The 288,358-nt window shown below is 46.1% G+C and overlaps 4 protein-coding genes and 1 pseudogene across 19 annotated transcripts; 4 read left to right on the top strand and 1 right to left on the bottom strand.

The window, feature by feature from the left end:
- Positions 1 to 58,870: 58,870 nt before the first annotated feature.
- Positions 58,871 to 105,981, top strand: KY (kyphoscoliosis peptidase). The gene is made up of 11 exons (XM_059162672.1): positions 58,871 to 59,283; positions 62,492 to 62,554; positions 66,195 to 66,257; positions 76,694 to 76,768; positions 78,515 to 78,577; positions 81,446 to 81,528; positions 85,547 to 85,655; positions 87,154 to 87,271; positions 95,575 to 95,763; positions 96,961 to 97,151; positions 101,213 to 105,981. Exons 1-11 carry the CDS (start codon positions 59,148 to 59,150, stop codon positions 102,106 to 102,108), a joined length of 1,986 nt encoding a protein of 661 aa, XP_059018655.1. The 5' UTR covers positions 58,871 to 59,147; the 3' UTR covers positions 102,109 to 105,981.
- Positions 105,982 to 125,678: 19,697 nt separating this feature from the next.
- On the bottom strand, positions 125,679 to 180,879 carry CEP63 (centrosomal protein 63). 11 transcript variants are annotated; one of them, XM_059162659.1, is made up of 16 exons: positions 180,620 to 180,879; positions 171,528 to 171,596; positions 170,179 to 170,356; positions 161,345 to 161,440; positions 160,170 to 160,292; positions 160,041 to 160,064; positions 155,742 to 155,855; positions 140,310 to 140,543; positions 138,122 to 138,261; positions 137,168 to 137,305; positions 135,407 to 135,521; positions 134,328 to 134,525; positions 132,804 to 132,890; positions 129,130 to 129,335; positions 128,029 to 128,305; positions 125,679 to 126,076 (listed from the first exon to the last, which is right to left on the bottom strand). In XM_059162659.1, exons 2-16 carry the CDS (start codon positions 171,569 to 171,571, stop codon positions 125,918 to 125,920), a joined length of 2,133 nt encoding a protein of 710 aa, XP_059018642.1. In that variant the 5' UTR covers positions 171,572 to 171,596; positions 180,620 to 180,879; the 3' UTR covers positions 125,679 to 125,917. The 11 variants fall into 11 exon arrangements, with proteins under 11 accessions (XP_059018642.1, XP_059018640.1, XP_059018638.1 ...); XM_059162657.1 differs by lacking the exon at positions 180,620 to 180,879 and adding an exon at positions 180,476 to 180,609; XM_059162655.1 differs by lacking the exon at positions 180,620 to 180,879 and adding an exon at positions 180,178 to 180,466.
- ANAPC13 (anaphase promoting complex subunit 13) lies at positions 180,547 to 187,940 on the top strand. 5 transcript variants are annotated; one of them, XM_059162670.1, is made up of 3 exons: positions 180,547 to 180,635; positions 183,226 to 183,351; positions 187,759 to 187,940. In XM_059162670.1, exons 2-3 carry the CDS (start codon positions 183,253 to 183,255, stop codon positions 187,882 to 187,884), a joined length of 225 nt encoding a protein of 74 aa, XP_059018653.1. In that variant the 5' UTR covers positions 180,547 to 180,635; positions 183,226 to 183,252; the 3' UTR covers positions 187,885 to 187,940. The 5 variants fall into 5 exon arrangements, with proteins under 5 accessions (XP_059018653.1, XP_059018651.1, XP_059018654.1 ...); XM_059162668.1 differs by having other exon boundaries at positions 180,624 to 180,714; XM_059162671.1 differs by lacking the exon at positions 180,547 to 180,635 and adding an exon at positions 180,705 to 180,807.
- Positions 187,941 to 201,062: 13,122 nt separating this feature from the next.
- LOC131825834 (large ribosomal subunit protein eL8-like) lies at positions 201,063 to 201,890 on the top strand (annotated as a pseudogene).
- A 66,285-nt stretch (positions 201,891 to 268,175) lies between these two features.
- Positions 268,176 to 285,901, top strand: AMOTL2 (angiomotin like 2). Of its 2 annotated transcripts, none has more exons than XM_059162652.1 (10): positions 268,176 to 268,303; positions 270,829 to 271,618; positions 274,331 to 274,637; positions 275,653 to 275,797; positions 276,192 to 276,284; positions 280,206 to 280,501; positions 281,256 to 281,563; positions 282,281 to 282,498; positions 283,071 to 283,250; positions 284,047 to 285,901. In XM_059162652.1, the coding sequence occupies exons 2-10, from the start codon at positions 270,885 to 270,887 to the stop codon at positions 284,103 to 284,105; spliced, it is 2,340 nt and encodes a 779-aa protein (XP_059018635.1). In that variant the 5' UTR covers positions 268,176 to 268,303; positions 270,829 to 270,884; the 3' UTR covers positions 284,106 to 285,901. The 2 variants fall into 2 exon arrangements, with proteins under 2 accessions (XP_059018635.1, XP_059018636.1); XM_059162653.1 differs by lacking the exon at positions 268,176 to 268,303 and adding an exon at positions 268,857 to 268,974.
- Positions 285,902 to 288,358: the final 2,457 nt, after the last annotated feature.

Below are 288,358 nucleotides of genomic sequence, written 5' to 3'. Positions count from 1 at the left end.
TGGAGCGGCGTCAGAGCCGCAGGACCCTAGAGACTCCTGAGGCCCCAGTGCCTGCTGCAGTGTCCTGACCTACCAGTGTCATCATGAGGCCCAGGGCAAGTCCCTATTCTCAGCAGTAAAGCTCAGGCCCTTACAAATTGTGTACCTTTTAAAAAGGAAATTAGAACAGGGGAAAGTTCTTCCCAAGAAAGGCGGGAAATGGCAGCCTACGCAGTATGTGCCTGCTAACTTTTAAGACTCGGGATTATTCATATAATGATTTATATTTTCAGCTTCTCTTGGAAAACCTGGGGTTGGTGCTCCCCAATTTGGCTCCCAAACCTCAGGCCTCGGAGGTTGCTGAGGGGCTCTGCCCTTGCAGCAGGAAGCAGGGCTCTCTCCGAGGGACACTGGGAGTCCCTGAGTGGCCATACCACTTCCCGGCCTCTGATAGGCATTTGGAAGAGGACCTCTGGCAGGCGGGGGAAGGAGCAGACTTCCTGGGGGGTGCATCTTAAGAAAAAAAACTACATATACAGACTTAAATGCAAAATAAATATTTAGAATGAGAAAAGGAATGACAGCAAGTTACAGTTTTTATGACAAATAGCAATGGCGACAATTAAAAAGTGAAGACAATACACACACACTACACACAAAATCTAGAAAGATAATATAATTTAGAAAAATAACACTTCATGGCATGACACGGATCTATACTACCTTTTTCCTATAGTTTTTGGCTGTGTACTCTGATTTTATCTCCATACAAAATGATTTTATAATATTTTCTCTAGAGAGGGCAGATAGACATTCACTCTTTCCTCTAGATCAGCTGGTTGAAATTTGGTTTAAATTATTGATAGTTTAGTGAAGTTTCTTCTAGCTTGGCCCCTCATTATCGGTAATGTTATGTGCATTTTTATGATTGTTGTCAAATTTAGAAAAACTTCTGTCAAGTTCCTTTCATCAATGAGCTGCTCCAGTTGTACTTGAAGTCTGATGTACTTCCCTGAGCCTGTGCCGGTGGCATAGGAATTCTAATCGATTCTATTTTACATAATTCTTACCAGAAAAAAAAAGGGGGGGAGGATGGATAGTACAATTATAATTGTATATTCTGCCTTATTGAGTATATGCTTATATCAGTGAACTTCTGTGTTGGCAAGGCATTGAAAAGAATTGAATCCACTGCTTACAATTTTATGGGCCTGATCATCCGAAGAGGATCCTGCCAGAGTCTCTGTACATCTCAAGCCTTGTTCTTCCTGCATTCCCCAAATGCTCATGACCTGCATGTGTATCATGGCGCTGGGAGAGGTCACAGAATGGGTAGGAAGAACATTCTTGGAGGCCATTCCTAGACCAGCAGGGCCAGCAATGACTTATCCTTGAGAGTGGCACAAACCCCAGAAATATATCCCTCTAAACCCAAACTAAATGCATCCCAACTTCAACCCGCTTTACAGATGCTAGCAAAGCCCTTGGCCACTCCAACGCCACCTGATGCAAAGAGGTCTGGCCAAACAGAAGAGAGAATGAACAGGGACAGTGGTTGTACTGTTATAACTCAAACCCCTGACCTTTGTAAATTTAATAAAAATGCAGAACCATTTGCACACATGGTGAAGGTCCGTCCCAGGGCTCTTGAAAGCGACCTGGCAAGGGAGGGTCGTAAGGTTGAAGCTTCACCTGCTTCCAGGTGAACTGGCCTCCAGTGGGTAATAACAATCTCACTCCCCTGCTTTCTTAAATGGAAAAGAAAGAGGCAAAATCACCTATAGACCTGCATTTGGGATCTAAGCCATAACACTGTATGAGCATCCTGTACAGCAGCCCCCCTAGTTGGGGGCTTTGTCAATTACTGTCAGTTACTGAATTTCCCCAAAATGATCTTTCTGAGTTTTGTCAAAATCCGAATCTTGTGGAGGAAATGCATCTGACATATGGCCATGGTCCACCAGCTATGGCCCTCCTGCAGAAAAATGGCAGAGGCCTGCTGCGCTGGTGGGAGGCCCTGATGCTACAGATAGAGAGAAGGGAGAACTGTCCACAGTTGTTGGGGCCACAATTAGACTCCCCCTAAGCCATCCTCAGCCGAGAGCTACTTCCACTAGCTCAGAGAAGAGTCCCAGCTTAAAGGTGACTCTCCCATCTCTTCTCAAATACACAAGCACAGCCTTCTCATGGGTCTTGCCTCGTGTATTGATCAGGGGTTGCTTAGTGTTGTGTAAACACCCACCCCAAACCCTTTGGCTTGAAACTACCATCATTTACTCTCAGGAGTCAGATCGGCTAGAGAGGCTCTGCTTCCCGCTACAGGACTGTGGGTCTAGGTTTGTTCCATACATCTCTCATCCTCCTTGGACCAGAGGACTAGCTTAGGCATGTTCTTCTTGAGGTCATGGCCAAGGTACAAGATGATGAGCACAAACATGTGAGACCTCTTAAGACTTCAGCTTGGAATTGACGAACTATGGCTTCCATCCACATGTCATTGGCCAAAGCAAATCATACAGCCAAAATCAACATGAAGGATGTACAGGGTACTCCACTCATAAGTCTGTGGCAAGGGTGTGAATGCAGAGAGGCGTGAAAAACTGGAAACATTTATTTAATCTACTGCACCTAGGAAGGAACACAGATGACAGATGGACAAGGCCAGCAGCCCACTGTAAAGATGAGGGAATTGGGGAGTGCCACAGATAACACAGCTTTAGCAGGGCATTTGGCAGGGGCAAATGTGGACAGCTGGGTAGATTTATTGCCGAACCACGGTGCCCAAAGAGCATTGACTAACGGATGACATCCATCTGGAAGAGGTTTACAGTGGCATACCATAGGCTTCTACTCTGCTCCATGGTTTTCATCCACATTTTGGATGTAAGTATTCAAATCATGTTTTACCAGATTTTCAGATGATACACAGCTGAGAGGCATGACTAATGCCCTTTGATGATGAAATCAAAATTCAAATTGGTATCAACAGGCTGCATCTATGAACCTAAAATAACAAAGATGAACAAATTTTAAAAAGGAAACTAACATTTGTTGAACACCTACTATGTGCCAGGCACTCATTTTATTTAATCTTCCCAACACACTTTGAAGCAAATAGTGTGCTCTTCTTTCAGATTAAAAAGCCATATCCCAGAAAAAAAAGTACAAATTACATCCAAATCAAGCAAATGGAAGGAAATAAAAAATTAGCATGGAAATTAATAAAAGAGAGACTCGAGAAACAATAGGAGAAAATCAACAAAACCAAAGGTGGTTCTTTAAAAAGATCCACCAAACTGACAAACTTTTAGCTATGCTGATCAACAACAGCAAAGAAGGAGAAGGAATGAGAGAGAGAGAAAGACAGAGAGAGAGAGAGAAAAAACCTCAAATAATTAAAATCAGGAATGAGAAGACATCATTACTGATCTTACAGAAACAAAAAGAATTATAAGGGAATCCTATAAACAACTGTACATCAACAAATTAGAAAACTCAGGTGAAATGGACAAATTCCTAGCAAGACACAAATTACTGTGACTGACTCAAGAAGAAATAGCAGATCTGAATAGACCTGTAATAAGTAAAAAGATCCAACTGGTAATTTAAAATTTTCCTATAAAGATAAGTGTCCTAGGCTCTGAGGCATTCACTAATAAATTCAACCAAACATTCACTAAAGAGTTAATGCTAATTCTTCACAAAACTTTAGGAAAGTTAGAAGAAGAGGAAACACCTTTTAATCCATTCTGTGAGGCCAGTATTGCCCTGATATCAAAACTAAAGATGTCTCAAGAAAAAGAAATCCTACAGAACAATATTCTTTATTGTTTTTTATTTTATTTTTTATTGTCTTTATAACACTATAACACTATATTATTGTCTTTATAACATTAGATGCAAAAACCCTCAACAAAATAGCAGCAAATCCAAGCCTGCAACATATAAAAAGAATTATATGCCATGAGCAAATGTTATTTGTCCAGAGAATGCAAAGTTGGTTTAATCTTCAAAAATCAATTAATATAATATAGCATGTTAATGTACTAAAGAGCAGAAAACATAAGATCATTTCAATAAATGCAGGAAAATTATTTAACAAAAATCAATACCCTTTTATGATAAAAACTCTCAACAAACTAAGAGCAGAAGGGAACATCTCAATCTGCTAAAGGACATCTATGAAAAATCAATAGCTAGCAGTATACCAAGTGGTGAAAAACTAAACACTTTCCCAAGACTAGGAACAATATAAGAATGTTCATTCTCTCCACTTCTGTCTAATGTGTGCTGGAGGTCCAAGTCAGGGCAGTGGGGCAAGACAAAGAAATAAAAGGTATCACAATTGGAAAGGAAGAAATAAAACTCTATTTTCAGATGACATGATCTTGTTTATAGAAATGCTAAGGAATCCCCTTAAACACTATTAGATTAATAAATGTATTTTTTTACACTAGTGATTCAAATTCAGTTGTTTGCATTTACTAATTAAAATAAGTAACTAAGATTAGAATTAGGAAAACAATCTCATTTACAGTAGCATCAAAAATAATAACTAATCAGGGCGCCTGGGTGGCTCAGTGGGTTAAAGCCGCTGCCTTCGGCTCAGGTCATGGTCTCAGGGTCCTGGGATCAAGTCCCACATCGGGCTCTCTGCTCAGCAGGGAGCCTGCTTCCCCCTCTCTCTCTCTCTGCCTGCCTCTCCATCTACTTGGGATCTCTCTCTGTCAAATAAATAAATAAAATCTTTTTAAAAAAATAAAAAATAATAATAACTAATCAGGTATAACTTTAACAAAAGAAATTCAAGACTTATTGTTATTGAGAGAAATAAAGTAAGATATAAATAAATGGAAAATACCATGTTTAATTTTGGGATAGTTAACACTGTTAAGATGACATTACTCCCTGAATTAATCTTCAGATTCAATATAATTCCTATCAAAATCCCAGCTTCCAGGCTTTTATTTTTTCATAAAGTGGAAAGCTAATCCTAAAATTCATATAGAAATTGAAGAGATCCAGAATAGTCCAAATGATCTTCAAAACAAAGAACAAAGGTGGAAAATTCCCATTTCCCAATTTCAAAACTTGGAACAATGCTAGAGTGATCAGTACTGCATGGTACCAGCATAAGGAAAGACATATAGATCAATGGAATCGAACTGAGATTTCAGAAATAAACTCTGACATTTATAGTCAATTGATTTTTCACAAGGAGGCCAACCCCAATCAATGACAGAAAGAACAGTCTCCTTAACAAATAGTGCTGGGACCACTGAACATGCAAAAGCACGAAGTTGGACCCCTACCTCATTCCATAGATAGAAATTAATTCAAGATGGATCACAGACTTAAATGTGTGGCAGCAGAACTGTAAAACTCTTAAAATAATGCATAAAAGTAATTCTTCGTGATCTAAGATTTAACAATAGAGTCTTAGAGATGACACCAAAAACATGAGTAACAAAAGAGAAAACAAATAAATCGGACTTCAGCCAAATTAAAAACTTTTGTGCTTGAAAGGACATTATCAAAAAGTAAAAAGACAACCCACAGAATGAGAGAAAATATTTTCAAATCCTTTATCTGATATAAAACTTGTCTCTCTAGTAAATAATTCCTATAAATCAATAGTAAAAAGACAACCCAATTTAAACAGGGGCAAAGGATTTGAAGACATTGGTCCATGCAAGCTATGGCCAATAGATACTTGAAGAGATGCTCAAAATTACTAGTCATTAGGAAAATGCAACTCAAAACTACAGTGAAATACCATGTCATACCCACTAGGATAGTATAATAAAGACAGACAACTTGTGTTTGTGAGGAATTGAAGAAACTAGAACTCTCATGTTTTGCTGATAGGAATCAAATGGTGCAGTTATTTTGGAAAACAGTTGGGCACTTCCTCAAAATGTGCAGTTACCACATGACCCAGTGATCCTACCCCTAGGTATATGGCCAAGAGGAATGAAAACACGCATCCATGCAAAGACCTGTACACAAATGTTCATAGCAGCATTTGCTATAATAGCTTGAAAGTGGGAACAATACAAATGTTTGTCTACTGATGAATGAATACCCAAAATATGGTACATCCATACAGTGGAATATTATTCAATAGTAAAAAGAAATGAAGTCCTGATACGCTAAAACATAACAAACCTTGAAAACATTATGCTAGAGGGAGGAGCAAGATGGTGGAGGAGTAGGAGACCTAAATATCATCAGGTACAGGAGTTCAGCAAGATAGTTATCAAACCATTCTGAGCACCTACAAACTCAAGAGGAGATCGAAGAGAAGAAGAGCAACAATTCTAGAAACAGAAAAGTGACAACTTTCTGGAAGGTAGGACATGCAGAGAAGTGAATCTGAAGTGATATATGGGAACAGAGACATCAGGGAGAGAGGCCAGCTCCTGGGAAGCAGTGGAGAAGTGGAGCAAAAAATCCAATCTTTTAGAAGTCTGCTTCACTGAGAGACATTGTTCCAGAGGCTAAGTTGGGTTGGGGGAGAGGAACCCTCCCAGGGACAGTGTGGTCTCAGATCCTGCAGGGTCACAGAAGGATTGGGGGTGTCTGAGTGTAGCAGAGCTCACAGGTACCAGAGTGGGAAAGCCAGCTGCAGAGATGGAGCCGAGGAATGAGCTCTCAGCTTGAGGGTACCTTAAACCATGATCCCAGGCACAGTCGGACAACTACTTTTCCGGCAGGAACCCCACAAGCAGCAGATCCACAGAGACTGCCTCTTTTCTTCTCTGAGAGGAACAGCACCAGAGTACACAGCAGGAATCTTCTGGGTTTGGAGACTTCAAAGAGGGCCATGCACCAGAGATAAAAATGCTCTGTCACAGGCTTGGGTGAGCATGGAGTGTGGCCAGAGACCAGGGAGACAGGAGGGATTGACTGCTTTTCTCAGAGGGCACACTGAGGGGTGGGGCCCCGAGCTCTCAGCAAATCTGGGCTGGAGATTGGGAGGCCACCATTTTCATTCCCATCCTCCAAAGCTGTATGGAAAGCCCAGGGAACAAAATCTCCCAAGAAAACCAGAGCAGATTACTTAACGTGGCCCCAGGCAAGGGTGGTGTAATTCTGCCTTGGAAAAGACAGTTGAGAATCACAGCAATGGGCCCCTCCCCCAGAAGATTGGCAAGAACATCCAGCCAAGAGCAAGTTCACCAATCCATGAAAACTGCAGAACTCCAGAGTTAAAGGAATGCAACACATAGAATTCGTGGCTTTCCCCGCCATGATTCCTTAGTCTTTCAAAGTTGAATTTTTTAGTTTTATTTTTTTCTTAGTCTATTTAAAAAATTTTTCCCCTTTCCTATTTTAACGTTTTTTACCTATTTTATCTTATCAATACCTTTTTAAAAATCTTTTTAAATTTTCATTGTCATAGTCATATTCTATCCCTTCATTGTATTTAGCCTTAATTTTTGTATACATATAGGTTTTACTTTCTTTAAAATTTTAGGATAAAGTTTCTCCTAACATATCAAAATATACCCTAAATCTATGCATGGTTTTGTTTTAGTCTCCAGCCTGATCACATTCTTTCCTTTTTTTTTTTTTCTTTCTCAACCAACTTCTTATCTCATCAGTTCCTTTTTTAGAATCCTTTAAAATTTTCATCTTTACAATCATGTTCCATCCCTTCATCATGTTTACCCTTATTTTTGTATACGTATAACCAGTAAGGAGAGTGAAGCAGTCATCAAAAATCTCCCAACAAACAAAAGCCCAGGGCCAGATGGCTTCCCAGGAGAATTCTACAAAACATTTAAAGAATAATTAATATCTATTCTCCTGAAACTGTTCCAAAAAATAGAAGCGGGAGGAAAACTTCCAAACTCATTTTATGAGGCCAGCATTACCTTGACCCCAAAACCAGACAAAGACCCCACCAAAAAGGAGAATTACAGACCAATATCCTTGATGAACACGGATGCAAAAATTCTCACCATTATTAGTCAATAGGATCCAACAGTACATTAAAAGGATTATTCACCACAACAAAGTGGAATTTATTCCTGGGCTGCAGGTTTGGTTCAACACCCTCAAATCAATCAATGTGATACAATACATTAATAAAGGAAAGAACAAGAACCATATGATACTCTCAGGAGATGCTGAAAAAGCATTTGACAAAGTACAGCATCCTTTCCTGATCAAAACTCTTCAAAGTGTAGGGACAGAGGGTACATACCTCAGTATCATTAAAGCCATCAAAGAAAAACCCACAGCGAATATCATCCTCAATGGGGAAAAACTGAGAGCTTTTCCCTTAAGGTCAGGAGCACAGCAGGAATGTTCTCTATCACCACTGCTATTCAACATAGTACTAGAATTCCTAGCCTCAGCAATCAGACAACAGAAAGAAATAAAACCCACCTGAATTGGCAAAGAAGTCAAACTCTTACTCTTTGCAGATAATGTGATACTTTATGTGGAAAACCCAAAAGACTCCACTCCAAAACTGCTAGAATTCATATAGGAATTCAGTAAAGTGTCAGGATATAAAAATCAATGCACAGAAGTCAGTTGCATTTCTATACACCAACAATAAGACAGAAGAAAGAGAAATTAAGGAGTCAATCTCATTTACAAATGCATCCAAAACCATAAGATACCAAAACCATAAGACACCAAAGAGGCAAAGAATCTGTACTCAGAAAACTATAGTGTACCCAGAAAGAAATTGAGGAAGACACAAAGAAATGGAAAAATGTTCCATGCTCATGGATTGGAAGAACAAATATTGTGAAAATGTTTATGCTATCTAAAACAATCTACACATTTAATGCAATCCCTATCAAATTACCATCCATTTTTTTCAAAGAAATGGAACAAATAATCCTAAAATTTATACGGAACCAGAAAAAACCCCAAATAGCCAGAGGAATGTTGAAAAAGAAAACCAAAATTGGCAGCATCACAATTCCTGACTTCAAGCTCTATCACAAAACTGTCATCATCAAGACAGTATGGTACTGGCACAAAAACAGACACATAGATCAATGGAACAGAACAGAGAAGCTAGAAATGGACCCTCAATTCTATGGTCAACTAATCTTTGACAAAGCAGAAAAGAATGTCTAATGGAAAAAAGACAGTCTCTTCACCAAATGGTGTCGGGGAAATTGGACAGACACATGCAGAAGAATCAAACTGGACCATTTCCTTACACCACACACAAAAATTAACTGAAAATAGATGAAAGACCTCAATGGGAGACAGGAATCCATCAAAATCCTTAAGAAGAACACAGACAGCAACCTCTTCAACCTCAGCTGCAGCAACTTCTTCCTAGAAACCTTGCCAAAGGCAAGGGAAGGAAGGGTAAAAATGAAATACTGGGACTTCATCAAGATCCAAAGTTTTGCATAGCAAAGGAAACCATCAACAAAACCAAAAGCCAACTGATGGAATGGGAGAAGATAGTTTCAAATGACATATCAGATAAAGGGCTAGTATTCAAAATCTATTAAGAACTATCAAACTCAACACCCAAAGAACAAATAATCCAATCAAGAAATGGGCAGAAGACATGAACAGACATTTCTGCAAAGAAGACATCCAAATGACCAACAAACACATAAAAATATGCTCAACATCACTCGGCATCAGAGAAATACAAATCAAAACCACAGTGAGATATCTCCTCACACCAGTCAGAATGGTTAAAATTAACAAACCGGGAAATGATAGATGTTGGTGAGGATGTGGAAAAAGGGGGACCCTCCTACACTGTTGGTGGGAATGCAAGCTGGTGCAGCCACTTTGGAAAACAGTATGGAGGTTCCTCAAAAAGTTGAAAATAGAGCTACCTTACAAACTAGCAATTGCACTACTGGGTATTTACCCTAAAGATACAAATGTAGTGATCCGAAGGGGCATGTGCACCTGAATGTTTACAGCAGCAATGCCCACAATAGCCAAACTACAGAAGGAACCTAGATGTCCATCAACAGATGAATGGATAAAGAAGAAGTGGTCTATATATATATATAGGACTACTTTGCAGCCATCAAAAAACCTGAAATCTTGCCATTTGCAATGACATGGATGTAACTAGAGGGTATTATGCTAAGCTAAATAAGTCGATCAGAGAAAGACAAGTGTCATATTATCTCTCTGATATGAGGAATTTGAGAGGCAGGGAAGGGTCTTGTGGGGGGGCGGGGAGCAGAGAGGGAAAAAATGAAACAAGATGGGACCGGGGAGGGAGACAAATCATAAGAGACTCTTAATCTCAGGAAACAAACTGAGGGTTGCTGGGGGGTAGGAGAGGGTTGGGATGGGGTGTATGGGTGATGGACATTGGGGAGGGTATGTGCTATGGTGAGTGCTGTGAAGTGTGTAAGACTGATGATTCATAGACCTATAGCCCTGGAGAAAATAACACACTATATGTTAATACAAAAAAAATTATGTTAAGTGAAAGAAGCCAGACACAAAAGATCACATGTTGTATGATTCCATTATATGGAATGTCCTGAATGAACAAATCCATAGACAGAAGGTACATTAGTAGTTATTTAAGGCTGAGGAATGGGGGTAAGAAGGGTGTGGAAACTGACAGTTAATAGGCATAGGATTTTCTCCTTCAGGGGAACAAAAATTCTCTAAAATTCAAATGTGGTATTAGTTGTACAGCTCTGTGAATAAACTAAAAAACACTGAACCCGGGGCACCTGGGTGGCTCAGTCAGTTAAACATCTGTCTTCAGCTCAGGTCATGATCCCAGGGTCCTGGGATCAAATCCCGCACCGGGCTCCCTGCTCAGTGGTGGGAAGCCTGCTTCTCCCTCTCCCCCTCTCCCTGCTTGTGTTCCCTCTCTCGCTGTCTCTCTTTCTGTCAAATAAGTTAAAAAAATTTTTTTAAAGTAAAATAAAAAACACTGAACTGTATATTTAAATAAATGAATCGTGTGGTATATAATATATCTCAATAAAGCTCTTTTTAAAAAAATTGACTGCACAGGTACAAAAAAAAAAAAAAAGCACTTATACTTTAACATGCAGGCAATTCACCTGGGAATCTTTTAAGAGGCAGTTTCAGATGTGTGGGTCTGGGATGGAGCAGAAGACTTGCCATTTCTGCCAAGCTGCCTGTCCCACATCTTGAAGAGCAGGGCCCTGAGGTGGTTAAACAACTCTTTCTGGGTCAGACAGCGAGCAGATTCGGGAAGCCTGAGTTCCATTTGTGTGACAGCAGAGTTGCTGACTAGTGGTAAAGTAAGCAGTGGATGAGGCCTGGCTTCTCCTCAAGTGTGAGAACAACTCTCTGGAACCATGACCTCAATGGCTCAAGATTTCATCCCAGGCACTGAGACTCTGGAGGCTGAAACCGAATTACTAGAAGTGGAGAGTCCATCCCAGGGAGGAAGTCCTGTTTCCTAGTCAGACTCCAGTCTGATCTGATGGCCCCCAGAGTCCCAAGTCCAGATGTGGGAGCCACATTGAAGAGGAATCCCAGGAAGTGATAGTTGGCCTAGAAGAAGATACCCTGAGTGGTGAGAAGATTGGAAACCTTGTCACAAGGGGAACGGGTAAAATGCCTGGTGAGGTTTATAATCCAAAAGTAAAGATGCAGGCAAGTGATGCTGGGCTTATGAGAGGGCCAGCCTAGGAAGGAGGAAACGAAAACTATCTCTGTAACCCAGAGGGCAGAACAAAGATTTAAGAGGAAGGTTGCAGGGAAGTCACTCCAATAAATAAAAAGGTAATGTAATTTTAATAGTTAAAAGCTTACTAGGTCATTTGGGACTCAGAAACCAAACACAAATTGGCTTAAGCCAAACGAGAGATTTGTGTCTCATGTACCATGAAAGCCCAGAGATCGGTTTTAGGCTTTGCCTCTTTGCATACCGTCTTTCTCTATGTTAAGTTCATCTCCAGGCATGTCCTCCTTCGGAGGTGCCAACGTGGGCACTAGCAGCACCAGACCTAGGTCCTATCAGTTTAACAACACAAAAGGTGACTATCTCTTGCCCAAGGGTTCCATCAAAACTCCCAGGGCTGACTTCTGCTGTCCAATCTGAGTCACATGCCCATGCCTGGTTACATAAGCCATCACTGTAGACATAGTGGTGGGAAACATGACAATTTACCAGGCTCGGATCATATGCCTGCCACTGAGGCTGAGAGGTAGGGTCTGTCCTGCCCACACCCCAAGGACAGAGACTGGAGGAGAGGTGACTCTTCAAAGAAAAAAAGAAAATAGCCTAGCTCCTTTTTACTGAAGGGAGAAGAGAAGTTTGTTAACAAACAAACAGATTTCCATAAATTGCAAATTGAAAAGGCTTCTTTGGGAAAGGGAGAGGAAGAGAGAGCCCCATCTCTAGAGACATCCCAGCAGAGGCTAAATGATCACTGGCGTCCTATCCAGCAGGGAGTTGTGGATGGGAGTCAAATCCTACGCAATGATCTCTAAGCACAACGACTCCATGGTCCTCTTCTCATTCTCGGACCCTTGCTTCTACCTCAAAATACCTTGCATCATGAAAAAGCTTCCCAATTCATATTACATAGAATTTTTCAAGCCCTATGAGAAACAGACACGGTTCCTTTTGTCTTCCTTCTTACACCACTTTTCATGGCCTGGATGTATAGTCGCTCTCCGTGACTGGCCTTGGCCTTTTGTCTTTACCGTAATTAAAGATGCTATCCCCAAGGACACACGGAGTGAAGCTTCAGCGGGGCATTATCATCTCTCACGTATTGTTCTTTGGCAAGTCACCTCTTTTCAAGGTGAGGTGCTTTGTTTTACAAGAAAATAAGATCTCTCGAGCTAACTGAAGAAAGGAGTGTGTGTGTGTGTGTGTGTGTGTGTGTATGTGCGCGCGCGCACACACAGGTGCTGGTGTGTGTATGGAGCAGGACAGATATTGTAAAGATATGGCACTGTTTGGGGATATCTGGGACAGGAATTGCTGCCAGCCAGCAGTCCTCAACAGAAACTAGAAACAGTCCCCACAATCAAATGGCCCTGGGACTTCAGCAACAAGATCCACATGCTCTCCCAGCACACTGCCATTATTCACCTGGTTAGCCACTGGCCATGTGTTTGACTCTTCCTACGCAGCCACCAGCTGACCTGCTTTTCAGTCTTGTTCTCATGTCTGGGAAGAGGAATATCATTGGACCACCTCCTGCTCTGCCCCCAGACAATAAGCCAACCCTGTTCTAAAGCTCTACCCTTCTCCAGATATCTGTAGCCAAGAGAGGAGACACAAATTTGACAGCCCAGGCTGGTCTTCTGTGACCAGGCTGTAAGTCTGTGGGTAACATCTCTGGAACGTGGTGGTCACCTACCCAGACCACTCATGGTGGTCACAGCCCAGATTTGTCAAGTGCGCCCCTCCTCTTGCGCCCGAGTATTGCAGAGATTTGGGCGTGCCGCCTCCTGTTTTCCCTGTAAGTTACCAACCAACCGAAACGGTGTAGACTGATCAGGCCATCAGGCAACATGGAATAAAGACCTTTCCAAATGACGAGGGCAGAGGAAGTTGGGAAGTTATGGCACATGGCTCTGAAGACAGTGCCGGGAAAGGATTTCGGCCTAAAGAAAAGGAAGAAACTCTTCAAAGCTTGGGTGCTTCTGCACCTCCAGCCTATGGGAGAGGGGGGCTCATGCCTGTAAGTCCAGGCTCTATCCAGAAAACGGGGCTGCCTGTGTGGCTGACTGGACCAATCCTAGGAGATCCCAGCCATGAACAAAAGAAATTGCACTTGAGTCCCCCAGTGCCCTGCTCAGAGACTGACCCCCCTCCAAACCTCGCATCTGCCCCCTGCAAGATTTTCAGGGGATTCACCAGGGAAAAGGCCAGACCAAGATGGCTAAGGTATCAGGAAGAATCGGGCCACCTGTGACTCAGCCACCTGCTCCTTGCTGCAAATAAGGCTGAAAATATCTGCTAATGTAAGAATCTGCCAGCCTACCAGCCCCAACTCGAAGACACCATTCTGGTGAAAATAAGCAGCCAGAGAGACTAGAGGGAATTCTAGGGGATTAAAGGGATGCCCTGGTTCCAGGCACTGCAAGAGAATTGGACATAGTAATTAATGGAATCTTATAAAACAAATTCAAATTGATCAGTCAGTAAACGAGAGTTTTGCCACCCAGACTGAAAGCGATTTAAAGGAACATAAATTGAGTCAATAATAAATGTGGAAGGAGACAGGAGTCGGGACAAAGCAACCAGTGTAGCATTATTGGAGTCGATGTTATTTATTATAGGGGATTAATAGCAATAAAAAAAAGGCTCCCATGACAAAGCCTTTGAAAGAATCTGCAATGTAAAACCGAGATCTATAAGTAAGATCTGGCTTTAGGAGCTTAATTGAAAATATTAAGTGGGGAGCAGCAATTTAATTAAATATAACGATGATGGTAAATTGCTGGGTTTTATTTAGTCATGGGAAGAGAGATCTAGAACAAGGGCTCTGGTGTAATGAGAATGTTGGGAAACACAGACATTTTTCTAAAGAGGACATTCGCGAAGCATCGATTGAGAACTGCCTGCAGGATAAGATACTCTCCCAAGACTCCTTGTTTGGTCAAGGCCCTTTGGGGTCTGTCTGTCTCCAACACAACCCCAGAGAGAAAAACCCATGCCCCGGCTGCACAGTCCTCCAGACATCAAGCCCAACCCTGAATGTGCAGAAGCACAGGCCCCACCCCACGCCCATCATGCACAGAGCAGACAATGCCAGAAACCCCCACATTCTATACGCAAGCCAAGAGAAGAGGGAACTCCGGGAACCCGGAGGAGAGCCTTTCACCACCGGATTCATTGCTCTGATGAATAAGAGAGGAGACTTATTAGAGATTAGAGGGGGAAAACTGCTTAACTCCAGAGCCACTGCCCTCCAAGCCCTGTGCCTAAGTAGAGGGTCCAGAACATTCCCCAAGCCTTCAGCAGTGCCACCAACACGCCTCCTCCCCACCGTTTCTTTCAGCCTCCTCCTCACCATCTCTCACAAGAGGGGCTGCAGCCAGGCGCAGGCTCCATGTGGAGGGCGAAGGACAGTGGCATCCTGGCCACTGGCAAGGAGAATGCACACAGACTCCAGGAAGGAACCATGAGCTAAGAAGAGGCGTGATGACTCTCACAGCAAGACACACATGGCACATGCACAAGGGTGACGGGCACTTCTCCTCCTCGGCGCTGAAGACTTGGGCCAGCATCAGCCAGTCAGGAAGCCTTCCCTAAATCTCCCGCCTCCCCCCAGCTGGGGTCTGGACATCCTCCTCTGGGCTCCCATGATACTTTCTGCAGAAGCTTCTTACCCAGGCACTCAGCCTGCTGTTTTACCCTTCCTAGCTGGACTGCATCTTGTTCTTTGTAGTCTCCCCAGTTCCCAGCAAAACCAGGCTCGCTGTAGTGGATTGAATGGTGGAACGGCAGGGTTTGGTTTGTTTGGGGGAGATCTAGTCTTCAGAGTCCGAGACTGGCGGTGATAGCTACGGAGCCCATGACCGTCCAGGCGAGCTGTGGGCCAAGGAGAACCTGGTACTGCCTCAGATGCCTACTTATGGTGGGGGTGGATGTTTGAGGGTGGCAGAGGACTGTCAAGAGATGCCTGTCCCAGCTCTTCAAAATACAGCCTGATTCGGTCATCTCTTCATGCTGCTGGACCCTGAAGAGGTGGGCACTTTCTGAGCACCGGGAGCAAGCCAGAGACAGGGCTCGGGCCTGTGCTCTCAGCTGGGGTGGGGGAGGGATGCATTCGGAGGGCATCCAGTGACACAAGATGGGACGTGAGTTGGTACAGGCTGAAGATGAGTGATAGGAACGTGAGGGCTTCTACACCTCTCCATTTTTGTGTATCTTTGCATTTTTCCATAATAACGTCATTTTAATAAGATACAATTTAAAATTTAAAAAGACATGAACCGCAAATGATTTTCCCTAATGGTCTTGCTCTCTCCCCATCTCCCCTAACACAATGGTTCTCAGCTCTGCGACCTCGACCAGCAGTATTGGCATCACCTAGGAACTTCCAAGATAGGCAAATTCACAAGCTCACAGGGACCTATCAAATCAGAGACTCCAGGGTGGGACCCAGCAAACTGTGCTTCACAGGTCACCTAAATGATCCCACTTACGTTTGAGAACAACTGCTCTAATGTATTCTCTTTAAACCTTCAAACTTGTGATTTCCATGGATTGGTGATATTCCAGGGTGTTGCCAGTCCCCGCCTTCTCACCTGGAGGAGAGTGTGTTTTCCCCACAGCTGGCACCCCTGTGGTCCCTATCTCAGCTGCAGCCAGGCTCGCATGCTCAGGATCCCTCACACAGAGGACATGAAGAGGCCGAGACTCAGTATTCAGTGGGTTCGGCCCCAGGCAATCATGAACATTTACTCTGCATGGGCCAAGTCCCAGGCTCTTGCAGGTTATGTCATTTGATAATCTCAATACCAGGTACTGTGATTCCTTTCATCTGCCAGAAGAGGAAGCGAGGCTTAGTTAGATGCGTGGTGAAGTAGCTCACCGAGTTCACCACGTGAGCAAGTATCAGAACCAGGATACCACGAGACACCCCCATCGTATATTTGTGTCCCTTGTCTGGCTCTGATTGACATCTCACTTCCAGGACCAAAGCTGCACCTGGCTTGAACCCCTGGGCCTCACTCCATGATTTAAGTGTATATCCAGGCCCTGGAGGCTGGGACTATAATTTATTCATGGCAACATCACTCACCTTGTCAGGAAGCTTCCAGCTGCAAGGAATAAATTAATGGGCCTAGACAACAGGGAGAAGCTATCACCTCTTCTAACAAGGGGCTCCCGGGTAAGGTGGCTGTGACAGGTTAAGGCAGTAGTTCCATGGTGCTATGAAGGACACAAGTCCTCTCCCTCTTTCCTCCCCACCATCTCGGCTTGTACCTCTCTCCTGAAAGATCACCACTCCAGATCCCGGCCGTGGTCACAAGATGGCAGCTGTCATCATGATCAGACAGGAAGAAAAAAGGCTATTTCTGCTAGACATCTGCTAATTCAGAGTGAGGGGCCTTTCCCAACAGACATCTCCTCATGTCACACTGGCTGGAAGTAGGCGACATGCCCATCCCTTAACCAATTGCTGCCAAGGGGAAACAAGAAGGACTGGATGAGATTAGCCTACTTGGATGGACCCCTGTGCTCCCTCCCTGGTGGAGATGTGGACAGTCCAACACAACTGGCCAAAAAGGAAGAGGAAGGGAGAACTTCTCTGGTTCCTTCCCCAGGAGCCCATACAGGACTGTGGGGGAAGAAAAACTCTTCTAGGGTACAACCCCAGAAACTGAAAAGCAAATGTTGAGTCATGTAATCATGAAGTTCCAGCATATTTGGGCCAAAGTTTCCAGAGAGAAACAAATAAAGGTGACCCACAAAGGATCTGGAATGAAAATGGCATCAGACCTCCAGCCAGAAACTTCTCACAGTGAGTCAGAAGACAGCACCACGGGGCCTTCAAAGAGATGAGAGAAAATGATGTCAAATAGTCATGTTACAACTCAGTCAAATAATTATAAATAGTTGAATTATTGATCAGTGTCAATAAAGACATTTCCAGATATTGAACAGATATTCAAGGTCTCAGAATCATGTACCTTTCTCAGGGAGTCACTGGAGATCATGACTTACCAAACAAGGGAAAATGCTAAGGGAGAGGAGGAAATCGGACCTGGACAGAGGCGAATTCCTGAGACAGCATGAAGACCATTGGGTGACAGCCACAGGTGTGCAGAAGGCCTGGAGAGGAACTGGGAGGGATGGAAAAGTCTGGAGCAAATGCCCCCAAGAAGACGTGAAGCTGGCACTTCCCAACGATGTTGGGAAAAGAAAACGCAGCGATTTAGTGATAGAGATGGGAAGTTAAAGCAAATAAAAAATGAGGCAATTATTCCCTTCCCCGCCCTCCCAGAAAACAATAAGCAATACGTTGTTAAAGAATGGAAATGTAATCATGGAACAATAGGCTGCTTAATTGTCAATTACACTCATAGTCATAGTATTGTGAACACTGAATATTTATTTAATCAAATCTTGTGATCAAAGCATATTGAGAGAAGGGAGGAGTAGAAGTGTGTGTGTGTGTGTGTGTGCGCGCGCGCGTGTGTGTGCGTGTGTGTGTGTGTGTGTGTGTGCGCGCGCGTGTGTGTGTGTGTGTAAAGGAGCTAAATCCAAATCTTGAAATAACAAGTCCGGAGATAATATTGAAGCTGGAAAATCAAGAAACAAAGTACAATTGTGTCTTTTCAAGAGAGGTGAACAGAAGAAACCAGTGCTAGGACTCTCTTGAAAATAGCACATTAGGATGGAAGACGTGAAGGAGAGCCACTACCAGCCAAACGGTGCTATTTGAATTATTCAACTCTGTTCCTGTTGTTTTATTTTATTTTATTTTATTTTATTTTATTTTATTTTATTTTACAGAGAGAGATAGAGCACAAGTGGGGGGAGGGAGAAGCAGGCTCCCTGCTGAGCAGAGAGCCCAAGGCAGAGCTCCATCCCAGAACCCTGGGATCATGACCTGCGCCAAAGGCCAACACTGATGGGGGGCCCTGCATCGGCTTCCCACACAATCTTCATTTGGAACAACTGATATCACTGAAGCTTTTGAAAACTCCCAGGGAGAAACCAAACAGCCCCTTCCAGGTGGGTCTCACGCCTCCAGTGTGACTTTTCTGTTTCCCTGACACCCACAGTGGCAGGCCCATCATGCAAGGTTCCAGGGGCTGTGAGCAGGTCCTGGGGCTCCTGACAGCCTGGGGTCTCAGGGCCGGTACTGGGCTACAGCACGTCTGCCGGGATGAGGCCCTGGCCAGGCAGAAACCAAGCACGGGTGCCCCCACCCTGTCCAGCCCCAGACCTCCTCACCCCACGCAGCACACTTGTTTCCACCTCGGGCTCCTTGTGCCAGCCAGCCTTCCCACTCACGGTCCCACTGAAGCCAGGGCCATGGGTGGAATGAAATTGAATCCAGACGGAAAAGACCCCTTGTTCAAATCCGCGCCTAAGCCCAACCAGCTGTATCTATGATCTCTTTCTCTGCCGTCCAGTGGCACCAGGAATGGGCTAAACACTTTATTTACCCTTCTTACTCAAGGAGGCTGAATGACTCGCCCCTGTCCACAATAGGTAATAACTACCAGCTCAGCTCTATTGGCTCCAAAGTCTGAATTCTTTCCTTTTTTCCAGACTGTCTCCAAAGGTGGGGAGGGATACATTTTATCCCCAGGAGGGATGCAAATTTTCCCTGGGAGAATATTTATAAACATCACTATACTACACAATGTTCCTTTGTTGATTCAAGAATGGTTTATGCAAGGTCTGAGGCTAAGTGCAGTGCCTAGACTCAGAGAGGCCACAGCCCCATATGGATGGAAGACACTAGAACAAATCAGCACAGCTCTGCGATAAGCAAATCTGGCCCCCCACTGGTTTCCAGGAGGCCTCAGCAGCCTCTCCTGTGCTGTGGACGTGTCCCATGACTGGCCACTTAGCAGCAGGCATTCTGCTCCCCACTTCATTCCCTCTTGTCCAGGGCTGTCCACTGCTGAGGCCTCAGCTATCTCCAGCCACCACAGCAAGAAAGCTCTGGAGTCCTGAAGCCCCCAGAATGGGGCTGTAGCATCTAGAACCTGACAGCTGAGGCCACATGGCCTTCTGGACCTGAAGGGAAACTCTCTCACCTGGGGCCACAGCAAGGCTACTCCTGCGCCCAAAGTCTTTCAAGGTCTCCATTGAAAAGTCTCCTTTCATCCGAACCTGAAGTTTTAAATATGTCCATAGGACACTGAGCTGGGAACAAATGCAAGTGACAGTCCCTCTAAAGACAGAGGTTCTTCTCCTCAACCTAACTCCTGTCTGTCTCCCTCTTCCCAAGAAGCTCTTTGGTCCCTCATAAAAACAGTCCAATCCTGCCTCAGCAAATCTTCCAGACACACACTGATGTGGCTGGGGGCCAATGGTAGGCGGATGCCCCAGGACACACACATGTCACACACCCTCAGGCACATGCACGGCTGTCCCTCCTTGCCCACCCTGACCCATCCTGCCTGGTCATCCTTCCACAGTCAAGGCCCAACACTCTTGGACCTTATCATTTGGGTGGGAGGCTGCAGAAGGACACGTGTCCTCCCCACACCTCAGGTCAGTGCCCCCAAATTTCAAGAGATACAAATCTGTAGCAATTGATGGTTATGGAATAGAACTGAATCAGAGAATCAGATGTACAAAATGGGAGATATTGCCAGAACCGTGTTTGTACCGTGATAGGGTAAAAGGCACATGCGTTTCAACCAGCCAGACATTGCAGAACAAGGAAAATGTAAGGGCCATGCCAAGCCTAGAGGGGCGTCCCTGCCGGGCTTCTCAACAACCACGTCAGTCACTCTGAGTCTCTAAGTTTCCAGCCTTCCTGATCGCTCCCTGGGTGACCCATCAAGATAATGAAAATCTTCCCTATTCCCTCAGGGCCCTGGCCTCTGCTAAGCAAAGCTTTATTGTTGTGGGAAATCCCTAACCAATCGGACAAATTAATCTCTGATAAAAGATTCATGTAAGGATGGCAAATGGATTTCATTTCTACTGCCAGCCATGATTGATTGGGAGGGCTACCTGGAGTGCTCATTTGCGGGCTGTGGCCAGAGCTTAGCCCAGCAAAGCAAGAGTGCCGGGATCGATTCAGGATGTCTGCCCCCAGCCCTCCGGGGAAAATGCTACCGCAGGTGCTGCTTGTCTGCCATCCTAGGGTTAGCGGCTGCCCGGCTGCCCTGGGTTAACCTGCCCCTCCCTCTAGCACATGGCCATTGGGGTAAGGAAGTCTTATTCCTGACAGCAGAAGACCTTGAGCCCATGCGGAGTTATTAGAATAAGGAAGACCCTATCAGCCCTCTTGGGATGGCCCTTTCCGTGCTCCGGGAAAACCTGACCCCAACCAGCAGTATCTTAGAGGGTCCTCAGGCCAGGGTGAGAGAAGCGCCGAGCAGCCATCGATTCCAGTCAATCTCAATGAACATCATTAACTTGTACCCTCCAGGGTAGTGACAACCATCCATGTGTGGCTAATTCGAATGGTACATTGGTGGTCCAGCCCAGGCACAGGTGAGCAACCAGCACCTGCTCTGGGGATTTGGATCCCAGGAAGGACGGTTGGAATCTGCTTCGGCACTTACCAATGTGAAAGGACCGTGGCTCAGTCGTGTCCATGAGCCCTGGGTACACCAAGGCTGCACCATGGAATTCCTGGAGGTTACTTTTGGTTCATTTTGTTGCTTTTCCAGGGCTGGTTATGCACCTGCTAAAGTAGTTAATAGAAATGGCTCTGAAAAGCTAGGAGGAGCCTGGGGACATTGTGTTGGACCCTGTCATTCCTGGAGCCTGGGTACGAGGTCTAAGAAGTTAGGGGAGAACAAAGCCCATTCTGTCTGCTTCTGTGGGCCTGGCAGACCCTGGGCTGTCTCCATCCAGAGACAGATTACAAATTCCTGCCAGGCCCCCCTCTCCTGCAAGCCATGGCCCTTCCATTCTGGGATCCACACACTATTTGCAGAAGCTTCCAGCCCATGGACAAGTCCTAGCTTGCCCAGTTGGTCCAAATAAAGCCCCTAAGGACCATGATGGCAGATTGGCTCATCAGAGAGGTGCGCTGAGAAGAGTCTCCTGGAAATAGCAAGTGTGAGCTAGCCCTCCCTGGCCCCGAGAGAGACCTGTGGTATAAGCATGTTCCCGTGGCAGGCTTGGGTTTGGAATGACTCTTCACCACGATGCTCTCTGGAGTCACCCGGGATGCCCTTCTAAGATGGACGTCCATCAATTTCACTCTCTTTCTGTTTGTCTTTTCTGTTCTTTATCTAATTCTGTCTTCTTTTCTCCCTTCCCTCCTTCTGCTTTCATTGTCTCTGTGTACAAGCGTCGATGTCTACTGGATGTCAGGTGCAGCCCTGGCTGCCGGAACACAGAGATGAGCAAGGCCCAGTCCCTCTTCTGCCATCTCTCAGCAGGAAATGGAGATCATAAACCTACATGCACAGAAGTCCATGGCAGTCGAGAGCACAGGGAAGGGGGCACCCAAGCCTGCTACAGAGAATTTGGCATCTGAGCTGGAATTTGAAGGATTAATTGAGTTTGTTAAATGGGAAATCAGGTAAGGACATTTCCAACAGACCCTGGAATGGATAAAAGCAGCCAGGCCAGAGAGAATATGCAGTGTATGGGCCAGTGTCAGTCTGGGTGGTGAGACTGAATAGTTAAGTAACAAACATGGAGAGCCACGTGTGCTGAGACAGGATTTTCTCCTGAGGTCAATGGGGACGTTCAGTCGAAGGAGGAAGTAGCCCACTGGATTGACCGGAGAGACTTCTGGCATTCAGGCAGGGTATGGAAAGTTGCTGCAGGCCACCTTTCCTCCTGCAATGACTAGGGAAAAAAGGAAAAATTGGGGAAAAAATTAAAGATCTTTTATTAATTTTTTTTTTTTTTAAAGATCTAAGAGTACGATGGAGGCAATGAAGTCTGGATTAACTAAAGTCCAGGAAAAGAAAAGCCTTTGCTAGGTGAACTGATGAATGTTGGCTCTCTTCTTCCTTGGGGACTCTTGCCAGTTCAGGGCACAGGCTGGTGATGGGACTTGGCCCAGCCAGAGGAACCTTACCAAAGAAAGAGGAACAAGGAAAGTCTTCAAGGTCATACAGGCTGGCTGATGGACTGGAAATAAGAGGAGCCTGTAGGCAAAGCTGATTTTGACCTAGGACAGCACTAGAGGCAGGGCACCAGGACTGGAAAAAGGAATGAAGTCTCCCTCCCACCATAATCAGAGGGAGGAGGGTTGTGATAAACATGCCATTCTCATTTAGGATACTTCCCAGAATTTGGGGGTGCCTGGGTGGCTCAATGGGTTAAGCCTCTGCCTTCAGCTCAGGTCATGGTCTCAGGGTCCTGGGCTCAAGCCCTACATCAGGGTCTCTGCTTAGCAGGGAGCATTGCTTCCCCCACCCCCTCTGTCTGCCTTTCTGCCTACTTGTGACTTCTCTTTCTGTCAAATAAATAAATAAAGTCTTTAAAAAAAATAGGACACTTGCCAGACTTTGAATATACCCAAAGTGGAAAGATAAAGATCTAAGCTCAAAATATCAGTGGTGTTCACTGTGGTAGTTTAGCTAAATTGGAAATGCCTTTCCCAGAATTCTTTTCCATGTTTGGTACCAGGTTATGGGGGGAGGGTCACAAGATAAATTTGAGATTTGTAAAGTGGATTGAGGCAACGGTACTCTGCTGATCTAGAGCAACTTCTGGCCCATCACTAGACACAGATGCAGTAACCATCCATGGAATCCCCCACCAGCTTCCACAACTTCATAAGGTCTAATCCATGTAATTATTATTCCCTGTCATTCACATTGGCTCTGCTGCTCTGATCAAACTCTAACTGATACACCAGAGGTTAGCAAAATTCTTATGTAAACACTTTATTTAATAATAATAAGTATTATTATGTAGTAGACATATATTTGTTTTATTTATTTTTTAAGATTTATTTATTTATTTTAGAGAAGGGGTGAAAGGGAGAGGGAGAGAACACCAACAGACTCCCCACTGAGCACAGAGCCCAATAGGAGCTCAGTCCCACGACCTTGAGATCATGACCCGAGCCAAAATCAAGAGTCAGATACCTGAGCAACTAAGCCACCCAGATGCCCCAATATATATTTATTTTATAGTAAATATTTACTCACATGCCTTGCCGACCAAGAGGCAAAAGTGAGGATATTATAAAGGTATTTTCATAACAAAAGAGAAAACAGATTTCCACAAATTTTTGATTAAATTCAAATTGCGGTAGACATGATTTTTTTTTTTTTTTTTTTTTTTTTTTTGTAATACAGGTCTACCAATAAGAAGAACGGACTTTTTAGGACAAGATAGAATTTCACTTGGTAGGGATTCCCCTACAAAGTTAATGCTCCCCATCACTAAACAGATTGAAAATTTTCATCTGTAAAAACCATTCTTACTTGTGGGCCATACAAAATCAGGCAGTGGGCAAGATGTGACTAGTGAGCCATTAATTTGCTGGTCCTGTGATAGGGAGGAGGAACTTTCAGGGCTGCATACCAGCAGATTATAAATCAAAACTTCAGAAAGATTTCACTCAAGGAACAAGGACAAACTACAGATACACTGGGTCTTACTAAAACTGCAATTGTTTCAGTTGGATTGAGGTGGTAGTCTTTCTACCCTATCCAGCTTACAAAGAAGGAATGCTTGCTGGTTGAGAAGACCATCCAAAGCCTCCATGATTCTATTATACATGATGACCAGTATGTAATGGAAAATTACTAGATATGCAAAGAGACAAGAAGATGTGATTGATGGTAAGGAGAAAAAGCAAATAAGAGAAATAAGTTAGAACACTTTAAAACAGCTATGATTAATATGTTAAAGAAAGTGGACACAGCTGAACAGAGGCTTAGTAAACCTAGAGACAAGGTAATGGAAAATATCTAAAGTAAAGCATAGAGAGATTCATCTGAGAGAAAGATCGTTCTGGCTACAGGGTATAGGGTGGATTGCTGAGGACAAAAATTGAAGTCAAAATACATTTAGGGGATGAGTAGAGATTTGCTTTCTCAGGCCATCTAAACGCAGCCAGGATGAGGAACAAATAGCACCCAAAGCCTTCTTCTCTGCCTCCTTAAGGAAAAAGGACCTTATTCATCCCCTCCCCCCCATAGCCTTCCTCAACTAAAAGCAAATAAAGTCAGAAGTCTCTTGGAGAACATCCCCATCTCAGGGTCAAACCAGGTCTCTTCATTTCCTTCTAATAAAGGTATTTCTAGTTTGGCTGAAAGAAGGAAGAGAGGAGGAAGAAAACTTTAAGTTTCTCCAGATTTTTGGCTCTTCCCTGGGCAGGGAGGGAGACATTCTAGGCTCCAACCCAGCTTGCTGACTATTTCTTCTCTTACTGGTTCCCAGAATGTTAGCAGAGATTCTGCACCACCAACTCCCCTCCTGAGAACCAGGATTTTATGCAGTTTCTAGCTGATCAGAAGTTGTGAAGTGCAGCCCATCCAGATCCTGGCAAAAAACAACTCCATGTTAAAACCAAAGAGTGAGCTGGTGGGTGGCGTTGGGTTGTGGGGGGAATTCCCTTCAGAGGGAAAGCTCTACATGATGCTCATTCATTCAGCAATGTGAAACCTCTACTATGTGCCAGGCATAGGTCTAGGCCTGGGCACACAGCAGGAAACAAGACAGGCAAGGCTACTTGCATTCTGACATATCTCAGGCAGGTTAATAATTTCGTATAGTAAATAAACACACAAGCAAGAAAATACCAGTTTGTGGAACATGTTATGATGAAATTAAAATGGCATGATGCAATATAAAGTAGTAAACTGGGTGGCCAGGGAAGGCTTCTCTGGGTTGGTGACATTTAGACTGAGATCTGAATAGTAAGAAGGAGCCGAACACGGGGAAACCTGGATTAGGAGCATGTCAGCCTCCCCTGCCTCGCAAAAAAAGAGCTTTTCAAGCAGAGGAGCTAGGGCAAATATCGAACACGGGGAAACCTGGATTAGGAGCATGTCAGCCTCCCCTGCCTCGCAAAAAAAGAGCTTTTCAAGCAGAGGAGCTAGGGCAAATATCCCGAAGGCTGATGTAGCTAGAGGGCAATGGGTGCTGGGGGGAGGAATTAAAAAGGAAGGTGGGAAAAGGGGGAAGAAGCTACTTCTGTAAGTTCTCAATCATCTTGACAGGGATCCTTATTTTGTGTGCAACAGGAAGTCATCAAGGATCTAAACTACACAAAAGAGCCCTCTGCATTTCTTCCCACTGCCCTCAGGCTTGATTTCATGGCCCTGAGTCTCTGGTTATTCATGAATCCCATTCACTCCCCAAATTCCTCTACCCCTTACCTTTTGTCAAAAGGCTCAGGCCAAAATTCTTGGAGTCATCCTTTGACTCTACTTCCTTGAAACCCTAAGAAAATTCTGTGGGGTTTACCTTTGATGTATGTCCAGTATCCAACGCTTCTCATCAGCCCCTCTGTTGCCACCCCCATGTAAGCCACTGTCATCTCACACCAGGGTGAGCAAAACTACTTTAAACAAAAACAAGAGGCTATTTCTCCTTTTGCCCTGACAGTCTTTTTGCTACACAGAGCGAATTTCTTGAATGGCCAAGCAGACCAGTTTACAACACTCCCATGCTCAGAGAGCCTCTTTGGTTTCCATCTTCTCCGGATAAAATCTGAAGTTCCTACAAGTGTTTATAAGGTCTCTATGGTATCCCATCCTCATGACTTCTCTCCCCTCACCACCTCCCACTGCCCTTTGCTCTTTCCATCCCTGGGACCCTGGTCACAATAACGCTTCTGCTCCGGGGCCTTCACGATTCCCTCTGTCCTGAACACTCTTTCTCCAGATAGCACAATGTATCTCCCTTCCTCCAGCACATCTAGGCTCAAAGGTCACCACTCAGCCGAGCCCTGCCTGTCTACACTGTTGCATCATGCAAACTCTCCCCATCTTGACAGTCTGTATCCTCCTTACCCAGCTTTACCGCTCATTTTTTCTGTAGATCTCACCACCTTCTAAAACATTCTACAATCTGCCCATTTATCATACAGTAATTGATTATCATCTGGCCTGTCCCCCAATGTGGATGAATTTCCGTGAGGGTGGGTGTCATGTCTACTTTGTTCTCTTTATGTCAAACCCCTGAAGAGGTATTTAGCATGTAGTCAATGCTCCATTAGTATTTTTAAATGAACACTGTTGAATGTATTGATAATTTTTAAATTTCTATCCTATGCCCTAGATCAGCATAGGTCATGACAATCATTATGCATGACATTATTTACATCCATCATATGTCACTTGATCATTCCAGAAAGGATTTTTTGAGGCGCACCTGGGTGGCTCAGTTGGTTAAAGGTCCGACTCCTGATTTTGGCTCAAGTCATGATCTCATGGTTGTGAGTGTGGAGCCTGCCTAAGATTCTTTCACTCTCTCTCCCTCTGCTCCTCTCCTCACTCATGCTCTCTCTCAAATAAATAAACAAATCTCTCTCTTAAAAAAAAAAAAAAAAAAAAAGGAAAAAAAAAAGAAAGAAAAGAGAAGACATTTTGAAAAAAAAAAGTTTGAACATTGTATGCTGAACACAATTGCACTACCTGGGCTTCCAAGTTGAACATGATGGATTGACTACATGTGTCCTCCCCAAATCCCAACAAAATGACAAAGATGAGGTAAAAGAAGAACGAACCCATAAAGACAAAAAGAAAAAGAGGGAGATGACAGTGGACAAGACATATGAACAAGGTGTAACAGGGAAAGAAGATGGACAAGGGTAGCCATATTGGCACACCGACCAAGGGAGAACCATGCTTGTCTGAAAGGAAGGAAGCCAGGAAGAAGCCTGTTCCTGCCTCAGCATCTAGAACTGGAAGAAAGGAGATGGCTGTGAAGGCTGTCGTGGGTGGGGTTGAACATAAGAGAATGGGTTGAAGACCTGTGTGAGAGACAGTGGGATCCCACACCCCTCCCTACCCACCTGGACAGCAACCTCATGTGGACTGCTGACTTCATCTGACTTGGGATGTAGCTAAATTAGAAAGATGTGATTACCACATGTCTGTGTGATTGTGTGATGGGTGGGGGAGATAAGAGAGATAATTCTTATTTCATATTTGGAATTCAGTAGAAAATAGGTAAAGCATAAAAGTCAAATATTAGCAGTATAAAGATGGTGGCAGCTGCTGAAAGCTGGAAGTTCTCACCTCTGGGAAGCGTGAAATGTGACCGAGGAGGGACGGGACAGCAGCCTGCTGTTGTCTATTAGAAGCTTATAAAAGATTTGTCTCTTAACACTGTGTCCGTATATTACTTTTGTAAAAAGTAATTGCATTTCTGGCTGCTGTGTGGAAAATAGATTGGGGGAAGGCAAGAATGGAACCAGGGGAACCCCATAAGTGGTCCAGGGGAGGGGTGATGAGGACAGGGCTGGTGTGGTAGGAATGGGAGTGGAGAGAATGGGATGCATTTGCTAAGTTCACAGCAGAGTCAAAAAGACCTCCTGGAGGACTGAATATAGGTGTTAAAAAGAAAGAGGAATCAAATGTAATTTCTAGGCATGTGGTTGGAGCCTCTTGGTGTAGTCAGGGTGGAGGAGAAGCAAGTGTCAAAGGCACAATACTCAAGGAGGCCTTTGCTCTCAGGGCCATGAAGGTACAGATGGGCACCTGAAGGCGAGGGCCTCCTGAACTATTGTGCTTACCTCATTCTGGTCCCAGCCTTGACTTGGAAGGTTCTAGTGCTATTTACTGAGATGGGAAAATGAGTGGCAAAAGCATAGGAAGTCACAAGGGAGGACAGAGAGTGAAAAATTTTTAGTTTGAACAAGCTATGAGTTTTCATGCGGTACAAGTCTGCAGCTCAGGGGAACGGTCAGGTCAGAGGTGGAAATTCAAAGGTCTCCGCATAGAGTGATCCTTAAAGTCATGGGCCAAGACTGGATAACCCAGATGCAGTGGGTACAAAGAGAACTGGAAGGACCAGATCTGAGACACTGTAGGCTGTAACAATGAGGAGGAAAGAAGGGAAGTGTAGACGAAGAAAGGGCAGCCAGGGAGATAAGAAGAAAGTCAGGAGGGGCCGGTGTTCCAAAGCCAAGAAGAAAGCCTTTGCAGAGGAGACCATCCCGAAAACTTCACTCCCCAACCCTTTACAGAGATTGTCTCTGTGAGGAGGACAAAATGCTTGTGTCCTGTCTTGCCCAAGGCTAGTGTCCATGTGTCCAGCTGGGACTCTGGGCAACTCCAGCTTCTCTCCACCCGTGGTGTTGCCTCACCGTCAGTCCTGCTCCCTCCCAGCTTCTGGGTCACTGCCTTTCTCTGCAGGCTGTGGTCTACCCATTCCCCAGGACTTCACGCACCTCCTGTCTTCACCCTTGCTTCCTAAGAACTGGGCTAGGTCATTCATTCAATGACTGTTTATGAAGCATCTAATGTGCCAGCAATGGCACCAGGCATAGGGAATACAAAGGTGATTAGGACAAAGTAGTTACTCTGAAGGACTCGTTGCCTGCCATGACATTCTCTGCTCTGTGTGCCTTCAGATAAAACTCTGCCCAAGTCTGCATCCTGGCTCTAAGACCTCTGGCCAAACCTACAGGAAGGCCTAGTGAAACTCCTTGGAGTGATGAGGAACCCAAACATTTCCCTTCCCATGGCATGCAGGCTCATTGGAACATAGACCCATCCATTTTGCAGAAAGGCAAGCCCAGGAGGGGCCGAAGTATGGGCCCATTCAGCCCAGATCCTGTATGGTGACTGGCACATGGTGGTGCCTGGAAGGTGGATGGATGAATGAAGTACCTGCCCTGAATTAAAATAACAATGATCTTTGGCAACAACAAAAACAAATACATAAGGAACCTTTTCATGGGAGACGATGATGAAGGTTGTCTGCTGGAGGGTTGTGTGCAGGGTCAGTCTGCCTAAAGGAAGGGACAAAGGAAGCCCAGAGATCTCGCCCCTGTGGGACTCCCTGAGCCCAGGCTGAAACCATGAACCTACTCCCTATCCCATCTGCAGCCTGATGCTCAGCTGGGTCCTAGAGCTAGCTCTCCACCCCACATTCTCCAGAGCGAGCATTTGGAGCTTGGACAGGCCTCTCAACAACCTCGGCCTGATCGGCAGCAGCTGCAAAGGCCCAGCAAGAGATTGCAAGATTGCATTCCTTGGGGCGGGAGGGGGATTCCAGGCCTCTGGATTTCATGCCAGGGAAATTGGCCCTGGAGGTGGAGAGTGGGGAGGGCAGCCCCAACCTTTGCAGCACCACAACCCCCTTCACATGGAAGCCAGAGAAGCTAGCAGATGGAAAGAACCCATTTCCTGACCCATGGTTCAGCTAAGGGACTGCTCAGCTCTTCAGCCAGCCTTGTAGGACTTTGCAGAGTCAACTGTCCAGGCACCTGTATAGTTACCCCAGCCTGAGCTGCTTTGGGAATCTCTCCACATGGCCCATAGCTACCCAGCCTGCTGCTTTTAAAGACAATCCTGTTGAGGGCTCCCTCCTGAAGTCAGGTTGGGAGGTGTGCCCCTGGGGGTCTGGCTGCAGCTTTGCATCATGTCCCGGGGGCAGAACAGCCCGTGCACGTGGTCCTCCACACTGGACCTGCTGCACAGCCATGCGGTACACACAGCCTCTCTGTCTGAATGTGGAGTCGTGCCTGTGTCAGGGGACAACCCTCCCCCACACCCACTCTACGGCCCACCCGAGAACTAGCCGCTGCTTCTCTCCCAGCCCCGCCAGCTTCATCTGTGTTGCTTTTCCTGATAGCACAGTAGTTTATTTCAAAGTGCTAGTATCGATGAGAACAGGTCTGGGAAGCTGCATGCCGCTGACATAGAGGTGGGAAGCCATGGGCCTTACTGAAGGAGCCAAACCTGCGGCCCCGCACGGAGGCTCATCAGACGGGCAGCAGGCTGCGTGCATGTCATCAGAAGCAAGAACACGTTAAAGAGCATTGTGGAAAATACACTATGAAAGACTATATCTTGTAGGAATGGTATTTATGTTTAGCTCCCCTGAACTCCTTCCTCTCCCCCACCGCACCCCCTTTTTAAGATTTATTTACTTATTTATGTATCTGAAGGATGAGGAGAGGGCGGGAGAGAATCTTAGGCAGACTCCACACTGAGCAGGGAGCCCGAGGCAGGGCTTGATCTCAGGACAGGAGATCACAACCTGAGCCAAAACCAAGAGTTGGATGCTTAAGCAATTGTGTCACCCAGGTGCCCCCCACCCCACAGCCCCTTTTATATCAAAACACTCTACCATATGGCCTGTCTACACCCCCCGTCTGTGAACACTTCTGGGAAGGTGCGAGCCCACAGCCGGGCAGCCTCTGCCCTAGCAGGCAGCGTGTGCCTCGCCATCCCAAACATCCCGGGACAAGTTCTGTCCCACAGCATGAGGCAAAGCCTCCAGCCAACACACTAAGATTTTCTTTTTTGCACTTCTTCCTGTCTTAAGCCAAGATGCTACTCCATGGGGCTGGTTTTCACCCTATGGACTCGTGGTAAGAATTCACTCCCCTTCTCACAGGATGTACTTCAAACATCCCAGGGCAGCTTCTCTGTTCGCACCGCCTCCCTTTTCAAAGCGAAGGGGTTCTCATCTCAATCGTCCCTCCAGGGAGTGGGTATCCACATCAGACCAATCACTTGGCCCTGGACGTGTCCTTTTGTGTCAAAGCCCCTTAAACGTGGACTGGTGCTTTGCAAAGGATACCAAGGCCCCTGACAATGTTCCTAGTCTTATTTCCATAGTCTGACTTCTAGAAATCCACCCTAAAGAAATGATCAACATATGTAGCCTAGGGTTGCTCTTATGGCTCTTCCCTTGAAGTGCTGGCCTTTATTACACGAGGAATACATGATAAGGGGGGGGAAATCAGTTATGTCTTGTCCACAGAGTGATGCAGCATTATACAAGCATAAAGCACTGTCTCTGCGAGGAATTGGGAACCAAGCAAGATGCATAATTATATGCTCAGTATGACGCAGATGCGCACCCATGTTGCACACTCACACATACATACACACACAGGTGCATGCACAGACCCACCCCCAAAACAGGAAGGAACACCCTTAAATGTGAGCACTGGGAATATGGGGAATATGTGTTGGTGGCATGCTGAGTGAAGATTCTCTCCTATTTTGTCTGTATTTCTAGAATATTCTACAATAAGCATTAACTACTTCTTGTTTGCAACTTGAAAAGTTACTGTTTAAAATAGAACTGGACACAAGGCCCTCATATTGTTGGCCCAGCACAGGGCGTCAGTCACTCCCCCAGGCTGTGTCCTCACCTCCCATGTCCTGAAGCCTGATAGGCACAGCCAACTGCCCTGAGGTGTTTTGGAAGCACTGCCCTTACCCAGTACCCCTGCTGGCAACACCATGGGACATGTTTTTGCCCCGAGCAAGTCTTGTCCCAGACAGAGAATGCACACGCAGCAGGAGACAGGAGATCGTGATTCAAGAGTAAGTCATGGTTGTGGAATAAAAAAAAATACCGCCCGCAGCAACAGGCCTGCCTTTCACATACTCCTCTTGGGGCCAGATTTTGCCAGCCATTACCATACACAAAGAGTGGCCCTGTGGGTGCATCTCACCCATGTGGGAAGTCCCCGTGAATCTGTAACAGAGCCCATCCAGGAGGTTGTCTCTTCCTCAGGGACAGGGAGGACAGCAATGCCAGGAGGCCATGGGAGGGGTCCAGTGAAGCTGTAAGAAGCCAGGAAGCCCTCCTGGCTGTGTGACCTGAGGCAAGTTACTCAGCCTCTCTGAACCTCAGCTTCTCTTAGTCCAAAAGGAGGATCATCATTGGACTGTATAGGCTGGTAGCTTCGAGGATTCACTGGTGCAGTTCTTCTAAGCACTCAGAGTAGAAACTGCGAGCCATCAGTGTTCGCTGGCCACATGGGGCAGATCAGGGAGGGGACCTGCGTTGACTGCTCAGGCCATGGGGCCTATCACCCTTCTTTCTCTGCCCTTGAATAAATGCCCTGTGTGCGGACAAACCACACAGAAGCAGAAGGGCATGCACACCAGGATCTGCGTTTCTCTCTGGGACTGGTGCAGAGCGCCTTCTTTCCCTCGGGGGCTCCGCTGGGCCCTAATGTGGCACCTCTGCTGAGCGGTACCTCAGGCCCAGCTTCCCCACCTGCCAGGACCCACATCCATCTGCTCGCAAAGACCAGCTGGGCCCCAGGCTCCTCCTGTGAGTTGAGTATCTGGTCCAAGGCAGCAAGAAAGGTCACTGCCACGTGCGGGCAGGCCCCCGCTCTCCGTAAACTCATCTCTCAATAAATGATGAGTGTTGTCACATCTCACTCGAGAAGCCAGAACAATATATGCTCAAGCCTTTCCAATCAGGATTGTTCCCACAAGCCTTTGGCTTCTGTGGGGGAACATTTGGCTTAAAAGGAAATGGAATTTCCCCTTCAATATTCTTCTTGGATGACAGGTCTGTGATTGGAATCCAGGCATGAAAAATCATGCCCCGGTGGTTATTTCCATTAGTGGCTTCTGACTTTGCAGGGACACCTGGAGCACAGAGCACCCAGCCTTTCCCACCTCCCACTCCCCACCCCCACGGCTCAGGCAGGTCACGGCTGGCTAACCCAGGGCTGCTTGAGATTTCAGAGCCCCATGCTGTCTGGTTGGGAACTTGGTTAACTCAAGTTGGCAAGAACCCATTACCTGGTCCCTCCTCACATCACTGTCCCCCAAGCCCACAATCAGGTCGAGCTTTCTTCCTCTGCAGACATGATGCAACTCCTGAAACTCACACAGGGGTGCACACACACACACACACACACACACAATGCTTGCGTCTCTGCCTGCAACAATCATAGGGAAGGACTCATTGTCACATAAGACAAAGGAATTGTTCATTGTCTAGCTTGCAGGATAGCAGAACCCAGTGAAGGAAATGGACTTGCGGCCAGAAGAGGAGTAAGATGAGCCCACACTCAAGAACGAGTTCTGGAGGAAGGTTCGGTGAGAAAGCATGATGGCAACATGGTAGCTGGCTTGGGAGTCTGGCTCTGGTCATAGCCTGGGAGCCCTGGAGGGCAGTTACACATCTCCGTCCCTCAGCCCCAGCACAGGTCCAGGCCCAGACCAGTGCTCAGGAAATGTTTTTGGTGATGGAAAGAAGGAAGAAGCAAGAGCATCAGGGTAGCTAGCTTCATGGAGACCTGGGTGCTGTTTTCCTTAACTTCAGGCAGGGTTTGCAGAACAGCAATGTGTGTTTGCTGAGCAGGATGTAAGCCAAGAGGAGAGGGGTCCTCTGGGGCCAGATGAGGAGGAGCCTGGTCTGATGGCCTGGGGCAGGAGCACCTGCTACACAGTACTCGTACCCTGCTCCTGGGCCAGAAGGGCCAGTGATGCACCTGCCTACCATCAGCTTGGAGCCCATGCCAACCGCCTCCCCCTCCCCGTCCTTTACAGAAAATGGTGGCTATGCTCAGGAGCCAGATGATTTGCTTCCTGGGGTAGGGGCTAGAGGCCAGGGGACCAATGGAGAAGGTTAGCATCAGGACCTGGGTGAGGAGCGTTGCCCTCATGCCCACAGTATGGCTGCCAACACCTCTCAGGATGCCATTGCCTCCTCCCAGCACCCAGAACCCTGAGCATCCCCCATCCCCCAGCTCCAGTACCTGTGCAGCCAGTGGCCGTCAGCAGGGGCTTCTTCTGACCCACCACCAGGACGGGGAGGACTGTGAACTCACCACCCACTAGTCCCCAGGAAATCAGACTGTGTCCGTGCAGTTGAGGCGAAAGCACCCGCAGATTGCTGCCCGAAGACAGCCCTCTCCCTGGATCCCCTTCGCTCCAGTTCTGTCGTATCTTCAGAGAAGAGTCTGGTGACTGTGGGCAGAGAGGACGAATCATTTCTCCACAGAGGCTCTTGCCTCCTGGCAATGTCTGGGCCCCAAGAGCGTTTGTAAGCCAGACAGAGGTGGGCCCATCGCTTTCTGCTCCCTGCCACTTTATAGAAAGCATCTTTCTAGCCAATAAGGAAAACAAACAACACCTTACATTGTTTAGGAACTGTGTTTGGCAACAGAAATCTAAAACCCAGTGACGACTGACATACAGGCACGTGAGGGCAGGCCCTGGCCTGGGGGCTGGCCCATCCTGAAAGCCGCACCTCAAGGAAGCAGCTCCCCATCCTACTGCAGCAGCCATGCAGCCTGGATTCGTCTGTTGTGGGGCTCTAACCCCCATGCTCTTCCTATTACGTGGCTTTTAAAAAGTCGGGTGAGGTTGAGTGCGGTTCCGTCTCTTGCAACAGCTTACATGGGAACCGCCTACTTCCCATGGCCTCCTATTCCTGACCCAGGCCCCATGGGGTCAGGATTTATTCCCAGGGGAGACAAACACTGGGGGGATCCCCCGCAGCAACAAGGAGGATGGTGCCACCGCCCTGCTTTCTGGGCTCCCCCGGGGTGATAAGCTGCACACTCCTCCAGCTTCGCACTCCCCTCCCTGAGCTGGTGGCAGGCTCAGCTGGGCTAGGTTAGTTTCTCCCAAAGGGGCACATAGAGCAGTAAGAAGAGCTGGCAGCCTTGGAGAAAGCCGATGAAGATGGAGGTATACTTGGTGGGAATCAGAAGATGCGTGTCCCGGTGTAGTTTGGGAACTTGTCCACGGTACATTCTTCCCAGGTGACCAAAGTTGCTTCCATGAAAGCCAAAAGAGCTGTGTGACCTGGGGTGAGTCACCCGACCTCTCTGAGCTGGGGTTTGCATTACTGTTGCAAGTTTTGGTGATAAGGACAGCACCCACATGATGTCTGGCACACGGATAACACTTTTCTTAGCTTTGTCCTCATGCCAAAGATTACCGAAGGGAAGGAGAATAAAATGACCCTGCCCCAATCCTTTGCGTTGGGGGAGATGCTAAGGTTTCGCAATTAAGAGAATGAAATTCCACGCTGGATGTGCCTAGTGCAAGTCACACTGCGTCCGCTGGGTGCAGGTGGGCCAGTTACCCCAACTCGTTAGCCTGTTTCTGCAGCCCTGCAGCGCTGCCCATGAGAGTGCCCCACTCGGCAAGTGTACTGTAAGACTCTGAGGAGTACCGAGAGCCCTGAGCCCAGCTTTTCACACTAGCAGGACTCTCTAGCATTGGCTGTTAGCGTAGCCAATGTTACTAGCTTTTTCTGACCTTTCCCCCAGTCAGGGGCTGCCCTTAGCCTTGCTGAGGTGGGCCTGCCTCCAGGAGGAGTCTGCACTATGTCAGGGTGGACAATGGGGTACCAGGATGACAGGAGGGCAAACTGTAAGGCCTCTGGCCACGGGAGCCCACTGCAGCCCCTGCTGGAAGGCCTTTGGCCAGCCAGCACGTCGGCCTGCCAAGGACGCTGCTGACCCCAGCCCAGGTCAGATGCGTGCCTGGTCGCCTGAGTTCCCCAACCCCTCCCAGCCCAGGACAACAGGTGTATGTGCTCAGTAACCCGAGCCTACCTTCTGAGGGCCCAAGCAATTGAGAGAGGACAGACAACTCTTTCTTCAGACAACCACAAGGCCAATAAACAAGTTTTCAGGGAGACCATGGCCAGCTCAAGATTCTGCAGGGCCGGCTGTCAGTTTGGGGATTATCCAGGACCTTTGCTTTCCATAACAAGAACGGTGGCAGCAACCAGCACCCTTGGCTGAGCCGCCCATGGTGCTTAGCGCTGCCCCCGGGTCCTTCTCGTGCTATTTCCCTGTTCTTCCTCCCCGCAGCCCTGTGCACAGAATGACCGATAGAAGCAGAGACCCCAGAGTCACGAGGAGCGGCCTTCAACCTCAGCTCTGCCGCAGGCTGATGGTTTGACCCCTAGCCAGTCAATTAACCTCCTGGAGCCTCAGTTTCCTTGTCTGTAAACCCCAGCTGATGATACTTGCCTCACGTGGCTTTTGAGAATGAGATGAAGTGATGTCGAGGAGATCAGTAGCCCAGAGCCTGGTACAGGGTAAACCATCAATATATGCCCCGAATACATCACTGGAGCAGGGCCCCCACTTTAAGGACGAGGACATAAAAACACACTCAGCCAGAACCAGAAGTGTTCTGACAGGCTCATGTTTTACCCACTGTGTCATCTGCAGGATGTTTGGCTTATGTCCCCCAGCCCCGGTTACTCTGCTGGTGGACAGAGAGTAAATTATTGGATTCAGGATTCCAGCCCAAAAGAGACATAAAGTACCAGCTGATAGGGGATGGCACTGACAGCTTCTTATTGCCCAAATTGTCTTCCTGCCCCTAAATCCAGAACATTCTCCAGAAAGGGCTGAAGGTGAGTACACAGAGATGAGATCCCAAGGTACTTGTTCCAAACACAGACTCTTATCAATACACAGAAAGCCACAGAACACATGTCCTTGCCCAGACCCTGGGGCAAAGGGCAAAGGATAAAAGCCGATGAGAACCCTCAGCCAAGGCACACTGTAACTGTCCCCAGAGAGGAGCCCTCGGTGTGTGTCTGCGTGAGTGTGCTCACTCAGATGGCATGGGTCAAACAAAGACCTGTAAAGGGTCCAAGGGACCACGTTTCCCCAAATAAAGACTTAATTATCCTAATAATTGTTTCAACTTAACATCACTTCAGTTGGTATAAATGCATTTCTAAATAAGACGTTTTGTCATGAGGTCATGCATTTTCTCCATGCAAACAATTTTACCCATGACCTTGAGGCTATGAGTTTAAATCCATAAAGGTCCGTTTAAGCCATACTATGTTGGCAGTACCGTGTCTTTCAGCAAATATGCCTTTTTGTTAGAACACAGCAAACACGGACAACCCAGTTAGACATGATATAATGCCTACCCAGCCTCCAACCCTTGCCCTTCTCCACTCGGGCCACATGACACCTAGAGGCCTCTGGACCAGCCCCAGCTCCAGAAAAGGTCCTGATGATGGGAACCAGCAAGTTGAGCACCCCTCTTACCAGTGCTGGGTTTAGGAATCCAATCGGCACCTGGCATCCCTCTGGTGACTGTCACGTGTCCAGGGAGGGAGGTGAGACCTGAGTTGGTCCGTGGACTGAAGGAACATTCTTTCGTCCTGCGGGTGGAGCTCCTTTCCGGGCGATGACACAGAGCACGGCGTCCCAGTTGCTGTAGGCAGGCATCTTGCCGGCACCAGGGAGACCGCCAAGAACAAGCAGTAACGGAGGAAAGCAGAGCAGAGAGGTTCTGGGGAACCCGAGCCTGGGCCTCTCTGTGCCGTGCACTCTGCCCTACCTTGGGACTCTCCCTTTGCAGGATGGTAAACTCCCCTCCTTTGCCGAATTGGAGGGAGTTTTCTAAGGCGGGAAAGCATCCCTGTGTGGGAGGAGCTATGTCTGGAGATAATGGAAGGGGAGGGACTCTCTAGAGATAGTGAGGCAAAGAAGGAGGCCGTGCAAGAAGGTAAAGGATTCATGATGGGGCCGGAGCTTAAGCTATAAAGACGCAGTTATTTGACCAGAGAATCAGGGGGAAAGATGGAAGGAGGTCTAGACCCGAGCCCCAGTCCCCGAGGGGCAAGGAAGGTCAATGTGGAGAGGGGTTTCGCATAGCTAGAACCACACAATCAGCCCCAAAGAGCTGACTCCCCAATTTTCAGGGAAGAAGTCTGGGAGCAGGAGAGAGACAGTGAGCGCCATGGGAGAGGACAGTCGGCCGCCATGGTCACAAACCAGCCTGTGACCTCACATCCCCGGGATCTGGGCACCTTCTTAGGGTCTGTGAGCAAGTCTGAAACTACAGCCCTCGTAGGCTGCTTGTACCATCTGCCAGGGGCTTCCTTCCAGGCCCTGATATACATGAGAGAGATCTTTTTCCTTTCCTCCCAGTCCAAGAGAAGATGTTCTTAGCTGTTCTCAAGGCCTCAGTCAACACGACGTTTCCTCCATGGCAAAAGCCAAATGAGAAAGAAAAGCGTCTTCCAGCAACTTGCTCTCAGGAAACCTTAGAGTTTCCCCATCTGTTGCGGTGCCTGCCTCACATCCCTTCCTCCCGGGTCTGTTAATAGCTCCCCTTCTTGCCCTGAGGCAATCTGGTTTGCAGTGGGTGGGACCCTACCCCAGGTCCAAGGCCGGGCATGCGGCTCAGGTCCATCAAGGAGAGCATTGCATCTCCCGGCCAAGGGCAATTGCTTCCTGTGCGGGCAGGTGACCCCAACTGGCCTATCTGAGCTAACGAGATAGAGCTGGTGGTAGGGAGATGTAGGGAAGAAGGTTCTTCATCTGCTAAGCCTACAAACGTGCTAGCCACCTTGGAGCTCCTCGGGGAGCCCTTGAGAAGAATCTGCCAAAAATGAAGTGAATGTAGAAGGAGGGAAGCAGAGGAAGAAACAGACTGAGTTCTGATTACATCATTCGAGCACCGTGTCTAGAGCCAGTGACCAGGGCTTTCCACAAACCCACATAAATGATACATTCTCTAAAGGTGCACTATCCCTTCAGCTGGTTTTCTAGCACTTGTAAGAGATGGAGTTTGGGTTGATAACAAATTTCAACCTTAGAAGAGAGTGATTTTGCCTTCTCTCATTATTTAATTCTCGGTCCTGTATAAAAGCCAGGTTATTCCTAATGTCATTAACTGCTTGCTGCCTGACCTTGAACAGGGTCCTCTCCAAGTGCCCTCATCAGGAAAATGAGGGCATTGGGCCCTATCTCGCAAGTTCCTTCCAGCTCTGAAACTGTGGACTTCTATGAATAGTCTCTTAGCAACCTTCACACTCAGAATTAGATACAAAACTATTTTCTTCAAGAGAGCGGATTCAAAACATTAAAATAAAACTGGAAAAAGTTTAAATCAAATGTCAGATGATGAAAACCACGCAAGGCCTCTTTCCTCTCGCAAAGCATAGAACCACGTCGTGTGGCTGGGGCACCTGCTAGGTGCCGGTGCCTGAAAACTGCCACCACCCCCACCCCCTCCCACGTCCCTTCTCCTGAGGAATTCCCAGGTGGGGCTGCAGCTCATCTATCCCATTGGGCCTTTCAGAGATGGGATACGAATAACAGTTAAATAATCCTCAGATGGGTTTAAAAACCAAACTGTGGTTGTTTTGTCCATGGAATCTAAGTTCCCTTCCACAAGCCCTTCAGCAACTCTCTGTCACCCAGGTGCCAGGTGAAATGCCTGCTCACAGGCTCCCCTCCCTTCTCCCATTCCTGCTTACTTGCACAACCTTGGCTCATCACTCCACTTCACGGGGCCTCAGTTTCCTCATCTGTAAGATAAGAGGGTAATAGTACCTTCCTCTGAGGGTCGCTGTGAGTCCTGATTGAGGAACATCCCAGAACAGTGCCCATAAGCTCCGTATGAGTGTTTGCTCTTATCTTCACCATCGTTATCCCGGAGGGACTCCTCAGTGCCAACTGATGGTGGCTTGGACGAGAGTAGGAACAAACAGGTTAAAAGCATGAAGTACTCAGAAATCATTCACATCCTGTAGGTTATCAGTAAATACTTATTATCAATGGTGTTCTAGAAATATAAATGCAACAATTCAGGAGGAGTAAAGAACATGGCCTGCTCCCCTTCCTGCCATTTCTGCCCACCCCCAACTCCCCACCAAATCCCTTCTGCTTAGAGCTTTTGCTACTGGCTCTCGGGGCCTAGGCTTTCCAGTTAATGATGATTTGTAGCTCTTGGTATACATTTTCTCCCCTTGGTGCCTGATACCAACTGCTCCCAAGACAATTGCACACTCATTTCTCAATTATGTCTATATAGGCTGAAAGATACCCAGAGTGAGCAGCTGACCCCACACTTCAATTCCCTGGGGCACCCAGAGTAACAGGATTTAGGAACCAATTCTCCTAACCTGCTCTCATATGAAACAATGGATAACTCAGAAAGACTATTTATTGAGAATAATAGGAAACAGACTGGACCAGATCCCCAGTCCCCGGTATCACGTAGAGAATTCCCGCCCAGAAGACTCACCTTCTGGGCCCCCAGAGGGCTGCTCACTGGGTGCAGAATAAAGTGGGCTGGCCCATCTGGAGGCATAAACCCTCCAAACAGCACGCAGAGCAAAATGAGAACAGGCCAAGGGCCCGCAGAACCGGCTGCTACTCTTGCAAGGTATGTCAACTGGGTGACTTTGGGCAAATTTCTAACTGCTCCGAGCCCCAGTTTCTCCCAGTGCAAAGTGGGGCCATGATACTCACATCCCACGGAGCAGCAGTGGGAACTGATATCATACAGGTAAAGTACTTGCTATGCCAATAAATGGTACACTTCTGTGGCTTTGAATGGCCTTCCTCCTCTTGGGAACTATTTCTGTGCCTACAGCCAGCCTCAGGCCCTGGATCCAGTTGCTCTGCCCCCCACACAGATGGACAGACTCCAAACAGTTTTCCTGCTGACCCTCCCCCCCCCCCCCCAGTTTCTGCCATCTCCTGCTGTAACCTCCAGGCAGGAAAAGTAACCTGTGGTTACTGGAAAAGTAACCACACCTTTTATTGTGATTTCTATAGGCTTGTGGCCTCCGTGAAGCTTCTCTCCCTGCCCTGGGGCCATGTGCACCCCAAGATTAAGATCCTCCACCTTAATTGACTCACTGTGGCTTCTGGGCCTCTTGTCTGTGCTTGGCTGGTGCTCCTGCGCCCCATGATTTCTTAGCTGGTTCCCAACAGTAGCAGAGTAATAATCCATCGCCCCGCAGTTAACAAAGTGCCGCAGAACAAAGTGACATGTTCTCCCTCAAACGGTCACGGAAGGCTAATTCCACACCTCCTCATCCCCCTCTGTGCAGGTCTTCCTCAAAGGACCTGCTTTCCTGACTCTCTCCTCAAATCAAAGGGCCCTCCCAGGAGCTGGGCCTGCAGAGCGCCCACCTCCCCTCTCTGTTCAGCTCTCCCCATCCCGAGCCTCGTCCCTCGTCCCTCATCCCGAGGCCCACTCCTGTGTGTTCCCAGGCCTCTGTCCTGAGAGCCACCTGTCCCCGGGCTTCACTGACAAGTGCCGCTGGCCTGCAAAGCTCCTATGGGCTCTGCCACCGGGGCAGGGGGACGAATTAAGAGACCAGAGTTGAAAGAGAGCAGTCCGCTTCAGAAGCAGACTCTAAACAGACTTGAACTGCAGAAAGTTTCAAAGGCTCGCGCTGAAGTCCTCATAGAGCTCCCGCCGCCTCTTCTGTGAGCCGGCGGTCCCAGGCCCTTTCAGATCTCAGAGCCGCCTCCTCGCCTGGCCACCAGCTCCAGTCCTGCCAAGAAACCAAAGGGCCTTTTGTGTTAAAGCTTTTCAGTGGAAAGAGACTGGTGGGGGACTTTGGACCCTCCCAGTCTGAAACGTGAATGTCTCATAACCCTGCTAAGTTGGAAATTCTCTACCCTTTCCTGCCAGGAAATGATGACCGTCTTGAACTGGAGGGGGACTCGGTCATATGTCTGCACAGGCTCAACCAGCTGGAGAGGAGACAGGCTCAGGAAAGTCTTCTTGTCAGCCCAGAGCTCTCGGGGGGGGGGGGGGGGCAGTGGCCCTGTTGGACATGCTCACCGTGGTCCAGAATCCTCACCTCATCCCTGTGTCGCTCCCCTCACAGCCTCCTTGGATGGTGCCTTCGCAGGACTGTTCCTCAATGTTCCTCACACCATTCCTGTGTTTTGGGAAACTTCGCAGTGCTGACAAGTCTAGGACTATCAAAAACTGAACACAAATAGATGGTCACACAGAGCTTTTTAATTTTTTGGTTTTTTTTTTTTTTTGTATTTTTTTGAAGATTTTATTTATTTATTTGTCAGAGAGAATAAAAGAGTGCACAAGCAGGGGGAGCAGCAGACAGAGGGAGAAGCAGGCCTCCTGCTGAGCAGGGAGCCCTCTGTGGGGCTCAGTCATGGAACCTGGGATCATGACCTGAGCCAGAGGCAGTCACTTAACTGACTGAGCCACCCAGGCATCCTGACATAGAGCTTTTTTTTTTTTTTTTTTTTCAAGATTTTATTTATTTATTTGACAGAGAGAAATTACAAGTAAGCAGAGAGGCAGGCAGAGAGAGGAGGAAGCAGGCTCCCTGCTGAGCAGAGAGCCCGATGCGGGACTCGATCCCAGGACCCTGAGATCATGACCTGAGCCGAAGGCAGCGGCTTAACCCACTGAGCCACCCAGGCGCCCCCGACATAGAGCTTTTTAAAAATGTATCTACATCTTCGTCTGCTCCAGGGGTGCTGACATGATCCACTTTTATTGTTCCCCAGCTCTGGAGACCAGAAGTCTAAAATCTTGGTGTCTGTGGGGTGGGATTCTCCTGAGCCTCCGGGGTTTGGGGGGAGGGTGCCTTTCTGCTTCTTACGGCCCTTTGTCCAGACGTGCACCTTGGGGTACATTTAAAAAGAAAAGGCCACCAGTCTCACTGGATTACGGCCACCAAAATGGCATTATTTTCCCTTAATTACCTCTTTTAAAAGTCTTATTTCAAATACAGTCACATTCTGAGGCACTGGAGGTCAGGACTTCAAAACACTCCCGCAAGGGCTCCCCACTGGGCTCTTGTTTCAACAAAATAGTTAACGTTTTTCTCTTTTAAGAACATATACATTTCTATGGGCTCAATTGTGCACCCCCAACACACACGCACAAATTCCTATATTGAGGTCTTAGTCCCCAGGGACAGGACCCTGGCTGCGCTGAGACACCTGAGGGCGGGACTTCCTCTGTTGCACTCTGGTGGAGCCATGCTGTGCGGCAGGTAGCTGTGCAGCCAGAAAGTGCTCAGACGCTTCCATCAAGCAAGGAACAAGTGCAAGCTTCGAACAAACGTCCTAATGAGCCTTGGGCAGGTGACTCAGTGTTGCTGACACACAGTTGTCCCTTCCGGACAACAGGGCTAACCTGTCCTGAACACTTCATGGGGAAGCAGGGGAGAGCAAATAAGATAAAGCAAATGCGGGGCAGTCTCCTGTGAACTGTGAACCGTAATTACGCCAAATAAGGGAAAGTTATTAAAACTCGTGTTTCTTTTTCGAGCAAATGAACATGCTCCCCACCAAAAGAGGACTTCTCCAAAAGCATGACTATCGCTGGTGGCATTTCTTAAGAGCCGGTGTCTCATGGGTCCATATGTCACAAACTGTACTTGTCCCAGGACCTGAATGAGCTCTGGGGGGTGGGTGTTGGCTTTGTTCCAGTGAATGGTATGTGTCAAAGGTTCATCCCTGCTGGATTGGGGAACTGCTTCTGCAGAGGGGGAGGTGTGGCCTGAGCCAAGTCCCAGCAATGTGGCGGACATGACCAGGCACTGGCATTCTTGGGGAGGGGAGGCAGGGCAGAAGTCTATGATGGGTATGGGCAGATCTGCAGAAGCAGCATGGGGTGGTGGGTACTGGCCATCCCCTAGAGCTGGGTTTGAATCCAACTGCACGTCTTTGGACAAGGTTCTTACCCTCACTGTGCCTCAGTGTCCTCATCTGTAAAATGGAAACCATATGGCACCCACTGCATAAGGTTGTGGTGAGGTTTAAGTGGGTCATATATGAAGAGGTCTTAGAGTGGTGGCTGGACCATGGTGAGTGGCCAGGGAGCTGTCACAGTTCACCCTGTTCCTTCATTAAGCATCGACTAAGCAGCTGGTATGTGCCCGGCACTATGTTAGGCACACAGCCTCGCCCTCCAGAAGCACACAGTATGCATAGATGTGAAACTGCTTAAACAATTTATCAACAGTCTCTCCGAGATAACACCTTATGGAAACCAGGAAGAGCACGTGACCTGGCCTGAATGGAAGTGGAGGGCCGATCAACATGGGATGGCAAGTCAAGGAAAGCATCACCTGGTCCAGTCTTAAGGAGTAGGAATATCCTCGGAGAGGGCTGAAGGTAGGAGGACACCACATGCAGAGAGACATGGGGCAGTGCGGTCCCCTTGGCAACCAACCAGCAAGCAGCTCTGGGTCGGATGAGCTTATGCCTAAGTAGAGATGACAAAGGACACTTCTGAGGGCCAGGAGGCTCAGGTGCCCTGCCAATGCCTTGGACTTGATCCCATGTGGGTCTGAGCAGGGAGTCGCATACTTAGATTTGTGGTTTAAACCTGAGCCCAGCAAGAGGTGGAAGTGGAGGGGAGAACTCTAGAGGGAAGAATGGAAAGCGAGCCAGGAGCAGACAGGACCGGGGGCCATAGAGATGGCGTTATGGAGAGAGCAAGGACACCAAGAATACTTACAAAAGACATGCATGGCATGAGGTGACCGGGTGACTATATGAAGAGGGGGACAGAGAGCTGGGTCCATGAGGGGGCCTCAGAAAGAGAAAGAGAAGTGGGTTAGAGGAGGACAAATGGGCCATGCTGGTAGGGGGTCCAGTTCTTAGTCCCGAATTGGAGCATGGAGGCAGCAGCCCAGGGAGAGGGATCAGAAGATCAGAGCAGAGGCCAAGCCCAGGGTCAGGGTTGGCGCAAGCGTCCAGGAATGAAGGGACGGTGAAGGGACCTCTGGGAAGCCAGGGAAGACAGGATGTGGCAAGGCTTGACCACGGGGGGGCAGTAGAGTGTCCATGGGCTGTGGGCGGTGACCCAGGCCCTGTGGGAAGAGCAGAAGGGGTGGCTAGGAAGCAGACTAGCACATATGGACCATGGTCTGGGAGACGTGAGTGAAATGGGGAAGACAAAGGAGTATGCATGTAGAATCGGGGGAGGACTAATTTTTAAATGGGAGAAGTATGAACTCGGACCAGCAGGGGTAGATGTGGAGGACGGGAGCAAAAGGGGCTGCCTGAAAGGCCCAACCCTAGGGAGGTCAGAGGTCATGAATGCCAGCCTGGGATCCTTTGGGGGTAAGTGACAGAAAACCTGATCTACCCTGACCTAAGAAATGGAGAATCTGTTGGCTCACGTAACTAAAACATTCCAGGGTAGTCTGAATTCTGGCACGGCCTGATCTAGGGGCTCAAGCCGGGTCACAGGATCTGGCTTCTCTCCCTCTGTCTCCTGTCTCAGATTCCTCTGTCGACCCCATTCTCAAACAGATGCACCTTTTTTTATTCTTCTTTTTAAAAACAGATATAATTCACTTATAAAATTCACCCTTTTAAAATTTTACAGTTATTTTAACTATATTGACCATGTTGGGCAACACTCACCTCTGTCTGATTCCAGAACATTTCCATCATCCCCTCACCAAAAACCTGCTCTCATTAGCAATCACTCCCCCATTTTCCCCTACTCCTGGCCCCTGGCGAGCATCTATGTGTGGCTTTGGGAGGAGTGTTTTCATATAATAGGCAAATAACTTGCAAAACTATTTGTGAAAATACCTCGTAGAGTCTCAAAAATCATATCCAGGTTGGTTTATCTAGTTGGTAATAGATAAAAACCTTTTCTTGTGCTCAGAAATTATTCTTCAGTCCCTAAATTCCATCTTTTTAAAACGCACTGGCACTACTTTTACTTAAGATCTTTGACCCAATTACCCAGGCATTTAAGTCCTTCAGAAATGATGGAACAATGACTAAAGAGTTTCACCATGACTGAAATCACCATCAGCCTAATCAATAAGTAACAAGAATTGAGGCACAGTTAGACTGGTGCAGCATTGGTGTTATGCAAAATGCTTAATGATTCACACCACAAGGGAGCTGATCAATCAGAGCAGATTGCAGCTGTCAACAGCCTGGTGCACCCATTCCATAGGCAAACTGGCCATAGAGTAAGGCCCAAGAACCACTGGTCATTCCTGCACTGCCAGACCCTTGTGTTATGTGCCTGACAGGCATCAGGGCTGGAGGAGTGGGTAGAAGGAGAAGCCAGGACATCACCCCAGCACAGTGTCTGACCAGAACCCCCAAAAACAGGCTCATGAAGAGGAGAAAAAGCTGTTCCTCCAAATCCCGACTTGGGGCTTGATCCCAGGATCCTGGGATCATGACCTGAGCCGAAGGCAAAGGGTTTAACCCACTGAACCACACAGGCACCCCTAGAGTTTGCCTATTTCACTACCTTTAACTTCAAAGATTGAGGGTCCATGAGACCAATTTGTATAAAACAAATTCTTATGGGTGTTGGGGTGAGAGTGAAGGTGGTAGAGGTGATGGAAATGGTGTTAGTGGTGGAGGTGGTGGTGGTGGTAAAGGTGAAGGTAGTATTGGTGATGGTGGTGGGAGGAGATGGTTATGCTGGTGGAGGGGGTCATGGGGTGGAGATGGTGATGGTGGTGGAGGGGGTGATGGGGTAGAGAGGAGGTAGAGATAGAGGTGGTGATGGTGATGGTGGAGGAGGCAGTAATGATGGTGATGGTGGAGGTGGAGATGGTGATGGTGAGGGAGATGGTGATGGTGGTGGAGGGAGTAATGGGGTGGAGATGATATAGAAGTAGAAGTGGAGATGATGATGGTGATGAAGGGTGTGGTGGTGATGGTGGTGGAAGTAGAGGGGAAGATGGTGGCCTCTTGATAGAAAAGTAAACCAGTCCAAGGGAAAAGTAGAGAGTGCTCTCACCTCTGTGGAAACCTATAAGATGTGAGTACTTAGAAGTCCACATGAAGAACAGTTAAGTTCAGTGAAAAGAAACAGAAATGATTTTATCATGGGAGTTAACTGGAGACCACTTGGACAGAAAGCCATTCAGAAGTTGGGAAGGCCCACTTTGCTAAAAGCAGCTCGTTGTTTTAAAAATCAAGGTGGCAGTGAACTCATACTGCCACCCCCTATTTGTCCTCCCTGCTCTGGGTGGACCCAGCTCTTGGCGGTCAAGGGCCACCTGGCAGCTCCCCTCTTTACTGGCTCACACCAGGACAACCTTTCTCAGTCCTCACCTTCCTCCTCACACCGAGGTAGACAGCTGCATAGATGGGGAGACCCATGGTCATGGGCTTCATGGCTCCCTCCATCTATGACCATGGCCAGGGTCACAGGAGAAGCAGCATGTCAGAGCACCCCAAGAGTTCACAAAGTACAGACTTGGATTTTATAGGCCCCAAGCTCCTCCTTCCAGGGAAGCCCCACAATGCAACCCTTGGGCACACCCTGGAGGACCACATCTCCAGCTCATGGCACTTCCATCAGGGAGGTCTGAGCAGAGGCCTGGGAGCTGACATGTGGAGGCTGCCCACAAGTCCTTCCTCAGTGGCTGGAGCACAAGGTTTGCCTGCTTCCTCATTTGGAGCCAAGGAGTCCCCTTCCAGGATGTGTCACTAGGCAGATATGCCCGTGACGCAGACCCATGGCTGTTCCACTAGGTTTTTCATACTGCCGAGTTGTGAAATACTAAAATATATGTATTAATCTCTGCCTCCAGAGTCTGCCAATACTTGGTCCCTGAGCACAGTTCCCAACACAAAGCTCCTAAAACCCTTGCAATTTCTTGGATGACAGGAGGCTAGGATGAGAGGATTCTGGGAGGCCTCCTGCATGGGAGCGGGTCACCAGACAATCCAAGTCATGATTACAGGCTTAAGCCCCAACCACCATCCTCCAGAGGAGGAGACTGGAGCAAGGAAATGGGCTCATAATTTGTCATGACTGTGTGGGGAAGCCTCCATAAAAAGCCCAGAAGCACAGAGCTCAAAGAGCCTCCAGGTTGGTGAGTACCTCTATCGGGAGGGTGGTGCACCCCAACTTGGCAGAGACAGAAGCTCCCGCACTTGGGAGCCTTCCAGTCCTCACCCTATAGATCTCTTCACCTGGCTGTTCATTCCTAGCCTTTAAAATATCCTGTGTTATAAATCAGCAAGAGTAAGTAAACTCTTTCCTGTGTTCTACTGTGAGCTACTGAAATATACCATTTCAAAGAGTGACATCCCACTCATTTTTCTGGAAGCAGCCCGTGTGCTTCCTGAGACTATGGCCAGCTGAGTGACACAGCTTCCCAAATGTCCTTCCCCTTCTCGTTGCCTTGAAACCATTCCCCCTTGCCTCCTGCTGTGCTGGGATTACAGCCCACCCCAACCCCTCTCAGGAAGTGTTAGCCCAAAAATATGCTCCAGGCTCCGTTTTCTAGAACTGTCTGGAAAGACAGCTACCTAAAATGCTCCTCCTCACTTCCACGGGTGTAGGTAAGAAGTTTGAGGGTGCGAGGGGATGAGTTTGAAGGGTACTGCCTGGGTCTGTGCTAGAGATATGAAGGCTGACCTGGGGATGAGCTCTTACAGTGGGGAGTTGGTGTCTGCCACGACCACCGTGAGCTGGCACTGGTGGGCCTGGGACACTGATTGGATGAGGACAGGGGAGGAACTAAGATAGCTGCATTTGTGATCTCCACCTGAGAGCCAGTAGAACCGTTAACAGAAATAGGGGAGAAGCTGGGAATTGAGCATGGGTGTTAGGGTAAGACAGACGTGGAGGGCAGTCCAGGCTCTGCCATTTACTAGCTGTGTGCCCTCGGGAAGGTCACTTTTCATCTCGACCTCATTTCCTCTCCTCTTAGATAGAGAGAGTGACGGCCTTTCCCCTATTTAAGCAACGAATGGAAATAATATTCAGCACAGAACCCGGGCCACAGCCCGAGCTAGATAAATTAACTGTCATCTTGTCTTTATGGCCTTGGCCCGGCTGCTGAGTTTCCTCAAGTGCATAGTGGTTGGGACTGACTTGTGACCTCCAAGGTGCCTCCCTGTCTGTCCATCCAGGGGTAGACAGAGGGCCCCAACATTTCCTGGGGCACTGGCTGGTGAACCAAGGGGTATGGGAAGCCTCCAATGCTGTGGAGAAAGTTCCCTCCGAGCCCTTGCCCTTGGCCATTCAGGACCCACAGGGTAGGGAGGTGGGGACAGGACAGGGTGACCCATTCCTGGCTCCTCCTGGTGCAATGTTTCTGAATGTTATTGGTGTGACCCTACACTAGAATTTCCTGGGAAGCCTGATGGAAATGCAGATTCCTGGCCTCCTTTTGACCAGCCAGTCAGACTCGGGGATGGGCCTGGCACCTGAACTTGAATGTACCCCCCAGTGATTCTGCTGCCCACTAACCCCTAAAAACCATCATCAGGACTCCAGACCCAGGAGCCCAGGGTCAAGTGTGACTTCTTTCCTCTCAATGTGCTAAGGCTGAAAGGGCCATGGTTTATGAGGCCTCTCCTTCCACCAGGAGCCTGGCCAGAAGAAGTACCCTTGTCCATCTCCTCCTCCAACCCCAGGACCATAGCACATGCCCCCTCTTTATCTACCGCCTCCAGGAATCAGTCTCTCTCTATCTCTCTCCCTGACTGGGTCTCTCTCTCCATGTCCATCTTCCCCTGTCTCTCTACTTCCACATCTCTCCCCTTCATCTCTCTCTCTCTTTTGATTACTCTCTTTGCTCCTCTGTTCCTATTGTGCTCTTCTTCTGTCTCTCTTTGTCTGTCTCTGAGCCCTGCTATTTCTCTGCCTGCCTCTTTCTCTCTCTCCTTTCTCCTCTCTCTGTCCCTCCATCTCTTTGTCTCTCTCTGTCTCTGTGTCCCTGTCTCTGCCTCTGTATCCCGGTTTTTCTTTGTATTCCATTCCCTGTCTTCTCTGTCTCTGGAGGCCTCCAGGCTGCTGGCTGGGAACAGATGGCTGTCAGGCCTTGGCCAGAGGCACATGTCATCACAGGCTCCTCCCTCAGTGGCAGCTTTTCAGCCACCACCTGGGGAGTGCAAACTGTCCTGCCACCAACAGGTCCCTGTCATCACTGCGCTCCAGAGCCTGGCCCAGCCCTGGCCCAGCCTGCCTCAGGTAACCCTGTGAGAGGCAAGGTCCCCACTTTGCTTATGCAACAGCCTCTCCATGGACCAAAGGCCTCAGCCGAAGGGCAGAAGGATACAGGGGTGGGGGCAGAGACCTCCGCCCAACAAGCTTATCCCAGGCACAGCCTTGGGACCTGGGGTTCCTCCATGGACACAGACTTTCACCCGCTCCCCCTTTCATACCAGGACATGGAGGAGAAGAAGCAAGGCTGGAAGAAGAGCCCTGATGTCCCCTGCCTGGTTTTTCCCAGACCAGAAGGACGGGACCCGCAGTGGCCTCATGCTGTGGACCTTAGGCCAGCCCAGCCCAACCTCATTCTGCAGAGAGTGCCGGACTCTGGTGAGAAGCCAGGGCTCCCCACTCCCATTTCCCATCCTGTGTTCTGGCCGTTCCTCTCCCTTCCTCCCTGGAGCAAACTCCAAGGCAACCTGGGGCAAACCTCTGCACTGGATGGGGACGAGGGGGCGGATGTCACAGGATCCCTCATTTCCTGTGTGCCGTGGAGGAGACCAGCTGCTGAATTCAGAACAGCTGCATCAGGCAGGAATCAACACTCCCATTGTTTGGAAGAAAAACCAAGGCCCAGAAAGGTGATGTGAGGCTTCCAAAGTCCCACCGCACCCAGGTGGCTTCGTTAAACACCACACACACACCCCGGGAATGCTTTAAAGGAACCTGTGCTGCGGTGGGAGGTAGGCTGCTTGAGGAAGGCACAGATGGACAGCACCGTCTTGAGAACCGTCTTATACACACTGCCTCCCAATATTCCCGAGACCCCATAGTGACGGGCAGGCACGGGGGCTGTTTCTGTCCTCGCTCGTCCCATCCGGTGTCCCAGAGGTGCCCTCACAATGAGGGAGTGGCTGTCTGTCTGTGGTTGTATCCCATATTCGGGGACAGAACGGGCCCCGTTTCAGAACAGGCACTGCCGAGTGCCAGCCACATGCTGGGCGGCACCCTGCACCCTCTCACTTCGTCTTCTATCCTGGGCTCTAGACATCACTGCGGCCAGGTTACAGATCAGAAGACTGAGGCTCCCACTTGCCTGGCAATGCTGGGACTAGAGCTCCCTCATAAGTGACCTTTTTAGGATGAAAGCAAAAACAGCCAGCAGGACCCCCCCACCCCCACCCCAGACCCAGGGAAGTGAAGGGGAAGGCAGAGCCCAGGGGAGGCAGGAGAGGCTCTGCTGGATGGAACCGGCCTAGCAGGTGTCCAGATGCCAGGGAGCCGAGAGCAGTCCCCGCCATGTGGGCTCAGACGGAAGGCCTTAATTTTGTGGTTTTCATGCATCCAGGAGGCCACTGAGCCTGGGAGCTTCCTCCAGGGCCTACCCTTCCCTGTCCTCAGCCCTCTCCCTTCATCCCTCCTGGCTGGAGGGAGGACAGGCAGGATGCAGTGGGAGAAGGCTGGCTCATGTTTCCCCCCTCTCTTCCTGGCAGGGATTACATGGTGAGCAAGGAGGACAGCTGAGCTGGCAGGTGGGTGGCCTGGTCATGCTGAGGGAGAAAGCTGAGGAGGAAGGACGGCTGAGGTAACCGGGGCCTCAAGCAGCCCCTCTGTGTACACGTCCCCTCTTCCTAGCCACCCTGAAGCCACGGGACCCAGCTCCAGTACCTAGGCGCCTGCATTCCATTCCCCTAAACTCTTCAGGGTAGGCAAAGCCAAAGCCAAATAGTATCTCGACAGACAGACACACACACACACTGACTTCAGAGAACAGAAGACCTGCAAGTTTGGAGGAGACAGCAGGGCTCAGGTGAATGACACCTGTGTAATTCTAGAATCTCTCATCTGCATGCCCCTCCCCCCAGTGCCATCATATCTCCCTCTCCACGAGCTCCATAGCTGTTTCTAGAAACCCTCAGTTTGGTCAACTGCAGAGCTACTTGACCCCACCCAGAGCCCTCTCCCCGAATGTCCGTAGAGACCGTGGTTGCCTGGGTCACCCACCTAACCATCTGGAAGTCCTCCAGCCCTGGGACGGTGGTTGTCAACACTTACAGTTTACCAGGTGGCCAGGGAACAATTTAGTGGCACCAAACAACGAGAACTGGGTATGGATCCAGGAGCGATATGTCAGTGCCAGGAGTGATATGTCAGTGGGAAACTGCACCTCCTGCGTGCCAGAGGGGCCTAGGGCTGGGGCTCATGGACCCCTGGCTGAAGCCCTAACAGAGAAGGGGTGAAGCTGAGCTCTCTTCCCTGGGGCTATGCTGGGACTCCAGAGTCCCCAGCCTCTCAGGAGGAGAGCTTGGACCAGACACGCAAAGCAAAGCTGGATGTTGGACTGATGTGCCAATGCCTGTAGATCTGCCTAAGGTGCTTGGTGCATCCTCACAGAGAGACTCCAGGGCCAGGAATCTTCCAGAAGGACGCTGGATCTGGCCCAGCCACAAAGGGATGCTCCAGTTCCACATCAAACAGGTACAATCAGGCATCAGACTCCAATAGCAGTCCGCGCCCCCCTCCCCGCAACCTCCTTCTCACTGGTCACCATAGGAGTGACTGTGTGTTCCTATCCAAACACACTTCAGGCAACGCGGTCCAGAAGTTAGCTGTCAGACAGCATGCTTTCCACTTGTCCTGGACCTGTTTGCTTCAGGCATTCATTCTGATGCTCTGTGTTAGCAAGCGTGTTCAGTCTTGCCTTGTTCTTCATGTTTTATTCATGTGGAACACGTGCCCTGAGTCCCAGGTCCTCGTCTCTAAAATGCAGGGAACTACCTCAAAAGGTTGTTGGAATAAGTAAGATTAGTGAAAGCTCCTAGCACGGGTCCAGCACAGAGCAGGTACCCAACACATATTTTTTTTCCTTCCCTTCCTCCCTCCCTCCTTCCTTCCCTGCCTCCTTTTCTTATTTCCTGCCTTCCTTATCCTCCACCCGCCCTCTCTCTCTTTCCATTATTATCTTCCCAAACTGCAGGGTCTAAGTATCTTGACTGAGCCTCCTACAGCCCCCTCTTCTCCCTCATCTCCCCAGGACTCCCTTCGATTCCACGGCTCCCTTCAGCAGTGGGTCCGCACTATTTTCTAGGTCAACTATGAGAGAGACTCATTCATCTCTGTGTCCCCACGCCACCAGACACAAGGTCTGGAGCCCAGTGTCTGGTTCTGGGTGGGACGAAGGATATGGTAATGGGTGGGGTGGGGAGCAAATGGGCGAAGAGATGAATGAGTGGATGGGTGGGTGGAAGCAGTTCGATGCAAGGGATAGGAGAATGGGGCTGGCAGAGAGATTGAGGGATGATGCTCAGGTTGAGAGGGAGGCATGGGTGAACGAATGACTGAGAGATGGATGGATGAAAGGGGGGCTGGACGGCCCAGACAGAACGACGTGAGGGAGTATGGGAAAGCGTGGATTGTTGGAGGGTAAACAGATGGACAGAAGCACATGTCATGGCGGGCTTTGCAATGAGGCAGGGAGGTGCAGAGAGCTCACGTCGATGCTTTTCATCCCAAATCAATGTTTTCACTGTCTCCTTCTGCTCTCACACTGTGAAGATGTGGCGGGGAAGGAAGGGAGTGGCTGACAGCAGCTGGAGCCTGGTACTATCTTCATTGCAGATTTTCCTAGCACTGGCTTGGGGAGTCCGGCCCCCAGACTGCCAGCATCCCAGTGCTCAGAGCCACAGGACTGGAGAAAGGCCAAGTACACCCTGGCCCCTCCCTGGCCATTCTGGTCTCATCCTGGGAATATGCTTTCTAGAAGGGAACTGACCATGTGAGCAGAGTTGACCGTCCTCGTGCTCAGCATCAAAGGCTGGAAACCTGTCAATTTCAAGTTCACCTCCTGGTCTGCCTCTGCCACAGGGCAAGCTTGCATGCAGGCTATGCCGAGGTTCAGCCGGAACTTGTCTCTATGCCGCCTTCGCTAAGAGGTCTTGAGAGCCACTGTACCATCCTCACTGCTCATTCCAGGGATGGAATTCCTGGCACCGAGTTGGTGTAGAAAAAAATGTCTGTGTTTAAATAAAATGGACAATGAGTCTTAGACACTCTGACTGTCACTTCAGAGAAAGAGGGGTGTATTCGAAAACAATGGTAGACCTTAATCTAGGACACTGAGCTTGAATCCACTTCCCAGCTGTGTGGCCTTGCACAAGGGTCTGCAGCTCTCTGAACCTCCATTCCCTCACCTGTGAAATCAGGATAATAGTTGATACTGCTCAAACCTCTGCTGGGCTGCAAGGGTCTCATTGGGAATTGGCCTCTCGTCTGGTCCTTTTGCGTTACCCCCACCTGGGGAGCCACCCAGAAGCTGATCACCCCTTCTGCCTAACCTTGTCTCTTAGAGGGTAGAGTGGGGTCTGTTGGGAGGGAACCTGCAGGCCTCAGGAGGGGAGCACGCCCCACTTTCAGATGTCTCTAACTGGGACTATGCATAATCACCCTGACCTCAATCTTTCTCGGTGAATTATGGAAAAAGAGTTCTCTGAAAAGGAGACATGTGCAAAAGTTCCACTGGGTTCCCTGTCCTCCCCCTCATTTCACCCTAACCAACTTAATAAGGACCATGGCTTATTAGCTGTTCCTGTCCAGCTCTCCTTGTCCTGTGCCTGCACACGTGAGACTAAAAATACCCGTGGCTCCTATTAGAAGCCGTGCCCCGGGGACAGGCAAGGCTGGAGGCTGCACTGACTGGAAACTGGCCCCCTGGGATCCAGGTCATGGTGCCCATCCCATTTGGGGTCAACAGGCACAACGCCTCATTCTGACAGTAGCCAGGGGTCTTCAGGAATAATCACAAGGCTGTTCTGGCTTCCTTTGTGTTTTCACACAGACACTCCAAGGCTGTCTCCCAGGGCTGACCCTCCTCACCACCTCATTAGACAATCTCTTAGCACCCGGGTGTGAGTGCTCTCTCCCCAGGCGACACAGGGCAACACTAGTCATTCAGAGCACTGCCCTGGGCCCCGCCTCTGGGGAGGCTGGCCTAAATCTCAGCTGGTAGGTGGAAAAGACCTCTGTGCCCCTTTTCACTAAAGCAGGCAGGACGGCAAGTGTGTTAGGCTTGGTGGGAGCCATGGGCCCATCTAGAAGCCAACGTTGACTCCCTGGGAAAACGGCACCATCCCATTTCTTGATCCTGTTTCAGTGTCAGTAAAAGGGGCATAAAGGTGTCAGGCCAGCCTTCGGCTACTGTGGGAATCCGTGAGTTTGTGGAAGTCAAAATGCAGTCTTCTGTACAGGAATCACTGAGCACCAGGGAAGGAACCCTGCCGCAGGAAGTCCGCGTGCGGACTCTTGTTTCCCTCAGAGAGGCAGACCGAGGAATATGCGAGGGGCATTTCAATAGCTCGGCAATAAACACTTGGCGAAGCTGAAGAGGTAATCTCTCCATGGGCTTTCATGTGCCACTGGATACCTCTCTTGGCACGCCCGGAGATATTTTGGAAGTGGTGGTGAGAGACAAATTGATTCTCATCATCTCCATCCACAGGAAAAGGCCAAGAATGCCATAGTGTATAAAGACTCCAAAATTTAAACTCCCCGGGACTTGGGATGTAGTGTTCCTGCATTTGCACATTGTGATGTCAAGGAGATGGGATTGTACTAAGCTATGGACAGGAAAAATAAGGAGAATCAATGAAGGCGTCATAGATAGAAATACTGAACCAGGCTGTCGGGCCGGTCAGGGAGAGAGACAGGTCAGAAAGGCTGGGAAAGAGAATGGTGTTTAACAGGAAAGTCACAGCTCCTGGCTCCTGGTTGGGGCAGGGTGGAGGTGACCGCATGGGACTGAGCGGTGCTGTTAGAAGTAAGCACTCCCCAAATTCATGCTCCAGATGGCTCTGTCAGCAGTGGGAGAAGGTGCCTTTAGAGCTGCTTGTCCTTGGTTAACCTCCTCTTCCATTCCCTTACAGTCTGAGAGAAAGGCACAGAGAAGCAAACGCTATAAACCCCCCGAAGGCTGGTACGCCTCCGGGCTATAGGGGGAAGTCGTGGCTGGCGGGGATCGCTCATTCTGTCCAGTTTGAGTCAAACATTTATTGAGCACCTCCTGTGTGCGATACACACGGAAGGCCCAGTGTGGGGTGTGGGGGAGGAAGATGGGAGGGAATTCAAGAATGAGGAAGACCATGACCCGGCCCTCCAAGAGCTTAATGCAGTCTGAGGCCAGGCAATCACTTCACCATACACTGTGCTATGAAGTAGAAGAGACCTGAGGTGGTTTGGAAGAGTTGGGGTCTTGTTTTGTTTTTTTTAACTAACATTTTTTTAAAGTTTTATTTATTTATTTGACAGAGAGGGAGAGAGAGAGAGAGAGAGAGAGAGCACACGCACAAGTAGGCAGAGTGGCAGGCAGAGGGAGAGGGAGAAGCAGGCTCTCTGCTGGGCAGAAAGCCGGGGAGTTCAATGCCAGGACCCTGGGATCATGACCTGAACAGAACGTAGAGGCTTAATGACTGAGCAACCCAGGCACCCCCTCAAACTAACTTTTAAATGTCCATGCGATTCCAAAAGGGGAACTGAGGGGGGTTAAAAAGAGAGGCAACTCAGAGAACTGGCATCTTTCAGGGGCTCCAAGAATCAGCGTGACCAGGAAGGCTTCAGGGTGGAGGTGAGGGCCAGTGTCAGACTTCAAAGGATGGCCACACTGTACTTGTCAGGAATGTACAAACACGCATTTCAGGAAGAAGTGACTGCAATGGCAAATTCAGAAGTGGGAGCAAGCCAAGCCAGGCTGGTCAAGGCAGCCTAAGAAGCAAGTCCCAGCTTCTGAAAAGGTTTCTGGGAAAGTTCTCTGGTGCCTCATGTAACAGTTTTTCCATATCAGCAGAAGCGAGGGTGTGAAGAGTCTACAACATAGTCCGTGCTCTTTACCGAGTTGCCCCACTTTCTGTGCACCCCTCCCCCACTGTACCAATGCAGAATACCACGTCATGTCTACAAATTGCCTGCAGAAAGCCTTCCATGTATTGGCTTTGTTTGTCACATCTGTCTAGAGAACACAGAAACCTACCTCCTGAGATCTCTAGAGGGCTGAAAGAGTTAAGACGGGTGGTCATCACTCTTTCTTAGGAAAAGCTAAAATGTGAGTCAGGACACACCCTTTCTGGTGAAAACCTCATCACCAGAAGCAAGCCTCCCCTTGTCAACCATTCCCCATCTCCAAGACAGCTCAGGGCTCAGAACACTGGTCCCACGGATATATCCCATCTTCAAGCAAAAGGGTGGAAGCAGTGTAGATGACAGAAGGACATGACTGAGTGTTCCTGTAATGGAGGATAAAGGCAACAGTACACCATTTTTGACTGTTCTTTGTCTTTTTGCATCCTGAAATTTCCAACTCATTGTGATTAAGATAATTAAAGGTCTGCCTGAGAATAGAGATAGCCCCTGGTTTGTCAAACCTAAACAAGGATGTGGATGAACCTGTTGGGTCAGATTGTGGAAGTTCTTGAATTCCAAGTTGTTTAAGATGGTGTCAGGATGGTGGGGCTAGTATGTTAAGGAAAGCCTAGAAGCAGAAAGGCCAGATAAATGTGCTTGGGGAGTAATGGTCACAGCTGTGGCTGCCACATGTGTGAGTTGGCAGGGGAGGAGTAAGAGATGACTCTATAGAATTAGGCTGGACCCAGGGTATAAATCACAGGCTGAGGGTCTGTTTTCAGTCCCATTGGTTGGGGTGGGGGGTTATTGAACCCTTCAGAAGCTGAGGGTATATCTGGGCGGCCCCTGCCTCCATCACTGACTTGTCGCTTTGCCTGTCCACCTCCTCACCCTTAAAATGAGGCTTGAACCACAGCTACCATTGGGAGAGCACTTACTCTGCGCCAACAGTCCTATGAGAGCCTGTATTTAATGCCCACAAGAGGGGTGGGGACATGGGGGGAAATGGCTTGTCCACGGTCCCATGGGCATCCAGTGGCAGAGCTAGAGCTGCAATCTAGCACAATACAGTCTGCCTCCAAGGGGGAGGTAGGAGCCCTCAGGGACCACGCTGCCACCCAGGGTCATTAACCTCCAGTGGGATGGGCCCCAGGGCAAAGGCTTCCGTGTGCACGGCATTTATTAATGGTGGAAACTTAAGTTAGGGGACTGGCCCCGGCTGGGTGGGCTCACTGTGCCAAGGGCTACCAGGCAGATGCGGCTGTAAACACTCCTGAGACTTGGAGCCAAAGGCCCTGCTGCTGCCGGCCGGCCTGGCCAGGCCCCACTAAAAATAGATGGGCTCTCGGGTCCAGCTCCCTGAGCACAGCAGGCAGGCTGCTCCCTGCCCCAGCCTCCTCCTCGCCCCTCCCCCCTGCCCCACCAAGCGTGAGCCGGGCTTCTAGAAGGAACAGAGATGTTAAAACTTCCACCACAGGCCAGAAAGAACTGCTAAGTTGATGCCCAACGGTCACGTTCCAAGTCCTGGTGCAGCCGTAATCGCAGAGGTCCAGACCCCAACACCCTACTCATCTCCCTCCTACAGAGGAGGCCGTCGACCTCCAAAACCCACACAGGCAAGAAGGGGGACCACCCCGTGCTCTTTTTTTCCTTTTCCAGAACAGACTCGCACTGTTGACAGCGTTGTGTGGTGTCAGTGTTTGCAGCCCCTTCCGCAGGCGCCCCGGGAATCCCTGGAGCCCGCGGGGGACGAGGCAGCGCGGGGCCAGCCCCGGGGAACAGCGCCGGAGGCCGGGACTAGCGCTCCAAGTGCACCGGGCGGGAGGCTCTCTGGAGCCGGCGGCTGTGGCGCCCGCGGCCCGGGTGCAAGTCAGGGCTCGGCTGGGGACTTCTTTTCAAAGGTGACTTAGAGCGGCTTCGTTAGGGTAGCGCCCTCCCGGGCGGGCCCTAATGGCGTGTTTGGCAGAGTCAGCGAAACGCGGCGCCCAGCGGCTCGGCGGCGGCGGGGGAGCGCCCTCTCCCGCGCCCTCGCCGTCTCCCGCGCCAGCTAGCGGCGCGCACGGGGCCATTTGCAGCGCAGGCAGCGTCGAGAGCGGCCGCGGCGCCACGGCGGGGAGCGAGGCGGCACCATGGAGCTGAAGAAAGACAGCAACGCCGTGTCCATCGACATGCTGCTGATCGTGCACTCGGAGAAGCGGCGCGCCGCGCAGGGCACGCACTCGGACCGGCAGGCGGACCCGGGCGCGCTTCCGCAGCGCAGAGGAGGTAACGCGCGCCGGGCCCGGGCCCCCGGCCCCCGGCACCTCGGCCTCTTCGCCCTGGGGCCCGCCCGCCGGGGGGGCGCCTCAGGCACCCCCGAATGAGGTCAGCGAGACCGACCCTCTCCCGGTCGCTGCCTGCACCTCTGCGCCCTGGCACCGGCGTCCCGTGGCAACGCGCAGCCCCGTGATTGCTCCGAGGTTGACTCCCTGCGTGAGTTGGTCGGTGCTTCCGTCAGCCCCCTGGGGAGCCACGTTCCTCCCAGCCACTCTCTGATGGGTGCACAGCAGGGTTAGAAGATGCCTTGGAGGAAGGGGGCCAGAGCCTCGGGCCTGACCCCTGTGTGGCCGAGACCTGCTCCTCACATGGCACATTGCGGAGCACAGGGGACCCAGGGAAGTCTGTGTGCTGAATTAGACTTTTTGACACGGAGCTTGCTTGGTGTCCTTGCACAACTCCTGGCCTCAGTTTCCCCTATCTTGAAGCCTCTCCTGGCCTCCCACAGTAGAAGCCTTAAAGGGTGATGTAAAAGGCACACAGGCTTGGGTCAGGCCAGCTAAAATCTGCTTTCTTCCACTCTCACGGATCTATTAATTTTACTCTTCCTACAGACTTTCGGAGGAAAGTCTGAGGAAGGGTAGACTGGAAAAATAAAGTGACTGTTTATAGAGAAGTTGTGGAAAGCAGCACTCACTGTAATCTCCAAAGAGGACACACTGAAGAGAATACAGATGGGGAAATCACAGATGTTAGATAAGCCCCTCAGAAGTTAGGGAATCAGTTTTAGGTGTAGGAGGAAGCCCTCCCAACCCTTCTGGGGGGCTGGTGTGAGGTTTGTGCTAGGCTGACCATGGACCAGTGCTTTGGGAGTGATGTTTAATAACCCATGGGGTAGAATGACTTCTGCCTCCTGCCTGCCCTCCAGCACCAGAGCTCCTCGGAGTCTGCCTCTGGCTCTTCTGTCTGCAAAGGCCCTGTGTGCACTGAACCCCCACCTTCTACCTGCCCCACAGAAGCAGTGGTGCTGTGATTGGTTTGCCCCCCACCAGTCACACAGGCTGGAGCTGCCCCATAGTTCCTGGTAACCTCTTGGGGAAAGAAATAGATTCTGGAGGGCTGTGCATGTTATCAGGTACTCCAGTCTCTGGAGGGATTTGGGGCCAGTTGTTTGGGTTACTTGGTTCTTTGATTCTCAGAGCTGCTCCTAGGAGAGGTGGAAATGGCCCACCCGGGTATTTGTAATGAGGAAATTGGTAAGTCCACCTGCTCCTTGATTGAAAAGAAGCTGCCTCTCCTCCAGACACTGTGGTTGAGAAGGCCTCCCCCAGTGTGTGGCAAGGCCAGAGGGCCCCCAAGAGGCCCAGCTCCTGGTCAGCCTATGAGCCCCCTCCTCCCTTCCCCCCTCTGATTGCATCTCTCCTAAAGGTTCCAACACTAGAAAGAGAGGACGAGGAACACAGAGAAGCCCCAGAAATGGCAGGGATCAGGACTGTTCCCTGAGGCCTCCCACCCCTAGCACACACCCTACAGGACGCCAGACCAATACATTTCACACTCATGACCACAATGCAAGGCAAGAAGATCCTGCTTGCCAAGGGTCTGTTATTTCTGCTGTTTGTCTCCAAAATTTTCCTGAAGGAGGTTTCTCCCAGACACTAGACAAGCAGAGAGACTAGTGTCACTTATTTACAATCAGCCTGTACCGAAGCAGAGGGAGAGTGTCCAGCCTCCAAGTCTGCTGGGCAGTGTTGATGTCCAAGAGACCCCTGGCTAAGCCGGCCTATGGGCCCACACAGCTGAAGGCAGGGAAACGCTGAATTAAATTAGCAAGTTCCGAGGCCTCCTGTTGGGGCACAAGATCCAAAATGTCCCCACACTTCTTCTAGGCATCTCCTTCTATCTCCCCTCCAGCCCAGGTCCTTGGCTCTGTGAAGGAGGACCTGAGCTCCATAATTGTCACAATGCAGAGGACTAAGTAAAGATGTGATCGGGTGGCTTTCTGCTGTGTCCTTGTGGCAGAAAGAGTCAGAAGGACAAGGAGGCAAAGAGAGTGTGTGCCCGGTGGCCAACAGATGCTCTCTGCTCTTTCCTCTATGGCCCTTCCATTCTCCTTTACACAGTGTTTCTCAAAAGCATGCCTGGACACTCTCACCTCCTAACCTGTGCCCTGGAGGAGGTGGCCTAAAGCCACCTCCACCCAGTTTAAAAGTGCCCCATAGTCAGGTTTCATTCCCCCAAGTTGGTGTGATGTGTGCATTCCACTCCACACAGGTGTCAGCAAGGGTTCCGAGCTGTAAGCCCGGATCCTAGCTGCAGAGAGCACTGGAGAAAAGAAGAGCATTGGGAAGGGACTGGGGGACTTGCAGGGGTTGCAAGGGCTAGAAACCCGGGCTGGAGGCCGAGCTTCCTGGAACAGCACCATCAGCTGCCCAGCTGAGCTGGTCTGTTGAGGAAACCTCAGTTGCCACCAAAGGACCCTAGGGACTCCTTCCTCATCAGGAGCTTGATCTTACCACAGCTGCTCCCATTGCCAGAACGTACACCATTTCTGTGCCAGGAACTCGACCTCGTAGCTGCCACTTCCAGCCATGACCAGAGAGAGAGAGCGAGAGAAAGCGAGAGAGAGCGAGCGCTTATCTCTTGCATCATCAGGTCCTAAGGTGGAAGCAGACACAGGTCCCTCAGAGTGGCTGTGCCTGGGCCACACTTGTCCATGGTGCATAGGTCCATAGCTTGTCCATAGCTGCAAGGGAGGCTGGGAGACTATCATCCAGGGAGAATTTTCACAGTTTTCCAACAATCACTTGAGTTTCTTATAAGGATAGACCCTCTTTGCCCACCCTCTACCTTACATCATAGCTCTAAAAGCGGGAGATTCCCTGCATAGGGAAATAGGTAGGCAAAATGAATGATGAACATCTTCCACAATGTGCCTCCATATTCATGCAGCAGAGATATGGAGTGAAAAATGGGCATCTGTACTGTGGAAATTCTCCCCGAATGATCCTGACAATCACCTTTGAAAACTGCTATTCTAATATTTTCCTTTAATGTTTTAAAGTGTGTCTCAATCGTGGCAGCCTCTCCCGGATGCCGACAGAGCTGGATTCCTCCAGCCCCACCTCAGCCCAGATGCATTAGCAGCTGGCCCATCACTTGCTGGCCTGGGTCTTCCCACCGTGGAGACCCTCAAGCCAGACCCTATATTCCACAGGATTCCAGGGCGTCAGAAACGGAATCCGGAGATGGCAGAGATTCGAAGGAAATGACGTGCAAGGTAATTCTCTTTTCATCTTATTTTTTATGTCTCTGTAATTCAACACATTGAAAAATGATGGAAGCATTCAATTTCACTGGCTCTAGATATCTAATCAATCAGAAAGTGGATGCTCGTGATTCAGCCATGCCTCTGGGGCCACTGTGACCCCAGAAAGTTTTCCCTGGCATTGCATCCCCCAAATTTTGAGTGCGTTCCCCCTGGAAGTGGGGTTGCTCACATCAGGTCCGGTATCTACCCTTTGAAAATTTTTTCAGAAAGGAGGTGGCCTGTTTGGGGACATTATTACTCCAGGCCTAGGGAGATGGGTGCTGTATTCCTGTCTGGCTGGGGACCCAGAATATAGTAAGATCTGAGAGAAGTCCATTTCCAAAGCCTCCTTTCTCTGGTGCCAGCTGTCTGTCACCCTGCAGGCCCAGGACAGCTCTGGGAATGCCATCCATGGACTGACCCTACTAGGTATTTTTCTGTACCCTTCAGAGATTCATAAGCCCACCTTCCAAGAACAAACATCAGCGAAACTGCACTGTGGGCACATGAGAATTCTAACAAGAGTCCTATCTCCACTCCTGGGGCCCCACTAGGGGTCACATTCAGATCTGGACTCATCAAATGCTGGCGTGAAGAATCCTCTGCAGGTGGAGAATCGGGCCCCCAGCTGAATGAGACCAAACAGCTATGCTCTGCCCTCCTGACAGTAACAAAAGGGAAGGATGAAATTCTAAAAGTAAATGCGTTCATTCATTCCCTCATCAAAGGTCTGAAGTGTTTCCTTCATGCCAGGCAGGATTCTAGGTGTTGGAATAAAAACAGTCAAGACCCCCTGCCTTCGTGGGCCCATGTTAATGATTATAATCATAATGCTTTTCACTGCAATAGAATCCCAGCTCCCTGGAGGTTAAGAGCTTTCCTGTGTTCCCCGCCCTATGCACGAAGACAGATCATACTTGAGACATGCTCCTGCCCTGGGGACCAGCCCTTGGAGTCCTGGCTCATGGGCATACATGGTGGGATGGCTTCCTGACCATTGTTTCAGGGCCATAAGACAATAGATGCACCTGCTCTACCTGGACCAAAGCAGATGCCAAAGTTAGAAAACTAGACTGCAGGCTCATTAGAATTCTGAGAATCAGACCACCAGCAACCTGTCCACAAAATGCACAGCAGGCAATGCAAATATGCACGCTTGGCCAGCGTACAAGCGGGTGAGTGGAAAAGTGGGTTGAGGTGGGAGGGAAGAAACACAGCCATCTTCATTTGTTACAGCTTTCTTACCTTGAGTTGTCGGAAATTCATCTTAAGGCTTCTCAGCCGTGTTATTACGTTAGGAGACGATTGAAATACAGTGAATTTATCCTACTTTTACCATCTTTAAGGCCCCTGATTTGAGGGAAGGTTAGTGGGAAAATACAACAAAATAAAGAGGATCACGGGGCACCTGGCTGGCTTAGTAGGTGGAGTGTGCGGCTCTTGTGGGCTTGAGCCCCATGTTGGGTGCAGAGATTACTTTAAAAAAATAAAAATATTTTTTAAAAATAATTTTTAAAAAAATGAGGAGTGTGAAAGTAGTTCTTCCCAAACCACCAGAGAAAACTGAGTGTTTCAGGTAAGTGGAGGCCTGGAGAGAGGCTCTGCAGAGCCTGGAAAAGATAAAGGTTGCATCACTCCACCAGTATAGGTATTTTAAAGTAAAATTTTATGTATGTTTTCAAGTTGCACATGTGCATGCAGAAACTAGAATCACAGCTTCTCTCTCTGTGTTTTCTGATGGTGAGACTCTGTGTACATACTTCCTTCACTGGCGTCCAAGGCACCCAGCCCTGGAGACGGGATGGCTTTCATCTGCAAAGGAGGCAGCTGATGGCTTGTGCTGGTGGAGTGTGCACAAATGTGGCCGAACATGGGGCAGATCCAAAAAGGCACATGTTCCCCTTCTCACTGCCCTGTGTGCTCCTTGAGCCGGGGTGTTGGCAGGGTGGGGGGAGCCTGGACTGCTCCAAACTTTTCCGAGCAGCAGGTGTTCGGGCCCAGCCAACCCCACTAGTTTGCCCGGCAACGGGCTTCCCCTGCTGTGATTGGCTACTTTCCTTGGTCCTGGCTGAAGTCTGCCTAGCAGCATGGGGACCGACACCCCATAGCCACAGGGAAACCAGTTGTGCAGCCCTGACTATAAATACCCACAGCAGCTATGCCAGCCAATCGTCCTCCTTGAGGATTCCCTTCCCGGATCCTGTTTCCTTCATCTGCCAGCCCAGCAGGAGATGTAGCCAGCTGTGGCTGAAGGAGGCAGCCTCGCTGTCCTCGCTTGAGTCTGGCCTAGAGCTCCAGACAGACATCATCGTGGATTGGCACACTCAGTGCTCCTAGCCCTTGGCCAGCCCACCGACCTCAGCCCTCAGGGTGAGGGTCCTGGCTGGGCCTGCTCATAGGAGAAGACTAGAGTAGGCAGGTTCTCCAGGGCAAGACCCTGCCAGGGGGATCAAAGATCCAGCCCAGCTCAGTGACCTGCCTATCCACCTTGACCACCTTCTGCCTGGGCCCAGGTGTGGGAAGCCCTGAGTGGCAGATCTGGTTGGGTGCACAAAGGAAGATGTCTGAATGGAACCTGCTGAGACCAGCGCCCCAAAGGCAGGCTATTTCCAGACCCAGGCCCTACCCTTAGCGACCACTTCCAGTGGCAGGCTGGACACTTTTTGCAGACCAGTGGGAGGCCAGGGAGAAGGTGGCAGGCCAGGGTGGTCACTGTGGAGGAAGGCCCTGCTGCCACAACCCTGGTCCTTCCCCAACCCCTCCCCTGATACCTGCAGCAGACTCAGCAAGACCAGGCCGCCACAGCAGCTGGTAAGGGAAAGATGTAGGAAAAGGCGTTGCTTCATAAGAGAGGCAGGTAAGCCTGTGGGTTCCCCCTTCATGGCCTGTGGTAGGAATGGGGCCTTTCTCACAGCAGCCTGATCCCACTGGGCTCTGAGGACAGCTCAATGTTCCAAAGACATAAAGATCCCTAGTGCGGGATCCCTAGAACATTTGCACAGTGGGGGCCCTGAGAATGTCCGTGAAACTGACCCATACTGCAGGTCACCCCAACTCCTAAACAGGAGTAGAAGGCAAACTGTCCCCATTCTGTTCAGAGGGAGGCAGGAGCTTGACCTAGAAATCAGGAGACTGGGGGCTCAAGTCCCTGGGGGCAACATCTTTAGCCAAAAGTTAGGCCCAGGCTGCAGGCCTATCAGCTATAAAATGGGGGTAGGAGCCCCACTCCCCGGGCCACTCCACAGAGAGGGTGATGATCAGCAAGGCATCCCTTTGCACTTTGGCGGCTGAGCCCGGCCACACTGAAGCTGGGACCCATGGGAGGGGCACCCTACTTCTCGAGAAGAAACCCAGCCTCTGCTGGCACCGCTGAGAGATGTAAGGGTATGTGCCCACAGGTTCACAGTCACTTGCCTCTGCATTCGGGTGTGTAAAGGGGCTGAGTCACACGTGTGTGTACACAGATGGGCACACATTTAGGCCAGGCTTGGCATGAGTTTACCCCCCACCAGCCTGCCTTTCTTGCAGATGCACCCAGCTCCCTGGTCGGCCCGGGGCAAATTCCGCGCCATTGTCCCAGTGGTCACTGCGGATCTGTCTTGCTTCACAGGAAGCCTGGCGGAGAAGCAGCATCCACAGCAGACCCAGGTCATCACTTCCTACGACAACCAAGGTAAGGATTCACCATGCCCCGTGGCCTCTCCTCCAGCCCCCATCTGTCTGTCTCTGCTCTCCAGGCCAGAACCACGGCAAGGGAAGAGGCAAACTTTCTTCTCTGCCCTATGGATGCTGGAGCACCCTCTCCATCTCCCTCTCCTTCTCCCCGCATCCCATGGGAAGCAGTGAGAGGCTGCGGGATGACATGGGAGAGAGTGATCAAGTCCTTGGGCCACAGAACCCACAGCTGTCCTCAGGGCCCTTGCTGTCATCACCAGAGCTAACATTTATGAGTGCTAACCATGTGCCAGGCACCCTGGTGGTCCATTTACATAATTATCCTCCTGCAAATGAACTTCACACTCATGTGATCCGTACTGTCAGCTGGCCTCGATTTATAGATGAGTAGTAAACTGAGGCTTGGAAAGGTTGTCATATGTCCAAGAGCACAGAGCCAGAAAGCATCAGAGTGGGGGGCCACCTGACCCCTACCTCCCCATGGCCACCCCCAAGACCTATGCTGTTAACCCTCGCACAGCAATGCTTTGACAGAGCTTCTGGAAAGCGGCCTTCCCCCTGCCTGCTCACTGTCCAAGCCTTCCCTCCTCCTGAGTCACTGCGGTTCCCTGGCCTCTTCTTCCAAGACGCAGCCTTCCAGGGCCTTCCACCCAGGGATGAATTTAACTCAGCAAAGGGAAGTGAGAGGGCCCTTCCTTGAGAATCCTCACTTCACAGGGATGGGTTCTGGGGGACTCTGTGGGGCTCAGACAAGGGTGTCACCATGCTGACTCTGCAGTTGACTAGATCTGGGAACACAGGGTATGGGGCCGGGGGGGGAGTGGACATGGGGGGGGGGGGGATGAGGCGGCAGGGGTAGAGACAGGAGGACTCTACAGCTACTTCTGGAGGGGAGACCAGGTTAATTAGAGACAACCGCCCCCTCACTAACCCCACTCCGCCCCTACCCACATAATAACCTCCCACCTTGGTTTCCTGCTCCGTTTTAAAGACTGAGGGCCTGGTACCTGAGAGCTCTCTTAGACTTAGCCCTAAACTTGCACCCCTGCTGTTCTCAGTGCTGATGCCCTGACTTGTAAGGAAATGATCTGACCATGTCCAGGGGGCAGTGGTAAAGTAGGAGTCCCGGGAGGACTCAGAGTCTCTCGGGGAATTGCCCTCAGAAACAGACTAATCCAGCATCCCCATAGACAGGCCCTGGCAGGCAGTGAGGAAAGGCCTGTCAAGATGGATTAGCAGCAGGAGGCCAAGTTTCCTTGCAACCAGGGCCACTATATCTCTTGGCAGATGGCTCCAGAACAGGCACCACTCAGCGGGCCCCCTGCCTTCCCCCTGAGCACACCACCCAGACAAACCTAAGCCCCCTGCCTCTCCGAAACGGACCAGCAGCACACACCTCACCACAAATCAAAAAGAACCAACACCTCATGAACATGAAAGTGGATTTACCACTACATCACTCATCTTGCTTAGTTCTGGCTACAGTCCCCGTTGGGGTCATGGTGTTATCCCTGCTTGTGCACAGGAAAGCCGAGCCAGGGGATGCTGTGGTCCCCGAGCCTGGTGCACCTGCCAGGCCTCCACAGGGCACTGCCCCCACCGTGTCCCAGGAAGATGGGCATGGGAAGGGGCCCACAAGTCCCCAGAGCCTCACCTGGCACACCACACCCTCGCGCTCATGCTCTCAACTTGAAGGCCACTCACGTTCCCCCTACTAGCACTCGAGGCTTCCAGAGAGCAGAAAGAATGGCAGGCTTGGTGTCCTAGGTGCAGAGCAGAGCCTTGTAGGTTGGAATAAGATGGGCCCAGTGGGGTCCTGTGAGAGCCTGAGCCCCAGTGAGGGAAAGGCTGCGCCTCTCTGGGGAGGAACTGGAGTCCAGAACAAAATGGACAAGGGTTCCTGCCCCTCCCTGCTGAGGGAGACAGACAGCCTTCAGAAGTAAAGTGCAGGGTGTTGAATGAGGCTGAAGGAAGGAACAGAGGCGAGAGGAGGATGGGGGGAGAGTGAGCTCCCTGGGGTGTGTGTTGGTTTCCTATGGCTACTGTAACAAAGTATCACAAGCTTGGTGGCTGAACGCAGATATTCTCTTCAAGGGCTCTGGAGACCACAAGTCCCAAGTGAGTCTCACTGGGCTAAGTGTCCCCAGGGAAGTTTCCTTTTGGAGGCTCCAGAGGAAAATCTGTTCCTCGATTCCTCCAGCTTCCAGAGGCTGCTGGCCCTTCTTGACTTGTAGCTGATCACTCCATTGTCTGTGACCACTGTCACATTGCCTATTCTCCACATAAGTAGCTCAATCTCCTGACTCCGTTTTATAAGAATCCTTGGGATTACACTGAGCCCACCAGATAATCCAGAATGATCTTCCTCTCTCCAGATCCTTAACTTAGGCACATCTCACAGTCCCCTCTGGTGGGTGAGGTAACATTCACAGGTCCCCAGAATGAGGGCCTGGATGTCTTTAAGGGCTATCACACAGCCTGCCATGTGAGGACAATGTAAAACAGAGTCATTGAGGGAGGCCACCCTGAGAAGATGACATTTGCATAAGGGAGGAGATGAGGAGACCAGTCTTATGGGCAACGGGGAAGAGCTTCTAGCAGGAGCACCAGGTATGAGAAACCTAATGCAGGGGGTGACAAACAGATCACTGGAATCTTGGAGTTTCGTGAGAGGGCTGAGAGGGCTGCCTCAGAAGATCGGTCTGTAATGGGTGGTTGGGTGGAATGACAGGAGCGTGATCCCCCGAGTCCCTGTGATTTCAGGCCCCAAAAGTGACTCCTGAGTTCCCTTTTGAGGCTTCTGTCCTGCCAGGTCCTGCACCCTTGTCCACACGCGGGCACTCTGGACCTTCATTGATGATGCAGGCACTAGGGTCACACTGCCTGCACTTCCAGACCTGGAACATTCCAGTGGGCTCTGCTCTGCAGAAGGAACGCTGAAGGCCTCTGAGTTTTCAAGAGCCCAGTGAAAGCCGGAATGGGTTAGCAAGTTAGGGGCATGAGAGATGCCCTTTGTCATCCCCCCAAGCCTCAGAGGTGCCCCCTCCCCAGTGGTATCAGCACACTCTGCCGTCAGGGGGTCATCTGGTGATGAGAACTGCTGGGTGGGCCTTTCCCGCTGCGTTGGCCGGAGGCTGGTGAGGAATCTGCAGAGCTGGACTGCCCCTGCCACCCTCTGGTGTGCTGCTTCCGGGGTAGCAGGGGCACTTCTTCTTGGGTGTGGACTGCTGCTCCCCGGGCAGAAACCACAGCACGCCTCTGCCAAGCACCTACCCTGGAGCTCTTTTTGAGTGTCTCTGAATTACAGATGCTTTAGCTGAGGCTTCCTGACTCTCAACTCCTGCAGGGAAAGATTTCCAGGCAAAGAACCCGGTTATTAACCCAAGTTCCAGTTCTAAAAAGCATTAGTGAGGCCCCTTCAGCCAAGGGTGGCAAGGATCTGACGTGAATCCCCCAGCCCCCGCCCCTGCCCCCAGCCACACACATACACACCCGCACATGTGTGCACACTCACACACACACTCATGTGCCCACAGTCCTCGCTAATTAATCGACACTCCAGGCAGCCACTTCCAGTCAGTCAGAGTTAATGAACAATGGGAAATCTGTTTGCCATCTCTGCATTAGATATTCTGAGCAAATTAGGCCTGGAGACAAACCCTCATTCAAACCTGCAGAGACCTGGGGAGAAGCTGCTGAGGGAGAGAAGTCTCCTGACCAGGTACGAGGTAGACCCCAGGCGGTCGGCCATGGCCGTGCTGAGGCTTGCCAGCTGTGTCTCCATATCTCAGAGGAGAGGGAAAAGGAAACAAAGCTGGTGGCATCTGGGAAAGGGCCCCAGCAACCACTTGTCAAGGGGAGCAGGAGACACCTGTGAATGTGCTGCTCCTAACACACCCAAGGCTGCAGCTTCGGAGATGTTGTTTGGGTGACAACTGGCAGAACCAGGGAGGGGCACCATGGGAGAGCTAGTCAGGTGACCTGGCGTCCCAGGAAGGGCCTCCTGTGGGTTTGGTAGGACCGTTAAGATTGGTGTCATGGTATCTGACTGTACTTGGGCTTTAGTCCTTACTTGAAATCTTGCTCCAAATGATGTTCCACTCTTTATCATCAGATGATTGGTCAAGTTAATTTTTGTCTTAAATTAAGAGTTTTATGTGATACAGGAATGTAGTAGTCTGCAAAATCTTACCATTTCACACCTTTAGGAAGCACAGAGCTCCTCAGTGACTCTTGCTCATGTAAGACAGCACACCCAGGCCCAGTTTCTGAGGCAGAGAAGTTCCCCCTCCAGCCACCCTGGCAAGGGTCCTCACATACCTGTGTGTGTGATAAGAGTGGGTATCACACTCCCACAGATCAGGGAGACCAGGGAACTTTGTTGTTTTCCTCAAAGAGATCTGACAAGCAATGCTGCTTTGGGGGAGAGTCAGGAAATGGGGCTCAGGAGAATAGTGGAAGTTGAGCCCCTATCTATGAGCAGGTAGAGAAGAGGAAGTGCAGGAAAGAGAGAAGGGATTGGAAATGGCTGGTTGGACCTTGCAGGCCACATCAGTGTATCAGAATATCTCAACAGCCACCCTCGGCCAGGGCTTTAACAGTCCCTTGTTTTTCAGCTCACTCCTTCTTTGACAAAGAAGCATGGCTGAATTGGGGGTGGTTAGAAGGGCCTAGATGTTAGATGTGAGATGTTTGGGGAAGGGGTTTATTATTGAGCCCTAAACCAAATTGTTCAGGTTTGCAGCTTCTTACAGCTTCTGGGTATTGTTCCAGTCCAGCATTTTCTGAATTGTGTTTCACAAAATAGTACTGGGTCATACCGACTTCTTCACTGCAGGACTTCTCAGAGCATTACATGCTGAGACCTGAGAAAAGGGGAGAGAGTGGGCAGGTTTTTTAAATCTGTTTCTTGTAAGGCATCTTGCAGCCAAGTACAGCTTGGCACTCACTTTGGAAAACACCTGAAAGTGTTTCCGATGGAAAAAGTGGAAAGGCAAAGGATGACAGGCCCATGCAGCATGAGAAGACACATGGGAAATGCTTGCTTTTGGCAATGGCACCCCGATCCTAGGACCAGAACCGAATTATGCTTTGAATTCTGAAATACTTAGAGTCTTAATTATAAAATCACACACTGATTTTCTTTCACAGTGAATGTGCTAGAAACTACACTCAAAGTGATGTTAACCTCTACAGAGTAACGCTATTTGGAAGGCCACATTGTATCTTACAAAATTATTTGAGATTTACCCTCTTTGGCATGTAGAGCAAGTTTATGAGCCACGCAAGAAAGTCAATATTGTTACTCTGTGAAAAATAATTGCAATACACTTAGCAGGGGACCTGTTAGTAAAAAGAACTCTTACAAAATTAATAAGAAAAAAATACATGAGTAGGAAAATAAGTAATTCACAAAAGAGGAATTTTAAATGGCAAATGAACATATGAAAAATACACTAAAAATTAAATACACAAAGATGAGATGTCATTATTCACTAATAAAAATTTCTGAGATTGATAAAAATCAAACACCAGTGAGTATATCAGTGACCTATTTTTCTATTACAGATCACCCCAAAACTCAGTAGCTTAAACCAGTAAGCATTTACCAGCTCACAAGGGCACAGGTTGGCCAGGCGTGCTTGCCTGAGACACACCCAGTTCACCGCAGGTCTTGGCCCGGTTTGCTCGTGTATTCGTGGTCAGCTGGTAAGTTGGCTGGAGACCAGGTAGGGTAGGGTGGCCTCACCTGAGATGCCTCTACTCTGTTCCACGTGGCCTCTCCTCCTCCAGCAGGCCAGCCTGGGCTCATGCACATGGCATTTGTGGCTAGAATCCCAAGAATGAGGACAGAAGCTGCAAAATTTCTTGAGACCTAGGCTCAGAGCTTGCCCAGCATCACTTATATTAACATCACATGCTAACTAGCCAAACCACATCGTAAGGACAGACAGCTCACATTCAAGGGACAGAACGAAAGACCTCTCAGAAGTAAAAAGTTTTGTGACCAGTTTTGCGATCAAATACAGCAAACACAGCGGGCATCCTCTCATGCTAAGGGTGTGGTCCTCAAATGATAAAATCATTCACCACAAGTTTGCTAGTATATAACGAAAGTCTTAAAAATCTCTATAAGCTGTGATCCATACTTAAGAATTTATTCAAAGGAACTGATTTGAAAAGAGCGTAAAGAGATGTGTATCAGAATGTTCAGACATCGCTGATTATAAGAATAAAACATTGGGGAAAAGTTAACTATCCTACCAAAAGGGATGGCTTATGTGGATTATAAACCCTATGTAGAATAGAGTACTATGCAGCCCACTGAAAATGATGATGTAGGACTATATTCACTGACACGTGAAGAGCCAAGAAAAGAAAGCAAGTTATGAAGAACAAGTTTACTCTAACCCTGCTTTGGACTTTCACTCTTTATTTTATATCTTCCTGTATCATCCAGATTCTTATATCTTCCTGTATCATCTGCTCAGGCTTTTTTGTTCAGTAGGTATTTCTGTTTTTGTTGTTGTTTTAAATTACTAAATTCGAATTATATATAGTTTAATGGGTTTTAATGCATGCATAACGCTTGCTCATGTTATCACCCCTACATTCAGAATACAGGGCACTTCTGTCACCCCAAAATTCCTTTGTGCAGAATCTCCGTAATTATATCCTCTTGCCTCTCCTAAGAGTTTCTTTGCATTATTGAGAAGTATTCCTTTATATGGACATAGCACCGGGTGTTTACCCATTTACCCACCGAAGGACATTTAGGTTGTTTCCAGTTTGGGGTCACTGTGAATAGAGCTTCTGTAATGTTTCTGTCTAGGTTTCCATGTGAACGTAAGTGTTCATTTCTCTGGGATAAACGTTCAAGACTACAGTTGTTGGGTCATACATTCAGTGTATGTTTTGTTTTATATGAAACTGCCAAACCATCTTCCAGAGTTGCTACTTTACAATCCCACCAGCAGTGTGTGAGATCTGATTTCTCCACAACTTTGTCAGTATGTTATCACTATTTCTTATTACTGCTCTTCTAATAGGTATGATATGTCATTGTGGTTTTAATTTGTTTTCCTAATGGCTAATCATGTTGAACATCTTTTCTTATGCTTATTTGCCATCTGTAATCCCTTCTTTGGTGAATATCTATTCTTTTACTCGTTTTCTAATTGGAATGTCTTTGCACTTCTGTGAAAAATCAATTTGCCATATTTGCATGGCTCTATTTCTTAACTGTGCTCTATTTATCTATATCTGTCCCTTTACCAATATCGCACTGATGACTGTAGCTTTATAACACATCTTAAAATCAGCTGGCTGGAGTCCTCTAACTTTTTTTTTTTTTTTTCCCAAAATCGGTTTGACAACTCAAGTTGCTCTATCTTTCCATCTATATTTTAGAATCACCTTGCCTCAATCTGAAATATATAAAATTCTTGGGGCACCTGGGTGGCTCAGTGGGTTAAATATATATAAAATTCCTCCAGGGAGTTTGAATGAAGCTGCATTAAATTTATATAGATCAATTTAGGGAGAATTGCCAATTTAACAATATTGAGTTCTCAATTCATGAACATGGTATGTTCACCCACTTATTTATGTCTTCTTTAATTTTTTAATCATATTTTGTAGTTTTCAACATTCAGCTCCTGAACTTTTTTTTAGATTTACACTTAGGCATTTCAATTTTGGGGGGCTATAGTAAATATTAATTTTTTAACCAATTCCCAATCATTTGTTGCAAATATAAATATATTCGATTTTGGGGTGCTGACCTTGTATCCTGTGACCATGCTAAACTTTATTAGTTCTAGGAAATTTCTTTGTAGATTACTTGATATTTCCTATGTAGATAGATGTGTCATATGTGAAAAAGGAGAGTTTTATTTTTTCCTTTCCAATCGATAGGGCTTTTATTGCTTTTTGTTTTGTTTCATTTCACTGGGTAGAACTTCCAGTGTAATATTTATTAAGAGCAGTAAGAGTGGACATCCATGCTTTGTTTCCATCTTCAGCGGAAAACATTCCATTTTTGACTATTAAATATGCTGTTAGCTATAGATTTTCCATAAATATCCTTTTTCAGTTTAAGGAAGTTCCCTCCAATTCCTAGTTTATTGAGAGATTTTACCAATGTTAAATTTTGTCAAGCGCATTTTGTGCATCAATTGATATGATCACATGGTTTTTCTTCTTTGGCCTGCTAATATTATTAGGTGAATTACATTTATTGGTTCTCAAATATTGAACCAGGCTTGAATTGCCTAAATAAATCACACTTGATTGTGGTGTATTAGTCTTTTGCTATATTGCTGGATTTAATTTTCCAATATTTTTTGAGAATTTTTGTGTTCATAGGAAATACTGGTCTGAAAACACAAAGAAAAAGAAAATAAATATTGGGCTGTAGGGTTCCTTCCTTGTGCTATCTTGGTCCAGTTTGGGCATCAGATTAATGATGGCCTCATGAAATGGGTAATGAATATTTGCTACTCTTCTGTTTTCTGAAAGATCTTATTTTAAAAATTGGTCTTATTTCTTTTTAAATATTTCTTAGAACTTGTCAGTGACTAGACCTGGCATTTGTTTGTTTCTGAAAGATTTTGAACTACAAGTAGTTTTTAAAATGGGTACAGGGATACTGAGGTTATCTATTCATTGGATGAGTTTTGGTAGTTTGTAACTTTCAAGGAATTGGTCCATTTCATCTAAGTTGTAGAGTTTATGTACATAGGGATGTTTGTAGTATTTCCTTATTATTCTTTTAATACATATGTGATCAGTAGGGGTCTCACATATTTCATTCCTGATACTGGTGTCTTGATTCCTGATTCGTGTCTTACCTCCCTTTCTTTCTGCTCAATCTGGTTCTTATTTTGCTGATCTTTCCAAAGAACCAGCTTCTGGTTTCATTGATTATTATCTCAGTATTTCTTCATTTTTTTTCTACACCACACTATTTCTTGTCTCCTTCTGAAATTTCAATAACATGAATGTTAGACATTTAAGATTTATCCCACAGGTCCCTGAAGTTTTGTTCACTTTTTCTTGCTGTTGTTCATATTGGATAATTTCTATTGATCTTTCTTCAAATTCACTGACTCTTTCCTCTGTCATCTCCGTATTACTACTTAGTATATCCAGATAATTTTTCAATCTATTATATTTTTTAGTTCTAAACTTTCTATTTGTTTCATCTTTATAATTTCTGTTATTTTGTTGATTCTTGGCGTCTTTCCATTTATTTCAAGACAATTTGCCATCACTTCTTAGAGCATGGTTACTATGGCTCTTTGAAAGTCTGTCTGATAATTCCAAAATCTATGTCATCCTGGACTTACCATCTGTTGATTATCTTTTCCTTTCAAGTACAGTTACTCCTGGTTCTACCCATGCTGGGTAATTTTGGACTGCAGCCTTTGCAATGCTATGCAGACCTGCCCTGCACATTAACTTCCCAGTGGCCACTCGAGGCATTGACCTGCCCCATCAGTTTAGTTCCCAAAGACTGTGGTATGATGCAGTATGATGCTTAGGATGAGATCCATGTATGTTCAACACAGAGGTGACCAAAAGAGTTCATCCATACCTGCATAGATTTGCTTTCTTGAGCTCCCTCCCCTTCACAATTCACTTCCCAGTTCTCCAGCATGAAAGCTGGACCTTAGTTTCCCCACCCTGCCAGGTACTTCTCACAACTCTGTCTGCACCTAGAGACAATCAGTGGGTGACAGAGAGAGAGAGAGGAAAAAATTGAGTATTTGCTCTCACATTCTAGGGAATCATAACTTCTCTAGTGCCCTTCCTCAAAGACTCGGGTGCTTAAGACTGCTACACTGCTACCAACAGACTTTGCTAGGGGCTGAGTGAGGAAATAACAGAAAAAAGGGTGGGGGTACAGCAAGGAATTTCCCCCACACTCTCTGACCCTTAGAGGTTTCCTTTCTTAATCCACAAGCTGGAAGAAAGGACTTCTCATGGAGCACTGCTTCTCTCTACCCTTTGTGTACTTCTGGATTTGGGGTTGCCTTTGAGTCCAGTCTAAGTAATATGATAGGGAGGGGAATGGTGAGCTCACTGCAAATCTGGTGGTGCTTTAAATGCTAATCCTATTCCCCAGCTTGCCTTCTCCGATTTACCTTACTGAATCCGCAAATAGTCGCTCCATGCATTCTTTCCAACATTTATAGTCACATTCAGTGGGAAAGACAAGGTAGAATGTTCTTATTCCATCTTGCCTGGATCTGAAAACTGCTTGTATTTTGTTGGTTTTTTTTTTTTTTTAAATTTTTTAAACAAGAGTTATTTGTATATTCAGAAGAAAGTTTAAAACCAGTTGTGTTTTGTTTCAAACATCTGTCACGGGACATTGCACTCTTTCCTGGCAACATCCAGCTGAGAATATCACCTCCCATTCCTTTGCAGGGACACAGCTGACTGTGGAGGTCCACCCTCGAGATGCCATGCCCCAGCTGCTCAAGAAGTTCTCCTTGGCTAAACGTACGTACGTGCAGGGCTATGTGTGTGTGGAGGGCTGGCAGGGAGGAATCAAAGTCACTTAATGGGCCAGAGCCCAAACTAGGCCTCTTATGGGAGCAGGAGAAGAGTAATGTAGGTCTACACACTGGCAGGAGGCAGAGGCATGATGGGTTCATTCTGGGGCCTCTTTTCTCCATAAGTGATAGCCACTGTTCTTGAGTCTGTGCAGTTAGGTGTGGGTAACCCAAGGCATTTAGCTAAAGATGAATTTTATCACAAGAGTGTTGTTTTTAGATGCCCTTTATTGTCTTCCCCAAAAGTGGCAGACCCAGTGGTAAAGATTTTATATTCATTAGCTTTTTAGTGCTTTGTTATAAACCAACATTATCCTCACCTTATTAGTCAGCAAAGTGAGGCCCAGGAAGGTAAAGTACCAGCTAGAAGTGGGTCAGAACCAGGTCTGCCTGAGACCTATACTCTTAGCCACATGCTTGGCTGCCTTTTGTGCAAGGTGCATAGACCCAGGCCCATGATGTCTATTCCAGATGTCTGGCCCTCTCCAGACATCTGTCTACCTTATGGCTAAAGAGGCCTAGGGAAATTCTGGCCAAGGAATGTCGACTCCAGAGCAGCCAGGGCTCAGGTTCTCTCTATGTCCATGCATGGGCAAGGCAGGGCCTTCTGGCTGCCTGCTCCTGCAGCCATCGGAGGTCAGGGTCTCAGAAAGGCAGTCAGGTGTATAGCAGGCAGGCCCTGGAGTCAACTAGCTGGGCTCAGATCTCTGCTCTCACCTTGGACAAGTAGCTTAACTTTCCTTTTGGAATCAAATTCCTCATCTATGGAAGGAGGAAAATAATTCACCTTCCTTCATAGGACTGTTGTGAAGTTAAATGAGATAATCTAAAGCATAAGGCAGCCATGGGAAGTGCACAAGAAATGCTAGCTTCTTGTTGAACCCTCATCACTCTACCAAATAATGGAGATGGAAATAAAATATAGATGTAAGAAACACAAGGACCACTGTTTCTCTGTGCCTCTATTCATTTGCATCCTTCCGTTGTTGTATTTATAACCTTCGGTGGGTTTCAAGGGTATGTAAAACAGCCCACCTTGACACCCTACTCCCCACTTCCTCCTGGTTCCATTAGGGACCCACATCTTCCTGACCTGGTTTCAAAGCAGCAGCCCCTCTCCTGGAGGAGTCTAATAACCCTTGGCAACCATTCTGTGTGAAAGTCCAGGATTAATAGGATTTGGTTGCCTTGAGCCTTCCTTCCTGAGGAATCATTTAATGATTGCTTGACCTTTCTGGGTTTCAGCTCCATAGGAACTGCCTTTCCCTCGCCCCACATTTATTTCTTCCCGTGGTCAGCTCTTATCTGGCAATGAATGCACTGGTGATCTTAGCAACCCCAGATGCATTCCAAGATGGCAGGGGACTCCGGAGCAAGGCGGGAGCTCCAGGATCCAGGCAGACTCACAAAGGAACACTAATTGTTGATGTCAGAGTAAATCCTGCCTTTGCTCACAGACCACTGTTCTCTCTCTTGTCATTCCTTCCTTGTTGCCAGTGCTTCCTCAACCACAGGAGGAAGTCCAGAGTCATTCCAGCAGTAATGGATGGTGGGTGATATGGGAGCAAGAAGGCGAGGGGAAGACAGTGAGAAGGAGGGGTCAGAAGCCAGGACCACCACCTAGACTATTGTCTGTGCTTGCATTTGGATTTCTCTTGAAGCGTCTCCACTTCTGACCTTTGGGATATTGCAGGTTTACAAAGTGATAAAAATGGAAACACAAGACCCCGGCAGCCTGGAACGAAAGATGCCCACGGTGAGTTGCAACGCCTGCTCCAGGGCCATTCTGTGGGATGGTAAATTGGTTTAGCCTCATAGGCCAATCTGTGTAAGAGTTGGGGGCCACCCCTGGGCTCAGGATGGGGATGAGAATCATGATTGATTAGCAATGTCTGCCATGGACACAGGCAGGGTAATGAGAAGCTCACACACCATGTGACCCCAAAGCTGAAGCATAAACCCCAATAACAAGGCAACCCATTACAGAAAACATATTAAAAACAGAATTCAGAACTGTGTTAACTTTAAATGGAATGCCAAGCATCTGTAAGGTAGGAGGCATGTGAATTCGCAGAACAGGACAGAGGGTAAAACCCTGAATGGGATGATAGATGGCCTGCCTTCTAATTCTATTTTTGTCCCTCACTCACCTTCTGTGGGCCTCAGTTTTCCTCTCAGTAGACCAGATGACGTCTAAGGTTTGGTAGAGTTTGGCACTTCTTCCCATTGTTTTGCTTTAAAATTAGAATAATTCAGTTAATGCCACTGGTATTTTAAATGTATTTATGCAAAATCATATTTAGAGCTTATGTAATCTCTTCAGAAGGTAAATTTAATGAGGCATAAATCATTGTGGGTATTTTTAATGTTCAGATATTATAAAATGGAACCAAGAAAGGGTAAAATTAGTAATAGGGTTTTGAGTCCTATTTTAGAAATGTCATCCTTCTTTTCAGTGGGGGCGGGGGAGACCTCATTTGCAGAGTTGTGCTGAGCAGAAATCTGTTAAATGTAAGTCCACTTCATATCCACTTAGGTCAGCCTGCTAGCCCTTGTCAGAGAGTGGCAGGACCCGGATTCTGTGGAGGGAGAAGGCACTGAGAGCCTGCCGCCGGTCCCTAACTCCTCCCTTGGAGGTGGCTGGACAAGGGCTGTGCTCACACCACACAGGATAGGGACTGACAGTGATCTAAGTAATAAGAGACAAGAGATCCCAGCTCCAGAATCAGAGATGTGAGCCACAATGGTGCTGGGCCTCCAGGGAGCCCCAGGGTAAGAGTATACTGGGCAAAAGATTTGGGAAGGGTCCAGGAAACGTCTTGGCCCTTTTAGAAGGAATAGAAAAACACAGAAAGAAAATGCTGGGCTGGTGAGTGACCACCACAGCCTCAGGGTCTGGGCAGCCTGCCACCCCCGCCAGCATGCTGTGCCCCCTCTCGGGAGAGGAACAGCCCTCAGATCCTGGTTGTGTCTGAGCCCGTGAGGTGGTGAGGACCCATTCAAAGGTTTGGGGTCAAAGAGACCAAAGCCCTCTAGGGGCCACTGCAGATGTCAGCAAGAAACAAAAATGCAGTGCAAATCAGCCTTGGGGAATGTACCAGAGCTGATGGGGTTGTAAGGAAGGAAGGCCCGTTGGGAAGTGCGGGCAGACCCACATGGCCTGCTCAGGCAGCTGACTGGAGTTTGAGAGCTCCTCTGTGGCTGGAAGTTGGCCAGCACCCTAACCAGCTGCCACTGCCCCTCAGCTGATGCTGGCCCAGGAGGGTTGTGCAGGAGCTCCTTCCACTCCCTCACCCCCTGTCTTGGGCCTGTGGCACTAAGGCACGGGTCTCTCGCAGACCTTGAGGGATGCACAGCCCCCTCAGCGGGCACCGAGGCTTTATACCTTCTCTCTTGTGTTTGCCCACAGGGGACTCCCAGCCCACACCCTCCCAGGGAGCAGAGTGCCACTAACCTTACAACGCAATCCACCATCTCCTTCACTCTCCCGGGGGCCCCACAGATGTGTGCTGCAGCCCAGTGGCTGAGTCCAACAGCCTCAGGGAGGGGGAGGACCTGAAGGTCAGGCCCCTGTGAGAACCAAGGCTTCATGCAGCCCCCAGAGGACACTTTTCCCATGTTGCTCTGTGGTTTCCAAGCTGGCTGCCATCCCCTGGGGGCCCAAGAGCACCCAGCCCAGAGTTGGGTTATCAGCGAGTTCTGGGATGAGTGTCCCTTTGGACCCATTGTCCTCACCTACACCCTGGCCTCCCACCCACCTTGCCTGCTTTGCTCGGCCTTTTGAATAAGGGAACCCTGAATAAGAGGGACCCTGCCAGAGCCCAGGCTCCCTGTCAGCCTGAGACAGGAGTTTGCTGCCCATCCATGGCTGGTCTGACCACTGGTCAGTTAGCCCTGCAGCAGCTGACTGGGGCTGTGCTGTGTCCTGGCTTACTATGAGAAAGGCGAGCACAGATGAGTGATTGTGGGGACCAGCCTCCCTCTGAAGCCTGCCCACAGCACTTGGGGTGCACGTCGTTAGCTCACACTTGGCTTTCCTGGGGTCCTCCAATCTCCAGCTAACTGTGGGTTTGGGAGGAAGCTTGTCTGAGTGCCAAACCCACAGAAAATTGCATGGCTTGGTGTTAGCACACCCTCCTTCGATACCCAGGGTGCCCTCCACCCTGGGCGCCGTGGCTATGGCACAGACCCTCCCTCCTTGAGCCCGCCAGGGACTGGCAGCATTCCTGGATGCTTCCCACAAAGCATACTTTCCTGAAAGTTAGCAGGAAATCTGCATAAAATTGTATGATGGAGAGAAGGGGTTCCATCATTAATATATCTGAACACTGCTGAGTTCATTGAGGGGAAACCAGTTTCTTTACTGCTGACTTCCCGAGGTCTGCAGATAGGCTTAGATCCCCTGGGAGTCTCCAGAAGAACTGGAGGAGTTGCCATTGTTCACAAGCCCATTTGACTAAAGAACTCTTCTAGGAGATCTAGTCCTTTGGGAGCAGTGTTTCAGGCTCTGGGAAGCATGCTGAAGGTCGGGCAATCCCAGCTCCTCAAAAAGACAGAAAGGCCTGGGCCAGGCCACCCTCGTCAGCAGGCCTCAGTAGCTGACCAAGCCTTCCTGCATTTGCAGCCTACCCCTGGGATCGGTCCAGCCTGAAATCCATGCCCCTGGACCTGCGGCAGTTTGAGAAACTGGACACCTATGCCTCACAGGTAAGGGAACAAACCCCTCTGTGTAAGGTGGTTTGGAGATTCCTGAGTCAGGATAATGAAGCCTTTCTTTGGGTCCCTTCTGAGTGCACCTGCAGTCCCTTGGTCAGATGGCCTAGAGTGCTTATTCACATCATACGGATGGGGAAAAGAAGGCCAAGGCACCAGACCCCTGCGCAGGACAGAAGCCCATTCCATCCCCCCAGTGCTGCCCACGGGGTCCTGACGTACCCCCCACCCAGGGTGCACACCCTGCAGGCATGTCTGATTGGAAGGGCCACAAAGCTGGGTCCATTGCCGAAGTTGAGTCATCGTAGGCTGGTCAGCAGGGAGGTCATCTATAGTCTAAAAAGACCACTCTGTGATTGGCACCTAGTAGGTGCTCAGGAAGCTAGTTTGGTGAATTGATGAGTGGATGGATAGGGACCTGAATCCAGAGTCAGATTTGAGGCAGGACCATCAGCAGGGGGTGGTCCGCTGTCCCAGAAGGAGCAGGTGTGACATGGATTAAGTGGGGAAAATGAGAGCAGAGAGGAGTGGAAAGCTCAGCCCTGAGCTGGAGGCAAAGGGAGGACTGCATCCCGGTGTGTGTGAGGGAGGTGGAAGGCAGGGGGCTCACAGGCTGCTGGACTGAGGGACGGAGGGAGGGTGGGATAGCTCCTCACTAAGGGAGCAAGGGTCAGGGGTGACGAGTTTGTTTTGGGACAGTCGGCTTTAGTACCTGGGGAACAGCATGGGAAGTGACCACTGGGCAGCCCATCTCCAAGCCCGGAACCCTCACCAGCCTGAAGAGATCTGGGCAGGAAATGCTGATCCAGGAACCAACAGACTGAGCTAAGAGCTGAAGCCATGGGTGGGTGTCATCCTGGGGAGGACAGGGCAGGAGGTCCAAAAGGCCCCTGAGCCACCTGAGACCAGGGCAAGACCAGGAAGGATCAATGTTCTCGAAGGTACAAGGAGAGCTCCCTGAGGTCAAGGATGGTCAATAGCATGAGCTGTTCTGTCTGGTCCAGTGAGGTCAGGATTGACTCATTTCCACTACTTCCTCATTGAAGCACTTCCCATTCCCAGAGGGAGTTGAGAGGAGCGTCAGATCCTCAGCCAGACTCAGCCAGGCTGAGGAACAAAGCAGGGGTGAAGGAGGAGGGAGTGAAGAGAAGACCCCACAGGAACCTGGCAGAGAAAGGGAGGTGGGATGTAGGTAGCCCTAAGAAGAAGATCTAGGGAGGGGGTGAAGACAGGAGGGGATAGGGCAGCCAGGACTGGAAGGGAGGAGGTAAGGACACAGGTGAGCAGGGGCACCGCCTGAGAAGAGCAAGGCCTGCAAAGACAAGAGGCCCAGACTGAAGGCTGACAGAGAGGCTGGCTGCACGGGAGGGAGGCTCACTGAGGGGAAATCCTGCCTGAGTCTTGTTGAGTCTGAGGCCAGGTTGTCTCAGAGGGAGAGAAGGGTGGTGTGTTGGGGTCTGAGGAGGCTGGGATGAGTTGTAATGGCCGCCAGAAGGGACAGGACAGGCTGCCGGCCAGGCTTGGAGAGCAGTGCTGGGAGCCCAGCTGAGGCCAGAGACCCGGCCACAAAGCAGTGGGTGTCCAGAGCCTGCCAGGCCCTGGTAGAGCCGGGAGGTAAGGACCAATGGCCCAGAAGCCAGGAGGTTAAGTCAGGAGTCACCCAGGCTGGAGAGTGGGCCCTGCGATGTGTCAGGCACTGTCCTTGGCCCTGAGGGAGGCACAAAGACGAGAACTGTGGGGTTGGAGCTAGACATTGAACAAAAGGAGGCAGGCAGCAGCTGGGTAGGTGGGAGGCAGAAGCGGGGTCGAGTTCTCCTTATGGTCAGACAGTACATCTGGAGTGCTGAGGTGAGTGGTAGAAAGGATCCAGGAGCTCAGGGAGTACAGTAGGGTGGGGGCTGGCCGAGACGCAGGCAAGAATTAAGCACCCAGTTGCCCCAGCTTCTCTAGAAAGATTAAACGTAGTCAAGGCTGCCTTGCCTACAATCCCAGCCAATTTTCCTCCCAAGGGCCCCTGCAAGAAAACCTTATATGTTCTTTCTTTTAATTGTGGTAAAATACATATAATTTGAAATTTGCCACATTAACCATTTTTTGGTTTGAAACTCAGTGGCACCGACTGCCTTCACGTTATTGTACAACCATCACCCCAAACAAAAACTGTCACTCTCTGTTCTCCCTGGTAACCTCTGGATTACTCACTGTCTCTCTGAACATGTTTACTTACTCTAGATATTCCACCTAAGTGGAATCACCCAGTACCTGTTCTTTTGTGTCTGGTTTGTACAGCCTCACGTTTTCAAGGTTCATCCGTGTTGTAGCATGTGTGAGAACTTCATTGCTTTTCATGGATAAATAATATTTCATTGTAGAGATATACTTCATGTGTTTACCTGTCCATCTGTGACGGACACTTGCGTTGTTTCTGTCTTCTGTGTATTGTGAATGATGTTGCAATGAACATAGGTGAACAAATGTCTGTCTCGCTCTCTTCAGTTCTCTTGGGCATATACGTAGGAGTGGAATTACTGATCATATGATAATCCTGCTCAGCTGTTGAGGAACCACCAAACTGTTTTCCACAACACCTGCACCATTTTACATTTCCACTCACAGGGCACTAGGATTCTAATTTCTCCATATCCTTACTATCTTTTTTACTATAGCCCTCCTAGTGGGTGTGAAGTGGCGTCCTGTGGTTTCGATTTACATTTCCCTAATGATGTGAGAAGCTTTTCATGGGCCGTTTATATATCTCTGGAGAAGTATATATTCAAATCCTTCATCCATTTTAAAACTGGGCTGTTTGTCTTTTTGAGTTGCGGGAGTTCTTTATATATTCTGGATATTAATCCCTTATCAGAAATGTGATTTGTGACTATTTTCTCCCATTCCATAAGTTGTCTCTTCACTTTCTCAGTCATGTTCTTTGATGCCCAGAAGTTTTTTATTGTTATGAAGCCCAATAAATATTTTTTCTTTTGTAACTTGTGCTTGTAGCATTCTTTCAAAGAATCTGTTGCCAAATCCAAGGTCATGGTTATTTATTCCTGTGTTTGCTTTAAAGAGTTTTATCATGTTTGTTCTTTTATTTAAGCCATTGATCCTTTTTGAGTTAACTTTTTAAAAAGATCTCTTTATTTATTTAGGGAGAGAAAGAAAGAATTACAAGCAGACTCCTTACTGAGCCCAGAGCCCGACACAGGGCTCAATCCCACAACCCTGAGATCATGACCTGAGCCAAAATCAAGAGTTGACTGTTTAACTGACTGAGTCACCCAGGCGCCCCAAATTAATTTATGTATATGGTATGAGGTAGGGGTCCTACTTCATTCTTTTGTAGGTGGATATCCAGTTGTCTACCACCATTTGTTAGAGACTGTTCTCTCCCCACTGAATAGACTTGTCATCCTTGACAAAAAAGTCAGTTAGTCATAGGGGTATAAGCTAATTTTTTGACTCTCAATTCTATTCCACTCACCTATATGATCCTTGTGTGAGTACCACATTATTTTGATTACTATAGTTTTATAGTGGGCTTTGAAATCCAGAAATGTGAGTCCTCCAACTTCATTCTTATTTTTTCAAAATTGTTTTGGCTATTCTGGGCCCCTTGCCATTTCATATGAATGGTTTTTCCATTTCTGAAAAAAAAAAAAAAAAAGTTGTTGGAATTTTATAGAGATTGTGTTAAGTCCATAGATCATTTTGGGTAGTACTGAATATGGGTAGGAGCTGCTACAGCTGCCCAATGTCCACCCACCTGGATGGCTCCAGGGTCTGCCAAGAAAGGGTGTGTGGCTCTAGGGCCAGTGACTCAGCTGGTCAGCTCTCCCTGATCTGTCCAGCACCCCAACCAAAGGCTGCCCTCAGCCAAGCCCTTGTGCCTCTGGCCCTCTCCTCCTCCTTCTCTGCCTGGAGGAAAAGCAGCACCGGCTGCCAGTAGCAAGGCACTGGGGCTCCCACAGCCCTCATCCAGGCCCTGACATAGCCCACCCCTCCCATCCTCCAGGTGACGGTCAAGAGTGGCCTGGACGAGCTGGTGAGCGACCTGCTCCAAGAGGCCCACAGTGACCTGGAGAGGGTCCGCGTGATCTGGATCTGGATCTGCCACCACATAGGTAGGCCCACCTGTGGTGCTGCTGGCTCTAGGATTCCCTTGATGCCACTCCCTGAAGGACCCTGTTCCTAGAGGAGACCGTCTGGGATTCACTTGACTACAAGTGTGTATGGCGTGAGACGGACAGTAGAGGAGAAGAGTTCCCAGATGGCTAGGCTGAATTACCAAAGACTAACCAAGGAGGGTAAAACATGCCTTGTACTAACAGTCTCCATAAAGGGTCATGGGGTGGGGGATCCCCAGTGGCCATCTGCCCACAGCCAGTGACCAGAGTTAAGGCCTTTTACCCAGGGGCAGCATTCGCTCAGTCCTGGCTCCCTGGTAAACCTGCAGCACAGACCTGAGAACCCAGGACAGAAGGTCATTCCCAAGAAGGATAGGGAAGGTTCATTAAAACACCAGTGCCAGAAAGAGTGGGCTAGCCCCTCCCTCTCCCTGTTCCCACACCCACCACCTCAGCCCCATCTCCAGGCACTCAGAGCAACCTCAGGGGGCCTGGGCCTGGGCCTGGGCCTGTGCACCTGTCCCCAGCTCTGCACAGGACAGCCTTGAGAGTCTGGCCAGGTCAAGCCAGGCCCAACAGGGGTTGCTAGGGGGATGTTGGATGTTGGATGCTGCCCCTTGCAGTCAGTGGAAGAGCCAGGTGGTGCGGTAGACTTCTAGCATTTTCCCTATGACCTTCTAACCGGCGGAGGGGCTCTCCTGATCTGCTGCCACTGGGCTTTTCCTTTGTCCTCCCAGAGCAGCAGTGAGGGATGCAGCTTAGAGGATGAACTCACCTGACACAGGTAGAGTATCTGACCACAGAGCCTGAGAGGCCACTTCCTCCCTCCCCAAAGCCAGCAGCTCCGTTCAGCCTGGGCCTTAAAGGGGCAGAATCAGAAACAGAACATTAGTAAGACATACATTTCCTGTCTGCCACCCTCACACACGTCCCCTTCATGCCCTCAGCGGCCACCGTGATTCCTGCCTCAGGGCCTCCTGCCAGGCCTTCACTACCCAGCAGCCCCGTTTAGCGGTAGCTCAGAGCGCCCCCTGTGGGTCAGCATGAGACCTTGGGGTAGCAGCTGCAGCAGGGTGGTGAGCAGCCTCCCAGGAACTGCTTACGGAGCTGTGTGGTGGGGAGGACAAGGGCAGAGGACAAGGGCCTCACCCCCTGGTGCTGTCTTGGCCCCCTTCCCTTCCAGCCTCTCCTCAGAGGCCTAACGAGCCAGGCAGCCTGCTCTGCCGATGCTTCGCTCTCCCGCTTGCCACCTGCACAAGGAGGTGACATTTCCCAGAGCTTGCCACCTGCACAAGGAGGTGTGACATTTCCCAGAGCTTGCCCTGGCTGGGCCTGGTTCCCTTCAGCCTGCGGTGGTTTCTCCGGGACCTGAGGGAGGCCAGTCCAAATAGTGCTGAAAAGCCAGCAGAGGGTGGGGACAGTGTCACGGGCCACAGGCAACCACCCCTGGTTGCCTCCCAAGATCTGCTTACTCACAGCCTTCTCTGCCCTCCAGAGTATGACGTCGAGGCTGCCCAAGAGAAGGACCGCCAGGCCTTCAAGCCCACAGACATCCTGCGGACCCAGAAGACCAACTGTGACGGCTACGCTGGACTCTTTGAGAAAATGTGCAGGTACAAGCGGGGTCCCACGGCCGATCCGGGCTGACCACTGCGACCCCTCCCCCACTTCTCCCTTTCCAAAGCGCCTCACGTACCTTCAAGGCCCACATGCCAGGCCTGAAAACGGAATTTGCAAACTCTGCTCTGGAATCCAAGTGAGTCCTAAAAAGGTCAATTTCTCCCTCTTTAACACCAGCATAATTGACTTTGTACCATCTGCCGGTTTCGCGATGCATTAACATAATGGCAGATGAAAGCACAGAGATAATTTGGTTATAAAAGGCCCCTTTTCCACCTTCTCTGATCTCTGCATGGCTGAAGGTTAGAAGAATGGCAGGTCTGGGAGCAGTGGGACAGTGGCTGCTGACGCCAAGGGGACAGTGAAAGCCTGTCCTCGGGCTGGCACGGGGTTCATCTCTCGGGGGAAACAGATGATCTCCTACCTGAAAGGATTTGTCAGTTAGAGGAGCTGAATAAGTAGGAAGTTAGGCTTTTCTCTTGGAGGCTTTAGGCTCCATTTTCCTTGCTCTGGGAATGAGCTCCTGGCCAGGCCCCACAGTGGGTAACAGCAGCTAAGGAAACCACTTGTGTGCGGAGGCACCATTGGAGGTTCTAGGTGACCTCCAGAGAGACTCCAGGCTGGTGGAGCCCCGCCAACCTCACAGCTTCCCGTGCCCACGCTCCAAGGTCTGCTGGGTTCCTCAGGAGACAGGGAGCCCAGGAGGCTGCTGAAGAGCCTCTTCCCCGGGGAAATGGATAGGCTCCGCCCACCATGTCCGCAGGCCTCTGGTAGTGGGCCTTCGCAGGCATCCATGTCAGCCCACCAGGACTCAGGTGCAGATTCGTCAAACCAAGTGCAGCAACAGACACTCAGGGGTCCACAGGTGGGCAGTTGTGACGTGTCGGGGATGTGTGTACATGTTGACACAGACAGCCCAAGACGTCCTGCTCCTGCAGTCACACAGCTCTTTCCTGGCTCAACCCTCCACCCCTCCCCACCACCCCGTTGTTGGGCTCTCCCACCTCCCCACACCACGTGCTCTTTGTGTCCCCCACCTCCATGCCCCACCCCTGACACCCCCGTCCCAGAGGCAACCAGGACAGTTCAGGCCCTTGTGGATGCTAGCCCCTCCACAGCCCATCCACTCTACCAGAGCGGGCTCTCCCTCCCACCCCTCCCATTCCTACCCCGGCTCCAGACCCTGGGCACCCCAACGTGCCTGAGGGCCTCTCCAGGAAACGGGATCCTCACTGGCCATTTGCCCTAGGCCCTGGGTTCCTGAACAGGACCCACAGGCTCACACTGCCCTGTAAAGTCCTCCAAAATCCGACTCTGGCTCCCTTCCAGCCCTGCACCCTGAGACACTGCCCGCACTTCTGTGTCCTCAAGCTTACTCCACTCCCCTCTCTCTAATGCTCCTTCCAGCCCCACTCCTGGATGGTCAAACCCCCCCATCCCCCCACATTGTCCCCTCCCTTGATGTCATCAACACATCATATACACGGGCTCCAGGCTTGCCATATGCTTTTATTTAGTAACTTTTCCAAAATAATAATAAAAAAAAATCCTTATTAATTATAGATGATTTATAAAAGGCACAGAGCAAAAAGAAGAAAATTAGGTCACTCTGACCACTTCGAGATAACACTTAACATTTTGTCACATTCCTTCCCAGACTCTGTTCTATCATATACATGTTACCTGTGCTCATTTTTCCTTACCTGTCTTGTGGGGCTAATAGGTCTTTTATGTGTCTTCCGCCACCCTCTCTTTGTTTCTGCTACCCCTGTCAATACCCAGCTCAGAATCCTACACACTATAGGCCCAGGATGACCAGAAATGACAAGATATTCATAGCAAATTTGTATGAAATGGGCCTCCCTCTCATTTTAAATCATGGACTAACCCTCAGTCTGTTTTCAGCTCTATTTGTGCCTGGCACCTTTCAAAGTGTAATTTTCATCTTAGCTGGCCAACTTGATTTTTCAGGCATAAGATTTTTCAGGCATAGGATACATCCTTCTTTATCCCGTTATAAGCCTTCCAAGCATGGTGCTGAGGGGTGCCAGACTGAAAGTCAGAAAGACATTCGCCGTCCTCAGCTCCCCCGTCCTTAATTTCCAGTCCTCAATTTACCACTTGTTAATTGCATTGCTTCCAGAAAGGCAGTAACTTCTCAGAGTCTCAGTTTTCCCTTCTGTACATGGGGACTGTAGTGCCTGCTGGCAGTGCTAGGATTAAGTGAGAACATGCAGTTCGGAGTTTGCTCACCTGACTTTGGGGTTGTTGGGTTGTTTTTATTTTTTGTTTTTAACTTTGCCTTTCTTGAGTATGGGAACACTGTCACTCAGTGGAACTGTCCCGCAGACACACATAGACTCAGAAAACTGACACTTGCCTAGAGTGAACCTGTCAATTTTGGGCCTGATCCGGATGCTTAACAATGGCCTTCCTCTGGGCTGCAGCTGATGATTAAATCACATCCCAACATTTTTGCATCATTTCAAGCCAGGTTCCAACCTGGCAGTCAGCATGTGAAAACTGTTCGCTGCTCAGACGGTTAACGGTAGCTCACGGTTCCCTGGATCCCTTTAACTTTGGCTTTAAAGATCAGTAACCTCGCCCATGCATCACTTTCCTAATTCCCCTACTTTCCGAATAATTGCCAGAGGTCTGGTAAATTCATTAGCTGAGTCCTTAATAACAGAAGACATGCAATCCTCATGTGCTGATTGATCCCGGCTCGGCTGTCAGCACGGCCTCTTAGCAAGAGTAGTACCCACACGGCCATCATTACTGCTGCCCGTCCATTCTGCCTCCTTGCAGCGGCCTCATTAAAGACTGATTGAATAGAGTCATTCAGTGGGGAACGCAGATATTTTTGCAACATCCTTCATTTCCTCACCATCTTTCCCAGGTAACCGATGTGAGTTTTTTCTGTTAGTGCAGTGCTTTTAACTGCTGGTCTGGCTTCTTTCTGACTTCCCATCATCCAGCATTAGTGTCCCCTCTTCTGCCTCAGTTCCCCTCAGCCTTCATGAATTCTGCTTAACCTCCTTGCAGGGGCCAAGCTTCAGTTCCCAGATTCCTGCCACCAAGTCAGCCTCCAGTACCACCCCTCCCTGCCGCGCCCCCCCCCCGCCCCGCCTTGATCATGACTCTGGCGCCACCAGCTGGCAGAGTTTCCAGAGACTCTGGGGAAAGCCTGGAGCTTCGTGCTTGTTTGAGGCTTTGATGCTGGGGAGACTGGTTGTCACCAGTCAGGTGTCAGCCGGTTCCCCGTCCATCCTCCTGCTGTCACAAAGAGCAAGAGCAGTGGCCTGCTTCTCCTCAGCCGGATGTCCCAGACGATCCCAACACATCATTTGCTTCCAAAGGCCCCAAAGGCTTTCACAGGGCTTACCTGAAGTTATGCCCAGATCTGACTTTGTCATATAAAGTCTCTGAAAAGGACATCTGAATTCCCCCGCCCTTGTAGATACAGTGAAGGCTAGTGCCCACGGAGATGAAGGATGTCACTCCAACAAACCATCCTTTAATTTTGCTCCGCCCATTCATTTATAATTTAAAACATATCTTGGCTTACTAAAGGACATTACAAAGCTTCCTGAACTGTGTGTGTCAGGACAGCTGAGTCCTGTGGCTGCTCTGGCCGCTGGTGGGCTGCGTGTCCCCAAGCAAGTCAGCCTCCCTTTCTGTTCTTCTGACTCCTCGCTTGTCAGAGAGGAGGGCCCTGAGGTCACATGCCCAAAAGTCCCGACACAGGGCCTCAGAGTGAGAATAATTACTACGGTTGTAGTTACTGACCTCACCATTAAGGGTGGTGCGAGAAAGGGGAAAGGAGACCGTGCAGCGGAAACAGAGGCACTGTCAGATTTACAGGAAATTGGCTCTATAAACAGCAAAACATAAGCTATGGTTCTGCTTGTTCTGCTTTGGTATAAAAATCACAAAATTTGGGGGGCATCCGTGTAGCTCAGTTGGTGGAGAGGCTGACTCTTGGTTTGGGTTCAGGTCATGATCTCAGGGTCATGAGCTCGAGCCCCACATCAGGCTCTGCACTCGGCACGGAACCTGCTCATGATTCTTTCTCTCGGTCCCCCTCTGCCCCTCCCCACTACTTATGTGTTCTAGATAGATAGATAGATCGATCGATCTTTTTTAAAAAGGATAGAATACAATCAACGTTTTCATCAACGTACAAAAAAAAAGGAAGAAGAGCATGCTTCCTTGCATCTCCCATTAACTACATCCCTTCCTCCCTCTCTTATTTTCCATGTGGCTCCCATTCCCTGGAGAGCTGATGGGAGCTGGAGAGGTAAACTGAGGTCAGAGCCTGATGCCTGCAGGGCACATGGCCCACCCCAGACAACATGGCCACCCAGAGGGGGCCTGGCAGTGGTGTGGCTAAATGCAGTGTTCCAGGTTCCCACAGCAGGCTGTGGACCCTGTCTGTATATAACAATAGTCACAGACAGGCTGCACCCCCTCTGCAACTGATACCACAGGTGTTGGCCATTTAAAAGCTACCACGGGTACAAACCAAGACCCTGAGGCCTGAGGTTATCAAATCGATGTCCTGGGGTGGTATTTGGGGCTCTAGAATGGCCAGCCAGATCTCATGAGGAGGTGGAAACATTTCTCATCTTCTGTCTCTTATTCCATGCTCTCCTAGATCTTTCCGGCAAATTCCTCTTCCTTTGGGTCCCCTAAAAGGGCTGTGTGCATCACTAGCAATTTAGTGATAGTTCACTTATCTAGGGCAGCCAATGAACTTTCCTTTCAGAATATTTTATTAGGCTATAGTGCTTATTATATAATGTGATATGATATGATATGATATGATATGACAACCCTAACCCTAACCCTGGTGCCTGGTACATACTTTGCACAAAAGTCAGTGGTCTTTCAATGGCAAGAAATGTTTGTGGGTCATCCTGACTAGCAACCAGCAGCTGGAATTACTAGTCCCACAATTTTGCATGAGAATTATGGACTATTAACAACAATGCTTTACATCATGACTTCTTTGTCCAATCCACCTTGCATATTGCTGCCACATAATAAAATATCCTCCTATCATAGTCAAGCATGGTGTAAGCTCACAGCTAAGATTCTTTTTTCTTCTTTATTCTGCCCCAGGCATTCTCCATGGCCTTCACAGCTTCCCTCCAGCCTGTCTTAGGAGAATCGCCCTGCCTATCAAACACGTAATGCCAACCTTTCTTTTTGCCCATGATGGGCCTGGCAAGGTTACCCTGGAGGCGACCATAGAGCTTAGACTGAGCCCAGATCCCCTGACTTGGCCCAGTGACTTCCCCTCCAGCCACGCACTTCTACCTCCTTCTGCCCTTCCCAGGCTTGGGGTCAGGCTTTCACTGCTGCTCCCCCACTTGGTTCTCATGGCCTACATCCACCCTCACGGGGAGGTACCCTAGGCCCACTGCCCAGGCACACGGCCAGCCACACTGCCCACAGTGACACCTGCTCTGTTTCACTGCAACCCCCAGGGCTGTGGGGATGTGCAGGGCTCCCCTTCTTTCCTGGACCATGAGGTGCTGGAGCGGAGGCCAGGCCCCCACAGGCAGCACATCCAGAGGTCCAGAGCTCCCCTCTGTCAGTCCCTTAGTGCAGAACTCTTCCTGGGACTCCACATCCCTCTGCACGCACCCGGAAATGGATGCACACAGACGTTTCTGGGCAAGAAAGGAAAATAACTCATCGAAGAATATAATTTCAAGGAGTATTTATGGCTTTTTTCCAATTCTAAAAGTAACACATAATTATTACTGAAAATTTAGAAGATCCAGAGAAGTTTAAAGAAGAAAATTACAATTGCCCATAATGGCATTACTAGGAGACCAGGTGCAGTCTGCTCTCCTTCTCCGCCTCTGGCCCTGTACACGCACACCCCACCCCCAACCACACACACACACACACACACACACACTCACTCACTCACTCACTCAGGCCTCGTTCTGATGGCAGGATTTCGTAGGCTTCTGTTCGTTCCTCTTGTGTCAGGAGCACGTCTTACCTCACACTTCTTCTTACTCACTCTGAGTAAGGGGAGCCCTGCCTCTGAGGGAAGCCCCGCAGTGGGCCCCTCCATCCCACCCTTCTAGCCTCGCTCTCGATCCTCCCCCTCTGCTGCCTCTTTTCTCTGAGTGAACACATTCAGTTCCAACCACCAGAATCATGCCCCCACCCTCTCTGCAGTTTCTGAGGCAGGGGACTCCCCAGGCATGCACAGCCCCCCAACCCTCACACCCACTCCCCACCACCCCACCCCGAGGGCTTCTGCTGGGCCTGCTTCCTCCTGTGCTTCCTGCCTCTGGGCTGCTCCAGGAGTAAGTTTTGGCCTTTATCAGCAGAAAAACCTGACATCGGGATCCCGTTCCTCTTGTTCTCTGTCCCCGTTCTCCGAGTGCTCCTGAAGTCCTTCCTGGGGCGCCTGGCTGCTCTGTTCCCTTGGCATGTCTCAGAGAGCCTGGGAGGCCCAGCCCTCCTCTGTGAAGCCGCAGGCAGGCCTGCACCCCATGGAGGAGAGAAGCCCAGGCACATGTGGGAACAGGACACTGTTCAGGAGAAGCGGAGTGGAATGTGGAAACGAGCAGGCTCCCCATTTCGCTTCACAGCTTCTCTCAACGAATGATAAGTAATATTTAATCCAGTATTCCAGTGGGCAGTTAAACTTTCTGGGGGCACTTGGGCAGCTCAGCCGGTTGAGCGTCTGACTGAACTTCGGAGAGTGGTGAGGTGGAGTCTGGCCCAGTGTGGAGCTTTCTTGAGATTCTTGAAGGCTCTGCCTCTTCCTCTGCTTCTCCCCTCCCCATTCCCTTTCCCCAGCTTGCTCACATGCAGGTGTTCTCCCATTCTCTAACTCTCTTAAAAAAAAAAAAAAAAATTTAGAAACATATGTTTTTATAGGGAAAATTTCCCCTGTTCCTGTAACGAATGTGGAGCTGTTTCCTCCATCACCCTGAGAGGCCCCTGGCCTTCTTGTTGAGGGCACTGGAGTCCGCAGTGCTGGTCCACAGAAGGCCCCCGGCCACCAGAAGCCACCAAGCCTGGCTGACACAGAGAGTACAGAATTGACTCATGTGAGGCGAGCACAGAGTAGGGCAGCTGGCGATGCTTAGAGGAGCCCCACTGAGGGAGCCACTGTGAACATCCTGGGGAGCATAGACAGTGTGTTTGTTATACGAAGCTGCCAGAATTCAAAAGAAAGTCTCTTTAAGAAGGAATACCTTTTTTTCCTTCACACAAAGACCCCCAAGAGGGCTCGCACAGGGCGTCCCCGGGTCAGAATAGCAGCCGGCCCTGGTAACTGCTGTGGCATGGGCAGGCAGCTGCAGACGAAGGCCAGCTGCTCATGGAAGGACTCTTGGCCTCTTGCTTTGATCTTGGGGTGGTGCCTCGGGGTTTCAGCTACAGACACCCACACTGTAGCTTGCCCATGATTTCTGTGGTCCCCACAGGTGACCGCCATCCATCCCTCACTCTCCCAGCCACCGAAGTGGTGCCAGAGTGCTTGTAAGCCATGGAGGAGCACAGTTGAGAGGGATGGACAACTCAGGCCGAAGGGCCAACATTTCCAACCCTCAAAGGACATCTATGGGGGACACCGAAACTGTGGCCAGGACAGTCAGTCAGCATATGACCTGAACGCACTGTGGTAGCCCTGGCAGGTGGACCTGAGTGATCTGAGCCATGGGCCCGTCTGCTCTGAGCAGGGCTGGACATACTGGCTGGCCTACCCTGGCTGTCTTAACACAGGTGTCTTAGAGCATGATGTCATGGAGAGAGTAGGGCTCAGCTTTCTTCTGTACCCTCATACCCCACCCCTCCCTGACACCCTATCCCTGTCACCCAGACCCAACTCCTCAGCCACATGTTTCGAGCTTTTCTGATCCTTCAAAAACATCATCCTTTCCCTGGTTTCCATGTTCTTGGGGGGTCCTCGCTACTGCACCCATTGTCCTCGTGAAGACCCCAGGTGGAGCACTCAGGCGGGTTCCATCTGGGGAAAGATGTTTCTGAAGTGATTTGCTCAGTCTCTAGGGAGGAGCGGGCAGTGGGGACTGAAGCCAGTCTGCACCAGCAGGACCAGCCAGCCCTGTGTCCCCTGTCTCCTAGCCCTGGAAATAACAGCCCTCAGGCTGTCTGTATGGGACTGTGTGAAAGGGAGGGAAAAGGAGAGACACAGAGGGACTGACTGCAGACTTGCCTGAGGCCTGGGGCCATAGACAGATTTGCAGGGGTCCAGCAACCCCAGCAGGAGCCACCTCTCAGACCCCCATCCCACCCCCAGGATCGCTGGAGTACACTGCGTGACTGTGCCTGGCTACTCCAAGGGCTTTGGCTACCAGACGGGGCAGAGCTTCTCGGGGGAATTTGACCATGCTTGGAACGCTGTGTACCTGGAGGGGAGATGGCACCTGGTGGACAGCACCTGGGGCAGTGGCCTGGTGGATTCTAGCACCTCCAAATTCACCTTCCTGTAAGTAGAAATCTCAGGGCTGTTGGGAGTCCAGCTGGTGGAAAGCAGGGAGGCACGAGGTTGAAGGAAGTGGGAGGGCCGGGAGGGCCGGGGGGGCCGAGGGCACCTCTCCTTGCTGCTGGCCACTCCCAGGCTTCCTCCAGCTCTGCAGTGTGCTAGGTCCAAGCCAATAGGAAGGGCTGGATCTTTCTGTCCCCTCACTGTCCACTGCCTAAAGCCCTCCTCTGGCTCCCCATCACTGCCTTGGCCCAAGGGCTGAAAGCCCCGCATCTGCCCACCGGCCATACAAGAATGGAAGGAAAGTTGAGAGCTGCTTCCCCGTCCACAGATGCAGATTCCCTTCAGGCCTTGGACCCACTGGCTGTTTACAATACAAGAAAGTCTGAATTCCCTTCCTCCACTTCTCTGGGCCCAATGCAGCCACATCGCACCACTGAGGAAGGGGTTCTGTTTGAGGGAAAGGGTGCTGTGGGTGCACAGAGTCCCTGTTAGCCACGGTGGGGCAGGGTGCTGGGCCGCAGGACGCCGCAGCACGTCTCTTCTCCAAGGCTCTGGCCAACTCCGGTTTTACCCTACAGCCATGACATCCACCCGGGATTATAACATCTCTCAGTGACTCAGATTCTTTTTTATCTAGAAAAATGAGAGCGTTGTCTCTGATTTTTGCAGTTTAAATCTCAACAGGTCGGCATACAAGCCAAACACAAGCTGCGCATGAAGCTTTAGCTCAGAGGAATCTCCCTGTTCTTCTCTTGATCTCCATCACTGACCGCTCTTGTCTCACTGGGCCCAGGGATCACAAGAGGGCTGCTCACCCAGCACCTCCACTGCCTGCCCTCCCTCCATCATACTGGCTGACACCGGGTGCCTGGGTTATGCCTTTGCCCCCTTAAATCTCGGCTGGGCTTTGAGAGTAGGCAGAACTCATTCCCCACCTGGACACTGCTCCAGGTGGAGTAGGCCTTCTTGCCATGGCCTCTATTTCTGCAAGCAGCCATGGAGGGGCCATCTGCGGTGCCCGTGATAAGACTGGAGATAGTGCCTCTCCCCATTGGGTTGTTGGCAGGACCCCTCCTGTGGAGGTGCTAGACAAGAGAAGGCCCCAAATGTCCCCCTGCGAGCCCCCACCTCCTTCTCCACAGAGCTGAGGCCTACTTACCCCCATGGCTACTGACCAGCTTTCGCCCCCACCTCTAGCTACAATGAATTCTACTTCCTCACCCACCCTGCACTGTTCATTGAGGACCACTTCCCAGACAACAAGAACTGGCAACTGCTAAAGCCACCTCAATCCCTGAGGCAGTTTGAGAGCAACATGTATCACAAGAGTGAATTCTACAACAAGGGGATGCTGAGCGCCCACCCAGAGACTTCTGTCCTCAGAACAGGTAAGCCCAAAGCTGGTGGCTGCCACATTGGCAGCAGGGAAGGAAACCAGCTCTGCCCCTCAGGCATCTGGGCACCCAGGGGACCCAGCCGGGGCCCGGGAGCTCCCTGTGAGCTGTGTGTATGTGCAGATGCCCACTAAGGCAGCCAAGGCCATTGGGCCCCCGGGGGAGGACACAGCCATAGGTCACATTTGCAGGGACAGACACCTCCTCACGGCAGCATAAACCAAAAAGCAGCTGCATAGGAAACACTTGGGTTTCCCTAGGCCTTAGGACCCCAATTACAGCCCAGCCTGTCAGGGATCCAGGAACAGAGGGTCCCCAGCTGGGTGAATCTCTCTCAGTTCCTGCAGCAGGTAAAGGATCGCCTCAGGCCTGGCTGTCCGCACCTCCCAGTTCGGATCCCTGACAGAAGCTCACTAGCCTGCTGTGTTCTCCCGAACTCCTGACCAAGAAGGACATGTTGGCTCAGCCAAGCTGGTCTCTGTGTGTGGGCAGTCCAAGCAGGGAGTGGGAGAGCAGCAGGGGTCTCCCGGGACAGAGGACCGGGGGAGGCTTTATCAGGGAGTAGCTGCTGAGCGGGGCCTTAGGAGCTGGAAGAGAGCAGGCGTCACCACACGCAGGGACAGACACGCTCTGGAAGGACACAGCAAGCCCCTCAACGTCTGAACTCAAGCACCCCTAGACCAGGGCTGGCTCCAGGGGTGCAGCCTGCCTTCCTCTCTGTCCTTCCCTTGACCAGCTCAGATGCCTGTCATCTCTGCCGGCTTCCCTCCTGGAGGCAGAGTCCAGCCTTTTCCTCCCAACTTCCCTGGGAGTAGGAAGGGCAGGACCCATAGCTGAGCTGTCCCCATGGCTGGCCTAGACTGATCTTTGCTCCCTACATCCCCACAGGGGCCACAGGCACCCAGCCAGGTGTGTTTGGGCACTCTGAGGTTTGGGGGGGGGCAGCTGTGAGGGAGAGGGTACAGAACTGTGGTCACGAGCCTCATGACCTTTGCTTTATGTACGTCGAAGGCCCTGGTGCCTGGTCCAGGGCTGGACACATAACCTGGACACACTACAGGGCTCACCACAGCCTAGTTGGTGCACCTACCCCCCAAGCCCACCCACACACACCCCCACATTTCAGGAAAGTCCTGCCTGTTGGCATCATCTCGGAGAGTAGGGGGTCCCCATACTCCCAAAAGGGAGGACCTGAGCTGGCACTGGCTGTTAGCATGAAGAGGTCTGTGGGCGTGTCTGCTGGTGAGCCCCAGCCCCCATGTAGAGGAGCCCCAGCCCCCATGTAGAGGGATAGGGGCACGGGGAGCACAGGTATCCCTGTGCTGTTTCTAGCTGATTTCCTCCTTCTGCCTCACAATGCTTTCCTTAACCAGTTTGCTGAGCTCTCGAATACTCTTCTAAAACTACAAATATCTGGAGGCTCCTGCTGTTAAAATGACAGTGTGAGATTGCTATCTTCAAGAACACGTTTTCTGGGCACAGATCAGACAGGGAGCCTGTTCTCACTGGTGTGGGCCATGGAACCACAGGGAAGAATGGACCGGGCCACACCAAAGTCGAATTAACGCCACGGAGTAGAACTTGCCTTGGCGAGAGACACAGAATGTAAACACTGGGTTTCTTAATATACAGTAATCTCAAATTCGATCCCATATTCGTGATGCATATTTAAGGACTATTTCTTTGTTGGAGCTAGTTTTGTTAAGAGTGGGGAAGAGAAGAAAGCAGGAGGAGAAACAGGTGGGTGAAAAGCAGGGAAGGAAGAGGAGGGGGCTGTGGGGGGCCGGGGGAGGTGGAGGGAGAAGGGATGCGGGAGAGGCCGCGGGCTCCCACAGAGTCCCTAGGGCCGCCACTCCTTCTTTCAAGTCTTCCAGCCATTCAGCAATCCTTTGCAGAGAATCTGCTGGCCCAGGCACCCTGGTGAGGCCTGGGGCACGCAGGAAAGGATGCAGGAAGCCAATTCCCCGCAGCGCTCACCCCTATGGAGAAGATAGACATCGCAGGAACTGATTCAGTACAACAATGCTAAGGTTCCTGAAGGGGATGTGGAGCGTCAAGAAAGGCCTCCAGGGGAGCTGGACCTTTCTGAGGGCTCAGGAAAAGGCTTCTCTACAGTCAGACCAGTTGTGCCAAGGTCTTACCTGGTTTGGGGGAAAAGGGTGGAGGGAAGTACAGGTGTGAGGGCTCTGGGATGTGTACCCTGGAGGAGGCAGGAGAATGCACTGTGGTCCCAAAAAGGAGGTCCTGACTCAGGCCAGGCAGGAGGGGACAGGACTCTCACTGGTCTCCAGTTTGATAGTGACTCACACAAGTGAACACAGGAGTGACCAGGCAGCTAATTTGCCAGGGGCCCTCGGGTGGGACTCCACATCAAAGGTGAATTCTGTGCCATCTCACAGCCAACTCAGAAGCAAGATGGAACAGGGCGGGGCCATGAGCAGTTGAAGGCTGAGACAACCTCTGCGCACTGAGTTTGTCTATAAGAGGAAGCAAGGGGAGAGGAGAGATTCAACAGAGAGAGACTGGTAACAAGTCTGTTGCTCTGGGGCACGTTCCTTTGGAGGTTACCATAAGACAGATGTCCCATAGTGGCTGGAGGCAGTGGAGAAAGAAAGTGGCCAAAGAAGATAGCCCAAAGCACCCCACAAGCAGTTTGGCAGAGAGGGAAGAAATGGCAGAGGGAATGTGCAGTGGTGGCTGGACAGGGCTGGAGCGGGACAGGGCTGCGAGAGGAGAAGAGGGAGGCCAGGAGGGTGGGCCAGCAGCCCAGAGGCTCCAAAGAAGTCACCGAAGTCTTTGGAGAGTGGGGACAGAGGCCAGATGAGTTATGTGGGAGGAAGGAGACTGCAGCGGGGAGGGGTTCCCTGCAAGGGAAGGCCGGGAAAAGGTTCCAGATGAAGAAGTCCATGGAGAAACAGAAGGGAGCCAGCCAGTGAATGCCCATCCTTTCTTTCGGCTGCTTTGGGATTCTCACTGGCTAGTTGGGAATTAGCACTGAATTCAGGAGCAGAGCAGCCTGGAGTCAGGGCCTTGGGGCAGATTAGAGGGGAAGTCTTGGAGGTACTTGTTCTAGAGCCCAGGCATGGTCTCCCCAGCAAAAGCGTTAGACCTCAGACTGGGAAAAGATTCCTGGGGAGAGTGGCCCTGAGGGTAGCCTGTCCCCTTACTTTGCACTCACCTGTGAACCTGACTTGGGCTGGGGCAGTTGCTGAGACAAGGCGCAGGTGTGGGGCTTCAGGGAGGAAGAGGATTAAGGCTCTGCAAGGAGCCACAGCCCCTCCTCCCTATGGTCCTGCAAGGCAGGGACGACCAGGTGGGGGAGTTCTCATGGTCGGTAGAGCAGGAGAACTGACCACCTATCCCTGAAAAACAGGGACCAGGACAGAGGAAGACAAAACCAGAGGGCAAGGGGAGAGGGGGAGGGGAGGCAAAAGTCCTCCAGAGATAGGCCAAGCCACAGCCAAGTGAGAGTCCTGGGGTGGCAGCAGTGGGGGGAGCAAGGAGGCAGCCCCGCCCCTCGAGCACAGCCTCTGGCAATGAAACCCTCCCAACCAGGTTTGAAGGTCCAGTGTTCACCTGACAGACACTGCCGCTGTAATAAACAGAGGCTGGAGGGAGCACGTGAAATAAGGCTTAAGACTGGAAGGAGACAAAGGGAGCCCCTCCACGCAGTCACAGGTCCTCCTTGCCCCCAAGCCCTCTCCCCTGCTCAAATCTGGCTGAGCCTCCAGGCCACTTTCATCTAAATGAAATCCAGAATCGCTTGGGTGAGGCAAACAAGTAGAGCTGGGGCAGATTTTCTGCCGAGGTGCTCACCCTGAGAGAACAACCTGCAGCCCAGAGGGGAGCCCCTCCCGTTGTGTGCCACGACTGGCTTACACGGTGTTCAGGGACATCGTCTCGATCACCTAAAATCCATCATGCTGGAAACACTCACACCGTGGAAATAGGCAGATGTAGAGTCAGGGCTTCTTCCCCCGAGAGCCAGGTGTTAACCACTCAGCAGCACATCGGCACATCCCGGGCCGCCCCTGACCCTGGCTCTCTCTCCACAGTGAACGGGAAAGCCACCATCACCATTGAGAGCCGTGCCCCGACACTCTTCATGTTCATGCTCAACGGCAAGCAGGAGCACGGGCTGCTGAGCCTCCGGAAGAACGGGATGAAGCTGGACATATACCCTCCGGCGGTGGGCACCCACAAGCTGCAGATCTTTGCCAAGGGCAACTCTGACGTCTATAGCTCAGTCCTGGAGTACACGCTCAAGTGCAACTACGTGGACCTCAGCGTCCGGCTGCCGGCCGAACTGCACCAGCCCGTGGGCCCCAGCTGGTTCTCAGAGCAGATGGGCATCGTGAAGCCCTCCCACCCCGACCCCATCATCCACACCAGCGACGGGCGCTGCTCTATCAGCTTTGACGTGGAGGAGGGCATCAGCGTCCTGGCTTCCCTGCATGGGGACGAAGGCCCCATCACCGAGGAGACGCAGCGACGCTACATCTTCCAACTACAGCGGGAGAAGCGGGCCGAGCTGAAGGTCCAGCTGCCCCAGGCGGGCAAGTTTGCCCTCAAGATCTTTGTTAAGAAGAGGCTGGAGCCAGGCAACTACGTCTTCGTCTTCAATTACCTCCTGTGCTGCACCAACACCAAGGTGAACTGGCCCATGTTCCCCGAGAGCTTTGGCAACTGGGGGCAGGACAATGAGTTGCTGGAGCCTCTGTCAGGCGTGCTTCCTGCCAACCGGGACGTCTCGTTCAAACTGAAACTCCATGGGGTTGCCAAAGCCCTGGTGAAGGGGCAGGACACGTGGCCCCTGACCCTGAATCAAGAGGGCTACTGGGAGGGCAGCTGCAGCACGGCCGGCTGCCGCGAGATCTACGTCATGGTGCTGGAGAACGCCAACCACAACTTCTACTCCTACATCCTGAAGTACAAAGTGAACGCCCAGTGAGGTCTGGTGCCCCGGCCACCCCCTCTGCCCCTTCCCAGAGGGCCGAGCCCACACTTGCCCAGGGAGGGCCCGACGGAGGTGCAGAGAGCCCCGGACACCACCGAGCCTGCATGAAACCACTTCGAGGCCTCTGCCTCAGTCTCTCCACTTGGCCACGGAGGCGGGGATGTTGCATCCCACGGCTTCACTTGGCTGTGGCCGCAGCCAAGGGGACGGAGGCATGGGCCCTTTAGAAGAAAAAGGTGCTATGTAAATCCAAGGTATTGTGAACCATACACCACTGCCCAGATGCCCCCTTCTCGTGTTAATGCTCTTGTTGTTTTTATAGGGTTGATGTGGGAAAGCAGGGAGGTTGCCCAGGCAGAAAGCTTTCCACGCGATGGTGAGAGAATTGTCCTTCGTGCCCAAGAGAGACCGGCCTGCAAGGCTGAGTCACCCTGAATGACTCACAGAGCCCCTTTCAGGTAGCCTCAGCGTCTCTCATGGATTCTTGGACCCCAGGGAGCGTCAGACTACCATTTTTTCCCCCCAGATCTGACCATCTTCTGCATTCCTGCTGTCTCTTGCTCTTTAAGAGCCCTAGAGGAAGGAAGGTGGGAAGAGGAAGCTCGCCAGCCTGTGTCTGGCTGGAGGCTCCACAGTCCCAGAAACACTGAGAATGTGGCGATAGAAGAGTCAGGAGGGGGCTCCCAGGGCCCACTCTTGGGTGCCCTGGGTAGAAGGCCGGAGGGCCGGGGACACCCCAGCAGCCCCATCCCCTAAGAGTGAGAGTGCGAGGCCTCCGACTCCGCGCTCTCAGAAGCGCCCACAGTCTGGCTCAGTCTAGTGAGTCGGTGGCCCTCCAGGCTCTCTCAGAGGCTGGGCTTCCTTCAGGCCCTGGCCTGCACTTGCACGGGTTGCTTCAAGAGGCTGCTAGGCCCTTGGGGGGTCAGGGGGTCTTGTTGATAACCCTAAATCAAGACCTGGGCAGGGAGGCCAGGCAGGGAGTAGAGCAAATACCACAGTGCCGAGGAGACTCATGAGCTAACAGGGCTCTGCTGACCCCCAAGGGTCCCCACCAGCAAAGCCCACACAGGGACCTCCACCTGCTCTGGGAGCTGTTTTGGGGCTTGTCTGCATCCCATCTCCCTTCTGGCCTTTTTCTGCCATGAGGGACCCCTGGGGTCCTGCCTTCCACGCCGCCTTCTCTAGCCCTAGGAACCTCAGCTGCCCAGCGGCCCTCAGCAGCACCTCAGGCCCGTGTTGCCGTGGCAACGGCGGCAAGGCTGGCTCCTTCCTGCAAGGGCAGGGGAGAAGGAAGGAGGGAGAGGCCCTGTGTGGCCATGGCCGCACCCTCCCAGCACGAGGAGCCCCTGCCGGGGCTCCCTACCTCCTGGCTTGTCAGCTTGGCAGCCCCCCTCCAGTGTCAGAGCCCTCACCCTGAGAACTGGCACTGCCCAGCGCCCTGCCTCTCAACTACTCTTCTGCATGTCCTCAGGATCAGTGACAGCCAAGCCAGCCGGATGCCCATGCCTCCCCTCCCTGCCATCATCCTCACATTCATGTATTCAGCAAAGGTTCACGGGGCACTTCATAAGCACCGGGCTCCGTGTGAGATGCTGTGGTAACAGAGAGAACCAAGGGGGTCCTGCCCCTGCCATCTCAGAGCTCAAGGTGGGCGGCAGCAGCCTGGCAGCACGCCAAAGAGGACTGCCTAAATTTCCAGGCTCCCAAAACTTCATCACCTCCCCAAAGGTCCTCGCTGCCACCCAACTTGGACCTGACCTTGAGCCATGTGACAGGGATACCCAGCCCTCACCAGGTGGGGGGCCCTAGAATACAAGGGCAGCACACCATGGGGGTCTGCACTCTCTCCTGGCCTATGTCCAGTACCCTCTGGCAGGCTCTGCCACCCAAGCCTTTGGCACTGTTGTCACTCACACCTGGAAAATGCACAAAGGCCCCCAAGGCAGAACCGCTGTGCAGTAACCACTACGGGAAAACAAGGGGAGTTCTTACACCCTGAAAACAGCCTTTTTTCACACCTTTGATTTTATGGGCTGAAAGAAATGTACTGTTTTATCCAAATAACAAGTGCCTTCTATGACTCATGTGACTCCCTGGACCCAGAACCATAGCTAGTCCTGATGAGGACAACATGTACCTTTTTATAAAAATAATATAACTAATCAGTACATTCTGGAGCGGGCAGAGGATGCCACTCGGCACAACGGGAGCTGCCCCAGAAAGACCAGGCCCAACCTCTCCAAAGGTCTGCAGAGCAACCGGGAACCCCTCCTTCTGTGTCAACCTCCCCCCCACCCTTGTAAAGACAGCTGTAGGCACTGTCAGAAATCACCTGAATTTCTTTCCACCGAAGTAAAAATACATGGAATGAAATCCAATCTTCATGAATTTTTACACGCATGCTGCTCAGGATAGAATTCAGGGTTGCATTTTGAAGCCTTTTATTCAAATCCCCATCTTTGTTTCCTGGTACCCGAGTCCCGGCGTCTGGTGGAATGGCACGGGCGCCCCCTGGTGCCCATAGCGTGGAGCTGCCGGCGAGCGGAACTGCGAGGGCGAGCGGATCCCCCGGGGGTTTTAGGCAGAATCTGAAATTCGCTACTGAGACGTTTATGTTCAGTTCACTGGGTGTTTCCTCATGTACACACGGAGCACATCTTTGGCACGCGCAAGCCGTGAGGCGAGCTCGGGGCCTGCCTGGCAGGGTGAGAAGACAAGGCATGTAATACTCGGGGGTGTTTTCCGGAGAAATCACGTCTTGAAATGGAAACAACGCTGGATATGGGACCGGAAGGGACCGCTCTGACCGCGCTCGTTACTACGCTGGTGAAGGACTGAGACTGATCACACTCAGGGCTTTGGCCACAGGCAGAAGGGTGCAGAAGGTCGGGGAGGGTGTGGGAGTGGGGGGCAAATGGGCTACAACCACAACGGCAATTAACTCCTTTCAGTGTGCCAGCAGCACAGCTGGACGCCGTTTCAATCTGATTATGGTCATTGTGAGTTCCCCATATGCTGCACCGCCCCACCCAGACAGACTCCTCATGGCCTGAGGAGATTAAAAGGAAATAAATAGATTAACTGAAGCATGAAGGATTTAGGCTAGACATAAAGAACTATTTCCTGTTTTCAAGCAGGAGGGGCAAGGTGCCAAGAAAGTTTGTGAAAATCCTCTTCTCAAAGGACTCTGAAAACTGGAAAAGTTTTCCCAGTGGTCTGGGTTTTAGATGCTAGGCTAACTGGAAGGACTAAATTCTCTCTAAACCAGTTAATCCTTCAAGTACACTAGATCGTCCCCAACAAACACAAAGTGAACAGTACTGATTGCCACATCGTTCGCTGTTAGTAGTGTGTTCAGGGGTGATGTGCGTCTGTGTCCCACATCAGTTTCTCTGGGGTCTATCATTTCTTTTCATTGGAAAGAAGTAGCCAGAAATCTTAAGAGCTGATTACTTTTCATAACGTGTGTGTTGAGTTGTGTGGGCCAGTGGCTGTTGAGTAGGCTTTCCCCACATTGTTGCTGGTGTTGTTTTTCAATAAAATTTATATTCATTTTTATCCAACAATGTAATTATCGATCCGTACTTATCACTGCTCTCACCAGGGGGGAAAAAAATAGGAAAAAACACTTTCATGTTCAAAGGGAGTCCACGGGGAAAAAAAAAAAAATCAATGTCCCAGCCATTTGAATGTGATGGGGAGATGCAAATGGAATGTCAGGCAAATAGCTATTTCACATTAAAGAAAACATAATTAGGTTAGCTCAGCCCCTCTCTGCCTCACATGCCTTTGAAGAACATGAAGGCAGTGTTTCTTTCATTGAATCTTGTTTAACTTGAAATTTTTCAAGTCAATCCTAATTTCTGTTATTAGTAAAAGAAAAAAAATGTACCCCAAATGCCTATCAGCCTTCTTTTTTTGTTGTTTTGAGTATATATCTATGTCTTGATTCTCAGATACATACAGAAACTTCCCAGCAGGTTACCTAAACAGGTTATTCACAAATTAGACATTTAGGGAAATAGACAACACGAACAGCCAGGTACCCCTGAGAAGCTGCCGTAACCATGGAGACCATCGTCGTAGCTGTAGTGTGAAGGACAGAAAGAACTGTGTTCTCAAATCTGGCCTTGTAGCACCTCTCCCCGCTGGACCCACCAACGTGAGACCCCCACGCACGTCTCCTGAGGAAGGAAACGCACGGATGGACGGTGTCTTTAACAGCATATTTAAGGAGAAGTCATAAGAGAGTCTCTTGCATTCAAAAAAGGAACTCTTAAATGATTCGGACAATCTGAGAGTGCCAACCAGGAGGCTGGAACGGATGACCTCTAACGTCCCTTCCAGTCCGGAGAGTTTGTGATGCTGCATCTCTGTGAACATATGCTGGCAGGTGGTAGCCCTGGGATTGTGTTTGGGAATGTCTGAAGGGCCCTGCTGTGTTAAGAGCCTGCCCTGCAGCCTCCAGCAGATTGAGCTGCCTGCTCCTCTCTTGCCTGAGGGCAAGGGGCTGGAGCAAACCCAGCAGAGGGACCAAAGGGAAGCAACAGCCCCTGACAGGATGCTGCTTCTCTCTGATTTTGCAAGCAGGACAAAAGAAAATGAAAAGTCGGGCAGTGATTGGGATGCCTTCCCTTAGATATCCCACAGGCATCCCCAAATCAAAAGATACTGAACTGAAGTCACTTTTCTCCTCTACATTCCCTCCAACTCCTCCTGGGCCCCCAGTGCAGTAAATGCATCCCCATCCCCCAGGTAGCTGAGTCAGAGCCGTGATGGTCACTAGTGACTCCCTCATTCCCCTCAATGATGAAATCTGGGCCATTCTGACCCACTCTCCCAGCCTCACATCCAACCCCACTCACACAGCCTTTGCCATAATTCAAGCCTTCATCATCTCACAGCTCCGCTGTGGTGATTGCTTTCCACGATGATATGAGCCCCACCACCACCAGTTGCCCCATGACTCCCTGTGTATCTTCTTATAAGAATATAGAACTATTGGTTGTGTTCAGACAAGGTTTCCATGAAAGCCTTTCAGAAGAAGTCTGCTGTCTTTGGAGAAAGGATAATTTGTGTCAGGTGCTGATGGAAAAGGTAGGTCTTCAAACAAAAACTGGTTTTGACACAGAGGCAGAAACTCCTCCTTTACCTGGATTCTGAAGAGGCCAGGTTCTAACTAAGGTCTTCACTCCGGGCAGCACTATGTGGGGTGGCTCATAGAACCACACCTACAGAGGGACCTGTGACAGGGTGAGTGGTGGAGACTAGCCTGAAGGTTAGCAAGCTACACCTTGTAAATCAGATTATCCACATCCGTGATTCACAGGTTTCCCTGCTTTCCTCCTGGAACCAAAACAGTATTGATCATATATATGTTCAAATGTGCCAGGTGGGCTCCCTGGCAAGCAGATGCTGAGACAGAGTTAGGAATGCAAACAAGGTACTAGAGTGTAATGCCCATGAAAGATAAAGTGGGAGGAAGCAGAGAGAACTTCAGACAGCCGTCCAAGTCTAAACAGCCAAGCCCTATAGACCCCAGTCTGCTCAGTCATTGGCTATGGGCTGACCAGGAAAAGCTTGGACCCAGTTCAAAAGCTAAGACGCGTGTTCGGTTTCTGATCCAGCGTGTAAGAAGTCTAGAAGCCAACATTCCCTCCAACAGATAAAAGGCTGACAAATGGAAAAATCAAACTTATGTCTGTAGGAGAAGTGAAGTCACAAGGTAAACCATTGTCCCCTCCCCAAACTGGAGAGAATGACAGCTGATACCAAGAATCACAGTCCACCAGAATAGGAGCCTCCCAGGGAATTATTGCCTGGGTGGGAAAACCTGAATTGTAATTGACAAATTGCTGGGGCTTAGTGTGGACAGTCTTGAGAGTTGAAAACTCTCCAGGGTGACCCAGTCATCAGAACCCCTACATTTTTGTGAGTTTTATCTCCTGGATCTCTACCAGGTCTCACAGTGAATATCAGAGAAAAATCCCCTCATGCTTCTGGGATAGGGGGAATGGATCCATCTACAAGCAGAAAATTAGTAAGGAAATAGTTGAACTCAACACCACCCCCAAATACTAGATACATCTATAGACTACTTCATCCAACGATAGCAGATTACATATTCTTTCCAATTGCACATAGAATAGTCACCAAGAAAGACCACGTTTTGGACCATAAAGCATACCCCAATGGACTGAAAAGAATGGAAATTACATAATGTCTGCTCTCAGACCAGAGTGGAATTAAACTAGACATCAGTAACAGAAAGGTAACTGGAAAATCTCAAAATATTTGTAGATTAAACAACACACTTCCAAATAGCTAATGGGTCAAAGAAAAAATCTCAAGAGAAATTTTGAAATATTTTGAACTACAGGAAAATGAAAACACAACTTATCAAACTTTGAAAGATGCAGCAAAAGCTCTCTTTAGAAGGAAATTAAGAGCATTGAAAGCAAATATTGAAAAAGTAGAAAGCTCTGAGATCAATAATCTAAGCTTCCACTATAGGGAACTAGAAAAAGAAGAGCAAAGTAAGCAAAAGAAAATAAATAATTCAAAAAGAGCAGAAATCAATAAATTGAAAATAAAAAATCAATAGAGAAAATCAGCAAAATCAAAAGCTTTGTTCTTAGAAAAGATCAATAACATCTATAAACCTCTAGCCAAGCTAGTTAAGAAAAAAAGAAAGGACACAATTACCAATACCAGAAGTGAAAGAGGAGGTATCACTATAGATCCCATGCACATTAAAAGGATAATAAAGGAAATTAAAAATAAAAAATTAAAAAATTAAAGGATAATAAAGGAATACTATAGATAACTCTATGCCCCCAAATTTGATAACCTACCATTATCAAATGGTCCCATTCTTTGAAAGACACAATCTGTCAAAATTCACACAAGAAGAAATAGGTGATCTGAATAGACCTATAAACTTTTAAAGAAATTGAGTCAATAATCAATAACCTTCTACAAAAAAAGCACCAGGCCCAGAGAGGTTCGCTGGTGAAGTCCACCAAACACTTAAAGAAGAAATTATACCAATTTTCAATTTTCTACAACCTCTTCCAGAAGATAGAAGCAGAGGGCTTCCTAACTCATCTGAGGCCAGCATCATCCTAATACCAAAACAAAATACATTATAAGAAAATAGAAAAACAGATGAATATCTCTCATGAAAACAGATATAAAAATCCTCCAAAAACATTAGCAAACTGAATCCAACACAGTATAAAGCTAAGGCAGACCCTGAAGGGATTGCCAACTGAGAGCTCCCAGCTTTCTGACATACCCCTTACAGGTAACCATCAAGTTCTCTCTTGACAGGAAAGCTGAGCAGTACATCTCTGTGTCTACCGCAAAGGATTCAGAAAAGATTGGGTGTAGCTTCATCTCAAAGCCATCTGGGATCCAGTGATCACTGGTGAGAAGCCACCAAATGGTTTGTCGAAGGGACAGGGGTGGGATCCATGTCTGACAGGAGGAACACATCCTCCAAGGGCTGCTTTCAAGGTGCTGGAGACTCGACTGACAGAAGGCAGCTTCTTCCTTCCCTCTCTGTCTTGGCCTCCTGCTTCCATCACCCACAGCAGCCTTAACACTAAAGCCAGAAGGATCTGCTCATGTTACACGCTTACTTAAAACCTGCCAAAAACTCCCCATTGTCCAAGGGGTAAGACTCAGTCCCCCACTGTCTTAGTCTGTTCTGGCTGCTGTAAGAGAATACCAGAGATGGGAGAGGCTAATAAACAGCAGAATTTCGTTGCTTACCATTCTGGAGGCTAGAAATCTGAGAGCAAGTCATTTGCAGATTCGGTGTTTGGTGAAAACCCACTTCCTGATTCGTAGATGGCTGCTTTCTTCTTGTGTCCTCACCTGGTGGAGGGGACAAGCTTACTCTCTGGAGTCTCTTTATAAGGAAGCTACTCCCATCCATGAGAGCTCTACCCTCACGACCTAATCACCTTCCAAAGGCCCCACCTCCAAACACCATCACATGGGGGATTCGGTCTCAACCCATGAATTCTGGGGGGCATACAAACATTCAATCTATAATCCCCACTGTGGCTTCACACTGTTTTCTCTGCTTTGTTTCTCATTACTCTCCACAAGATCATTTTTGCAAAAATCATCCACATGACATCAAACAGGCCATGGACCCTCTCACCACGGTGCTTTTCACACATGCTGTTCCTTCTCACTGGGAAACCCTTCCCCCCATATCTGTCTGGAGAAGCCCTGCCTGGTCTTCAGGGATCTGAACCAGCCCCTATCTGTCCACCCTCCATGCTCCCTTAGCCTTTTGTCAGCTCATCTGTCAACCAGGTACTTGCTGCATGATGCATGAAATTGGGGGGTACTTGGAGGCTCGTGCATTGGTGATGAATTGTTTGAATATAGTTACTTTGATTTTTCTCCATGGCACAAAATCGGGGTTTGGTAAACACTTGGTAAGTGTTTCATTGGGACAACAGAGAGGAAAGATGCAGACAGGACCAGCGAAGTAACGTAACTCAGCAGTCCAATAACCGTTCACTGACATTTGTCGAAACATGTTTCCAGTTCACAAAGACTGGCTCCTGTGCCTTTTGCCCAGCTCTGGACACCAGAGCCTGAACTGCGAGGAGAACCCAAGACGTTCTCAGGGAGGTCCACTCCCCAGAAAGGGCTGGGAAACTGGGATTGGAGGCGATACTGGAATGAGAACCCTGGGGATGGTTGAGGACCTGGTTCATGTGGGTCTTCAAGGAAGATGGTGGACTTATTACCAAGACCAGCAGCCCACACTCATTTATGAGGCTCTAAAGGAGAACACGCGCTTACCCTACAGATCAGAACTCGAACACATGACTTGAACTTGACAAGGGAAGAACAACCACCTTATCTGTGACTGCCTGTGGCAGGCAATGGTCAGGACCCTCTGGCCATGGATAGCTTTATGAAACTGCCTTTCTTCTACCTAATTGCGGTTCCTGCCCCAGACTTCCCCTCCAGGACCCTGTTTGAAGGAGCTTCTATAACCTAAGCTTTGGGTGCCTCTGTATAGCAGCACGCAAACTCAGCGAATGGTGTCTGCTGGTCCTACCTCCAGCCATGCAAACAGAGCAAGCCAGCCCACTGACAACCAGTCAGCGTCCATCCATAGGTCCGAGGATGGTCTGGAGGCCTCCTGACATCTCTGGGCTCCAGGAGGGCCCCACCCGCCATACCCACTCAGAGCATGAAGATGCACGCCAGCATTGGGCTCCAGGAAGAAGGCAGCCAGTTGGATTTGCTCGCCGTTTCATCACCATGCTTACAGGACACCTGCATTTAGGATAAATGATCAATACATTTTTGAAGTGAACATCCATCTGTCATTTCAAGACTGAATTCATAGATCACTGGATTTATTTACATGGCTGTTAAGTTACAACATCTTTAAGTCATTTCCCTCTTTTGCTCAACTAACTACAAAAGCACAGGCCCAGGAGTAAGTGGCTCTGCCCCCCGTGGGAAATGTCTGTTTACAGGAAGACAGAAACTGCCACCAGCTGGGAGTGCTTGCGCGGTTTGCCACCAGGAAACCATCAGGGCTCCCGATCGATCAGAGGAGTGCCCTTCTTTGGCAGGAGCCCACCGCCCTTGGCCTGCACTGAGATTGCTTTGTTTCCATCAGGAGGGACGGCTGACTGCTTCTCTGACACAAGGAATCAGCCATCACCTCACCCCAGCTGTGCGGGGACAGAGACAGTGGTGCCCTGCTCCAGGGTGGCAGGGACGACCGTGGAGAAGCCTGCAGTAGGAAGGCACGTGAGCAGCAACCACAGTGGATGGCCAGGAACAATTGGGCTGCCTGATGAATGAAGTGCAGGTATTGGGGGTGAGGGCCCCTGGTGGCTCCCACATAGAAAAAGCAGGGTGATGGGGAGGGGGGGTGGGGGATGGGGAGGAGATGTTTATTTAAGACAAAATCACTGCAGGATTACAAAGTACACCCTGAATACTTGGCTGATGTATTTACATGTGTGTGAACACCAAGGGGATAAGAAAATTAACATTTTATTATACTGTAAACAATTAAATGTGGACAAGATGCCCGAGGCATTTGGAGGCTATCCCCTCCCCTGCCCATATATTTCATGATGGCTCCGCCCTCAGGAACTGCAGCGAGCGGTGAGCACTGTGGACCCCTTGGCATCCATTTCTTTAGCATCAGACCTCCTTCCCCACCTCCCAGGAGAAACACAGTGAAGAGAACACGTTAACCTGGTTGCAGGAGGAAATGTATTCTGTCAGTCAAAGCTTCACTTGACGTTTTTAAAGCTCAGGAAGACTGTTAAGAGTCCGTTTGAGAAGACAATGGCATCTTTCTGGAAAGATGGCCTCTTAGCTGCTGGCCCCCTGTTTGAAAGCTGTCTCGCGCCGTCGGGAGCCATTCATGTATGATTGAAGCCTCGTTTCTTTCTGTAAACATTGGTTTGACTTGGGGAAGCCTCACAGCTAGCTGGAGACCCCTCCTCACTGGGCTCTGGCCGGCCCCCAGACCTCTGACCCTGTCCGCCAACATGAGGCTGGGCACAAAGCCTCCGTCAGCCCCCTGGCTCCTGTCCCAGCTCTGCCACCTCCTGCTGCCTTCGGCAAAGTGCTGATCCTCCCTGTCGCCGTTTCCTCAGCCGTGAGCTGGGGATAATCGTCACAGCCCCCATGCAAGGTTCCCGTGGGGACTGAATGACTGAACATGAATGCAGGGAGCAGGATAGCTCCTGGCACATAGTACCTGCTCCGTGAATGTCAGCTGTCATCACCCCACACCACCGGTGTCCTCGGCATTACGAGGATGCGACTGAAGTGCCATGTGTTGTGCTATGGGTTGAATCCAGAGGTCACTGGCCCCTCCTGAAATCACAGCCATCACTGATGCCAGCCTCTAAAAGAAGACATCCTGTTTCCAACACTTGGCCACCTGCCTCTTCTAGAATCTTCCAGAGACCAGGAGCTCATTGCTCTGTGAAACAGCTATCCCATTACTGGACACCTCTGTTAAAAGATCCTCCCTATATATGACCGCCGTATACTCAAACAGTTGAGTCAGTCCACCCAATGGTCCACAATCATAGCTGTAATAGGTCCAAGGTGACCACAGGGCAGGCAGCCTGAGCCACCAGTACAAAACCCAGCTCATCTGGGGCTTCTGGGAGCTGGCTCGAACAGCTGTCAGCTACCTAGGTAAAGAAGGAGAGCCCAAAGAGAAGGAAAGAAAAGGGAAATCTCCCATTCAAGAGAGCCTGCAAATCAGCATCCGAAACTACATGAACTAAAGCAATAGTTAGAAAAGTTATACAATCTGCATACTGTCTGGTGACCCCACCCCAAGTCCTCATCACATATAATGTCCTGAACCTGGCCTTCCTAACTTATATGCTCCAAGCATTTCTTCTCTGAGGAAACTGACCAACCCAAGAAAAATGACCCATCGGTACAATCTACAGGCAGCATTGCGGTGACAGGACCAGAACCCAATTGGACCACCTCTAGGAATCCCTCGCCACACACACACACACACACACACACACACACACACACACACACAAAGTTTGCGAGTGCATCTTGCTTTTAAAAACATCTCCAGATTCTTTGGTACTCCTCCCTTCCTAAGGTGGAGCCCGGTTCCCATCGCCTGAAGTGGGAGCTGTACTCAGTGACTCTCCTCGAACAAACAGAACATGACAGAAATCACAGTGTGTGATGTTCAAGATTAAAACTCTTCCTCCTATAAACAGGTAATGGGGTGCACTGGGACCAGGAAGCTCCTACAGAAAGGGGGGACAAGGGGATACCCAGGAGGATGGTAATAGGACAAATTTGCAGAACAGCTGCCCAGCAAGGAGGATGGACCCCAGCCTTGGAAGGAGGCATGTCATAGGAAAACATAAAATGAGACCAAGGACTCAGTTACCCGATACAGGTGACTTCACGTGGCTATTTTAATGACACTGAGGAGTTTGCAGGACTATTTGGTGAAAGCTGTGTTGAAACAAAGTAAATGCTAATTTCATGAAGAAAGAGTATACCCTAAATATCATATTAATCCCAGTATACTAAATGCAGTATTTGCAGGGTGTTAACAACATAAATGTGAAATACTGATGGTGCATTAGATGGTGCGTTCAGACACCTCATGCCATTCCATCTCCAGCCCCCTTTCCTGTCTCCCAGTTTTAAGGATGAGGTAGCAAATTCTTCCTTTCTCTCGGTAATGTTTAGTAGAATTTTGTGGAGTCTTGCATATCTTTTATTCGGTACATTTCTAGGTATTGACAGGTGTATTTTCATGATGTGCTCATGGTACCAATTTTTTAAAGTTCAATTTCTAATTGTTTCTAGCACATAGACATATACATAGGAGTATACTACGTGAAATCATGCTGTGTGTTCTTTGTGGACATGTACAAATCCAAAAATATAGTTGTGAGGTGTTAGCACCATCACCAGGATAGCATTTGCTTCTGGAAACAGAAGAAAGGCATGGAATTAGACCAAAACAAAGACATTTTCAGTAATCCTTTATTCTATGTAAGTTTCAAAGAATATACGTTGAAATGTTGGCGTTTGTTAAATTCCAGGGGAAAGAAACCATTCATGTCACTATTTTTTAAAAAACGGTGGTGTGCCTGGGGGGCACAGTCAGCTGAGCGTCCAACTCTTGGTTTCAGCTCAGGTCGTGATCTCAGGGTCGTGAGATGGAGCCCCGCATTGGGCTCTGTGCTCAGTGCGGTCTGCTTGAGATTCTCTCTCTCCCTCCTGCTCATGTTCTCTCTCTCAAATTAAAAAATAAATCTTTAAAAAAAAAAAAAATCTTTGCCTAACTCAGGGTCTCAAAGATTTTTTCCTGTTTTCTTCTAGAAGTTTTATGGTTTTAACTCTTAACAGAAGTTGCTGTTGCAAAATGAGCCCCATTCTCCAAGGAGGACGGAAGGAACACATGGTGGTTGACCAAGCTCTGTGGCATCAGTTTCCCCTGGAGCCCCACCAACAAGGAAGATGACCCTTCCTCCTACTGTGCTTTCTCTACTCCCTTTCCAAGGGGCCTTGCCTGTGGTAGGGACCCTGCCTCTCCAGTCATCCTTATCACCCTAACACTGGTATGGGCAGAGGTTGCAAACTTTTCTGTTCAGCATGCAGTATTTAAAAAAAAAAAAAAAAGAAAGAAAGAAAGAAAGAAAAAGCATTTATCAGTGCCAACATTTAAAAATCAAGAAAGTCACATCAAAATCTGTCCAACTTTTCTCAAGAAGCCTGTGATCATCACAGGGGATTGAGTTGCAGCACTCCCTTTGGACAAGCTGGCTGTCCAGGTCACTCCACACCCGCCCCTCTGACTGTCCCCCAGACCCTGAGGCCAGGGTCAGCTGCCAGAGTGCCTGCTTTCCTACAGCTGCCCTCTTTGATGCTACCTGTAAGGCCTCACCTCCAGCTTTTCCATCCCCTCCTTTTCAGTAGCTCACCTGGCCTCCTGACAGCCCCACTGATCCAGGATCAGAGTCCACACTCTGCAGAGGAGGAAACTGCCCAAGGGCGTACAGCTGCTAAGTGGCCCTCTGGCTTTGAGGCCCTCCCCCTCTGTTCTCAGAGTCCCTCCACAGGGCCCCATAGCCCTGGGCATTAGTGGGGGCTGTCTTGAAGCACTGGTGATGCAAATTGCTAAGGGCTCAAGTGTGTTACTAGGCTGCCTTGTGCACCTGTCAGAGGTTCTAGGAGCAGGAAGGGAGCTCGGGTCCGTGTCACCTACGCTGGCATCTGCAGGGAGTAGCCGGAGCTCGGGCCTCTAAGATGAGGGGTTTGCTTGATTAAATGTTTGATGAATGAACTAATAAATGGATGAGCTGTCATCAGAGTAGCCCACATATGTTTAACCATTAATCAAAATAGATTTCAACTGCAGAAATATTTGAGCTGAGGCAAATAAAGAGGAGGAAGGGCGGGCCTACGACGTGCCAGAACCCATGCCAGGCCCCGCCACGAGGTCTCATCTCATAGCGGAACATTTCACAGAGGACTTCACATGAGCAGTGATATTTGTACAACCCTCTGGGGTAAAAGGAGAGGATTTAAAGGTGTCTATATGGGACAAAATTCATTACATTTTCTCTGCAATATGTAACTATAATGATAAAACAAATGCTAGTATCAGAAGAGACATTGACTTTATATAAAACTTCCAATATGATCTTTTAAAAAAAAAAGTAATGAAAACCTGAGCTTTCTTTTGTGACTTGAACTTTTTATATAAGGATTTATACTTAAAACTGCTACACACAACTCCTGATCAAGGTGTTTTTAATTAACAGTGTCTTTAAATTCTTCATAGTCCACCTTGATGAGAAACTTTGCAAAGTAGTGATAATGTTCTTTACAACATTAATTTGGAAATTATAATCCAGATCGTATTTAAAGACTAATTGTAATTTCTCTTCTTTCATTGACAAATCTATTGTTGAGGTTTCTAGTAATATTATGGACAGACTTTTAATCCAATCGAACACTTTTAGATCTAGTATTAATGTGAAACACTAATTTGAAAAACTTCTGAATCTTGGAGTGGTCAACCTGTAGCTAGCTTGTAGTAAGGGGTGGCAGGGTACATCAGCAGACAGCTATGGCTATCTGACCTCAGAAGGACAATAATTTTTGCCTTGTTTGCAGTATTTAAACATTTATGTCATGAGATTCCAGAAAGATTGAGACTGTTGGAGTGTTTTTGCGAAGACAGATTTGAGTCTGCTGTCTAGAGTTACATCCAGAAGAATATCACCTGGTCACCCCCTACATCAACCACCCTCAACCTGTCCCTTGCCCCACAGCCTCCAGACAGCTGCACTTGGGCTGCAAATTCTCCTTGGGTGCACAGAGCACCAGCTCCTCCAGTGGGCCATGGGGCCCTTGTCTGCTGTGGACAGCAGCACCTTCTGCAGCTGTCGAAGATGTCCGAGTGGTCCAGCTTCTCCCTGGTCACACACCCATCCCTGGCTTGATCTGGCTGTCCCAAATGCTGAGAGCTTCTAGGACCCCAAGGACCCCAATGACCCAGGTGGGATGCTCTGGCCCACTAATGCACAACACTAGTTCTCCAAGATGCTCAAAGGTATGCCATGAATAAAAAAATTTAAAAAAAAAAAAAGTTCCGTTGTGTAAGTTGATGACACTAGGCACAAATACTATCCCCTTGGGGCACCTGGGTGGCTCAGTCCGTTAAGTGTCTGCCTTCAGGTCAAGATCCAGGGTCCTGGGATCAAGCTCCCTGCTGAGCAGGGAGCCTGCTTCTCCCTCTCCAACTTGTGCGCTCGCTCTCTCTCTCTCTCTCTCTCTCTCGCACGCGCGCTAGCTCTCCCTCTCTCTCAAAATAAAACAAAAAAGAAATACTACCCCCTCTATAATAATGAATGTTCGCAGAGAACCAGACTGACCAGGTATAAATAAACCATAAGAAAGCTCTAAAAAAGACTCCAGATTTCTTTTATTTAAAAAATTTTTTTTAAGATTTTATTCATTTATTTGACAGACAAAGATCACAAGTAGGTAGAGAGGCAGGCAGAGAGAGAGAGGGAAGCAGGCTTCCCGCTGAGCAGAGAGCCAGATGCAATGCGGGGCTCGATCCCAGGACCCCAAGACCTTGACACAAACCGAAGGCAGAGGCTTAACCCACTGAGCCACCCAGGTGCCCCAAGGTTCTGGATTTCTTAAACTGGAGTTCACAGACCTCCTACAAATGGGGCCAAGGAGAGAATGCAGGGCTCCATGAACTTGGATGGAGAAAACCAACACCCTAATTCCCAACAAGCTCTAACTGAAATTTGGTTTTTATTTCATTAGGAATATAAGCCATAAACCACAGCAACTACCAGTACCTGGGGCTTTATTCAAAAAGAAATCACAGATGTTTTCATATCTCATTACACCTGTTGTAGACATCTCAAAATATTATTTTCATGCACTCCTGCTTTGAAAGCATCGTCTGCAACAGACCTGCCACTTGGTCTTGTTATTTAATGTTAATAAAGAAACATATATAATACCATATCACAAGTTTGTTTCCTCTTAGGTTTTGATAACAGAACATTAAAATAACTGGTTTTCCTTTTAGCACTATGTATTTTATGCAAGTAGTCATGATTTTGAGGGGTCCATAGGCTTCCCCACTCTGCACAGAAGTCCCTGGCACACAAAAGGTTAAGAAGGCTAAGGGTCTAAGGCCATCACTTCCAGTGATTTGGAAAACAATATGGGAGGCTGGGGGAGGGTGCAGGAGTGGAGGAATCTTGGCCAGGGAAAGGAGGAGATGCAGTTCTGCCACTTCTGTTCTGGCCCTAGGAGATAAGATATGCAGCATTTCCCATTCTGCTTTGGCATATTTCTAAGGAATACATATTAACACTGAAAAATTTCAGATCTCTGGAAAGTGGTTTTTGAAAAATATGGATTTAGGGAATGACTTCACCTGAGAAGATTGGAATTGCCTGGTGTTGTTTAAAAATGTTTTCATATTAAGACTTTTTGGAGCAAAATAAAAAGATCAGGTGATGCCTTCTTAGTCTACAAATGAGGGCTCACTCAGGAGGTCACAGGCTGAATGTACAAGCCACCTAGAAACTTTCCCATCCTTTGCTCATGGTCCAGGACTTGTTAATATGAATAGGTTAGGATTCCATGCTGGGCTGAGGGCTTGTCAGCCAGGAGGGAGATCACTGGGGAAACCACTGGGCTCCTGCACAGCCACAGCTCTGTTGGGTTATAGAGGGAACTGTGCACAGAGTATACGCTCCTGCTGGGATCAGGCTTATATTCCACCATGGTTGAAGAAACTAACTGGGCTGCGCCTGGGTGGCTCAGTTGGTTAAGCATCGGACTCTTGATTTCCACTCAGGTGATGAACTTAGAGTCATGGTATCAAGCCCTGTGTCAGGTTCTATGCTCAGTGGGGAGAATGTTTGTGCTTCTCTCTGCCCCCCCTCTCATTCTCTCTCTCACGCTCTCAAATATTTTTTTAAAAATAAATTCATTAATTAAAAAAAAGAAAAGAAACTAACTGGTAGAAAACACTTCTTATCTTGTTTATGGGATTGAATTTGGAGCTGAGGACCTAAAACATGCATTCTAGTTTCCAGAAAGATTCAGGGACTGATGAGTTGTTTTAGTTCATGCTATCCATCAGGGGCAAGGCAAATCCAAGAGGTGGTCTACCGAGAGGCCCTCATTGCTTCCCGAAGCCAATGTTGTGGGAATTAGAACAGCTTTGGGAACCAACAACTAGCTCAGCCACACTAGATGCCTCCCAAAGGAGTGGCTGTTCCATGAAAGCATTGGGCAAACTAGTGTCAAATGGTCTTAGCTCATCTGGGTTCCATAGCTGAAGAAATGAGCTGGTTTATGTAATGGATCTGGCTTTTCTTTCTCTATTTTTCCCAGTCATGCTTGGAGAGATATTGGAGGATTTGCCAAGCAGTGTTAGGGCACAAGTCCCATATTCACACACTCCCCCATCATTGGTCTGTAACGCTCTCCGAAACGTTCTGTACGCAGCCCTCCTCACCACTGAGGTTAGTGCCAAGCATTCCTGAAGCCCCTCCATATGAGATACTGAGCCAAGAAACTCTGCCTGGCTGGTTATTACGGACTTCGACTTCGCTGCCAGGACCCTCAGGAATGCTGGAAACTGCTCCCCTCGCAGGCAGCACAGGAGCACACTCTGCAGGAGGAAGGGCGGGAGCCTCGCAGTGCACCCAGCTCCCAGCAAAGCCCTTGCCCACATTATCTTGCAGCGAGGAACTGCTCCTCTCACAGGCAATTCCGCTCATGGAGCTTGGCCACCCCTTCTCTACAGAGGGCCACCACGGTTACTCCTGAGTGTGAGCACGGAGTGGAAACGACGAAACTTTGGCATGCGTGTGCTGAACGTGCGGTGATGTAGTTTGAATATAAACTTGAATTTTTCTAGGCATTGCTACACATCAGGGAGGCTTTTTTGGGTAACAGCTTTAGAAAGATACAATTCAGAAACCATGTAATTCACCCATTTAAAGTGTGTAATTCAATAGATTCGGGTGGTGTTATATTCGGGGTTGGGTAACTGTCATAAACCTATTGTAGAACATTTCAGAATCCCCCCAAAAGAAACCCCTTACCCTTTAGTCTTCAGCACCCCCCAAACCCTCCCTCTCCCTGCCCCTAGCAACCACCAATGTACTATCTGTCTCTGCAGATTTGCCCATCATAGCCGCTTCATATAAATGGAATCATACATATGTGGTCTTTCGTGACTGGCTTCTGTCACATAGTAGAAAGTTCTCAAAGTGGTTCGGTGTTGGGACAGCAGTACTTCATCCCTGTTTATTCCCAAAACATATTCCATTGTCTGGATACGCCACGTTTTGTTTATGGGCTCACAGATTGATGGACATTTACACTGTTTCTACTTGTGACTACCAGGAGTAACGCTATGAACATTCATGTGCTCCACTTTGAGTGGACATGTGTTTTTGGAGCCTGGACATACACCTAGGGTTGGTACAGCTGCGTAATGGTAACTCTAACTTTTGGAGGAACTGTCCAGTTGTTTTCCAGAGTGGCTGCACCATTTTACTTTGCCATCAGCAATGTTTAAAGGTTCCCATTTCTCTGAGTAAGGAAAGGGTTCTGGGAGAGATGGGGGCCCTTGACTAGGCTCTGAAACAGTGAACAAGCAATCAGGGAATAGACTAGACCACCAGGCCTCGGATGTTAGGGAGCATTTTTCTTTGGAGGCGTCAGTGTAATCACAGAAAATGACCAAACCTCAAAGAAGCAGCCATTAAGGGTGTTATCAATTGTCCTTGCTCAGACCAAGAGGGAGCAAGGATCTCAAGGCCACAAGCTTGCTGGTCTAGTCTTCAATAAAAGACTGGCCTAAAACCCCTCAGTGGCAACCCATTCAGAACCACTCTCGCTCTAGAGAGCTTGCTCTCTCCTTTCTGTTCTCACCTTCACTTCATAAACTTCCACTTCACCCTTTTGTGTCTGCGAGATTCACTCTTCAACTCGGTGAGACGAGAACCCCACAAGCCTGTGACATTTCCACATCCTCATCAACACTTGTTATTGTCCATCGTTTGTATTACGGTGGCTGCAAAGTAGTAGCGCACGTGGTTTTGAGCTGCATTTTCCTGAAGACTAGTGAGGCAAGAGCATCTTGTCATGTGATTTGGGGCCATTTATAGATCTTCTTTAGAGAAATGTCTATTCAGATCCTTAACCAACTTTAAAATTGGGTTATTTGCCTTTTTATTATTGAACAGCTTGAGGTTCCAGTGACTATTCAACTACACTTTAAAACTTAGCCCTAATACGAATTAGTTGGACTCCTACAATTTTGCATCTCTCCCCAGAAAACAGAACACAGTTCTGGGAAAATTCCCGTCCCTAAAGTGGTGGTTCTTCTAAACTGGTGGATACTCTCCGACAAAAAAATGGACATATGCAAATTTATCTGTTACATTTAATATCAGGGAGTCCCTGGGCCTTCCACCATTCAAGCACGGCCTTGATAAGGCTCTTTCTTTTTGTAAGAAGAGTATCTACTTACTTCTGATTGTACTGTCCAGTCATTTGAACCTAGCCTTAATGGGCAACATAAAATGCCCAAACTCTCGGTTCCCACAGAAGAAAGAAGAGTGAACTTGTTGTTAGATTATGGAAATCACACTGTGGAGAAATAGCTTTTATAGAAGATTGCTTTGACGGCCCACAGCCCCTCATTTCTCTAAATTTTCTCCTGGGTCAGGCCGGACTGAGAGAGCTTTACACCATCCCATCTGGGACCGCCGTAGAACTGGTCTGATTGCTCTCCAGCCTCTGCCATCAGCCCTTACTGAGGCCTGCTGCAAGGAAGCTGTACAGATGCTCTCATTCTTATCAGTTGTAGGAGCTCTCCTAACGCTCAGACAAGTAACCAAATGCTCATATACACTCTCAGAGAAGTTGTGCTTCTCCTGAACCCATGGTCTGTTTTGATCTTGTGGGCACCATCAAGCTTTTAAGTAATGTCTCCTTTTCTGCTTTTGTCCTTAAGCAGCTCAGAGTTGAATCTGCTGTCTGCCCTAGCAGCTGAACTAGAGGTTAGTTTGCGAATGGACATTTACGGCTCTCGTTTTCCCTCTGCCCTGATTCCACTCTTCATCTCTTTTTAGTACATTTTGTATCCTGTCTCAAACGGTTCCTAGAACAAGTCAAACGAATCTCTTCCTAACCTTGCCTTTCTGTACTTGACTGCCATTCATGACAACTGATTGCTGATGTGTGTTCTTAATGACAGAACTTATTTCACAGTTATTTTTCTCACATGTTACTTTTAGTTTCCAGACTCAGGGGTGTTTTGCAAACAGATTACCATCACCCATAGTTACTAGGTGTCATGTGTCTATGTATGAGAGGGAAGGTAGAATTTTTTTAAGTTGAATAGACATAATAGAAACTGTATTTTGGCTCAGTCAACTAAGTGTCTGCCTTCGGCTCAGGTCATGATCCTGGAGTCCTAGGATCCAGCCCCGCACTGGGGTCCTTGCTCAGTGGGACGCCCGCTTCTCCCTCTCCCTGTGCCAGCCCCAACTCGTGCTTGCTCTCAAAAGGAACAGTGTATTTCTTTGTCTATTCAACAAAATATTTTCATAGTGCTTACTGGGCCAAATACTGTGCCATGTACTTTACAAATACTCATCTTCACAAAAACCCTAAAAGGGAGGTATGATTTTCATTTCCCCTGTTTTACAGGTGAGAAAGTTGAGGTATGGGGAGGTTAATTAACTTGCCCAAGATCACACAACTGGTAAGCAGTAGAGCTAGGATTAGGAATGGGGTCGCCTGCTTGCAGAGTCCACACTCTCTACCTCTGCCTACCTCTACCGGGGATCTCAGGTCCTGGCCAAGCCACTTAAATCCTCACCATTGTTTTGGAACAGTGACACCCACTGCCTCCTAGACTTACTGAGATCAAAGGATGCTTCATGCAAACGCAGCATCCCACTCATAGTAAGAACTCAACTTTGTCCTCTTGAGCTAAAACCTGCATAGAAATCCAGACCAAACTTCACAGAGAATGCTGACCAAGAGGAACAAGGCAACTGACCCTACACAACATCATCTGTAAACACCAGAAGTAGATGAGAGCCCCCTTACCGTTCCATCACATGGGAGTATCCTGATTACAGAGATTCTGTAAAATGTAAAATGTGTATTAAGAAACTAACTCAAATTTAGTCTGACGCACTTTAGTATTTGGCATAGCTTTATGAAAATCGAAGTTGGGAGATTAAATTGCAGTCAAGCATTCTGACAAATCTAGGTTGTTTCCCTCAACTTTAACAACATGGTGTAAGTTTAAGAAGTACATAGTACCTCAGGATTCCTTAAGTATCTCCAGCGACTCGAGTCTGTCCTTGTTCCTCCTAGTCAGCATGAGCCATGGAAATTTGGGGCTGTACCCTACATATTTTAGGTGGAAGCTTGGGACAGTCTGAAACTCAGAAATCCCTGCATACCGATCCAATCCAATCCCTCAAGCTCAGGGCTGTGAGTTTAAGGTCAGTGATGGTGCTGGGTTCCACGGTGGTCATGGAGCCTACTAAAAACAAAACAAAATGAACAGAAAACCTAAATCAAATAACAGAATGATTTCAGAGAGGGGAGCACCATAGATATATCAGATGGGTACAATCCTTTTAGAGTCTGCAAAGCCCTTTCAGAAATGTATTTTCAATAAATCCTCTCCACCCTGTGAGGTATCATCCCCATTTTGCAGGTAAGTGCAATGAAGCCAAGAACAGTAGCGACTGTTATCTACTGAGAAGTCACTCAGTACCTGCTATGTGCGAGGCAGCACCCTGGATGTGGGCAGGACCTTGCCCCTGCTTTTAAGGAGTCTTTGGGAGAGACAGAAATTAGCATGGTGTGGTCAGTGCTTTGAGAGGGGCACATACAGGACATGCCAAGAAATGAGAAGCTCTCTTAAAGGTCAGGCGCTGTCTCTGGTCAGGAGCTGGGGGAAGGCCTTGCCGACAAGATAGCAGGGCCATGTGAAAGTATGGGAAGAGGAGGCTGACCCCGGGGGCAGCACATACATAGGCAAGAAGGGACAGCGTGGTGCATCTGGGGAAGAACATTTATCCATCAGAGCACTTGCACAGGGCCAGGCTTGTGCTGGGTCATGAGGTCCCCACCACAACCAGACAGGCAACGCCCTTGCCCTCAAGGAGCTTACGGGTAAAAACAGATGATAAAATCATAAATCAAAGGGCCCCTGTATGCTCAGTGAAGCATCTAACTCTTGATTTCAGTTTAGGTCTCAGTCTCAGGGCTGTGAGTTGAAGGTCCGTGCTGGGTTCCATGGTGGTCATGGAGCCTACTTAAAACAAAACAAAACAAAACGAACAGAAAACCTAAATCAAGTAACAGAATGATTTCAGAGTTGGGGAGTACCACAGAGGGAATAACTCAAGGCGGTGAGCTAGAGAAACTGGGAGAAGCTGGTCAGAGGTCTCCTCAAGGTGAGACCTTAAGAGTGCACACCTGATGGCAAGAAACCCCAACCATGGGTGAGGTGAGAGAGGGATTCCAGGCACACGGCAAGGACAAGGCCCCTAACAGGCTGAAGCTGGCTGCACTGGAAACATAAAGGAGGGAGCATGGCTGGAGCACTGTGGACGAAAGACGATGCACTGCACGAGGCAGGCAGGCCCCATAACCGAAGGCTCTGTAGGCTCTGGGAGGTAATTCAGAGTCCTTCTGAGTGCAACAAGAAGCCTCTGAAGAATCTCAAGGGAGGCAGCGGTGACACCGTTCCGCTTACTGGGGTCAGGAGAGGAAGGGATGCCAGGTAGGAGGCTCCTGCCGGCATCTAAGCGAGAGACTGGGTTAGTCTGGACAGGGTGGAGGCACTGGAGAGAAATGGCTGCATCTGAGAGAGGTTCTGGAAGCAGAACTGAAAGGACCTCCTGATAGCTTGCACACAGATGCACTGCCTGTGTCCCTCAGATGTTGGTGTCCTTCAGCACCCCTGGCCCTGCCTTCTGCTCTTCTCTCCCTACACACTCTCCCTGGGGACCTCATCAGGTGGACTTCATCAACTCTCCCTGGTTTCGAACACCTTCTGCACACTGAGACCTTCATCTCCCCTTTAAAGATCTCAGAAAGGCAGAGGCTGAGCATTTCCATCTGACGTTCCACAGGCATCCCACACCTAAAACCAGCCCGTCTCCCCTCCCCCCGCCTCTCTCTTATACTTATGTTCGGAGCAAAAGGGAACTTCCTGGAAAAATTCTTTTGCCTCTGTACATGCTAGCAGCCTGGCTGGCTAGTAAGCAGCAAGGTCAGGCCATTGCCCTGGATTTGGATCAGTCTGCCTCTGAAATCCAGGCTTCTACTACATACTTCTTATTTTATCTTCAACTTGTATCATAAAATCTTTATTTTAATTAGTCTATAGCTAGTCACATTTAAGTCATCAAGAGAAAATATCACTTTAAAAGAAATATTAATGTGAGAAAAAAAAAAAGGCTAGCAAAGTGGTTTATTCTTACAAGTTATTGCTGGAAAAAGTTCTTCCAACAAACCAGTACAGTGAAAATGCCTCAGAAAAGTGTCGGTTTTTCAGGTTTCTTCACAACAGTGTTAGGATGTCTCGTCTTCAGATTTTCTGTATGTTCGTGCTGTGAAGAGCTGCTACTTCCGGGTGACAGTAACTCTTCAGGGTCTATTTTTATTTCCAAGTTTGTGATTTTTTTTTTAGAGGCTACTTTAGGGTCGTGAATTGTTTCACTGTCTTTTCACTCTCTCTTTTAAGTTCTTCAATATGGGCATCTAGGCGCTCTAGAATATGATGTGACCTCAGCTCCTCCTCTTCCAAAAATCTGGTAGCTATTGAGCCAAGAGGCGATACAGGCAAGGGACACTGCAGGAGAAACCAATTTTGACATACATAAGTTGAACAGTATGCTTCTCACATATATTTTCATGCTATTTTCTAACCAGAAATGTTAAGAGGTGACTTTCCGAAAACTATTTTCTTCTGAAGAGATATTTGTTTTTATCCGAATGGTAAAACTAGTAAAGAGGAAGGAAGGGAGGGAGAGAGAGGAGGAGGGAGGGACGGAGGGAGATGTCCTGGAAAAATTACTATAGACCTCTTCCTTTCTGACCCAAACTGTATAAATGTAAAGTGTTAAATAAATAAACTAGTCGTGGATCTGAAGAATATCTGCTTAGGCTTTGTAAAAAGTACACATATAGCCTTTAATAGCCTTTAATACCCCAGAAGAGAGCATACTTACTGTCTGTTACTGCAAATTCACTTTTAAAATCTGAATATGTTACTTCGATTTTAAAGTACAACAAACTACTGATAACATATTAGATACCAAGTGAAATCAGTACTTTCCCACCTCCAAAACCTCAGTCCATAATCCCTCATCTGAAACTCCTGGGCCATGGTGTTTCAGAATCCAGAGCTCATAAAGGGAATAGAGGACATGCACCGCACACAGTCCTTCCTCGCACACCGTCATTATTTCTAGAGTCACCTCAAACAATGAGTTACTGAAAAAAGCATCACACACACACACAATCATCCTAAAACAATTCATCCTGGTAGAGTCAATTTTCTTTATTTTACAAAAAGAAAACGAGGTTCAGAAGTGTGAAGTGACTTGCCTGAGGCCATTCCACTAGTGGGTGCCAGAGCTGGGATTCCAACCCTGTTCACCAGGCCCCAGAGCCCACGCCCCTGATGCTTCACTGTGCTGTCCCCACTTCCTCCCCAGTCTGGTCACCTCTGTGTGACAGCTGGACAGAAGGGCAGAGTGCCACCTCGGCCAATCTCACCTGGGAATGCACAGGTCTGGGGATTCAGATTTCTCACAGCTCTGCGCACAACCACAAATGACCGTAGGAGTCCCTCAAGTATTGACAGGGGGTTACAAATAGTTTAGTAAGTAGGCAATTCACAAACACAGAATCCATGATTAACAAGGATCTACTATATTACCTTCTCGGAGTCTGAGGTAACGTCCCATAATCAAACATATTGATATTTCTGAAGTAAAATGCTAAGTAGAAATGCTAGTAGAAATGTTAAGTAGAAAAATAAATTCTACACATATTGCCACATCTGTTCAGGTAAGGTCAGGTTTTAGTGCCAATTAAGTTTTGTGCCAAATGGAGGACGTTTTTGGATTTCAGAATACATGTAAGTGAAGCGGAGACTTACTTTAAAAAGGAAAACAGAACCTCTCCATGGACTTGTTGGTACACTGAAAAGTCACAAATACTGAACCTCCACAGGTGTGGGACCACTAACTGGGGAGGGCAATGAATGGCCGGAGGCAAGAGTTTCCAGTCTGCATGGCAGCTGCAGGAACATGAGGTCAGCGCAGCGTCGCCTTGTGTGGTACTGAATCCGTGGTCTGGACGCATCAGACCACTTCCTTCCTCCGCCTCCACCCACCCTTCTCCCTTTCCCACAGCTCCTCCCTTCCTTCTTCACTGTCCAGACCTCACGACTATCCTGGCATCCAGAGACACTCCTTGAACCAATCACTCCAATTACAAAATTGATCTTCTCTTTTTGAAAAAGGCAGGAAAAGAATTTACAATTAGGGTTAAAAACAAAGGCATGGCTATCAACTTTCAGAACTAAGATGTACTTCAAAAAGTAATCACAGCTGAATGTGTCTTCGCAAGCAAAATCCTAAGACAGAAATACATGAGAAAAATACAGAGTACCTGAGATAGAAAACTAGTAAGAAAGGAACCAACACACCCCCTCACCCTCCTTTATCCTTCAAATAAAAACTAAAACCAAACTAAACAGACTTAATAAATAATAAGATGAGAAAGTTTCCATACCGAAGACATAAACTCCTCTTGGTCATTTATACTCTCAGAGACAGTGTCAGAATAATTGGCTTCGTTTGTATCTAGCACTGAAGGCAGAGAGTTAGTTTTGTAGAGAAAGTGAGAAGGCAGAGAGACAGAACTGCACGGGGTGATCTGAGAACTCAGGGGGCTGAGGACCCCAGATATGGGCTCTATACTATCCAACGCTTGTCGTCTCGGAGAATGAAGACCTGTTTTGTAGTGCTCAGTCTTCATTCCATCATGTCTGTACGGGCCATGGGTTGGCCTGGATAGCAGATTAGAAAACAGAACAAATATAAATTGTAGTGACTTCTCCCTTTTAATACAGAAAGTATTAAAAGTATTAACTGTTACAGGAAGTTAAAATAAAGGAACTTAAAAATAAAGGAACAAGCTAACCAGTTTAAGGCTGTAACTTATAAAATGAGCAGCCCACTCAGACCCCCTGTTCTTCCCATCCATTCAGGCCCACATCCAATCCCCGTTGCCAGGCCCCGGCCCTCACACATGGACAATACAGTGAGAAAGACAAGCTGCCGGAGTCATCTAGTGTGTTTGGTGCTAAAGCAGAGGGAAGTACTGTGCACAGGGGACCTGGTGTCAAGCTGGCAGTGGAGGTGAGGCATCTGCACAGGCTTTGGTAGGTTGGTAGGAAAACACTTGAGCCATATAGTAAGAGCTGAAGCCAGGTGGGTTTTCCTGGAATGCTCACTTCTTATGGTAACAGCTTATAATTAATTGACCAAAAATACAAAGGAAGCTTTCTTAATATAAAAAAGCCAATTCTGACTTCTTATGGTACCAGTGGGGGTTCAAGCGGTGGGAGGCAGCATGGAAAGGCTCGGGGCAGGGAGGACACTGTTTATATATATGTCCAGAGTGTGTGAGACTCAAATCTGAATAAAAGTGCTTTATAACCCTCCTCCGCCACTTTGTGACCTCATAGTAGCTTTGCTTGTATACACTGTACTTAAGAGTCAAACATAGAGCTGTTTGAGGAAGATTTAATTTCTGTGAGTCTAAAATTACTCTCAAAGAAATGAGAATTATAATGGTACACATCTTAAGTAAACTGTGAAGAAATTTTACTTGAACTCTGTGTTCTTGAACTCAGGTGCTCTGCCGTGTATCGGTTTAAAGATCCTGTCATGGTTTTTTTTGCACATCTGAGTAGAAATTTCCAGCTTAGACTTAGTATCCATCAAATCTTTCTGTAGTTGTTGATTTTCAGACACTAATTTATTTAATGCCTCAATATAATTCTCCTGGAGGTCTGCTAGTGAAATCTCTTTTGCCTAATGAAAAAGAATACTAGAGTTACTTAATTTGTATAAGAATACTTGTGATCTGTGATACAGCTGGTAGGAAATTACCTTTTTTTTTGTTTTTGTTTTTAGTTGTATCTAGTTCATCTATGGCTTTGCTTTAGTTAAAGTGACTATTTGTGGTTGGGCCCCTCCCTTATGAGAAAACAAGTGTTGTTTCTTACAGTGAGTGGGGGTGGAAAATGAGGAGCATGATGGGCTTCCCTGATGTGCCAAGGAAGATCTAAGGAGCTAGAGGAAGGCTGGAACTCAGAGGGCGGAGAGCTACAAGAGAGAATCAGAAACAGAAAAAAGAAAGAAAATAGCAGCATGGGTTCTTCCAGAGCATCTATGGAAGAAAACTGAGAGACCTATTTCAAAGAAAGACATCTGAACAGAAGCTTCAGAAAAGGAATTCCAACTGGCAGGGACAACTTTTAAATAAGTACTCTCTGGTCTTAAGGACTTTTACTTAACATCAGCACCTGTTTGTGGTACCAGAAATCAATTTGAAGTACACAGCGAGACAGCATTCAGGTGTAAGGTAGGTGATCCTATTCTGATCTGGTCTGGGTTCTGTGATCCTGAATTTTACTTTTCTAGGTGTTTCCTGGTAATACTACCTGAAAACACAGTAGTCTAGACCATTTGTTTTTTCTCTAATGACAAAATATTTTGTTAGCATTCTGAAAAATTATGATAATTTTCTCTGGAATTTAATATGATATTTAACTTGATCTTTTCTATAAAGAATTTTCTGATAATAAGTTGGTCGAAGTAGTTTAACAGAATTACAACATAAACTTTAAAATGTAGCCTTTGACTATCTGTATACCAATAGTGAGAGTAAGTCACAGAATTTTTTAGTAAGTTGTCAATGCCAGTTAAAATCTCAAAAAAAAAAAAAAAAAAGGCAGGACATAAGAGTAAATGAAAAGCTACTGTCAACTTTTTAAAGGTGGCAAATAATTTTATCAGAGCTACTGTTTTCATTATTAAAATAATTAGATTATTTCATTAAAAAAAATAGTTATTTAATCCAAACATCCATTTGTAAAAGTAATTCTACCTTCCTAGGTGGTAAAATGAAAAAAGGAACTTTCTAAAAATTATTCTTCATACATACAACATGTTCACACTGTGTGTAATTTCAAAACCAGAGGAAGTTTAAACTGCTTGATGGGATTTTGACCAGTTAGAGTCTGATGTTTGATGCCACTGAATATACATTTTTTATAAAAAAACAGTGCTTTGCTTATGGCAGTCATCTTTTAAAGTTTTCTCAAATTAATTATTTTATTAACAATTTAAAAAAATTAATGTGAGAGGTAATATAAAAATTGTGTGCCAAGCACATGCTGGGCTGTGTGAACAAAGGACAGGACTATCACGGTTAGATGGGAATTTCAGGAGAAATTAAGCTCAACAGAATCTCTGGTCATAGTCTGGTTTCAGCACCCCTAAGGGTTCCCAACTCTTAAATATGAACAGGTAATCACTGTATAAGATAAGATTCTCTCAATCAGGTATTGCCAGCCAAATTCTGAGCCTTTTGAAGTTTCTGTGATATAAATCAGGTTGGTCCTTGGCTTTCTCCATACTAGCTTCATATAGGCTTTATAGGGGTAAATAAAATCTCCTCCCTTCCTTCCTTCCTTCCTCTCTCCCTCCAACGACCCCTTACAAAGGGTTTAGCTGCTCTTTCCTCTCCTCTTTTTCCCTTCCCTTGTTGGTTTGCACTTAAAAAAAAATCCTTTCATTACAGTGTTAGAGGGATTTGGGAAGGAGCAAGATCAGATGCGTATTTTCATCTGCCACCTTAAATGACATAATATTTCATAGTATAGACAGCCACAAATCAATCATCCTTCTACAGATTAACATTTAGTTTACTTCAAAATTTTGTACATTGCAAATAACACCAAAATGGCTATTTCAGCACATTTGCTCCTGTAGGATGGATTCTTTGGGAATGCAAACTGATATGACCTTTCTGGAAAACTACTCTGCAATAATTATCAAAATCAGAAATGCACATGACCCAGAAGTTTATAGGCTATATATATTTACAAGTTTAATGGATATTGCTAAATTGTCCCCTAGAATGGCTATACCAATTCACTTTCCCATTAACAGAGCACAAGAGCCTGTTGCCTTGTATCCTCGCCAATACTGGCTATATTCATTTTTAAAAATCATTGTCAAGCCAGTTGGCAAAAAAAGTATTTACCTATTTAGTTTTGATTATTAGGGATGCTGAACAGCTTTTCTTGTTTACTGGATTTTTGCATTACTTTTATGAATTATCTCTGTTCTTTGTCCATTTTTCTACTGAATTCTAATCTTTTTATTATCTTTCCAGGAAATCCTTATATTAATATATTAACTTTTGTCTATTTATAGACTGTTTCCCCCAGTCTATTAGTCTTTTTTTATGGAGTCTTTTGCCATCCACAAATTTTACATTTTAATGTTGCAAAATTATTTATGTTGTAAAATTCTTTACGGTTTATAATGCTAAGATAATCTTATTGTCCCAAAAGATTATAAAAACAGTCCCCGATATTTTCTTTTACTTGAAATAAAGTGTTCATTTAACGTTTTGCACTTTCTTCCACTGCAGCCTCCATAATCCATGATTGTGAAATTAAAACTACTTAGTAGTGAATAGGGATGTTGTGTAGCCATACGGCTCTGGGGCACAGAGTCTCTGAAATGCAGAGAGAAAAAATTTCTACAATCTCTGAGCATTTGACCTACATTAAGAAGAAATGGGTCAGAATAGATGGGTCATTTTGCAAATTATAAGGATTTTATAACAAAATAGCTGAAAGGACATCCATACCGCTTATGAACTCACTGTAACTAAGCACAGTCTCCCCGTTTCACAGGAGCTGGTACACACTACTCGTGCTCCCCTACTACTTCACTCTCAATCTCTTACAGCCAAGAATTCTATCTGACTCATCACTGCATCCGTCTCATTACCTATGAAAATACTTTGAACACAAAAGATTTCAGAATATTTGACTAAATGAATTATATCTTATAGAAATATAATAAAAGGCAAATTATATAAAAGATGATATACTTTATAAGAAAAAGATATTATGAACATCATTGTAACAATAATAATAATAGCACCTAACATTAATTGTGCACTTACTAAATGCCAGGCATAATGCTAAGCACTTTATGTACATGCTCCCTACTAAGATCACAGACTGTACATGTATTTTGTCGTATATATAATATATAAAGATCTGCCAGTTGCTGAAGTGGGGAGTGGTATTTTGCCCACTGCCATCAACTGTCTTGACTTCTTTTTATTTGAGCAAGTTTCTGCAGAAGGATCATTCCACAGTTTGATCCTTACTCTCTCTTTAAAATATCAGTATTTACAAAGTGATTTTTTTAAAAGACTTGGATAACAGATAAACTTAAGTTTCTATTATGTACCTCGTGTAAACCCAATTCCAATTTCATCACCATTTCAGAGAGATGACGATTTTCTAACTTGAGTGACTCCATCTGTCCTAAAATCTCCTGAGAAGGGAAAAGCAGAAAAACAAACAAATACATCAAATGCATCTACAAAATGTTTCCATATATCATTTTCCTTAGGCAAAGATGCATTATTCATTCATAGAAATATATTAATATGTTAATAAACATATAACATATCTATATATATAAATATCTTTCTAAAAAGATTTTTTAATGGCACCTGAGTGGCTCAGTTGGTTAAGGTCCTGGGATAGAGCTCTGAATCAAGCTCCCTGCCCAGCAGGGAGTCTGCTTCTCCCTCTTTCCCTCCCTGCCACTCATGCATGCATGGTCTCTCTCTCAAAGAAATAAAATCATCAAAAAAATTAAAAAATAAAAAGATTTTTTAAAAAGATGTGTCAAGATGTATTAACACACATGTATTTAAAATATAAGATGAATGAGTTCGGGGCACTCGGGTGGCTCAGCCGGTTAAGCGGCTGACTCTTGATTTGGCTAAGGTCACAAACTCAGGGTCCTGAGATCAAGCCCCACATCTGGGCTCTGTGTCCAGCGGGCTGTCTGCTTGAGATTATCTCCCTCTCCCTTTCCTTTGCCCCTCTCCCTGCTCGTGCTCGCTCTTTCAAACCAATCAATCAACCAATCAATCTTTAAAAAAAAAAAAAAAAGATGACCATGTTCCCTGGTCAATCCCTCCCACTCTCCAGTATTATCCTCCTCTCATGCAGCTTCCACCTCCGACATCATAGGGACTGCACTCCTTTCACAAGAGACTACAGACAACCTTGGAGATGTTGCAGGTTCAATCCCAGAGCGCCGCAATATAGCAAGTATCACAATAAAATGAGTCAAATAAATACTTTGGTTTCCCCGTGCATATAAAAGTTATGTTTACACTATACTGTAGTCTATTAAGTGTCCAATAGCATTATGTCTAAAAAAAAAATGTATGCACTTTAATTTTAAAATACTTTTTGGCTAAAAAATGCTAACCCCCCCGCCGAGCTTTCAGCAGGTTATAATTACTGATCATGGACTGCCATACAAATATAGTAATAATGAAAATGTTTGAAATCTGTGAGAATTACCAAAATGTGATAGAGAGACATGAAGTGAGCAAATGCTGTTGGAAAAATGGTGCTGACTGACTTGCTCATCATAGGGTTGCCACAAACCTTCAGTCTGTGAAAAATGTAACATCCGCAATGTGTAATAAAGCAAAGTACAGTAAGAGCAGGTGTGCCTGTGACTTACTCTCCCTCCTCACTCTCCTCAGCTGGTCTGCTCCACCATTGCCACTTGAAACAGGCTCTGGCCTCCCCACCAATCCTCACAGAATGCTTGTGAACCAGCACACCTCAGCCCACTGCAGGAGTCTAATAAAAATTTGCTGAATGAAATACTGTGGAAATTATATTTATACTGAATTCAATCTTCAAAAATACTTGAAATGAAGAGTTTTTATTCAAGCTTCACCTTGTGTTCTACGGCTTTTGCTTCTGCCTTTTGTATCTCTGCTTTGAGTCGCTTTTCCATGTCAGAGGATGAGCTTTTGGTGGAAGCAATAGTGATGTCTCGCTGGTGTAACTCTCGAGTTAGCTGTGAGATTTCCAACTTCATTCCTTCTAAAGCCGAACTGTAACTTTGTTCAGCCTGTAAAATCTGTTCTTTCAACTACAAAGAAACAGAAAGGAAAGCATAAAGAATAAAAAGAAAGCACACAGACAAATATGTCAATAGTTAAAATAGTAGGGCAATTTTTACCTTACCCCAAGACATGAATTCTTTTCCTTAATTCAGTCTGCAGAAAATTAGTAATTTACCAAGCTGTATGTCTACACTGAAGGTCAGATGGCTACACCCACAATAACTTATTAATCTCAAAACGGGGAGAGATGGTTTATTCAAATGCTGAGAACCTGTGTCTAAGTCCATGCGCGCATTATTTAGAAGACAGCTCCTGTGCACTTCATTATTTTTTTTCCAGCGGCAAAGGTAAAAATTTTGTTTATATGGCTTCCTTGTCCACAAAAGACAACAGAAAGGCAAGAGGAAGAAGGAAGCTAGAAGTAATCTCAAATAAGTGATAAAAATTACGAGTCAACAAACACACTAGCCGGGGCCCATGAATGCAGACAGACAACTCGGCACACCTCAGCAGCCAACGAGGATACTGAGTACACCACGGCGCAGAATACATACCCTTAACAACCATCTTCAGTCTGTGAAAATATTAAGTGCTCGTTCATATGAAACCGTTTTGAAAGCAAAAGAGTGTAAATCTTTTAGAAAGTTTTTCATCAAAACATGTTTAAAATAAAGCTTAGAGTTCAGAGAGGAGAGGCTTCAACTACCTCAAGAATGCTTCTATGTCATCCCTGAGGATGACAAAAACTTTCCCTAAGCACGCTGAAGGTGTGTGTCTACTTCCGAATACCAAGTGGCTCCTTGAACCACATTTTTCTATCATTAAACATAACTCCTGTGACCTTCCAACCTACAGCTCAGTCCACTAATACATACAACTTGGCGACTGCAGACAGGCAGATTTTTACCTTCTTAATCTCTGCCCTGTACTCATTGTTATGTACTTCCATCTTCTTCAATTCTTCATATTTTTCCATCAGTTCTTGGCTCAGTTGTTTACATGTTGCACTCACAGACTCTAAGCTGTGTATGAGACAAAAATATGATCACATACTTCAAAAACCCTGAAGCCCACAGATTCAATTATCTAACTTACCTTTTGTTGTCCAAGAATTATCTTAAATAGCACCTCCCACCCCCAATTTAAAACTCATTTCCAATTTCCTCATCAACAGAGGCAACTAAATCCAATTCAAACTTTTGGGGATATTTTTGATTTCTGTGTTTATCTACACCCTTTGCCTCTGCTTAAAATTTAACTGGTTATAAAATTCTGAAGATTACAGCAACTTTACCACTTTTCTCTCCTAAACTGGATAGGAGTTACCATTGTAATTCTAATCTCTACCGTACTTGATTACAATTCCAGCCTACACAAAGCTTCCACTTGTCACCCTTACTTAGGAATCAATCCCTCACCAGATATGAGAACCAGGGGCACCATAACTCTCAGATCTCACCACTCACTTTTGCTAATAAAATCCTTTTGCTCCTTTCTCAGGGAATATTTTGTTTAAACTAAACAATACAAATAAACTATTTAATTTGGGTTCCTTTTTCTTTTGATAAAAAAAACTTTTAAAGTCATTTTTATTACTGAACACTGATTATTACTGAACACTGGTGTTTATTTCATTTATCTCAATTTTACCTATTTCTCAATATCCTAGAATGCTCGCTTATTTGGTACTAAGTACATCAGTACAGTGTGTCAAACACTGAGGTAGAGAGAGAAAAAAATCACAAGATACTCTTGTCCTAGCTACTGATGGGAAAACTGAGGCTTAAAGAGGCTAAGGGTGTAAGGTCACACTGCAAGTCAGAAATAAGAAGTAGGTCCTTAGAGTCTGATGGGAGCACAGTAAAATATATTCACATGTAAGATACTAAAAAGTCAATCAATGGAAAATCTATGCTAGAAAATATAAATTTTGCAAAATGCAAAATTAAAATTGGTATAGTCAGTATAGAAAGCTCTTTTGAAGAATCTGATTTTGAAGGAGAGCAGAGAAATGTGGGAAGAACTTGCCAGGGATATAGGATTCAAGGAGGGTTTTAATCTTTTCCCAATATGGGAAATATTAAAGCCTACTTTATACCAGCGAGAATGATTCAGCAGAAAGGAAGAACTTGATGATGTAAAAAGAAAATTAAAAACTGTGCAAACAGGACGATAGTGAAATCTTAGGGGAACAGACATGTCATCTATCAGCTCATGTGTTCTAACAGACTACAGGCACAAATGCAGGCAGACTGGTAGATTTGGTGGTAGAAAAATTAGGAAACTCTCCTTTCACTGCTTCTGTTTTTGCAATGAAATAAAAAGTTAGGCTATCTGTGGATGCTAAAGAAAAAAACACTAATTTTTTCACTAAGACTACTTATTTAAAGATTTTATTTATTTCTTTAAGACAGAGAGAGCGAGCACAAGCAGGGAGAGGAGCAGAGGGACAGGAAACTGCCACCAAGCATAGAGCCTGGCATGGGACTCCATCTCACAACCCTGCTATCAAGACCTGCACCAAAATCAGGAGTCAGTTGCTTAAGTGACTGAACCATGCAGGTGCCCCTTCACTAAGACTATGACATTAGTTTACTTTATCAATATGATGATCAAGAATCATTTTTAGCTACTTGAACATTCTTGAAATGTGTACGTAATTATCTACCTGCCTTCCAAACGAGTCACCTCTGCCTGCAGAAGTTCTTCACTACTGTGGGTGAAATCCAGATGGGACAGCATGTTGCCTAAGTCCCCCTGCTCTTGCAAGGTGTACCTCCTTTCGGCCTGTGACTCCTCCAGTGACCTAAAGACAGAGGAGGGCTGATAAAGATCTCTGATCTTCGCAGATAAAACAATTCACAATCAGTTCATGTTTCCCACTTGTTTTTGGTAATAAAACTCTTCGGAACTCTTCAGCTTGTCTCCTGCTTCAGGAAAAGAACACTTGGGAGAATAAAGAGGCATCAGATGATGCTTCCCAAAAAAGTCAGGAGCAGTTAACTCCTTTTTCAACTGAGATTTGACCTGTTTTTCAAGGATAAAGGCAAAATGACAAAACTTTTTGTTTCCACTTGATACCTTGAGCCAAAAAAGCTGAAAAAGTTACAGGAAAGTTCTGGCAAGTACAGAAATGTATACCAGACTTAAATCAAGCGAAAGGAGCATAGTTCCTTCTATTACTCTCCACTACAAGCCTCACGGAAATAATTCCTACATAGAAATACAATGAGGTGAAGGATTTTTTTTAATGAGCTATCTCGATAGTTGCCTTATTGATGATGTTGATGACAAGCAGCCACTTGTCATGACCTAGTCTACCAAGAAAGGGAGGCATTCCAGGAGACATGGACCACAATTCCTTCCACATTTGGAGTTTTACCAAGAGTATAGATTGACCAAGTGGTTTCTACTTTCTAACATTACAGTCTTTTCATTAGGGACCCAAACTGGAGGCAGAAAAAAATTATAACGCTATAAAAATCTAACTCAGAAATTAAAGGTGAATAAGAAAACGCATAATGTGATCAAACACAAAATTATGAATATATAATAATATTAAAACTGGTTCTCAATTTCAAAACTCCAAGTGGATGTAATTAATATTAAAGATTAATTATACCTTACGGTCTCTAGTGTGTGTTGAGTGTCAGTTGGCTTTAACTTTGCCTGTAGCTTCTCCTTTTGCATTCTTTCCTCATGCATGGAATTTTCTTGAGACTGAAGTGTTGCTTTCAATTCTCTCTTTTCTTCCTGGAGAATCTGAAAAATAGAAAAAAGTCAGATGTTATTACAATTTTTCTATTTCATGAGAAAAGAAAGCCAGAGAGTCAGACTATAACAGGTACAATATTAATAAGGCTATCAATGTCTGATCCATTAGCTAGGGAATATGGAAGAATCCACAGATTCTCGAACCAAGTTCAAGGTTAATTTTCTTTAAGTTCTTATTTAAATTCCAATTAGTCAACAAATGATGTTGGGAAAATTGGACAGCCAAATGCAGAAGCATGAACTGGACTACTTTCTTACACCATATACAAAAATAAACAAGAAATGAATGAAAGTCCTAAATGTGAGACAGGAATCCACCAAAATCCTAGAGAACACAGGCAGCAACCTCTTTGACCTTGGCTGCAGCAACTTCTCACTAGACATATTGCCAAAAGCAAGGGGAAAAAGGGCAAAAATGAACTACTGGGACTTCATCAAGATAAAAAGCTCTTGCCCAGCAAAGGAAACAAGTCAGCAAAACTAAAAGGCAACCCACAGAATGGGAGAAGATATTTGCAAATGCCTTACCAAATAAGGGGCTACTGACCAAAATCCATAAAGAACTCATCAAACTTAACACCCAAAAAATAAAAAATCCAGCCAAGAAATGGGCAGAAGACATGAAGAGACATTTTCTCCAAAGAAGACATACAAAAGGCCAACAGACACATGAAAAAATGTTCAACATCACTCAGCATCAGAGAAATACAAATCAAAACCACAACCAGATACTACCACACACTGGTAAGAATAACTAAAATGAACAACTCAGGAAAGAACAGATGTTGGCGAGGATGCAGAGAAAGGGGAACCCTCCTACACTGCTGGTGGGAATGCAAGCTGGTGCAGCCACTCTGGAAAACAGTATGGATGTTCCTCAAAAAGTTGAAAATAGAGCCATCCTATGACCCAGTAATTAGAGTACTAGGTATTTATCAAAAGGATACAAACATAGTGATTTAAAGGGGCACATGAACCCCAATGTTTATAGCAGCAATGTCCACAATAGCCAAAATATGAAAGCTCAGATGTCCATCAACAGATAAACAGATAAAGAAGATGTGGTGCGTGAGCACATACACACACACACACACCCTGGAATATTACTTAGCCATCAAAAAAAAAAATGAAATCTTGCAATTTGCAATGATGTGGATGGAGTTAGAGGGTATTATGCTAAGCAAAATAAATCAGTCAGAGAAAGACAAATACCATATGATTTCAGCCATATGTGCAATTTAAGAAACAAAACAGATGAACATAGGGGAAAGGAAGGAAAAATAAATAAGATGAAAATTGAGAGGGAGGCAAACCATAGAGACTGTGAACTCTAGGAAGCAAACTCAGGGTTAGCTGGAGGGGAGAAGGGTTGGAGGGTAAGGGATAGTTGGGTGATGGGCATTAAGAAAAGCACGTGATGTAATGACCACTGGGTGTTATATGTAACTGATGAATCACTAAATTCTACCTCTGAAACTAATAAAAAGATAAATATAAAAAATGCTAGTTAGTTAACATATAATGTAATATTGGTTTCAGGAGGAGAATTCAGTGATTCATCACTTACATGTAACACCCAGGGCTCATCACAAGTGCCCGTCACCCAATTATCCCCTTCCCCCAACCCACCTCCATTCCAGCAACCCTTAGTTGTTCTCTATCTATGAGTTTCTTATGGTTTGCCTCCCTCTTTTTTCCCCTTTGCCTATGCTCATCTGTTTTGTTTCTTAAATTCCACATATGAGTGAAATCATGGTATTTGTCTTTCTCAAACTTATTTCACTTAGCATAATACACTCTAGTTCCATCTGTGTCATTGCAAATGGCAGGATTTCATTCTTTTTGATGGCTGAGTAATATTCCTCTCTCTCTCTCTCTCTCTCTCTCTCTCACTCTGTGTGTGTGTGTGTGTGTGTATGTGTGTGTGTACACACTCCACATCTTCTTTATTCATTCAGTTAATGGACTTTTGGGTTATTTTCTCTTAAAAACATGCATACACACATTTCACTAACTATAGTAATTTAAAAACAAACCTCTAATAGTTTTTCAGATTCCCTCAATTTTTCTTCTTTTTGCCGCTGCTCTTGCATAACAGTCATATTGGTTCCAACCAAGTCATTGACCCTCATGGTGAGGCGCTCTATTTCCAACTCATTGGCACAGATAGTATCATTGGCCCGCTCCAGCTTACTGCTCAGGTGTTGAATTTCCGACTGGCTGGACAGCTCCACAGACTCTAATTTCTGTTTCCGATTGACAAGCTGAGCCTAGAAACACAGATTACCAATAGACAGAAGTGAAATAATAAAAGAAGAATTGATGAATAAGGAAGACTAAAATAAAGTGAGTTTTACTGCCAAAAAATGTAAAGCATTAGCTTATTTATAATAACCTACTCATGACCCAAAAAACCCATTCATGATAAAAACTGGGACTAGAAGGGAACTTTCTCAACTTGCTAAAGATGATCTAAGAAAAAAAAAACTGTACAGCTAACATCATACTTAATAATGAGAAACTCAAAGCTTTCCCACTAAGATCAGGTACAAGTCAAGGATACACTTCTCACTACTCCTTTTTAATATCAACTGGATGACCTTGCTAACGCAATAAGGCAAGAAAAGGAAATAAAAGGTATACAGATTGGAAAGGAAGACACAAAAGCTGCCTTTGCTCAAGGATAACATGATAGTCCATGTAGAAAATCTGAATCAACAACAACAAATAACTCTCCTAGAAGAATCCTCAAAAATTAAAAATAGAACCCTACCATCTAGCAATCCCACTATTGGGTATTTACCCAACAAATAAAAAACACTAATTCAAAGAGACATATGCACCCCTATGTTTATAGCAGCATTATTTACAATAGCCATGCTATGGAAGCAGTCCAAGTGTCCATCAACTGATGAATGGATAAAGAAGAGGTAGTATATATACACAATGGACTATTACCTATGAAAAGGAATGAAATCATGTCATTTACAATGACAAGGATGGAGCTAAAGAATGTAATGCTAAGAGAAGTAAGTCAGAGAAAGATTAATACCATATGATTTCACTCATGAGTAGAATTTAAGAAACACAATAAAGAAGCAAAGGGAAAAAGAGAAAGAAACAGACTCTTAATGACAGAGAACAAACTGATAGTTACCAGAGGGAGAGGTGGGTAGGGAGATGGGTTAAATAGATGATGGGGATTAAGGAGTATACATATTGTGATGAGCACTGGCTGATATATGGAATTGCTGAATCACTATGTTGTACACCTGAAACTAGTATTACACTGTATATTAACTAACTGGAATTAAAATAAAAACTTAAAAAGAAAAAAAAACCCTCCTGGAATTAAGAAATTATAGCAAAGTTGCAGGATATAAGGTTAATATACAAAACTCAATCACTTTTCTATATACCAATAATGAAAATGTGGAATTTAAATTAAAAACATGGTATCATCTATATTAACATCTAAGTATGAATATAACTAAATAAATACAAGATCTATTTAAAGGAAACTATAAAACTGATGAATTAGATCAAAGAACTAAGAAAATGAGGAGAAATTCCATGTTCATGGATAGGAGAACTCAACACTGTCAAAATGTCAGTTCCTACCCCTGTGATCTATGGATTCAACACAATCCCCATCAAAATCCCAGCAAATTATTTTATGGATATTGGCCAACTGATTGTAAAGTTTACACAGAAAGGCAAAAGACTCAGATTAGCCAACACAATATTGAAGAAGAAGAAAGAGTTGGAGGAGGAGTGCCTGGGTGACTTAGTGGGTTAAGCCTCTGCCTTCGGCTCCGGTCATGATCCCAGAGTCCTGGAATTGAGCCCCACATCAGGCTCTCTGTTCAGCAGGGAGCTTGCTTCCCCCACCCCTCTCTGCCTGCCTCTCTGCCTACTTGGGATCGATCTCTCTCTCTCTCTGTCAAATAAATAAATAAAATCTTAAAAAAAAAAAAAAGAAGAAGTTGGAAGACTCATGCTACCTGACTTCATGATTTACTATAAAGCAATGATTATTAAGACATCAAAATACCAGTAAAAGAAAAGAGAAACGGTTTAATAGAACAGAATAGTGAGCCCAGCAATGGACCCCTATAAACAGAGTCAACTAATCTTTGACAAAGGAGCAAAGGCAATACAATAGAACAAAGACAGTCTCTTCAACTAATGGTCCTGTAACAACTGGACAACCTTAAGCAAAAAAATAAATCTAGACAGAGACCTTCTAACCTTCATAAAAATTAACTCAAAATGGATCATAGACCTAAATGTAAAATGCAAAACTATAAACTTCTAGGAGATAGCATAGAAGAAAACCTAGATAACTTTGGGTATAGGAATGCTTTTTTAGATACGACACAAAAGACATAAGCCCTGAAATAAATAACTGAACTTGATTAAAATTAAAAACTTCCACTCCCTGAAAGACAGTATCGAGAACAGCAAGACAAGCCAGGGGCTGGGAGAAAATATTTGCAAAAGACATACCTGATAAAGGACCATTATACAAAATATATCAAGATTAAAACCCAAGAATAAGGAAACAAACGACTCCATTAAAAAATGGGCCAAAGACCTGAAAAGGCATCTTACCAAAAAAGATATACAGATGGCAAATAGACATATGAAAAGATGATCTACATCATATGTCACCAGGGAAATGCAAATTAATGCAATAATTACACATCTATCGGAATGACCAAAATCTGGAACAATGATGATACCAAATGCTGGTGAGGATGTGGAGCAGCAAGAACTCTCATACATGGCTGGTATGAATACAAAATGTTGTAGGCATTTTGGAAGACAATGTGGTGTTCTCTTACAAAATTTAATATATTCTTACCATATGATCCAGCAATTGTGTTCTTTGCCATTTACCCTAAGGAGTTGAAAATATGTTCTCACAAAAACCTGCACATGTATGTTCACAGCAGTTTTATTCATAATTGCCCAAACTTGGAAGCAACCAAGATGTCCTTCGGTAAGTGAGTGGATAAATAAATTGTGGTACATCCAAACAATGGAATATCATTCAGTGCTAAAAACATGAGCTATCAAGACATGAAAAGACACGGAGGAACTTTAAATGCACATTAATAAGGGAAAGAAGCCCATCTGTAAAGACTATATAGTGTATGATTCCAACTATATGACATTCTAGAAGAGGCAAAACTAGAGAGACAATAAAAATATCAGTGATTATGGGGATGCAGGGCAGGAGAAAGATGAACAGGGAAAGCACAGAGGAATTTTATGGCCGTGAAAATACTCGGTATGCTATTACAATGATGGGTATTGTCATTACACATTTGTACAAACTCATACAGAGCAAAAAATACCAAGAGGAAGCCCTAAAGTAAACTATCATGTGTCAGTGTAGGGTCATCCCTAGTAACAAAGGTAGCATTCTGGTGAGTGATGTTGAGAATGGAGGAGGCCATGCATGTATGGGAGCACACAGGAAATCTCTGTACCTCCCTCTCCATGTTGTCACAAACAGAAAACTGCTCTCAAATAATGAAACCTTAAGAAATCATATAATAACTACCTTGAGAAGCGGTAAAAAAGAACTGAGAAGGGAAAGGGATTCCTCAGGAGAAGAGATGCTACCCACCTACTACAGGAACAGCTGCATTATTCTCCCACTAGTGCAGAAGTCTAACTGCATCTGAGTCATCACATAAGAAAACTGGATTCCTCTCCTCTTTATATTACAGGAAATACAGGAACTATAATATATTATTTTATTTCTTATGGAAGCTCATAAATTGGGTTTTTTTTCTTAAACACTAAACTTCTTAACTTTCCAGGTCAAATTTTCCTTTCCCAGAACATGTTACATGTAGTTAATTATTCTGTATTTTCAGATACATTACAAACATGCATATTCAGACGATTCAAAATGACCACAAAATGTTTAAATCTGGGGTGGAGGGAACTGAGGAATTTTGTTCCTTGAGAAAAAAGGTGCATGGAGGAGAGGAAAGATTGGTTCTATCATCAATATTTAGACAATTCCTGAGCTAAAAGACTTAACCAAATACGGTGTATCTCAAATTAGTTTCTTTAAAAAAAATTAAAATTAAAAAAATTAGTTTCTTTCAATGATTTATCTACTGAGGTACATTGATTAAAACTGGTTAGTGACTATCTCACAGACCTATAGTATAAAGTTCCAGCAGACTTCGATAATTCCTAGGTTGTGTATCCCAGCTATCCTAGTTTTTAGTTTCCAACTTTCTAGTGTTCACAAGTTTTTTTTTTTTAATTAATTTTTTATTTTTATAAACATATATTTTTATCCCCAGGGGTACAGGTGTGTGAATCACCAGGTTTACACACTTCACAGCACTCACCAAAGCACATACCCTCCCCAATGTCCATAATCCCACCCCCAGCTCCCAAATCCCCTCCCCCCACCAACCCTCAGTTTGTTTTGTGAGATTAAGAGTCACTTATGGTTTGTCTCCCTCCCAATCCCATCTTGTTTCATTTATTCTTCTCCTACCCACTTAAGCCTCCATGTTGCATCACCACTTCCTCATATTAGGGAGATCATATGATAGTTGTCTTTCTCTGCTTGACTTATTTCGCTAAGCATGATACACTCTAGTTCCATCCATGTTGTTAGCGTTCACAAGTTTTAATCCTGCATCCAGATAGGTACTTCATCTAAATACTGAAGACAGACATGAACTGTCTGTGTAAGTAAAACTGTCTTATCGTAAATATTTTTAAAAGGTAAAGGTATCCAGTTTTATTTTTAGCAATTTAAATGGAAATGTCTTTAGGAAATCAATCTGCCATGGATTAAAGATTTTACTGTATACTGTACAGGACCCAAATCTTATACTATGATCACATAAAGTAGATGCTCAATAGTGCCCATAAGGCAGAGGAATACTGGAAGGAGAAAGGTGAAAAAACAGACAAATAGTGTTTGTAGAAATTACAGATCAAGATTCCGGTGTAAAGAACCAAAAACTTCTTACCAGATTCCTATAACAGTCTGAAAAAAAGAAATCAAATAGGTTTAGGTCCACAATAATAACTGCCGAGCATGCAACTGTGTCCAAACTTTTAAAATGCAATATATACATATTCTGCCTCAAGGGAAACTCTTATAAAGAACCCTGTACAGAAAAAAATAACTGAAGAGACTGGGTGAGGGTGCGGAGGAGAGACTGGAGTCCAACTTGCTGAACCTTCCCGACCCCATCTTAAACTGCACAGCCGCCCTGGGCCTTGGCAGAACAAAGCTAGAAAGCCTCTGCCCAAATGGACACTTGAGATGAAAGACAACACGTAATTACAAAACACTAGCATTATGTGTTTAACACCGCAGTAGCAGGCGCCTGGGTGGCTCAGTCGGTTAGGCATCTGCCTTCAGCTCAAGTCATGGTCCTAGGATTCTGGGTTTGAGCCCCACTGGGAAATCTGCTTTCCTCTCTTCCTCTGCACCTAACTCTGCTCTTGATATCTCTCTCTTTCCCTCTCAAATAAACAAAATCTTTACCTCTTTCTTTTTTACTTTTTAAATGTGACTTCTAGAAAGTTTTAAGTTACTATTATTCTCATTTTATTTCTATTGAACAGAACCACACTAGAATATCTCCAAAATACCTCTTCTAAGACTAACAGAAACAACCATATAAACTACTTACAAAGTAACAATTATTTCTCTTAAATATCTGGCATTAGAGGAATCTTAAGGCTAATCTATTTTTGAGCTTTTTTGGCAATAACCACTGCCAATAATTTTTTGAACTCAAAACCAGAACAACTTCTTATTTTTTCTTGGGTTTTAAAAAATGTATTTTTTAAAAGTTAACACATGCATAAGAGGAAACTGAAAAACACAAGAAGCAAAGAACAAAGTCATCCATAATCACAAGCAGTTTACAGTTTGACTTCTGGGTCCCATGTGTGTATCTACGCAAGTAAGTATTTTAATGTAATTAAGATCATACAGCTATGTATCATGCTTTTTTACACACTGTGAATATTTATCATTTAAAAATCCTCAAACTATGAGAATTTGGATAACCAAGAATATATTACACCAACTCCATCTGAAAGAAAAAAAATGTAATCCTCCCTTTCTTGGACAAAAAAATTTCATAAAAGACAAAAATGGCAACAGGCCTCTAGATAAAGATATTGCCAAAGTTACAATTATAATACTGCATTCCTTTAATGTTCAATTAAAACTGAGACATAAAGTAACAGAGTACACAACGTATAATGCTTCTAAAAGAATTCATTATCCAATTTATACTATTCAAATATTAGCAGGGAGGTATGCTTCCATTGAAACGCTTCAAGTATTCCTATAGTACAGCCAAAGAGATGCACACACAGTAACAGTTATCATTAAAATGTAAATATGAACCCATCCCCATACATCTCTCCCTCTATACTTTCTTCCGCCCCTCTGCAGAACTTCCTCTTATTAATCTAACATGTTGCATTCTAACTACTCTGTTGGAATGGGTGGAATTATCTCAACAATACAACTCACAGAAGAGGTATTAAAAGTAAAGAAATAATTAAAGAGGCAATTTATGTCAAGGAGATGGGAATAAAATACAAGGTGGGCAATGGAAGTGTGAGAGTAGGGGAAGTGGGGGGGTGGCTGCAACTGAGGTCAAATCCTTCTCTGGCTTTACTGTAATCCTGATGCTTCAATGGAATGGCTTTCCCAGATAGTGAGATTCCTGAGAACAATGTAATATGAAAAAACAAGGGCTTTTTATTTTCCAAAGGATCCCAGAATGAAGCTATGACTGTGGCAGGATCCATCTTTATCAATCTCCCCATCAGTGTCGACTCCAAATATGTCAGTGCAGGCTACAGCCTTGCAGCATTTCCAACAGGGAGCAGCTTGAAGAGCCCATTAAGAGACTGGCTCCCAGTAACACCCTCTTATCACTGTTGTGTCTATGTCACTATAAACTTTCAACAGTAGGTCTGACCCAATTCAATTAACTCTGATATTTCTACCAAGACAACAGATTAACATTTGAGTTAGGATCATCTTTTCTTCATAGGTTGTAACATGAAAATGATGCTTTAAAAATTATATATATATATATATATATATATATGTATATATATACACACACATATGTATATATATACATATAAAATTGAGAAGTAGATTTAAAGCTAACTTGAATGATATACAGTCATCTAAATATTTCAAAATGATATACAGTCATCTAAATATTTCAAAAGGAAAACATGTATATTTAATGGAACCTCTATTTTTCTCACATAACATTTATCAGCTAAATATTTTATACTCTCTGCTGGCTTAATACTTTAATTTTTTAAATGTTTTAATGTTCTCAAAGATTTCCCTTAATATCTCCTTTCAACATTTCTATATGGACAAGAGGTAAAGTAGCACGTGATTTCTTGCCTTCTAAACAGAAATAACCTTATGTTTTAGTGACTAAATGGATCCTTTTCTATGCATATATAACCATCATTCTATCATTGCAACTAATAATGTCACGTTGTTTAAGAACTGTTCTTTTTAATATAATACATTTTAATATTTGATAGAACATCACCCTCGCTCTTTTAGAAAATGCTGCTTAGTACCATTCATTTATTCTTCCATAAAAATTTTAGAATCACTCTGTCAAGTTCTCAAAATCTAACAGTCAATAAAATATGTGGATAACCATTTAGAAAAAAAAATTTAGCTTATCAAATACCATATAATAATAATGATCAGATCAAATATATAAAAAAGAAATTATAAAGCAGAAGAAATCTTGGCTTAGATAAAGCTTTACACTATGACATCAAGATAGAAACCCTACAGAAAAAATTAGAAGAGAATTAAGCAATTCTAAATAATTGTTTATAAAACAACCATATTTCCATTGAAACTAACAGGCAAAAATTAAGGTAAACTAGGAAACACCCAGAACTGCAACAAAACAACAAAGTGTTAATAATATAGTCAATGTAGGAAGAGCTATTTCAAAATAGTAAAATATAAATCTCCTAAAAGAAAAATGAGCAAAGGACACAAACAATTTACAAAAAATGGAGATGTCTGCAAGTAGATGAAAAAATGCACAAACTTATTCATAATTAAAGAAATGCACATTAAAAGAAATAATCATGTATCATATTCTTCACCTGTCAGACTGGCAAGGACAAGCTTAAAAGTAGGTGAAATTTAAAAAAATATTAGTGCCCAATATTGGTAAAGTGAGAGAAAATGGACAATCCCAAATACTGCTGGTGAAGTCTGGATCAATGTAATTTTGGAATGTACTTTGCCAATATATATTAAAATCTTTAAGAATGTACAAGTACACTGATACAGCAATTTCACTTCTAGGGCCATTTCCTAAGAATATAAATGGACATATACTCCCAGATGTTTAGACAAAGACATTCACCCAAGCACTATTTACAAGAGTAAAAAAGTAAAAAACTAAATGTTCTACCACAATAAGGGATTCAATATGTTAATTATGGCATATTTAATGGTAGACTGGACTTCTATGCAATCATTATGACTACACATTTGTTGATCTGTCATATTTAAAAAGGAAAAATTTAAGCATGATAATTGAATAAAATACTGTATTATAAAGTGTTTAGTGTAGCTAAATAATAATTTAAAAAAACCTAAGTGGGATAAAACGAGAAACTGACAGTAATATATTAAAGAGTAGGGGACTTTAACACGCTATTTACATCAATGATAGATCATCCAGACAGAAAATCAATAAGGAAACACTGGCCTTAAATGACACATTAGACCAGATGGATTTAACAGATAGAAACAAAACATGTCATCCAAAAACTGCAAAACACACACTCTTCTCAAGTATAAATGGAATTCTCCAGGACAGATCACATGTTAGACCACAAAACCAACCACAATAAATTCAGTAACACTGAAATCATATCAAGCATCTTTTCTGACCACAACAATATGAAAGAGAAATTGATTATAAGTATCAAACTGGAAAAAACACAAACATATGGAGACTACTCAACATGCTATAAACAACTAAGTGGTCAACAAAAAAATCGAAAAGAAAAAATACCTTTAGATAAATGAAAATGGAAACACTATGCAGCAAAAGTAGTTCTAAGAGGGAAGTTCATAAAGATAGAGGCCTACATCAAGAAACAAGAAAAATCTCAAATGAACAGTCTAAATTTACACATAAAGGAAACAGGAAAAGAAAAACAAAGCCTGAAGTTAGTAGAAGGAAGAAATAATAAAGGTTAGAGGAAATAAATGAAATAGAGGCTTAAAGAATAAAAAAGATCAATGAAACTAAAAACTGGTCCTTGGAAAAGATAAGCAAAACTGATAAATCTCTAGCCAGATAGATAAGATCAAAAGAGAGAAGAAACAAATAAATAAAAAAAGAGAAGTTAAAACTGACACCACAGAAATACAAAGGACCATAAAAGGCTACCACAAACAATTACATGCCAACAAACTGGAAAACCTTCAGAATAGAAAAATTCTTAGAAACACACAACCTTCCAAGATTAAATCTTGGAAAATAGAAATAGAAAATATGAATCAACCAATTACAAGTAATGAACTGAAACAGTAATTTTCAAACTCCCAAAATACAAAAGTCCAGAACCAGACTGCTTTACAGGTGAATTCTACAAAACATTTAAAGAAGAGTTAGTACCAGAGCACCTGGGTAATTGTCAGTTAAGCTTCTGCCTTCAGCTCAGGTCATGATCCCAGGGTCCTGGTATTGAGCCCCACGTCAGGCTCCCTGTTCAGCAGAGAGCCTGCTTCTCCCTTTTCCTCTGCCTGCTGCTCTGCCTACCTGTGCTCTCCATCTTTCTGTCAAATAAATAAATAAAATCTTTTTTTTTTTAAAGTTAGTACCTATCCTTCTCAAATTATTTTAAAATACTAAGAGTAAGGAAAGCTTCCAAACTTATGAGGCGGCCAGCATTATCCAAGTATCAAAACCAAAGACACCACAAAAAGAGAAAATTATAAGCTAATATCCCCGAACACAGGTGTAAAAAATCCTCAACAGAATATGAGCAAACTGAATTCAACAATACATTAAAAGGGTCATTATCAAGTAGGATTTATTCCAGTAGTATAAGGATGGTTCAACATCTGCAAATCAATGTGATACACCACAAAATGAAAGATAAAAATCATATGATCACCTCCACACTAGCAGAAAAAGCACCTGACAATTCATCATCCATTATGATTAAAAACTCTTAACAAAGTGGATATAGAGGCCATAAATGACAAATCCACAGCTAACTTCATACTCAAAAAGCTGAAAGCTTTTCCTCAAGATCAGAAATAAAAGGATGCCCACGCTCACCACTTTTAAACAACGTAGTACTGGAAGTCCTGGCCACAGCAATTAGGCTAGGAAAAGAAATAAAATGGCATCAATATTGGCAAAGAAAAAATAAAACTATCAAAATTTGCAGATGGCATAACACTATATATAGAAAGCCTTGAAGACTACAGAAAAAGCTGTTAGAATAAATGAATTCTGTAAAGCTGTACAATACAAAATTAACATACTAACATATTAGTGTATTTTTCTACACTAATAATGAGCTATCAGAAAAATGCAATTATAAAATAATTGCCATTATATTTCAATCAAAAAGAATAAAACACCTAGGAATAAATTTAATCAAGGAGGTGAAATATCTGTACACTGAAAACCGTAAGACACTGACAAAAGAAACTGAAGACAACACAAATAAATAGAAAGATATTCCATGCTCATGAACTGGAAGAATAGTTAAAATGCCTATGCTACCCAAAGCAATCTACAAATTCAGTGCAATCCCCATCAAAATATCAATGGTATTTTCCACAGAACTGTAACAAAGAATCCTAATGTTTGTGCGGAACTACAAAAGATCCTAAGTAGCCAAAGCAGTACTGAGAAAGAACAAAGCTGGAGATATCATGCCCCCTAATTTCAAACTATCCCACAAAGCTATAGTAATTAACACAGTATGGTACTGGTATGAAAACAGACATATATATTAATAGACTAGAATAGAGACCAGAAGTAAGTCCACACTTATATCGTCAATTAGCCCATAACAAAGGAGGAAAGAACAAACAAAGGGGAGAGTCTCTTCAATAAATGATGGGAAAACTAGACAGCTACATGCAAAAGAATGATATGAGGTCACTATCTTATACTACATACAAAATTCAAAATGGATTAAAGAATTGAACATAAGAACTGTAACCCTGGGGCGCCTGGGTGGCTCAGTGGGTGGGGTCCTGGGATTGAGCCCTGCGGGCTCTCTGCTTGGTGGGGAGCCTGCTTCCCCCTGCCTCTCTGCCTACTTGTGATCTCTGTCAAATAAATTTTTAAAAAAGGGGGGGGGGGCGCCTTGGTGGCTCAGTGGGTTGAGCGGCTCAGGTCATGATCTCAGGGTCCTGACATCGAGTCCCGCATCGGGCTCTCTGCTCAGCAGGGAGCCTGTTTCCTCCTCTCTCTCTCTGCCTGCCTCTCTGCCTACTTGTGATCTCTCTCTGTCAAATATATAAATAAAATCTTTAAAAAAAAAAAAAAAAAAAGGAACTGAAACCCTAAGACTCCTAGAAGAAAACACAGGCAGTAAGCTCTCTGACAACAGTCACAGCAATATTTTTTTGGACCAGTATCCTGTGGCAAGGGCAACAAAAGCTAAAATAAACAAACGGAATTACATCAAACTAAAAAGGTTTTGCATGATAAAAGAAACTGTAAACAAAACAAAAAGGCAATCTACACAGAATGGGAAAAGATACTTTCAAGTCATACATCTGATAAGGGGTTAAAATTCAAGATATATAAAGAACTTACACAACTTAATATCAAAAAACCAAACCTTATGTAAAATTGGGAAGAAGACATAAAGAGACATTTTTCCAGAGACATCCTGATGACCAACAGACACATGAAAAGATGCTCAGCATCACTCATCATCAGGGAAATGAAAATCAGAACCACAGTGACATATCACCTCACACCTGTCAAAATGGCCAGTTATCAAAAAGACAAAATAGCCAGTATTGGTGAGGATGTGGAGAAAAGGCAGATCTTATACAGTGTTGGTGGGATTGTGAATTGGTGCAGCCACTATAGAAAACAGTCTGGCACCTCCTCAAAAAAATCAAAATTAGAAATACCATATGATGCAGTAACCCCACTTCTGGGTATTTATCTGAAGAACACAAAAATACCAACTCAAAGAGATAACCACATCGCTATGTTCACTACCTCACTGCTTAAACTAGCCAAGTTATGGAAACAACCCAAGTGTCCATTAATAGACAAATGGCTAAAGAAGATATGGGGAATGGGTGTTAGTGTGTATTTGTATTCTATTAGAATGGAATATCACTGGCATTAAGAAAAAATGAAATCTTGCCACTTGTGACAACACTGATGGACCAGAAGGCATTACACTCAGTGAAACAGGTCAGACAGAGAAAGACAAACACTGTATGATTTCATCTATCATGGAATCTAAAAACCAAACATACATATAACCTCCCTAACACACAACTGTGTTTTTTTGGTAAATGTACATGACTGGAATGTGCACTGCACAGAAACATTAAAAAAAAGTTGGACAAGATTTACACCAAAATGTTCATCATGAGAGATCTCTAAATTATGGAATTATGGGTGATTTTATTTAATTCTTGTCTCACTGACATTTTCTCATTTTTTCCAAAATGAACATGTATTTAATAACTTTAATAGCTGATGAAAAGAACTTGAGCAAACATAGGACTCAAAGATTGAGAAGTTATTGGGAACTCCACTTCCAGATGTTAAAAAATATGTAAGAAGAAAGTTTATATCAAATTTTTAAAAACTGGGGGAAGTGTGGATACTGATCTCCACTTATCCATCCTCCCAGATTTTCTCGCTTGACTGTTCAATGGTGACTCACATATCACTAAAATGTAACATGTCAACCTTGACTGGATTCCAATTTGAATATCAAACTGTACAAAGATATAATTTCAGACAACTGGGGAAGTCTGAACAGACTGAATATTAAATTATGTTAATAAAGTACTCTGTTAATGTAATACAGGTATATTATAATTTTTAAGGTCTTTATCTGTTGGGAAACATGACAATTTCTGTGATTTGCTTTGTAATATTCCCTCCAAAGGTAAAAAGTGGGGAAGCATGAAACAAGACTGGCAAAATGAGCTGTTGTCAATCGGTACAGTCTTACTTACTTTTATAAGTAAAACAAGTCCTGGAGATCTGTTACACAACAACATGCACAGAGTTAACATTACTATACTAAATGGTTAAGATAGGGGTGCATGGGTGGCTCAGTGGGTTAAGCCTCTGCCTTCAGCTCAGGTCATAATCTCAGGGTCCCAGGATCGAGTCCCACATAGGGCTCTCTGCTCAGCAGAGAACCTGTTTGCCCCTCTCTCTCTGACTGCTTCTCTGCCTACTTGTGATCTCTGTCAAATAAATTAATTAAATCATTAAAAAAAATTTTTTTTAATAAAATGGTTAAGATGGTAAATTTTTTTTAAAAGATTTTATTTATTTATTTGACAGACAGAGATCACAAGTAGGCAGAGAAGCAGGCAGAGAGAGGAGGAAGCAGGCTCCCTGCTTCCCCCCAATGTGGGGCTCGATCCCAAGACTCTGGGATCATGACCTGAGCCGAAGGCAGAGGCTATAACCCACTGAGCCACCCAGGCACCCCAAGATGGTAAATTTTAATGTTTTCTACCACAATTAAAAAAAAAAAAACTAGCAAAATGATAGTAACTATTAATGCTGGGTAACAACTATCCAGAAATTTAAAAGTTCTGTTTTTTTTTTTTTTAATCATTTTTAAATGATGGTCATACAGCATTGCCACATACTGAATCACAAAAAGATTTAATTTTGTTCAATTTGCTGAGGGGGGAAGAGAAATATATTACAGTAATATTTTTCCAGTTAAGCAGGGAAAGTAGTTTTAAACAAACTACCAGGAGAATGATTCAAATACCCTTAGCAGGGAAAACAAATGTTGGCTTTTTAAAGGCTTCTTATTCTGGCCTCCCTGAATTATGGTAAATAAAAATCTCACTTTTACTAACAATGAAGTTTAATTATGCAGAGGAATCACAATAGTAATTTGAAAAAAGGATTTGCAATCAATAATAAGCATACTCCACAGATGAGTAATTGAGAACTAAAAAGCAGGACTTGATTTTCTTTTTTTTCCAAACTGAAAGCTACAATTAGAATATAACAGTGCCTTATAGCTATTTATGTTTGCATAGTGCTTTAGCATTCAGGTCAAAAAAAACTGTGGTCTAGACAGCCAGGATTTTATTGGCCCACTCTGACTGCTTAGCTTGCAGCAGCCTAGTGAATAATTTTCTTCCTTGAGGTTGCTGTGGGCCCCTCCTCCCATCCTGAGTGGAGTCACAGAGCCATTCACGGGAATTAATTGGCCAGCTGATATTTCAGGGGAATGATTACAAGCCAAAACATTACTGAGAGTTAAAGCAGCAAATAATGCAGATTGTTTTAAAAAAAATTTTTTTTTAAGCTTCTCTTCAGTTCTTTTAACTTATCCAGTAATTCCCTCATTCTATAAAACTGAGATAAACTTAACAGATTATCATATTAAACAGACAACACAGAACCACATATTCTAGGTAACTGCAATCTAAAAGAGGCATTAAGACTGTGTCTAGCACACAACAGATGGTCACAAATATTTATTCCCCTCTATATTCACTTCCTTTTGTGTTCTTGGTTTTTAATTGAAAAAAACAGTGTATGTTCTAAGAAGAAATATCCCTAAATTAGATAGCTATTCTTTCTTCTGCTTAAGTCACTAGTTCTTTATTTAAAAAAAGATTCTTACTAGAGTTCTAGAACACGTTTCCGTTGTCACAAAGATACTGCTTTTGGTTAGGACGCAGATCAATGCGGTGTCAGTCTCCTGGTACCTGTAGGCCCAAGCAACCGGGCTGAAGCTCCTCAACTGAGGCATTTCGGCCAAGGCCCCCCAGTTAGCAGAGATGGAGCACAATGTGGAAATGGAGCTAAGGCAAAAGCCAGAAACACCCAGACTAGTAAGCCAGAGACCCAAAGAAGTAGAAAGAGAGAGAAAGAACCGAGGTAGAAAGAGAGAGATGGGGAGGGACAGAAAGGGAGAAAAAGGGAAGACCAAGATCAGGAGAAAATGACATGAGTGCGAGCGTGGAGTGAGCAGGAAAATGCAAGACGGAGAGGGCAAGAGGGAGCATGAGGGAGGAGCGAGAAAACAAAAGAGTGTGTGGCATGAAGACATGCGTGGACACAAGTGTGGACACGAGTGAGCAAACACGGACCACATTAAGCTAGTGCCAACGCCATCAAGACTTCTCGGCCTCTCATTATTTTAAAATGGCTTAAACCTACCTGAATTATCTCTGATTGTTCAGCCAAAGCCTTCCTCTGTGCCTCCAGAGAAGACACCTGTTGCTGATAAATTAAGCGTTGCTTCTCCCAGTCCAGTGATTTCTGACGAAATTCCTGAAGAGGCGATTAAGGTACTTAACTTGTAAGTGCTTCCCCTTGCTGTCCTTGCTTCCCTGATTCACTTTTACTTTAATTTTCCCCTTCCTCCCTGGGCACACATGTACCTTTCTCCCCAGCAGGAGCCCCATTACTCACTTAACTGATAGAACTGTGGAGCAATACTGAATTCTGACATTCTGTGCCTCTAGATTATCTGTCTTTCTAAATTTAACACCCTAATGGTGAAGAGTATGAAACACAGATGCTAAATCCTAGATTGTGATGATTTTCATAGATTTGCTGCCACCTAAAGGTTGTTATCATTTTTAGTGATTTTACAGAAAACTCATCTTAGGAGAACTAAAATCTCAAAATATGATTATGGGGAGATCCCACTACCCAAATTCTTGATATCCAAACCCAGAAACTGAACAGATCAAATAAATTTTCACATGGGTAGCCCAATTCTTGCTTCTAGCATCTGAAATTCAGGAACAAAATAGACTCAGATAATGTAATACCCTTTGATTCCAAATTTTTACTAACTCAACAGAAGAACTGCAAAAACTTCAATAACAAGGGGGATATCTGTACTGAATTTTAAGAGATATACAGATATTTGTAACCCAAAGCCAAATAGTCAAAATTAATCATGGATCACTTCCTGCTGATAAGAAAATGAGTCCAATATTTATGAAAATGGGACAAATCAAAGGGATTTCTATATCACTGTCCTCCAGGATTCTCAACTCCAGCAGTTGGAAGTGAGTTTGGGATAATCACTGTTAACCAGCTTTCTGAGAGTCACTCACTCATCCATTCTCCTGTATATGCCAGGAACTATTCTAAGTGGTAGGGCTACAATAGTTAACAAAACAAACAAAAAGTCAAGCCCAACTCAACTGACAATAGACAACAAATTCAGTGTATAAGACATTAGATGATCATACCTGTTTTGCAGAAAATGGAGCAGAGAGTGCTCAGAGTTGGAGGTTGCAATTTTAAAAAGGGATGGCATTTAAGTAAACTTCCAGGGAGATGGGGATGAGATTACACTATTCTGGGAAGGGAAAGGCAAGTACAAAGTGAAGTGGAAGCATCCTGGTATGTTTAAGGGTAAGCAAGGAGGCTGGTGTGGTTCAAATGGAGTAAGGGAAAAGCAGGTAAAGAAAGGTCAGTTAACAAGGAGCGAGACTATATAGGTCATTAGGATAAATTTGGCTTTTAAGAGATAGTACTGGAAGGTTTTTGTAAAGGAGAGGACATGCTTTGACTTACAACAGAATCATGGTGGCTGCTGTGTGGAGAAAAGAGAAGTCAAGGGTCACTCTAAGGCTTTCGGCTTGAGAAATTGAGGAATGGAGTTGCCCTTAAACAGGAATGGTGTTGGGGGATGGGGAAGAGGAAACCAGGATTTTTATTTTGGATGTGTCAAGTCTGACATGGCTTTAGACATCAAGATGGAGCTGTGGAACAGCTGAACCAGGCAGTTGGAAATTACTCTGTAGCAAAAAGGACAAGTTAAGACTGGATACATAAATGTGCGGATTATCAATATACATACAGTGCTAAAAATATGAGAGTGAATGATATCACTACAGGAGTGAGCACAGATACAGAAAAGAAAAAATCCAATGATATAACCCCTAGGGTATTCCAATGTTAAAAGGGTGGGTAGCAAAAGAGATTGAGAAGTAGCTAACGAGGTAGGAGAAAGCCCAGGAAAACGTGATTGTTCTCTAAGTCAAATCAAGAAAGTGTTTTAGGTGGAACTCATTGGTGACCTCCGTATAAATAGCTTCCAGAGAGTGACAGGGCAAAACCCTTACTGAGTGGATACAAAAAAATGGGCAAAAACGAACTGGAGACAGGTATACGTGCATAAAGTAGTTTAGTTATAAAACGAAAGGGAAAAATGGGGCAGCATCCAGAGGAAGAGAGAGGTAAAGAGAGGATATTTAACAGGGGAGAAAGCTGGATGGTGGCGGAAAACATTCAGTAGAAAGGAAGGGAGGAGATACAAAAGAAAAGAATGTCTGGAGCCATGTCTCGGGTAGGGGCCGAGGAAGAGTGTGGACAGTTCCACTAGCAGGAAGGCAGAGCATATGGACACAGATGCAAACAGGGGGGCAGATGTTGGAAGTTTGTGAAAATTCTCTTCTTATTGCTTCCATTTTCTCAAGTAAATGAAAAGCAAGATCATCACCCAATGGTGAGAATGTGGGAACAAGTACTAAAAGTTTGAGAAAAGAGAAAGTATAAAATAGTCATTATGGAAAGCAGCAGAGTGAGGGGAAATGGAATATGATTCTGGGAAGCATTAGGAACTCCTTTGAGGTAGATGAACATGAATTTAAAATGAGGCCAGTCAGCATGATTATGTTTTTCTCCAGCCATGTTCTGTCAAACACAGCAAGTAGAGAGCAGGCACAAAGCTGGACTTAAGTAGATTAATGGTTTTGCCAAGCAAATATCATGAAGGAAGAAATGGACACAAGAGCTGAAGGGGAATGTAAGGAATGCAGCCACGGAATTTAAGCTGTGTGAGGACTGACACGTGAGGACATGGGGTAGCTACCGAGCAGTGAAAGGCAGCAGAATTCAATCACTTGGGGGTCAAGTGATTATTGACAGCCAAGAGGTTATTGAGAATAGAGGGCATGAACTGCAATGAGAAGGACGGCATTTAAAGAATGAGATGATTAAAAATGTGATTCCAGGAAGTTTGTACGTTTGATAATGACTGACACCCATGGAATGGCAGTGGGAATGGATGGATGAGACAAGAAGGAGATCAAGATGTGGATGGAGGAAAGAACACCAAGAAATTCAAAGAGCCAAGTATTATAAGCATCATCCCTATACATACTGAAATCCTCAAGAATTATGACAAGTGTAACACTGAAGAGAGTGACAATGCCCTGGGCACTGAAACCTCTGGGCCAGGAAGTAACTCAGGGATCAGAAGATGCCTACTTTGGTTGTATGTATACTGGTTGGGGGTACTGGCCTGTGACATGAAAATCAAAGATGTGGTTTTGAGGTAGAAATAAAGGAGAATGGTAATGAGCGGCAAGAGGAAGATAAGGTATTTGGGAGAAAAAAAAACCCGGTGTCACTGAAGATGGCTGGAGAGGAAGCAGTGTCTGCACAGCCCTCTGAGTCTAAGCTCTTCAAATGTATAAAAATATTAAGATGTAGGGGCACCTGGGTGGCTCAGTGGGTTAAGCCTCTGCCTTCAGCTCAGGTCATGATCCCAAAATCCTGGGATGGAGCCCCACATCAGGCTCTCTGCTCAGCAGGGAGCCTGCTTCCCCCTCTCTCTCTGCCTGCCTCTCTGCCTTGCCTACTCGTGATCTCTGTCAAATAAATAAATAAAATCTTTTTAAAAAGATTAAAAAAAAATTAAGATGTAAAAGAATATTAAACAAAGAAATTACAATTCTAAGTAGCATTTTTGTGGGTGAAAGGTCACTCTGACAAATTGTAAGCAATCACAGAGAGATGCTGAGCAATGGTTCTCAAATTACAATCAGCCAGGGGAGGTGGATAAAATGCAGATTCCTAGGTCTCACGTAATAACACTGGAGCAGAATCCCTGAGAGCCTAAAGAGGACCTCGGGGATTCTTAAGGACACTGGAGAACCAATGGCACGGATAGAGGAGGAGAGTGACAGATGAAAGGGTAAAGTGTGACAGTCCTGCGCTGTTGCTTCATCTACCTCTGGCAGTGTTAACTCACCACCTCCCTTACATTGTTAATAAAAAAGTCAGCAAAGAGGGGGTAAAGGGCGCACTACATCTAAATGGGAACTGAGGATAAACAATCTGATAGGCACAGTACTCTGTACAAAAAGCCATGTACTTTCAACATTTACTCAGCCCCAACTCTGTTGGGCGATAAATAAGACAAGGACACTGCCCACGGAAGACTGCTAGGAAATGGTGGTCAGTACTTCTCAATATTGGTATTTTGGGTACGATAACTCTTCCTGTATGCAATGGTCCTCAGCATTCCCTGGTTTAGTGCCCCTAGTTCCTATCCCCTCAACACCAGTTTCACTCTCAGTCATCTGAACAACCAAAGCAATGTCTCCATACATTTCCAAATGCTCTCAAAGGGTGGTACTGCCCTAGTGAGAACTACTGATAGCAAGTAACCCCATCAGCCCCAGGTGACCAGATGATGACAGGATGTACCTCTGAAATAGCTCCACGGCAGTCCTGGAGATGGTAGAAAATCGGTTTCAGAACTAGGACTATTAGAAACAGCACCTTCCTAGAGGAAGGCTGACAACCACTACGAAGAAATTATTACTATGAACATACCTCTATTTTTCCAGTTAACCTCTCAATTTCGGAACGATCTTCCCTGTGATTTTTGGCATTTCCTCTGAAGTCCCTTATATGCTTTTTCTGTAGTTTTTCATAGCTTCTCTTCAGTCTGCCTAACTGTAGACACAGTTATTTCTAGACTTAAAATTTAAGAATTTGTAAACAGTGGTGGTGGAACAAATTGGTATCATGAAAGCAAGAGCAGTGCTAAACATTACTATTGAAAATAGACTGAGCGTGTTAGATTTGCAAATTAAATACAAAACAATTCAAATCTGCATATAAAAAATAAACACTAGAAGAGAAAGATACTGCATCGAAGAAAAAAACTGAGGGAAAAATACTCTTTAAACAAAACTTTGGCTTTTATTACAATTTGCACTTAAGGACCCCATAAACCACACCCAGGATAAAGGCAGCAAATAAAAATTCCTCCCCTGTGGTTCTTGAGCCATTCTCCTGTGGAGCACTGATATTCAATAAGCAGGACAGGAGTATTGTGAAATTAAATAAAAATAAAAGCAGTGTTTTTTTCCCAATCTGAGGAATAATATTAAATTGCTAGAATTTTCTTACTTTCCTTATTTATCCCAAAATGCTTCTGAATATATTGGATTCTCCATTACTTAAAATCTAGTAACTGATTTAACTCAAAAATTAAAATATCGGGGCTCCTGGGTGGCTCAGTGGGTTAAAGCCTCTGCCTCCAGCGCAGGTCATGGTCCCAGGGTCCTGGGATCAAGCCCCGCATCAGGCTCTCTGCTCGGGAGGGAGCTTCTTTTCACTGCCCGCCCCCGCACCCCCCGCCTGCATCTCTGCCTACTTGTGATCTCTGTCAAGTAAATTTTAAAAATCTTAAAAAAAAACTAAAATATCATTATTTCAATATTGATATCAATAATGGTAACAGTATTTCATAGTATTATATAAAAACAGCTTTATTTCCCAGGTACTCAACTGAGAAACACATTTTAGAATCCCTGTACCAAACATATAATTTGACAAGACTCTTTTGCCTGGATTCACAGAACAGAGAAATAGATTTCTACCCCTGTGTCTCCCATGGATTATATACTTCCTACTTTATCAAGTAGAAACGGGCACATTGACAAAATTCTAGTGGTTAAAGAGAAAGAATTATACAATACATAATAGAATTAAAATCTCACTTCTTCATGTAGTTTCTTTAACTCCTGCTTATAGTCCATGGCCATCTCTTGTTTGACTTTTTCATGTTCTTCTAACTGTTGACGCAACATTCCAACCTAGAAGCAAAAAGGTAGTAGCATTTTTTATTACTGGCATTGAAACAACACCCTTGAAACATAAAAAATGGAAATAACCTTTGTACTTATCCATAAAAACAAGTTCTCAGTGGTATATGGTAATACCCCACTCCTTAGGAAGTCAAACATCTAATTATGTAATAATCTTTCTAAAATCTCAAAATCAAAAGACAACTGACAGAATGGGAGAAGATATTTGCAAACGACATATCAGATAAAGGACTAGTGTCCAGAACCTATAAAGAACTTAGCAAACTCAACACCCAAAGAACAAATAATCCAATCAAGAAATGGGCAGAGGACATGAACAGACATTTCTGCAAAGAAGACATCCAGATGGCCAACAGACACATGAAAAAGTGCTCCATATCACTCGGCATCAGGGAAATACAAATCAAAACCACAGTGAGATATCACCTCACACCAGTCAGAATGGCTAAAATCAACAAGTCAGGAAATGACAGATGCTGGCGAGGATGCGGAGAAAGGGGAACCCTCCTCCACTGTTGGTGGGAATGCAAGCTGGTGCAGCCACTCTGGAAAACAGCATGGAGGTTCCTCAAAATGTTGAAAATAGAACTGCCCTATGACCCAGCAATTGCACTATTGGGTATTTACCCTAAAGATACAAACGTAGTGATCCAAAGGGGCACGTGCACCCGAATGTTTATAGCAGCAATGTCCACAATAGCCAAACTATGAAAAGAACCTAGATGTCCATCAACAGATGAATGGATCAAGAAGATGTGGTATATATACACAATGGAATACTATGCAGCCATCAAAAGAAATGAAATCTTGCCATTTGCGACAACATGGATGGAACTAGAGCATATCATGCTTAGCGAAATAAGTCAAGCAGAGAAAGACAACTATCATATGATCTCCCTGATATGAGGAAGTGGTGATGCAACATGGGCGCTTAAGTGGGTAGGAGAAGAATAAATGAAACAAGGTGGGATTGGGAGGGAGACAAACCATAAGTGACTCTTAATCTCACAAAACAAACTGAGGGTTGCTGGGGGGAGGGGGTTTGGGAGAAGGGGGTGGGATTATGGACATTGGGGAGGGTATGTGTTTTGGTGAGTGCTGTGAAGTGTGTAAACCTGGTGATTCACAGACCTGTACCCCTGGGGATAAAAATATATGTTTATAAAAAATAAAAAATTAATAAAAAAAAATATCACAAGTAAAAAATAAATAAATAAATAAAATCTCTAGATTTAAATGGAAACTTGCTATTTGATTTATTCTCCCTAACAATTTTTATTTTTAAAAAACTCATTAAAAATTAGATACACAAAGTTATAACAACATTGGAAACTAAGAATACTGAACAAAGATCAGTGAGTCTTCAAGAAAAAAAATATATAAATTAAAGAACAGAATAATAATGTCAGGTGGAAAGATACCAGGAGCCTAGAAACTTTATCATTTACCTCACTTCAGAGAAATCAGTTCCACCAACCAGAGTAAGGACACTATCCTAAACCATTCTTCAATAGTTTAATACCAGCCACAGCTGGTTCATGACCAGCCCTCACCTCCATCAATACCCATCAGTCTCTCTCTAAGTCTCTCCATAACTGGTTAGAATTTCATCTATTAGTAAGTGAGGAGGGAGAGGGAAAATGGGGAATACTAGGTAATAATCACAATATAGAATGGCAATTTCAAAAACAAAACAAACAAGAAACAGATCTTAAAACTTCTCATCATTCCCCTATATGTGTAATCTAAAAAACAAAACAAGTGAACAAAACAAAACAGGAATAGATTCATAAATACAGAGAGCTGGTAGTTGCCAGAAGCAAGGAAGGCAGGGGGATGGGCAAAACAGATGAAGGGAATTAAGAGCTACTAACTTTCAATTATAAAATAAATAACTCTCAAGGATAAAAAGTACTACATAGAGAATAGTCAATAATACTATAATAACTTTAATATATTTTATATAATATATTATATAATACTATAATAACTTTTTTTTTGGTGACAGATGATAACTATAGTTTTGGTGAGCATTTCATCAAGTATATAAATATCAAATCACTATGTTGTACACCTGAAACTAATATAATATTGTATGTATTAATTTAAAATAAAATAAAATAAAAATATCAATCACCAAATGCCTTAGCACTCATATTCTAATAAATAATATCAATAAAGGAGAAAATAGAGGCATCTAAATCTTTGGAGCAATAAAAGTTCTCACCACACCCACAAAAATTTTGTAAGTACATAGGGTGACAGAGGGTAACTAGACTTACTGTGGTGATCACTTCACAATATATACAAATGCTGAATCATTACATTGTACACCTGAAACTAATATGTTTTATCTCAGTTTAAAAAACCAGAAACAAAATTCTTACAAGAACAATTTTGCTGTATCTTTATAAACACCAAATGGTTGACTTTATTTTTACCCAGTTGGACAATTTTCATCTTTAATTAGGCCACTGTATGCAATTACATTTAAAGGACCTACAAGGTTTCCCCCATTATCTGAAAATAGAGTGTTCCTGTGAAACCTTCTGCAAGTCAAAATGGCTACAGCAAAGAACAGTGATCATTTCATGAAAGTAGAAATTCTCTTCAGGTTTCTGTCAGCTAGCGAAAACAGGTAATGATACAAGTCTTTCCTAAGAGCAAAGTGGTATCAGGCGCACTTTCAGAGCGCAGGGAACCTCCCATCTGGATTTAAATCTCTCATCTTATTAGGTGCAATGTGTACCTACTGAGCTCTATGGTCGTTTTCTGGCCTTTCTGGCCTCTTTGGAAATTTTAACTTATCATTTCATTTTTCTCCCTTTATTAGATTATAAAATATGTACTCTACTAATGTATCAATATATACTCTAAACAGTTCTCTTGAGATTAAAACATGGGTTTGCAACTTATTATATCTAACATTAGTCGTTTTTACCAATTCCCAAGCAACCCAAGGACTAAAGAAATACTTCTATTCTATTTATACCCCAACTAGACTTAAATGCCATTATAATTCTACATATATGTTAAACTGAAAATGCTACTATTGTTATATCCAGTCAATATTCACTCAGATTTACCCAAATATTTACTGTTGCCTTTCATTTCTTCCTTTATCTCTTGAGCTTCGATCTGAGATCACTTTCCTTCTGCCTGAAGAATATTTAGTATTTCCTTGGTGTGGGTCTGTCAATGACAGATTCTCAATTTTTATTAATCTGAAAATGTCATTGTTTTATCTTTACTCTGGGTATAGATTTTTGGTATGGCAAGGGGGAAAAGTCATTTCTTTGTAAGGATCATTCTATTGTCTTCTGGCTTTCACTGTTTTAGTAGACAAGTCAGCTGTTCGGAGCTGTTTGTAGATAATCTTTTTTTCTTCTTAAATAATGTTGTTTTTTTTCCTTGATTGTTTTTCAGATTTCCTCTTTGTTTTTTAGTTTTCAACCTAGGTAAATATTTCTTTTTATTTATCTTGCTTGAGATTCTCAGACTTCTTAAATACATGACCTTCTTCACTTTTGGCAAAATCTTAATTTATCTTCAAATACTGCTTCTGTCCAGAAGAGAAATAAACAAAGATGACAGAGTCCATTTTTTTTTTTTCTCCTTCAGGGATTCCAAAAATACTCATATTATACCTTCTCACTGAATTTTCTTTCTCTTATCTTTCTTCTATATTTTCCATCATTTGTCCATGCTTTATACTAAACATTTTCTTCTGACCTATCTTCAAGTTCATTAATTATCTTTTAATCTTTAAAGGCCTTAATTTCAGTTACTTTATTTTTCAATATTATAATTTCCATTCATTTCACTTTTTTTTTAAATTTTCCACTCTTTAAGTGCTCAATCTTATCTTTTATCTCCTAGACCACAGTGAACATAGCTATTGCAAAGTCAGAGCATGGTAATGCCAGTATCCAGATTTGCCATGGGCCTGTTTCTATCTTCTGTTGCTTCTGCCTTTTTGCATTTTTGTCGCTTGTCTTTCTGTGTCAGGGGTTACTTTCTGAGTGGATACCAAGTGTTGTATTTGCAAAATTATTTGAGGAAACAATTTAAACCCCAGAATGGTGTTTTCCCCCCTTTGGAGAAAATTTACTTTTTCCAGGTTCCCAGAAGCCTTAGCACTTAGGACATGCTTAGAGACAGTGGCACTCTAAGATCCCCTTAAACTAATTTGAGAAATTTAAATGTCTATGGCTGAGTGGTGATTTCAAGAGGGCTTGTTCTATATCTAGCCCATCCTCCCTCCTAGGGTGCTGCCTTTTGGGGTCCCAATCCAAAGTGAGAAGGGGTCAGAGTTGCCTTGGACACCAAATCATTTATTCTCTTAGCACCTTGAAGTTATCAAAAACCTCATTTAGTCTCTATCCTCCGAGCTACCTTCTCTAGTTTCAACTGTCCCAAGCCCTAGACTCCTCCCTCAACCTCTAGCCAGCAGAGATCTTGGCCTGGTTCTTCACTAGCTTGTTTAGTACTCTACTTCAAGCAGACTTTTTTCTTTAATTTAGTTTATGTAGTTGGCCTCAGCGGATGGGCTGGCCCAAAATAACTAGCCTGTCCTTACCAGATATTAAAGTCTGAAAGATTCATATTTAACTGAAAACATCCTGAATAAATTTACTTTGAAAGCAGAATTCTATATCCAATCAAACTTTCAATCAGATGTAAAAAGAGAAAAATGATATTTTATACATGTAAGATCTCAAAAGTATGCTCTACCAAAAATGGAGAAATAAACAAAGATGACAGAGTCCAAAGAGACAAAAAGGAGAAAAGCAGGAAAAACTTCAGAATAATGGTGAAGGGAGTTGCCAAAATAACAGCTATCCAGCTAACCTAGATAATAGTTTATCCTTATTTGAGAATGGCAAGCTCCAAAAAAGAGAAAGAAGAAGAAATCATAGATAGGTTACCTGATATATTTGAAGATACATAGAAGACTTACACTTGTGTCAGAGAGTTTGGGAAGAATCAGTGGTAGGTACATTTTTAAAAGCAAATGAAAATTCCCAGGAAGACAAAAAATTGTTTAAGAAATAAGTTTATCATTACACTCTCTGACTCAGATGTGAATAATATTTGCCATTTTAATGATGTAAATACTAAATGCTAATTTAACCAAAAATTAAGATCTATAATCCTGGCAGGATAAGGGGATGTGAATTTTATATAAAAGAGCAAAACTCATCTCTTATAGCAGCAAGTCATTAGATAAATAGCTAAAACTGAAAATTCAGAAAAATCAGTATTGAATGCCACTTAGAAACATGGGGAAAATACCAAAAGAAAGAATTAAAGGCATCGAAATGACTGCTTCAGAGAAGCCAGAATCCCACTTTCTGAGGGGCGGGCAGGTGATTACTGGTTTTTCTTACGCGCCTTCCAGAACCATTTATCTTTTTATTTACTACAAGTGGCAAGCATAAATATTAAATGAGAAGATAAGATTGCTTAATTTTATTTCTGTACCAAAATCCAGTCAATAATGGGCACTCACCAATACTGAAATTTCTTTAAAAAAAAAAAGGAGAAAAAGAGGATGAATGCTGAGAGTGAGGAATGGCATTGGGCAGAAAAATAGGAGCTAAGGTTTGAAACTGCCAGTATGGATGATAGAAGAAAGAGTTGAAATAACAGATTGTTTGAGATACAACTGAGTTTTCAGAAAGCTTTCTTAAATAGTAACTCACTCTTCATAACCACCCTGGGACAAAAACATTATATCCCAATTTTACACATGATGAAACAGGCTCAGATATGTTAAGACTATTTGTCCAAGGCCAATCAGCAGAAAAGAGACAGAGTTAGGACTCCAAGTTCCTCACTCATTTCATCAGGTCAGCCTGCTCTGCATGGCATTAGGAGTTATCTATCACCAGCAGAAACAGCCAAGCCCAACAATGTAATCAGAAAACAGCTAAAGCATTCACTTACAAAATGAACTGTTTATGCTAGTGCTCCCACAAGCATGATCTGCACATAGGCTGGAGCTGATCACTACAGCAATCCAGCGCAAGATAAGGAGCTTGAGGCAGAATGTGAAGCAATGACATCACCAAACACACTGTTTAGTGCAGCTGGCATTTTTTTACACAGCAAAACTTTCCATGAAGTGGAGGATGCAATATACTGATTCACAATCTCGTGAAAGCTTTCCATCTCAGTGTCGTTTGAGTAGCACTGGTTCATACCGTAGCACTGGTTCATACCATAGCACAGCTTCTAGGCCTAGAACTTTCAAACAAATAAGAATGACAAAAACTTAAAGCTCTATTTTCTAACTCCTATATCAAAGTAGATTATGAACGTGTTAAAAACCACACAATTTCACAGAAGAACTCTATGGGATAGAGTCCCATTACTAGCATTTGGTAAAAGCAGTTTACTTCTAGAAACTTAATCAACTTTCAGCAACCCAATCAATGAAGCAGTAAACTGACCAGACAGCTACAATTCTAAATTTCTTTTATGTCCCCAGGCCAAAACTGTAATCTTCACATCCTTACCATGGAACCTATCCATTCAATCCCTTTAATTTCTTTTTAAGGTATTAAGTAATGGTAGTAATGCCCCTGAGATTAAAACCAAGCTACAGGAATAAGTTTAAACAATCTCAGAGTGACTAAATATTCTCATAATCACAGCACGTGGGAATTTCTTTAATGGGTTTCTAACAAAATAAACAACTTAGATAGATATATATAGATATATAGATAGATAGATATAGTGTTTTTCTTAGCTAGGAAACCGAATCACTTTGACTTACTAAACAAAACTACTTTTTTTCACCCCAGGAAAAATAAAGAAGTGGTAGCTAAAGTAGCTTACCAGACAAGGAGCATTGACCCTACCTAAATTACAATGTTTAAAAAATCAAGTATGATTATCATTCCATGTATTTTTTTTGCCATCTTCTACATCTTTACATGAGGTATAATTTTAAAATACATTCTTTAAGGTCTACTCAAGTTTTAAAATAAATTCCAGTTTAGCAAATGGCATTCACAGAAAACTGAATTTGATGTGGCCAATTGTATTCTGTACTGCTTTGATCCAAAGTGCAAATGGCCAGCCACTGAGAGATTCCCCTGACAAGCATAAAACACTTTTTATGATGACTAATCCTCTCCTTGTTACATGAAACGTTTTTAAAATGACACTCTTGCTATGTGTCATCAAAAGAATCATAATGTCAGTGTGTAGACTCACAGAAGTGTCCCCGAGTAAGCTGAGTCAACAGTACTCATGTGTGGTGATTCTACTTGTAGGAGCCCAGCAAAGTGGGGCGTGGGACCAGGGCCTCCCTACAACTTTTCCAACCCTCACATAGACATTGATGCCAGGCATTTAGAAGCAATTCTTGGGCTTAGAAGTGTTTTCTGCTTTCCTTCCAATATTCTATGTTCTTCTTTTTACTGTATCAGCTAAACTGTGAGAAATCGATCAGCATATTAGTAAATTTTTCCCCCAAATCACCAATAACTAGTGGTGGTGGGATTGCAAGTAAGTTTTATTTTTCTCTTTTCTTTCTTTTCTCCCAATTTTCAACAAGGGCAAATAAAAAATTTTTTAAGGGTTTTATGAATTTTGTTTTAAATCGAACCCAAAGAGGCAAGTTACTAAATTTTGGGCTTAACTTTTTTACCCTAGCCATAAAATGAAGCCAAAAGCAATGTTCACTAAACTCAAGTCAATGTTAATAAAGGCATGTAATAGGACAACGGCTATACACCCTCTACATTTTCTTAAAGAAGTTAGGTATTATATGTGAGCAAGGTAATATGAAATAAATATTGATATACAAATATAACTTGAAATAAATATTAATATTCTTATGTGTTTTCACAACAAATTCTTCTCCTAAAAGAAACCATGAGAATTAAAATATAATATAGAAACTAAGTCGACATACAAATGCTTTTTTCAGCAAATATTTAAGAAACATACTTAGGAATGCAAACTGGTATAGCCACTCTGGAAAACAGTATGAAGGTGCCTCAAAAAGTTCAAAATAGAGCTACCCTATGACCCAGTAATTGCACTGCTAGGTATTTATCCAAAGGATACAAAAAGTGATTCAAAGGGGCACATGTACCCCATTTAGAGCAACAATGTCCACAACAGCCAAACTATGGAAAGAGCCCAGATGTCCATTGACAGATGAATGGATAAAGAAGAGGCGGGGTGTGTGTGTGTGTGTGTGTAGACACACATATACAATGGAATATTATGCAGCCATCGAAAAGAACAAAATCCTGCCATTTGCAACAATGTGGATGGAGCTAGAGGGAATTATGCTGAGCAAAATAAGTCAGTCAGAGAAAGACAAATACCGTATGATTTCACTCCTATGTGGAATTTAAGAAACAAAATATAAACATAGGGGTAAGGAAGGGAAAAAAATAAGATGAAAATTGAGAGGGAGGCAAGCCATAAGCAACTCTTAACTCTAGGAAACAAACTGAGGGCTGCTGGAGGGAGGGGGGTGAGGGATAACGTAACTGGGTGATGGGCTTGAAGGCAGGCACGTGATGTAACGAGCACTGGGTGTTACATGCAACTTATGAATCACTAAATTCTATTCCTGAAATTAGTAATACAGTACACGTTAACTAAGTTGAACTTAAACAAAGAATTTTTTAAAAAAGAAACATATTTAATATAAAAGCCAAGGTCAAATACCAAAAAGAGGAGTGAATCAACAGCTTTACCTCTTTGTGTTTCATATCCAACTGACCCCTAAGGGCCTTAAGTTCTCGTTCACGGATGTCCAGGCAAGTTTCAAGAGCATGTGTCTGCCCTTCCCATTCAGATTTTTTATGAGCCACCATTATGTCAATCTGTTTCATGAGCTCTTGTAGTTCTGCTTCACAGGATGTCAAAAATCCCCTGTAAATAAGAACACATGCCCATGATTTTTTTCCTCTTTCCTGTATAAAAATATAGCAGATGTAAACCCTGCTGAGGTAGAATGATGTCAATAAAGAACTTATTAGAGACAAAGAAAAGGATTTCTGAGCTTTTCCCTTCCATGTTCATATTAAGGTGATTTCTTATTCCCCTATGTACCTTGCTTTCTTCTAATACCCAACTCTGAAGCCTAAGTCATTCCATCAAACACAAGACTGATGTCTAAGTCAGGCTTGTGAGCAATGCTTCCACAACCAACAACTAGCCCTTTTGTAATGTTTTAGAAACACTGTCAGGAAGAATCCAGGCAAGCTTGTCACATTTTTAGCTAACCAAAATAAAAAGCCGTTGAAGTGAGGAAGCTATTGGGAAAATGACAATACAATTTTAAGAACTGTTTCAAGAAATGCATCCTTGAGGCAGATGTATTTCAACTATTTCTTCCCACCTTATTACTAGAAACTTACTGCAACCGACTTTATGGTAAACTGACCTTTGTCCTTCACAGTTACAGGAGATGCCAGATATCTCAGAGGCAGAAAAAGAAGTAGACAAAGAAGTACTGGATTCAAACAGGTTTCCAGAAATAGCCACAGAAAGCTGTAGCTTAGAAAGCTTAAATACTTCTTTATAAAAGCATTTGTTCTTAATGTACAAAACTTCTGAACTTCAACTTTTCACTTTTGAAGAGAAAATTGAGAGTGGGTTGAAAGCAAGCAGCTAGCTCCACATTGCTGAGATAAGGCAAACACCCCAGAGAGAGATGCTGTCCACAGACAGGACATGGATCGGCTGAGCTTCCACTCAGCATTTTTGCTTCTATACCCAAGGCACAAAATGATCAGAGGCATAACTTGGAAATGCTTTTTAAACTTAGCAAGAGGGGCGCCTGGGTGTCTCAGTTGCTTAAGTGACTGCCTTTGGCTCAGGTCATCATCCTGGAATCCTGGGATCCAGCCCAGCATCGGGGCTCCCTGCTCAGTGGGAGGTCTGCTTCTCCCTCTGATCCTCCCCTGTCTCATGCTGTCTCTCTCATTCTCTCTCTTTCAAATAAATAAATAAAATATTTAATAAAGAAATAAAATATTTAATAAATAAATAAACTAACTAAATAATTTAGTGAGAAGTTTAAGGTCAATAACAAACTTACCCTTCCTGTCCCCGATTCTGTATTCCTTCCAACAAAGCCTCCATCGCCAAATCCCCTTTGGTTTGGCAACTGGGAAAGAAAAAAAAAATTATTCAGGAGAAAATACCTTTTTTAAGTTCTAACAGTCCTACTTAAAATGTGAAAGCACACAATAACAAGTAACTGAGAAAACATAGCACTTCTTAGGATGACTATTGAAGCAGTCAAGGAACACCACTTCAAGAAATATTCAAACCAAATACACTTCAGGCTGAAAGAAAGTAACTTACAATGATCTGAATTGTGCTGATACTCTCCCCACATGATAGTAATTGTACCTCATTCTTGTACCCCTATGAACCAGGGGGGCTAGAAGCAGAGGGACAGTGATACAAAGCCTCTCACAAAATGAGTGGAATTAGGGATTACACACGTCAGAGGAAAAGTAGATTTTTTTATTTTAAGAGACATTATAAAAAGATTGAATGCCCTGAGCTTGAACTCCTTGGTCCATCATGGGAGATCTTACCCACACCCTTCAGATGACAGGCCGGTGAAGCTTCCTAGAACATTCTCCCTCCCTTCAAAGGCAACTCTATAGGCCGTCCCTCCTCTCTACTTCCCCACTGCTAGTCCTTAACAGGTGCCTTCACAGGAGTTACATCGATCCAGAATGAGGTTTTTGCACACACGTATTCCTTACTATTCAGCCCTCAAGGGCAAAAATTTAATTGTATTCCAGCTCGAGAGCCTAGTGTTTCAGTATGGCACGTACATGTTCGATGTTTTGGCTGAACTTATCACAATTCCCCTCCCTCTTCCCAACCCCCTTGTACAAGCTGGTCATAGAGAAGGGCATAGTACAGAAAGAAAGAAAGGAGAGAGAACAGGCTGCCATAGAAAGGTAAAGTCACACCATTAAGAAAGGAAGGTGAGGAAGAGAGGTGAAAGATCACCCTTCAATTCGGAAATGACAATAGAAGTACCCTTTGCTTAAAAAAAAAAAGAGAAGAAGTACCCTTTGCTGGTTTCTCAATTCTACAAAACATCAACCAATGTCAAACTACTTCTCACTCCTGAGACACTGCTTTTTTCCTTAAGCCTTCAAAGGTTCAGCCCTGAATTAGTCTTTAGGTAATTCTCAAGAGCTGTGGTGGAAGGTTCCACCCATTTGTCCTAATGCCTCATCCAAAAATTACAATGCTCTGGAAGGGGATTTCTTCATTTAACAGAGAATTCAGTGTCATACTAACCTCCAGATACACAAGGATGAAAGACATGCTCCTTTTCAAGGAATTAATAGTCAAGTATGTGAAAGAAAAAATTAACCAAGAATGTTCCCTCAGTATGATAAATGTAGTGACAAAGGTGAGGACAGTGTGTCCTGGAGACAGAGAAGAGAATGGAAGATTGGAAAATACAACTACTGCATGCTATTTGCATCCATTTCTAAAGTTACTAATGGAAGTACTTAACTATTTGTGCACAAATATGGCAGAGAGGCTTTTTCTCCAGCTGGCTGATCCTTCACCTTACACCAATGTTAAATAAAATAAACACTTAAAGATAGAGGTTTTCATGTTCTAATCCACCTTCTTTCAAACCCTGATATAGTCAATTACAGCACAATCCTGATTCCATGTCTTATTCTACTCTGGGGAGCTGCGAGGCAGTGCCCAGTCTACACAGTACATGTGGATAAAAAACCCAGGAGAGAGTCCTATTGTGCAACTAAGTAGTTTTGTGTCCTTGGACTGCAGTTTTTGCATCTGTAAAATGAGCAGTATGAACTATAGTCCCCAAGGTACCATGACATTCTAGTAGCCAATGTCCACTGTAAGTAGCATGCTCTTGTCTACTGTATATGGATATTTATTAAATCCATTAAAAAGTGCTATTCCTAAGGACAGCGCTACTACAGACATTAAAAACTATCATCAGTAAAATTATACTTCTTTAGGTCATTTCATTCTTAAACATTAATATATTTAGCAATATAAATTAGTAACACACAGTAATATATAGTAATAATTTTCTAGATGATATTATTTATAATTAGCAATGTTTACGACAGAAGGTAATAGTCACTGAGTGCACAACTGTTCTGCCTCCTACACACTATTTAATTCATTCTTCACAACACTCATAAAAGACAGACACAATTACTTTGAGGAAACTGAGGCTTAGAGGGTTAAATAGGTTGACTACAGTAAACTATACATTAGAGTCATAGGATCAAACTTAAGCAGTAACTTCTAAGTCCCAACCAATATGCAATCTTCATAAATTTTGCAGGATTCCAGATCTTAAAATACCTTAATCTTTCCTTTTGGCTTAATAGTGTCTTCTTGGCAATAAATGAAACCAAACGAAAAAGTCTGGGTACAGGAAAAAATGCAAACTCACCACCATGGACACCAGATGGCAGTAACACAATAGTGAAAATAACCCACACCTTTGGAAATTGCCATTTCAGAAGTAAAACTAATGGTCCAAGACTAAAACAGAGATCTCTGTTTTTAAAAATTGGGGATGGAGGACCAGCAACATTCTCTCTAGAAAATGATCTAATGTGTAATGTGTTTCTTTACCAATTCCTTCACCATCTATTTGAACAGCTGCCAAACACCATCAGTTCTCATTGTTTAGGATCAGGTAAATAGCAAGGGCTCAGATTTTCTGTGGACTCTTCTCATCTGAGTTTCTCACCGCTTCCTTCCTAACCACACCGAGCCTCACTCACCTCTATATACTATGTCACTCTGCTTTCTTCTTTTGCCTGTGCCATGTAATAGCGATGTAAAGTTAGATACTCTTTGTTCATAAAAATAAATGCAAATTACTCACCATTTGTAATCTACTACTCCTTGCCACTAACGTAAAATGCTAACGTGGTTACATAAAAACTGTATAGCTCTACAACTGTCACTTCTGCAGTTAAACCAAGACCTCAACAAATATAACTTATTAATTATAACTCTTTTAAGTTATTTATTGTAACTCTCCTTTGGAATGAAGGCTATTTTAAATCAGTGAAATCTAGAATAGAAGAATTAAAGGGAACACAGGGTAGGAAGCAGGAAAAACACACTTTAAATCTTAGGGGAAAAAGAATCCAGATAGGATATCTAATAAAAGGCAAAGCTTTGAAATTCATTAGCATACTGGAATTTAAGAGCTAGAAAGGATCTGAAGGACTCCTCTTTAAACTCTTCATTTACAGATCAGGAAAAATATTCCAAGTATAAACCCATGATCAAATTACTCACAAAATGGGACACAGGAAGAAAATAAAATCTCTGGATAGAATTGTGAATTAGTGTGTACTAACAGAAGGGATATGCTACTTAACAAGTCTCATTTAAAGGAGGCTAACAATGCTCTGTCCCTTTCCTGTCTTGGCATTACCATGATTACAAAGATCTATGGCTCTGTCAGAATTACTATGGTTGATAAACTGGCTGCTCCAATAAATAATAATTTACCATTGCCCAGAAAGGTTCCTACTTAAACTTAAGGTGGAAAAAAAAAATCACAGATACAGTAACAAAGAAATTTTCCAAAATAAAAGTGGAATTTTTAAAACACTGATCAAACTATGGCTCAAAATCCAGAAAGAATAAGGAGGAAGCTAAGAAATCAGAGTAGGTAAAAATACACTTTTACGTAGGAAAATTGCATAAGTGAAGTCTAAAGACCACAATATTTGAAAGTTTCATCAGAGAGTATTATTTATCCAAATATATAAAAAGCATCTAAAAATTGAGGAGAAGGGATGCCTGGGTCGCACAGTCAGTTAAGCATCCAGCTCTGGTTTCGGCTTAAGTCATGATCTCATGGGTATTGAGGTCAAGGCCCTGTCTGGCTCTGTGCTCAATGTGGAATTTGCTTGAGTTTTTCTCTCCCTTTCCCTCTGCTCCTCCCCCAAGCTCGCTCACTCTCTCTCTCTAAAATAAATAAATCTTGAAAAATAATAATAAAATAAAAATAAAAATTGAGGGGGGAAAAGGGAATCTATAAAAAATGCACACAAGTTATGAACAAGTAGTTCACAAAAAAAGAAATGCAAATGACCTTAAACATATAAGATCAGCATTACTTACAATAGTCAAGATATGGAAGCAGCCCAAGTGTCCAAAAATTGACGAATGGATAAAGAAGAGGTGAGACAAATATACAGATAAATATACATAGACATAATGGATTGATATACATATCTCCATGGATATATACATATGACAGAATATAACTCAGCCATAAAAAATTAAATCTTTCTATTTGCAATGACATGGATGAAGATAGAGAGTATAATGAGTATAATGCTAAGTAAAATAAGTCAGAAAAAGATAAATACCATATGATTTTACACATATATTTAAAAAACAAAACAAATGAGCAAAGGGAAGAAAGAGACAGAGAGAGAGCCACAAACCAAGAAACATACTCTTAACTATAGAGAATAAACTGATAGTTCCCAGAGGGGAGGTAGGTGGAGAGATGGGTGAAATAGGTTTGGGGATTAGGGAGTGTACTTGTCCTGATGAGCACTTGGTGAGGTATGGAATTGTTGAATCACTATTTTGTACACCTGAAATTAATAAAACACTGTATGTTAATTAATGGAAATTAAAATAAACACTTAAAATTAATTAACTAAAACACATGAAAAGATGCTCTATCTTGTTCACAAGAAGAGAAATACAAATTTAAAATACAACAAGTTACCTTTTCTTCTGTATTTAGATTAGCCAAAACTCAAAATATGGACAATACACTCTTATGACAAATTATATTTATGGGAAAAAGGGCCCTCACATACATTATAGACAGGAATGGAAAATGATACAATTTCTATTGAGATTTTGGCAATACTTCGCACCTAAAAAATATGCCTTTACCCTTTGATCCAACAACGCCACTTCTAGGAAGCTTTCCCAAAGCCACAATGGCAAAAATACAAAATCACATATGTACAAGGCCACACAGTACAGCACTATATGCAATAGTTGCACACAACACAAATGCCTATCAACAGGGACTAACTGAATATTCATCTACCAGTGGAATATTATGAAGCTGTAAAAACAGATAACATACTTCTTAGGAGGATCTACAAGGCATATATTACTAGGGGGGAAAAGCAAGCAGATAATGCATTTGTTTTTATGGAGGGATAAACCCAAGCTACTAAATATGATACCTATAAGAAAGGGAACTAGGGAGTGCCTAAGTGGCTCAGTCAGTTAAGTATCTGCCTTCTGCTCAGGTCATGATCCCAGGGTCCTGGGATCAAGTCCTACACTGGGCTCCTTGATCAGTTGGGAGTTGACTTCTCCCTCTGCTCCGCTCTTCTGCTTGTCCTTTCTCTTCTCTCAAAATAAATATTTTCTTTTAAAAAAGTAAAAGAAAGAAAGGAAGGAAGAAAGAAAAAGAAAGAGAACTAGGGTAGAGAAAAGAGGAATGAACACTAAACTTTTCCGGATATCTGTGTTTTATAGTACTAGTTTTATATTAATGTTTTAATATAATAAATCAAATCCAAATGGGGGGAAAAAAGCAGTTTGGAAAAATTGGGAAACAAAATTAAACAAATCAACTATCAATTAGATATCAAGGTGGAAAAATAACCATATAATAAAATGTTTCACATACCTTTAAAATGCAAAAATTCTATTGTACTTGTAATCCCAAGTGGAATATAACTAAAGATAAAAAATAACTGCAAAGAAATCCTAAAAACTATTCAGGAATCATATTGTTAATAATAAAATTGGTATAATCTGAAATCAATATATGTAATATAGGATAGGAAAAAAAGTAATTATATTAATGATATTAGGTTCCAAGATCTTCAGCAAACTAAAAGACCCAAACATAAAAACAAATATAAAAAATTAAATTATAATTATATAAATATAATTTAATATAAAAATTAAATTAAAAATATGAAAATTAAATTAAAATATATATTTATATACTATAAATTAAATTAAAATATATTAATTCTGTATATTTAAAAATATATGTATTTCCTAACTCTGGCCACTGTAAATCCTAGAACCACTGACCAACCTGGCACCATGAGCACCTCTAGCACCCAGACTAGGGTCTCTAAATACCATCTCCCACCCAAAGGAACCAGGGCTTTTTGGTAGCCATTAATGTATAAATGATGAAAGAACATGTTTTACCAGAAAACATGGAAATGAATTATCAAAGACTACTGATCATATGAAGATGGACAGGAGCCAACATAAAGAGGTGCCACTGACCAAAGGCAGAGCAATTTGAGTATTTAAAAAAAAAAAAAAAAAAAAAAAGACTGCAACAAATTGAAACAGTTTAAATACAGTCAAGTCCATGAAGATTTAAAAAAAAAAAAAAAAAAAAAAGGCAAAACCCCTCATGGTTACCTTTGGAGATTGGTAGGCCACCACCTCATTACTGTAGTCTGAAAACAGGGAAAGAATTAAGCATTCTTCTTGCTTTTCCTGTACAAGCTATATTTCATATAGCTGATGGCAGTCAAATAGCTGGTGGGGTAGAGTTCTTCTTCATAGAAGATTTTTAGGTAATACTGAAGGAATGATAGGATTAGAAAATCACCATTCTGCAATCCCTAATGCAATAATGGATATAGGCTATCTAAATCCATAAAAAGATTTCACCATTAGGTGAAAAGCTCATGGGGAATTTCAGGATGGATGGATTGGGCTAACAATACCTGAACGCATTACACTCCTCAATCTTAACACAAGAGAGCTCAGACACCTCATGCCTCTCTGACAATTAATGCAACAGATTATCTACTGCATCACCTAGGAATCATCTTTACCCCCACAAAAAAATAAATAAATTTGAGGTTAAGTCTGATCTTCCAGAGCAGAGCTATTCAACAGAACTTTCTGCAATTATTGAAATATTTTATGTCTGCACCATTTAGAGGGTAGCCATGAGGCACCTTTGACTATTGGGCACTTGAAATATGGCTAACAAAACTAGGAAACTGAATTTTTAATTTTATTTAATTTTAGTTAATTTAAATAGCCAGAGCTGGCTGGTGGTTACCATAGTGGACAGTGCAATTCTAGATCTAACTACTGGTTTAAAGGGAAAGATGTACTTGTTAAAAGGATGCCATGCGGTTGCATTAAGCTAAATCTAGAATACTGCGGGGGCGGGGTGGGGGGGGACACAAGCGAACTGCCCTATTAAAAAAGATTTAAACAATGTATCAACCAAATACAACATGTGGACCTCTATGGGATTTTGATCTAAAGGAGCTAACTGTAAAAGGTCAGTTCAAAGGGACAGATGGGGAAATCTGAACCCAGACTGAATACTAACATGGAATTCTTACAAATTTTCACAGGTGTGATGACAGTAATCCACTTTTATAAAATCAAAAAAGCAAATTTAGCTTTCAGAAGAAAAAAAAGAAACAACCTAAAAATAAATTAAATCCCTGCAACCTCTGTTCATGTTAGCTTCAGATGAATTTCAAATCAAGCTGACTTTTTTTTCAAGTAGGTAACTCTAGAGGCACCTGGGTGGCTTAAACTGTTAAGGAGGCAACTCTGATATATCAGAGTGGATTACAGATGCTGTCCCAGCGGGCTACCACTAGTACATAAATGAGAAAGGGAAGGACAAAGCAAAGGTCTTCTACCTTCTAATGGGAGGAAAATGGCACAGTACAACTAACATGCAATTATTAGAAATAGTTTTTAAAGACCTGAATCTACATACATTTTTAAGGGCAGTGTGAATGTCTAATAGATGTTTATGAATCTCTAACCCATTTTAATTTCATTTTTACTATACTGATCACGGATAGTGACATTGTCAAAGGGCAAGAAGCTGCACAAATCTAAAGGCGGCACTGCATTTCAAGTAAGAAAATACATGTATTTTGTTATACCATTAAGCTACAGCATTAAGTATATGTAAATATGTGAAAGTAATATGTAGTATGATCCTTATTATGACTTCCTCTTCACATCTACAAAATGGAACGCAAGCACGAGGGGAACTCTGTAACAGCAGTGTACCTACCCTGCAATACTGTTTTATTAAAGGAATGAAATTGAAGGAATTGCATGTAAGGCTCAATGAAAACTATCTCGTGCACATAAGGGTACCCTAGATGTAAATGAAGACCAGTCATTGACAGCAGACTCATTTTTACTCTGATGTTGTAAGGAATGTAAGAAAAACACTGAGCCTAGATTTACTGCCCTCAAATATCTTCGCGATTACAGTGCCCCTAAGGAACTGTCCCTTTTAAACTCTCAGCCTGTCATTGATCTCCCACCCCTGATTTTTATGGACCAATCCGCAAACTCAGGGCTTCTCAACTTCTTCAATCCTTCAAGACTTCTGCCACTTTTCCGTGCCTCTTGTACTAACATCAACTCACTTTTTAAGACTTGCTAAAATTCCCCCCTCAATGAACCGGCATCACGTGCGGTCAATGGCCTAAGTCACAACAATGCTGGGAAGCTAACCAGATAAGGCAGCCTAGGCGGGAGGACTGTGCCGGGGGTCCCTCCTCTGCAAAGGAAGAGCGGCCCGCAGCTGGCTCCGCCGCGGTAGACGTGGACTCGGCGGCAGCTGCTTGCACCCCCCGCCGCCCTCCCGCCGGCCCGGCCTCTGGGGAGGGGCTGACCACCTGGCTGGCCGGGACTGCGCGCCGGGCAAGGCCATATCCGCCTTCGCGGGTCCGCAGGGCGTACGCGGGAAGGCCGACGGGCCCGGCGCCGCAGCGGACCCGGGCCGGCGAGGGCGGGCCTGGTGGCCAGCGGGCTGCTGCGAAGGCCGGCCCCGGGCCATACGGCCGCGCAGCCCGCGGCGCCACCGCAGCCAGAGCTGCCTCCGGACCAGGACACGCCCGCCCCTCGTCAGTCCACCGGGCGCCCATGCGGTTACTGGGACCGCGCGAGCGCGCCCCCGAGGCTTCCCGCCGTTACCTCCGGCAGGGGGCGCGCACGCGCGTCACCGCCGACCCGACGTCCAGCCTCCGGCGTCGCCACGTTCGTTCCGCCCACCGCCCCCTCACTTTGAATTTGAAGTGTCCTCCCAGGCCTCCCCTCCGTGCAAGCATATGGGCTCACCCACATCCGGGGATCGGTGAGAGAGGCGCGTGGGTCACGTGAGGCTGAGGGGGTGGGGCTGTGTGGAAGCGGGTGCAGCGCTGGGTCCGGCGCGGGTAAGATTTTCCCGCGCCCAGAGTCTTGGTTTTGGAGGGACGGGGACCCGTAGGTTCCTTAGAGTCGCCCTTTCCAACCTTCCGTCAGTTGAGGTCGATGTCTCACTTCATCTTCACAATTACTTTCCTTTCCGCACGCCATGGAAGGTGGAAGGGCTCTGGCGGGGCAGTTCTGGACCTCCCCCGCTTCCACATTTGGTAGATCCAACCGGAAGCCGGGACGGGGGCGGGCCCACACTTGTGCACGGATGGTGGTGGCCTGCGAGGGTCAATTCTAGCTACGTAGTAGGTCGTCTCGTTTAATTCATGTGACTATACGTTTGTAGAATTGCAGAGCACAGGAGTGGGGTCACACGTGCCGCGGGTTTGGGAAAACCTTGTAATGGACAGTGTGACAAGCTCCCAGTTGGGACCATTCGCTGCGCCCAGGGAGCTAAGGGACTCCGGGAAGGACGGGTACCATGCTCCCCCTGGGTCTAGGAGCAGACCTCCTGCAGGAGACGACCTGGGAGCCAAATTTTTTAGACTGGAGTTTAGCTGGAAACAAAGGAATTGTAACGAGCGTTCTAGGCATCGGAACTGTTACATGTGTAAGGCAAGTTTGCTCAGGAAGGTGGTAGTGTTTCATTCTGTCGAGTGTGGCAGGTGCTTTGGACAGTGGCGGTGTCCTGGACTTTGGCTGTCTTGATGCTTTCCACGCTGCCAGCCCCTGAAGAGTGAAGGCACCATGGGCCCTGACTCTGGAAATGAGATGTTGACCAGATGAGCTGACACCAGTGTTGAGTTTGAAAGGAAAATAAGCGTTACTGAGGAGGAAAGGGGCTTTTAAGTGCAAAGGCTGGAAAATATGGCAGGGTTAGTGGTGTTTGGAAAAGGGACGGTGAGAAAAGATTGAGGCCAAATTTGGGAAAGATGTGCTGCAAAAGCACATCTTTGGGAAAGAGTCTGCAATATTTACACGTAATAATTGTAGACACTGATACCTGAGAAATCTGTTACAAAGACTACCAGACTTGTTAGGTGGATCATAAAGACAAGAAGGAGACATTCAAGGGCCAAATGCCCAGTGAGGCTTGAAAAAACTTGACAGAAAGGTGGAATCTGTGTATGACTTGGAGAATTAGCTAGTTCTGATCAACTGGAAAAATGAAGGTATCGCAGGGGACCGGGCAACAGGGACACAGGACTGGCAGCAGGAATAAGGGCTCTTGTGGGACAGGAATTCCAAAAATATAACTGGAACTGTGTGTACATTTTCTAAAGACAATATCCTTATACTTGTTTTGCGTTATCCATGAGGTAGTGCTGGATTAATTCTTGAGTGAAACATCAAGGCTTCAACTGTTTCACTGGTAGCCAAAATTGCTGGGCACCTTCCGCTTCAGTTTTGCCTGACTCTTTACCATGGGGTTAAAAACTCTTATCCAACCCCAACCTGTAATAATTATTACCCAGGCATTAGGGCTATTATGCAATCATGCTACTGGGGCCAAGCATAGGTCTGTATGAAGGAGTTGGGAGTCCATCCCTAAAGAATGTTCCTTTTATGAATGTTCCTAGCCTCAGAAACTAGGAGTGACTGGGAGTGCCTTTGGTGCCACTGGCTTCCAGGCCATCAGGATGACTGCTTTGTGGCAGGGAACACAGTAAATTGAACCTATGATGGAGCAGCAGAGCCCACACTAGGAAACAGGGAATCCAGAGGTAGGCTGCAGATGTTTAGGAGAAAAAATAGTCAGTCATGGCCAAGGAGCTAAGTAACATCTTGATCACTTGGTCCAGGCATTGAAGGGAGTACAGCATTAAAAGAGGAAAGAACCCCAAAGGGAAGCAGAAATGAGCAGCAGGGGGTCCTGCTGCTGTTGTTCACCTGCAGGTGCTCCTTTCAGAACTTGGATTGGGCACTATTTTAAGAAAGACAGTTTCCTTTAAAAGTTCAGCTGAGGATTTCTGTCAGCTCTGTAGTTGGTCACTTCACATAGCTCAGTTCAGTATCTCAATACGTTCATTTAGCTCCTGTGCCTAGGAATGCTAATATTAAAGCTGAGGCAGGTGGAGACTTTCTTGTAAAACATAGTGCAGAAAAAGCCTAACGGGGACAGAGAGGAGACTTGGTTATTAATTAGGGATTCATTGAAGGCATTCTGAACAGGGAAAGGTGAATATGCAAATTAGGAGAGAAAACCTATGTTCTAGATATGCTGTGGTCTTGTACACAAGGCTTCTGTCACACTGTGACATTGGTCTGTCAACTAGGCTATGTCTGCTGTCTGTCCTGTATGTGCTATAAAGCATCCATGGGTTGGGGGAAGGGAATGGGCAGTAGGGAGAGACTGGGATCTTAGAACTAGATTGTCACCTGACTCAGATGAGAAGATGAGTCTTTCCCATTTCCCAGGGTGATGTTATATCAAAAGATACATGCAGGCTAAAAAGCCCGGGGAAGCCTAATGCTCGATTACATCACCTCCTCAGTCTTCATGCTTAAGAAATAATCTCTTTGACTTACAGATCTGACAAGATCAAAGCTGCAGAAGAATGGACAGTGAGGTACAGAGAGATGGAAGGATCTTGGATTTGATTGACGATGCTTGGCGAGAAGACAAGCTGCCATATGAGGATGTTGCAATACCACTGGTAGGCTATAGTTTGTGCCAAGGATGGTGGGTTAAAGATATGATCTGGTGAACCCTACTAGAAGTAGGATGTCAATGGACAAACTAGTAGGGCAAAGAAATCCACAAAGATGTGGATTCCTTTAACTCTAGGAGACACTGGATAGTTTGACTTTTTATTTGAAGAGAACTGTAGTTCAGAGAGTTGATTTGAGGAGCTCAGTTAGGGGTCATGCCAGGAGTGGACTCAAGACTTCTGAGCCATGTTCTGTCTGCCACACCAAAGTTAGTAAAACAGAAGATGAGAGTTCAGTGTACAAAAGAAAGAGAGGAACAAGAAGCAACGGCATTTATACTATATTTCTTATTTGTCTACCTGTGATTGATCATTTGCTATTTTTAGAGACATTCTCGAAACACACACCTATCCTAGTTTCCCTGGAATATGTTTGGAAGACAGCTGGGTTTTCTCTTGGATTTAGACCAAACAGGTCTTGGGACACACTCTTCTTTCCCAATCTCTAGAGAACGCTTCTGCAGGGAGTTTCTTTACGCTCCCATAATAAATCATCTAAAAATTGTGCATTAATTTTTATTTTCAATCCTATTTATGTCGTAGAGGCCTAACAAAAAACACAGAGAACAGACTCCAGGGATTGTTTATCTTCAGATCATGCCAAGCGCCCCGAGAAGAGCTATTAATAAAATGCACCTTCCAAGTAGACTGCTGCTGCCTACTGAGAAGTAAAATTCCACTCACCCACATTTTCATTTAAGACTAAGAGATGATACTATGCTCAGTGAATAATACACATATCAGATAATAGGTCACAGCTTAGTTCAAGTTCAGAAAAATAGTGAAAAGGGAGTGCACAATGAGAATTCTAGCTGCCACTTACTCAATACCAGTTTGATGCCACATACTAAGGTTGAAATTTGACATACGTTATTTCTAACTTTAAATACTCTTACAGGGGCACCTGGGTGGCAGGTGGGTTAAAGCCTCTGCCTTCGGCTCCAGTCATGATCCCAGGGTCCTAGGATCAAGCCCCACCTAGGGCTCTCTGCTCAGCGGGGAGCCTGCTTCCTCCTTTCTCTCTCTCTCTGCCTGCCTCTCTGCCTACTTGTGATCTCTATCTGTCAAATAAATAAATAAAATCTTAAAATCAAAATAAATAAATAAATAAATAGTTACTCTTACAAAGGTAGTGGTGTTATCTCCATTTTACAGCAAGGGAGTAGAATCAGAGAGGGAACTTGTGCAAAGCTGGGTAGCTGGTAAATTAGACTTCACACTTAGGTCTGTGTGAAGGCTCCAGATCCTGTCTTGCAAACTTTTGTTTTTTCACTTGGCAGGCACAATTCCTGCCCTTGGGATCTAGAGAGACAACACACAGAAATAAGTAATTGCAGTAATAAATGTTATAAGCCAGGTTGTGAATAGTGATGTAGGATAGGAAGTGAGTGATGCTTGTTGAGCATCAGGAAAGGCTTCGGAGAGAATGTAATATTTAAGCTGGCCAGAAATGTAGTGGGGGTAGACAAGGGCACTCTCAACAGAGGGGACAGATGTGCACAGGCTCAGAGTTTTGAAAGGCTTTGGGAGATGGTGAGACATTCATTGTGGACAGAGACTATATTTATCATCTAAGGTAGGCAGAAAAGATGGGCTTGGACCAGATTTTGAGACGCGTATATGACGCCATGCTTAGACTTCATTCTGAGGATAACCAGGAATGAGTGGTTTTCAAAATAGAAATCTGCCACACTCAAATTTGAGTTTTAGAATGTTAGTTCAGAAGGGAATTGTTAGGGAATGTGTGCCATGGAGAAAGGGGCGAGTGATAGGGCAGAGGGACCAGTGAGGAAGCGATCGCAGTAGTATGAGGAGGAGAACCTGACCAAAGGCACGTAGGTGGAGGGGAACTGCTGAATTTTGCAGGCATATGGCAGGATTTGGGGACCACTTCTGTGGAAGGGGTTGAGAGAGAAGGACGTTTCCAGGGTGTAGCCTGGCCTTCTTGTTATTCTGTGTCTTTTCCTGTCTCATGACTCTCAGGGAATGTGGACTGGTTAGCTTTTGTTGCTGCCTAACAGATCTCCCCCAGAGTGACTTCAAACAATAGCTGTTTATCTCGTGATTTGTGTCTCAGCTGAGAGGGTCTTCCAGTCTCCAGCTCTGCTGATCCCGGCTAGACTTGCTGGTATTCTGCAGTCAGTCAGCAGGCTGGCTGGAGGCTGGGGAATGAGGAGACTTTTCACACATCTGGTAGGTAGCAGGTCAGCTGGGATGATGAGGTCAAAGCCTCATTATCCAGCGGACTAGCCTAGACTGCACCTGGCCATCTCAGGGTTCCAAGAATAGCAAGAGAAGGACTGAGGCTTCATGGAGCTTAGCCAAGAATGGGCCCAAGGACACTGTGGCTGCTCTCTGCTAGCCAAGGCAAGTCACTCAGTCAGTCCCAATCTGAAATTGGGGAAATAAGACTCTGCCTTTTCATGGGAGTAGCTGCCAAGAATTGAGGCCAGTTTGCAATAAGCCATAATTGATAGTTGTGTTTATGATAGTTTATGATACTTTGTGTTGGTTTCAAAGCACGTTCACGTTTTTTCATCTTGGCATTCAGTGTAAGAGACAGTAGTGTCCAAATGAAAAATACTGTTTTAGAAGTTATACCACAGAGGAGCGCCTGGGTGGTTCAGTTGGTTGAGTATCTAACCCTTGGTTTTAGCTTAGGTCATTATCTTTTGGTCCTGGGATCGAGTCCAGAATTGGGCTCTGGGCTTAGTGCACTCAGAGTCTGCTTGGGCGCACACACACACACATATGCTCTCTCTCTCTCTCTCTCTCTAACCTTAACCCTAGCCTTAACTCTCTCTCAAAATAAATAAAATCTTAAATATATATATATATATATATACCACAGATGAGATGAAATTAAGTTACTTGTCTGTCAGTTAAATAATTCACTAACCAAGGACTTGTTTGTGCTTTGTGAGCTATAAATAATTATTAGAACCAAACTTACTCTTTAGGTTTGAATGTATGATTGCTCTACAGTAAATGATAGTTCTTTGTAATTCATACAACTATGTTAGAGTCTCAATATTGTGTTTATAAAACAACATGTGTGCTCCGAACAACATGTGTTCAGATACATTTGTACATATTGTAAGTCAATTTATATATATTGAGCGTATTTTTGAAAGAAAAACATTCATATGCTGCAAATTGGAATCAGTGGGAAATTGAAAGTCTCAATATTGAATAACAGTTTTTGCCCCCCAAAAAAGTATAAATTGAAATAATTGAAAAGAAATATATTGGTGTCAGTAAACTCCAGTACAAAGCAGACTCCTGGTAATAAGAAATTTAAATTTAAAATATTAGGAAACTACCAAAAGTTCTTAACCACACACATAAAAACATAGTTAACTATATGAGGTGACGGGTGTGTTAACTAGCCCTATTGTGATAATCACTTCATAGTATGTATGTATCAGATCATCATTTGGTACACCTTAAACTCACACAGTGTTCTATGTAAATTAAAGCTCAAGCTGAAAAAATATGTCACATTCCCTAGTAAGTGTGGTCCATGGCTTAAGATTCTAAGACAGATGCTAGCAGGGGAGGAACCGGTCATTTGCCAAGGTTTGTGTTGCTGTGCTCCAGCACTAGGGTGACACCTCACCTAGTATGTTACATTCTCAGCCCTCACCACTCACCTCCGTAAGAACATTGGGAGGATGGGCACGGGATAGTTTGTTAAAATACATTTCTTATACTTAAGGAATATTCCAGCAAATGTGGTATTCAATGAAAGCAGCCTCCCAAAAAAGGACTGAGTATTGGGTTCTTGTCGGTGAGCCCAGCCACTAGTAATAAGAGCAGCCGTTCCTTGAGCATCAGATGGCTGCCCGCAGGGGTGAGCACTCCATCTCAGTTACCCCATTTAGTTTCACAGATGTCCTCTGAGGTGATGGCTACTCTTTCCTCTGATTACCCAAGAGGAGATAAAAAGTCCATCTTTTCATCCTAGTTCTTTCTTTAGGATAGATTTCTGTCAGTTATGCTGCCTGTTTCTAAGAACTCAGAGGTTTGATTTCTAAGTGCTCTTGAGGTTTTTTTGTTTTTGTTTTTTTTGTTTTTTTTTTTTTTTTAGATTATTTATTTATTTATTTGACAGAGAGAGATCACAAGTAGATAGAGAGGCAGGCAGAGAGAGAGAGAGAGAGGGAAGCAGGCTCCCTGCTGAGCAGAGAGCCCGATGTGGGACTTGATCCCAGGACCCTGAGATCATGACCTGAGCTGAAGGCAGCGGCTTAACCTACTGAGCCACCCAGGCACCCAAAGTGCTCTTGAGTTTTAAGGGGTTTCTTAATGCAGAGTGTACCAGCATTCTGAATGTCTGTTGTACCTTTGCAGAATGAGCTTCCTGAACCTGAACAGGACAACGGTGGCACCACGGAATCTGTTAAGGAACAAGAAATGAAGTGGACCGACTTGGCCTTACAGTATCTCCATGAGAATGTTCCCCCTGTAGGAAACTAACACCTGGCTCCTTTCTCATGGACAGATTTTTGAAAAATACATAGATACAAAATGTTTTCTTTCTGTCTCCTCATTCAGATCTTGACATGATAAATCTACACTAAAAAATATACACCCAACTAGTTTTTGTGACGACAAAATGCAGTGTGAAAACACCAGAATGAAAAACCGGTTGAGATTTCTCAGGAATGCAGAATATTTGGCCCTTTGAACCAAAAGTTCTTCATTCACTAGCTTGTGTTTGAACATGACTGGTTCAACATTTGCCTTTCACTCAGAGTTGTGTCCCGTGACATGGGTGACTGAAGAGATGAGAGGGCCGGGCAAAGACAGAGGAGCCAGGTGTGAGGGGACTGTTAACTTCCCACATGCCTCCCTCTGAACAGCGGTGTAGAGCCCCTGACTGCAGGATGGTTATCTGGGATTGTTGCGATTCCTCAGATCCCCTGTGGCATTTTCAAAATTTGGATAAATTCATAGATTAAAGGTTATCTGACAGGTACTTCTGCTCTGTACAAGTTAATTAGGTGCCATTGGAAAGGACCTTTGGCTACCTGGACCACTAGTTTTATTCAGTAACAAGATTTTGTGTTTTCACAGCCCTTTCAGATATGACGGAAACACCATGAAGCCCATGTTCAGTTATACATGTATATAAAAACTTGTATTTTGAGGGGCACCTGGGTGGCTCAGTTGGTTCAGCATCCGACTCTTGATTTCAGCTCAGGTTATGATCTCAGTGTCCTGGGATGGAGCCCCAGGTTGGGCTCCATGCTCAGCAGGGAACCTGCTTGAGATTTCTCTTGCCCTCTGCCCTTCCCCCCACTCGCTCGCTCTTCCTCTCTCTCTCAAAAATAAATCTTTAAAAAAAGAAAAAAAAAAAACTCCTATTTTGAAAACATGGACATTTATCTCCTGAAATCATTTGCCTCTGTTAAGTGACATCTCAACGTTTTCTTGCCTAGGTTGTGAACTGTGGGAAGAGGCCCTGTCTTCTATTTCTGTATCCCTCATTCAAAAACTAGAAAGACTGAATCACTGAAGTGTGTCTTCTGCATTTTGTTTTGTTTTGTTTTTTAGGATTTTATTTGAGAGAGCATGTGCACATGAAGGGGATTGGGCAGAGGAAGAGGGAGAAGTGGGCTCCCTGCTGAGCAGGACGTCTAACACAGGTCTCCATCCCAGGACCCTGGCATCGTGACAGGAGTAGAAGGCAGATGCCCAACTGACTGAACCCAGGCACCCCTCTTCTTTTTTAGGGGTCTTTTTATTTGCCTAGCTTTTAGGAAGAAGTATATCACAAATGGGCTGATTTTAGGTTTTCAATCGGAAATGGAGTTGTAGCAACTCCTGTAATCCAGACACATGCAGGCTGATCTCCCTGTGCATCATGTCTTGGCTACAAGTCAGTCATCTCAGAATAAAGACCCCAAGTCACCAGTCCCTCAATAACAAAAGACAGACAACCCAGTAGAAAAGAGGGGTCTAATGTTCAGGAAAAATATATATTACGAGAAAAGTTTTTCAAAAACTGAAAGTACCTAGAATGCCATGGTTCCTACACATTCTAATTAAATAAGGGTTTTACTATAACTAGTCTATAACTATGTAACAGCTAAGACGCTGACATCAAGGAATCTAGGGCATGTTCATATGAATCCAGCCTTTCCTAGGGATATAGGTAGACCAGTAAAATGTGAAAGCTGTCTTGATTTTCACTGAATCACAGTATGATGCTTGTAAAGATAGAGAACTGTTGATGTATCTGCTTGGCTTACACCCTCATCAAAGAATGGTCCCCCCACGCCAAGTTTGACCTGTGATGTGGTGCCCAAACCACAGCTCACTGTGTCAGGAATGAGGTGACCAAACCTGGGCCACACTGTCCACTGCGGCTTGGGAATGAATCTAGGGCTGGCTTGACGATGATGGCCCCAAGAGATGCTAGGCGGCTTTTCAAGCAAATGTCGCACAGCACCCAAGAGGGAAGTCTGCAGAGCGAGGTTTGAGAGGCTGTGTTCGTGCAGTGTCCAGTTCAATGCATCGCCTTTCATAAAAGCCATCTCCCTTGGTGTTGGGAGTACAGCAGTGAACAGAAGTACATCTGCCTTTGTTTAGTGGGGGAAACAAACATCAAGCCAATAATTGTTCACATCTATGATTTTAAGTTGTGACGTGTGGGGAAGGGAAATAATAGGCTGTCATTTAGGTTGGGTACCTGAAAGCAAAGCCTGAGGCAGTCTCGTGTGTAAGGAATTTATTGAGGTGCTCTCAGGAGGAGCCTGTGAAGGAAACAGACTAGAGCAGAGGAGAAGGCTGAGCAAAGAGCGCCAAGCTGATGTCAAGAGCCAGTTCCATGGGTGCTAGGAATGTGAGGTCACCCCATTTCCCCAGCTGCAGGCAAGTGGCTAGGCCTTTATATCCAGTGTGCAATGCCCAGCCATTGGTTCTGCCCCTCCTGCTGTTCCTGGGAAGACATACTGCAGGCATTCCCAGGGTTCAAGGCTACCTGGAGAACAGTGTGACCATACTCTTGGTAGCCAACACAGAGCCAGGAGTCAGAGGATGGGTGTGTGGTCAGACACACTGAGCCCCAGCAGTGCGGCCCTATAGCACAGGGTATAGAGAGTCGGTCTGGGAGACCTGACTTAGACTGGATGATCATAGTGAGATGTTATAACAAGACTTCTAGCACGTAACTTCAAATAGTAATTTTGTTTATGAAATTTTTCCTCCTCCAAGTAAGTGGTTAATAGGGAACAGATGAATTAAAAAACAACCCTAGCCCTTGCTTGGGAAGCAGGGGAGAAAAGGAGAGAGGAGCTTCAAAGGTAGTGAAAAACTGTGCCTCAGTTGCTGGTGGTACCCAGTGAGATGAGCTTCAGAGACTCGTGTTTTGGGGGTGTTTTCCAGCCTAGGCAAGGACTCCCAAGCATTGGAGCTCCCTCCTTCCAGAGCCCCTCAGAGCTGGCCTTGAGGATAGCAGCCGTGACTCAGATGAGCTGAAGAATAGAAGTCCTCACCCACTTTTGAGGTCACTCATGAACAACCCAAACAACTGTGACACCCTAAAAGGAAGAAACACCCCAGTGGCCACCACAGATTTAATTGCTGCAGCACAACAGAATGAGGCCAAAAAAATTCAATTTGCTTTGAAGAAAATAAGAAAGTGTGCTATTTCTCATACCCACCTTGATGTCTGAGCCAAAACCTGGAGGATGGGAAGGAGTAGCCAGGGGAGGAATCTGTGGGCTGAGGATCGATGGCAGGGAGAGCAAATTGCATAAAGCCCAAGGGTGAGACTGGAATTACAAGCAAGGCAGGCAGGTAAGCTGGGGGATCTAGGGGAGTGGCCCCAACTGGATCTCATTTTATCAAACAGAAGTTACTCTGGGTTTGAGCAGCTAAGAGCAGAGGTGGAACGACAAAAGAGCTTTTGCACTAGCTCAAGAGAGAGATGAAGTTGGCTTGAGCTGACAAGACAGATGAGGAATTAGAGGGACTGGAGGGATCTCTTACAAGGAGAATTGTCCAGATGGGCCCAGTGAGAGGTGTGTATCACAAAGCCAGCACCCAGAGTGTGGTTGTGGGGTTCAAAAGAAAGTGGCGTGCCCAGTGTGAGCACTGCCCTTGTGACCCAGGGGCAAATTCTCTGAGCCAGATGGAGCCCCTGCCCCCTGGGAAGGTAGGCTCTGTGTCTGGAAGCGGCAGATCCTTTGAAGCCCAATTAGACCCACTTCATAATAATAGAGTAACAGTAACAATGACCCACAGTTAACTGAGCGTTTCTGAGCACTTCAGGCACAGGATCTCTAGCCCTCACAACCACTTTTGAAGGTGGATATTATTGTCCTTGTGATCACAAGATGGTAACTCAAAATCGAACAATTTGTTCCAAGCTGAAACCACTCTAGCAACCTAGTCTGGCTGATCTCCAAACCCATGTCCTCTCCTTGGACCATGCAGCCTCCTCCCCTGTGAGATCTTCTGAGACCACTCTTCTCTGAAATGAGTGGGAAATCCTACTGGAACATTGAGTACTTCAAAATGTTTTCCTCGTTTCCATAATTGAGATAAAGATCTAAAAAAAAATTGTTAGGAACTCAGGAGTCATAAAACATGTAAAAAATCAACTTATCACCAAATCCATATATAATTCATATAACTGACAACTTTATCACTATGAGTCATACTGTTGATTCTGGGTCTTCTACGATGTTAATTCAGTAACAGTGTAATTTCAGATTTTGGTGCATTGGTAATGGACAGCTTAACGGCGATGCCATTTACCCAGCAGGGGGCGCTCTATTCCTTTGAGAAAGTCTGAATCACACGCAGCCCTTTTGATAAACTAAACTGAGGATGCTGAATAAATGTGGTGTTTGGCTTGGAAGTGATTCTGCAGATCTGCGTTGCCCAAAGTGCTGGGTAGAGGTTCGTGTGAATCCCTGGGATTCTGGCTGGCTGCCTTTCGTGGGCTCACTTAGTGGGCTCCTTGCTTGTGCTTTGTGAGGGGCCCAAGTGAGGGCACATGTAAGGTGAGGGCAGTTCAGAACTTTGATTACAGAGAAAGAGAGCCAGAAACAGCAATTGTGACAGACTCTGGCCCTAACCTATATTCATGATCACGCCTAGGGACTTTCTCATTAAGCTATTTCCCAGCTGTCTGTGTTAAGTTATTTGGAGAATTTAGGCATTATCCTGGAACGATCTATTAGGCTCTACAAAGACTGTTTCTCCTGTCCTGATCTGGCCCTGTTTTACCCACAGTTATATTTGTTCCCCACTTCCTTGCCATGCTGCACCCCGTCTGTGACCTCGTATGGAAAGTAGTGGTCAAGGGGAAGCGGCTGCCATAGAAAGGTATCTGGATGGTCTCTCTCTTTTTTAAAAGATTTTATTTATTTATTTGATAGAGATTACAAGTAGGCAGAGAGGCAAGCTGGGGAGGGTGGGGCAGACTCCCTACTGAACAGAGAACCTGATGTGGGGCTCAGTCTCAGGACCCTGAGATCATGACCTGAGCCGAAGGCAGAAGCTTTAACCCACTGAGCCACCCAGGCCCACCTGGATGGTCTCTTGAGTAGACTTCACATCTTGTGACCTTCCGGGCCTTTGTCCTTGAGCCACCTGGGACCCATTCCATGGACATGCAGCCTGTGTAGCCACACAGGACTTCGACTCAGAAGAACCTGCTGAGGCTGTCTTGAAATTCTTAACAATCTTTGAACAAGGGACCCCATAAATTATATAGCTGGTCCTTAGAACTATGGCAACCATCTGTAGGAGTTCCATGTCAGACGGTGACCACATGGATCCAGCAAACGCCTTCAACTGGGAATGAGAATTCAAGCCACCAAGTGTCTAGCTTTGGGATATCCAAAAAGCAGGCACATCCAGGAGAAGGGGCAGGAAAAAAGCTGGGCAGACCAGCAGGCATCCTGAAAGCTCTTCCTGTTCCTCATGAAATCCTACAGACCCATTAGTGAAATTGTTTCCTGAGCTTGACCCAGTCCTCTGTCATCGTCACCACCTGAAAGCTAGCCCATCCTACCCACAGAGTGAGAGGGGAGATAGAGAAACACTAGAAGTGCAACAAGACAGGATTTGTGGACAGTTGAGAGAACTGAAACAAGGTTATCACCCAATCCCAGGGCAGGCCTGCGCCTAAATTTCATCCGTCTTTTAGGCAAATGCTATATGAACTCACTCTCTCTTGCGCTAACACTACAGCAACGTGACTGTCTCAGAATAGAGCCTCTGATTGAAATAAGATACGAGAGCACAATTACAGAGCTGAGAACCATGGTCAACACATTAGCTCATGAAGAGTTTCAGCCTGGATTTTTATTTCCATTTACTCAATGTGCTGAACCATATGAAAAGCTGTTTTTATAGGTCAAAAATGGCACAATTTCCTGTTTTTAGCTAATTTTCTTCTTACCTAGAGCCAGCTGCTCATGTCCACGAATACACACACACTCAACACACACACTGGATGTGATGAGGGGAGGCGGGGGCCGGCAAAGGGTGGAGAATTTGAAAATAACCAAGTGACTCCAAAGGAAGTGAGGGAGGTTGATGTATAAACCCATCCTAGTTACTGCCTGCCTTCCCTGGTGACTCAGATCCCGTTTATCGTGGGGCCACCACCCAAGGGCAGAGGGGGTTTTCCTCCACCCACACCATGATCATGCCTCCACTCTCCCGGCATCATTGCCCATGCTTCCTCCCATGTGTCGTCTGCACCTCAGTGTCCCTGCACCCACCACCCTGGGCAGAGACCAGTGCTCACTCTGGCACATGGTCTAACTGCGGGACTTCTTGAGGAAGAGAAAACACTTGTGCCAAGGGCAATAATCTAAGAAGAAAGTGCTCAGGGTGCCTGGTGCACTGTAAGTGCTCACTAAGTACTTACTGGATAGATGGACAAATGGATGGATGGACAGGTAGATGGATGGCTAAACAGATGGAGAGAGAAATAATGCCATGGAAGAGGGGAATCAGAAGAGGAATCATCTGGGTGCCTGGCTGGCTCAGTTGGTAGAACCTGTGACTCTTGATCTCAGGGTCATGAGTTTGAGCCCCACATTGGGAGCAGACAGTACATCGAAAAAAGTAAACAGTAAATAAATAAATAAAAAGAAGAGGAATAATCTACAGCCGAGGGGATTTAGGAAAGCTTTATGGAAAAAGACAACCTTTGAAAGGCTAGATTTATACATCTAGAGATGAGAAGCAGCATTGGCAAAGGGACTTTTGGTGATGATATCCTGTCATTTCCCATTTAATCCTAATGTTTCCCTCCCTCTCTCCCTTCCTTCCAACTAAGAGTAGAACTGGTATATTTGGAAACAGGTGGGAATTTTTTTGGTGGTCACAGTGACTAGGCTGATGGAAAATAGGGCATCAGAGAACACTGCAGCTTTTAGTGGTCTGTTGTATAAGTCAAAAATTTTTGACTTATACAAAAATTTTTAATTTTTGTATAAGTCAATGCAACCATTTTGAAGAACATTTTGACAGAATCTACCCAAATATTAACTATATTGCAAAAAAGAATTGTTCTGTCCAAATTACCCATAGTGACCACATTGAGAAATACCAGTAGGTGAGAGAAGAATAGTGAATAGATTACTACAATGTTACAAAGAAAGTGCTGACAAAGATATTTACACATCTTTTCTGCTTTTGTCCCCCAATTCAAATCATGTGATCTCCTTTCTAGGGAAGAAGCAGGGAAGTCATATTAGAACGGCCCATGGGGGTTGCTGAACAGAGAACTACTCAACAGAGATTAGATCTTGGTCTCAAGGAAAAGGGAACACAGTCAGGGTCTTTGACTAGAGGAATGATCTTGTGCTTTAGGAGATGCCAAATCCCTATTTTAAAAAGAACCAAAATGTGAAGTGATAAGTTGATTTTGTTTAAAGCTTTACCCTTGTCCTGCACCACAGAAAGCTGTCATTCTATATTTTTAAAAGCATCCAAATGTAAGAGATTCAAAAAAATAAATTCATTCAACAAATTATGCAGGACAATTGGCTTTCTTTCTGGATAAACAAACAAACAAAAATTACATTCGATCCATCTACCTACCTCAAACCACATAGTCAAGATGGTTTAAAGAATTAAACCTAAAAAAATTTTAAAGATGTTAGGAGGAAAACATAGTTGAATACTTTAGGAACCTTAAGGTAGGGGAGGCCTTCCTAAGTAAGCTGCAAAACTGAAGAACCATGAAGTACAAAAATAGATAAGATTTTTTATATAACAAAATAAGTTAAAAGAATAGAAGCTGGGGGCACTTGGGTGGCTCAGTGGGTTAAGAGTCTGCCTTCAGCTCAGATAGGGATCCCAGGGTCCTGGGATCAAGTCTGTGGAGCAGGAGCCTGCTCTTCCCCTTCTCTCTCTGCCTGCTGTTCCCCTGTTGTGCATGCTCTCTCTTCCTCTCTCTGTCAAATAAGTCAATTAAAAAAAAAAAAATAGATGCTGTTTGTAACATATATAAGAGACAAAAGATTGTTTTCCAGATAAACTACAAAGCTTCTATAAATTAATAAGAAAAAAGAGCCACCCCAAATGAAAAATGGGCAATAGTTCTAATCAGGCAATTCATAGAAAGAAGGATATAAAACATGAAAATTGGATTATGGCAGATATTTCAGATTGATTCACTCAACTCCATGCCTACGACATTGTAGCTTGTCTTGTGGCATGTTGGAGCCTAAAAAGCTAATGCCTAACAATTCCCAGCCTTCCTTAGAGCTGAGCTTTGGCATGTATCCTGGCTTCCCCTGGGAGATGTACCCTCAAGAGATCTACTGACTCTTAGCAGAAGGTGGGGGGGTGGGGGTAGGGGAATCCTTATTTTTTTGTTGTTTTTTTCCCTGCATCAACATTAACAGCAATCTCACTGTCTAGATTCAGTCTCTCCAGCTTTGCAGGTGCTGTAGACAAGATGTAGGATGTCTAGAATGCATTTGAGGTGGTGTGCTAGGTGGATGCTAGGTGTGTCGGAGGTTTCCTGGTTCCCCAATTCCTAAGTCAGCAGTTGGGCACAGGCTCCCAAATCTCCAGTTTCATTGTCATGGAAGGAGTTGCAGTTCCTTTGGCAGGCTGGTTCTGAGCTGGAGTTCTGGGAGTCAGTCCTACTTTTTTCACCTGACCTAACAAAATTTTCAGCACCCAATTCCCTATTTTAAACAAGCCATTCCCCTACTCTCTTTCTACCTATCTTTCTACACAAACTAAGCAGAGTGGCTTCTGTCATCTGTAGCTGAACTCTGACACAATGGTCAGCCTTATTAAAAATTTTTAAAAAGGCAAATTAAACCAACAAGGAAATGATTTCTTTCATCAGAATGTGAACACAAAAGATGGCTCAGTGTTGCTGAGAGTAAGGGAAAATGGGCCCCCTTTTGGAGCGTGTATAAGTCAATGCAACCATTTTGAAGAACATTTTGACAGAATCTACCCAAATATAAAATGTGCATCATATCAAACCCAACATTCTGCCTCCAAGCATCAGTCAAAGAGAAATACTGCTCCGGGTCCTGAAAAAAACATTTTCCACAGATACTAACTGCATCATTGTGAGTAATGGAAAAATAACAATACATAGCTGAATTGTCCATCAAGAGGGAATAGTTAAGAAAATTATGGTACAACCATTCTTTGGAATACTCAGCAGTCGTTAAGGAATGAGGCAGAGCTCCCAGCACTAATATGGAAAGATCTCAGACGTATTTCCAAGTGAAAAATAAATGACAAAACAGCATGTATAGTATGATCTCCTTTATGCTTAAAAACATGCGTAACAAAACACATTTCTATTGACATGCTCATGTATCTGGGTAAACAAAGACAAAGGTCAGGAGGGACATAAGCCAAACTACCCTTTGTGGAGTTGGGGGTGGGGGGGGGTGGGCAGAGGAGTGCCTTGGGCAGGACTGTTGCTTTTACCCTCTCATCTGTATTCTCTGAAGGTTTGAACATTTTACAATAAGAATGTATTATATTAGGGGCGCCTGGGGGGCTCAGTCTGTTAAAGCCTCTGCCTTCTGCTCAGATCATGATCCCGGGATCCTGGGATCGAGCCCCGCATCAGGCTTTCTGCTTGGTGGGGAGCCTGCTTCCCCCTCTCTCTCTGCCTGCCTTTCTGCCTGCTTGTGATCTCTTCTGTCAAATAAATAAAAAAAATTTAAAAAAGAATATATTATATTAGAATGTATATTATGTAATTATATTAATGCATAAATTAAAAGTTATAAAATACTGTAGGGGCAAGATTCTAATTTTCAAATGCCTCAGCAAAAGAGATATAGAGACTGATTGATCTGTCTGTCATCTGTCTATCTATTTGTCTAGAAAGGGGGAAAGCAAATATGACAAAATTAACGCATATTGAATCTAGGTGGAAAGATATATAGGAGTATTCATTGCACTGTGCTTTCAACTTTTCCGTAAAACTCTTTTCATAGTAAAAAGTTGGGAATAAAAACACACCAAATACACATCCTTGGAGACACACGCTTTCCCTGTGCATGCAGATTTTTTCAGAGGTGGGGGCAAAACCTGTGGCTTGCAAAGCTGCTAAAAAAGCAAAACAGCATCAGCAGTCCTTCCCACTGACTTCTTAGGGCAAGTGCGCCCCTCTCTGGAAGCTAGGGTCCTGAGGAATTTTGGAGGCCTCTGTGCACTAACTGGGATTGACAGCACGCTCCTGCCCCATCCCTCTGCAGGCACGGTCAGGGCCAGGGACCCAGCTGGCCCTCTGCCCCTCTTCCTATAGAGAGTTCATGGCCAAGGGCACCTTGACTATCAAATATGCCCCCCCAAAAGTGCATATCTCTGAAACCCCAAGAACGTGTGGTGGCCATTGGTAAGAAGGAGACCTAGGGGCTCCTTCACAGGGACGCCAGGGGGCTCTGTAAGGATTCCATTCACTTGAGCTGCTATCCCCAAGACCCTTCATTCAGTCCTCATCCTGATGTTTATTTTTGACATAACAGTGTAAGGAGAATGGAGAAAAAAAAGAATTGCAAAAAAAGGAACTGGAATTTTAATGAGAACCATCTGGAGTGTTTGTCAAGGGTATTATGTTTGGTACAAGAAAGTAATTCCTCAGCTTAAATGAGGTAAAGAGAAATGGAGGAAATCATTATGTTGTACTTGCCCCCCCAAACTGACGCTGAGCAGAACCACGTAGAACATGCCCATTGCACAGGAATGGGGCTGGGACAGGCCGTGGAGAGATGGAGTGCGCCTTTCTCAGCTCCAGAGTTCACAGTGTGGAGGAATGTTTCTACTCTGCCAAGGAAAGTTTGAGAGATGGGTTGTGGTGGGCCCTGGGCCAGGGCCTGGAATCTGGGTAACCATGACAACAGGCCCGCGGGTGACAACAAACACGGGATGGAATTTCAGCATTCGCAGCCAGGCCACGGAGGAATGGGAAAGTTCGGGGAAGTTTTTTTGTTTTTAACCCAAGGATGGGGAAGGCACAGGGAGGGAGTCACAGTGTTCCGAATAAATCCTCCCTGCAGGACCCCAGTGGAGTCAAAGAGAGCCAGCCTCTCTCTGGGGCTCTATTTCCACTTTCTTCTTTTCATTTATTACCTCCCCTTCCACTGAAGATTCCGTGGGGTAACAGCCTCTCTGAGGGGTCTCAGTGCCCAGCCAGATCCCTGTCCTCATACCAGCGTGATCACATACCTTGAGGACAGCTACTCTCTGCGGGCATTTCAGTGCATCCTCTCAACACAGCCTCTAAAACAGCCCTGCAGCCAGGGTGGCCAGACCCCTACCTTCCAGATGGGGAAACGAAATTCAGAGAGCCAAGATCACCCAGAAACAGAAGGTTTTTTTGCCCCAGCCCAAGCCCATCATCCTTGCACCATGCCACTGTACCTGTAATCTTCATTCTGGAAACATATGAATAACTGCGGTAGTCAGAGTTTAAGAAGAAGAGAAGGAACGAGTCCTAAGACCTCTCTGTGGGCAGATAAGAGCCACTCATCCGTGTAGCTGCAGAGGTGGGCCTTGACTGAGTGGGAAAAGATTTATAGGATGGTAGGAAGAAGTTTTTACAGTTACTGGGCTGAAGAATTAAAGAACCACAACCTCTAGAATTTTCTTCTCTGAGGTCTTTAGAAATAGAGGGGCTGGCATCATGCCTGGACAGATCAGGGCCTGAGAGTAAGGGAACTATAAAATATCCAATGCAGACTTCTTGCTTTGCAGATGGGGAAACCAAGGCAGATTTGGGGACTGAGCCCCATGTCCAGTACAAGGTTCTCTTCCTGACAGCACATCCCAGGAGCTCCCAGACAAGCCAGCAGTGGTTAGGTGAAACATTGGGGAGATTAGGTGAAACAGTGTCAATCAGGAGGATTGAAACAGGAAGTAATAACAATTGGTACAGGACAGAGGATTGTTACTTCTGGGATCAGCCTGGGGTGGGTGGGGAGGAGGAATATACATATAATGGATTGGCATTCTGCAAAACTGAGAGCCATACGGTGTACAGCCCACTTTAGCGTTGCTGTTAAGACCGTCATTAGGTAAGAAGGAGCCTCTGCTCTGAAGGAGAAAGAGACCCAACAGTTAAGAACTTAGCAAAGATAGTTTTAAATCAGCAAAGTTATATAACTTTTTAACGATTTCAAGAAACCATCCTGAAACTTCATGAGCAAAAAATGCCTCTGAATAAGCCAACAGGAAATAAACAGTGCAAGGAATTTCTGGAAATAGGAGAGTGTTTTTTTGTTTGTTTTTAAAGTGAAAAAAAAAAAAAGTTTTAAGGAAAAAGGAAGCCCTGACCCACATAAAGATAGGGTTTCAGTAAAAGGAATTTGAGAGCAAGAGAGAAAGTGTAAGCCCCAGCACTGGATCTGGGCTGCTGAGCACAACTGCAGTCCCCGAAAAATGAGCTCAAGAAACAGAGCCAGTTTCACACTTTTTAAAAAAAGAAGTGTCATTCCCTGGAAAATAACAAATCCGCTCCAGGCTGTCCACAGCCCTGTTGAAGTTTACCTAGTAATTTACAAACGGTTTCAGTACTTAATCCAGGAATATCTGCTGTGAGTCCTGAAGTCGCCGATTCTCCCTAAAGCTCTGCTTTGTAACTTTTTACTGGGAAAAGCCTCTATTTCTCTTATTCGGTCATTAAAAATGGGGGAGAAGCTGTCCTTTTTTCTCAGCAAATGTTTTTGACAACTGGTCTATGCTAGCCCCTGAGCGCAGCGCTGCCATCATATCGGATTCTTCCTGCCTCTTGCTTGGACTTCCTGCCATTTCTGAGTTTTTACTATTCAAATGCAAGGTCCATTGTGAATCTGTGAGCCTTCTAGAAAATGTTGAGCGTCGTCCACCTTCGAATGCTATAAGCACTAGGCAAGCTTCAAGAGGCCACTGCTCATTCCTAATGAGAATCTTCTGTTTATGATTCATGGATTAAACCCTTATAAATGGCTTTATGTACATGCCCAAAGTATGCGGATCCACAGGACGTCTGAGCGTACTCATGCTAAGTATGTATCTGCTCGTGAGAAAGTGTGTGTGGGAGGGAAGGAAGGAGTAGAAATTGTTTTCATTTTAAAAAGCTAGAGGGATAAGCAACAACTATTCATACGCATCTTTAAAGAAATGAGTGTAGTTCTTTCCTCCAGCCATCCACCATGCAGAAAGGCAAGAAGGCAAAGGGGAAGAAGGTGGCGCGGGGTGCCCTGTCGTGAAGAAGCGGGAAGCCAAGAAGGCAATCGATCCCCCCATTTGAGAAAAGTCCAAGAATTTTGGCAGCGGACAGGACATCCAACCAAAAGGGACCTCACCTGCTTTGTCAAATGGCCCCGTCACATGGGGCTGTGGCAGCAAAGGGCTATTCTCTATAAACGTTTCAAAATGTCTCCTTCCATTAACCAGTTCACCCAGGCCTTGGGCCACCAGCCACTCAGCTGCTTACATGGCCCACAAATACAGATCAGAGACACAGCAAGAGAAGAAGCAGAGATTGTTGCAGCAGGCAGAGAAGAAAGCTGCTGGCAAAGGGGATGTGCTCACTAAGGCCTCCTGTCCTTCAAGCAGGGTTAATACTGTCATCACCTTGGCAGAAAACAAGAAGCCTCAGCTGGTGGTGACTACACACAACGTGGACCCCACTGAGCTGGTTGTCCTCCCGACTGTTCTGCTTTGTAAGATGGGTGTTCCCTACGGCATCATCACAGGGAAGGCCAGGCTGGAGCATCTGGTCGCTGGGAGACCTGCACCACTGTCGCCTTCACACAGGTTAACTCGGAAAACAAAGGAGTTCTGGTTAAGCAGGAACTGTCAACACTTCCTGGAAGGAAGTTTTCTTCCTTGACTACAGGAGGATGTCTGGACCAATGACAGTGACAGATATGAGATCCCCCATCACGAGGGGAGGCAATATCTGGGTCTAAAGTGGGTGGTTCACTTCGCCAAGCTGAAAAAGGCAGACTAAAGAATTGGCCACAAAACCGGGCTAAGTGTACACTGTTGAGTTTTCTGTACATAAAAGTGATTGAAATTTGTTTTTCAAAAAAGAAGAAGAAGAGAAGGAGGAGAAGGAGAAGAAGAAGGAGGAGGAGAAGGAGAAGAGGAAGAGGAAGAAGAGGAAGAAGGAGAAGAAGAAGAAGAAGAAGAAGGGAGTGTGTATAGGGCATAATGATGGGCGGAGCCAATGCATTTCCAAATTGCCATTCCTTTAGCTCTTTAAAACATTACTCTTTAATGGGAAATGATGGGCTGCTGTTTGTTCTCTCAGTAATTACATCATTTTTTTTTAAATTTCAGTGACTTCGAAAAACTATTTTAAACCTTTTTAAAAATCACTTTTATCCTTTTATTTAAAAAAAACCCTTTATACTTTAATAAAAATCTTTATTTAAAAACCTTTTTTATTGAAGTGTTCATTCCTTCAGAGATTTGTACACTGAGAGAAAGGACCCTTTGCTGTTGGCATGGGAGTCTCCGCACCACTACATCACACACTGCTAGCCTGAGTTGAAAGGCCTTTGAGGAGATCATCTCAGCCCGGGTGCCCAAATGTTTGTCATGAGAAAGTGTTCTCCAGGCAAAGGGTCCCTTTCTGACCAACAGCAGACTATGCCCTCTGGATGAGTAGAAGCCCATGTACTACCTTTGTTAAGTGAGGAGCACCCTGGACCCTTCCTGCCCCCTCCCTGGCCTGTCCCATGGCTTGCTTCTTGCCTTCATGGGAAGAAGTTAAACCAGAAACATGGGAGCTATTACTCGAATACTTTACAGTGTGTAAAATTGACAAGGATCACTTCTGTTTTTGCCAAAATGCCTCAGTGAAGCTGGATTTTCCAACAGTAATTCTAATGAAAACTATCAGCCAAAAAGCACTGAAGTCCAATTTGTATTGTGCTGTCAAATAGCGAAGCCCAACAAGCAAACTTATATCCAGGTAATATCCTATATCTAACAAGGAAATCTGCAATTTCATTGTATCATTTAGCATGCTTTGGGTGGCAAGAAAAGTGGAACTCAACTAGCAGAACCTTAAGCAACCAGGAAATTGATTGCCCCATCAACCAACCCAAATCAAGGGCTGATTAATTCCACAAGTAAATTATATCATCCAGAACCCAGGTTCTTACTCCATCTTTAAGGCTCTCATGTCTTCAGCTGTCAGCTTGCTCCCTTCATGGTGACAAGATGGTGGCCACAATTCTGGGCAACACGTCCTCACATCAGAAGCAGAAAGTGATTATCTTTTCCCACCGGTTCTGGGATGGGCAGATGGTAGAACCAGAGATGGTAGAATCAGCTTCGGAGAGCTTAGTTGTGAACATGGAGGAGAGGTGAGTATCACAGACACAGACACACATGCACACTGGGTGAAATAACCATGTGGGCTGCTGCTGAAACCCATCTTGTAACTAAGTCTGTGGTGAGTGCATATCTGAGAACCACCTGAATATTCAGAGGAGAGAAGAACCAAGCCAAGAGACAGGTGGAATTGGATACAAAATGGCATTCTGAAGCTACAAATGCCCTTGGCCTTTTTAGTTATATGAGCCAATAAATTTCCTGTTTGACAGGACAATTCAGGGTGAGTTTTCTGTCATTCACAACACACAGACCCCATTCATACACCTTACTTGTGTAATTTTTCTAATCCTAATCTTCTAATCTTGTTCTACTTTTTAAAAACATTACTAGTTGAGACAGTCTACAATGTACGTGGCTAGTATTGTTTAAAGGTGGCAAGGTCATCAGGGCACCTGGGTGGCTCAGTGGGTTAAAGCCTCTGGCTTCCGCTCAGGTCATGATCCCAGAGTCCTGGGATCAAGCCCCGAATCGGACTCTCTGCTCAGTAGGGAGCCTGCTTCCCCACCTCTCTCTGCCTACTTGTGATCTCTATCTGTCAAATAAATAAATAAAATCTTTAAAAAAATAAAAAGAAATTAAAGTGACAAGGTCATGATCAGCAAAGACTGAGAAATGATCACAAACTGGAGGAGTCTAAGGAGACATGAAAACTAAATGCAATGTCGTGTCCTGGATTGGATATCTGGAAAAGAAAGAAGAGATCAGTGGAAAAACTAGGGAAATCCAAAGGAAGTCTGTAGCTTAGTGCATGGTATTACACTAATGTCCATTTCTTAGTTTGGACAATGTGCTGTGGTTATGTAAGGGGTTAACATCAGAGCCGGGTAAAAGGTATATGGCAACTCTCTACTCTCTTTGCAACTTCTGCGTGGATCTAAAATCACTCCAAAATAAAAACTTCAAATAGATATAGAAGTGGTCACTAACATTCCAAGGCCTAATAAACACTGAACTAGGTTGACTTTTTCAAGTCACCAATGAGAAGGTTAAGTAACAAAGAGATTGGAACTTGCCCTTGGCACCTGGAGATTCATGTCAGGGCTGAGCCTGAGATTCCAGTTGCATCATCTGGACACACAACCACCCTGCAGCCTGGGACCCTGGATATCACTCAAAGGAATTAGTTTCCATGGAAACAGCTCTTCCCTAAGCACACTAAATTCCCTTGCAGCTCTCCGTATTAGCTCTGGACTATTACATTTCAAAGTCCACTTTTTCACATTAATAAATTACACAATTATAGCAGTCCAGGAATGAGCTATAACACCATACAAAAGGAATTTGTACCAGAAATTTAAACTACCATATGGTCAATGGATTAACATTAACCATAAATAGAAACCATCACATCCTGTGGGGCCTGCTAATCGCATTTGTATGAATTGAGTATTTTCTGAAAAGCAATACATGAAAAATGTTAACCCACGCCACAACATTTCCAAAGACAGATTTTGAAGGGGCTGTATCTCAAATAACTTAGGTTAGAATGAACATGGCATTCTGGAAGAATCCATATTACATGAGCCAAAAGCGATTCTTTGGAAGGCCGGCCCCGATATCAAAGATGCATTTGTAAAGACTGGATAGAATGGGTCTCATAAAACGTAAAGGAAAAAGTCGAGTAAGCCCCAGCCCTCCAAGAGTGACCTCCTCTACCACAGTGAATTCCTCCATGTAGAGTTTAATGACACATCCTCAGGATAAGATACTGAGTAAAAAGGGAAATACTCTAGTCCACCTGCTTTCATCCAAAACTGTAGCATCTCATCCTCCAGGCTCCCCCTCCCACAATGTTTCTGTCATCCACACCCCAGGACTCAGAGCTGGGTCCAGAGTTGGTCATCAATGTTAGTTCTCTTCTCTCCTTGCTTTCCCCACCCAATAATTATCCCTATTCCATCCTGTGAGCACTGGCGCTTGGGCAGAGCCCAGGCATCTGCTGGAATGCTGATCCCAGAATGTCAGAACCCAAGGGATCCCTGAGAAACATGGACCAGAGTATGCTAATTAGCACCCTTCCCTATAATTGCTGGTGACTATTGGAATTATCTGATAAAAGCTATGACATTATTTCCCCTTTATGGGCACCAACATGACTTAGGAGGCCCATCATGATAGAGGAAAGCCACAATTTCTGATGTTGGCTACAGGGTCCCCCATTAGCTAATGGTTATATGACAGAAGATAAAAAATGATCTCGACAGGCAGGAATAATGGGCCCCAAATTGCAAAATGTAATTTAGAAAGAATGTAGGCAGTGCCCTACAGTTAGTTTCCAAAAAATGCCTTACAGAAGCCCAGGAGGCAGTGTGACGCCAGCAAGAGTGGAGGTCAGGGTCTGGGAGTGCCCTGTCCCAGCCGAGGCTTTGACCAGCTGGCCACACTAGAACAAATTCCTAGCTTCAGGGAATGTGGCTTTCTCAGCTGGAAAACGAGAAACTCAAACTAAACGATCTTTCGTGGACTTCCCAAATTTGAAGCAAGATGACTCAGTGAATTGTGGTGCGTCCCCATGATAGAGTGTCACGCAGCTGTTAGAGGTCCGTGGATCCCGAGAATATTTGGGAACATGAGAAAGTGCTTGTGACAGGAGGAAAAACAAATAAATGTGGGTTGTGGTTCTTATTTTGTAAAAAGAGACAGAGGTGCCTTGGAGTGGGGAGACTCAAAGGGAGTAGAAAAAATATTAAAAGTGCTAGCCATGTGTGATTGAGTTTTTGTTACTCAGAGCTCTTAAAACTGTATATTTCACCACAAAGGTCCTAGATGCTTGATAACAAAATACTCCAACAATATACAAGTGTATATAGGAAAAATTTAAGTTTCTGCTCTTTTTTTTCCCCTCCTGCTGCCACTCCCGTGTGCAACCTATATTAACATTGTGAAATAAATCAGACTTCACTGTGTTTAAGCTAAATTTGCTAGAAGCATCCTTTGTTTCAAGCAGTCTACAAAGAGAAAGCTAGGAACATTGGTGGCTTTTATGTTCTTAGGAAGAGAGCTTCCATGAAATATTAGAATAAAAGTAAGAATGAGGATAAGAATAGAAATAATAAATAAATCCAGATACTAGCACTTTATAAATGGTTTTAATAAAAGTTTAATAACCAGTTATAAAATGACTACATTCTATTTTTATTTCTTCAAGTATTGGAAGCATTTAAGAAATTCTGATATATGGATTTGTTTTAGAATATGACAAATGTTTAGAAACTTAAGTCATCAAGGGCAAAATAACTGGATAAATTTAATTTGTGAGTCAATTAGTTTTGATGTATAATTGTGTAAGTCTTGTCTGGCTATGCAGAGAAATACAAAACATTTAAAGTTGATGGAATGTTAGTCATTTTAGAAATTTGGAACTTTGATAAATGAACCATTAAATGAAACATAGGAGTACTGATTCTTCTCCATCTTCAAAAGTCCTCAAACATTAAAAATTGTTTATGTACATGCTTAGAACCCAGGCCATACTTTGTTGAGGACACTGTTGGCTGAGCCTATGGCCCAGAGCATAGGAAGGGAGTGGCGTAGGAAGTCGGCCTCCTTCTCAACCTGAGAGCACCCTGCCCTTTGCCAGAGCAACACTTGAATGGGAGATTCAGTCCCAGCGGTCCCAGATTCCACCTGAGACCAGTAGGGTGACACCCTGTGCAGTAAGGGGGACAGCAGCAGCAGAGCAGAAGTCTCTAGGATCCTCAGAGGCATCAGCTGTGATATCTGATTTCTGATGGTCTGAGTTCCACTCCCACCATGAGGCAGGATAACAGGTAAACACAAATTAATAACTGGGACCCTTCTCTGTTTATCCTGGAAGGGAAGACCTAGGTAGGAGGGAAAAGATGAGTTGAGATTGGAAGCTTAAGGTCTTTAACTTGAATACTGCATAAAGAGATGTGACCTTAATTGAACCCCAAGCTGATAAAGTGGGACATACTGGTTACTTTCAAATCCGTGGTTCAGGGGGAGGAGACAAGATGGCAGAGAAGTAGGAGGTGTTGTTTCAACCAGTCCCCTAAAGTGAGCTGATTACCTACCAAAGAACTCTGATCACCCATGAAATCAGCCTGAGATTAGAATTATACACTTCTGGATCTCTCTGGGGGCAGAAGACGCCAGTGGACAAATCCGTGGTTCAATGGGAATACTATTGTTCTGCCCCCAGGCATCTATTCTCTTTTCTTCTCTAGGGAGTTACACTGCACTTCCCTTCTAGGGGAACACATCTCCTCATTCTCAGCACATTTGTTCTGTGCCTCTGACTCACATCCCCTGCCTTACCAGTGGGAATGCAACCAGAACCAGCCAACCAGGGCATCACTTGTGAACTGCTGTGAACCTGGAGTTCCGAGGGCTACTCCATGGAGTGCTAGAATGACCCCAGCACAAAGGAAAGCTAAGCCTGTGGTCTAGACAGGGGTAAAACAGATGCTGGACCAAGACAGTCCTGGAGCTTTTCTTGGATTTTTCAGTTACATGAGCCAACGAATTATCTTTTTGGCTTAAATCAATTTGATGTGAATTTGCAGCCATTTGTTACGAAAGAAGTCCTAATGATATGAGTAGATCTGAGGGCTTAGAAAAATCTAGAGACTTCATCAGAAAGAAAGATGAGGAATTGGTTATGTAATTCTGAGACAAGAAGACTCTAAGACTACAAGGTAACTCTTCCAATATCCCTACATAAATGCTACCAGAAGGTAAATTTCCACTCAATAGGTAGAGGGACTTTCAAATAACTAAAGTTGCCCAACAAAGGAACCAACTGCTAGAGATGGAGGTGAACCCTCCGTTAGAGGAACAATCCAGTTAAGGAAGGATGACTGCCCAACAAGAATGTTGGTGTTGAGATTCCTTCACTGGGAGGAAAGTGTGAATCTCAAGGACTCTTGTGACTCTAAAAGTCAACAAAAATTAGGAGAACAATCACTAGGGAACATGAAAGGAGGTGCTGTAAAACTCTGCAGAGCCCTGGCTTGATCAGTGAGAAGCTCTGGTGCTAATACTCCGAATTGGATTTGGTCTGTAGCCCAATGCTGCAAAGCAACAGAATTAATGCGGAAGTCATAGAAAGCACTGAGAACTGAACACTTCCCTCTCATAAAACACAAATTGTCTAAATAGGAATTCTGCCATTGGTTGGGAATGCTGAGTTTGCAAAGCCACTTCTGTTGATTTTGCTAAGATAAGAGCAAAACACGGAAGAGGTCATCTAGAAGTTTGGTGAGAATGAGGGACTCTGGATACACCTGGGTGTATGTGTGATGGTGGAAGTGACTGAAGTCAGCTCAGGGCCCACATCCTATGACCAGTCCATGATCCCTATACCAACACATACCTAGTGTCAGGTGCCCAGAGACTGAAATGGGCACAGACTGCTAAAGTTTGCATTAGTAGGGCAGGTTGGTTATTTTCACCACATAGCCTACCCCTCTGACCTCTACCTCTTCCTCCAGTATATTACACTTCAGCCACGTGGACTTTCTTTTGATTCCTCCAACACACCTAGTTCATCCCATCTTAGAACCTTGGCTCTTGTTCTTCCATCTACCCAGAAAGCTCTACCTTTAGGGCTAACTTCAAGGGGGTTGGTCAAGTATTAGCAAAAATGGCAAATCCTTGGAGAGTTCTTTCATGACCACTAATCCAAATGAGCAAACCTATCCCCAGCACATAGCCCTACCCAAAGAGAACCCATCCTCTATATCTCATCATCCCTTTCATTGTCCTCCTGGAACTCAATACTATTGGAAATTGTATTTCTTATTGATTTGCTTGTTTATAGTCTTTCCTCTCCATTAAAGCATAAGCTCTATGAGAACAGGGACCTTCTTGGTTTTGTTCATTGACACCTTCTCAGCTCTTAAAACAATTGCGAACACATAGTTCATATGTCATGAAAGTTTGATGAATGAATAAATGGTTGAGTAAACCTACTCTTTGCCAACTTGATCTTGGAGAGATTTCCTTCTATATAATATGTTTTCTGAAAGACAGAGCAAGTGAGTGACTGAGGTAGAAGGAGACTCTTTTGTTGAAAGGACTTGTCTCTGGTATGGCAACTTGCTCTTTAATTGGCTTAGTGTCCTGAGGTGACCAAGGAGGAAGGGAACACAGGACTTTATTCAGAGCATGGCCTCCTCAGTGAGCACATCTAATATACTCTATAAGAGTTAGCTGACCTTATTTTTTAAAGGAACCACTGTTCAGCAGCAATCAGCCATTGAGACTTGCTGTCTTTTCAACCCACTGTCTCTCTTTTGGTCCTTGGTGAAGATGAGCATAGAGCCCTCCCTGCTCTACTCTGTGAAAGCCAGTAAATCTTGAGTCAAACTCAACTCTTGAGCGTGGCTATTGTTTTTCCACTTGGTAGAGACAAATAATTACTTGCTAGTGTGTCCAGTGCCTGAGATACTTGATAGAGGATGGCTCTTAAAGTCTGAGTGCACCTTAGCAGAGCCAGGCTTGGATTATCTTCCGAAGGACTTTGCCCCATGGGGAACTTCTTTCAGGAGGAAGAGACCTGTAATTATTTAAATGAAAGAAGATGGGAGGAGTACCCTTTGGAATGTCATCTCACAGGCTTTCCTGTGTTGTGAGCAATTGCAGGGCACCCTAAACGTACTGGCCAACACAGATAGAGGCTTTAGAATACTGGGCAACTCTGGGTACAGGGGGTGGGGAAATAGGCCTCCCAAAAGGAATTTTTTAAAAAGCATCTGGAATATAGAAGTGGCATCTCCAGCACTGGGGCCACTATCTGGGAAAGAGGGATTGCTCAGTGATGGAGTGAGGGAGTGAGTAGATACATCCCAGGGACACTGTATCCATTAGAATGGTGGCCATGGGCGGTCTAATTTTTGGCTAGAATACTAAATGTTGAGCAACCTTTTATTTCTTGCTTTGTTCTTTTAGCTGCTAGAAGCACAACAATATGGTCTACCTCTACTCTTCACTCATGTATTCATCAACCAGTATTATTGAATAGTTATTATGTTTCAGATACTATTTTTGGTTTTAGGAAATCAATACTGAAAATGACAGGGTCCCTTTGCTCCTAAGACTTATATTCTAAAGAGGAAGACAGGCATTTAAGAGATATTTGCACAAGTAATTAAGAACAGATATAAATTTATATGTAAGGAAGTTGGCCAAAAGAAAAGAGGGCCTCAGTAACAGTTTCTTTCCTGTTCCAGCCTACCTGTTGACAGCCCCTGCAAGTGGTGGGGAGGATGGCAAAGGAAGGAGGTGAGTACCAGACCTGGATTCCAAACTTCCTATACTCTGCACAGAAAAGAGGCTAGATCCAAGGAAGCGCAGAAACCAAGAGGTCCATACCTTTCTTCCCTTTCATTTTTGGCTCAAACCACGCTCTTTTAGGCAAGTGGCTCTAGAAGGCCACCGTTGGCTCACTCTAACCCAAACCATTTTTTACCCTCTCTGCCAACAGCTGAAAAGCCACACATAATTTTTATTAACACAGACTTTCTTTTTTTAATATTTTATTTATTTATTTGACAGAGAGAGAGATCACAAGCAGGCAGAGAGGCAGGCAGAGAGAGAGGGGAGGAAGCAGTTTCCCCGCTGAGCAGAGAGCCTGACACGGGGCTCGATCCCAGGACCCTGGGATCATGACCTGAGCCAAAGGCAGAGGCTTAACACCTTAACACACATAGCCACCCAGGTGCCCCAACACAGACTTTCTTACAGGTTGCATCAGTTCAGGTCCTCCAAGAAGCAGACAACAAGATGGAGTTAGCAGTGCAAGAGATTACATGGGGAGATGATTACAAAGGAGGACAGGGAGGAATGAGTGGGAGTTGGTAGGGAGACCCTTCAGACCATGGTGCACTTCTGAAAGAAAAGTAGAAGGAGAATTAAACAGGAAGATCCTCGGAACTGTTCAGCACCAAGAAAATCTTGGCCAACCCAACTGGGAGCTCTAGAACAAAGATTGGCTATTAAAGGAGTCCTGCACTGGGCAGAAATTGTCAGACCCTATGGCCCCTATTGAACACAGTCATTGGTTGTTGCTGCCTGGGACAGAGTGGGCAGGGCTCAAACACAGACACTGATTCTGAAGGCACTGCTCCAGGAAGCTCCTATCTACTGGCTTCCTCCTGAAGGGATGGTGAGCGGCACACCCCCATAGCTGCCACCCCAGTCCAGTTTGTGGAAGTGCTCTCACTCACAGGGACATTCTCCACTACTGCAATTGACAGCCACAGGAGAGTTTCTGCAAACAGAGCCTTGGCATGTAGGAAAGAGAGTAGGGGTGAGACTGGGGAGATGGGCACACAGGGCACAGGCAGGGTCCTAGGGAAATTGAGGAGACATCAGAGGCCTTGTCAAGGCTCAAATGGTGCCAGCTACAATGGCCGAATGGACAGCTGGGGCCAGGAAATACAGAGCTTGGAAGGCCTGCGCTTGCTGGCCGGGGAGACAAGAAGAGGCTGACTGCCAGGAGAGCCACAGTGGATAAGCTAGTGATGGGGAAGCAGGACAGGACGCACCACATGCTTCTCACATAGAGGCAGCCCAACCCATGGGTCCAGCACCTTTTCCTTGGTTCCCTATATTCTCACCTGGGGACCTAGACACCTGCCTCTATACAAACACTTATCTACATTCAACGGCATTGAGCCTTTTGATCCTCAATCACATCCTATCTGATATTAAAGAAAAAAACCCTAAAACTTGTTTTGATTAAAAAAAAAATCCAAGAGTTAAACTGAATCTATCTTAAACTAATTTAAAGTTGGATTTCTCTAAATAGATGCAAACCATCATATAGTTTACTTTGATAGTTCTCTGAAAAACTAACCCTGAAGTTCACATTCAATGTTAAGAGGTCCTTGGATACACCAAAGTTTAGGCTGTATTGTGAAATGGGCAGTTTGCTGAACAAAATCTCTGTATCAAAAGTCCAAAATCAAATTAAACTAAATAATGCTGACCCAACAAAGGGACCCCATGCTTGCAAGCACCCCACACATTATAAACACAAAACCTAAATATCCACTTTCTTGATGATCACCCTTAAAACCAGAGCCCAATAAAACCAATTCCAAACCTTTTGTTTGGTAGCCTGAAACAAAGGTGATTGCTGATGGCTATAAATGTGAGGCACAGTAGGCAGTGTGCTTAGATCAAGACTACGGATTTACCCAATCCTTCCTTTCAGAGAGCACGAATACAATAGATTCTTGCATAACAGAATATAATTCCCTGGTAGTGCTGAGCAGCCACTTTCTTGCTTCTCTTTGTGTTCCAGTATGTTCTTCCAGGTGCTGTCACTAATTAGCATTGCATTACAACTCACAGTAGTTGTAGATGTATGGTGGCTAAGGAGCATTTTGCAATACTAAACAATTCACACGGTTATGACATTTGGTTTTTAGCTGAATTTATAATGGTTAAGTAGGTAGGCCTCCTTTTGCACTCTTGGCCTGGGTCCCATAAACGTAAAGGAACAGGCCTGGGCAATGGTACCCTAGATACCAAGCAGAAGTCAACAAAAGGATCCATGTAAGCTGGGCCACAGCTCTTGAAAACATTCCCATGACTGATCAGTAGCAATGATGATAATCACAGCAGCAGTTCTGTGAATACACCAGAGGCACTGGTCCTGTATGTAATCAGCACTTTGTCCTGTTCTGTGAATTATCTCTGTGTGCCCCAGAGCACATGCTGTGAGGAGCAGCCCTCTAGTTGCAAAGGGCCACTTCTTGTTCTCCCCCAGCCCTTGCCCTCTCAATGCAGAGAATCTGTTCTCTCTGAAGGTCTGCTCCCTAGAAACATCCAGGTGCCATCTTTCATGGGCTCTGGAACCAGGCCTGAGACAAGCTTCCAGACAGGCTCCTCACTCATCCTCGGCCACAGCAGTGCTGCCCCTTCTGCCCAGTGCACTTGTGAGGACATCTCTGCTAGTGGCTGTGCTGAGCCCTGCCAGAGCCCTACTGCAGAGCCCCCCGCCTGAAGACCTGGCTCTCCCACTGGCCTCTTACTCCATGAGCAGAAGGTCTCCTCCACTCCCGCTCCATGCTTCTCCTTGGAGGTCTCCCAGGTTCAGCCTTCCTAAAGAGTCCATAGTGATACTGGCTTCTCCAGGTTCCCAGGTATCCTCCAAGGACAGGGTCCTCTTGTGGCATCCTCCATCTGGCTGTCGACCCTCACCTGACCCAATCCCCAGGTTTCTCCATGGCACACAACACCCTCAGCCTAGAGAGAGCAGGCCTTTCTCTTCCCACAACACCAGTGGGAGTGCCAAGTGGTCTCTTTCAAAACAGACATTTAGGCTGCCCCTAATATAACTCTTTCAAAATAGCCATTTTTTTCTCAGTTTAAAAGGAAAAAAAAGAAAAGACCATGCTAATGTCTAATTCCACTGCATACTTTGTTACACATCTAACAAGCTACCTGACATCTTTTTAGCACCAAAGTTCTCCATTTCCAACTCTGTCCCTCAAAGTTGGGCACACTCAATAGGGGAGGTCAGAAGCAACATCTACCAGACATCACCTATCTCTGAGGGAAAGCCTTAGAGCCTGGTTCTAGAACCTTCTCAAAGGAATGCAAGGCTGCCTTCACTTGTCCAGACTGTCAGAAATAGAGGACTGTTCAGCTTGGTCCCCTAGTTTTACAGGTGAAGAAATTGGGTGCATACAAGAGAAGTAACTAACCCAAGTCACTTTGAGAGTTGGTGGCAAGGCAAGAACTCTGGCCCATGGCACTTTTCATCACAGATAGTCTGTGGATTCTATTCCCAGGAGACAAGCCCATGCTTCCTCCATAAAGAGGAAGGGACTTCCACAATCTTTTTCATCACCTAGAAGGAGGATTGTGGACAGGAAGTTTAAGCAGAAGACCTTGAATAGTCACCAGCTGAGATTCTGAGCAGAACAAGGATAAGGTGAGAAGATGCTCTGGAAAATAAAAGAAGGCTTTGATAAGCAGGTGAGATACACATCTGATACAGTGATAGGGTGAAAATACTTGATACAGCTCCCCAAGGAGAAAGATCTTCAGGCCCAGGTTGGCTGTGTGGCACATTGGAGCACTGGTTTTCAACCTTGGCAACACACTAGAATTACCTAAGGAGCTTTAAAAAATATAGATGCCTGTCCCACTCCAGAGACTGGCTGATTTTTTCAGTACAGCCTAAGCATCAGGATTTGTAAAATCTCTCTTGATATTCTAATAGCTAACCAAGACCGAGATCCAGTACTTAGAAGAAAAGGTCCTGGTTCAATTCATATTGGGTTCCATGCTTTGAAAAGAAACAAACAACGTTAAATAGAAAATACTCGAATTCTTTTCCCATCCTATTCTCAGCCTATATAGAGAAAGACAAATGAATCTGAAGATATAAGAATTTAAATTCTCGGGCGCCTGGGTGGCTCAGTGGGTTAAGCCGCTGCCTTCGGCTCAGGTCATGATCTCAGGGTCCTGGGATCGAGTCCCACGTGGGGCTCTCTGCTCAGCAGGGAGCCTGCTTCCTCCTCTCTCTCTCTCTGCCTGCCTCTCCGACTACTTGTGATTTCTCTCTGTCAAATAAATAAATAAAATCTTTAAAAAAAAAAAAGAATTTAAATTCTCTAAATTGACACATACTGTTCTAGCCTGAACAGTCAGATTTTCTGCTGAGATCTCTTTCCTGGTGTCCTGTTTTAACTTCTACAACCACTGCCAGATCGCCACACCTCAGATTCTACAAAGTCCTTTCCAGTTCCCAAAGTCCCTCAGATTGTGGCTGTATGAAAAATATTTAGAGTCACTACTGTTGAGAATGTAATCTTTAAAGGAAGGAAACTCTTTCTCTTCTAGTCATGATAGAGTAACCAGCACCAGACAAAATATATGAAACAGCTGTTTCCAAATACTGGACAACAACCAAGTCAGGACTATGATCAAAACATACAGTTGTCCTGGCTTTCTGCCAGGAGCCACTTTTCCAGACAGTGGTGTGGAAGAAAAAAAACACAAGCATAGCATGAAAATTTTGCCAAGTGAAGCCAAGATCAGAGTTCAGAGAGGCAGATGAAGCTGGAATCTGTGGGATGAAATATTGGATAGGAAAGAATGATGCAGAGAGCTCCAGAAATCCACATAGAGGTCTCCTTGAATCTATTGCTGTCAACTTCTGTGGATGCTCAGGGTAAAACTCCAAGAGGCTATGCAAGGAACCACTGGGAATCTGTGCAGAACAACCTCCAAAGCCTACACATGGATGTGAGATAGCAGATCCAGTGATCCAGCCAGAGAGGAGGGGTTTCATTGGGCAACTGAAGCACTTAGTAATCTGAAAGGGTTACATCTTAGTAGTAGGGCTAAAATATACAGGAGGGCTGCCTTAACAAGATGTGCCTTAACAAAATTTAAAAACAAACCTTCCAAAAAACTGAGTTGATCCTAAGTTCCTTAAGTGATCCTAAGTTCCAAAACAAAGTACAATATTCTTTGAAGAGAAAAACAAAAATCATCCACTCAAAAAGGTAACTGTGACAATGCCTAGAATCCAATTAAAAAATCACTAGACGTACAAAGATGCAGGAAAACATAACCTATAACCAGGTGGGGGGAAAAAACATACCCAGGAATGACAGGGATTTTGAAATAAGCAAATAAGTGTCTTAAAACAGTATTATAAATATGTTAATAGAAATACAGAGAAAAGAAATAGAAGACATAAAAGAAAACAGAAACTCTAGGGATAAAAAACACAATATCTGAAAGGAAAAGTTTAGTGGATGGAATTACCAGCAGCATAAACATGGGAGAAAGGCAAATGAATCTGAAGGTAATAAATTCTCCAAATTGACACATAGAGGAAAAAAAAACTGAAAAAAAAAAATTAATAGAACCTGGAATCATGGAAACCAGGAATGAACCATGGAAACGTGTCAAATAGCTGAGCATATGCATAAGGGCATGGGGAGCAAAAAAAATACTTGGAGAAACAATGTCTGAAATGTTTCCAAATTTGGTAAAATTTTCAAACCACATATCTAATAAACTCAACTAATCCCAAGAAGGCTATACATAAATAAAACTACATGAGGGCACATTGCTGAAAACAAAGGATAAGGAGAATAACTTAAAGGCAAATAGAAAAAAAGAGACACACAATATAAAGGAAAGAAAATTAGAATTACCATAGATTAATCATCAAGAAAAATGCAAGCAAGAACACAGTGCAGTGGCATCTTTCAAATGCTGAAAGAAGGTACTCCTGTGTGGCTCAGCTGGTTAAGCCTCTGACTCTTGATTTTGGCTTAAGTCATGATCTCAGGGTCATGAGACTGAACTCCATGTAGGGCTCCACACTCCGCAGGGAGTCTGCTTCTCTCTTTCTTTCTCTCCACACTCAGCAGGGAGTCTCTCTCTCTTTCAAATAAAAAAAAATCTTTAAAAATAAAATAAAATGCTGAGAGGAAATACATATCAATCTAGAATTCTATAAGAAGGGAATATGCTTCAAAACTGGAAATGAAGTAAAGATATTTTCAGACAACAAAAACTGAAAGAATTCATTATAAACAGACATATTCTACAAAATAATATCTCTTACAAATACAAATGGAAAATTTTTATAAATATAAATAGAAGTTTTTCAGGCTGAAGAAAAAAGACTCTGATGAAATCTTGCACTTACATAAGGGAATTTACTATATAAGTGGATAAAAATGTAAGATTTTTTTCCTTTAAAAACGTATTTAAAAGGGCACCTGGGTGGCTCAGTGGGTTAAGCCTCTGCCCTCAGCTCAGGTCTTGATCCCAGGGTCCTGGGATGGAGCCCTGCATAGGGCTCTTGGCTCAGCAGGGAGTCTGCTTTCTCCTCTCCCTCTACCTGCCTCTCTGCCTACTTATGATCTTGTCTGTCAAATAAATAAATAAAATCTTCAAAAAAATGTATTTAAAAGATAACGGTTGAAAGAAAAAAATAATATATTAGGGGATTTATAACAGAAGTAAAATGTATGATAATAATAGAATGAAGGATTGGTTGTTGTTGTAAAGTTCTATATTATATTTGAAGTGATATTATTTAAGTGCTTACATACATTTTAAACCTATTTTTACTTTATTAAAAGAAATAAAACAAAAGCATATAGCTGAAAACTAAAAGTAGATATAAATCAGAGTACAACTCAATTAAAACCACAAACAGACCCAACTATATGCTGTTTTAAAAGACCCCACTTTAATCATAAAGACACAGAAAAGTAGGGACACCTGAGTGGCTCAGTCAGTTAAGAATCTGCCTTCTGCTCAAATCATAATCTCAGGGTTCTGGGATCAAGCCTCACATCAGGTTCTCTGCTCTGTGAGAAGCCTGTTTCTCCCTCTCCCTTTGCCTGCCCCTCCCACTGCTCATACTTGCTCTCTCTCTCTCTCCCTCTTTCTCTCTCTCTCTCTGTCAAATAAATAAATAAAATTTTAAAAAAAAGATACAGAAAAGTTAAAAGTAAAAATATCTTTTATAGAAAATTATATACTACATGAACACTAATTATAAGAAGGTTAACACAGTTATACTAATATTAGATGAAGTAGACTTTCATTAAGAGTATTAATAAAGATCAAGAAGAATATTTCATAGTGATAAAAGAATCAATTCATCAATTGTTATGACAATCCTAGACATTTATATACCTAACAACAAAACTTCAAAATGCATGAAACATAAAACAACAAAAGTAGAAAGAGAAATAGACCTTATCCACAATTATAGTTGGATATATCAATACTCCTCTCATTAATTTATAGTAGACAGAAAACCAGCTAGTATATAGATTTGAACAATAATCAACCAACATGATCTTATGAACATTTATAGAACATTCCACCAAAAACTACAGAACACCTATTCTTTTCAAATTCATATGGAACAGTGATCAAGATAGACCATATTCTGAGCCATAAAACAAGTATCAGTATATAAAAATATTGAATTATATATTCTCTGCCCACTCAAAATTAAATTAGAAGGCAACAACAAAAAGATAGCTAGGGAAAAAATCCCCAAATATTTGAAAATTCAAGAAAAAACTTCTTAATAATCTATGGATCAAAGAAGAAATCGTGGGGTGCCTGGGTGGCTCAGTGGGTTAAGCCGCTGCCTTCGGCTCAGGTCATGGTCTCAGGGTCCTGGGATCCAGTCCCACATCGGGCTCTCTGCTCAGCAGGGAGCCTGCTTCCTCCTCTCTCTCTCTGCCTGCTTCTCTGCCTACTTGTAATCTCTCTCTGTCAAATAAATAAATTAAATCTTAAAAAAAAGAAGAAGAAATCGTGACAATATTTTGAAGTAGATGAAAATGAATACAGAACATATCAAAATTTGTACAATGCACCTAGAGCAGTACTTAATACCTTAACATGTTTATATTAAAGATTTTATTTGTTTATTTGACAGACAGAGATCACAAGTAGGCAGAGAGGCAGGCAGAGAGAGAGGAGGAAGCAGGCTCCCTGCTGAGTAGAGAGCCCGATGCAGGGCTAGATCCCAGTACCCCGCGATCATGACCTGAGCTGAAGGCAGAGGCTTTAATCTCTAATATGTTTATATTAGAAATAAAAAAGGTCTAGAGGCATCTGGGAGGCCCAGTCAGCTAAGTCCGTTAAGTGTCTGAATCTTGATTTCAGCTCAGGTCTTGATCTCAGGGTCATGAGTTCAAGCCCCACATTGGTCTCCATGGCATAGAGCCTACTTAAAAAAAGAAAGAAAGAAAGAAAGAAAGAAAGAAACACCTAAAATCAATTATCCAAGCTTCTCCTTTAAAAAACTAAAAATAAAGATCAAATTAAACCCAAAATAAAAAGAGTAAAAATCAGTAAAAATGGACAACAATAAGAGCATAAATTTAAAAAAAAAAAAAACCTCTAGGTTTTTAAGAGATTAATAAAATTGATGAACTGTTAGCTAGACTGATCAGCTCGAATGATCAAGAAGAAAAGAAAGAAGACACAAATTGCCAGTATCAGGAGTACAAGAGGGCACATGATTACAGACACTATAGATAACCAAAGGATAAAAGGGAATACCATGAACAACTCTATACCAATACATTTGAGAACTTAAATGAAATGGACAAATTATTTGAAAAACGCAGTTTACCAAAACCAAAAAAGAAGAAATAAAACATCTGAATAACCATATGCTTACTAAAGAGATTGGATTTGTAAATGAACTTCTCCCATAAGGAAAAATCCAGTCGTCAATGGCATCACTGATGAATTCTTTTAAACATCTTAGAGATAATACTAGTACTACATATATTCTTTCATAAAAGAGGCAAAAGAACGTTTCCCAACTTGCTTTATGAGGACAGTGTAACCTTGTTACCAAAACCCGGCAAAGGTACAAGATTATAAGAAAAGAAAACTACAGACCAATATCTGTCATAAAGAGAGACACAAAACATCTCCAACAAAATGGTAGCAAAGAGTTCAGCAATATTTAAAAGGGATAATGAACTATGAGTAAGTAGTGTTGTCTCCCAAGAATGGAAAGTTGGTGTTTGAAAATCAACCAGGTATCTTGGGTGGCTCAGTCGGTTAGGCGCCTGCCTTTGGCTCAGGGCATGATCCTGGGGTCCTGGGCCCACACCCGGGAGCAGGGAGCCCACTTCTTCCTCTCCCTCTGTCTGCCTCTCCCCCTGCTTGTGCCCTCTCTCTGTCAGGTAAATAAATAAAATATTTTAAAAAAATTTTTTAAATAGGGCACCTGGGTGGCTCAGTGGGTTGAACCTCTGCCTTTGGCTCAGGTTGTGATCTCAGGGTCCTGGGATTGAGACCCATGTCTGGCTCTCTACTCCGTGGGGAGCCTGCTTCCTCTCTCTCTCTCTGCCTGCCTCTCTGCCTATTTGTGATCTGTCTGTCAAATAAATGAATTAAAAAACATTTTTTTTTAATAAAAAGAAAAAAGAAAAAAAAGAAAATCAACAGGGGCACCTGGGTGGCACCATTAGTTGAACATCTGACTAGGTTTCAGCTCAGGTCATGGTCATAGGGTCCTGAGACTGAGCCCCTTGTTGGGCTCTATGCTCACCAGGGAGTCTGCTTGAGATTCTTTCTCCCTACCCCTGCTCCCTCTTCCTCCACCCCTCCCCGCAAAATCAACCAATACAATTAGCCATTCCAACAGCATAAAAGAGAAAAACTATATGATCATCTCAGGAAATGAGGAAATGGACAAAAAAGCAAACAAAAACATATGACAAAATTCCACATATATTTGTGGTAGAAACACTCAATGAACTAGGAACAGAGAGGAACCCCACCCCCCATGTAAATGACATTGATGAAAAACCTACAGCTAACTCCATATCTAGTGGTAAAAGATGGACTGCTTTCTACCTTAGAATAGGGACAAGGCAAAAATGTCAGCTCTTACCATTTCTGTCCAGCATTGTATAGGAGGACCTAGCCAGTGACAACACAAATAAAAGGCAGACAGATTGAAAAGTAAGTAAAGCTATATTGTTTAATGCATATATAGTTTCAGTTGAGTTATATAGAAAAGTTCTGGAGATGGATGGTGGTTACATTGCACAACAATGTGAATGTACTTAATGCCACAGAAATGTACACTTAAAAATAAATAAAATGGTAAATTTTATGTTATATGTTATATATATTTTACCACAATACAAAATTCATAAAAAAATTTTTTTAAGTAAAACTGAATTTATTCTCTGATGACACGATTGTGAGTCTACAAAATGCTCCTAGAAGTAATAAGTTCTACATCATACAATTCAAAGTCAATATACAAAAATCAAATGTATTTCTGTATAGCAGCAATAAATAATTAGAAAAAAATGTATCATACCATTTACAATAGCATCAAAAAAGCATTATCTATTTAAAGATAAATTTAGTCCCCAAAATGTACAAGACTTGTGCACTGAGAACTACATAACATTACTGACAAAAATTAAAGAAGATAAATAAATGGAAAGGGAGCACATGAGTTGGAAGACCTGAGTCTTCTTAAGAAATCAATTCTCCCCAGATTGATCTATAGAGTCAATGTGATTCTATAATTTATATGGGACTGCAAAGGACCTGAAATAGTTAAGATAATTTTTATAAACAACAAATTTTGCTACCTGATTTCCAAAACTTACTAAATACTATAATTTATCAAGGCAAGGTAATAGTAGCATAAGGACAGAACATATAATCTGTGGGACAAAGCAGAATCCAGAAATGAATGCATGCACATGTGGCCATTGTTTTTTGACAGAAGTGAAAAGGTATTCAATGGTGGAAGAGAAATTTTTTTGGGAAAATGGTGCTGGAACAACTGGGTTTGATAAGGAAAGAGAGAGAGTGGAAGGAAGAAAGGAAGGAAGGGAGGAAAGGAGTGTGGGAGGGCGGGCAAAAGACTCTCTCCTCTTATCTCATTGGATACACAAAAACTAATGCATCACTGACCTCAAGATAAAGAATAACTACAAAACTTCTAAAAGAAAACTTAAGAGTAAATTTTTGTAAACTTGGGGCAGGTGAAATTTCTGAGACGGGATACCGAAAGCACAAACTATAAAAGATAAAGATATTAAATTAGACTTCATCAAAGTTAAAAATACTTCTATATTTTAAAGACACTATCAAGAAAATGGCAAGCCAATCCACAGAATGGGAGAAAATGGGTCTGATTAATGTACACATCTGACCAAGGACCTATATCCAGAATCTATTTTAGCACTCAATAATAAGGAAACAAACAAATATGGGCAAATGTTTGGACAGAAACCACAAAAGAAGGTATATAAATGGTTAAAAGCCATGAAATGAGGCTCAGCATCATTATGCCCAGGAAATGCAGAGTAAAATCATAATAAGCCTACTCTATAGCCTACCCCTTTGAATGGCTCAAATTATGAAGATGGACTATCCAAGGCACTAACAAAATTGTGGCGCGTCTGGGATCATACATTGCTGGTAGGCATGTTTAGTAGCACAAGCAGTCTAGGAAACAATTTGAGAGTTTCTGAAAGTTAGTCATGCACTTATCCTACAACCCAGCTGTCCCATCCCCAGGTATTCCCCCAAGAGAAATGAAAATCTATATCCACACAATGAACTTGCACACACAAGTTTATAACATCTTTGTTCACAGTAGACAAATAGTGTAAACAACCTGTCCATCAACAAATGAATAGATAAATTTGTGTGGTATAGCCACACAAATTGAATATTACTCAATAATAAAAAAGGGACAAACTACTACTAACCACACACACACACACACACACAATCTCAAGAGCATCATTCTAAAAGAAATCACACTTGAAGGGGTACCTACTTTACAAGTCCATTTTGTAGGAAACTCTGAGAAAAACGAATCTGGCCTACCTCAACAAAACAGATCAGTGGTTGCCTGGGGTTGGGATGGTCAAAGGGTGTACTGGCAGAACAGGCTACAGGATTTTCAGGGCCCAGTGCAAAATGGAAACAGGGAGCCCCTTGTTCAAAAAGTTAAGAATTTTAAGGCAGGGGCGCCTGGGTGGCTCAGTGGGTTGGGCTGCTGCCTTCGGCTCGGGTCATGATCTCAGGGTCCTGGGATCGAGCCCCGCATCGGGCTCTCTGCTCCGCAGGGAGCCTGCTTCCCTCTCTCTCTCTCTCTCTTCTGCCTGCCTCTCTGCCTACTTGTGATCTCTGTCTGTCAAATAAATAAATAAAATCTTAAAAAAAAAAAAAAAGAATTTTAAGGCAGTGGCCCCAGAGCCATCAAGCAAGTGCGGGGCCCCACTGAGCACGAGCCCCCATGTGAGCACACTGCTTGCACATCCATGAAACCAACCCCAGGTACAGAGGGGCTTCCTGTGGTGATGAAAATCTTCTGTATCTTGAATTTGGTGGTGGTTACACATTTGTGCACATTTGTCAAAAGGCATTGAACTGGTGTTAAAATGGCAGGAATTCCCAAGGCCACTGAGGAGAACAAAACTGCAGACTGAACCAGCCAACCATCCCCTGTGATTTTCTGTCTTCATCAAGCTACTAAAAAGAATCCTTTCACATTCAGATTTCAGCCACACCCTCTCTAGAAACTTCCTTGAACTTCTGCACCTTCCCCCGTTGCTTATTCATGGAATCTCTGCTTGTGGGCATTACACAAGGAGCTGGAGATACAAAGATTTTTTTTTAAATACAGTTAGAGCTCTCAAAGAATAGTCTAGTACCTGCTGGACAATATAGTGGACTTTAGCTACATGTGGCTATATAACATCAGCAAAAATTAAATAAAATAAAGAATTCATTTCCTTATTCACACTGGTCACACGGCAAATGGCTCATGGCTCATGGCTCATGGCTATTGTACGGGACCACGGAGAACATTTCCATCATGGCAGAAAGTTCTGCTGGGTTGTATTGGGCCTGGCCACAGGTGGGCAGAGATAGACATAAATGAGATAGTTCCACATTTCTCCTCGTTTTGAATACTTGCTGACACCATGGTCTTTTGTATTCTATCACCTACAGATCAGAAGTAGCCCCATAACCAGGTAAGGTGGTCTCAGGAGGTTTGGGGGTCCACCTTGGAAAGTCCTCTTTTTGTGAACGTGAGCTCAGCTTGCGTTTCCAGGTTGAAACCCTTGTAGAAAGCTCTGGCTCAGTATTTCTCTAGTCCATGACAGTTACCCCAGGATTTGTTGCTCCCAGTACCCCATGTGGCAGCATCAGTCCTCAACCTGGAGGTTGAGGGGAGGCAAAGCTGGAGGCACAGGCTTGCCCACTGGCTTCAGCTACACTGGATCCGAGATTTGGATGAGGGACAAGGCACAATTTTCTGCCCCCTCCACCCTCTGATTTGGAATCTCCCCCTCCTTTCCTGAGGAGAATCACTTGTCTGTTTTGCTCCCCCCCCCCCCAATCTGCTGCATGAGCCCCCTTTCAGCATGCCTGTCAAGGCATGGCCAGCCTCAGCTGAAGCCTCTCCAGGGATGAGAGAAACCACCCCCTCCCCCGCCTCTTCCCCCATAGCCCATTCTAGCATTGGGTGGCATTATTTCTTCAATGGAGTCAGACAAAAGGTGACTATGGGGACTCCATCCATTGCTCCCAGTTCTGATTCCTTCTCCTTTTGGACGTTCTTTGCATCAGTGAAGAGGACTCCCAGTCCCCCACCTGGTCTTAGCCTCGCCTCCCTAACAGGCGCTGCCCGATGTGGTGTGGCCAGCTCCTGCATTTTTTGTTAGAGGGAGTGCTTGTAAATGAATGTTCATGGTGGCCCCCACAGAATTCCCGATCAGAGCCTCACTGAAAGTCTTCTATTGTCCGTAACATCAACAAAAATCACTAAAAATCCACCTCTGTATCCGTGGCAAAGCCATTATTAAAGACACAAGTCACCTAGGGTTCTCTGCATTTCTTTTTTTTTTTTTTTAAAGATTTTATTTATTCATTTGACAGAGAGAAATCACAAGTAGATGGAGAGGCAGGCAGAGAGAGAGAGAGAGGGAAGCAGGCTCCCTGCCGAGCAGAGAGCCCGATGCGGGACTCGATCCCAGGACCCTGAGATCATGACCCGAGCCGAAGGCAGCAGCCTAACCCACTGAGCCACCCAGGTGCCCCTCTCTGCATTTCTTTTTAAATACACTTGTAGAATTGTATTCCCTTCTGTGCCATCTTTTTCTTCCCCTTTTTAAAAATATATATATACCATGATAAGCTTCAGAGTAGTGGCTTCGGGAGCAGGGTAACTTACAGTGAAGAGACATTTACGTGGAGAAGTTTGCATGTATGAGATAGGAAGTTTTTTTTTTTTTTTTTTTTTTTTTTATTTAAGGTATGTTACAGGCTTACTTTAAATAATGCTCCAGTTTTTTTAAAAATTGCCCTAGAAATGTTTGCTCCTTTATTACTCGGTGGGCGTGTGTCTGTGTATTGGCTCACTTAGCCTAGCCCATCAGCTGCTCTGAGGCTCTGAGCCAGCAGGGCTCCTGACTTTGCCCCTCCTTGGCAACCATCCCTTCTCTTACCTGATACTGCGTCCAACACTTCCAGGTGCCACAGCTGCAGCCTGTCTAGGGAAGCTCCCAGTGCCTCAGGGAGAATGGGCACCGAAGAACCTCCTTCCTCCTTCCTCTGTCCTCCAACCTCCCGACTCCGTTTCCTCCCACCTCAGCCCTCCTCTTCATTGGTCCCCTTCAAGAAACCCTGCAAGAGCTACAGGACAGGGACCTGCCTGATGGGGACCAGAAAAGTGAGTCAACTGACAGCAAAATCACACCCCAGGTTTCTGAAATGTTTTGAAAAGAGGGGGTGTGGCTTTGCAGGTGGGCCTAATTGAATGGGTCCTTTACAAAGCTTGCCATCAAAAATGTTTTCATTATTGGCTCTATTTTAAAGTATCATTTCATCCAGGAGAATGGTTTTCCTAAGGGTTTCTCTTCCTCTTCATTCAGTTCACATCCTAAGTCTAGTGCAACCAACCTGGACATACACTCCCTGCACTCCCTCCCCAGGCATAGCCCAGCTTCTTCCTCCCCAGGTGTACCCCAGTCTCCTCCTGCCCAGCATACCCTTCCCCCACCAGGCTTACCGAAGTTCCCCCCTTCCCAGGCATACCCCAGCTCCTCCCCTGCCCAGGCATACCCTTTAGTTCCTCTCCTCCCCAGACGTACCCCGGTTCCCTCCACCCTAGTTGTATCCATAAAAAGAGCTGGAGCTTTCCTTTGGAGCCTCTCAGGCTCTCTCACTTACAACCATGCAGCCCAGGCAGAGACACCCCCCGGGGCAGCCTTCCAAACAGAACGTTCGTTCTCAGTTGTCCCTGGAGGTGGGCAGGACCCATCTATAAACCCTGGTGACCCAGTGGGTTTCAGAATCCAAAATTTTTTGGATTTTAGATCATCTAAATTTAGGTAATCTAGTGCACATTATCCACATTGTGTAAAACCCAGTGGAATCTGGAGGTAATACTCAAGAGTCAATTACCTCAATATTTCTCCATCAAAAATTTCCACTCCATGGGATAAAGATGACAAAGAGCTTCAGGTCAACTCAAGCCAGGCTGTGCTGCCACGTGAGTTTTTTTAAAAAACGTAAAGCTTCCAGGGCTGACTGGTTGGATCAATTGGTAGAACATGCAACTATCAATCTCAGGGTTTTAAGTTCAAGCCCCACACTTGGTGTAGAGATTACTTAAAAAATAAGATCATAAAAAAAATTAGAAAAAAATAATTAGAATTATCAGAGCTCTTTTACTTTTTGGAATTGCAGGTAAGGGATGACAGATCTGCCTGGCCTCTCTTTTCTCTTCTTTTTGTTGCTTGAGATATATTCCAAGCTAATCTGCCACAAAGAGATTCCAACTGTGTTTGTGGGCAAAGTTTGAAAGGCAGTTAATAAATAGCGATGAAATCCTTCTGCTTGGGTCAAATTTAAATAGAATAAAAAATCTGTTTCACCTGGGCAAAACCCTTTCACAATGACTCAGCATCTGCCCATCTGTCATCATGTGGGTTCCCTAATTTGTCTTCAGAGGACCAAACCATCTGCCACCTTGCAGCCTGGCTTCCTTGCACCTGCACACATCCAGATGGCCACCTTTTCTTCAAAAGCAATCGATCTCCTCCTTAAATTCCACTGCCATCCAGAGTCCTTGTGTGTCAATCACGGAGTGAAGGGGTAGCTTTCTCCTTGAAAGAAAGATGATAGGGAATAATACTGAGGGCTGCTCAGAGACTCCTCTTAAATATAATCACTGTGCAGGGGTGCCTGGGTGGTGCAGTGGGTTAAGCCTCTGCCTTTGGCCCGGGTCGCGATCTCAAGGTTCTGGGATCAAGCCCTGCATTGGGCTCTCTGCTCAGCAGGGAGACTGCTTCCTCTCTCTCTGCCTGCCTCTCTGCCTACTTGTGATCTCTCTCTCTCTGTGTCAAATAAATAAATAAAATTTTAAAAATAGATAATCAGTGTGCAGTCATAGGAAATGTCTTGGTGAATTGCAGAGAAAGTTCCTAGAGGACTTCCCTCAAGATATATCCCATAGTGGGGCGCCTGGGTGGCTCGGTGGGTTGGGCCGCTGCCTTCGGCTCGGGTCGTGATCTCAGGTCCTGGGATCGAGTCCCACGTCAGGCTCTCTGCTCGGCGGGGAGCCTGCTTCCTCCTCTCTCTCTGCCTGCCTCTCTGCCTACTTGTGATCTCTGTCTGTCAAAAAAAAAAAAAAAAAAAAAAAAAAAAAAAAAGATATATCCCATAGTGCCTTCAAGCTGACTACAACGCAGCTTTTCCTCTGCCCCGCACCCACTTTTCACCCAGCCTTCCCTCACTAAACCCACACAAGTCCCACACCCCTCCCTCCAGCCTCCCTTAGCAGGTAGGGACATTGTTTTAAAGAGAGCTGGACATAAGTGCTCAGATTTCTGCAGCTTATCTTCCAGAAGTTGACCACCTGGACAGTTCTGCACCCCCAGTCATCCTAACGGCGCCAACACCCATCTTTTGATGGTATCTTCCAGTGGCCTGGGGTCTCTTCCCTCTCTCCTGGTCTGCTGGCTCTAATTCCTGCTCCCACTGAATACCACCTCTCTTCTCTCTTGCCTCTGAGTGTGGCCAGTGGCACTTTAACTCAGATATGTACGCAGCCCCCTTTCTTTGATCATCTCCAAATACCTGTCATGCCTGGTGTTTTGCTGTTGGCAAAACACCTTATACTGAAGAGTCAGAGATGCGTGGGGTCTACACTGCAGGCGCAACCATCAGACAGCTTAAAAGACACTATCTGCCCTCTTTTGAAGAGGCTTTGACCTCTTGGGCCCAGCTTCCTGCCTCTCCACACACCCTCCCTCCATGCTCCATCTCAAAACCCTGCTCATTTGAATCTACAGAGTAATTTCATTCCCTTGGGTGCAGTGAAGCTGAAATCGATCTGGCCTAACCCAGCCGAGGCCAAACCCTGTGAGCCTACCGATGGGCTCCCCTTGGTTAGGCCCCTACACGTTCTATCTGTGGACAGACGTGGCATCTGATTCTGCAGGGTCTGAGCCTACTTGTGGTCCCATATCTGTCTGTGTCCCATGAGGATTTCCAGCTGTAATCATAGCTAGCAAAAGCTAAGTGCTCACTCTGGTCCAGGCAGTGTTTCACATTCCTTACGTGTAATTGTGACAATCTGACAACATTACCCTTTTATCATCATCCTTGTTTTCAGATAAGAGACCCAATGGAAAAGTTAAATGACAGTATCATGTGCTCAAATATCTAGGTGTCTCTGGGTTTGAGGTCACTCTATGCATCTGTGTATGTGTGTTACATAATTATGCTGTGTGTGTGTGTGTGTGTGTGTGTGTATGTAGCCCAAGAAACCCGGTTGGTCCCTCCTTCCCTGGTCCTGAGAAGGGTTCATGCCTGGTCTGATAGGCCTTGGTGTGTAGCCCAAGAATGGTGCTGGGAAAAGGGAAACCTGTGCATGTGTGGGACATGATTTAGCCCAGGCAGCTGACCTGCTGTTTCAGCAGGACCAGTGTTACGTGCCCCCTGTGAGCTCTCTCATGGGAACAAGGGGAGAGGGCCTACAAGTGGTGAGGGGTCTGGGTACTTCTCTCTCTGCCCTGATACTGCCAGGCTCAGTTTCAGGCAAATCATGGGAGACGGGGTCCAGCTGCTATGCAGAAAAACAAAAGGCAGGACGTCCTAGCAGTGACAGCTTGGCTCACAAAGGACTAGTAAGAATATTGATGGCAGAGGAGGCTTCTCCTTATTCAGAATACAAGTGAAAAGCCACCTGTCTAAGAAGGTTTAAACTCTTCCTACCCCGGCCAGATACTGAAGGGCAACTTGGACTGTGCTGAACATCGTACAACTACCATAGTAATCCTCATACAACAGGATGAAGGTAGCTTGTTACAATTGTCTCCTAGTTACAGGTGAGCACATGAGGCTCAGAGAGGCTAAGTGATTTGTCCAAGGCCACACAGCTAGTGGCAGATCCAGAATGTACATCCAAGTCTTTCTGTCCCCAAAGCCTGACTCCTTCCACTATATCAAGGTCTCTGTGAACTTCTTCATTCTTCATTGGGATTTTCCCATTCCTAGCACAAGGTGCCATGTCACAATGAACAGGCTGCTATGTTACTGTGATCCCAGGGTTTTCTGGCTTGGAAGGGGGCAGTCAGCAGCCTCCCTCTGGGCCTGGATTATCCATTTAAAAGAGTAAAAGATTCCCCAGCAGCCACTACTACTGTTCATCCTGCTGTTAAAAATAGAAGGGGGAACTGAAAGCACCTGCTCCATGGTGCTTTCGAAAGCACAGTCCCCCATGGTGGCTCTGGGTGGGATGATCCCTAGAAACCAGCCTCCTAGAGTAGGGTACATGGTCCTTATATGGTGTGACTGATGGTGGGGCATCAGACACTCCATGAGCAGACTCTCACAGGTCCCCTGCAAGGCCCATGGGGACCAGTCCTCCACCCATCTCTGCCTAAGGAGGGCCCCAGATCCTTAACACAGCCTCCCATGTTCTTGCTGAGCTGAATCCTGGCTCAGCCCTTCAATCCCTTCCATGTCCCACTCCAGCCACACTTAATACCCTGTTCCTCAAAGTCATTGAGCTCTCCACTTCCTCCATTCCGTCTGCTTCGATGCTCTTCCCTGGTGAACCTCCCATCCTCCCGGTCTCATCCTAACTGCAGTGTCTCAAGGAAGGCCTCCCTGGCCCTCCAGGTCCAGCCAAGACCCCTGTGAGGTGCATTCAGATTCCCTGGACTAGGCTCAAATTGCAGGGAGTCATTTGTGATCGTTTGGTGTCCTTCTGCCACCCGAGACCACACCATGTATGACAGCACAGACCATCTGTGTCTCATTCACCGCTGTGTCCCCAGTCCCCACTACTTGGCACATAGTAGTTGTCTAGTAAATATTTGCGAGATGAATATAGACATTCTGGGAGGAAGGCAGGAGGGGAAGAGGGAAGGAAGGGAGGGAGGAGAAAAGGATGGACAGGAAGAAGGATGGCCAGGAGGGACGGAGGGACGGAGGGACAGAGGGAGGAGCAAGGAAGGGGGCCCAGAAAGGGAAGGAGGGAAAAAGAGAAGGGCTGTCAGCCTCTGAAACCCCATGGTTTCCACCCTTCGGAGCTCTGAGACACACTAACTCATTTTGCCACAGAAACGTCAATTGCAAAGCTATCATTCCTTTGAGGTCGCTCGGGGGAGAAAACCTATCAGAACTAGGCAGTAAAAGGAAGCCGCCCCCGGGAATGCAGAGACCTCTATTCTGCGGCTCCCTGATTCACCTTCCAGACACGTCTGTGACGTTGTCTTTCCTCAAGGTGCTCATCACTCACAGGCGTGACTACCCGGGACTCTGCCGTGCTGAGATGACTCAGTCTACACCCCAGCCAGACTTCCCGCCGTCTCCTGCGGGCCGTGCCAGATGGGCTCCCAGGCCCCCCGACATTGCACATGCTCAGGCTGAGGTCACGGTCCCTCCCTGACTGACCTTCACCACCACTGTCTCAGTCTCAGGGAGCTTGGTGCGCTGTCCTTACTTCACCAAGGCTGGTTCATTTGTCACCTCTTTCTGGAAGGAGAAAACCATAGATTCAAGGGGAACCAGAAGGAGAAGGAAGGGAACCAAAGATGAATTCTAACTGTTCCGACAGTCCTGCCCCTCTTCCAGTTCTGGAAGCCAGGAGATGTCCTTGCCAGTGACCCTGACAGGGGGCCCCACGGGGAGAGGCAGACCCGCCCCTCCATAGTAGTGTCTGAGCTTCATAGTGAGTCTCACTTACCCCCAGGGAGTTCTGGAAAAACTGGGAGAGGGTGTGAGAAAGGCCAGGATGAGGCACCCTGTGTGAGACAGCAGGCAACGGAACGCCCGCTTGCTCACGGCCGCGGCCGGACTGGCAGTGGCTCTACACCCAGAGGTATCTGGCCACTTAACCACCAGCCCACAGAGAAGTCAGCTAGAGCCTCTCAATGGGGGCAGGATGCAACCACAGGCCGTAGGTCAGAGAGGGTGCTCAGACCCTCACAGCCGTGGGATGGGGCTCACAGCCAGGCCTCTCTGATGTGACAGACCTCTAGAAGACCACAGCTGGCTCTTCCCAGAAAGCTGCCTGAGGGAACCCAGCAGTGAAGGGCCCTATGTCCCAGCCAGGGCAGGTGGCCCAGGCCAGAAGTGATGCAGCGCCGCTCACCTGCCCCCCCACCTGCCCCCCCACAGGCCTTCCCAGATTGCTCCTAGAGGCATCAGCAGCTGGCAAGCTTACTCTGCTTACCATTGCTCCCAGAGCATCTCATGGGACTGCTGTATGTGGATAACATTTGGGTGAAATGCTGATCTGTGCCAGCCCCCTCCATTTACAAATGCAGAAACTGAGGTCTGGGTCATAGAAGTGGGAAAAGGCTGAGCTGGACCTGACAATAGAGCTTCTGGCTGCAAGATCTCCCTGAGAACTCCCTGTCTCCCAACTCCATGTGACCTCCAGGACCAGCTCCCAGTCTGGCTCAGAGATGGATCCGAGGTGCCCACCCCAAAGAGGGGGCTTGAGATCCAAGTTCTAGAAGGAAAAAAAAAAGGAAACTTTGCCACAGAAGAGAGGCTGGTTTAGACTCTCCTCCTCCAGAAAAGGTAAGCTGTCTGTCCCTCTGAAACCCAAACAGAACTCATCAAAGACATTCTCAACCTTGAACTCTAAACAGACTAGAAAAGTAACTCACACCTGGAGCTATTCATAATTAAGTGACAGAGTACAATGAAACAGAGTACATATTTACAAATGGAAAAAAAAAACATTATTTTCTCTCCTTGTAATTTTTTAAAATATTTTATTTATTTATTTGATAGAGAGAGAGCACAAGCATGGGGAGCGGCAGAGAGGGAGAGGGAGAAACAGCCTCCCAGAAGAGCAGGGACCCTGATGCAGGGCTCGATCCCAGGACCCTGGGATCATAACCTGAGTTGAAGGCAGACACTCAACCAACTGAGCCACCCAAGTGTCCCTCATTGTTATTTATTTTCTCATTGTTATTTTTTAACAAAATATTCTTTTCCTTGTCTTTGCTCTATGTTTTGGAACTGCTTTTTATACTCGTTGGTGGATAAGAGAAATTAAATTTGTTAAGTTTCATTATTCAAATAAATTTGGGAAAGAGACTTGATCCTTGATAATCAGTGTGATACTTTCAGAAAATCTTTTCTATTCTAAATAGAAAACTCTGTCCAGGAGGAGCTCCCCATCCAGCAAAGCCAAGGCTCCAGCAAGGAAGCAAGTGCCCCGACGCCCAGGGGAGTGCCTCATGGCTGTATCGCTTGCATCTCTTTCCTTGCCTTCTCTCTGCCAGACTTATTACTGCTCTCAATCCCCTACTACTGTTAAGTGACACAGGGTCTGCAAGAGGCAAGATATGAAAACGACACCGCATGGCTGGGCAGACGGCTGAAGGACACGGCAAGGAACCCCCAAAGAGGGCTTATGGGCAACCTGAGAAGAACAGGGAGCATGGAATCGCCTGAGAAGGTGGAAGTGAGAAATGTAGACAAGAAGAGAAGGCAATCAGCATTTGATGAGCAACATCTAAGTCCCAGGCAGTTTTTTGGTGATGTGTAATTTAACAAATGCTTTCCTTCAGTCAGTCTCTCCCCAACCCTTACCTTTTATTGCCCTATCCATTCTGAATATTAGTTTGTATATGTACCTACTGATTTACGTATTAACTGTCTCCCCCAGTAGAACATAAGTCCCATGACGACAGAATCTGGATTTCTTATTTATTCATTGCCTGTTTTCCTAGCATCTAGAACAGAGCTTGGCATATAGTAATTCATAACTTAATAAGTGCTTGTTCAATGAATCAATGAGTAGAATTATCAGGGTAACAACTATTTCTGACGGGGATTACTACCCCCATTTTTATGGCTCAGCATGCTGAGGTCATGGAAGCTAACAGCTTTGCCCAAGGTCAGACATCCACGGGTGCTATGAGTGCCCCAGACAGGGCCCCATGCTAGCAGCCTGGCCAGCCCAGATGGGGCTGGGAGAAGTTCTTCAGTGTTGGGCAAGCACATGCTGCTGGAATGTAAAGATCTGGGGGAGGCCCGAAGCCCTGAGCCTCAACCTTCTTGTCTGTAAAATGAAGATTCCAATGGACCCCTGGGTGGCTCAGTTGGTTAAGCATCCAACTCTTGGTTTCAGCTCAGGTCATGATCTCAGGGTCATGAGATCGAGCCCCGAGTCAGGCTCTGTACTCAGCAAGGAATCTGTCTGAGATCCTCTCTCTCTCTCTCTCTCCCTCTGCCCCTTCCCCTACTCATGCTCTAAATAAATAAATAATTTTTTTTTTTTTAAAAAGGAAGTTTTCAAGTAGATGATGACTCAAATCTCTTCTACTTACATACTAAAACAGTGTCTCCTTCACAACAGTTGGACCTTACCCAGAGGATATGGGCACCAAATTCTATCTTCCCCGATTGCCCACATGTAGTGGCAGGGGTATTCTGGTCCAAGGTCCAGCTCATCAGGACCTTTGTCACATGGGGCATTGTGGGCTAAATAAGGGGTTGAGATTCATAATAGTTAAGCGATGGAAACAACCTAAGTAACACCTAACTGATGAGTAGATAAAGAAACTGCGACATATATATACAATGGAATATTACTTGGCCTAAAAAGGAAGGAAATCCTGCCATTTGGGACAACATGTATGGATGTGATGGTTATTTTGTGTCCACGTGACTGGGTTAAGGGATGCCAAGATGGCTGGTAAAATATTATTTCTGGATGTGCCCGAGAGAGTCCTTCCGGAAGAGATTAGCCTTTGCTTCAGTAGGCTGGGTAAAGAGATCAGCCCTCACCCATGCAGGCAGGCATCATTCAATCCATCGAGCACCCAGTTGGAACAAAAAAGGTGAAAGAAGGGCCAATATGCTCTCTTCTCGAGCTGCGACATCCCCCTTCTCCTGCCCTCAGACATGGGAGCTCCTGGTTCTCCGAACTTACACCAGTGTTCCCCTGGTTCCCAGCCCTTTGGACTTGAACCGAATTATGCCACCAGCTTTCCCAGTTTCTGCCTTGCAGATGGCAGACTCTGGGACTTCTCAGCCTCCCTAACAATATGAGTCAGTTCCTATAATAAATGTCCTCTTATCTCTCATATATATATATATATATATATATATATATATAATCTGGGGGAGGCCCGAAGCCCTGAGCCTCAACCTTCTTGTCTGTAAAATGAAGATTCCAATGGACCCCTGGGTGTATATATATACACACACACACATATATATATATATAATGTTAGGAGATATATATATAGATATATATATGGATATAGTGGGGAGATATGTATATATATCATGTTGGTTCTGCTTCTCTGAAGAACCTTGACTAATACAATGAATTTAGAGGTTATTATAACTGAGATAAGCCAAACACAGGCGGACAAATCCTGCATGATCTCACTTCTATGTAGAATCTAAAATAGTTAAACTCATGGAAGCAGAAAATAAAATGGTGGTTGCCAGGGACTTGGGGGTGGGCCAGAGGAAATGGAGAGGAGATGGTCAAAGGGTACAAAGGGTCAGGTGTGCAAGATAAGTAAGTTTTGGAGATGTACTGTACAGCAAAGTACCTATAGCTAACGATATTGTATTGCTTAAAATTTTTAAGAGACAGATCTTATTACATTAAGTGTTCTGACCACACGCATAACAACAACAGTAGTAGTAATAATAAAGGGGCAAGAGGAAACTTTAGAAGGTAATGGACACGTCTATGGTCTTGGTGGTGATGGTTTCACAGGTGTAAACTTACCCCCGGCCTCACTGAGTTGTATATGTTAAATATGTCTAGTTTATATGTCAGTTACACCTCACTGAAGAGTTTCAAAGAAAACCCGGGACTGAGGGCTGGGGCCACACTGGGGGCAAGGGTGAGCGCCGAGGCAAGAGCACCTAGGGGATATCAAGTGTGTGTGTGTGTGTGTGTGTGTGTGTGTGCGTGTGTCTAAGTATATCTTAGACTGGGTTGCGATATAAAATGCCTTTTTTTTTTAAGATTTTATTTATTTATTTGACAGAGAGATCACAAGTAGGCAGAGCAGCAGGTGGTGGGGTAGGGGGAAAGCAGGCTCCCCACTGAGCAGAGAGCCTATTGCGGGGCTTGATCCCAGGACCCTGAGATCATGACCTGAGCTGAAGGCAGAGGCTTAATCCACTCAGCCACACACGCACCCCTAAAATGCCTTTTTTCATTATAGATTGCGGTCAACGAGTTTGAAGAAACCAAACCGCTGGTCTAGAGATCTTTTCTTTGTTCATTATCTTTGCTTTTCAGCAATGTGGGAAAGTCCCAGCTGAACGTAAGCACATTTTCTTCTATTAGTCAAGTGAGTGCACACCGAGCAGCTGTTACTGTTGGAGACTCAGAAGAAGGGGTGCCTGCCCCAAGGAGGTCATGCTGGGCCAAGCACCAACATAGAAGGTAATGTGACAAGAGGGCTGCCACATTGGGGGGCAAGAGTGGGGCTAGATGAGAAGCTGGCTATTTTAAGGTGGTCGCTCTGACACCAAATTCTTGACACTTTATAAAATCATCAATTGGCAAAACAGAATCTTATCACGCCTACTCCATTCCCCATCCTCACCCCAGCCAAGGAGGCTCAGAAATAGGATAGGAATGTCTGGGGACTTGGCCATTTTTTTTTTTTTAAGCCTAAAGTTTAATGGCTGGGTTTTAGACTGAGTCAAAATGTCCCTTCATCAAGACAACTGTGTGCAACAGCTGCTGTTGTTGCAGTCAAGATGCTGCAGGAAAATTCCACGGACCTTCCCTGTGGGCCCCCCTCACAAAAACTCTCATTTCTCCTCTCTGCCAATTTGAGGTCAGTATGCCTTAAAAAAGGGTGGCATTTGTGTCAGCCAGTCCTGGCCTCCCAGGCGAGAGCTAAAGTAAACAGGAGTCCTGGGGAAGACCATTTCTTCACGAGGGCCCATGGTGGATTTTTCCAGGGGAATAAAAGGTTGCCTTTGTACAGAGGAGAGGGGAAACAGAATCTGCCCGTTTCACGGCTGCCCGTTCTCCATGACCTCATCCGTGTTGACTTTCTCGCCATTTCATCTCTCTTGGAGCCGCAGAGGAGGCAGGGAAGAGCCTAGCGAACAGTGCCGCCTTCACTGTAGAGAGCGGTCGAGGAGGCAGACAAGGCACTGACCATTGCCCCTCACGCCAGGTGACACGGGCCAAAGGAAGGAGGGGGCAGCCACGAGTCCCTGAAACAAAACCGCCTTGCCTTGGACAAGGTGGGTATAGTTTCCAAATGCCTACCAGCCAGACACCGATTTGGGGGCTTGCATTACTTTTCTCAGGAGGAAGCAATGGGGAAATGACACCTGTCCTGTAATTTAGGCACTTCCTGGAAAACCATAATGACCATCACATTATAATTACCAGCCACCGCTCTCTTCCATTTGAAAACCTTGCTTCCGTGAGTTCTATTCTTAAATACGTTCCCTGCCCTGAGAAACAAGACAAAGCATTTGAAATGGCTTCTTGGCTGAGGATTTTTCTCCTCCTAGGACCTTTATATATTCCATGCTACCCCTTGAACATCTATTTTGATTTTCATGTACATGAAATTATTTTTCTAAGTAACTGAAAGGAAAAGAGCAAGGGGTTATTTTCTACGACCAGCAAAGAATAGAACTGAACGTCATCTCCTGATTTTGTTTTTTCTGCAAGGCGTCTAGAGAGAATCCTGCTTCTTCGGGTAAAGCCAGCCCAGTATGACAGTAAAGACACACTACCGCCCGGCAGTATGACCTTGCACGAGGCACCCATTTTTCCAGGGGCTGGCTTTCCAATGGGAGAAACAAGGTTTAGATGAAATCCGCATTTCTCAAGGGCTGGAGTTCCATCGCCAGGGATTTTAGGTGACACAAGAGCAGAGCATCAAAGGAGATGAAAGCAGGCACTTCCTGAGAAGTGCTTTCCTTTACAGTGACCTTTTGGTTCATTAATCCTGTGGAAGAGAAGGTCTCCATTTGGTGCCAGGGGGTGTTTAATGCTTCTCTAATGACTTTGATCTTCCTTTACCACAGAGTGAGCGAGCAGGTCTCAGGTCCAAGCCCTCTGCTGGCGATAGAAGCTGGAATTTAAGAACTTAATTTTGATTTTATTATATATTTTTTTTGCTATCTTCTACTTATTTTAACTATATCTATTTTTTTATTTATGGTGAATATAGCTTCCTTTTAGTTTTTATTTTCTTGTGGAAAAAGGGCTTCCCGTTTTAACATGGGTGGGGGAAGTAGGGCTTGAGGTAGGGAGGTGCTTTGAGTAAACCTGTCAGCATTAACCTCTCCAAATATTAGAAAAGACCAAGGAAAAATATTCAAAGAGGTTTTTTTGTTTTTGTTTTTGTTTTTTAAAGATTTTCTTTACTTTAGAGAGAGAGAGACAAGAGAGCATGAGTGTGGGGAAAGGTAGAGGGAGAGAATCTCAAGCAGACTCCTCAGTGAGCACGGAGCCCACGCAGGGCTCAATCCCATGACCCATGAGATCAGAACCTGAGCTGAAACCAAGAGTCAGACACTCAACTGATTAAGCCACACAGGCACTCCAGAAAGAGTTTTTATATACCCCTTGTGTCCCTACACACACACAGCCTCCCCCATTATCAACATCCGGCATGAGGGCGCCATGTTTGCTACCAGAGATGTGTGTAAATTGACACATCATTGTCACCCAAGATCCATAGTTCACAATGGGGTTCAGTCGTGGTGCTGTACATTCTGTGGGTTTGGACAAACACGTAATAACATGTATCCACCATTACAGGATCATACAGCGTAGTTCCACTGCCCTGAAAATACTCTGTGCTCCACCTATTCACCCCTCCCTCCCAACTCCCAACCCTTAGAATCTACTGATCTTTTACTATTTCCATAGTTTTCCTTTTCCAGAATGTCATATAGTTGGAATCATACAGTATGTAGCCTTTTCCCATTGACTTCTTTCACTTAATAATATACTTTAAGGTTCCTCCATATCTTCTCATGGCTTGATGATTCCTTTTAGCACGGATTAGTATTTATTGTCTTCATGTACTTCAGTTTATTTTATCCATTCACCTACTAAGGGACATTGTGGGTGCTTCTAAGTTTTGGTAATTACAAATAAAACTACTACAAATATCCACATTCAGCTTTTATGTAGACACAAATTTTCAGCTTGTTTGGATAAATACTGAGGAGTTCAATTAAAATCATATGGTAAGAGTGTGTTTAGTTTGTAAGAAACTGCCAAACCGTCTTCTAAAATGTACACCTTGTATGCCCTATACGTATGGCATTTAGCGGTATTGATTTAAGGTTACAAAAAAAAAAAAAATTGAGGAAGTAGGTGCATTTGCAAATATAGAGTCCTAGAATAATGAGAAAATTATTTTCTTCTCTCCTTTGTCTTTTCTTATTTTTGCTGGTTTCCATTTTTCCCTTTGTTAATTTGGAAGTTCTACTTTTCCATTCCATTCTTTCCTGGGTGATTTACGTTTGGGGAACATCCTCTCTAGAATATTTTCAGCAGGTGGGGTTAACCTTAAATATATTTCTTTGTCCTCACCAGGTGAATCACTTCAACAGGAACAGTCCTATGGAGTCTATTTCATCAGCTTGTAGCTTCTAGTACTAGATGGGAAGTGTAATGCCAACCCTGTTCTTTTTTCTTTTCAGATAAGTTGAGGTAATTGTCTGAACCTTATAACATTTTCCTCTTTTATCCTTATGGTTCAGAAAGAGGCAGGTACTTTCTTGTCTGTTCAGCCTGAAATTCAGAAAATCCTTTCAGTCTTGCAGATTCAAATCTTCCTTCTGCTCAGGGCAATCTTTTTCTATGACATTATTTCTTTCAACTATTCCTTTTTCTCCTTCTGGAAGTCCTGTTATTCATATGTTAGGTCATCAGATCTGCCCTCCTAGACCAATTTTTCCCAATTTCCATCTCTATAATTGTGCTCTGTACTTGAAGCTACTTGCTGACCTTGATTTTCCAGGCTGCTTATCTGAATCTCAGTGGTGATCATTTTCTCCTTCAACTCATCAATTGAACTATTTCGTTGGGAAATCACATTTTTAGCTCCACAGACTCTTTTTACTGTATTTAAATATCTGTAGGGCTTTTTTTTTTTTTTTTTTTTTTTTTTAATTCGTGTTACCATCTGTCTCTCTCAGCAGTTCTAGCTCATTGGATGTACACTCTGTTTGTCCTTCATCTCTCTGCCAGCTCACTGAGGCTCAGGTCCAAGTGCCGGAGCAACCTAAGGGATGGGCATTCTGCCGGTGGAAAAAGGAGGAAAGGACACTATTCTCAATGAGGCAGCTTAGATGTGGACATGCTACCCATCTCCTGCAGAAGCATCTAGAAAATCCTTCCCTGAACTGCATTCCAAGGAGTCTCCAACCTCAGGAACAAGGGAACTTAACCCCTACTGGTTTAATAACTTCTTAGTTGCTGAGACAAGGCACAGGGGACCAGGTGTCTCTATCTGGCCCAGTGTGAACCTTTCTAAGGGGCCACGGATCAGGGGCCAAGTTCCTCAGGCTCCATTTCTTCTTGAACTGTGTTTCATGTACGAACTGATGGAGTTGAACAACTATCACTCATTCTTTCCATTGGTCCCTACAACTGTTTATTAAAGGGAAAGGGAGAGAGAGAAAAAGAGAGAGAAATTAACTATGAAGTGGATGAAAAGGAGACCACAGTCATGTCACCACGTCCTCAGAATCACCTCCAAAATATCCCTTAAAAATAAAAAGTTTTAACAGATTTATTTTAGAGGTGGGGGTTGGGTGATGGGGACGGGGGAGAGGGAGACAGAGAGAGAGAATCCTCCAGCAGACTCCTTGCTGAGCACAGAGGCCTACACTGCTCTATGTCAAGATTCTGAAATCATGACCTGAGCTGGAACCAAGAGTCTGCAGCCCAACCCGACTGCACTACCCAGGTGCCCCTCCCTTAAAAATAAATTTAAGGTAAAAAAACAAGAGGATTTACAAAAACATATTAAGTAAATATAGGTGGTACATGATATGCCACAAAGTCACAAAGGTGGTGAGCCTGAGAAACATGGCACCAGAAAAATGTTGAATTTCCCTTCCAACTCTGGTGTGTTATTACTCTGTATAGCAGAATTATCAAGTGCTCTGCCAACAGCATTATGTACCCCTTTAAAGGAAAAAGGGGTATTTCACAATCAAGATTGACTAGTAAAATGACTTCTGCGTGGTCAGGTGGGCCATTATCTACAAATACACACCACACACACACACATACACATACATATTTTTATAAGTACAACATTAATGCATGATACATATGTATCATACAAATAACATACATAGACAGATCTCAGAATGAAGATTGATAATTAAAGAAAGCAAACAGGCAGGGATTATAATGCTTTATATACAACCCAGTTGAGAGCAGCAAGCACGCAGAACCTGGGCCCTATTAGGGAAAGGCAGGATCAGAGCTGTGGCCATCCTAAGGGACATTCTCTCACAGGGCATCGTCTCCATTTACCGCAGGGAAGAATTTCTTTCAAACTCAGAGCCTACTGTGTTGCCTTGGTTGTACAGTGTTCACTGTTACTCCTCCAGGCAGTGTGGGGAAATGGGGGAGGGAGGGTCACTGCAGCACCTCTTAGAACCCCTGAGGGCACACATACCCACCTCAAAGCCACACACACACACACACACATATACACACATGCCTTAAACATTCAGTCATCCAGGTTCCCCCCCCCCCCCGCCGCGCCCCCGCCTGCTGCCTTTAGCTCCTCAACAACAAAAGGGGGCCTGCCACATGGTGTGCTGGGTCCTGCCTCCATTTGCCTTTGACTCGCCCAATTTGTTCGACTGCCCTAAGGGCTGAACACTCCCCTAAGCTCACCAGAGTGCCTCCCTGACTTCAGGAAAACTTGAGGCCGGAGGGGATGGGCAGAAAGGGCTGCGGTCCTGTCGCCTGCCTTGCCCTATTCCTGTTCGCCTTGTTTAAGGGGCACGAAGCCCAGGGAGGGGACCTGGCCTGCAATAGCGGTTGCGAAAGCCTGCGGGCTTCCGGGGCGAAATGAGCTTTCTGGAAAAGGCGCTCTGCGGCGGGCGCACCGACTTGGCCCCAGCAAGTGGCAGAGCCAGGGCCAGGCTGCAGCCCTCCCAGCTCTGACCCAGGGCTTTCTGTGTCGCTGCCCTGGCTGAGACCCCCTTAGCCCCTTGGCTTGTGATAATGGGGCCTGTCGCTCCACAGCAAACACCTCTGTGCCAGCAGAAAAAGCCCCTGCGCCGACTGCGCGGGGCTCGCCACACCTGTGACCGTTTCAAGGCCTCCCTGGCCCCGAGCCCCGCGTGAGCGGAAGCACGTGAGTGTGCGTGCGTGTGTGCGTGCCCGAGCGCACTCGCGGCTCCGGCTGGGCACCCTGGCCCAGCCCGGAGGCTCCGGCGCACGGGCATGGGCGAGCCCCGCCCGCGCCGCACAAGGGTTCGCCCGCCCGGCTGGCGCGTGGCCCAGCCCCGCGGGGGGTGTGAGGGGTTCGGAGAATTCGGTCATTGTTCGCAGGGCCCGGCGGCCGCCACTGCAGCCGGCGGGCTGCAAGCCATTGAGCCGACAGACGGCGTCTCGCGCTGCGGCGGCGCGTCTCCCCCGCGCACCTGCCCGCGCCCCTCCCCTCCCCGCCCGCCATCTGTCGTCTGAGCGCCATTGTAAGCAGCCGTGCCGGCGTCCTGGACGACACCCAAGGGGACCCGGGGCTTAGGCCGGGCGAGAGGCAAACAAGGAGAGTTTATTCCCATTCGCATTTGGGGGTGACTTTGAGCAAAATAACCAAGCCGGGTTGGGGATGGGGGGCGGTGGGCAACACATGACCTCCGCCCACTCTCCCACCCTCCAGCTCCAGCTTTTGGCGCAGGGTTTCTTTAGGGGCCCCTCCTGGACCCGGACACCCAGGAGCCGTGATCAGAGCGGGAGCCTCCTGCTTGAGCTTCCTGGGATGTTCTCTGGACTGGCGGAACCTGTCAGCTGGCTGATTCCGTTTCTAGCTTCCCAGAAGAGCCCCTGGGAGCCCGTTTCAAATGCAGATGCTGGTTTTGTCTGCACGTCTGATCCTCCAAGTCTACCCTGATTGTCCAGGCCTCTTGGGACACTGGACTGAAAGGAGAGTTTCTCATTTCTGCAACTGCAAATGCAACCTTTTCAAGTCCCACTAGCCAGCCTGCTGTCCTGGCAGTCCTTTCTTCACCCACATTTGTTTAATATCTCGCATCTATCTTCCTTTAATGTCACTGGAAGTTTCAAATGCTTTGATGTATCCCGACCAAAAAGAAAACAAACATACCAAAACAGAACAGAGCTATACTCACTGTGGTCATTGTGAGCTTCTCTTTTCAGAGTAGGACTTTTGTCCCCCAATGATTCTAATCCTCCCTCCCTCCTAGATACCTCTCCAGCCCCAGCCTGAGGAGCACACCCCAATCCCACCCCACAGTCGTTGCCCCACCCCCACCCCCATCACATCTTTTCATAGATGGGAATCCAAAGGCAGGCAGACAGAGAGGCTGTGGATTGATGTGGATTTTACCTCCCTGAATTTACAACAAAAAGCAACCATATGCAATTGGGACTACTATTTCTAGCAGGCGCTTCCATGCAAAGAGGGGTGTCAGAGCTCTAGGGTGTTAGAGGTAGGGCTTCTCCCAGCTGACATGTAAATAGCTGTCTGTGTTTCCAGCCTGCTGCCAGGAAAAGGAAGCACTGGCACCCCAGAGGTTTCTGAACCCCAGGAAGCATGCTTACCACACAAGGCAGGGCAGGATCCCATGCAGAGGCTCTCCTCCTCTAGAAATTTCAGGGCTTCCAACTCATAGTTCCCCATCCAAACAAGGGCGTGATAGGGAGAAATCAGAATTAGGCATGGAGAAGTCTTGCTTGGATAATGTACTTCAGGCCTCCTCCCTTGGACAGATCTAGAAACAGAAAAAATCTACTTCTAGGAATCCCTTTTCCAATCCCCTTCAACTCAAAGATGGGTTCTTTAAATAATATTACACATGATTCCTGGGCTGTGTGTGTGTGTGTGTGTGTGTGTGTGTGTGTGTACGTAATAAATGCACGTGGTACAGAATTCAAAAGGAACAAATGGTTATTCTGTGAAAAACAAGTTTCCCTTCCACCCTGTACCCATAAGGCCAGTGTTTGGTTTTCTGTTTCTGCTTGTCCCCAAGAAAACTAGACTTCCCTCTGGGCCTCTGGGCTCCTGACTCTCCTCCAGCTGTGGGGTCTGGTACAAGACTCTCCTTCTCCCTGACCCTCCATTGCCAAGGACCAATGGGAACATGTAAAATGTGTTCTAGGATTACTGAAGCATTGTGAGTTACCACTACTAGAAACAAAGCACTTTTCTCACACCCCTCCCCTGGTCTAGCAAGATCCAAGGAAATAGGATTTGAAAGTCTTGGATAAGAAGAGGAAAGCTTTGGGGACACCTGGGCGGTTCAGTCAGTTAAGCATCTGCCTTTGGCTCAGGTCAGGATCCCAGGGTCTTGGGATTGAGTTCCACATCCAAGGAGCCTGCTTCTCCCTCTGCCTGGTGTTCCTCCTGCTTGTGCACGATCTATCTCTGTCAAATAAAAAAAAAAAAATTTTTTTAAAGGAGAGGAAATCTTTGGCAACTGGGAGACTCTAAACTGTTACAATGCAGAGGACAAGTGGAGTTAAGAAAAAATGGGAACCAGAGGCTGAAGGGAGGTATGTGGGTCAGTCAGGTTATGCCACATAACAAACAACCACAAACTGTACATGACAATAAGGATTTTATTCTTCCTTAGTATTTGTGGGTCAGCTGCAATTCTGCTTGAGGTGGTGAATTTGTGGGGTAGTAGGAGTGGTTCCATTCCATGTGTCTTACTCAGGGGCTAGACTGAGGGGGCCCTACTCCCTAGGGGGTATTCTTCCAGCAATGACAGAAGTATGAGGCATGAAGCCAAACTCTACATGCACAATATCTACTAACATCTTATTGGGCAAACTAAGTCACATGGCTAATCCAAAGTCAAGGGAATAAGGTTCACTCTACCCAGTTTGAAACAGTGGCAAAGGTATGTATTGCCACAGAGCCAAGAATTAGGAGCAGTCTTTCAATTCCTTCTCTCTACATTCCCTGCCTAGATAATACCCATCCCTATGGCCTTAATACCATGCATTTGCTAAGGATTCTCTAACTTACATTCCAGTGCCACAGCTGTCCCCTAAGTTCCAAACAACCTTCCCACCCCCATCTCTACTTGCAGATATCATGCACTTCTCTAAGTGAAACTCCTGGTTCCCTGTCCCTACCCCAAATCTGACTCCAGCAGTGGTCCCTCCTTCTACCCTCCTGCTCAAATAAGACACAAAGGATCACCTCTCACCAATTTTCTCCCTTACCCCCAGCACCATACTTGATTCGTCAACCTGAGGCTGTCTCCACAGTGTGCCTCACCCTGGTCCAAAGCACCTGAATTACTATCGTATCTCCCTGCTCTGCCTTTGCTCCTTCAGTCTTTCCTTAACACAGCGACCAAAGTGATACTCAGAAGCTCTAGACCTTCTGTTCCTTACCCGAATGGTTCCCATCTCAGAGAAAAGCAAAGTTCTTATAATGTTCTACAAAGCCCCATATAATCTGCCCTCTCTCCTCCACCTCTCTAGTACTCTGGTCTTCACATTTTCTTCTCCAGCCACACTGCCCTCCTTACTGCTCTGCAATCACCATTGGGCATACACTGGCCTCAGAACTTTTGCATCTGCTGTTCACACTACCTGGAAAACTCCTCCCCCAAACTTCAACACTGTTAGTCTCCTTGATTCACCTCCCCACAAAAACTTCCACTAGCCATCTTATCCAAAACTTCACCCTTCACCCAAACTTTCAGATTCCCTTCCTTACCATTATTGAACTAATTAAACAATTTACTTGTTTGTTTTGCTTATTTTCTAACTCTAGTGGGGGCCAATGTATGCTCCATGGAAGGTGACCATCCCAGTTTGGCCAGTATGTTCCCTATTCTAGCACTGAAATTACTGTGTCCCAGGAAATCCTTGGAAAACTGGGCTGTAGGTTACCTACAGGGCAGGATTTTTTCTCTATTTTGTTCATGACTTCTTTTTCTGGTGCCTTTCACATTGCCTGGCACTCAACAAATAGTAGTTGAATGAATGAATGAACAGCCACAGGAATCATCTGAGAACTTTGGTCAGATCACATCTCTCCCAAGCTAAAAATTTTTCAACACCTCCACGTTGCACTTAAAACAAAATCTCAACTGCTTACCATGGTTACAAAACCTGCTTATGCTGACGCTCACCCACAGCATCTCATACCTTCTCTTCCAACACTCTCCCTGAGCTCAGGATAGTCTAACCCCCTTCCTACCTCCTTAGGTACACCAGCTCTTTCACACCTCTAGATCTTTGCTTGTTTTCTTGGCCTGGAATACTCTTCCCTTGGAGACTCCTGGTCATTCTTCAGTTCAGATGGGGTCTTCAGAGGAGCCTTCCTAGGGTGCCCTATCTAAAAGCACCCTCCCAACCCTCCAGCTCTCCACCCTGTTTATTTCCTGCACACCACTCATCACTAATTGTAATCACTCCTGTTTATTTATTTGTCTGTTTATGACCTGCTGCCCATGAGGACAGGAGCTGGGTTTGCCTCATCCTCTGCCACAATGCCACTGTCTAGAATGTACTGAATGCCCCTGAATGTTTTCTGCAGCCATGCTCTGTGGTCAGGAAAGGAATTGGCAAGACATCATGTCCAGAGAAAGGAGTAAATTTCACTGGGGACCAAATGGGCTTTTTGAGCAATGAAGGCCATCTTTGGACTCTGTCAAGGAAGATACTAACTATAATAAAAATAATATATACCATTTATTCAGCACTTAACATGGGCCAGGCACAGAGGTAAGCACCTTCTACGCACCACCTCATTTAACCCCACAATGACCTCATTATTATCTCCATTCTCAGGTAAGAGAACCAAGTGTAAAAGACACCATCCATTGCCTGCCTAATACCCATTCTCTACGTCTTCTTTGCTCCTTTGTGTGGGGTGAGAATGTGTCTAAGCCTGGGTGACAGCTCACAGAAATTCTATTCCCAGACTCTCTAGCAGCTAGGGCTGGCCATGCAAGCCTCTTCTAGACAACGTGAAATAAGCAGAAGTCTAGTGGGGAAAGAAGTATTCTGAGAAAGCTTCTATTCCACATCCTTCTTTCTGCCTTAAAGTGATATGTTGTCTGGAGCCATGGCAGCTATCTTGTGGCTATGAGAAAACGAGCCCAAGAGTGAAAGCTAATAAGACTAAGCATGGCAGATCAGAAAAGGAAGGCCTTTGGTATTCTGGTAAATAACCTGAGCCAACACAAGCAACTGCCTACCTCCACTGCTTGTGTTATGTGAGCTAAATAAACCCCTATTTCTTCAAGGTACCATTAGCCAAATTCACTGTGACTTGCAACTGAATGCATTTTTAACCAATAAACTGGAGGTCAGACAACTTCAAAGAGAATCAAACCTAGAGAGGAAGAGTCAAGACAGTAGGATGACTGTGGAAATCCAGCAGGTAATGACTGGAACTTGAGTTGAGATTTTGTTGTGGTGATTGAGAATAAGCAGACCTTGAAGACATTGATTTTGAGGCCACTTAAAAGACAGAAGGCCAGGACACCTGAGTGGCACAGTCAGTTGGGCATCCAACTCTTGGTTTTGGCTCAGGTTGCGAACCTAAAGTCATGAGATAGAGCCCTGTGATGGGCTCTGTGCTTAGCGCTAAGTGTGCTTAAGACTCTCCTCTCTTGGGCCCTGCTCCCCACACTCTCTGTCTCTGTAATAAATAAATAAGTTAAAAAAAAAAAAAAAAGGTCAAAAAAGGGAGGCAGGGGGTATCACATATATTCCTGACCAGGATATAATGGTGACATTTCCAAAAATAACAGAGGGAAATCTACAGGGAATGTTAGGGATAAAAGATGCAAGGTTTTGTCATAGAACAAGGTATTAAAAGAAAAACTAACAAATTTCAGTATCTATTATGCCCCAGGCACTGTCAGAAATTTTATAGTATGAGCCCATATGGACCTCCCAATTGCCTTGCAATGCAGGAATCATCTCCACATTAAAGAAGAGGAGATTGAAGCCCAGGGAAGATTAAGTACAATATACAAGAGTTATAAATTCAAAGCAATCCCAATCAAAATCTTGACAAACATTTTTAAATATATAAATTGTATAAATATATAAATATATATAAATATATAAATATATAAAATATATTTAAATATATACATTTTAAATATATAAATATATAAATTATAAATTGGCAAGCTCTCCTAAAAATTCATATGGGAATACAAATGACTTAGGATACTTAAAACAACTCTGAGGAAAAAGGTAAAAGTAGAGAGCTAACATGTGATTTTAGTAGTTATTATAAAGCTATAGTAATAAAAACAACTTAGTGTTAAATAAAAAGCATCTGCACAGTTAAGGGAACAATCAACAAAACAAAATCAATGTATTGAATGGGAGAAGATATTTGCAAATGACATATCTGATAAAGGGCTAGTATCCAAAATATATAAAAAATTTATATAACTCACCACCCAAAAAACAAATAATCCAATGAAAACATGGGCAGAAGACATGAACAGACAGACATTTCTCCAGAGAAGACGCCCAGATAGCCAATAAAACATGAAAAGATGCTCAACATCACTCATCATCAGGGAAATGTAAATCAAAACGACAATGAGATATCACACCTGTCCGAATGGCTAAAACCAACAGCCCCAGAAACAAGTGTTGGCGAGGATGTGGAAAAAAAGGAACTTTGCATAAGCAAAGTGGTGCAACCACTTTGGAGAACAGTGTGGAGGTTCCTCAAAAAGTTAAAAATAGAACTAACCTATGATCCAGTTATTGTACCACTGAGTATTTACCAAAAAATACAAAAACACTAATTCAAAGGGATAAGTGCACATCTCTGTTTATAGGGGCATTATTTACAATAACCAAATTAGGGAAACAGGTCAAGTGTTCATTGACTAATGAATAAAGAATATCCTATATATACATATATATGATATACATGTGTATAGATATCTATATACATAGGATATATATATCCTGTGTGTGTATATATCTCACATATATATGGAATATTATTCAACCATCAAAAAGAATGTAACCTTGCCATTTGCAACAACATGGTTGGAGCTAGAAAGCATAATACAAAGTGAAATAAATCAGTCAGAGAAAGATACTATATGATTTCCCACATATGTGAAATTTGTTTTAAAGATTTCATTTATTTATTTGAGAAAAAGAAGGGTGGGAGCAGGGGGAGAAGCAGAGAAAGAAGGAGAGAGAACCTCAAACAGACTCAACGCCAAGCATGACACAGAACTTGATCCCATGATCCTGAGATAATGACCTGAGCCAAAATCAAGAGTTGGACGCTCAACTGACTGAGTTACCCAGGTCCCCCTCATGCACGGAATTTAAGAAATAAAACAAACCAGCAAAAGGAAAAAGGGAGAGAGAGACAAATGAAGACACTGACTCTTAATTATAGGGAACAAACTGATGGTTACCAGAGGAGACATGGGTAGGGAGATGGGTTAAATAGGTGATGGGGATTAAGGAGGGCACTTGTGATGAGCACAGTTTGATGTATGGAATTGTTGAATCACTATATTGTACGCCTGAAACTAAAATAACACTATATGTTAACTAACTGGAATTAAAATAAAAACTTCAAAAAAAAAAGTCTATCTTGTCATAAGATAGGAAGGAAGGAAGGAGAGAAGGAAGGAAGGGGCAAAGATAAACAAAGAAATCAAAAGACTAGAATAGAGAATCCAGAAAGAAACCCACGCATATAAAAACAACTGGTCTCTGACAAAGGCAAAAAGTAATGTGTTGGAGAAAGGACAGAATTGGCAACAAATAGCGCTGGAGTAATTGGATATGTACATGCAAAATGAAGACAATGAAGAAAGAGGAGAAGGACTGGGGAGGAAGGAACTTGGAGTCACTTCATACACCACTAATAAAAATTAACTCAAAATGGATCACAATCCTTAATGTAAGAGCTGATACTATACAAGTCTTAGAAAACAAATGCGTAAATCTTCATGACATCGTGTTATTCATTATTCATAGCAGCTTTGTGTAGAATAGCCAAAAACTGGGCAGAAAAAGCAAATGTCCAAAAACTGGGCAGAAAAAGCAAATGTCCTTCAAAAGATGAATTGATCCACAAATTACGATACAACCATCCAGTGGAATCCTACCTAGAATCAAAGAAAGCGAAATACTGAGACGGACAACGGTATGGATGAATCCCAAGGGAACTATGCTGAGTGAGAAGAGCCATATAAAAGGAGCACCAATTGGATGATTCTATTTCTGTGGAAGTTCAGAAAAGGCAAACATATATAGGAACAGAAAGCAGATCAGTGGTTACCTGGAGAGAGGAGGGGCAACCAAGGGGCACAGGAAACTTCAGGGGTGATGGGTATCTTCATTACCTTGATTGTGGTGTCAATCTCATGGGTGTATGTATTAAGCCAACACTTGACGCATGGTTCAGTGTAGTGTACTACATGCCAATGGTACCTTGATAAGACTGTTTTTTTAAAATATCCAAAAGCTTGTAAGGGGCTCAGCAGAAAAGTCCTTGCCAGATCGCTGGAGCTCAAGAGCAGAGCTCACTCCACCACCACCGGCTGCCCCCAGATGGCCGAAGTCTGCTGGCAGGAGCTGTATGTGTGTGAAAACTACGGCTGGAATAGCTAGAATTCTTCAGATAAATTCCAGGAAATCCAGGGACTTCTGGGCACCAAATGAAAACACAAGAAGGAAAAAATGGCTCATTTTCTGAGAAAAATTGAAGCATATTTTATGGGGTCATGGAGCCTCTTGAAACACCACCAACAGCCCTTCTTACCGCTCATTGGGCTGGGAGAGGGTGAGGAAAAGGGAAGACCCAGTTCTGCCTGCCCTCTCCAGCCAGGATCTCACACAGAGGCAGGCCAGCATGGAAGCCAGGAAGGGGGCCGAGGAGACGGAATTCCCACAGGCATCCAGGGAGGTAGAGGCAGGCTGGTACAGGAGCCCCAAACTCAAGGGCTCTTGAGTGGCTCAGTCAGTTAAGTGTCTGCCTTTGGCTCAGGTCATGATCCCAGGATTCTGGGATCGACCCCCACCTCGGGCTCCCTGCTCAGAGGAGAGCCAGCTTCTCCTTCTCCCACTCCCTCTGCTTGCGTTCCCTCTTTCGCTGTCAAATAAATAAATAAAATCTTGAAAGAAAGAAAGAAAGAGAGAGAGAGAGAAAGAAAAGAAAAAAAGAAGCCCTGAACTCAGAGACAGGAAGTTGAGCCATTCAGGTGAGTCAAAACATTGGCGCCTGCAGGACCCCAGGGAGGCTGTGTGTGGCTTTCCCTGTGGTCCAGATGGAGGTGGAGGCTGTTCTCAGCCAGGGCCAGCTCCTCTCTGCAGGTAAAGTTGCACACACATAGACAGCTGTGGTGGCCAAGGCCGTGGCGCGGCAGCAATTTGAGGACCCCATCTTCCTAAGCAGCTCCAGCTCCTTCTTAGTACCATTAATCACCTTGTAACAAGCCCTCTTCCATTCAACCAATACTGAGTGTTTTCCTATGCTAGGAACTCGTCTGCAAGTCCCAGCCCTCACGGAGCTTATATCGCAGTAGGAAACACAGACAATATACAAGACAGACGTAAACACACAAAGTGTCAGGGAGCCGCGAATTCAGTGCCACAAGATAAAGCAGAGACACGAGGTGAGGAGCAAGGGAGGGTTGCGGGTACAACCAGGAGAGGAAAGCAGGCCAGTCACAGGAAGCTCTAGTGGGACCCTGTCTTTTCTCTCTGTGGTGAGTTTTTCCCTCAGAGCAGACCACGAAGAGACCACGTGAATTTTCTTGTTCCTCTGGCAGCTTTTACCAAGACCCACTTGTGTTCCTCAGCAGCTTCTGACAGGAAGAAATCATGGTGCCCTCTACCCGCCCACCCACCCACTGCCCCATCGCAGGTTGTTCCTGGGGGCTATTCAGCCCTGGGCCCAGTAGCTAGGCTAGTCTTGGAAGTAGCTAGGCTGGTCTTAGAAGGGAAATGAAGAAAACACTAAATTTTGAAAGGTAGTTAGCCCTCCAAAATTCAGTATTTTTTTCATTTCCCTTCCAAGACTAGTTTCACTAATCCCACCTTCTAAACTTAGGAAGGTCCTGCCCCCTCAGAATCTCATGATTTTGAGTTGCGACCACGTACATACCTTCCATTTATTCAGGCCGATTTGCCTGCCCAAGTTCATACTGCACCAACTCCCATTTCTAGGCCTCTCTCCTATGCTGCTCCTTGCCTAGAATGCCCTCCAATTCAAACACTTTTCATACTCAAAGGAAAAACTCTAACCCACCTATTTCCAGAACCTCTCCCTGCCATGTCAGTGCTATAAATCCCCTCTTCTTGATCTCCAGCAGCGCAGTACATTGAGACAGTGTTGTGCCCGTGCCTCTCTGTTGTCCCCCTAATGCTAGCCTGGTCCCTGCCGCCAACTTAGGTGTTCCTCCTGCGTCTTTATTTCTTCTGTATGCCTGAGGTACAAGTTCGTGCTTGAGCACACAGAAGGTACGCCACAGTTATAATCCATGTCTCCCTCAAAAATAAGACTTTGCTTTGTGCAGATTTCCTCCGCTCCATCTGAGAAATAGAAATGGTTTGGAAAATTCCAGAGGGGAGTGTTCAGCCTTACTTGAGTTGTGCAAGTGGGAAAAAATGTACTTTTCCCCAAATTAACAAATTCCCCAGCCTTTCCTCTGAAAGCAACTCACAAACCTCTGAGCCCAGTAGTAAGCTTGCCAGTGTCTTCGCCTCTCTGAGGAATGAACTGTCCTCTGTCTATATGTCTTATGTGCACGTGCGTCTGTGGGTGAAGGAGGGAGGACGGAATCCGAGTCGAAGTTAACCGATCTTGAAAGTGACGCATGTGACAAGTGGGAAGAGGCAGGCCCTTGGAGGTCCATGTCTCCTGGCTTTTCCCACGTGCTAAGAAAACAATTTCTTAGCAGCAGTATGCCCCTACCTTTCTCTATTCTCCCTCCATATGTATCCAAATTCACTCATCCATCCATTCAACAAACACTAATTGAAAGTCCAATGTGGTTGGCAGTTTCTAAAATGGCTCCCCGTGATCGCATTTCCTGGTACTTGTATTCTTGTGGAATCCCCTCCCCTTGGGTGTGCCCTGGGTCTCATAACTTGCCTTTAATGACTAGGATACAAAGTGATGGGAAATCAAATTCAACATTAGTTTACCGAAGGCAGCAGCTTCCATCTTGCCCACATTCTCTCCGAGGTCCTTCTTGTTTCCTTACTCCGATGACGTCAGCTGCCACATTGTGAGATGCTCTGAAGAGAAGCCCGAGTGCCGGGAAATGGAGGGTAGCTCCTGGCCAACAGCCTGGCAGGGATCTGAGGTCCTCGGTCAGCAGATTGCAAGACAGCAAATTCTGCCAACAGCCCTGGGAGCAGGAAGCCGGTCCTCTCCATTTGAGCCTTCAGAGGAGAATTCAACCACAGCAGCCCTGGCCAGAGAGGCTGAGTGGGAGACCCAGCCCCCCGCATCCATGCTCCTGACCCACAGTCGCTGTAAGATAATAAGTGTTGTTGTCTCAGGCCTCTACATTTCAGAGTGACCTGTCATGAGGCAATACAGAATTCACACACTAACAATGTGCTAAGCACTCTTGTTGGCCCCGGGGACATAGCACAGGAGAAAACTTGCCCTCGTGTAGCAGAAGATAAATAAACACAGAAAAGAATCAAGCAGTGGAGGGGAATGAGAAATTGCCAGGGTTTTGGTGGCTGGTGAGGTGGGCAGGGGGTGGGGGTCAGCAAGGACGGTGGTTGTAGCTTTTTAAATGGGACATTAGGAGAGGCCCGAGGTGCTGCAATTTGAGTAGAACCCTGCAGGGAGAGCATGACCCCTGGGCATCCGGGGGAAAAGTGTTCCAGACAGAGGAACAGTCTAGAATGAGTTTTCATTTTGCTCAGCAAAATAACCTTCGCAAAGGAAAGACTTTCAGCTTCTCTTTTTAGCCTGTAGAAAAATAACTAAACATAGGCAGACCACCAGAAATGCATTCCAGCTTTCTTCCGGCTCCAGAGAGAGCTCAGAGTCCAGACAGAGGTAACTGTGTTTCTATTTTGTTTGTTTCCTGTGTCCTTGGTAGAGACAGTTACTCAGCTCCGCAGGTGGGGCTTTGTGATTTTGAGGGGAGGAAGGAGCCCATCAGATGCCTCTCTGCCTGCTGGCTTTCCTGCCTGATGTGGAGAGAGGATGTGGGGGCTGGGCTGCTGAGACCCCAGCCCAGAGGAATACCCGTCTGGAGAAGACATGAACCACCCAATTCACTCTGGGATCCTTGGGACCTCCAGTTCGCTTTGGGCCTGACCCTCTCAGGATCTATGAATTCTAGCCAGAGCCACTCTGGCTGCGGAGTGTTGGCTGGAGCTGGGGGCATAGAAGACCCCTCACTTGCTTCTGCACAGGTCTTAGCCTGATCTGAGGAATTCATGGGGAGAACAGTTTACAAAATGTTTTTTGAGTTGCCCTATGAAGAAAGGAGGCGGGCCACCTGGGTGGCTCAGTCGGTTAAGCGTCTGCCCCAGCTCAGGTCATGATCCCAGGTTCCTGGGATTGAGCCTCGCATCAAGCTCCCTCTTTTGCAGGAAGTCTGCTTCTCCCCCACCCTCTGCTTGCGGCTCCTCCTGCTTGGGCTCTCTCTTGCTCTCTCTGTGTCTAATAAATAAAATCTAAAAGAAGAAGAAGAAAGAGGAGGATGAGGAGGAGAAGGAGAAGAAGAAAGAAAGAAAGTAGGCCTGATAACGTTCTTCTGATGTGTGGGAAAGTGAAGGTTTGGGTAGACACAGCAATTCTCCTCCCCACACCACCTGCTCACAGGGAGGCTGGACACTGAGGCCCTGATGCCAGGGCTGCCCGATGGACAATGCTGATTTGTCCCAGGAGCTGCCAAGAGCAGCTTTCCTTCCCAAATCTGACCAGAGCCAGATCTGATCCCCTGGCTCCAGTCCAAATTGAATGATTGCCTCTGACTTCTGTCAAACACTGGCTTTACTTGATGTCTCTCACACCCAAGAAACAGGGTGTGAGCTTTCCACCTGGCCCATGTTATCCAGAAGGGCAGCCTGGCTCTACAGTGGCCTTCCCTTGGCAGCCTTCCAGACACAGAGGAAGGATGAAATAAAGATATTCCCAACCAATAAAAATGGGGAGCGGTGCTACCGGCAAGCCCTCTTTCAAGGAACACTTACAGAGCGAGAGGAAAATGATCCCACATGGGAGCGTGGAGATGAAGAAAGGAATGGAGAGTAATGACAAGGGTGAATACATGGGTAAAACCAAATGAATATTGACGATATATAAGAAAATCTTAATAATGTCTTGTGAGGTGTAAATATATGGAATGATGGGGCGCCCAGGTGGCTCAGTCTCCTGACTCTGAGTTTCAGCTCAGGTCATGATCTCAGGGTTGTGAAATCGAGCCTGGGGTTGGGCTTGGTGCTCAGCGCAGAGTCTGCTTGAGATTCTGTCTGCCCCCTCTCCCTGCTTCAAATAAATAAATAAAATCTGTAAAAAATATATACACGGAATTAAAATTCATGACACAAGGATGGGAGGGCAGTCATGAGGTTAACATGTTCTGAAATCTTTGCATTGTCCAGAAGTGGCAATACTAGAAACTTATATTAAACTTTAGTAAGTCATAGAGTGTATTGTAATCTCTAGGGTGAGCCCTGAAAACATTAATAAAATATTACATAACTAATGAGCCAAATGGAACAGGATAATAAAAAGTACTTATAAAGCAAGAAAGGAGGATAAAGGGAACATAAAACAAGTGAAACAAATAAAAAGACAGTGACATGGCAGATATAAACCCAAATATGTTAGTAATTTCATTAAACATAAATGGGCTAAATGCTCCAGTTAAAATCAAAAATGGTTAGGCCAGATTTTTTTTTTCCAAGGAAGACCGACTCGGGGGACATGTACCCTCTTTCCTGACTCCTCTTAGCCTTAACCCTCTAAATATTTGGGAGGCTAACTTGATAGCTGGAGCTACAGTGGTCATCTTGCCACCATGCAGCTCACTCTAGAAACTGTGGGCAAAGGATGAAGGAGCAGAAGGATAAAAGGAGCCTGGGATACCAAAAATGCTGAGAGCTACTATAATAGCCATCGGAGACCTACCTCCAGAGTTCATGCTTTGTGAGAGAAAAGTAAATCCCTAACTTCTCCCACTCAGTAGGCTGACTCTTCATTTTGTCGATGGTTTCCTTTGCTGTGCAAACCTCCTTATTTGGGTGTAGTCCCAATAGTTTATTTTTGCTCTTGTCTCCCTTGCCTAAGTAGACATACCTAGAAAAATGTTGCTAATGCCAATGTCCAAGAGATTACAACCTATGTTTTCTTCTAGGAATTTTATGGTTTCAGGTCTTATATTTAAGTATTTAATCCATTCTGAGTTTATTTTTGTGTATGGTATAAGAAAGTGCTCCAGTTTCATTCGTTTCTATGTGGCTGTCTAGTTTTTCCAACCATTTGTTGAAGAAACAGTCTTTTCATTATTGTGTATTCTTGCCTCCTTTGTCATAGATGAATTAACCATATACACATGGGCTTTTTTCTAGGGCCTCTATGTTCAATTGATCTATGCGTTTATTTTTCTGCCAGGAGAGAAGGAAACCCTCAGGCACTCTTTTTTGGTGGGAATGTAAATTGGCACAACCACTGTGGAAAACAGTATGGAGTTTCCTCAAAAATTAAAAGTACAATGTGATCCAGGAATTCCACTATTGGGTGTTTACCCAAAGAAAACAGAAACACTAATTCAAAAAGATATATGCACCCTTATGTTTACTGAAGCATTTTTTTTTGAAGATTTTTGAAATTTATTTATTTGAGAGTAAAAGAGTGTGTGTGTGTGTCAATGCATATATGAGCAAGGGTAGGGGGCAGGGGGACAGAGGGAGAAGCTGACTCCCCACTGAGCAAGGAGCCCCATGCAGGGCTCGATCTCAGGACCCTGGGATCATGACCTGAGCTGAAGACAGATGCTTAACTAACTGAACCACCCAGGTGTCCTGTGGCATTTTCTTTTACAATAGCCAAGTTATGGAAGCAACTGAAGTATCCCTCGATCTCAGGACCCTGGGATCATGACCTGAGCTGAAGACAGATGCTTAACTAACTGAACCACCCAGGTGTCCTGTGGCATTTTCTTTTACAATAGCCAAGTTATGGAAGCAACTGAAGTATCCATCCATAGATGAATGGATAAAGAAGATGTGATACATACACATACACATATACAATGGCATATCACCCAGCAATAAAAAAGAATGAAATCTTGCCATTTGCAATGACATGGATGGAACTGCAGGGTTTTATGCTAGGTGAAATAAGTCAGATAGAGAAAGACAAATACCATATGATTTTACTTATATGTGGAATCTAAACAAACAAACAAAAAACAGAAACAGAATCATAAAACAGGATAAATTGGTCATTGCCAGAGGGGAAGGAATTAGAAGGATGGCTGAAATATATAAAAGAAATTAAGAGGTACAAACCCACAGTTATAAAATAAATAAGGCAAGAGGATGAAAAACAAGGCATAGGGAATATAACCAAAGATATTGTAATAATGTATGGTGAATCCACTTACCATGGTGAGCACAGGGCACTGGATAGAATTGTCAAATCACTGTGAATCTTGTACAACTGAACCCATATAACACTGTATTTCAACTGTATGTCAATAAAAATAAAATAAATCCCTAACTTGTTCAAGCCACTCTTTGTGTGCTGGTGTCTAATACTCACACCCAAGCACAATCCCTGATACACAAGGTTTAGGACGTTACAGCCGCAAAACTCACTTGACATCAAGACTGACCTTAAACCCATTAAACTCACTGGGTTGTGTACCATGTAAAGCTTCTGAGGAGCGCAGTGTGACCTCACTCTAAGAGCAGAGGCTGCTTAGACCGATTAGACCTAAGGGGAGTTTAATGGATTGAGACCAGTCACACAAATTCCTCTAAGTGCCCATCTTACAGCCAAAGGGATGTTGCTATAGGGTTTCATAAGAAAATTAAATGAGTCGGGGGGGTGCTATTTCTTGTAGGCAGCCAACAGTTATAAAACAATACAGATCTTGCCATGGCAAGAAGAAACGTCCATGAGTTTATTCCATTCATTCAACAGTAGCCCCAGAGCACTTACTCTGTGCCAAGCGTTGTGCTAGCCATCAGGGATACAGGAATGAACAAAACACAAAGCTCCCCAGCCTCGCACAGTTCACATTCTAGTGAGGGAGACAAACAATAAGCAAATACATACGTGAGACTAATTGCATGTAAAAAGTCAAAACGTTGATGGAGGAAAAAGTGGAAGGAAGAGAACAGGGAATGGGGTAAATTGCAATATAAATAATGATCATTCAGTATGATCAGGGAAGGTCATCCTAGAAGATGATATTTGGTAAAAAACCTGAAGTGGGTAAGGAGGGGACAAATGAAAAGGTAGTATGTTTCACTCAGCTTATGCCCAAGCAAGAGGAAAGATTTGGGAGGGATATAACTTGTGCTCATGGCTGGCTTTGGCCGAGGCTGTTGTTTGCTGCCGAACAGTCCTTGAGTCTTAGCAAGGGGGAACGTGACACATGGGAGGTCCCACTGCTAACTGCCGTGAGGTGAGAATTTAAAGAACTGCTCTGTGGAGAGGGTATTATTCTGTGCACATCCTGGATACCACTCGAAAGAATATTCCATTTCATGCTCCCAAATAATCCTACCTGTCTGAGGTAGGTTCTGTTATGAGACTTGTTTTACAGAAGAAGAGAGATAGACTTGTCTTTCTGCCCAAGGCACAAAGGGAGGCTTCACCTCACAGGCCCACCCCTCCATCTCCAGCAATCGCCCACCATGGTGACAGGCAGGAAAAGCAGGGCTGAAGACATCATGGAAGGAAAGGAAAGGGAAAGGAGCTCCAGAAGACTTGCCTCTCCCTCCTACCTTGGAAGGCCTGGGCTAAGCCTGTCCCCTGTCTCCTGACTGTGGCATTGACAGGGCGTTTGAGGGTCCCTGAGGGTAGTGGCAGCAGAGCTGCAAGGGACAATTGGCCAGGTCTCAGTATTAAGGGCTTCCCAGTTGCAGAGACTAGGGGCTCTGCCCTCAGCTCTGCCATATTGCACCCTTCCGTCTCACTCTGCCATCCCTACTACTACACTGGAACTTCCTCCCTTGGCCAGTTGTACCTCACTGAGAGGAGACGGCTTTCGTGGCAGCACTTTTACAGGACCCTGACCCAAAAGGAGGGGTCTGGAAGGTACAGCAGGCATTAGCTCTCCTAGGGAGCAGTTATGGGAGATCTCTGTCTCTCTATCTTCCTGCCTTCTCCTTCCTGTGGCCAATGTACCTATATTCTTTCTGACCTCAGAGGAAAGTCTCCTTGTGCCTCTCCAGGGTCACCCCTTTGTCCCAGCGCCGGTTTTCCAATCTCCTCCACCATTAGCCATTTGGGATCTGGGCTGGGGTTAGAGACTGGTTTGCCGAAAGGATATGAAGAAGCAAGCCAGGCAGCAAGACCCACTGGGCTTCCAACCGAGTTTAGGCACAGACTAACCTAAACGTGGGCTGCATTGTCCTTGTCTCCAGTCCTGGAGCTCTCTTTTTTTCCACCAGGATAGACTCTGCTCTCTGATTTTTTTTTTTAAAGATTTTATTTATTTATTTGACAGAGAGAGATCACAGTAGGAGAGAGGAAGGGAAGAGCTCACAGAGAGAGAGGAAGGGAAGCAGGCCCCTTGCTGAGCAGAGAGCCCGATGTGGGACTCGATCCCAGGACCCTGAGATCATGACCTGAGCCGAAGGCAGCGGCTTAACCCACTGAGCCACCCAGGCGCCCCTCTGTTCTCTGATTTGCCCAGCCTGATACCTCCTAAGTTCAGTCTGGTTTCTTTCAGCCTGTCCTTGCCTATGTGGGTGCCTTAAACAAAATATATGTTTGCTTTCCTACAGAGATTTTTAGAGTCTTTGTATAGATCGAGGCTATTCTAAATCTCTAAGAGAAGAACACTGTTTATGGAATCTCTCTAGCCCATCTGACCACAGGTTTCCGGGAGCACCTCACAGGGTCAGCACCCACCTGGCACACCACAAGAGTCTCTGCACAAAGTAAGCCAGACACTAGGATGCCTTCCCAGTGACTCCAGTGCCCTGCCCAGGCAAACAACAGAACTTCTCCTTGGGGCTAAAAGGCCAGTGCCCTGCCCTTGACAGTCAGTCAAGGTGGGCCTGGGAGAGGGAGTGTTCTTCTGGCCACCCTTTCCTGTGAATGCACCAAGAAGAAAGGGGCAAGAGTGGAAGCGAGCCTTGTCCTTGCCTTGGATGCCAGGCTTGGAGAAGGTGAGGTGGCATCGAAAGGGAGTAGCACAAGCCTCCTAGAAGCGTGGCTCAGGCCCTGGACCTCTAAATCCCCTCCATCTGAAAAAGCCTCAAGTTTTCTTTGCAAGGTCTTGGTGGCAGCCCTGTGGTACCAGTGCAGCAGAGTACCATCCAAAGGACCACCGTCACAGAAGCACTCCGACCCCAGTCTTAGCCTTGGCAACTGTTTGGGAACCCAGCTCACAGCAGGGAAAGCAAGCCCAGAAGTTAGTCGTAGAACCGGTTGAACAGTCCTGCGTTTGCCAACTTCCTGCCCCAAGTGCCCACACCAGTCCTGACAAGGTCTGGAATGAGCCACCTCAGTGAGAAAAATCAAGAGGAGCCTGAATCCAACCAAATGGGGAAGAGAGAGGTGCACCTTCACCTTGGCTCTGTTCCAAACCTGCCTACTGGGCAGGAAGGAGAGGAAAGGAAGAAGCCTGATCCCTTAGCAAAAGAAGTCAGGAAAGGAGAGAGCAGGAGAGGGACATCAACGAAATTCTGGAAAATAGAATGCAGACGGATGAGGGTTTAGCTTTCTCCCCACAGCTGAGGGTTTGGGGAGAGAAAGAAGCAAGCTCCCCAGAGCCTCAGACAATCTTAGCAAATGGGGCCACCAGACACCTCCAAGACAGTGGCAAGGGTGAGGCTGAAACCAGGCGGGCTGGTTGAAAGCTTTATGAAGAGGAGGTCCCCTCTCTTGCCACATGAGAAGATCGGCATCTTGGGGCGCCTGGGTGGCTCAGTGGGTTAAAGCCTCTGCCTTCGGCTCAGGTCATGATCCCAGGGTCCTGGGATTGAGCCTCGCATTGGGCTCTCTGCTCAGCGGGGAGCCTGCTTCTACCTCTCTGTCTGCCTACCTCTGTGCCCACTTGTGATCTCTGTCCGTCAAATAAATAAATAAAATCTTAAAAAAAAAAAAAAAAAGAGAGAGAGAGAAGATCAGCACCTTATTCTGTACACTCTCCTCCCTCCACCTCTGCTGCCAACCTGGAGAAACTGCAGGTGATATGCTGGCGAGGCGGGGAGGGGGTCTGGCATAGCTCACTCCTTCAGCCCGCTTCTACTTCCCTTCCCTGTTCTGCTCTCAAAATGCTGGCTTCCAGGCTTTCAGCTTCCAGGCAGAGATTAGGAGGGTCCATTCCTGGGAAGCTGACCAGCCCAAGAGAAATGACCTACACAGTCTGCTATTTGGGCATCCCTATCATCAAAGCCAGCACCTTATCCCGTCCTTTTTTTGTGAGACCCTCCAAGAAACCAGCTCTGTGTCTACACAGGGATTCCATCAGCTGTTAAACACCTCCTTCTTCTTTTTTTTTTTTTTTAAGATTTTATTTATTTATTTGACAGACAGAGATCACAAGTAGGTGGGGAGGCAGGCAGAGGGGGGTGGGGAAGCAGGCTCCCTGCCGAGCAGGGAGCCTGATGTGGGGCTCAATCCCAGGACCCTGAGATCATGACCTGAGCTGAAAGCAGAGACTTAACCCACTGAGCCACCCAGGCGCCCCAATGCCTCCTTCTTAAACAGGACCAGACAGCCAACTATCAAAGTCGTTTGAGGGAAGCCTTAACTACAAGACACAGAGACCAAAACAAACAAACAGAAAAAATGAACTCCAAGGAAACAGAGATAATGTGAAGATTGGAATAAGAAAACAATTTTCATTATAATTACTACTCCCGGAGAGATATGAGAAGATAATTAATTCATGAAACAAGATGATATTATAAAAGGGAACACTGGATTAAAAACAGCTCTTAAAAATTAAAAGTGATAACAAAAATATAGAATGGTTGAAATTTCCCAGAAAAATAAAAGATAACAGGGGGAAAAATTCACTTAAAATTTAGAGAATTGTTTTGGGAGTTCTAACATCCAAATAACTGGAGTTCCAAAAAAGAGAACAGTTACATTGGAGAACAGTAACAACAAAATTATGTGGGAAACTACTCAGCAAGTAGCGACACAAGGTGCCAGACTACAGGGCCCACAAAGGGCCCAGAACAAAGGGCAGAAACATATCAAGGCACAACACTGTGAAATTTCAGAACATCAGACATGCAGAGAAAATCCTGAAAGTTTCCAGAGCAAGAGAAAACAGTTTAAATCCAGGGATCAGCAATTAGAATCACATCATTACTCTCAACAGCAACAATGGAAGCAAGAAGACAATGAAGCAGTCCTTTCCAATACAGAGGGAAATGATTTCTAACCTAGAGTTTTATACCCAGCCAAGTAACAATACTGTATGAGGGTAGCATGAAGGGTTTTTGTTTTGTTTTGTTTAAGATTTTTATTTTATTTATTTGACAGAGAGAGTCAGTGAGAGAGGGAACACAAGCAGGGGGAGTGGGAGAGGGAGAAGCAGGCTCCCTGCTAAGCAGGGAGCCCGATTCGGGGCTCTATCCTGGGACTCTGGGATCATGACCTGAACTGAAGGCAGATGCTTAATGACTGAGCCACCCAGGCACCCTGAATGAGGAGGTTTTAACACACAAAAGATTTTGTGCCTCCCACAGATCTGTTCTTAGGAAGCTACCAGAAGACAAAGACAAGGAATCTGGGAAACAAGTGAACAGAGAAGTGGGAGAAGGGCCTGTGATGGAGATAAAGGAAGGTCTCAAGGTGAATGCCGTTTGGTGAGACCAGACAGCAACCCCTCCCAGCTCCCCAGAAGGGAGGCCATCAGACCAAACTGGACCAGATAGAGCACCAGTAGGCCTACCACAGGCATGGAATGGAATTTTAGGATTCTGTCCATCCATTTGGGCACAGGTTAAAAGCTAAATATACAGCACACCAAGAAAATGAAGAATGAGGCAGATATTTAATGCCAATAAAAACAAAAGGTGTTTAAGAAACATGGCACAGCATGTAATTCAGCTAGCAATACTATTTAAATAGTCACAATCATATAAACACTGAATAGTAATTTACCCCCCGAAAAATGGCATGCGGCCACATCAAGAGAATGGAGGAAGAGGGACACCTGGCTGGCTCAGGGAAGTGTGAGACTCTTGGTCCTGGGGTTGTGAGTTTGAGCCCCCTGTTGGGTGTAGAGATTACTTTAAAATTAAATCTTAAAAAACAAACAAACAAACAAACAAACACCACTTTTTTTAAAAAAAGAATAGAGGAAGAGAAGTGTGCATATGTGTAAGTGTGTGTGTGTGTGTGTGTGTGTGTGTGTGGTTAGTAGGAAATAATAGTTAATACCTATAACAGAAATACCATGAAATAAAGAAGTCTATCTCTTTAAATTTAGGTTTAAATGACAGAACACCTAAGACTTGAAAATGTTTGTCTTGGGAATGGAACTTGATGAAGAAAGAGTGGAACAGGGCACTATTTCTTTCTTTCTTTTTTTTTTTTTTTAAGATTTTATTTATTTGACAGAGATCACAAGTAGGCAGAGAGGCAGGCAGAGAGAGAGGAAGGGAAGCGGGCTCCCTGCTGAGCAGAGAGCCTGATGCGGGGCTCTATTCCAGGACCCTCGGATAGTGACCTGAGCTGAAGGCAAAGGCTCTACCCCACTGAGCCACCCAGGTGCCCCAGGGCACTACTTCTTATGGTATAGTGCTCTTTGACATTTAAACTTTTTTAAATTGAGGTATAATTGCAATACTAAACTATACCTATTTAAAGTACACTATTTGATGTTCGGCATATATATAGCACAAAGTGTCCCTTTGTAATCCCTCCTTCCTGGGGATACTCCTGGAGAAGAACATATGGGTGGCTGGAGCTCAGAAGCTCAACATTTCCTGCTCCTATTTTAGTGAACCAGGGAGTCTGTGCTTCTAGTGCAAGTTGCCCATATGCCAGCCTGGGAAAGATACCTCACAGACCATCTTGGCCTTCAGCTCAAAAGCACCTCCTTCAGGAAGCTTACCATGACACCTTCCCTGTGTACCTAGTACCTTCTTTCCAGATGGAACTCTCCACTTTCTAGTGTACTACCGTCCTTCTCCCCTGTACCCTGTGACCTGTGCACCTGCAAGGAGAGAAATCTCCTTCCATTCATAAGGCCTGGTTCAGAGCAGGTGCTCCGGAAATTGTAGAACGAATACATAAGATACAAAAAAGAAATGCATGGAAAGGAGAAGAGGTGAGTAAATGCAAGATATTTTCCCATTGCCAATGATTTAAGGCTGTTTGTGTGAAAATGGATGATATCTCTCTCTTTAAGGCCCATGCAAAAGCCCAGGAGAGGCTGACATCAAAGGAAAGCTCAGAAACACAGCTGGGCTATTCGTCCATTCTTGGAGGGGCCCGGGAGACCCCTGTCCCCTGCATGAAACCCTGTTCCAAACAACACCCACTCTCGATCCTTCTCAGGTACCCAACTCACCTTGGGAACCCTTGGAGGAGCTGACTGAAGCAGCTGGAGAGGAGGTTCGCTAGGGGGCACCCTTTCATCACACTGGCCCTGCCCCAAGGGCCACAGAAACCAGCCCTGGGCTGTTTTCTACAAGGACCCTGCAAGCCAGTGGGATGGCGGGGGAGGGTGTCGATTACATGCCCCGCATCATGTTATTGAACAGAGAGGGTTTTTCCAACCAAACTAGTACCCACTCAGTACAAGGTAGCTTTGCAGAAAAGGCAGGTATCTGGGGTCACATCAGTGTTTCAGGTATGATCTTCCCATCTTTAATGCCTTGAGTGTGTCAGTTCTTAGATCCTCAACCCCAGCGTGACTCCTGCAGTTCATCTGCTTATTCACAGGACGAAGGACTGTGGAGGTTCTGGGCTGTTATAGCCCCCAGAGCAAGGGGAGGAAATGAGAGCAGTGTTCATAGCTCCCTCCCCAGTGTGGGACCATACCTCCTTCAGGAATCCTCCTAGCCTTGGGCCTGCAAGAACATCAGAAGTCAAGGGTCACAGAGGACGACTGGGGGCTCAAGTGACATGTGGAAAGTCAGGCCTCCCCCATTTTTTAGGACAGCACTCTCTAACCTCAACCATTGTGGGGCTTAATTTCACTGATTCTCTGAGTCTGGAGGAATTAATCACCCAAACACACAGACTCTGAGAGGCCACCCAAGCCTGATGGAAATTCTGGACCTGACTCCTGGAATGGACGGGAAAGGAGAAGTAGGAGAGGTAGTAGATGGTAGGAGAGAATTGGGGGGGAAAACCTGGATGGGGGAAGGCATAGAGAAGGGGGGAATGCAGAAGAACAAAGAGAAGAAGTCTCTAGCTTGGCTCTTGGAACTGGAGCACTGGAGCTCCCACCCCAATGTCTAGGTTCTTCCTGTGAATTTGCTACCTGCTCCAGATTCTGGTGGGCTTCCTGTTTATAATCTGCCAAAGGAGGTGTCTAGAGGAGGCTGAAAGAGAGAATTCACAACTACCAGAGTCTTCCTTTGATGTTGCCACCTGGGCCCTGGAGCCCCTCCTCCACCGATCAACCATTTGGGAAATAAGGGGACCATTCTCTTCCCAGCTCCATGGTCGTTAGAGCTCAGCTCAAAACCTTACTTCCTGTTCTGTTTGATATAGCAGGATGCAATGCCAAACTGAGGCTGTATCACAGACACAGACCCAAGCCTGAGCCCAGGTCTAGGCTAAGGAGGATCCCTTGCTAAGCCCTGTACACACCTATGATGCAACCACACCCCTAGGAGCTGAACTCTCCAGAGCAAAGGCATAAAGACCGGCTTACTCTGAGAACTGGGTCACCTCTGCATCTTTCATGGGCAAGATTCCAGGCCTAGCCAGCCACACTGTCAGCTGGGAAGAATTGTTACCTGCAGAGAGAGAGGTACAAGAGAGAAGGGGACAAGACAGGTGGAGAGGGCCAAGGCTGGGAGGAAGAAAGCACCGGCTCACTAGGTGAGCCCCTCTTCCCCTCTTGTGAGTGAAGATGTACATACTAGCCAGCTTGCTAACCCAGTGCCTAGCTGCGCACACCTGCCTCTGGCACTTCCAAGCTGGGGTGACCCTTTCACCCAATCACTTGCACAGCCAGTGTGGCAACCAGCTCAGGCAGGCTTCACCAAGGCCCCTGGCTCTGCCCTGCCTGGGCCCTGCCCTCCAACCTGCTGACAGAGAAGAGGAGAAAGGAAGGAGAAGAAGGAGGAGAAGGAGAGAAAGAGGAAGGCGAAGACAAGGAAGAAGAAGAGGAAACGTGTGTAAATTTCCTACCCAGGTTTTGGGACTCCCCACTCCTGTTGCTCTGGGACACAGAGATGAGTACCCACGGAGGCGCGTTTAGGTCTCCAGCAGGCTTACCCTCTCCAAGATGTACTTCCTTGACCCTAACCGCCTTGAGTAGCCTCTTTCTGCAACCATCTCAAAAGTGTTTGTCAAGCGTTTTGTCAGGTGCTCCCCCAAATGTCCCTGAAAGATGGGACTTTACCTTATGAACTTTCCCCTGATTTTGCAACCCGAGTGCAGCATGTCTCCACCTACTCTCATACCTCCACCAACTATCTCCAAGAAGAATGTTGTCCACAGGGTAAGGCCATCTGGCGACCTCTTCTTCTCTCTTCCTTTTCATTTCTAAAATTTCTACCAAGTGTATCCAGTTGGGACAGTGGCATTATGGCCTTAGCTTCTCTTTGTGAGGTGGTCCTTGGAAGACCAAATATCCCTTAGCCTGGCATAAGTGACTTAGTTTCTCCTTTGTCTCGGAGCCAATCATTATTTGTAATGCAATTATTTGGCTAACAAGTAAATCACACACACATACACACATTGTCAGGGAGGGATTTATTAAAAATTAACAATGTCCCTGGCTAGTAAAGAGCTCTTTGAACTTAACAAAGTTTTCTTGTCCTGGGTCTCTCCAGCAGATCTGTGATTTGTAAACTCCATGGTGAGGGAAAGAGGACCCTACTGGGGCGAGGTGGCGGAGTGGGGGGAGGTAGGACTCAGCCTTTGATTCTCCCAGTGGGCAGGCCTGAATACCCCCCCCCCCATGCAGACGGCGGGAGGCCCAGTGTGGTCAGGGCTCAGGAATGGCACCCTGAACTGTGGTCATAGAGGAGAAAGGCAGGTGGGGACAGGGGGTGAGGGCAGGTGGGGAGAGTGCATCTGAAAAGCTGTGTATCAACATGGATGGACCAGCTCAGGGGACTGGGAGGTAGTGAGGGTCAGAAGGGCAGAGGAAATCACTCCACCCAGATGATGAATACCAGAAGCAACAGAGGTAGACATCAAGGAAGGCCCCTGACTGGTAGGTGTGTTGGGGGAAATGAAGAAGAGACTGGAATGGAGCCCCTTCCTCGGGCTCCCAGGGTCTGTCCTGTCCCTCTATAGGGAGCCTGGATCCTGGTGGAAACAGAAGGGTTTTGAGAATGAAAAATAGCAGCCAGTGGTTACCTGGCTTCATCGCTTCTGCTCTGTATCAAGCTAATTAACCTCCCTGAGCCTTGGCTTCCTCGTGTATAACACAGAAAGGATAACAGAATTCCCTGGGACGATGATTTAGGAGGGCTGACCCGGATGACGAGGCGAAAAGCGGGTGGTGGCACACCATGCGCCCTGCGTAAATTTCGGGGTGCCCATTAGTCCCTTTTCCGGAAGAGTTGGACAGAGCGCCTGGCGGCGGGTGATTCAGTGGGTTACGTGGATCAAATTAACCGGAAGATTTTCAACCCAGATTCACACTTCCTGTGGAGACAGGCCCCAAAAGAGCTGGTGAAGGTGTTTGTAAACAATAACAGGGCAATTCAAAGGTTGCCGCAGGCAGTGAAAACAGTGGGGGTTAGGGAAGAGACTAGAGCTAGAAGCGGCTTCTCTTTTCACCAGGGACGGGGGCTTAGGGTCCAAGCCAGGCAGGTGTGGACATCATTGCAGTCACATTGCGCGCACGCGCGCGTACACACACACACACACACACACACACACACACACACTCCCCGAACCCCTCCGCCGCAGCAAAACCCAGAACCCCTCAGGGATACGCGATTGTCCAGCTTTCGGGTGTCCCTGTCCGCGCACAGGAATGAAAGAGTGGGTGGAAAGGCGGGGACGGGTTTGCGGGACGGTAATGGCCGAGGAGATGAATTCGTCCGCAGCAGCCCCGAAGGCAAAGCGTGGCGGTGGGGTGTGGAGGCGGGAGAGGTGTAGGGCGTCCTAGAGGGCTCTGGGCGGCCCGGGAAGGGAGCTCCGGGCTCAGCCCGCAGCGCCGCCTCCCGAGAGGAAGGCGGGGGCCGGGAGGAGGGAGCGGGAGGAGGCGGAGGGCGGAGGAGGGCGGTGCGCTGAGAGGTTATTTGTGGTTCGCTTTGATCCCGAGGGGGAACCTGAAACTCTCACATTCCTGGCATAGCAGCCGCCTCCGGCGCGGGCCGACTCTGGGGCTGCGCGCTGGGGCCCGAGCGGCCAGAGCGTCCGCGCCACCGCCGAGTGCACACCTCCGCTGCCGAGCCGAGCCGAGCCGGGCCGGACCGGGCCGGGCCGGGCCGGGCCGGGTCGTCGGGTCTGACTACGCCGAGCACCTGCGGGCCACAGCGGTAAGGAAGGCGCCTCCGGGGTTCGGGGAGCGCGCGGGCCCGGGGAGACGCGCGTCCAGCCGGAGCCAGAGACCCCGTGCAGCCCGCCCTTTTCCGGGAGCGGGAGCCGGACGCACCGAGCGTCCCCTGGGTGAAGTGCGCCCTTTCGAGGAAGCCGCGGAGGCGGCCCTGAGCGGTTCCTCGCTGCCGGCCCCTCGCAGCGTGCCTGGGTCTGGGGCTGTCGCTGGCGCGCGGGTCCCTTGAGGCGAGGGCAGAGGGGCAGCCTTTGGCGAGAGCGGAGTCCCCTGTAGTGGGTCGTGGGCCTGGGAGAGGGGCGCGGAACAGGGCAGGAGGCGCCGCTCGGAGTTCAAGTTGCAGGGCCCTGGGGTTGAACTGGTTAGGTGGGGATTACAGGTGTCTTTGCCCGCAACTAGTCCAAGAATTCCTCTTTGTCTTCCTTGGAAAATCCTCTCTGGAGCCACGGAATGGCTCTCACTTAGAAAGAATGCAGCCGGCCGTCCAGCCCGGTGACGTCAGCGTTGGAGCATTTGGAAAACAAAGAGGGCTCGGGAGGCAGGGAGGGAGGCGGACCCGCAAAGCTTAAAGAACTCAGTGGGCTACCGGCTACCCTCGCCTGCTCGCTCTAAGCGCCCTGGCAGCCTCCGGGTGTTCGTGGTCGGCTTGGAGTCCGGGTAGGGCTGGATCCTGGCTGGGTTGCAGTCCGACTTTGAGAGTTTGCTTGGGTTCCTTAAGCTAGCGAGAGCGGGAGTTGTGTGCTTACTTAGGAACGGGGGTGGGGTGTTCAAGTAGTTGCGTGCGCTGGTGCACCAAAGGTGCATGGCTGGGGTCGTGGTCCCAGATTTAACAACGGCTCAGCTGAAAGAATGTGCATACGAGGGGCCTGACAGGGACAGACTCGGCTGAGAGGTTCGGTAGGTGTTCCCCGCTCCCAGGCACATTTCTGCGGGGAGGAGACTAGGAATGTGTCCAGGAAACTCTGCATTCGGTACACCCCACCCCCTTCTTCGTTCTCAGCGGGAGTCAGCCCAAACTGATTTTTTTTGTTGTTTTTTTTTAAGAAAATGCCTCGTGGATGAAACTCTAAGGTGAATTGATTCTGGTTTGTTTTGCCTCTGGCAACTCTGGAGTCTTGGATCTCCACACCTACTGTGTGTAGGGAGAGGGGGGCAGCGTGATTGGGTGCCGGAAAGGATGGGGACGAAGATGCCTTCCAGACTCCACTCCCTCTCCTCCTTTCTGGGCCGCTGGGAGGAAGGAGTGCCAGCCTCCCAAATCCAAAATGCAGTGGGGCCCTGGGGCTACTTTTGAGGCAGGGGAGGGACCATGTTTTTCCCACTCCCCTCCCCCCATAAGTAAGGGCCTATGGAGATGTGGGTTTTGTTTGGTTTTCCCCAAATCTCCTTTGGAGGTTTGTGTTGGAGGAGGCTGTGGGAAGGAAGCCCAGTGAGGCAGGCAGTTTTCCAGGACCTGAGCCACTGAGAGCCCAAGCTCAGAAGAGAATCCCTTCCTCGGGACACATGTCCTGCGCTGCAGGCGCCCAGCCCCAGCAACCAGGAGCCTCTCCCTTGCTCCCTTACTCCTCCATTTGGCTCAGATGGTTGTTAGTGATGTCAAGATGCCCAGCGCCCACCCCCACAATGTAGCAGAGGACCATCCGGGTCTTTTTCTAAGTAGCAGGTGTGTGTGTGTTTTACATCGGTCAGACGGTCAAAAATCAAAGACACGGTGCCATCCTTTGTCTTTCCAGGTGCTCCCAGGCACTTGTCCGCACACAGACTGTGTGACTGGCCCATAAACCTTGATGCCTCATTTCACAAAACCATGGTCCTGTGGTAGCTAGCCTGTCTTCTCTCATCCCTTATTCACCAAACCAGATGACTTTTCTCCCTTCTTCCCATTTACCTTGCAGAGTGACTGCCAAGGTCATGCCATGATAGGGAGGGCACAGTGTGGGAAAGGGGGTAAAGGGTGATGAGTTAACTGTGCCAAGGCTAGGGCTCAGGAGTGCTGCATTCTAGAGGGACGTAGGGGCTGTTTGCCCAGGGCTTCTGCTAGGCTGGACTGATTATTCACCATGTGCCAAGAAGCTGGGACCCTGTCTAACCCTGAATGTGCTTAGTGGTTATAGCTGAGCTACCCCTACGCTGAGGTCTCTCATCAGCCTTTTCATTGGGAAGCTGACTGCAGGAGGCTGTGGTTCCTGGGTGATTGATTACCTTCAAAGTTACTGGGGTCTTTCTTTGGGCCAGTAAGTCTCTGCGAATAGGACTGTAATGGCAGTCCTCTGCCAAGGATTTACAGTGCACCAGGAGCTCAGCAGCCCTTGGCTTATTTAATTTTCAACTCCATGAGGCAAGCATTACTCTTAAATTTTTCCAGTGGAGAAACTGAGTCTCACAGGTTAGGTCACTTGCCTTCATCATTAGGTGGCAGCATTGGCAGCTGAGCCCAGGCTTGGGTGACCCTCCACAGCCTTGCTCTTTCCTGCGTGCTGCCCCTCATTGCTCTTCTTTCTCTCCTCCCAGGTGCCCTGGGGCGAGGTGCCACGAGCCGCCAGTGGGTGTGTGGCAGCCGAGGAAGCATGAGGACGCTGGAAGACTCCTCCGGGACAGTACTGCACCGTCTCATCCAGGAGCAGCTGCGCTATGGCAACCTGACAGAGACACGCACGCTGCTGGCCATCCAACAGCAGGCCCTGCGGGGTGGGGCCGGAGCCGGGGGCACAGGTAGCCCCCAAGCCTCTGCCGAGGTCTTGGCACCTGAGGACGCTCAGGTGCTGCAGCAAGCCACCAGGCAGGAGCCCCAGGGCCAGGAGCACCAGGGCGGTGAGACCCACCTGGCAGAGAACACCCTCTACCGGCTGTGCCCGCAGCCCAGCAAGGGTGAGGAGCTGCCCACCTATGAAGAGGCCAAAGCCCACTCCCAGTACTATGCAGCCCAGCAGGCGGGTCCCCGGCCGCATGTGGGGGACCGGGATCCCCGAGGGGCCTCAGGAGCCCATCGGAGTCAGGACGAGGCCCTGCGGGAGCTGCGTCACGGGCATGTGCGCTCCCTGAGTGAGCGGCTCCTTCAGCTGTCCCTGGAGAGGAACGGTGCCCGGGCCCCCAGCCACATGAGCTCCTCCCACAGCTTCCCGCAGCTGGCCCGCAGTCAGCAGGGCCCTGCGTCCAGGCCCCTCCCAGCCGAGGGCCCAGAGCCCCGTGGACCTCCACCTCAGTACCCCCACGTTATGCTAGCTCATGAGACTGCCAGTGCTGTCACCGACCCACGGTACCGCACCCGCGGAAGCCCACACTTCCAGCATGCTGAAGTCAGGTAACTGCTCATCCTGATCTTTCAAGCTCTTGACTTTCTTCCAGATGATACCTGTGCCAGGGCTGGCAAGCCCCAGAGGAAGGCCACCAGTACACCCCTCTCCTTCCCAAGGAGGGGCTGATTCCTGGAAGAGAGAGTAGGACGTAGCCCAGATCACAGGAGAACTTAGTGGTGTCTTTTGCTTTAATTTGGAGATGGATACTGTTGTGTGATTAGCTATCAAGTAACTAGGGTTTCCAGGGGGTACCAGTTACAGCAGCAGGGTAAAGGTTAGGTTTTTGAAAGAACTTGCTCAAGACAAGGGCTGGGAATCATTGCCAAACTGTTTCCAAGCTAAGTGGGAAAAAGGTGAGACCTCCTTCCCTGCAGATGTTTAAGACCAAGTGGACAGTCTGCTTTCTGTGATTAGTGGGAGGCACTCCTTACTGGAGGCAGGAAGGGCCAGATGGCCTCCTTAGAGACCTCCCCCTATCCCCTATCCTACACCCAGGCAGGAGCTGACCGCTTGCTACTCTGCATTTCCTTTCCTGTTTCCCTATGTGCCCCAGGTGGCTGGAGCCCCTTGGGGCAGAGGACTTGAGGTCCAGACTGAGCCCCTTTCTGGGGCACTGGGAAAAGGCTGCTGGGGAATGCAGTTTGATTCTGAGTGTGAAGGGAAGCCGTTAGAGGATGCAATTTGGCTTCCTTCTTTCAAAAGTTCCCTGGGGCTGCAGGTAGAGAGAATGGATTTGGAGGGGCAAGAATGGAAGCAAGAGACCAGGAGGAGGCAGAAAGCCCAGACAGTTTGCAGAAATAATGGTTCCTAGGAATGCGGCTCTGCCCAGCACCTTCTGAGAAGCAGACACACACTTCTCCATTCACACACTGCATCTCCCCGCGTGCTGGTCTAGGAAACCCCACCAGAGGGGCCAGAGCATTCGCAGCCTCCTTTCTTCTGGAAGGCTCAAGGATGAATTCTGGTTCTCATCATGCTTGCTGAGTCTTCATTTAGTCACCCACTTTCCCACCATTTGGCCTTTTCCTGGAATAGATGCCTTTCCTTGCTCTCGAGAAACGAGTGACGCCATGGTGTTGGTATGGAGGAGCAGAGGATGGAGCCTTGTGGGTTTTCTCCAACCTCCACCTCTCGTGCCCAGCCCCCCCCCCCCCAACCTCCTGCCGCCTTAGCTCCTTTCTCAGAGCTTGGTCAGGGAGAGTTTCGGAAGCTGAGTCGTGGGTTTCTTCTTCTGGAGCAGCCTTACTGAATCCTGTCAGGAAAAGATAATATCGTGGAAAGGAAGTAGACCACAGGAGAACAAAAAAGGGAGGGGGGAGCAGAATAGGGGAAGGGAGAGCAAGTGTGAAGGGAAAGGAGAATCTATTCTTTCTCAGAGCTAAGTCATCCACAAAGAATGCCAGTTGTGTCTGCCTGGCCTACTGCAGGGGGGAGAAAGTTCGTGAAGCAACCCCAAGAATGCCACATTTAGCAGTGCAAGGAGAGTTTGCACATTCCTGTGGGGACCCTCTGTTCAGCTCTTGCTGGAAGCTCTACCTTAGGCAGGGAGAGAAATAGATCTGTCCAGCCTCTCCTTTCAGCTGATCACATAAGGACTGTTCATTGGGAACTTGGGGCAGGGACTTTTCTTCTAGTCTAGGATCCTCAGGGGAGCAGGGGAGGGGAGGTAATGGCGGGGGAGGGCATGAGCACTGAGTGGCATCCAACTCTCATGGAGCGTCTGGGACTTGGAAAATTCCTGGTGTGATGGAGGCAGCCTGTTCTTTTACACTTGGAGTCCCAAGGCCCCAGAAAGGCCCTGTGACCAGGCTTCACCCCATGCCTCTTGCTTTTTGCTCCTTCCCTTAATGGGGCTCTGAGAGCGACATTACAGCATTGTTAGAGGCCAGTGGAACATCGTCTTTAAACTCGGGCTATCACGGTGGTAGCCCCTATGCCTAAGAAAAACCAGGGTGTGGGTCACATTTACTCTTTTTAAACAGACAAGACGCTGCAGTTACCTCTGGGAGAGATAGAGGCTGGGCCGCCATGGTGGGAGCACGTGCTGTAGGCCCAGGATCCTGCCAGGCTTTGTGTAGGCCTGGCCAGCCCCTTGAGGCTGGGAATGCTAACCCTTGTGAGGAGCAGAGGCACGCCAGCACCCCAGAGACTTGAATGCCGATTTTGTAGACTATTTCCCCAGACATCCATCTTACCACTCTGCCCTTAGCCACAGTATTCAAAAAAATGTTTCTGCGATGGGTGACGGGACCCGAAATAGGAGGGAGAAAAACGTGGTTGTGCAGGTGCTGGTGCTGGTGTGAGAGGCTTAGAACAGACAGACATAGGGGTAGCTGCTGGGGTCCAGCCATCAAGCAGCCCAGGGGCCTGGGAGGCTGTGTGCTCAATCACCATCAGTGTGGCCTCCAGACCCAAAAGAACCTTCTGTGAATTAGAAAGGTCAAGTGCTCAGTGCTTAAGATGCCTTATTTATCTGCTGGTGGCTCATAAGGTCCCAGCCAACTGTGATGCTGGGTGTGACACAAGCATCCTGATGTTAAAACCCCTTGAGGGTCTAGGGTAGACACCGTGGGGAAAAGGCCTTCCCCGCTGGTCACTGCCTGATGTCGTGGGGAGCCTCTCCCGTATGCCAGGAGGGCTGGGCCTACTCAGGGCCGCTCAGGTGGGAGCCACAGGGGTCTGTGCCGTCTCTGAACACCGTCTTTTCTGCTCCCCAGGATCCTGCAGGCCCAGGTGCCCCCCGTGTTCCTCCAGCAGCAACAACAGTACCAGTACTTACAGCAGCCCCAGGAGCCCCCCCTGCCCCCACACCCAGCTGCTCTCAGCCATGGCCCCCTAGGCTCCCTCGGTCCACCCGAGATGGAGGGGCCAGCAAGCACCCAGGCCCCCTCTGCCACCTCGGGCAGCGCCCACCTGGCCCAGCTGGAGACCTTGCTGAGGGACAATGCCAGGCTGCAGAGGGACAATGAGAGGCTGCAGAGGGAGCTGGAGAGCTCAGCAGAGAAGGCTGGCCGCATTGAGAAGGTAGGCCCCGCTGGGACCTCAGAAGAGAGGGACATGGTCAGGGGTGGGGGAGCTGCTGCCCACCCCTTCGTCCTTCCCATGCCCTCCCTCGCTGACTCTAGACAGCTGGGGAGCAACCTCGAGGCCAGCAGAGCAGCCCTGGAGTGTGAGCAGTTGCTGCCCAGCAGTGATAAAAAGAGCCCATTCACCAGCTCCCTGCACGCCCTTCCCCTGCACACACCCCCTCCTGCGGACACCTCCCACAGAGAGCCCTTTGTGTCCCCCACACAACAGCAAGTCTGTTCTAGGCCAGCCCTGGCCCCAGAAAAAGCCCCTCCTCTTGGAAAAAACGAGCTACTTATTGGAATTCCAGCAGAGCTTGGAGCAGAGCTTGGAGCACGTGCAGAACCTGCCAGCAGCCAAGTGGGAGGGGCCGCTGGGGCCAGGCTGGCCCTCTGTAGCAGAGGGTGATGGCCACAGGAAGAAATACTCCGGCCACAGGCAACTGAGGCTGGCAGCTCGCGCCCCCTTCCTTCGTGAAGGTTTACTTGCTGTGCATTCAGCTTTGACAGGTGGCCTCTGGCCTCCTATGGTGTCCCAGCTTGCTCAAAACTCCCAGAACACGGCTGGAGTCTTTTTTCTGTGCCCAGTCCTATCCCACGGGGCTCAGACTCTCAGTAGAAACTAACCAAAAGTAAAATACTTCCTTCTGGACCATTGGGCGCAGGGAAGCTATGTTGGGTCAGTCCAGGGCAGCCACTTCCAGAGAACCTGGCCCTGGGTTCACTCAGCATTGGCACAATTGCGGGGACCCTTGCATGCTGGTTCTAGTATCTGATTTGGGCTTCTGAACATCCCACTATAGCACCCTGGATTTTTTTTTTTTTTTTTTTTTTTTGCCGTCACCTTATACCTTCTTCTCACTCACCCTTTATGATGGTGTAGCAGAGCAGCCTGGGCCTGTGGAGGGGACCCTGAGGGCACACATTGTCTGGGATCTGTCCCCTTCCTTCAGCTCTCTTTCTGCCTCTTGCAGCTGGAAGGTGAAATCCAGCGGCTCTCCGAGGCCCACGAGAGCCTGACCAGAGCCTCTTCCAAGCGGGAGGCCCTGGAGAAGACCATGCGGAACAAAATGGACAGTGAAATGAGGAGGCTGCAGGACTTCAACAGGGATCTTAGAGGTGAGAGAGAGCACCCAGGGTGAGGGGCTGGCAAGCATCTGTGGAGGCCCTGATTGCTCTGGTCTAGGGAGGAATGGAGAATCTCTGCATTCTGCAAAAATAAGTGTAAACTGGCTCACAGGGGGCCAGCTTGAAACTCCTGGAAGCCACCTTGACAGGGGGATGCTTGTGTCTGTTCCGCACCTTGGAACCTCTCGCGGAACCCTCACTGATGTGCCCAGTGTCTCCCTCCTCACTTGGCTCGGAGCACACCCAGTGGTTCCCTATCAGTCTGTCCCTGGTTTGGAGGGTGCAGCCCCACACCCAGGACCCCAGGGGACACCCGGGCAGGCAGCTTCACCTGATACTCCCAGCATCTTTCCTCAAAACATTTTTTTTCCTTCATTTGAAACAGAGAGATTGGAATCTGCAAATCGTCGTCTAGCAACCAAGACCCAGGAGGCCCAGGCAGGAAGTCAGGACATGGTGGCCAAGCTACTTGCTCAGAGTGAGTGGGGTTCCCGCTTAGAGGCCCGCACAGATAAGTGGGTGGGGAGACTGTGGACACAAAGGACTGGCCCTCCCGCCTGGCAAAGCAGTGCTTCGAACACAGGATTCCAGAATGCCTACTATGTACCCGGCACTGCGGTGTCTCAGCTGGGAGTGGTGGCTTCCAAAGATACGATGATGTTCTGTATTTATTGGAGAGATGAGTGGTTAGCAGAGGGACACTGGGGCGCAGTGATTTGCTGAACTGTGCTGCTGTGTCGGTACAGTATCCTTCAGAACTAGAGATGCAGTGGGCATTGGCGGAGGCCAGATAACCCTGGAGGCAAGTGGGAACAGAGAGAAGGAATGTTGAGTTCCCCAGGGAGTTCCAGACGCGGGAAGGTTAGGGGTGCCCAGCTGGAATGTGAGAAGCTGGGGAGGATGGTGCAACTGGGCCATAACAAGGTGGGCAGGTGAGGGTCCCGGCAGACAACCCACAGTGCGTTCCTGGAGCTTAACCAGGCTGAGGAAAGGGTTTAGGAAGCTCCTCTAATAGGGGTGGTGGAAGGCTTCTGGAAGAGAGTGGATGAATTCAGTATTGACTGGTCTATTCAGTCAGTCACTTGTTCATTAGCAGAACCATCTAAGCCCCTCTCAGGAACTGGGCAGAGGGTGGGAGCAGGTACTGGAAGGCACAGGGGTGGGGGGGGCGGTCAAGCGAGAGGGGCTGAGCTTGAGAAGGAAGCAGGGTTTTCTAACCACAGATGTAAGGTAACAAAGGTGCCCCTGGCCTTGGAGACTAGTGAGTGGGAAGTCCCCACTGGCCTGAGAGAGGCTTTGTGGGGATGGCAGGGGCAGAGACCTGCCCACAGGGGAAGAGGCAGTGGGATGGCTCGGGGAGGTATGTGGAGTGGGACTAAAGGAAGCTTGGCAGCAGGAAGAAGCACTACCAGTCAGAAGAGACAGAGGCAGCAAGTTCCTACTGTGCTGTAATGGTGTTCGGGCTTTTGCAGAGAAATGGAATGGGAGTGGCTGGTGTCCTGGTGAGAGTGGCTTTGAGAAAGCCTACTATATGTGAGGGGTCTGGACAGAATGGGGTATCCAGAAGTCAGGGACCAGCTTGAGGACTGAGCTCTGACTGGCAGCACCTCCTTCTGCTGCACGGGGGCTCAGAGCCCCAGGACAGCAAGTGGGGGGACACGATCCTGAAGGGATTAGGGGTTGGGGTGGAGCAGGAGGTAGGCTAGGCCATACGGAACAGAGCAAGGTGGCAATGACTTTGGGTGCCTGGGAGGGAGGTGATGGTGGGGAAGGACAGAAAGGGGACAGCCCTTGGTGTAGCCCTTGGGAGTTGGGGAGGGATGGGGGCCTCCTAGAGGAAGAGGGTAGGCTTTGGGGTCTCACACTGCCTCAGAAAGGAAGTCGCTAGACAGATTTCTGGGAGCCAGCAGAGGAGAGGCAAAGTGGGGGAGGCTGGCCTGGAGACGTTTCCGCTCCCTGGGGAGCAAGCGCCAGGCTGTTCTTGGCTCCTCGCTGGAGCCATTAATCTCGCAGCCGCGGGTGACCTGGATGCCTGGCATTCCTGAGCCGCTGGTTTGTTCCGCTCTGGGCCTGCCCCCCCCCCCCCCGCCACTCCCTCCCCTGCCTAGAGCCACTGAGACAAAGGGACAAGGCCAGAGCTGGTGGGCCCCAGCCAGTGGCTTTCTCCAGGGCAGAAGGTGAACCCCCTTCTGCCTGCCCTTGGCCCCCTCCAATCTCCCAACTTGTCTGCCCCGCCCCAGCCTAGGAGCTCTCCTCCCCGACAGATAAGAGAAGCCTATGGTTCCATCCTGGTGGCTGGAGATGGCCCCTACCAGGGCCTTAGAGGTTGTGCAAGGCAGCAGGAAGCTGTGGGGAAACAGAGACTGGGTCCCCCCATCCCTCCCCAAGGACTAAAGAAAGTGAAGCAGCTCTTCCTTGTTCCTTAATACACATGGAGAAAACATAAATCTCCCAGGGAAAATGTCTCTGGTTGACCTCACCTTTTTTCTGGGGTCAGTCAGCAGTAGTAGGAAAGGGTGATCACTGTCACCAATGTTACCTACTTTTGGTACAGACCCCCACCCCCACCCCACCCCACCCCTGCTTTGACTGCTCTGGTCTGGCTCTGCCCTCTCTGGGGATCTGGCCTTGAGTTCTGAGGCCGAACTCTCTTAGCTCTGTCCACCTGAGCATTTTCTTCTCACCTGAGCCTCAGGTTCTGGGGCTGGAATATGGGGCAGTCATGGTAAAAACTAGGAGGAGAGGCTGCTTCCTGTAAGCCCTGTGGGCTGTGGGCCCTTGGAGCACATACAGGAAGGGATCAACGCTTCTAGGCCCAAATCCGCAATGTACTCTATCTGCCGGCCTCTCCACCATGTTCCTTAGATGCTAAGTCAGCCCACTGCGGATGCCTCAGTTTCAGTATTACTGAGCTTCCTCATCTTCCTCCACACCAAGGAGTAAGGCCAGCCTGGACCCACCAGCCTTGAAAAATTCCACAATGAGCCAGAGCTGGCCTAGGTTGCCTGTGTCCTCCTCCTCCAGTCCTAAGGCCCTAAGTAAGTGAATCTTCCCTTGGCCTGCCCAGGTCCCAAGCCTTCACTCTTCTATTCCAAAACCTGTCTCCTGTGCTACATACTTTGCTACATGTGGCCCAAAGACTAAAATTAAATAAAATGGGATAAAATTAAAAATTCAGTTCCTTCCTCCCACTAGCCATATTGTAAGTGCTTGCTCAGTAGCCACAAGAGCCTAGTGGCTACAGCACTGTTGGCACAGGGTGGAACAGTTTGATTACAGCAGAAAATCCCACGGTACTGTGATAGAGCACACTCTAGAGACAGTGCCTCGGTGTTCATCAGGCAGGCCCTACAGCCCACCGCCTTCTACCCTCCAGCAAGACAAGCAGCCGACACCCTCTTTGGGAGCAGGGGGAGCGGGCTGGACTGTCAGAGGGCAGGCGGGTGGGAGGTGAATTTAGACCTAGAGCATCAGCTGGAGGACTTCATGGTCTGGCTTGGGCCTTAGTTGGCCCCACAGTGTGAAGTGGGTCCCTGAGCAGAGTTCTTCCAGCAAGCAAAAAAAAAAAAAAAAAATCCCTATTTAAAAGTTGGGCTAGCTAGTAGCTTAGACACAAATCTTCGGACCGTAGTCATTTTGATTGTGACACAAAGTTTGCATTCATTATGAGCCCATCCGCCAACATCTCAGTGGTCCCCCAAACCAAGGAGGGAAATGTAGCCTTATTCTGGGGGTCTCTGGGTCCACAGAATGAGCCCTGGAGCCCGCTTTGAGAGGCCTCTGGGCATGGGGGCCTCCTGCCACAGCCAGAAGCAGCCTGGTCCTTGGGAGGCCAAGCTTACTTGGGTCCCCACTTTAGCAGCACCAGTCCTGTGTTTTTTCCCCCATATGTTGCGGGTCACGTATCCTACTTTGAAGGCTTCAGGGGAATGAGATATGTAAGCGCCCGGCCCATGGTGCGGCTGGCCCTTCCTCTCTTCCCTGATCCTTCTCTCGTGTTAACGATGGTTCTGTCATAGTCCACCTGCACCTTCTCTCGTCTGTGGGTTCCTATCACAGTTCCTATCTGGCCAGTCTGTAGTGTCTTCCTGAGGCCCAAGGAACAGGGTGAATGTGTTTTGGAAATGGTGACACGAAGTGCAGGTGGACGGTGTTTGGGGCTGTGTACGTCCCAGCAGAGGCAGCGTAGACCAGTTATTACCGCAAACAACCGTACCTGTCCTCCGCCATAAAATGGCAATGGTAACAATAGCGCCTAACTCCCAGGGTTGAGGAGAGGCCAGGACGCAGACGCATCCACGGAGCCATCCGTGCAGAGCCTGGCATATGGTGGGCGCCCCGTGGGACCAGGTGGGATGGTTGCCATCCCTGACCCAGCACCCCTGCCTCCCCGCTGCAGGCTACGAGCAGCAGCAGGAGCAGGAGAAGCTGGAGCGGGAGACGGCCCTGCTGCGCGGTGCTATCGAGGACCAGCGGAGGCGCGCAGAGCTGCTGGAGCAGGCTCTGAGCAACGCGCAGGGCCGGGCGGCGCGCGCGGAGGAGGAGCTGCGCAAGAAGCAGGCCTACGTGGAGAAGGTGGAGCGGCTGCAGCAGGCCCTGGGGCAGCTGCAGGCGGCCTGTGAGAAGCGTGAGCTGCTGGAGCTGCGTCTGCGGACCCGCCTGGAGCAGGAGCTCAAGGCCCTACGTGCCCAGCAGGTGAGCTCCGAGACTCAAGGCAGCGAGACCCGAGGAGGTGGCGTAGGGAGGGCGGGGTCTGGGAAGCTGCTGCTGAGATCCGGGTGGAGGTGCCCCTGGAGAGCAGGGGGCATCTGTGCACCAGCCTCGCCCCAGCTCCTCCCAGCCACCAGCCTTAGAAGAGGCTTTGCCTCTTGGCCGGGTGCTAGCCGTGGGCACTTAGAACGTGGGCCTTGGTCCTTGGCAGCAGCAGGGTTTGGCAACCTTGATCTCTGGGGAGATAGCCCAGCAGCCTCAGCGCGGAAGACTAGCCAGCTCTCACGCATCTCCCCGACTGGAGAGGGCAGGTGGTAACCCAGATCCTGAGTCTTCATCCTCGCTCTCGGCTGTGTTAATAATGCTAGTGTTTACAAGCCAGATGGAGTTCTGTCTCCACTCCCCCACTTGACCCTTCCCACGGGGCTAGAGTGACCACAGGCCCTGGACTGCCCAGGTGGGCCCTGGTCTGCACCAGTTGTCACGGTGTGATTATTGAGAGCTCCCCTTTCCCCATTTGGAGGATACTTTCTCGGGTCCCCTGTGCAGAGGCAGGCCTGATCTTTCCTACGCCCTCAGCCACACGGGTGTGGGGAGGCAGAGCACCTGCTTCCTCTTTGGTAGCAGCAGGGCAGGGAGTGGGGGGGGCGGGGCAGGCTAAGGGAGGGTGCAGGGGTGAGGACCTGGGGCTGCCATATGCCAGCCTCCGCCCTTGAACACAGTACTCCCTTCTCCACAGAGACAGGCAGGCCCCCCCACTGGTGCCAGTGGCAGCGGTGGGTCCCCAGAGCTCAGTGCCCTGCGGCTGTCAGAACAACTGCGAGAGAAGGAGGAGCAAGTCCTGGCGCTGGAGGCGGATATGACCAAGTGGGAGCAGAAGTATCTGGAGGAGCGAGCCATGAGGCAGTTTGCCATGGATGCAGCCGCCACGGCTGCCGCACAGCGCGACACCACTCTCATCCGACACTCCCCCCAGCCTTCGCCCAGCAGCAGCTTCAACGAGGGCCTGCTCACCGGTGGCCACAGGCATCAGGAGATGGAAAGCAGGTTGGGCCAGGCCCCCTGAAGGGTCCGGGTGGCACTGTCCGGTCCCTGCCGTGCCCCTAGCCCCCGATAAACACCCCTCTCCCCACGAGGCTCAGCAGGCCCTCCTCCCTCTGGGCCGGTTCCCATGGGTCTGGCACACCAGGCATCTCGCACGTGTTCTTTCCCAGAGATACCAGCCGACTCCTTGGTCTGCCCAGGGGACCGTGGCTGTGCAGGTTTTGGATGCTTATCCAACGCTCTGGCCTCTGTCTGCTTTTCCCACCCCCAGTCAGTCGGGAGAACAAGACTTTCCAGTGGAGTCCACACCATGAGCCACCCCAGAAGGAAGGTGGGCTAGGGCCCTGGCTTCGGATAGCTAGTATTTTCTCTTCAGAAACAACGTCAGAGGCCTCACAGGATTTCTGTTTGACATATGTCCGACTCATAAGGCCAAGCAGGACAGCTAAGCTCATTAGATGGTCAGCAGCTCCGGGGCATTGCCCCACAGGGCAAGGGTCGTGCCCTTGCTGTCATCTGAAGAATGTAACCCACCCTTTGACCTGCCTTTGCTGGTGTAAGAAAGGCCCAGTGCCGTGTGCCCTGGTAGTTTTCAGGGCTTTGGATTCCAGAACTGTGATGACCTTTCTGAAGTCTCCCTCCGGCTTTCATGAGGTGGGGAGGGTGGAGGCCGTTGGATCGGCAGGTCTGACCATGTGAGCGTGGTCTCTCTCCCCTTAGGTTGAAGGTGCTCCATGCCCAGATCCTGGAGAAGGATGCAGTGATCAAGGTCCTTCAGCAGCGCTCCAGGAAAGACCCGGGCAAGACCATGCAGGGCTCCCTGAGGCCCGCCAAATCTGTGCCATCTGTCTTCGTGGCTGCCACAGCAGGGACCCAGAGCTGGCAAGGTCTGTCCTCTAGTGAGCGGCAAGTGGATGCCCCTGCCCGGCTCGCTACAGGTGAGAGGAGGCTGGTGGAAGGCATAGGTAGAGGGCTAGGTTGCTGTCAGGCCTTTGCTCCCAGAACCGAGGCTCAGACAGGGCTTCCCGATCCTTGAACCCAAGGGAGCCAGCTTCCATACTGGCTCCGGTGACCTGGCAGTCCACAGCTGTCCTGCTGGTGTGAGGGGGCATGCGCTAGCCTCCACCCCTGTAAATTCCAGCATGTTGGACCCCAGCCACCCGCCATCTAAGCAGAAATAGAGTTTCCTGTGCAGAGGGACCTTGCAGGCAAGGTCCTCCGCTCCTCTCTCAGCGGATGCCACAGAAATTCAAGAGTCCCCACTGGTTCTCAGATTTAACCCGCTAAGAACGCTTCTGCCACTGAAGAGCTTTGGAAACCAATCCAGCCTGATAGTTACTCCTATTGGGAAACAGGAGTACTGACCGAATCTTAACGAAATTCTTGAAAATCAAGAGCAACCCGTACCACCACAGGCCCCCAATGGGTACAGTTAACTTGAGGTGTCTGTCCTTCATGGGGCTACCACTAGTTCCATGAGGCAATAACTGTCAGCCTCCTGCCTTTCCAGCGGACCGGGCCCCCGAGGAGGAGCCGGTGGCCGCGGCTTCCCTCCCTGCTCACGCCAAACACGGGAGCAGAGACGGGAGCACCCAGACCGACGGTCCCCCAGACAGTGCCGCCGCTTGCCTGGGACTGGATCCCGACAGCCTCCTGGGGTACAATGGGGGCCAGAGGACAGCCTCACTGGGTAAGTCCCCCTTCCCGGGACCTCTGTGCCACACAGGGCTGTGGACGCGCTGGGGCGTGAGCTGGAGCATGGGGCCCTTCATTCCCAGACCCCTTGGCTCCCTGCATGCCACGGGGAGCTGCACACGGTGCTGGACGGGCTGGCTGTGTGGGCCCCTCCATGTGGACGTGAGGGCTGGTCAGATGCACGGGTAGAAGGAACTGAAAAGCCCGAGCACAGACAGATCCCAAGTTCAGAAAGAAAGCGGCTGTGCGGGAGGCCCTCTGCCTGCTCGCGCGTAGCCTTCCTTACATATTTCGTTGCCAATCTAAGTATCTAAGATGATGCAGCTTGGCAAGTGACCCGATGGCAATCTCAGGTTAGAAGAGTTAGTTTAAAAAGAGTCCAAGACTGAGATATTTGAGAAGATGCCTTTTAAATGTTTTCTTCCCTTTCACATTAGCCCTCGGGTGTGGGCCTGCGCCTCACGGTCCCAGAAAACCACAGGCGCGGAAAGAATGCTGCAGCCTCCCTCCTTCCCTCAGGGCTCCCCCTCCCTCTGAGCCTCCAACCAATTTAAAGTTATAAATAAATGTGTCCTCCACGTCGGACGCTGACGGTCTGGGTGGAGAGGTGGGGGACGCAAAGCCTTGTGCTCGGTTGGTCAAGTGGGGTGGGGTGGGGGTACCTGGGTACCTGGGCAGCTGAGGAAGGCAACGTTAGTGAAGGGAGATCCTATCTTGAAAAAGTGCCAGGATTTAAAAGGGCCATCTTGTGATGCTCACTGACGTTTGCCTGTGCTCTTGTCTCTCTCCAGACTCTGTTGCTATATCCAGAGTCCAGGACTTGTCAGACATGGTGGAGATACTGATCTGAAGGAGGTAGTACTTGGGGATTCCGAACCATCCCCCGTTTCGTCTGCCCTCTGCCGCTCTCAGCCATTCCAGCAGCCCCTCCCAACTGCTGCTGCCCGGCTTTCCCCAAACCAGGCACTGTTCCCATTGACTGGCTGGTGCCCTGGGGCTTAAGAAGGCTGCTACAGGGGTGAGGGGAGCCGTGAGAACACCTGTGTGCAGAAGACCCTGCTTCTCAGCTCCACATCCCTCCTCCTGAGTCCATGCAGAATGAGGATTCCCAGGCTTACTGTTGGGGTAGAAACTGGAAACCCAGAAGGGAGCTGAGCCCTCTCTGGACCCCCAGTTGGCACTCAGGCAGGAAGGGTGGGGATATATTGGTTTGGGAGACTGATTTCCCAAGATGGCTGCCCATGGACCCCAGGTGGGCTGGTTCAGTGCAGAGTCTGCCGTGCTGTTCCCCTGTGGCTAACTGTGGCCCCGCCCACCTCATCTGTTCTCAGCTCCTCACTGCCTCCCTGAGATCACTGAGACTTGCATGTTCGGGGCACTGTGGAGAGTGTTAGTCCGAAGAATCCACAGCCTTGTCCCCTCAGCTGGAGTGGGCAGGGGCCATCTGAGTGGACTGGGATAAGCTGTGCAGTTTGTACATACTCCCCTTTCCTGTGAAACAGAAGATTGAAGCATGCCGCTTCGGATCTGTGTCCTCTCTGTTCGCCTGTCCCTACCGCCACGGTTCCTGTAACTGCTGACTAGCCTCTCAGCTCTCTCCCTTTCTCAAGTTCTTGGCCCGTGGATTTTGATACTGTTTGATCCACGTGACATTGGCTGTCTTCCTCCACCTTGAGCCTTGTTTAAATGCCCACGGGACCCCTATTACCAGCCTCTTGACATGGCTCCACAGCTCCTGTCCCTGGGACATTCTGTCGGTTTGGTTATGAACCCTGAGCCAGATGAAATGAGCCGCCAAACACAGACATCTGGGGGGCATCCCAGCACCAATTCTCTTGAAGGAAACTGGAGAAGTTGCTTTGTTCTCATCAGTCTTTGTTCCCACCTGGAGGGATTGGGAGAGGGAGCTATGCTGGTGAAAAACTGGTCAGTGAACTACAAGATGTGACTCAACTCGTCCTCTGAATGGAGCCCCCAGCACAAAATGGTGCCCGTGAGGCTGGTTCCTCAAGCTACTGGTGAGCAGCGTCCTGAAGCAGGGCCAGTGCTTCGGAATCAGAGCAAAGCATCCACGTGACAGCCTGCCAGCCGCAGTGACTTTGACTTCAGGTCTTAGAGTCCCCCAGCTCAGCCCGAGGACCGATTGGTGGGTTTTAGTAGTTTGTCTTGACTGTTTTTAGTTCTCCTTGAATCTTTGTTTTTTCCTTTACTGTTTTTAGGTTCGGTATGTGTTTTTATTCCCATAATTTCTCAAGTATCCTTTTTAAACATTTGCATTTGCTGGACAATTGCATATTTTTTTTTAAACCCTCTACCCTTCTTTAAAGCTGAAAAATACATTTGGTTCATGTGCATTGTTTACAAAGCAACAAGAAAAAGAAGAGGGAAAAAATGGCAAAAAAATATTGTGAAAGAAAAAAAAAAACAACTTAATATATTTTGGATTAATATTTGGTATTTCTTTTAAAGTATTTTTTGTGCTGTGAACGTTTTCTGCCAAAGACCATGACGTGTGTCTGTATGTTTAAGTTATCGTAAATATTTAAAATGTAAACATGGCTGTTTTGTTATGCCACCCTGTACCAGGACTGCTGCTGCATTCCACTGGGTATAACAGTATTTTAATAAAAAAAAAAAAAATTAAAAGTGGTGTCTTTGCCCAAGTGAGAGACTACGTGGGGACAGAAGGAGGGAAAGGAAAGGGTTGGGGAGTTGGTGAGTCACCCGTGTCACAGTCCCTAAGCACTCTTGGCTCTGAACCGTACCCTCCCTCCCTCACCCCGTGCTCCTTACACACTGGCCAGACCATACCCATGAGTGGCAGCTCAGGGTCACTGCTGTTTCTTGAACATAATGTTTTTCTCAGTCTGGGAGGGGCTGGCAAGTGGGCAGCCTCCCCATGGGTAGCTCTGTCCCCAGCCGGTTTTGTTTGGCCACATGGTGTGGTGACTCCATGGTAGGATTGGGAGTCCCAAAGTGGCTTTATCCTTCCCCCAGTTCCACCCAGCACAGGGAGTCCCAGAGCCAAGAGTCCAGGCACCATGCTTGCCCTCTGCCTGGACACAAGCAGAGGGTGTCCATGTGTGTAGCACATTCTGGGGCTCTGCCTCTGTCTTGCTGTGGTGTCATCATCTTTGCCCTGTGCCCAAGAAAGCATGTCACTCCAGGATGCCTGGGTGGCTCAGTGGGTTAAGCATCTGCCTTCGGCTGAGGTCATGATCCCAGGGTCCTGGGATCAGGCTCTCTGTTCGGCAGCAAGGCTGTTTCTCCCTCTGTCTGCTGTTCCCTCTGCTTGTGCGCTCTCTCTCTCTCTCTGAAAATAAATGGAAGTCTTTTAAAAAAAAAAAAAAAAGCGTGTCATTCCTATCCATAAAAGAGAAAAACATTCTCAGTCTCAGATGTTAGAGTAGAAAGAAAGTATCTGTCTCCAGGGGCCAGGCAGCACAATCAGGTTCCCAGTCAGGATGTGGGCCAGCCATCAGGCTGACAACGAGGCAGCAGGCAGCCCCACAGGCTGTGGGTACTTGAGGGGAACATTCAGCCCCCACGACTGTGGGGGAATTATTCTCAGGGCAAGTGTAGGGACTCAGCAGCAGTGTTGATGAGAGACCCAGTAGGATCCTAGAGAACATGTCTTGAGCCAGCCTACCTGCCCACAAGAAAGGGAATCAAACAAGTGGAAGAATTGGAAATAGCCAAGGACATTTTTCAGCAACTTTGCATCCCCAACTTTGATGGGCCCCAGCAGATGGGGAGCTGTCCATGCAGGATCCTCACCCAACACAATGCCAATGCAGCAGTTCCCTACCCTGTGGCCACACCAACACTCCACCTTTCCCCAGGCTGCCTTCCTCTGCCTGGGCAGCATCAATGCCTGTCTTCCTGTTATCAGGCCCCGGCTTAGGGTTTGCCGTGTGGACAGTTTGCTCTCTGAGGATGCATTCCACAGAGCTCCCGTTCCCACACCTCTTCCCTCAACCACATCAGCCCACAGCTGCACCTGCTAAGATGTCCCAACAAAATGGCGGAGCCCATGGCAGAGCATTCCAAAAATACCCTCGGCAAAGATGTTCCTGTTCACCTCCATCTGCCCCCAAAAGATCTCTGGGAGGAGAGTCCACACCTGGGTGCAATAAGCCTTGACAAGACTGCCATCCCATTCCCAGCACCTTTGTCTGGGGACTCAAAGCACCTGTGCCTTTTGTAGGAGCTAATCTGGTAAGAGTCATTTTAGTATTTCCTTGGCATGGACCAAGAGGAACAAAGAAACATCTACCCTCTGTACCCAGCACATGGGCATGCATGCGTATATATTTATGTATCTGTGTACGTGTGTGCCTGAGCATGTGTTGCAGAAAAAGATGTGAAGGGCGCCAGTACCTTCTGGCTGGTCCCCTTGTAGGGCAGTGGGGCCCTCTAGCCACAGTGTTACCAGTGCATCTGAGGAGCCATTTCTTCTCAGAAAAGGTGTTGAGCAGGCTGCTCAGTCAGCCTAACAAAGTTTTGGAACTGGTAGAATGGCAGGCTGCTGGGGACAGGAGTGCTTGCCCATGTGCCCAGGCATCCATGATGAGGGAGCCTAGGTCCTACAGGTAGCTCTGCTGGGCCCTCTGGAGGCCAAGTTTCTCTGCCAGGGACAGCCCTGTCCAATCCTCACCCAGTGTCTCCACTATCAGGGCTATCAGGGTGTGGTTCAGAGGGGCACCACACCACCTGCCTTAGAGGGCTGGAAGACCACTTGTTCCAGCCATCTCTCTCTCTCTCTCTCACACCTCCCAGTTCATGGTTAACTCTTACCCTGGCCAGGGCATGTGTCAGACTCAGAGGGCTTGGCAAACGTGTCAAACTAGCAGCAGTAAATTGGGGCCCAGCCACCCAGAAATGGCAGATGCCACTTCACTGCTCCCAGGGACCCCAGCGGAACAGGAACCTTGTCTGCAGTACGGCCATCTTGTTTCCTACCACTGAGGACGCAGCTGGGAACCAGTGGTCCCTGAACAGTGCTGTGTGGCTGACACCACAAGAGGTAGCCCAGAAGCCCTGGCACCAAACACCAAAGCAGTGCTTTCCCTCACCTAGTCTGCCTAGAGCCAATGGAAGAGA

The sequence above is a fragment of the Mustela lutreola genome, chromosome 2, assembly GCF_030435805.1.
Source record: "Mustela lutreola isolate mMusLut2 chromosome 2, mMusLut2.pri, whole genome shotgun sequence".
Lineage (NCBI taxonomy): Eukaryota > Metazoa > Chordata > Mammalia > Carnivora > Mustelidae > Mustela > Mustela lutreola.
Note: the sequence above shows the minus strand (reverse complement) of the source record. Positions and strands in the feature narration are given on the sequence as shown.

Excerpts from the sequence above, each read along its gene's own strand:
- ANAPC13 (XM_059162670.1), top strand. The coding sequence starts at position 183,253 with ATGGACAGTGAGGTACAGAGAGATGGAAGGATCTTGGATTTGATTGAC. Across the intron at positions 183,352-187,758 it reads AGGATGTTGCAATACCACTG|AATGAGCTTCCTGAACCTGA; the intron begins GTAGGCTATAGT and ends GTACCTTTGCAG.
- KY (XM_059162672.1), top strand. The coding sequence starts at position 59,148 with ATGGAGCTGAAGAAAGACAGCAACGCCGTGTCCATCGACATGCTGCTG. Across the intron at positions 78,578-81,445 it reads TGGAACGAAAGATGCCCACG|CCTACCCCTGGGATCGGTCC; the intron begins GTGAGTTGCAAC and ends CTGCATTTGCAG. Across the intron at positions 87,272-95,574 it reads CTCTTTGAGAAAATGTGCAG|GATCGCTGGAGTACACTGCG; the intron begins GTACAAGCGGGG and ends TCCCACCCCCAG.
- CEP63 (XM_059162655.1), bottom strand. The coding sequence starts at position 180,338 with ATGGCCCGGGGCCGGCCTTCGCAGCAGCCCGCTGGCCACCAGGCCCGC. Across the intron at positions 161,441-170,178 it reads TGGATATGAAACACAAAGAG|GTTGGAATGTTGCGTCAACA; the intron begins GTAAAGCTGTTG and ends TTTTGCTTCTAG. Across the intron at positions 129,336-132,803 it reads TGGAATTGGGTTTACACGAG|GCAAAAGAGATTTCACTAGC; the intron begins GTACATAATAGA and ends CTTTTTCATTAG.
- AMOTL2 (XM_059162652.1), top strand. The coding sequence starts at position 270,885 with ATGAGGACGCTGGAAGACTCCTCCGGGACAGTACTGCACCGTCTCATC. Across the intron at positions 275,798-276,191 it reads CTTCAACAGGGATCTTAGAG|AGAGATTGGAATCTGCAAAT; the intron begins GTGAGAGAGAGC and ends CATTTGAAACAG. Across the intron at positions 280,502-281,255 it reads AGGCCCTACGTGCCCAGCAG|AGACAGGCAGGCCCCCCCAC; the intron begins GTGAGCTCCGAG and ends CCTTCTCCACAG.